We start from the raw sequence: 240,965 nt of genomic DNA on the forward strand, positions 1-240,965 counted from the left end.
CTGGACATTCATGTCAGTACTGAGAATCTTATTATCCATAGATTATACTTGGTAATTCAGTTTTATTTCCCTGAACTCAGCCACCTGAGTGACACGAGTGGGTGTAACTTGCACTGGTCATTAAGGTAGGTGGCCCATTGAGGACAATGTACATACCTCTAACTAGAAGGAGTACCTGTTGCTGCAAAGCAATTACTTTGGGTGTTAATTAAAGGGCTCTGCACTGGATGCAACTGCTCCTAAGAAGTTCCTGGTGCAAGCACACCGACAGGCACTATTTTGCAACCATTTGTGAGCACTTACAACTACTACTACCTCTAGTGTGCAAGGTCACTCATTACCAACGCTGAAGCAGTGCAAGATCCATCAAACATACTAGGAAATTCTCTAGTATCTAGTTCTCTGGATGTAACGTCTGGTTTATACCACTTGTCAGATTAGTGTTGTATCACCTTCGTCCATGCTGTCCATCAAATTCATTGCATTTCTCTCTAGTCCAAAAAAACTTTCTCTCTTTAGATAGAAACAGTTTGAAGCAAAGATTGTCAGCTCAAAGACCATGCAAACAATCCTGGTTGTTTTGGCCAATCTATGTGCGGCCACAGATCTTCAGAGCCAGGGCAAAATAAGAAGCTCTAACTCATTAGCCCTTCAAATGTATGTTTCATTTTTGGATGTTATTAACCTCGGCAGAATGTTCCTCATGGGATGGTCCATATCTCTGCACACTATCTCCAGCTAAATGCTTAATGTCTCACTTTCCTTGGGGCAAGAACATGCCAAACCCTTTCATTTATTTCCTTCAAAATATTATCTGAGACCATCGATTATTTAAAGGCTTTTTATTCACATTCACATTTTTTCATCTAGATCCTTACAATGTCATAGAACTTCCAAAAAAAAAAAACAACATCATAGTAATAAATAGGCAGAACCAAAAGAAAACAAAATAAAACATTCATGGACACGCATTCAAAGGAAATAGAAATGAAGAACAAGAACCCTTGTTTATGGCTATAATCTGCACAAGAAAGGATACACCACAAAAAAAGATCTCCAGTCCACACGCTAAAAAGAGACCGCACCACTGGATAACGCCTAAAGATTGGTCCACGGCTAGAAACAAGATAGGACTGTATTTACAGAAAATGATCATTGCATTGGTAGAGGATTGAAACGACCAATCAAACTCATGACATTACAGTTCCTTAGACATAATAACCAGGAGCACTGAGACTGAGGGTCCTGGTCCTGGTCTGGATCTAATCATTGGCCTCATGTTTCTCATCAGCAACTCATGAGAACGTGAGCACAATTTGTGCCGTTGGGTTCTACAGATTTCCATTACCATGTGACTTGTCCATTGAACAGAATCTTCTATGCATCACCCTATGAAAATAAACGTGGGCTTGGCAAGAGAAGCACAAGCCGTATTTGTGTTGGGCAGTGTGATATAATTTTAATGGAGCCATTTGTTTGTTTCCCGAGCATATCCCGAAACTGGATTATTGGAATCGCCGGCGCTCAAGTAAAACCAGATGTGAGAAAGCAACAATGCTAATAATTACGCCTTTACAAATGGCTCATTACACGTCCGAGCAACAAACACAGGATATCAGATGTGGAACGAGACAAAAACCATGTTTATAATGGTAATTCTCATTGGAAGGCCTAAAGACTTCTGTTCCAGCATAATCTCCTTCAAGGCTTTGTATTTCTTTTTCTCACTGTGATGTGCATACGACAACCCTTAGCTCACAAGGTTTATTAAAGGGCAAATTTCTCATTTATCAGGGGCCGGTGGGCCACAGGGAAATAACTGTCCTCGTGGGCCCTCGAAATCCAGAACCATAACCTGCTGAAGACTGTGTGCAATTGTCTTGCTCACCAAGACCTCCCCTGGTCGCAGCCTCTAAGGACAGAAGTTAAAGGTACGTGTGTGAAGGTAGAAGAGAGTTGGGGCATCGGGTGCTGCCTGGTGGGCTCCTGAGGGGGTGTGGGAGCCCCTGAGGTGGCAGCCACAGTGGGCCAAGGTCCGACCATCATTTATAATTTCTTTTTCTTCTGCATTGTGAGCACAGAATCTCCCTTCTCTCTTTTGTGCACTCAGCAGCTTGTGCACACAGGATCTTCATGCTCTTATATTTATAGATATATGTGGAGCTTTCCAACATCGCTCAACTCAGCATGAATTAGGGCAGTGATTGTCAAACATTTTCAGTTTAAGCCCCAATTGAAGGTCCCCATCCAAGACTCCCCTTAAAGGTCCACCCTTTGGCTCCCTCTTGAAGGTCAAAGCTTTTGCCATGGGCTCATGAAATGGCTACTAGCTTCTAGTTACACTCCTGTTACCACTTTGTGGTCCATCTGAAATCAATTTGCTGAGTATCTAACACTAATCTCAGCCAAAACATTTTTTCCCCTTTTTGCATTGGTCACATGACTGCGCACACAGGCCAAGGAACTGCATTGTAACTGACAGGGCTGTTCAACACAACAGAATATCATAAATAAAGTCTTTTCCAAGGACTTGTAGGCCTCAGTAATCAAAACAAACAACAAGAAATTTGTAAAAGGTCAAAGAAGCTCTTCAGTTGTATTTGTCAAACATTGGGTGGAAAATGATCAGAACTGGAATGGTTTTTTCTCCTAGTGGGCAAGAGTTTCAGAAATGCTTATAATGACTTGATTGCCAGCTTTAGAGCTGCCAATCCCGCCTCTAGATGGTGCTGGAGTTCAATCAATTTTTTCGGTGCATTGCTTCTAATGGACTATGGGAATTGCACTCTAGCACCATCTAGAGGCAGGATTTAGCACCATATAAAGACAGGGTGCGACAAAATGTAAAATACCGATGGCTTCATCTGTATCAACTAATTGTAGCCATTTAGAGCACCGGCAGCCTGGATTATGGAGCTGTACTAGGAAAAGCCAGATATAGTCGAAAATTAAGCAAATTAATTTTAAAACAGAAAATTGTTTAAAAAAAAAATCGGGAAGAAACTATTGCTGGTTTGTTATCTGAAAAGAATCAAAGTGAAAAAAAAAGTTTTTTGGAAGCTAAATTAGCCTTTAATAACATTGGTCAGGTCATTAAAGTATCAGCAGGGAAGCTCCCCGGGGTCCAGTTAATTGAAAACAGGATTCATGCCGGGTCAGGTCAGGACACCAACAAAGAGCAGCTCTCCATACAACAAATTGCCTTTCTTTGATGGCAAAGTGGTGACAGGTGGAGCTGCACACTTTTTGGCATGGAGGCCGTCTGTTATAGCTCCTATCGTTGTGACTGATGACAGGCGGAGAGGGGAGTCTTCTGATGGGGGGATTATGGACCAGGCCAATGAAACAGATGGGGATTTTCCAGCAACTGGTTTGCAGTGCCAACACATTTACTGTATACATCAGTCCCTGCCCCAGTGGAGTTTATAATCTAAGGTCCCTATTACACACACACTATGGTTAATTTTATCAGGAGCCAATATGTTTTTGGAAAGGTACAGTAGCCCTGGTACCCAGGGGAAACCCTTACAGACAGAACATACAAACTCCCTGCAGATTGTGCACAACCAAACCTGGGACCTCAACATTCCAAAGCAGAAGTGCCACCTACTGAAGCACCATAACTAGGGTGGAGAGCAAAGAATAATAATGTGTAGGTCAGATACAAATTACATCTATGGATTTACTGTATGTTACAGTGCACTCCAGTTGTACAGTTACCCACATGCTCCATCTGCTGATAAAATGGTAGATCTGCATTGGGGATGTGGGGAGGGTCACAAGGGGGTCCTGACATATACAGATAATATACAAACACATCACAATTTATCTAATGAAATAGGATTCAGATCACACTCGCGCACATACAATAATGTATCATTCATGTCCACACGCATACACTGAAGCTTTCTCAGAGCAATAACTGGTCTTTCCAGGAATCATGACTTATTGATTGACTTGAATGTCCCACAGGGAAAAGGTTAGGGGAAAAAAGGCCCTGGCTGACACAGGATGGTTGGGGCACTTATCTGAATACAGAAAAAAACATTGATGTAAACCCTGTAACCTTCCAGCTGTTGGACTACAGCTCACAGTAGCCTCCTGGCTCTCTTTGGATTTCTCATTATCAGCAAAGGTTTTTTTTTTTTTTTTTTACATCATTTCTCTGCCTGTGTTTTTCCAATTGAACCCGGTCGTGCCGCTTGACTGCATATAACTGAAATCTGCCTGTAGCAGCAGAGTCGGTTGGGTTTCCATTATAGTCCATTATAGTTTCATTCTGCTGGCATTGAAAATAACGTGTGCACTGAGCCTAATGTTGGCTGGATAGTCAAGGTTTACGATATCCGATGACAAAAGGACAGTGCTAGTTTGGTCTCTCTTCTTTTGGAACTCTTTTACTACCCGGAAAGAAGGACCTAGACCTCTCTTCCACCCTATATTCTGCAGTGCCTGTCCCGTTTTTTCTCCCAGTGCTGTCTGTGCTGCAAGCAAACGGGGTGGAAAAGGTCACCACCATTGGGGGCCCCGAATATTTTTCTGCTGTTGGGTCCAGTTACAGTACATCACTGCTATTGGTCTAGGAGGGAGGTGCATCGTTCCTTGTTTTGATATGTCTATTCAGGGGGCCTGGCCTCTACTGACACGACAACGCTCAAAATAACAATTCTTTACAATGAAAATAATGACATATTACTGCTCATTCTGAATTTAAATAAAATAATTCCTAGAAAAGGTTGAATTAAGAGTGCATTATAAAGGCAAATGCCTGATGTTCAGCTTCAGACCCATTTATCTCTTCCTTACATGAAAGAGCCGTTACTGTTCTCCGGCTTTAATGAAGTCACAATGCCCACGCTCACACTGTGCATTCTTAAACCACATGATAGAGATTATACAGTATATCCAAAAACAAAGTTATATAATGCATTAGAAAGAGCATCTCCTTTAGTCAAGGGATAACATGTTGGAGGCTCCGGCACATCGTGAAAATAAGCGGCAGTAAAATCTCAGCTTTTCATCCAACCCCAAAGCGTATCATTAGTTTGGGGAAACAATTTAGGAATTAAAAACAATTCAGCATGGATAATGTGACAGCCATACGGCCCCTTGTATGTTTTACCTGCTTTGAAAACAATGCAAAATCCGCATTGGCATGTGCCTTGGTGGCTAACAAAGATGGCTGCGGACAAGTGCAGAAACTCTTTCCGACTCCCTTTTCACCTCTCAATAAAGGTTCAGGTATTAGCAGGTGGTAATATTGCTTTACTTGCTACAGTCAAGCTTGTGGGTGGACCCAACGTTCTTCTTCATGTCAGAACTGAATCAGAACAGCCACGGAATAAGTTTCTCAAGGAGATGTTTATGGAATTTCCTTTACATTGAAAAGAATATTAAATGACCACAAGACTATGCTTCCCTGATATCTTGTTATCCACAATCGCTGACTTTAGAGCGGAAACACATGGACTCTAAATCTAAGCACCTCTAACTTCCTCAAAGGATCCTAAGAAGATTGTTGAGTACCACTGGACAGAAAAATATCTTCAGCAGAAAAAGAGGTTCCTTTTCCCATTCCGAAAACTCGTCTTTAACTGCTCCGATATGTTTTAATGATGTCTTTGATGAGACGCCTACAAATAGGGCAACATGCATTGTTCATCTTCTTGAGCTTCAGGCCGCAGGTGTAACACAAGCACATGTGCCCACAGGAGTAGATAACAGTGTCCACCAAGTTCTCATAGCAGATAGTACACTCGTCACTCCAGGACCCTGAGAGCGATGGAGAAAGGGGCGACTCTGGCATGCTCACCGGAGAGTTTGGTGCTGTAACTGTAAGGAGAAAGTACAGATATGGGTGCTGTGAAGGGCATCATAAAGTTAAAGGGATACTGTCATGGGGAAAAAAAATTTTTTCAAAATGAATCAGTTAATAGTGCTGCTCCAGCAGAATTCTGCACTGAAATCCATTTCTCAAAAGAGCAAACAGATTTTTTTATATTCAATTCTGAAATCTGACATGGGGCTAGACATTTTGTCAATTTCCCAGCTGCCCCAAATCATGTGACTTGTGCTCTGATAAACTTCAATCACTCTTTACTGCTGTACTGCGAGTTGGAGTGATATCACCCCCTCCCTCCCCCCCCCCCAGCAGCCAAACAAAAGAACAATGGGAAGGTCACCAGATAGCAGCTCCCTAACACAAGATAACAGCTGCCTGGTAGATCTAAGAACAACACTCAATAGTAAAAACCCATGTCTCACTGAGACACATTCAGTTACATTGAGAAGGAAAAACAGCAGCCTGCCAGAAAGCATTTCTCTCCTAAAGTGCAGGCACAAGTCACATGACCAGGGGCAGCTGGGAAACTGACAAAATGTCTAGCCCCATGTCAGATTTCAAAATTGAATATAAAAAAATCTGTTTGCTCTTTTGAGAAATGGATTTCAGTGCAGAATTCTGCTGGAGTAGCACTATTAACTGATTCATTTTGAAATTTTTTTTTTTTCCCATGACAGTATCCCTTTAACCTAAACAGTTTATGCAATATAATAAAACTAGCAGGTCCAGAACTTCATTCAGAAAAGCTACGGGGGTCCCACATATCGTAATATATGAGTCTGGTTCTCAGAGTCAACTTATATAAAGCCCTCACCATCCCCCTGGGTTTATTTACACCTTAAGAACCCCCCCCAATTGAAGAAACTGAAAACACTTAGATACATATTAAAACACATCAGGGCTCATTTTCCAACCCGGGCCTTGGGCCAACTGCAAAAAACAGTAGCAAAGCTCCAAATGGTGAGCATGGCTTCCTAAACTTTGGTTTCCACTCTACAGCCCCAGGCCCCACCACCAACCCTAACAATTCCCCTTTATGACTCTACAGTACGTACTGTTTATGGAGCTGCCCAGAGGTGCAGATACACATGAGTTCATGATGGAATCAGAAATGGCGCTGCATGGCACAGTGGGACTGTTCGGAGCTGAAGTGGGAGAGCTTGGAGCTGATGGTTCTCGATGTTCAGTTGAGATAGTGGAACCTGACAATAGAAAAAACAAGACGTCAACAACAGCATTGGCATGAATAGTCTACCTACTGGACAGGGGACCTTAAGAACAATAACAAGGGCTGGGGTTGCCTTGGGCTGGTGCAAAAGTCCAAAATCTACAGTTTAGCATTTCTAACCTAATTATGTGAATCACTATTGAAAGGTCTAACTGTCATTTTTACATGGGGAAGTGTAATAATCATGGTTAAATTACAATGAAAGTCCAGAATTTGCCAAGTTGTAGGGCAACCCCCACCAAACTGCTAACTTGTTGATGCTCAGGTGGGACAGGGTCGGCGGGGAAAACCTGGTCGACCCAGGGCCTCGCAGGCCAGGCCCATTCCCTGATCAGCTGCTCCCTCATAAGAAGAAAGGTAAGTATATAATGTGGTGCGGGGTGCTGGAGGGCCCTTCAGGTTGGAAGGGGGGCCCTTAGTGTCACTGCCCTGGTGGACCCACAATGACCCTGTCTGGTGATGTTAACACTGGCCAATGTCGCCTTCCCTTTTCTCAAAAAATGCTTTATGGCTCAGATTCTAGCTACCTGGACACTACGGGGCCCATTTACTTAGTTCGAGTGAAGGAATAGAGGAAAAATAGTTCAAATTTCGAATGGTTTTTATGGCTACTTCGACCATCGAATGGGCTACTTCGACCTTTGACTTCGAATCGAACGATTCTAACTATAAATGGTTCGACTATTCGATAGTCGAAGTACTGTCTTTTTAAAAAAGTCTTCGACCCCCTAGTTCGCCACCTAAAATCTACCGAGGAAGGTCCCCATAGGCTTCCTAACAATTTTCTGATCAAAGGAATATCCTTCAATCGATGGATTAAAATCCTTCGCATCATTCGTTTCAAAGGATTTAATCGTTCGATCGAACGATTGTTCCTTCGATCGTAGGAATATCGCTAAATCATTCGATATTCGAAGTCGAAGGATTTAACTTCGATGGTCGAATATCGAGGGTTAATTAACCCTCGATATTCGACCCTAGGTAAATGAGCCCCTACACCACAGCGTTCAGAGATTTTTTTTTAATAACCCCTTCATGCCCAAAATGACAGAGATAAGAACTCTCGGAAAGGCAAAAGAAATAACCCCAAAGCCATTTTAAATTAAAAAAATTTAACAACAGAAATTTGGCTTGCACTGAATTGAAATTAATAATTTTTGAGATGAGCTGTGCAGCCATATTGACTAACAGAGATCAAGGATAGAGGCACGAAGCAGCACCCGCTCACCCTCTCCTTATTATACAATGTTTCAGAATTCATTGCAGATTGAATAATAATGTAAACACTAATCCCACCGTATTCAGATAATATCGTGCCCTGTGCAACAGCAGGGAAAGGTTTTCATTTAGCGCAGGGTCATGTTCCAGCCAGAACACTTCATTTGATGTTGGGAGAGAGTTTAATCAGCTTAATTCATACAGGCCATTGCACTGAATTAAAAAAAGGAAATCTGATCTGTGGAGTCAAGCTCATGTTATAGTGCAACCAATCTGAAGCCGTCACCGGGGAACACAGTAAGAAGTTCCTGGGCCCTAGAGAGGCCAGACAGCCTAGGTCCTGGTCCTGTCGATCTAGTTACAACAGGGATATTCAAACTATTTTTACCCGTGAGCCACATTCAAGTGTAAGAAGAGTTGGGGAGCAACACAAGCATGAAAAGTCCTTGGGAATGCCAACTAAGGGCTGTGATTGGCTATTTGGTAGCCCCTATGTGGACTGACAGCCTACAGGAGACTCTGTTTGACAGTACACCTGCGGGCAAATTCACTAAAGCCTGAAGCGCCTAACGCTAGCGCAAATTCGCCAGTGTGACGTCATTTTGTAACTTCGCCGATTTACTAACGGGCAATGGCGTAAATTCTCTAGCGAAGTGGACCTACACTAGTGCTACTTCGCACCCATACGCCAGGCGAAGTTGCGCTATGGGGAAGGGACGATGTAACTACGCTTATTCACTAACTTGCGCATTTTACTGAACGTTACCTCTTGCGCCAGACTTGCCTTCACCACCTCCGACCAGGCGAATTGCAATAGAGTAGATAGGACTTGCTCGCTGGCGTCTTTTCCTTTTTAAGGGTGATAGGCTGAAAAAGATTGTAAATTTTTTTGGGGCACCCTCCTTCCCCCCTACATTTCCTAACATATGGCACCTAAACTATACAGTGGGCACATGTATAGGGCAATATAACAACTCTATTTTATTTCATGAAGCTTTCCCAGGCCTGTGTAGTGTAATGTATTTGCTGCTACATATACGTCTATTCAACTTTAACTTGGCGCCGTATGCAAATTAACACTAGCGCAACTTCGCTACCGTTCGTCTCCCTGAGCGCAACTATGGATTTTAGTGAATTAGCGGCGCCCTGGCGAAGGTGTCACTATCGCATTTTCGCTGCTTAGTGAATTTGCCCCTTGGTTTTTATGTAACCAAAACTTGTCTCCAGGCCTTGAATTGAAAAAGAAGCCCCTGCTTTGAGGACACTGGGAGCAACATTCAGGGGGTTGGTGAGCAACCTATTGTTGGGGATTAGAGTTGGGGAGTTAAAACATAATGAGAATGTGTCTTATTTTTTATTGTAAACTGTAATTGTGTCCCCCACGCTACACTCCAGGACCTCACGGCAGCCACAGGGTCTGCTGCCTCTACTGTTCCCCTTATTTACTATCTTTGATTTTATTAAGCTCAACCAGATCTGAACTGGGAATCAAATTAGGCCCTGGCATTCCAAGTACACAGAGGCCAAAACAGCCGCCACCAGCCCACTAAATAATAACTTTCTATGGCATCTTACAGCAGCCCCTCTGGCATTTGCCAGAATCCACAGATTGCCAGTCTGGACCTGAGCTCAACATATTGGCACAGAGATTGTTCTTCAATCACATCATTTCCTGGCCAAGTGGGGCTTACAATCAAAGTTCCCCATGACATTCACCAACAGATACACACTAGGAACCCTAGGGTCGGTTTTATCTGAAGACTATTAATCTATTTGTAAACATTTGAAGTGTGAAAGGAAACCAGAGGTTGGAATGGGACAAAGGACCCCTACACTACAACCAATGCAGCACTACTAAACAGTCTAAAGTTGTTGTTGCTGGGTACTTGTGTATTTTGTTTTGTTAACAAAAATAAAAACCTTTAAAAAAAAAAACCTGCACACAACCCTAACCCGCAAAACCCTAACCTGTAACCAAGGTTGCCATTGTAGGACCCACACACAAGCCATAACTGTGTCTTCTTGCTCTGTATGACACTTCTGCGTGTACCTCTCATTCCAAGACACCGCTTGTCCCTTGTCTGACTGGCCCCCAACCCTAACCGGCAATGGTTGGCCACATTTTAAACCGAACCTGTCCAACCAGTGGTAAACCCGCGGCTCATCTTGGGTTTCAGGTCAACCCACACACTAATGTACAGTATGGCAGTTCCCACTATGTTCCAATAGCTCATGGTTTGAGATCCTAGCATACCTGATGTCTAGAAACCAGTGACCAGTGCAAGTAGAAGCTCTAGTGTGACTGTTGTAAGTAGAAGCTGTACTGTGACTACTGTCACTCAATCAACCCCATGAGACATTACTCAATAAGAATCCCAGCTGCCTTCAGTGCTAAATGATTTACTGTCAATATTAAAACTGCCTCCATTCGTTATGGCTACACGGGAAATGTCCTTTACATTCCAATCTTCACATTATAAATAGAAAACCATTTTTATAACAGCCCTGACTAGTTCAGTACAGATATACTCATGCTAAACGAATATAAATAAATATATATCAGATGGCGTCCAATTATTCCAACTGGATTACATGGGCATGTCTGTAGCCTATTTAGATCTGTTGTCATTAAAATGTTACTGAATCACCGTCCTTCTATCAGAGCCAAAGGACAAACAACAGTATTTGTTATGAACAGATAGTAAAGATGTTTGGAATTTAAAGGAGAGTAGGCTGAGGCTCGTATTCAAACAAACAACAAACACCGTCACCGTTACTCCCACCCATCTCCTAGTTAAAGGCATAAAGCTAATAATGGTATAAATATTGGGCCTTCAAATAAAATGTCTCCAGGGTCCTTGAGGAACCTCTTACCTTCAATCCTCTCACCCTGTTCAGCTGGGTGCAAAATGATGCTCAATGTATAAGGTTCCTACAACAAACCCCCAAACCCACCCATGTGTCAATGGAATAGGAAGTAGCTTTAGGAACCCCAGACCCCTACCAATCATAAGGAGCATTTACTCTAGTTGTCCATGTCGTTAATTAAACATTTCCCTTTTTTATTCCATGATTTAACTTCAGCTAAGGTACAACAGTCATTTATAATGAACAATCCAAATCCTTTTCAATGCAAGTCAAAACACCTGAAGATGGAAGGTCCATCTAAATCTTACGCACGTTTTTTCTGTGTTCCACAAGGCAGTTAAGGGGTTATGAAATAAAAGGTGCAATGCTTGCTACTGGTCCATCAACCCTTAGTAACCAAGGAAGAACTCACTGGTACGCTGTTTGGTCGCTATGGGAAAACATTGTGCCTGTTATGACATTACTCTCTTAAGCAGAAATGGTAAGCCTAGAGGCTCTGTTTGTCATTAGCATGAAAGTCCTTCAGAACCACATGGCACATTTGTCAGACCAGAGATTGACTGCCTGTGAGTTAAATCAATCAAGTTGCTATGCCATTGCATTAGGGAACTCCTAGAACTCATGCACCGTTACACCCATTGCCCGTTCTTTTGTAGTAATGACAGTTGAAGTCACACTTAATCTGGAAGCTATTTTGGAATCAGTCAAAAATATATCAACTTGAGTACTGAAGTCAACGAGCCACCCACAGATAATACACTAAATATAACTTGTGCTCAGAGCTGAGTTGAGTATTATTGACCCTCTTGGTTGGCCCTCATTGCCCCCCCAAAACAAGGCACCACCACCCCTCTTTCCACACACTAATACCCCCACCCTTGATTTGTACACACATTGCACTGCAGCCACCCACACCCAACTGACACTCTCTGCTCACTCTCCCACAGTTGCACTGGGGGCACATGCCTCTTCTGCCTACCCTTAGTTCTGCCTCTGCCTATACTTTTACATGGGAAGGTGATTTGAAGCTCAATGTCTGTCTGGGGCCCACCAGAAAATCTTTGAGTGCGGACCCACTCTCCAAATTATTTTTCCTTTTTTTTCTTCATTTACTTTCTTTATTATTTTAATCACTTGTCCTTACATATTATCATCCATTCTTCCCTCCATTTCCTCTCTTCTCTCTTAGAAATGGAGGAATGGCTGTGGTATAGACATACAAGGCAAATAATTGGGTTAGCAGAAGGGCCCACTGATACCTGGGCCAACCGGGAGTTTTCCCGGTATCCTGATGGGCCAGTCCGACACTGTTTGAGCTTGATGATGTCTGATGAGGGCTAAAGGCTTCTAAAGTAGTTACGCTCACACAGATTTCTTAATGATGGTCTATGATGGTATCTGCGTGGGGTATAAGGGTAAGGCCACACAGGGAGATTCGGGGAGGTTTTGTCGCCTGGCGACTAATCTCCCCGAACTGCCTCAGCATTTTTCCCCATAGGCTACAGCACAAAGTCGCCTGCGTTAATGCACACGCGGCAATGCGTTTTCAATAGTCGCCCAAAGTTGCCTCACTGAGTCAACTTTGGGCGACTATTGAAAACGCATCTCCGCGTGTGCATTAGCGCAGGCGACTTTGCGCTGTAGCCTATGGGGAAAAACGTTGAGGCAGTTCGGGGAGATAGTCGCGCAAAAGACGTGGCGATTAGTCGTCAGGCGACAAAACCTCCCCGAATCTCCTTGTGTGGCCTTACCCTTACACTGTAACTGGCATAAACACTGAATCTGAAATATGTTTTCTTGTCCTATTAGTGAGCATCACACGATATTCAACTTCATTCTCACTCTGCTTCATTTACATGGTGAATTTTAATTAGTTAATGTGGATACTACACAAGCTTTTAGTTCTTCTCTATTCTCCTCTATCTCCCAGTGTAATGTTTTAAGGTGTCCTGGATTATTAATGTCCAGCACTGCCTGCGGGTTGGTTCCTTAAATAAATCATGCACCACTAGCTGCATTATTAACATGTTGCTATAAGGTTTCTCTAGTTACCCTTCCTTTGTTTTGTAGACTTTAAAGGAAAAGGTTGCCTTTTGGAAACCAGTTAATACTTGGGGTACTTGAGCAAAAGGTGATAATATCATATAAACTACGATTTTTTTAATTCATCAGAAAACTGAATATACTGCATTTGGAACGATGGACAGGGATGCCTTTTTTTCAAGGCACTGATACAAAGTCATTGGACAGAAATTTGGATGGACGTTAACACCCTATTTCCCAGTCTCAGGTTCTACAGATGTGTCATTTAGAAAACATTTCTAGCCAAGGCCACCACAGACTATGTACAGTAGAAAACCTCTAAGGTGGTGGTAATTCCAGGGTTTCTACCCGGTGCTCCAACAAAACACACTAGTACCAGAAATCAAAAAGATACAAGACATACCCAAAATGCGGATTTGCATGATGGCTCCATGTAGACCAAAGAACATCCAAAGGGGCTGAGAACAGTCCACACACACTTGCATGCCAGTGCTAGTACCATTGTGGCTCAAATGTAGTTCACCTTCTGCATTGATTACAAATCCTAAAATATCTCCACTTTGGAGGGATGCCAGTACTCTACACACAGCCCAGAACTCTTTCCGGTCAACCAGAGACTCTGGATTATATGGAAGGTCACTAGGTCTCAATGTGCTGGGGTCACAAGATGTCACGCCATATGATAATGTTCCAGACCTTGAAGAATTTGATTTGTTGATTTTGACAAAGATTGTTTCATTGATTCTAAGGGGTCTGTTGGTGAATACCAAAGTCCTCTCTTCACGAGCATGTTCCAGCCTTGCAACTGTTTGATCATCTAAAGTCTTGATATGGGCTCCTCGGAGCTGATGGAACCGGAGATCACTTTCCAGCTGTGATGGGAGCAAGTGGGAATGCTGTGAATTCAGAGAGTTTTGAGGGATAGGACACATTGTTGAAATGGTTTGATAGTTTTCTTCCTGCAAGTTCAAGTCACACAAACTGACGGACAAGCGTGTGTCTTCTGTCTCTCGCCGTAGGGATGGCCTTGGGATAGAAGTGAAAGATCGGGGCCGAGAGCAGTCTGGTGGGATGATTTCACTATCTGTGGATAAAATAAAGACATATACAGATCAGGAACTGAAGTTTTATTCTTTCTGTACCTGCAACACAAGAAGCGTGATGAGTCAAAAACACCAGACCACAAGTGGTGATTAAACTGTAGGTTTCCTTATGTCTAATACCAAAACTCACATTAGATTCCCCTCTAAACATGTGATGACTTGTAACCAACAACTGAAAATGTATATATGTCAAGAAATAAATAGTATTATGGGACAGGAAGGTTGGTGGGACAAATTTAATGAACACAGAACTGGGTAAAAGAAGATGATGATCCCTGCAGGACAGGCAGGCTGGAATGTCTAACAATGGTGGAAGACGACTTTAGAGTGGATATTCCTGATGCATTATAATACCAAATGTTACACAAGAGAAGATTGACCCAAAGTGCTCCCCTCATGCTGGAGGCTCAGGGCATGTGCACTAAATCTAAACTGACCCCTGAATGTATAATTTTCTGCTGCAGCAGATCGACAGTTATGAGCCTTTTTAGCAAAACCGTTTCATAGAAATATTGGATTTCTCAAATGAGTGCTCACCCCCTGGAGAGTTTGTACCACTGTATATACAAGTAGAAATTAAATATGACGGCATGAGAGGTGCTTCTCTAGCTGAAACATAATTAGTTAAAGGAACCGGTGTCAACATGACAGCCATATAATCAGCATTGTATATAATACAAAAATACAAGAGATCATATAACTGGGACATGTCTGGAGCAGGGGCGATCCGCCAATGAGGCGAGCTGAGGCGCTCGCCTCAGGCGGCATCGCCAGCTAGGTTTCCAGGGGCGGCAAAAAGCCGCTCCTGGTGCCTTTAAGAGCCGAATTTACGGTTTTTGAACCGGAAATTCGGCTTTACTAGGGCGAGAGAGCGCAATTGCGCTCTCCGCACTAGCGTTGCTGCCTCCCCCCCGGAAATCGAATCGGGCTGGGGGGTGGTCATTACTGGAGCCGCCTCAGGCGGCAATGCATACAGAAACGGCGCTGGTCTGGAGCTCTCTTCATGTCTCTGAACCCATCACTGATGTTAGTGATTAAACTGCAAAGTGGGTGCTACTTACGGATTTGTTACACACAGTGGATTCACTGCACCACAGAGCTTACTATCTGATTTCTCTTCCCTAAGGTTCTAAGAAGGAAACTTTGCTAATGGGTTGGCACTGGTATCGAACCCTCAGGTCCAGGAACCCCAGTGCTGCTGCAACCACCTTGGAGTAACTGGATCATATATTTACTAAACAAGAGCACCTAATGAGACTTTTATCTGTTCTTATGTCTTATACAGAACTGGAAGTTAATTAAAAATTAATTAAACTGAATGTTAATTAACATGTCAGATGAAGTATTGTGCGGGTCATGAAAAACTCAACCCACACCCAATCCTGCAAAACCTTAACGGCCCCCGACCCTAACACACAAAATGTTGCTATTATACGACCTACATCCAACCCTTATACACATTTTCTTGCTCTGTACGCTTCTTCCCTAGTTCCAAGACAGGGAATCTTCGGAAGAAATGGAGGAATGTACTTCCCTTGCCTGACCCACACACAACCCTAACCTGCAATTGTTGGCCACATCTCAGCTGAAAACCCACCCAACTGATGGTCAACTATCACATCACTTATATATTGCCATAGGAGCCATTTGTTGGCCATGATTGTTTTAACAAGGTAACCTTAGCTAAAGATTTATAAAACAATAACCTCTATGTCTGTCTGCAACTAAACTAAATTTAAATTACTATAAATGATTAGCTTTTTTCTTGGATAGCCAAATATTTCAAATTAGCAGAGGCCTTACCCTCTTTAAAGGAGAAGGAAAGGTTAAAACTAAGTAAGCCTTATCAGAAAGGTCCACCTAAATATACCAGTAAACCTTCAAAGTAATGCTGCTCTGAGTCCTCTGTCAAAAGAAACACCACATTTCTTTCCTTCTATTGTGTATACATGGACTTCTGTATCAGACTTCCTGCCTTCAGCTTAAACCTCCTGAGCATGCTCAGTTTGTTCCTCTTCCCCCCTCCCCTCGATTCTCTGCTGTAATCTGAGCCCAGAGCTATAAGTGAGCAGGGAGAGACTCAGGCAGGAAGTGATGTCACACCAAGCTAATACTGCAGCTGCTATCCTAAATAAACAGAGCTTCTAGAGCTTTTTACCAAGGTATGGTACAGAATAAATATAGCATTCTAGCTTGCACTATTGCAGCTAATCTAAGCAATAAAATGCCTCCGTAGCTTTCCTTCGCCTTTAAAATGCTACACCTGAACAGAGCCATCCTATTTGTACCTTTAAACCTGTGGCAGGTTTAACAAAACTGGAGATTTCAGGGATACTACAGGATTTATATTCCTTTTGCCCTTGACAGTTTACATTAAAAAACAACTTAAAATGATGTAAGCAGTCAGGCGTGATCCAGAGATAGAGGAAAGCTGCATTACAGGCACCACTACCATGCCAAATGCTATTTGAAATTATCCTTTGCATCAAGCTTCAGCAGCAGCACTTAGATGGGAAATGGAGTAATTTAGTGCTAGTTTATGTCAGATTGTGTACATTGTATGTGGCACCATAACATACTCTCTATGACGTCTTTGTTTATAATATGTTACATAAATTATTTGAGACAATATACTTTAATAGAATCACACAGCGGTGGTAATACCTTAATGGGGGGTGGTTACCTAAGTGTTCCTTTGATATCACTGTAAATATTGTACATTTGCTTTGTTATAAAGTACAGTAACAGATGTAATAACTTGGCAATGGGAACTTAAACGGAGAGGCAGGTCCTTATAACCAGACAAGAACCAGACACGCGACTGCTGACTAGAATCTGCTTATGTGACACAGAAGAAGGGGCTTATGGAGCAATGAAAAGAATAAAAAGTCCTTATCCTCTCATCTGAACGCTTGCAGGGGAGCTCTATTGAATCAGTCAAGGCCAGATTCAGAAACATACCCCAAAACATACACAAGATGATCTGGATGATGAACATCAAAGCCTGAATGCTTATTTACATGTAATAATTTGAACACAATTTATAATAATTGATCATTTGAGAGGAAAAAATATAGGTGTCCAGTTCTTCAAGATCATACGAGTTTTCTGATTTGGGGAGGCAAAGGGGTCACAACTTTCCTTGGCTGAAATATAGAGGTGCTCAAGAAAATTTGGGTGAATGGGACTACATTGCAAACACCCATCTGTAGACCCATGTTGGCTCCCAACACTAAACCTGACCACCATAAAAAGGTACATTTATATTGAAAGATATTCAAAAGGACCATTTCAACAAAAAGGTTGCTCTTAGTAGCCAAATATAGTCTAATTGCTCCTGGTAATTCCTTGCAATAATCCTGATCTAATTCTTAGCATTGAGACCAGCATTTATAAGGAAAAATTATTATATAATTCGTTTTGCACTAGATAGAGTCCTCTTAGCTACAGTCAGGTATAAATGAAGAACTGATTATCTAACTGGACTTACTAAAATGACCATATATTGGTCCAACATACAGAATATTTCCCCTATCTGATATGCTGGGGCTGATTTAGGGTAGGACTACACGGACAATTATGGAGCTATCCGGCGCAAAAACGCAGGCGGCAAATCGGATGCGACGGAAATAAGGTAAGTGAATGCATTGTTGGATGAAGTCGCAGCGCTGACCCGACGCGGCACGACTGTTGGGTGTAGATGCAGTGCGCAGTGTCTGCATCCGACAGTCGTGTTGCGTCGGATCAACGCTGCAACACCATCCGACAATGCATTCACTTACCTTATTTTCGTCGACCGGTTTGACGCCTGCGTTTTTGCGCAGCGTCAGAACGCTCCAAAATCCGTCCGTGTAGTCCTACCCTTAATGAATGGAGCCCCATGCTATTAAAGGTGGATGAGATTATAGGTCGATCCCAGGATCAAACCTGGAATGTGTCACTTCTAGACCAGAACCTTCTCTCTGTAAGGCTCCTCTTGTTTTGCAGTCCATATTATCCCTCCCACATTCCATTAGACTGTCGCTTCATCCCTGCACTCATCCAAACTTTCCCAGAGCCACAAAACAGCTTAATATATGGTAGTAGTTTCTCCAAAGGAGAGCTGCAGTGCTCAGATTTTCTCATTAATGGTTGGTGCTTAGAAAAACATTTTGGTTTTACAAGTTGCAACGATTATTTATTAGGTGTGGATAAAATTAGACTCCTTGACTGCTGGTCATAAAACCAACTTGCACTTTTATAAATGCCTTTTGAGCTTCCATAATTAACAGCTGCAGGACATAACTAAAATAACTCCGCAAACCAAGAGTGGCAGTGCTGGCATAAATATACACTGCCAGTAAACTACAGGGTTTCTCAGACAGCCAGGCTGGACCAGAAACTAAACACTCAATCTGTTTATCAAGGGTTCCCCCTTTTGCATCCCCTACCTGTCCAAAGAAGGCATCTGCTTTACACATGCAAGAGAATTAATGCCCCCATACCATTAACTCCCCTGGTTTTTTTTGGGAGTTATCCAGTTTTGGACACCCTCCCTTAGAATCCTGTCACTATAAGGTATTTTTACATTTTCCCTTTTTAGTTAGAGGTAACTATGTGGCGTGAGCCCCTGTCCCCTGGTGTAGGTACGTTGATGTCGCTGTGCCTGCCAGATTAGCCATTAGGTGAACAAAGATGGTGACTAGGGTTCGGTGTAGAAATGGTGGGCCCTGTGACCATAAGCATTTCTCAAAAATGCACCGCAGCAACATATGCCATGAGACCTGACAGTCATCAGTGTTTGTGCAGTTAGAAAGATTAAAGCAATACTTCTAATGATTTACTCACATCACCAGGTATAGAGTCCCTTAGACTGTACTGTTTTGGGTTGAGGATGATGCATTATTGTGCAGCTGTAGGAAAGTCTAGGGATGAACGTGAGGGTATTGGAGGCTGGGGGTTTGGGTGTGTGCCTGTTACAGAGATGGAAAACGTTATTTGGTGGCACCCCCAAAGGTTTGTTTCAAGCTGTGACCTGGCAAAATGAAGTTTACAAAGAGCTACCCTGCCTGGGCCTCATTTAGTCCAGATCTGATGCTCCTTGATTGCCAGAGCTTATGCCTTGTAATAGTATGTAAACACAAACGGAGCAATGTGGGAGGTGCTATGGAGGTTGTAATGGAAAAAAAAAATATTCAACTTGTTCATCAAACTCAACAACCCCTTTCATTTGGGTTAACTATTAATGTTCATTATTTCAGAGGAAAATAAGGCTAGAGGCAATTCCTACAGCTATGCTTCCATTAAGCTGTATTGATATGTTCTCCACTTGTTTGGATGATGCCTGTAACATACAGAAGTTTTTACTAGTTATAAAAGCCCTATGTTGCAGCCATGTTCTATTTATACAGTCACTATCCCTTCAAAATACGCAGAGCAGCAGTTAATGGAATGGCACACACAGAGCCACAGAACTATTTTATGGGGCAGCCTTTCTATTCTTATCCATGAAATGTCACACGTTGTGCTTTGATCCACCATGAGGGATAGTCGGGGGGGGGGTACATGTAGGATCTTCTCTTCTCCCTGCACACTGACATTTTGTACACAATGGTCTTTTGTTCTATTTATGAATATTTTAGAACTTGTGATATTTTCAGTTTTCTATGTCTATATGTAATGTGAGCAAGAAACCCGAGTGAAGAACCTGAAGAAACTCAGTGCAGACACCTGTTCTGCTCTTGTACTCAACGCATTTGCTAAGCTAATACACACAAAAGGGAAGCGTAAATGCTACAAAACTGACTAATGCATTATTGGCATTTAAGTGGATTCTAAGAGACAGGATCCAGACGCACTTATAGCGATGAAACAGGATTAGGAAGTGGTCAGGTGGAGGCTATACCGTATATGTAGAGTTTCGTTTCCCTCCCAGGCTCTACATGTTCTATAGCAGGGCTGTTAAGGTGGAAGGGGTTATGGTCATTACTGAGGAACTTACCACTACTGGAGGCAGGGCAGCCATCAGGGTGGGACAGGGGGGAGAGTTGTAGGGGGCCCGAGGGTAAGGGGGGGCCCGGCCACGCCGCACTTTCTTGATTAGCCGGGCCCCTCTGCTTTCTGAGAGCTGCCGACTTCGGGAAGGCAGGACGGGAGCACAAGGGGAGGTATCTTCTGTCCATTACTTCCCCTTATTGGTCACTGAGTTTAAGTCCTGGTTGAGCTGCTCAGGGATTGGATAGTTGAGGTTTGAACTTCTCCTCCAGCTCATCCAATCACCATGCAGCTTTACCAGGACTTGAAATTCTGTGACCAATAAGGGAAGAAAATGCGGTCACTGGAAGAAGATGCAGCCACCTGTGCTCCCTTCTGTAGTTAGCAGCTCGCTGACAGCAGGTGGGCCACACTAATGAAGTAAGTGTAACATGGCAGGGCCCCCTAAAGGTAACCCTTTGTGGTCCCTGTTGTGTGGTGGGGCCCTGGGCACCAAATTTTTTTAAACTTCTTGGGGGGGGGGACAAGTTTTTTACATGGACGTTTAAGGGGGGCCCTGGCCACCAATTTTCTTATAACGTGGGGGGGCCCTGGCCACCAATTTTTTTTCCCCATGTGGGGTCCTAGCCACCAATATTTTTTAATGGGGGCCCCTGACCACAAATGTTTTTTTTAATGGGGGGGGGCTCTGATTACAAATGTTTTTTTCAATGGGGGGGCCCCTGGCCACCAATATGTTTTTTATTAACATGTGGGCGTAGAGAGATTTTTTTTCGTATGGGGCCCTGCGATTTCTGTTGGCGGCCCTGACTGGAGACCTTAAGTCACATTTGTAAAGGATCTCAACAGGTAAAAATGGATTTTTGATGGTGGCCCGGATTGTGCCTCATTGTCACAATTTGGTTGGACAAATACTTTCATATTACCTCCAGAGCAACCATTGTGGTGGTAAAAATAATGGTAAGGGGGTTATAATCATTACTAAGATTCTTAAGGCCAATACTGGAGGCCCAATACTTGTATAGGATCCAAAGAGGTAAAAATGTATTTCTGATGGTGGCCCTGATTATGTCTTCTTGCAAGAAACCAGCTTGTCTCCACGCACTGGTGGCCAACCAATGTAGGTATACCTGTGCTACCCAACCTTTACATGCAGTGGGTTGATTATTTCTCATAACATGGTCAAAGTCTGGGTTATATTACAGGGATGATGCCATATACAGAAGTCTATGGAGAGTCTGAACAGACTGGGCACCGAGCTCATCTTTATTATCTGCACAAAGAGTGTGCGTGTGTTTTTTCTATTATAAGTCTGATCAGGCTAGAAGTCACAATCATCCCTTGGAGATCTACATCTAGCCTATGGTCCTCCAATTGGAGAGCACTGCCTTACACCATCAGTAGCTTTCCATAAGGTTTTTCCCTCGGAATACAGTAACTCTATCACTATATAGATATCTAACTGCTACTGCTGCACTTTTTTTTGATCTGCTAATGAATGCCTAATAATAATGTATGCACAGTTACTATATAATACAGCTCATTGGCGTGAGCAAATATCTAAGCAGTGATCTAAATGCACTGTAAAGAGGCATTCTCACTATATAAACATGTAAATATAAACAGGCTTCATCTGGTTCTCTTCTGATCAATGGAAGCGAGGAAAGCACCTGCCGTTAGGCATCACTATAGCAATATGTTGTATAATGAAAGCATTGATGAGGATAATGCTCAAACAGGGAGTTAACGGGCCAGTTTGTTTCAGCCGCAGCTCAGCAGATGTTCCTGCCTATGTTTAATGCCTGTTCCTTATTGCACAGCCCAGTGTTTGTACAATAAAATATTGAATTGCAATTACAGATAAGCAATGCCTTTCCAAGGAGACCCGGAACAATTGCCAACTAGTGGTAAAACATTTTCATATGTTATTTTCACACATATATCATATTTTCCATTTTAAGCAAAGCAACATTCACGTCAATATTTCCATTGCACTTGTGCAAGCGCATACAATAGCAAGCACGCAACATTCTGCACCCACATGTCGCATTAGATATAAAGCACATTAGAGGAAGTGCATTGACAAGCGTTCAGAATAGGAGGAGGATTTATTATTACATTATTTAACTTACAGGGAAGAAAAGGAAAACCATAAAGTAATTTCTGGGCCACGGGGCATTAACTCATACAAATATGTGTTAACCAGCAGCTGGAGTGCTGGCCTCAAAAGCACTGGTGTCTCATTGATGGCACAGTTCCTATCAGCTTTTGCCCCTCCAAAGGGCAGGAAAACATTGCGGCTTATTACAGACCAGCACAGACATAGCTCTTTAAAGAGGACAAAGCCTGGCACTGAATAACACAGAGACCCATATATATTAGGGGTACCACATCTTGCTATCATCTAGTTGAGCAACACTGTGCAAGTTCTTGGGGAGTCATTCCTATATTGAATGGAAATATGGGAAACACAAACCTTACCTAAATCACTGCTCCTGCTGAATGATAACACATATGTATGTTCAATGCTGAACATATACTACACGTATGATGATATGATGTAATAGGATGGAGCACCTTAGTCAGAGAGGAGCAAGGTATCTAGTAGAAAGCAATTTATATTTTGCATTATATTTTGGCCACTGGAGTACACTGTTTTTATTCCTTCCAAGTTTCCCAAGCTGGTTGGCTTGTCTCTAAGCTGACTGGCTTGTCTCTTAGCTGATTGGCTTGTCTCTTAGCTGATTGGCTTGTCTCTTAGGGCACTGGATCCCAAAATGTGGGACTGACTCCCCTAAAAAGGCAAAATGGATTGGCTAGGGGGGCCAGCTTGTAAGGTTAGTTAGAGATTTGGAATGAAAACGTATCTGCTGTCTTACATACTGTATATTTTCTTTAAAAAAATGGTTGATACAACAAATTGCAGGGCCATTTAAAAAAATAAGCCCTTGAAGGGATCCTGTCATCGGAAAACATGTTTTTTTCAAAACACATCAGTTAATAGTGGTACTCCAGCAGAATTCTGCACTGAAATCCAATTCTCAAACAGATTTTTTTATATTCAATTTTGAAATCTGACATGGGGCAAGACATTTTGTCAATTTCCCAGCTGCCCCTGGTCATGTGACTTGTGCCTGCTCTTTAGGAGAGAAATGCTTTCTGGCAGGCTGCTGTTTTTCCTTCTCAATGTAACTGAATGTGTCTCAGTGGGACATGGGTTTTTACTATTGAGTGATGTTCTAAGATCTACCAGTCAGCTGTTATCTTGTGTTAGGGAGCTGTTATCTGGTTACCTTCCCATTGTTCTTTTGTTAGGCTGCTGGGGGGAAGGGAGGGGGGTGATATCACTTCAACTTGCAGTACAACAGTAAAGAGTGATTGAAGTTTATCAGAGCACAAGTCACATGACTTGGGGCAGTTGGGAAATTGACAATATGTCTAGCCCCGTGTCAGATTTCAAAATTGAATATAAAAAATTCTGTTTGCTCTTTTGAGAAATGGATTTCAGTGCAGAATTCTGCTGGAGCAGCACTATTAACTGATTTGTTTTGAAAAATATTTTTTTTCCCCATGACAGTATCCCTTTAAAAAGGGGGCACAGTTAAGAAAAATCCACCCTAAGGGTGTGCCTGATCCGACAACCACTTGGAATAGGTGTGTGCCATTTTAGGCATGCAATCATTTGTGACATCAACATTTACTACTATGTTCAGTAGTATTTTATCATTTTTAATCATTTGAATTCCAGTGTTTTATTGGTGTTAGGGATATTTGACTTGTGTCAGATCAAGCATGAAGGAGGCTTTCACCTATACACTTCCGGAACTAGGGGTTTGCCTAGAGCGCAACAATGGGGGGCGCTAAACACATACCTTTTTGATTCGATTTTCTGGAGGTTAATGTGTCTTACTATGAAGGGTTATGGTAACTGTGCAGTTCCATTTTTGAATGTTATATATATAAATCAGTGTTTGTGGACCCTGGTAACAGTAATGATAACTTTGATAGTGATTTGGGTAAGACCCAAGTGATGAGAGAGCCAAGAGAGGCCCTGGTAAATTAAAGGGTACACAAACAGTGCTCACAATTCCTTGCTCAAACTATCAAACTGTTTAACAATGTCCTTCTTTGGAAATCATGTTGCTTACTACTAGTACTGACTGATCCATTTTTCAGGAATGGGTTTGTGTCCCCTGCTGTTAGAAAATAATGGATGTGTATCTTCAACCTCAATTTTATCTAGAGAAATAAACTAACTGTACTAGAGGAGTGGTATACCAGAGTATCTCTAGGTCAGTCCTTAGTGGACACCAGCCTAGGGTGACTCCAATCAGCACATTTCCACCCTGGGCCTATGTAAAAGCTTATGCCATATCAGGTTCTCAGGTGGACTTATGGTAAGGGCTTCTTCTTTGGGGGGCGACTAATCTCCCGAACTGTTTCCTCATGAGTAAACTTTGGGCGACGTGACTGCATTGGCGCAGGCGTTTTTTCATTGAAGTATACTGAAGACAGGGGGAAGCAGTTCGGGGAGATTAGTCGCCCCAATGAAGAAGTGATTAGTCGACTAAATCTCCCTGAATCTCCAGGTGTGCCCTTACCCTTAGTAAACATAGTCCAACACTGAGTAGATAATATTAAAATTATAAAGCACATAACAACGCACCATGACACATAAAAGGAGGTAGCAGTTCATGGAATACTCTCAGTACATAACCATTCAAATATGAGTACATTGGAAAAGCCTTAAAAAAAGCCTCTCTGGCAATAACTGATGGGGGGGGGGGCATTGCCATGCAATTTGTTCAGACGAAAACCTAATATGATCAGTTATCTTTAGCCGCCCAAGCGAAATGTCAGCTTAGCAAGATTAATCTGAAGAGACGATGACATAAATGTTAATGCATTTTTTTCAGATATGACAGATTAAAGGAAGCTGATTCCAGCCAGGATTTGTGCTCCTTTCAAAGTGCTTTATTCTTTTATCTTTAAAGTTTTTTGTTTGTTTTTTATTTCACAGGACACTGTGCAATGTTTGAACACAGACTCTGCAGAGAGATTCCATGAAACTAGTATAGGTACTTGCTAGTATTCAGCACAATTAAGCAAAGAGATGTAGGTTCCTTTGACAGCTCAGGGCAGATGTAGAAATGCATGAAGTCTGTCCTATATTTGAACTTCCATGTGCTGCTTCTATAGTGACTAGGAAAAAACAGGCAATACAACTTGGCTACAAAGCTTTACGTTTCATGCTAATCTCATTTTTGAGAACAGAACATGTCATTATTAGTTCTCTCTTATTCTATTTATTTTCCTTGCCTTTATCCACTTTGTATTCTGTACCCAAAGCAGCTTTACACTGTCACAGAGTGTGTGTATATAATCATTCCGCTCTCCTGCATCAGTCCAACAAAACTTAGTTGTGTCACTGTATGAAAGTTCTGCCCTTTTCAGTTCCATGTTGGCTAATGAATCCTTTCTCTTAAAAAACAGATTTAAGAACAGAAAAACAAGTAAGAATTTGGGTTTTATACACTCTAAGCAGCTGTGCTCCAAGTTGTTCCTCCAGTCAATTGATCTACTTATTCCACTTTCTGAGCCAATTCTACTCATGTGCTCATACTTACTCACTGCTACTTATCTGCATGCCTATTCTGCTTTTACTAACTAACCATAGACTTAGGGGTATATTTATCAAAGAGTGAAGTTAATTTCCGCCACTCTCCATTCATTTCTATGGGATTTTTATAGGCGTATTTATCAAAGGGTGATAACTGCCCTTTCACTTTCACCCATTGATAAATACACCTTTCAAAATCCAATAGAAATTAATTGAGAGCTGCGGAATTTCACTCTAGTGGCGGAACTTCACTCTTTGATAAATTTACCCCTATATCTCCTTCATATTAATTCCCACTCCTTATGTTAGAACAACCAATTCAAAGCAGTCTACCTGGCTTTCTACTCGTGAATGCTAATTAAATACGTTTTATTAATGAAGCTACTCCTATTTATCACACACGTAATGTCAGGCCCATTAGTTTTGCTTAGTGTCCAACTACTTATACTTACTGACCTGCCTTCATTTACATACCTAGTCCTTGAAGTCACTGACTTGCAGCTTCCTATTACTGATTTGATCTTCTTCCTACGTATTGACCCACTCCATCCTATTAACGCACATTCTACTTATAGACTCCCTCCTTCTAATTATTGACTCATTCGCCTTCATATCTTGATCTAGTCATGCACTAAGATTTGTTTTATGTATTCTATAGAATATGGAGATTTGCATGGACATACATCTCATGTTTTCTATTTGTAGCAAAAACTTACTGATACATAAAACAGTCCATAAAACACAGGATTTCCCATATCACGCATATCACTTACCTAACAATTCCACTCCACGGGTCAGCCCATAAACATCAATCAGCGCCCAGAGCGGTTCCGTGATCCTTACTCCACTGAAGAACAACATTGATCCAGAGTCATTAACTCGGTAAAATACTCGGCCCTTTTTATCTACCCAGAAGGCTATGATGTTCCCTTCATTTGCAAACTCTTCTGGCAATGCCTTAGCCCAGAATCCACTTTGGGAAACCAGGTCAGGACAAGCGTACTTTGGCAAGGTATCCGGGTTGATCCTTGATGGATCCTTGGAGGTGAAACCAAGTCTCAGTGCTCCGCTCCAGCAACATTGCTTCTTAGTGATCTGCAGGAAAAGTAAAAACATCCCATTAAATTTAAGAGAAGTATTCATGTTAATTTTAGACACCATTCAGCCTTAAAAACAAAGAACTCCTTTCAGGTATATCTCAATTTACTGGGTTTTTAAGGCTATAAATTCTAGATTCAACTGAACCTCAGCTTTATTTTGCAGGATTCTTTTCGGAACCAAACACTCACCCTTAATATCACATGACTTTAGAGCACTGGACAACTAAAGTTGACAATGTGTCTTGTATTCTGAATTATATTAGGGCATGCTGATTCACATATGTAAATTAGGGTTTGAAATTGGTTTTGTAGTGGATTCAGTGCTACCTAGAAAGATATACAGGCAGGATCCGTTATCCATAAACCCGTTACGAGAAAGCTCTGAATTATGGGAAGGCCGTCTCCCATAGACTCTATTTTATCCAAATAATCAAAATTTTTAAAAATGATTTCCTTTTTCTCTGTAATATTAAAACAGAACTGTGTACATGATCCCAGCTAAGATATAATCAATCCTTACTGGTGGAAAAACAATCCTATTGGATTTATTTAATGTTTAAATGATTTTTTAGTAGACAAGAGTTGGGCATCCAAATGACAGAAAAGCCCCTTATCCGGAAAACCCCAGGTCTAGCAGACTGACTCAATATTTTTACTTTTTAATTTCTGTATAAGGCAAAGGGGGTCCTGACCACATGATGGATCATTAGGATTGTACCCTCATACTGAAATCGGTGAGGATAAATCATTATAAACAGAGCTTTTTATCCTTTCAAGAGAAATGCAATGTCAAAATTAGTATTCAGGGCATATGGGCAGGATGCATTGAAGATGATGGCGCAGCAGTATTGTTGGAAATCCCTACAGAAACAATGTTTATTTTCATTCAGAACATCTTCCTCTGAAAGCCAATGTGACAAGTGACATGGAAAGATTGCGTTTATTGTTGTGAGCTATTGTTACCGAGGGTAGAAGCAAGCAGTGCACACCAGACTTGTCAGTATTCACTTCTCAAAGCAGGTAATGACATCTTTTTACACAAGCCTTTCTCTGGTATTTGAGAGGAAACCCAATATATTGTAGAAATATTGCTTGTATCTGAAAGTGTGTAAAACCAGGGCTCTAGTTCTATTATCTGGGGATGTTGGGTGCAATTTTCCCAACCCTTTTATGACCCTCTGTTGGGTTCATTTACAATGACCTGAAGGTTTGGTTGATGCTCAGTCATTGTTGGTCAGGTACAAGTCAGTGTAAGTGACGTCACACTAAACCCCCTAGAGCAGCCAATAATTAATGTTTACAATACTTGGAACTCGGGAACTCCAGGGAGCAATTACATTGTTCATTGAGCTTGGACAAATCACTTTATCTCTTGGTTACATAATTACACAGTGACTGAGGGTGCAAAGAGACATGTGATCATCTATTTCAAGCATGGGCAGTTTGAAGCTTTCCAGATATTGCAGAACTACACCTTCCAGCACTTGTAGGCTATCGTCAGTGCTGGGGATCAAGGGACTCAAGGGTTGGTGCCTCTGACAACCAGGCTACCTCCACAACCAGTGGCTCGTGAGCAACATGCTCCTCAACAACCATTGAATGTTGCTCTCAGTGGCCTCAAAGCAGGTGCTTATTTTTGAATTCCTGCCATGAAGGCAAGTTTTAGTTGCATAAAAACAGTACTGCCAAACAGAACCTTCTGTAGGCTGCCAGTCCACATAGGGGCTACCAATAGGCAATCACAGCCCTTATTTGGCATCCACAGGAACGTTTTGCATGTTGATGTTGTTCTCCAACTTTTTTTTACATTTGAATGTGGCCCAAAGGTAAAGAAAAAGGGTTGGGGACCCCTGACCTAGGAACTCCACTTAAATAAAATAACACTTAAAGGGAATCTAAATACTGTTGCTTTACAGTATATTATCGGGGGGGGGGGGTTTAGTCCATCAACATCAGGATTGTATTCTAGAAGCAATATTGCTCAAAAAAAGTCAGGGCTGAATTTAAGTGCCAAATAATCCTCAATTGAGAATCCACCTGATCTGTGTAAATCTGGCTCCATGTTCTTCATTTAGAGTTGGAGGCATTAAATGCATATTTTGTAGTATGCCATTCCTGCCTCCTGATGACAATGCAATATAATGAAGCCAACATTTTATAACAATTTCTGTATGCAAGAAAACAGCAAGATGCCTGACATAGTGCCGGTAATCCATATTCTCATCTGTGAATTCTCTTGCACCTATAATTAAGTTATTGGTCAGCAGGAATTCTCGTGTACCTGTAATTCCATTTTTTGTTCAATAAATGAGTTCTCTAAAGAGAACTAATGGGCAGAGTGAGACAGTTTTATGGAGGGTGAAGAGCTCCATTAAATTAAGCAATTCAAATGCAAAGGCAGAAAGACCAGCCCGTAGAAGCTGGCACCATCTGAGTGGCAAGGGCCTATTGATCTTGCCCTTTACCAGCCATGCTGTACTAAACAGCTGGTTAGAATGGTCTGACCTGGGCCACTGTAAAACGCTTGTCCAAGGGCCCTACCCCTTTCACCACTCATTATAATTCACCTAAACAATACAGTAAAACTTAATGAAGAAATGTATGAATAAAGCTGATGATGTTGCATGCCTCTATTGTTTTCTTATGCCACAGAGCAGGCAAGAAAATACTATGAAGTATCTTTATTCTGCCTTTATAATGCCAAAGAGTATGTTACAAAGCAGTGGCAGTTCTCTCCTCAAACTGACATATATATATATTTATTTGTAGGCCAAGCAGCCAAGGCAAAGATTTTGCATCTAATTAGACTTGACAGCATATAGCCCCAGTGATTCTGACTAGTTCAAATATGCTTGTTCCATTTGTAACCTTTCTCTCGATTCAAATGAGCTAAGCCAGGCGTGACGTTTTAGAACTGTGAGCTGTCGAAAAGTGCACTTTCTCCCAGAAAATAAATTGTGTACATTATTTTTTTTTTCCCTCCCCATTTGCAGATTTGGAAATAGGAAAAAGTCCAGATGTGTTTTCTTTTCTGCATGCCAATTTAGAAAAGAAAAATAACATCTCCAAAGCCATTCTGCTAACCAGGCAGACGGAAGAAAGATGCCAGATTATTTCTACCGCAAATGGTAATTCGCTTTGAGAGCTGGTAATGGTCTGACCCCATGTTGTTGCTGTGTGGAGGAGATAAATAGAGATATTCTGAGTTTGAAACACTCTATGAATTTATAAGCCACGCCAAGCTCCTCCATATGCAGTTAATAGAGTTAACACTCTATACAGAGTCATCTGTAAAGAGTTCAACTAAGGGTAATTGCCATAGGGATAGGGGGCAGTTAATAATACACCCTTGACAGCACAGCAGTTCTTTGGCAAATAGCACATGGTATTTGCACATTTTTCTTGGTTGGACTTTTGGATTAAGTACATGAATATATTGAACACAACAGACAAATATGCTGCAATTAAGAATAGGATTTCTGCTTCTCTTAGAAAAGACTTTTGCATTATTATAGAAGTAAATGTGCCAGGTCGGTGGTCAGGCTGAACAGAGAAAAAAAATTGGTTGATCTGAGTTGCTGAGTTGAGCATTCATATTCACTTCCATGGGTAGAAACCCACAGGGCAGACAGAGATCAATTAACTCTGGGGATAACATGCAACGATACACATAAAAATCTACCCCGCGGCAAACACAACTAAAAAAGCCTGTGGGAACATGCCCTACATAAGATCAACTGCTGACACATCTAAATCATATTCCTGCTTGATTTCTCTGAATTGGAAAACATAATGTTTCCGAAACAGAGATAATGGCTGTGTATTGTATGAGCAATGTGGATTTGTAAGCATCATGGAACCAATATTGTTAGTCTATGTTGTTAGTACTAGGAGATAAATTAGCATGGCGCGTGCAACAAGAAGGAAGAAAAAAAACAGATTGACAAGAAGATGAGAAGTAAGGAATGAAATAACAGAAGATAATAAAGAGAAAATAACATAAAAGGCAAAAGAACAGATATAAGGGGAAGAACAGAAAACATAATGATGAAAGGGCTTGAAGAAAAGGTGCTCTGGTTCATTGGTTATGACCTTGTTTTGCTTATAGTGGAAATAGCCTTTCCACACCTTGAAATGAGCAAATAAGCCTTGACAGATTGCCCTTTTTTCTCAGAAAATGCCTCCCATATGAATCCCTTAATGTACTTGCATGCATCATTTATAATTATCATACAGTTACTCTACATCCTGCAGAAAAGATGCACAAACCTTGGGATATGACAAAAATATATAATCTCCAGCATCCTCATTTCTTGTTATTAAGTGCACCATGCAGAAAATGTGGGCTTTTACATGCCACTGTGAACCCTAATGGCTCCAGGGCCAACGTTAAAGAGGACAGAGGCCCTGGTATTCAGGAAGACTAAAATATGGACGTCCAACCTGCAGCTATTCAGCAGTTGTTGATCTACAATTCCCACCATTTGATGCTGACAGTCGAATCTTAACGGATGCAGGATGGAAATCTCTATAAATATATTGGCAAGAGTTGAACCCTTACCACAAGTGCCACCAACCCATACACAATATACAAAAATAAGCTGCTTCTGTAAATATAGATACATTTCAATAGAACTAATCGACCTTCCATTCTTAAACTGGAGCTGAGAATCGTAGCTATCTCCTGTGAATGGTTCCCCTGGGCATAGAGCCAGAGGTAAATAGCCTGTGCCTAATCAATTGTACCTTGCATCTTCCCAAGCACATGAAAGAGAAGACATTGATGGAGTATCATTGGCTGTCTGTTACATGAATAGGTTAGGCGATGGCTCCCTTAAATAATAGCAACAAAAAAAATGCTTTTATAATGTTACTATTTACTTACAGAAATGTATGCAAACATTAGGATTCCCAAGTCCCACAGTGGGGGGAAATATCTGCCAATGCCCCTTTTACCTTAAGCCTGACTTGCTCATGGATGACGACAGGCCGGTTACTGAAGGTGATGGCATTACAAAAACTGGCCTGCCTCTTCACTGCCTTTTGAGAAGTGTCCATGATGATCTGCGATCCCTTGGCATGCGGGTGGAAAAGGAGAGGAGTGATGACTAGGCCCCCGCATTGTGCCATTGGCATGCAATGTTTCTGCTTGTGATGACATCGATGGGAGGAGGATGGAAATGTCCCACCTATAGAATCTGAAACAAGAGGAGATGCTGCTTTGAGGAAAGGCATAACAATTCCAGGCAATTCCTGTTCATGTTTGGAAATTAAAGGGAACGTAACTACCAAAACACAAGTCAGGTCAATTCTATATGAAAAAGGAATAAAATACATGCACCATTAAAATACAGAGACAGAACAAAACAAGTTTCCCAGCATGCACCCCTTTATAGAAGGCTAAGAGAAAGCAGTTTAGTACATAATATTGAACAAATTTGAGATATGAGGTTTGTTATTCATTATTGACATTGTTCCTTATATTTAATGGGTATATTGCTCCTGCGTTCAGCTGTAGCCTATCCCTAAATATGTATTTCCTCCAATAAAATGATTTACATGATCCAGAATGCAGCCCTTCGGTTGTTCTTCGGCTCCCATAATCTCTCAAGTGGTGGGTGCTGCAGACCACAACATCAGGACTGCAATGAAGGCTGCGATAGTTTATATACAGATCGAGCACGCACTGAAACACCCTTTCCTATTCAAATGAATGGAGCACTGTTCATGCCTTATGAGCCAGATGGAAAATAAACTGGGGAGTTTTTTTTTTCTAAGTGATGCCTCATTGTCCCCAGCCCTGCCAAATTTTTTTCTTGGTCATTTCACTGCTTCTGCTCTATATGGAATCACTTAGATCTCAGAAGGCTGCTTGAATTTTGATCACAGCTCTGTGTTACTAGCTCTGGAGCTGGCAGCCTTTACTGGCATCGCAGCTAATTTCTGATTGGTTGCTGTGGGTTTTTAGACCTGGATCAAAATTTTTGACCTTTTATGACATTGCGTTTCACCTTTTATGATTGTGTTTGGATCAGTGTTTAATGGGTGCAAAAAATCCAAAAATCCAAAAGATCTATAAACAGTATGAGAAATCAAAATTTTTAAGTATCAGTTATCAACAATTGTTTACAAATTCAACTTCATCAGACAGGACATCTTCATTTCCACCTAAAGGTGGTGGTTCCATGTACCTGCTCTACTTCTAATAATAAAGTCACCCACAAAGACTTACACAAGCCTTACACACACACACACACTTACACTCAAGCAACAGGTTCACACAAGCTTCATGCTCAATCACACAAAATGTTTTTTTTTTTTAGAAATAAACTATTCTATTAAATAAATATGGACATTCCGTTGCTTTGTATTCCTCGTGAAAAAGTTTGGAATTTTTAAAGGCTCTGTTTTATCCGTAATCTGTTGCAAATCTTTAGACTATACTTCTCTATCTCTGTGTTTGTATTCCTGCTTCTTCTTTCTGTTTTTACAGTACTGGATTTAGAGGAGTCTTGGTGAAACTATATTGAGTAAACTTGGCAAGGAATTTATGAGTGAGCTTTGATATAGATCAGTGACACACAAGCTGAAGTTTTCCAGCTGTCACTTAGAATTCCCAGCCGTCTCAATAGACTGGCAAACACTGGTGGTCCAGCGCCCAAAACAACAGTCGCATCAATGCATGAGTTGGACTGAAGGACTTAGGGTCAAGGTGATGAGGAACAACTCTTAGGATAGATCGAAATAAGATTTTGATCACCTGACTGAAGTTATAGTAGATCAGAGAAATAGTGTGCATCCACAAATTAGTTATTTGCTCAGACACCCAAGGGTCATGGTCCATTGGTTTATTTAAAATTCTTTTTTAATGGGTCATTGATAAGGGCTCTGTACAGTGGTTGCAGGAAGGAAGCTGGGAGAGTGGTACTAGGTTACTGCTCAATAGGGGAACACAGGGGTTTTCTGCCTTGAAACATTGTACATTCACTTTCCCTATAAAAAACGTCTACCACCACCTCCACCCGTTGAGTCAACATTCAATATATTACAGATAAAATATAATATTTTGCAAGTTTTTACCATTTAAGAATCCATTAATCTGATCTTCTGAAACCATCCACATTAAGGTGGGCTGTGCACACTCACTGCTATTACTCTACTGGGTAGATCATTGAACATTTAAATCAATAAATCTATTGCTCGTCCTCTAACAGAAAAATGTTTTAGACATCCGTGTAGAACACAATGACCCGAGTGTCAATACAAATCTGTGATTCTTGATGCACCAGTCTGTATTGATAGAAACCTTTCATTAAACTGGGATATGCAAAAACAGATATGCAAATGCAAAAATGACAAATATGTGTTTATTGAGCGGCTCATTGGGAGCTGCATACAATACTTAATGTGTCAGAATGTATATATATTTTATATTTATATATATATATAAAATGTAATTAAAGTATATATATAAAAAGTATATATATATATTATTGTGTATAAAGGTAGGAATGCACTGAATCCACTATTTTGGATTCGGCTGAACCCCCGAATCCTTTGTGAAAGATTTGTCCAAATCCGAATCTGCATATGCAAATTAGGGGTGGGAAGGGGAAACATTTTTTACTTTCTTGTTTTGTGACAAAAAGCCACTCAATTTCCCTCCCCGCAACTAATTTGCATATGCAATTTCAGATTTGGATTCGGTTTGGCTGGGCAGAAGGATTCGGCCGAATCCGAATCCTGCTGAAAAAAGCCAAATCCTGTCTGAATACCGAACGGAATCCTGGATTCGGTGTATCCCTAGTTCAGTGCAAGGAAGTCAGGTGAGTTAAGCAAAAGAAAAGTTCATTAGTTCTGAGCTTTAAACATTTACACTTAATTTAAAAAGGCAATGCAAGTAAAGCTGTATGTGTTTGTCTATGAAGGTTTTCATTCATCCAGGTCATGGCATATCCAGTAGAAGAAAATTTACCCAGACTGGGCCTTTGTCAAAAAACAAAACAGCCCAACGAGAACAGGAATAGAATTAACTGCCCTAAGACACAGAGTAGGCGGAACATAGTCTTTTCATATGTAGCTGGAGTCTCAGAGAAACTCGGAAGGATTTTACTTGAGGATGGGATTGCTCCCCAAAAGCTCGTGCTACAACTTCTGCGATTAAATGTGACAAAGGCTTAAGCCAGAACAGCATCAGTGTGCTTCTTCCCTACATACAGCTTTTCAACAAACATCACATTCCTTTGTTTTTCAAACCTAGCAACATACCAAGACAAAAACTGGTACACCCGAAGCATCCAACACCAAAAGAGAAACAAAGCAATGTGGTATACGCAGTCCAGTGCAGAGAGGAGTGCACAGATCTATACATTGGGGAGACAAAACAACTGCTCCCCAAGCCGATGGCTCAGCATAGGAGGGTGAACGCTACAGGGCAAGATTCAGCTGTTTTTCTACACCTAAAAGATAAGTTCTTTGAAAATAGCAATGGAGGCATGTTGAGTAACAATAGACCCTACATGGCACTCTTCATAGTATGGACAACCACCTAGATTTACTCATACATTTTAAAGAGAAAGATAATAAATCAGTGCCAACATAGATATTACAAAACTATAACTGACAAAATATAATTGCTAAAATGTCTAAAATTAAACTTAGGAGAGGAATTTACTAGTAATCTAAGATAAAAGAAACTCAAGCACATCTCATTTATGCTTTTATTGGTCAAATATCCTAATCTGTTATCTCACTGGAGAAGAAAACGCGATGTTCCTTTAGCTAGCTCTTTCTATGAAACATTTTTACGGTCATGCACGATAATGAATAATTATTGGGAATTGTTTCTTTACAAAGAAAAGTCATGAAAGAGAATTTACAGAGGAAAGCAAAAAGTCCAAGTAAGTAGGTTTAGAAGGAATGATTCTATTGTTCAGTCAATAAATAAAGGATCATTACATCTTCATTTGTTATTTTCCCCTATGTAATTGGATAATGGACATTTCCAGAGCTCAGTTATATTTATTTTTCATTTGTCATAAATTTTTAAGATTCTGTAAAGTTACGGCTGGACCAGAAGCAGCCATTTTTTTTCATTGGCAAGCTGTCAACATTCCTTACTCATCTCTTCCCATGGACCTACAATGGTGTTAAAACTGCCACTATAAAAAGCCATGGGTATCAGGTCTAGTAAACCAGGGCTGTGGCCTTTACAAACAGGCCTGTAAATGGCATTATCCATAGCAAAATCAGCTTTCTTGTAGCCTGTAAAGTACGGTAAGACACCATAACAGGTTTTCTAATTTAGTAAATACAGTTCTGTAGGGGACCTTGATGCCATAGTGGCTTTAACACTTCCTAGTCATGACTACATGGTCATGGTCTTTTTGCCACTTAATCTCGATGGGCCTCATACACCAAACCTAATCTGTAAGCCAGGGACATGCTGTACTCTTCTATTCAACCTACTGCCATCCCATTATGTCAGCATTCAGTACTGGATAGGTGTCTTTTGCCCTGTGCATTATGGGAACACCTGGGTGGCCCTTGAGGTCAAGTTCTTTGGTGGGTCCAAGGTATCCTCGTCTGACATTGAATGACTTCAGCTATTTTTGTGCTGTAATCATATCTGATGTTCATAGTTTCTCTGTTCCACATTTGTCACTCAATGTATGCAGACTGCTTCATAAAAATACATGCAGATATTTTTAAAGCCTGCACGATAGACTACGGCTGCATTTCAATATAAGTTGGGGTTCCAAAATTAGGTCAATGTCCTAGTAAGCTCATAACAATACTATAATTACATAAACATTGCTGCCATACTTGCAACAATATATAGAACATCACATCTATGTTCATCTCAGTTCTTATCTTAACTAACACAGGATTCCAGGAGATCTTAGGGAGCCAAAACAGATTCAGCCTAAATGGCCTTCAGGCTGCGTGTCCCAATGCGGCTCCATGCTCCCCTAAGGATCATACAGACTAATTAAGTTGAGATTTTGAAAAACAATGCTTAATTTCTTTTCTAGATACATTTTGTAGACCAGGCTAAAGACCAGTAAATGTTGATCTTGGATGAATCCTGATTTACTGTCATCGATATTCTTTTAACTACAGTTGGATCACTGATGTTTTCAATGTCTGTCTTGAACCAAAAGCTCAATGAAAAAGGCATTTTATGTTATTTACAGTATATATCGGTATGGGACCTGTTATCCAGAACACTTGGGACCTGGGGTTTTTCCGGGTAGGGAATCTTTTCATAATTTTGCTCACCATACCTTAAGTCTAGTGAAAAATAATTTCCACATTAAATAACCCAATAGGATTATTTGCCTCCGATAATGATTTATTATATCATAGTTGGGATGAAGATACAAGGTACCTCTATGGGAGAGGGCCTTCCTGTACTTTGTAGCTTTGTGTATAACAGGTTTCTGGATAATCGATCCTTTACCTGAATAAATATATTTGGGGACTAAAATGTTAATGTAATGTACTGTAGCTCCAAATTATGGAAAAAACCTGAAGGCCCACTAATTCCACATTACTTCGGATTCCACATTTTACAGTAGGGTGTGCTCGGGGGCCCTCAGCAGCCCATAAAGATCATAATATTTTATAATTACACTACAATATATTTATGCACAAGGGCTTTCTGCTGTGTGTGTCACCACCATAAAAGTAATTTATAAATGCAAACTTTCTCAGGGCTTTAATTCCCCTTTCAGCAGAAAAATTCCCGAAAACTCTATACAAACTGAAAATTTATACAAAGATCTCTCTCTTTTTTTTCTTCGTTTGATTACTGGAATCAAGGTTTCTGAATTTACATTCCCTAGATATATAAATATTTCCTAGAGTCATTTTTCAGTCTTTTGCAGGCCTTTTTTGACTGAAGAACAAGGGCGAACCTTTGATTTTCAGCAATGTTTAACTAGAAGGCTTGAAGAAACAAAACCAGTTCATAAACATTTACATTAAAATGCAGTTGTGGCTTTAAGTACCTGTTCAATGAATAATTAATGACCAGGGAGGTCGCGGAAACACAAGCTTCTTGACTGCTTTCATTTATCATATTTGTTTTATCATTTATTTACATCACACTCAGAAGTAGCTGAGAGCAGTGAATAGTGAGCTTCTGTTCTATATCGTCCTACTGGATCTGATACAGATGTTGCTTGGGATTTAGCAGCCCAAACTTGGGTCTTTACATTGTTAAAGTTAGACTAATTCTGAAATATTGCTTCCTCCTGTGTGAAAGACAACTCAATAGTATCCCAGCTTTACACGTGTAAAAGTTTCCATAGCTTGATTTGTATATCACACGGACTTGTCTATATTTTTATTAGACTTTTTCCTATACTGTTGTAGACAGCAAATTACAGAACCCAGAAGGAAAATTGCTTGCTAAACCATTGTTGACGGAAGACCAGAAATCGTACTGCCAAAGACAAGTTTTTCCACTTCTCTTCTCATAGGACATTTTGGCAGGTTTGAAATGGTCAACATATTTTAGACTTATTGATTGAGGAGGATGAGAAGAAAAAGTTTGACACAAGTGAAACTATGTGTCATCAAATGTGAATGTAATCGTTTGTTTAATTTAATATATTGCTTTTCCCAACAAGTTATTGAACTTTGGTTTATACTTGTCCAACTTAAAGCCTGCAAAACTCTATGTAGCAATAAAATAGAGACACTTTATAAACAAGGTTACTCTGTATTCTACTGTGAGATAACTATGATGTGCAACTTTCAAAAGGTCACCCTCCCAGGAGAAACTTCGCGGCTACCTATGTAGTTTTCCTTGCACGATTTGCTCAACCCATAAATGACCACATTATATTGATAAGACCAACTGGCTTCCAAGATGGTAGCTCAAATTATTTGATTAACCGTTACCTGCTTTATTGGTCGGCCTGGTTTCTCTAGAGCTGTGATTCCCAACGAGTTGCTCATGAGCAACATGCTGCTCATCAACCCCTTGGATGTTGCTCTCAGTGACCTCAAAGCAGGTGCTTATTTTTGGATTCATGGCTTGGAGGCAAGATTTGGTTGCATAAAACCAGGTGTACTGCCAAACAGAGTCTCCTGTTGACTGTCAGTCCACATAGGGCTAGCAAATAGATTTTCATGCTCCCCAACTGTTTTTACATCTAAATGTGGCTCAAGGTGAAAAAGTTGGAGACCCCCTCTCTAGAGAAACCCACAGGACATATGGTCACAAACACACCAGGTAGACAACAAATGGAAGCCATTGGGGTTGCCATGGAACACGCAGACTTGTGGTTGTCAAAGATACCTGGGATTTTATGATTTGCTGATACACTGATTTCTAAGAGAAAGGTATACAGAATTAGTGACCTGTGACTGATAAGCCCATGAAATTGTGGTCTCCTAGAGTTGACAGTTGCATATTTTGGTGACACAAGTGGAATGTAAATGGTTTAACATCTTGTGTTTTTATTTGGCAACACAAACCACAAACACACTCTGGCTCTAACTGCTATGGAGGATTTCCCATCCCTGCAATGGCATTGGAGTCTAGTACCCAGGTCCTTACAAACAAAACAGCAATCCAAGGTTTCAAGACAACTATACCTGTCAATTATATACAATGCAAGGCACTACAGAAAGAACTTTACAAGCACTGGTCAAAGGATTAGCATGTGAAATTTAGGAGGATATATCATGCTCCTCTGACCCAGGGACCAGCTCACAGATCTTATAAATGTTCTGTAGAATGTGACTACAGTAAGCTCTTTATGTGGGTAGGCAATACCTCCAAATGGAATATTCTGTTACTATACCTGAAAACTTTGGTTGCACTTTTGCCTAAATATCACACGTGTAATTATGAATTTCCCTACTATGTAATTAGACCCGTCTAGCTCATGTTTATTTTTTTCTTCCATTGTTTATTGAACAAATATTTAATAGAGAGCATTTTCCAGTCTATGACATTTTATCAGTTCTTTATCTTTAGACTGCCATTAGGCAAAGTAACCTACACTATTTGTTGAAGTAGGGACAGCAGCTAAGCAGGAATAAGCTAAAAATGGTTTGACCTTGAAGGCAAAGTAGCGCTTACCTCATCCTTCTTTATCTTGTATCTTGTATAAGAGATGGGAGTCATTAACAAGTTTTTTTAAGTTTTAACAAATGATTCATAGCAGGAAAGGTGCCAGATAAAAAATGAAAAATAACGGGTGGTTTTGAGGCTGCACTGGTTTCCAGGCAATCTTTTTCTGGCTTACAGCATTGCCCTGTCTGTTCTAGTGGCACCCACATGAATATCCAGCCCTTGGCTTCACTGCTGACACTTGCCAATGTGCCTTGCTCTCTTGGTGACAACTTGGTGAGATGTTATTCAGTATTCTAAGCCAACACTGACAAAAATGTACAAACTGAGACCACAACCTCCATTTGAAGATATCCTTCCTAGTCAAAAGAGACTTGAAATTCAGGGTTTTCTAACTTTTATAGGTTTGATAAAAATGTATGATTCCCATTATCTTTATTCATCCATTAGAAAAACATATTTCCAAACATTTTGCCCGTCTAAGGGTCAGGGCACACGGTCAGATTCGGGGAGATTAGTCGTCCGGCAACAAATCTCCTGTTCTTCGGGCGACTAATCTCCACGAATTGCCTCCCGTTGGCTATAATGTAAATTGCCGGCGGGATGGCACTCGGAGCTCTTTGTTTTCCAAAGTTGCCTGAAATAATGGCACCGAGTGCTTAATTTTCCGTGGTTTCCTTGTGAGTGCCATCCCGCTGGCGATTTACATTCTAGCCGACGGGAGGCAGTTCGGGGAGATTAGTCGCCCTGAAGAAGAGGAGATTTGTTGCCGGGCGACTAATCTCCCCGAATCTGAGCTTGTGCCCTGAGCCTAAGACTACCCTATGCTGTCCATGTTTTAGTGTTTGAAACCCTAATTAGTGAATGGAAATGATAATGAATGAACAAATGTAATTCTATGCTATGTACACTAAAAATACAACTCAAAAAGTGGGGTTTGCATGCACTTCTGCTATCTATGTGGGTTTCCTCTGGGTGCGCCAGTTCTTTCCACATTTCAAAAACAGATAGGTTACTTGGCACCTGATGGAAAAAAAACCTAATGTGTGTGTATTTCTGAATGTATGTGGCTCTATGTCCCTTTGGTAAGACATTAGACTGGAAAATCCAATAGAGCAGCTTAATTCCTTTAAAATGGAAACAAATCTTAGCTCCGACAATCCGTGACTGGTACTTAAAAGTGGAAGAATTGCATAAATTTGAGGAGCTCTCTCTTTATTTGTCTGATTCTTCTGATGTTTATGCCGCAAAGTGGTTGCGATGGCTCTCCTTTAAGGAGTCCGACTATTATAAACGAACCTCAGTATAAAGTGTGGGTTTCCCACCCTCTGTCTTACCCCTAACCTTGTTCACCCTTTTACTGCCTTCATGTATGACAATATTTTGGCCTACATTTTGCATTGCAGATTGTAACTCTGAATTGTATGTACTTTCCCCCCCCCTTTTTTTTCTTTTCTGTACCCCCTTTTTTATTTTATTTTCTCTGCTTATTTGAAAACTTAATAAAAGTCTAATTGCAATAGAGCAGCTTCACTATAACATGGTGAAATACATTATCCAGAAACCTGTTATACAGAAAGCTCCGAATAACAGCAAAACTATCTCTCATAGAGTTCATTTTAAACAAACAATTCAAAATTGTTAAAAGTGCAAAGTTATGGGATCTGTTATCCGGAAATCCATTATCCAGAAAGCTGAATTAGGGGAAGGCCATAGACTCAATTTAAATCAAATAATTCACACTTTTAAAAATGATTTCCTATTTCTCTGCTATAATAAAACAGTACATTGTACTTGATCCCAACTAAGATATACTGTATTAAACCTTATTGGAGGCAAAACAATAAATTCAAACAATGTTTAAATGATTTTTAATAGACTTAAGGTATGGAGATCCAAATTACAGAGAGCCCTTATCTGTAAAAACTCAGGTCCCGAGCATTCTGGATAACAGGTCCCATACCTGTATTTCCTTTTTCTCTGTGATCCTTATTGATCCTAACTAAGATACAATGAATCCATATTGGAGGCAATACAATCCTATTGGGTTGCTTTAATATTTAAATGATTTTTAGCAGATGTAAGGCATGCAGATCCACTTACAGAAAGACTCCTTATCCAGAAAACCCTTGCTCCCGAGCATTCTGGATAAAAGGTCCCATACCTGTATAAATAATGGCTTATAATAAATAACTATTAAAAATAATACAGGTATGGCATATATCACCAGGAATCCCATTATCTCGAAAGCTCAAGAATGTAACAATGCCAGTTCCCAAACTTTCCTATTTCAACAAACATTTATTAATTGTTGCCCAATTTGCTTCATCTTTGTTATAATAAGAGAGTACTTTGTAGATGATGTTACCGAAGCTAGCCTAAATCCATGCTGATGGCAGAATCAACCTAATATTTATGTTTAAATGTTTTAGGAAGCTAAAGGCATGTGCTCTATATTATGGAAAAACTCCAGAACGCCGAGATCCAGAAAACCCCAGTTTCTAAGCTTTCCAGATCATACATGCGATATCTGTAATCCTCAAATATTTAACAAAGCAAATGCCTGTTTACTCATCAATCTACGTCTGTGAGTTACACGTAGTTCTATTTTCCAACATTTTAGTCAATTTAAATGATAAGGAAAGAGGCAAAGGAAAATAAGCCGAGTGCTTAGTAATGCAGCCTGATAATTACTCGGCTGGTTACTTAGGGACAGTATCTCAGCTACAAATGAGTGTTTCTAAATAGCAGCTTTAACCTTTGTGCAAATGACAATGAATACATAAGGGGACTGCATTCGTATTACTATGGTTTCAGGCAGAAGCTGACCACTTAAAGCACAAGGCAGGGCTAATAACCCAGGCAGGTGATTCACAACTCAAACAGGTTCATTAATACTGAACTGGCCTTTTATGAATGCTGTCTCAAGAACTGCAATTGTCTCCAACTGACAATGGAATGAAATCCCAGGTTCCCCCAAGCCCCCAAGGGACTGTAAAAGTCTTACACAGTATCAGACTGGGACACCAGGGGCCCACCAAAAAACCTTAGACCAGGGGCCCACTCTCAATACTATTATTATTCTTCCTCTCCTCACTCAACCTCTATTCTCCTAGTCTCTTTTCTTTTTTCATACTATAATCTATTATTCTATTTAGCCTCTTTTTCTCATAGAAATAGGGAATGGCCATGAAATAGACCAAATGTTTAGCAGCATGAGGGCCCACTGACACCTGGGCCCATCGGGACTTTTCCTGCAATCCCGATGGGCCAGTCCAACACTGGTTTTACAGCTATTGGATCGAGTATCTGGAAGGCATAAGGGTCTTTCTGTGATTTGTAGCATCATACCTTAAAGGAGAAGGAAAGACTTCGTACAATGGGGGTGCCAAACCCCGGGCCGATGCTCCTAACAGCAGAAAACTGCACTGGCCTGGGGTTATACCAGTGAGTACCACAAAGCGTTCCTCTTCCGTCCTCCTCTTTCCTTCGTGCAGCTGTGCATGCACAGTAGAACGAAAAGCAGAACTTTAGCGAGAAAGTCGGCTATTCCGTTCAACTTAGCATTTAGTTGAAACTGAAGAGGATCGCTCCATGGTGCTCACTGATATAACCCCGGGCCGGTGCAGTTTTCTGCTGATAGGAGCACCGGCCCGGGGTTTCAGGTAAGTCAATATAGTCACTTGGGGTGCCTAACATTTGGCACCCCCAAGTGTACGAAGCCTTTCCTTCTCCTTTAAGGCTACTAAAAACATTTGAGTATTTAAAAAAATCCTATAGGGTCTTGAAGGGATGAAACGAATCGACTATTTTGGATTCGTCCGAACCCCCGAATCCACCGTGATGGATTCAGCCGAACATCGTACTGAATCTGAATCCTAATTTACATATGCAAATCAGGGATCAGAAAGAGAAAAGGAGAAATGCATTGATAAAAAAAATGTTATATCCTTGTTTTGTGACGGAAAATGTCACGTGATTTTAAAGATCTGGATTTGGTTCAGCCAGGCATGAGGATTCTGCTGAATTAGAATCCTGCTGAAAGAGGCCGAATCCTGGACGAATACCGATCCGAACCCTGGATTTGGTGCATCTCTAGTCTTGTTATTACATATAAAAACATTATCAGTCAAAGTTAAAATAAGAATTGTTTGCTTAAATAGAAAAATGGGATTTTGCAGGATAATGGGTTTTTGGATTATAGATCCCACAACGTATTGAGTTACCAACTGTTCAGAACAAATACCAGCCTTCTTATCTCTGTAATATTTCTCCCCTATCTGAAACATTGGGATTTTTATACAGGCCAGGTAGTAATCATGTACACAAGTTGAACACAAAAGATCTATTCATACAGTGAGTATTATGTTGCATACTAAAACCAACAGAAACTTGATAAGCTTCCAGAAGGGATAATGCCCTGAAAGGAACACTAATGCACAGAGGTGTGCTCCATATTCAGCAGAAATTATATTCAGTATTGTTTCAAAGCAGAAACCAGTGGCCCAGGCCCGGACTGGCAATCTGTGGGTTCTGGCAAATGCCAGAGGGGCTGCTATAAGGTGCCATTTAAAGTCAGTATTAGTGGGCTGGTGGGGCTGTTTGGGCCTCTCTGTGGGCTGATTGGGCCTTTGTGTACCTGAAATGCCAGGGCCTTAATTCTTAGTCTGTACCTGCCATGACCCGTGGGTTGTGACGTTCACTTCATTTAAATAAAACAAGCAGCATTTATTTCATATGATTTATATATGAATATCCAACCTGTAGTTGGGCAAGATATTAGGCCCTGGTGGGACCCAATATATAACAAACCTCATCTTATTTCTACCACAAAGCTGTGCCACACAGATACATCTTATATCTAATGGTGCATAGAGTTGGCCATAGAGATCAGGTTCTTTGGTGGACATCCCCAGTTAGGTACTGGTTGGAAACCTCTTGGTATGAATGAAGTTGCAAAGAGTGAAGCTGAACATAAGCAACTGAAATGTCATGTACCTTGGTACCCTGTCTAATAAATAGTTGTCATTTATCACTTGAGGATGAATATATACCCAAACATTATCATTTGTAGACACTGTGTCTACAGAATAGTGTGTGGTCCAAGAAAGTATGCATGTATGACTAATTATTGTGTATGATGGATGTGTGTACATGCATGAGTGCAAATCCTAAAGGAAACATTGATCTAGATTAGGGGTCCACAAAATATTATACATGTGAGCCACATTCAAATGGAAAAAGTGTTGTGGAGCACCACAAGCATGAAAAAAGTTCCTGGAGTGCCAATTATTGGCTACTTGGTCGCCCCTATGTGGACTGGCAGCATAGAGAAGGCTCTGTTTGGCATTACACTAGGTTTTTATGCAACCAAAACTTGCCTCCAAGCTCGGAGTTGAAAAATAAGCACCTGCATTGAGGCCACTGGGAGCAACATTCAAGGGGCTGGGCAACACACGCCACTGGTTGGGGATCACTGATCTAGACCCAACCTATAATTATAATGATCTGTAAATAGATGCAAATGGGTATGTGTGTTTCTGGTTCACAGCTGCTATTAAGACAATCAACGTGGATACACGCTTTGGGGTGCAAAGAAGCAACAGCTCAACTAGTGTGTCCATCAATTTGCAAACTAAGGGGGTTATTTACTAAACTCCGAATGCAAAAATCCCGAAGAATTTGTGATTTTTTTTTATAAAATCTGATTTTTAAAAAAATCACAAATTTTTCGGAATTTATTAAACCCAGAGGATGGAAAAGTCTGAATCAGAAAATCCGGCATCTCAGACCTGTCGAGGTTGCATATAAGTCAGTGGGAGAAGTCCCAGTGATTATTTGATGTGCGCTGAGTTTCATGCAATACCCCAAAGTTTTCGGGCAAAAAAAGCATAAGAAATCTGAGTTTTCAGGTGAAAAATCTGATTTTTTCCTACTTTCCACTAGGGTGGTTATAGGTTTCCAGACCAACCCCAACAACCAAAACTGATTATTACTGGTTATTTTACTGATACTGTGGCCAATGGAGGCCACTATTTTATTAGTCCCTTGGACTAAAATTCTACTTATAAATACGGTATATTGTACCTTTAAGTTACATTTTTGTGTTCCTGTCCATATACAAACAAGTTGAGACATTACAGCAGGGATCCCCAACCTTTTTCACCCGTGAGCAACATTCAGAAGAAAAAGGAGTTGGGGAGCAACACTAGCAAGAAAAATGTTCTTGGGTGCCAAATAAGTGCTGTGATTGGCTATTTGGTTGCCCCTATGTGGATTGTCAACCTACACCGAGACTCCGTTTGGCAATACACCTGGTTTTTAAGCAACCAAACATGCCTCCAAGCCTGGAATTCAAAAATAAGCTCCTGCTTTGAAGCCACTGGGAGCAACATCCAAGGGGTTGGAGAGTAACATGTTGCTCACAAGCTACTGGTTGGGGATCACTGCATTACAGCAATGATCCCCAAGCAAAGCACAATGCAAACCATACAAACTATCAAGTTTCTACTTTACACAGCTTAGTACTTGAGAAGTTTCCAAAACATGCTTAGTAGATTGTCCTTAGGGAGACCCAAGGGGAAGTGGGGGAGGTCACAAAGAAAGAAGGTGACCGAATTAGTATAAATAACACTGAAAGGAAAGCACTATTTACTAAACAAGCCAACTTTGTAATTGGGAAGACCAACGTGCAGTATAATGTAAACACTCTGAACCAAGCAGAGTGTTATGTGAAGGTTACTGTACTTTGACTCAATAGCCCGCAGCGACAGATGTAAGCCAATATGTTGTCATTATATAGGCGATATTTACATACGCAATTCATTAACTCAGGACGCCAGGCTCTTAAGTCAAACATGTCGCTACTTCTCAGGGCTGGGAGATTCAGTACTTCTATTTGTTTAAAAAGATCACAAAGAACCATGCAGAAATGAGCCGCTGGGTTACAGAGAAATTCTTATGATAAACTTGCCCCCCATCCCTTTCCAGACATCCCATGTTGCTTCCCATTAGTAAATAGTATCATTATGAATGGGCAAGTGCAGCATAGGTACAGGTATGGGACCTGTTATCAATAATGCGTTCCAAATAAGATGCCTTTCCATAATTTGGATCTCCATACCCTAAGGGAAGAGCTCCACAATAGTTTTTCGTCAGCAAACAAACGCACACGACAAGTCGGATCAGGGTCGGACTGGGGGGGAACGGGGCCCACCGGGACTGTTGCCGAGGGCCCACCCTTCCCCCCACTGTGACGCGCCGGCTCAGCAAGGAAGCCGCTCGGTGCGCATGCGCAACAGCGCCGCTTGGCGCGCATGCGCAGGCGGCGCTGCTCAGCGCCGATAATTTTTATTTATTTTTTTTAAATATAAATATTTAGAGAGGGGTTCAGGCCCGGCGGGGGCCCATGAGGGTCGGGGCCCACCGGGTATTTTCCCGGTGTCCCGCCGGGCCAGTCCGACACTGAGTCGGATGGAGTCGCACGCATGAAGATGTAATTGGACTGAATGAAAAGTCGGAAGGTAACAACTACATTACATCCGACGCGACACAACTGTCGGATGTGGATGCAGAAAGCAGCGTCTTCATCCGACAGTCGGACCATGTAGTTGTTAACTCCAGTTTTTCATTCAGTCCAATTTTATCTCCAGGCGTGCGACTTCATCCGACTTGTCGCGTGCGTTTTTACTGAGGGCATCGATCCGACGCAAAAACGCTTGTGGGGTCCAGCCCTAAGTCTACTAAAAAATAATTTAAACTTTAAGTAAACCCATTGGATTGTTTTGCCTCAATAAGGATTAATTATATCTTAGTTGGGATCATGTACAAGCTACTGTTTTATTATTACAGAGAAAAAGGAAATCATTTTTAAAAAATTGGTTAAATTTGTGTCCTGTAATTTGGAGATTTCTAGATAACAGGTTTCTGGATATCAGATCCTATATCGGTACCACCAAATATAGTTCTGTATTGTTCGCCAAGTCTGATCCAGGGTTATATGGGAGCCGTGCCAGGTTAACTTTTAGTATGTCACAGAATGGCTAATCCTAAATCCAGAGATTAAGGTAACCGAGGGCTTGTGGTACTCAGGTGCCTATAAATTTATTTTTAAATTTAAAAAAAAAATCCCCCAGCTTCTGCCACAGATTTCCATAGGAAATTTGGTGACGGAGCTGGGGGGATGAAGCTTATTGACTCGAGTATAAGCCGAGGGTGAGAAATGCAGCAGCTTCTGGTAAGTTTCAATCAAAAAATTGAGGGTTTCTGCTCCCATTGGAGGTGCTGGCGTCTCGTTTTTGGATGCCGTCGACCATTCTTGGATGCCGGCGAATATTCTTGGAGACTATTCTTGGACGCCGGCGACTATTCTTAGGCGCCGGCGAGCGGTTTTGCGCTTGACCCGAGTATAAGCCGAGGTAGAGTTTTTCAGCATATTTTGGGGGCTGAAAAACTCAGTTTATACTCGAGTATATACGGTATATACTGTAGCTTTATTTTCATCCTTCCAACTAGACTTGTGGCCACTTTCATCAAAAGATCCCAACTAAAACAACCCATAAAACTAGGGATGGAGAGCCTGACCTACTTTCCTTTAGTGCAAAGGTGATCTAAAAGAAATGGAGGTCAACATGTATTTTAGATATGTTCAGCCATAAATGGCTGAAACTCTATTTATACTCTAAATTCAAGATGAGCCGTCATTGAACCATGACTAAGTATCGGCCTTGGATGAGGCTGAGAATGAGGCTGAGATAATCATTCTATTAAGCCAGACTGCTTTTCTGCTTTTTTTAGTGACCCTAAAGGATGATGGGATAGGAAATCTATTAAAGGGGCGTATTTGTAATATAGGAGTTGTTCATATACATACATTTTTCCTTAACCAGTGCAACAGTTTGAACCTCCAAAATCGTATAGATAAAATCCTGAAATGCCAATTTCCCAGCATCCTCAGCAGTAACTTAAGAGGTATAAAACACCTAACAATGTTCCGAATATTGATGCAATTATTCCAAGCACTTTCAACATCCCCGCAGAGAAACACAACAGATGTGGGACTTCTCTTTAACACGGCATTGTTTGGAAATGAGTAAATGCAAATTGATGAGGTGAAACGGGGGCAGAGGGTGCAGCTGTTGGTCTGCTAACTATAATAACAACGGGTTTTTGCCAAAGGCGGCTTTTTGGTTTAATAAAATCAAAAGTCATTTATAATGAGGGATTCACAGTTACATTATTACCATTTGTTGCAGCCCCATTCTTTTCCAATGCATGCTATTTGGTTTAACCCTTCTCTACTGGCTCACTTGTCTTCAGGTAGGGATGCTCCGATTCCAATTCAGCCGAATCCCAGAATCCTTCATGAAAGGTTTGGCCGAATACCAAAACCCTAATTTGCATATTCAACTGAGAGATTTTTCTTTATGACGAAAAGTCACATGATTTTAAGGACTCGGATTAGGTTTCAGCCAGGCACAAGGATTCACCCGAATCAGAACCCTGCTGAAAATGATCAAATCCTGGCCGAATACCGAACCCGAAATGCTGGATTCAGTGCACCTCTAGCTTCAGGTAAAAAAACTAAAATCCTTGGGTTGAATAAACGGTAAGGGTTGGGGGTTGATATGTCAATATTGGCATGCTAGACACTGATTCTGTCTTTAATCTAACATTCTGCTTAGGGCAATCACCCACCATTCACTTTAAGTTTACTCCAGAAAACCCCAGTTTCCGAGCATTCTTGATAACAGGTCCCATACCTGTTTTCACTTGGGTAGATGTTGCTTGGAAACCCTGACTACCATGTTTCTGAGGGTCAAGTACCTTACATACGACCCGAATAAGGTGCGTAACCACAAGGACTTCCCGAAGAACGTCCACGTTGGAATCAATTATTTAAAACTTATATGGCTTTATTTATTTATTGTTTAAAAATACAAACAGCGGGCTGATGAATATGTAGTTCGAAGCATTTTAGTGACTGCTATGTCACTTCAGCAGAAGGTTTCGAGGCATCGAGCTACATATTCCCCTGTAAGCTGTTTGTATTTTTAAACAATATATAAATAAAGCTGCTAAGTTTTAATTAATTGGCTCCAGTGTCGGACTGGCCCACCGGGATACCAGGAAAACTCCCGGTGGGCCCAGGTGTCAGTGGACCTATTGCTTCTAACCATTTTGCCATTTCATGGTTATTCTCTATTTCTTTATGGGAACAAAGAGGTTTAATAATGAACAAATAGAGTATAGTATGTAGAGAAAAAAGACTAGGAGAATAAAGAGGTTGAGTGAGGAGAAGAAGTATAATAGTTTGGAAAGTGAGCCCTCAGCCTAAGGTTTTCTGGTGGGCCCCTGGCATCCCAGTCCGACACTAATTGGCTCCAAAGTTGATGTTCTTCAGGAAGTCTTTGTGGTTATGCACCTTATTCGGATCGTATGTTTGCCATTGCCAGAGTGGAGGATTTGGACTAATCAGGTGGCAGACTAATTAAGCTCTCTCTTCCCAGCCTTAACGTTACCTTCTTCCTCAGTCAAGTACCTTACATACAGTATGAGTGCACCCCCCCCCCCCCGTTTGCAGGCTTGCAGACTACATTATGCCTGGAATGACCCTAAATGATGCCACTGCCCTTTTTTGTTATTTTACCAAACTGAAACCGAGAATTCTGAGAAAACCATCAATGCTATTCTGTATCGTTGATGATAAGTCATGGTTTTACTGTTCTTCTGTATATTTCTTGAAGTGTCTTGGACTCCAATAACCCACCATGAATCTTTTTTGGCGGCAACACAATTGCGTTTTGGTTTTAATGTTTAAATATGTTGTGATTGTTTGTAGGCATGGTATTGCATTGCACTTATTTATTTATAGAGCACCACAGGGTATAAACACACGGATAGAAAATGTACAATTATTATAAATCAGACAGCAAGAATAAATATGTAAGTAACTGGAATGAGGTCCCTACACTGAAGAGGTTGCACTCAAGGGTGCCTCTAATAACAGAAAGAATCCCTTAACCCCAAAACTTCAGGCCACAAGCATTCTAAATAGAATATCCAATTTAGTACTCAGTTGTGTATCCCAGGGTGAAATACAGCCGTCTATTCTACTCCATTGGTGACTGGCCTCCAGAAACATGTCAGTATGAGCCCCATGGGATGTCAGCTCAGCAGCGAATCCTGGGCTCATCTGTCAGTATTTACCCTCATCTAACACCATGTAAGGGCAATGAGAATATAATGCATGGCAATCGCTGCTCCTCACCAAGCCCTGACTATAGAAAGAGTCACATCTGGGCAAAAGAATTTACTGTGCAACACTATCCAACCGGAAAGCATCAGAATATATCCAACACACAACATGGAGTTTACCATTTTTGTACGTTCTACATTATATTTGGTCATTGTTATTTTTTACTTGATGGGCACACAATAAAATAAATCATAATGTTTTGTTTGACCAAAGAATTATGATCTTGGCAACGAAACTGCAACTTCATTGTGCTCCGCTTAGCAAATTATTGGCTGGTAAACAATTCTCTGCAAAGATCTTTATCATGAAACTGCTCCTTCTGACTAAACCATGCAACATGATGGCTTATTTGTTTTCCCCATAGCACAAAGAGTAAGCTGAAACCGGAACAGACAAGTTCAGATAAATTCATTTACAAAAACCCCATGAAAATGCTGACAAAGCAAAACTCACAACACAATGGGGCAAATTTACTTACCTTCGAAGTTGCGCCAGCGTTGGCTTCGCCGCACTTGGCAAGGCGAAGTTTCGCCAGGGCGCAGCTAATTCACTAAAATCCGAAGTTGCGCTCAGGGAGGCGAAAGGTAGCGAGGTAGGCTGCGATATTGTTAATTTGTCAAGCAAATCGAAGTTACGCTAGCAATGCCTAATTTGCATACGGCGCCAAGTTAAAGTACAATGGACGTATATGTAGCAGCAAATACATTACACTACGCAAGCCCAGGGAAGCTTCATAAAATTAAATAGAGTTATTATTTTGCCCAATACATGTGCCCACTGTATAGTTTAGGTGCAATATGTTAGGAAATGTAGGGGGGCAGGAGGGTACCCCCAAAAAAATGTACAATCTTTTTCAGCCTATCACCCTTAAAAAAGTAAAAGACGCCAGCGGTTTTTTGGGACATTTTAGTTACTTCGCGTGGCGTAAGGGTGGGAAGTAGAGTTAGAGTAGGTCCACTTCGCTAGTGAATTTACACCAGCACCCGTTAGTAAATCGGCAAAGTAACGAAATGACGTCAAAGTAACGAAATGACGTCATGCTGGCGAATTTTCATTCGTTTAGTAAATTTTCACCAACAACTTTGAATATTCCTCTTTCAGCAATATGATTGGGGGGGGGGTTCCATCACCAGTATATGTACGTTTGAATACACAGTAACCTGAGCATTGCGGAAACCTGGGGGGGGGGTGAAGTACCTAACAAATAAAATACTAAACTATAATAATATACTATCTATACTATAATAATATATACAGTTTTGTTTTTGTAGATAGGGAAGTAATTTAATTGTTATTCTTGCAGTTTATTCTCCTCAAAAACAGCCATTTTGTCCAATTGGTCAGATAGAAAAGCCAATATATATCTGTAACCTTTAAGCTAATGGTGATCTATGGAGGCAGAGAAAAGTCTGCTCCCATTGGCTCCTTCCTGCACTGACAGACACAGCGTTGCCTTATGTACAGACACACGGAGTGGCTTTCATCAGATTTAAGTGTGGTCCTTGTGGTCTACAAATGGCCATGTGGGGGGGTGCAGGTCCCTGATGCAGCAGTTCAGGTGGGCCGAACCCCCCCTCAGTCTGATGCTGCGTGGCAACTTTGTAAACAAGCAGGTAAGTATAAAATAATAAAATTACTTTTCCAACAACAAACTCAAACCTCCTCTGTGCAGAGAGATATTATAAAAAGTTGACATTCTTTCTCTTTAAAGAATGTGTTGTATTTTTTTAAAGGGTGTTTCTAATTTGCAAAATGAGCAGGTCTCACATTTTCCGTACAGTTGCTGTGAAAATTCAGTTCTGCAAAATGTGTCAGAAAACAGGACACATCCAGCTGAACCAGTCCAACTGTAAATAATGATCAATATCATTGCTACATTGCAACTAGCGCTGCCTAGAAAGATGCTGTTCTATCACATTATACATTCATTTACTAAGACCAGGCAAATCTACACAGAGGAAACAATCAGCAATAAGCTTTGATCAGTCTACTGCAAGGAGAATACTGTAATCAACTATTGTGTAGTTTGTTGCTAGGGGTTACAGCCCTGGTGCAAATTTGAGCACCATTGGGGCTCTTTCCCACTGAGCCTTTACTCTTTAATTTATGCAATTTTTCATTGTTCGCTACTGTCAGGCTGCAGGGAAAGTATGTTAAACTGATCACTTTTTAATATTTGCCTCCTTGCAGGTTTGGACAGCTAATAATTACCATAAAATTCGAAAAAGGCGGCAGACAAAATCATAGGGGCATCAACAACCTCAACATTATGCAGACTTGCACAATGAAGTTGACATGTTAAACTAGGTCATTTTAAATATATATACAAATAATTAAAGGAACAAAGCAGTTTTGAAATGAACTTCCTATTTTATACTTCTCTTTTTCTTGTTTTTTTATGCAACTTCCTTAAATGAAGATTATGGTGCAGATACGAAGCAGCAGCATTATGCCAGTCACTGTATCTATAGACTGGTTAATTGTATTTTCTTCTGTGCCACAGAGGATCACTGGCTTCCTATGACTTCATGCTTGGAAGGTATTTTCATTAAGCCTGAAAGCATCACATCTGCCCTTGAATCTTGTGCTCTCCCTTTCTTGTACTGACCCCTGTTTTCTGGGAGTTCTGCCTTCTCGCCGTGGCTTTTATCTTCTTTTTGTTGTGGCAAATTTTTGCCGCAGTTTAGCAAAAAAATGTGCAGATGGTGAAATGTGGAATTTCACCTTTCATTTAACTTTTAGTATGATGCAGTGACCGATACTCTGAGACAATTTGCAATTGATTTTCATTTTTATTATTTATGGTTTGTGAGTTATTTAGCTTTTTATTCAGCAGCTCTCCAGTTTCAGCAGTCTGATTGTTAGGGTCCAAATTGCACTAGCAACCACGCATTAATTTAAATAAGAGACTGGAATATGAATAGGAGAGGCCCGGATAGAAAGATGAGTAATAAAAAGCAGTATAACCATAAATGTGTAGCCTTACAGAGCAAAGTCAGGAAAAAAAGTCAAATAATTCAAAAACTATAAAAATGAAAACCAACTGAAAAGTTGCATAGAAGTGGCCATTCTTTAACATACTAAGTTAACTTATCGGTGAACTACCCCTTTAAGATTACAATGTAGCATGAAAACTTTTTTAGATGGTCACGGTCTCTCAGGCCTCAACCTGCAGTGTTATTCCATGTAACCTCATATTCATGTTTTGGACAAAACATTTCAATGACGATCAACAACTACTTTTTGTTGGGCAAACATTAGTCCCTAATGAACAACCCACCAATCTATCAGATACAATCAGATTTTGCCATTCCATAGTGTCGAACAGAAAGCAGCGTATTGCTCCAAATGCAAAAACCTTCAGCAAGTCAAACTTAAACATGCATTTTAATAGCATAGAAATTTTAACACCTGTCCGAATTAATTGACATCCATAGTACATGAATATCGTAGGGGCCACCATGCTCACAGATAATCACACTAAGCTTTTTTTTGTTCAATCCTATCTGTTCATGTATGGCCGTCTTTACACATTCCTGAGATTCACCCAGATGCCATTAGTTAAGGGTCACATGATACAGTAAAAGATATTGCCGATGCTGCCCGCTAACTTAGCCACTCCATGCATGATGCCAGAATGATGCCCCTGACCAATATCTAATCAATGCTCAGTCTATTACAAGTCTGTAAGGGACATCTTTGTTAGGTTGGAAAACTGGGCTGCAAACTGGAAAAAGTGGTTCAATGTTGATAAATGCAAAGTTATGCACTTTGACAAAAAAAAATATAAATGCAAATTATACACTAAATGGCAGTGTGTTGGGAGTTTCCTTTACTGAGAAGGATCCTGTTTTTTTTTGTAGATAACAAGTTAAAAAAGGGCATTAACTCAAGGGATGAAAACATAATTATTCCTCTTTATAGGTCCCTGGTGAGGCCTCATCTGGAGAATGCAGTGCAGTTTTGGACTCCAGTCCTTAAGAGGGATATAAATGAGCTGGAGAGAGTGCAGAGACTAAGTGCAACTAAATTGGTTAGAGGGACGGAAGACTTAAAGGAGAAGGAAAGGTGAAAACGAAGTAAGCCTTATCAGAAAGGTCCATCTAAATATACCAGTAAACCCCCAAAGTAATGTTGCTCTGAGTCCCCTGTCAAAAGAAACACAGCATTTCTTTCCTTCAATTGTGTACTCATGGGCTTCTGTATCAGACTTCCTGCCTTCAGTGTAAACCTCATTGCCCTGGGCAAGAGCATGCTCAGTTTGCTCCTCTCCCCCCACCCCTCCCTTCTCTACTGTAATCTGAGCCCAGAGCAGGGAGAGACTCAGGCAGGAAGTGATGTCACACCACATTAATACTGCAGCTCCTATTCTAAACAAACAGAGTTTCTAGAGTTTTTTACTCAGGTATGGTAAAACATTCTACAGAATAAATATAGCATTCTAGCTTGCACTATTGCAGCTAATCTACTGGCAATAAAATGCCTCCGTAGCTTTCCTTCTCCTTTAAATTATGAGGGTAGACTGTCAAGGTTGGGGTTGTTTTCTCTGGAAAAAAGGCGCTTGCGAGGGGACATGATTACACTTTACAAGTACATTATAGGACATTATAGACAAATAGCAGGGGACCTTTTTACCCATAAAGTGGATCACCGTACCAGAGGCCACCCCTTCAGACTAGAAGAAAAGAACTTTCATTTGAAGCAACGTAGGTGGTTATTCACAGTCAGGACAGTGAGGTTGTGGAATGCACTGCCAGGTGATGTTGTGATGCTGATTCAGTTAATGACTATAAGAATGGCTTGGATGATTTTTTGGACAGACATAATATCAAAGGCTATTGAGATACTAAACTCTATAGTTACTATAGATATGGGTATATAGAATTTATGTGAAGGTATGGAGGGGTGTGTGTATGGATGCTGGGTTTTTATTTGGAGGGGTTGAACTTGATGGACTTTGTTTTTTTCAACCCGATTTAACTATGTAACTAACTATGTAACTATCCAATTGTTGGTCTGACGGGCAAAGTTGACCAGAGTTTTAGATGCAGTGTTGGAGTGAGGTAGTAGTAAAAGTTGTGTGTGCTTCAACCACCTTAATCTTGTAAATTGGGTGGAAAGTCATCTAGAATCCCTTGCCATATATAGCCATGCAAGAAAAAAATAATTGAATTATGTGTGTGAAGGGGGTGGGTTCTGGTGTGGTACACTCCCACCCAGGTGGGGTTAAATAGTTTGTACATTGTATCACCAGACAGGCTTGAGAAAGGACGAGAGTAAGCCTGAAACTTTGCCTGGTTGTCTGACCTAATAAAATAATTTTTTTCTCTTTTGCAACAAAGAGGTGTTTGATTCTGGACATGGCACTGCCTATGTGAACTCTGTATATTCAGAGGTTATTTGCATGAGGTTCCTAGGGGTGCCAGGCTCCCACGCACTGGTGGCTTTAGCTCCTGATTAAATTGACCCTAGGACATGTGTCTGAGAAAGGTGCTATAAATTATATTGGCTCAGTATAAATAAAGGGATTACAATAATACCAGTCTCTCCCAACATCATCACAAAGACACACGCCTGCCCACGTAATAGCAGGTGAGCGCCATCCAAGACAAAGTATTTGTTTATCCATTTACCAACTGCCTACAGGTCCAATTATTGGGAGGAAAACTGAATACAATGCCTATTCCATGGTTTGACCCTAGGGTGGCAATATATTACATGTGTATTGGTTGCTGAAGGCTGTAACAGTGCAGTGCTAATGCACCCGGGATACAATACACATACTAAAATATTCATCAGCCGTTACTGGATATTATTCTAGGCAGGCTCCATTCTGTAAATGACAATAAGCCACAGTAAAAACCTTTAGCAATTTGTCATAAACTGATATCTACATGGCATAGTGACATCATCAGTAATAGATCTGGATAATTTTATTCAAAAAACATTAATTTTGTTTTTCTCTTTTGACCTTTGGAATGTTGTGTTTAATGCTACTGTAAAAATAATGTCAGCCTATTCCTCCAAGGCAGCACAATTGTATCAGATGTTAAATTAAAATATCCTTCAGATAGCATCTTAATATTTTGTTATATACAGTGATCTCGGCTTGGATTGTAAACTGCCTTGTTGTCCCTAGCAACTGAGGAGTGCTCATATTATTTTTAATTTATAATATTTCTAGATATCTAGTGAGATCCTTTCCAAGTCCCCCAGCTTCAAAAATACATAAAGGGAAATAAAGGAACAGACCAAGGAGAGACTTAGAACTGCACTATTACTAAGTAGTAATGAGGAGACCGAGTCACTGCCCTTGGTTGGTGGCAATAAGTTATGGTACTGAGGTATTAGAGGGATTGATTCAATAAGTGTTTCTTTCTTCCTTCTCAGCCTGTTTTCCCAAAGTCACTCTCTTCTGACTTCTCTTCTTCTGGTTACCTTGTATCTATTGTCTCATCTTTGGTCTTACCATGCTATTTCTCCTTCAGCTTCTCTTCCCTACTTGTGTTATTATTACTCCCCATATCATTTCTTCTTCACTCATATATGTCCTTCGTCAGTTTCTTTCTAAGACTACCTTTGCTCTTGCTCCAAATATCCCCAAACTGTGGAGCTGCACCAGCACCAGTTTAAGAGGTGGCTCAGCCTGGAGGCCAGTTAGGTGAGATTTAAGGAGACACTTTAATTGCTCTCCTAGATACACCAAAAGCTCATCTTGAAAATCTGTTAGGGTGAGATTTGGAGTAAAAATCTATTTGCTGTCCAAGATATTCTTGTATCTGAATCTGAATGACTGAAAAACAGAAGTTTTGTATATAGGTAACCATGATATGACTAAAGGTTGGACTTTCAAGGGGTGTTTGAACTTAAAAAGTCTGGCAACCCCTATTGTATTCACTTGGATGTACAGTAACTGAGCATTGCTAAGGGGCTGATTCACTAAGGGTCGAATATCGAGGGTTAATTAACCCTCGATATTCGACTGGGAATTGAAATCCTTCGACTTCGAATATCGAAGTTGAAGGATTTAGCGCAAATACTGCGATCGTACGATCAAAGGATTATTCCTTCGATCGAACGATAAAATCCTTCGAACCGAACGATTCGAAGGATTTTAATCCAACGATCGAAGGAATATCCTTCGATCAAAAAAACTTAGGAAAGCCTATGGGGACCTTCCCCATAGGCTAACATTGACTTCGGTAGCTTTTAGCTGCCGAAGTAGGGGGTCAAAGTTTTTTTAAAGAGACAGTACTTTGACTATCGAATGGTCGAATAGTCGAACGATTTTTAGTTCGAATCCTTCGATTCCAAGTCGTAGTTGTATGGTCGAAGTAGCCCATTCGATGGTCGAAGTAGCCCAAAAAAAACTTCGAAATTCGAAGTTTTTTAACTTCGAATCCTTCACTCGAAGTTAGTGAATCGGCCCCTTAGTGTTCCTAACCAACGACATATAATTAAATAGCAGGGATGTTCTTCTCCTAGCAGTTTCAGGGAAGGCTAGAGGGAACTAGCTTAATGTTATGGTGGACACACATTGTTAGATGCAGTTGCCAAGCCTTAAGGGCCTAATATATATGGCTTGCTCCATCATCTAAGGACAACACTGCCCAAGTACACAAATCAGCAAATTCTCCATGAGTGTCTTGACTTTGTAGCTGATTGGATTGCTGCGTGTATCTTTGTTATATATCCTATTGTATCATTGTTACATATCCTAATCTGCCATTCAGTTTGCTACCAGCTGAGCATCACCCGCAAAAGAAAATTTTCAGGAAAATGTCATAATAAATAAGTGTAAACAACCAAGCGGATTTGATCGGAGTTTCTAGCAGAAAATGTTGAGATAAAAAATGGACTTTGAAAAATAACCCCTAAATGTTTTACACAGAACAGTGAGCATTTCAGCTGTAAAAGGCTGAAGATTAAGTAGTATGTAGCCAGCTTAAGTAGTCGGGAGGAAGCCAGAGACATGATGAGCACTTATTTCCAAGGAAACATCATTTTTGAGTCTTCGTTTAATGAGGCACAAGAATGGGGATAGCACTTCCCTATGGACTGACCTTGGTATATTCCCAACATCATTAGTGCACAATGGGGGCTGTTTTCAGTCCATTGTGTGTAAATTTAAACACACATACTGTATCTCCTATTAAACTGGAGTTGTACATGAGTAAAAGGGCTATAGGCTAGGAATGGCATATTCTGTGCAGCTCTGCTATTGCTTGTCAACAGGCCAAGGTATCTAGATTATAATAAAGTGTTATGAGCATTCAGCGATAAACTGTACATTAGCATGGCAAGCTTGGAAGAATGACTTTAGCATTGGCAATAACAGTTCTTCCTCCCCTAGATTATATTCTTCCCACTGTGCATCATTCGATCCTCAACAAGAGCCCCTTTACACCTGCCGCTGGGTTCTTTGACTCTATTGTTGCACCTCCTTGTAGTTGCGCAATGAGCACCGAGATGCAGTAATTAACAGCAGGCCCTCTGAATAGAAAGGAGTAGATATAATCTGTGATTTTTATCAGCTGCTCTGGCTCACACAACAAACGATGCTGCTATCACCCTTGCACATTTATTAAAAAGGAACAAGGCTTTCTTCATATTACCTGTCAGCTGGCAACACAGATATCACATTGTTATCAGATGGTGATATATATTAGAGGTGATATAAAATGGGCAGACAAAAGAAAGCAAATAATCAGGAGGACATATTTGCCTTTCTCGAAGCATTGTCTGTATCTAAACCATTCCATGAATTACCTAGTCAGAGGCAGAATGCATTTGGAATCCATTAGATTAAATTGTGGATAATGCCACAATGAATTCAGGTGGCTGTGTTAAAGGGGTGGTTCACCTTTAAAAAAGTTTACTCAAAGGCGAACAACCCCTTTAAGGGGCAGGTAAAGCACTGTTATCACTTAATAAAAACTAAATAAATAAACATAGATAAATAAAACATATCCTTGGCATTAGTCTTGGTGTACATTTTCATCATTGCACCAGGTCTATCCATAGTAGGAATCCCCCCGTTTAAACCTTCAGGGTGTTTTGAAGACCTGATACTTTTAAATGTGGCCACGTTTGGTCAAGGTTATTAGAAGAGTTTAGTCATTTGAAACCAAACTAATTGATCACCCCATCACAAACAAGCAGTTTGGGCAAATAGAACACCCGGCTAACCATTGAACCCCATCACTGCATTATGGGTGTCATCTACAGTAATGGAACTGAAATGGCTGACATCTTAGCAAAGCAAACTATATTATTTGGAAATTTATGTACGTCACAAAACTGTAAAATGGCCATTAGCCAAATACTTTGTCATCTCAGGCAAGCTTCAGATTTTTCCTTGCTGAAAAAGAATATCTATTTATCTTATTCCATTTCTCATAATCCTCTTTATCTTTTCCCAAAGCTCCCCTGTCAAACTTAGTTAGGTGTGGGACTCCTCTTACTAGATCCTATTTTGCAAGTATAGCCTAGAAGGCAAAGACATTAGTTGTGTGTTAGCTTGAGCTGGGAGTAAAGGTGGCCATAGATGTAACAATTACAAGAAAGATTGTTCGTTTCAATACACACGTGTAGAGCTGAATCGTCAGATATACAGATAGAAACAATAGAATTCTACCTGTATCTGACGATGGTGACTTCAAAGGCACCCGATCAAAATTTTCCGTCCAGCCCGATAGACGAGCTGACCGATATCCAAGTCTTCTGCCGATATCGGTCGGCTCTTTTTCCACCATACACGCACCGAATATCGCACGAAAATTCGTTTCGTACGATATTATCTGTGTGTCTATGGCCACCTTTACACTTTAACAACAGTCTAGCGACCGCATGTTGGGCGGCACAGATACAAAGCATTTACAGTTGCCATCTTGCCCTGCAATCTCCTTACTTACCTTACTATCTTTTCACTACTCCATTCACTCCAACTGCTGTGAGTGACCTTGGCCTCTCACCCTTTACATGAAGTAATAAAACGAAATGTCACTTCGATTTCACCAGGTCTAGTAACATAGTAAGTTAGGTTGAAAAAAGACACATGTCCATCAAGTTCAACTTTTTTACTTTTTTTTTAACCTGCCTAACTGCTAATTGATCCAGAGGAAGGCAAAAAGCCCCATTTGAAGCCTCTCCAATTTGCCTCAGAGGGGAAAAAAATCTTTCCTGACTCCAAAATGGCAATCGGACCAAAAGTCCATGGATCAACTTGTACTATGAGCTATCTCCCATAACCCTGTATTCCCTCACTTGCTAAACACCATCCAACCCCTTCTTAAAGCTAAATCTAATGTATCAACCTGTACAACTGATTCAGGGAGACAATTCCACATCTTCACAGCTCTCACTGGCAGAAAAACTTGCCAGGTATGAAAGAACAAAATAGTAACTAGGGATGCACCGAATCCAGGATTCAGTTTGGGATTTGGACAGGATTCTTACTTTTTCAACAGGATTCTGATTTGGCCGAATCCTTCTGCCCGGCCGAACCGAATCCTAATTTGCATATGCAAATTATGGGTGGAGAGGAAAATCATGCAAATTTTTGGCACAAAACAATGAAGCTAAAAAAAATTCCCCTTCCCATTCCTAATTTGCATATGTAAATTAGGTATTGTTTCTGTATTCGGCCGAATCTTTCGCGAAGGATTCAGGGGTTCGGCCAAATCCAAAATAGTGCATTTGGTGCATTCCTTCTAGTAACCCATAGCAACCAATTAGCAGGCATCATTTACCTTTGAGTGCTATTAAACCAGTTGAAAATGTTGCAACCTTGCCCCTTCTGCAGGCAGCGGGCAGGTGGAAGGATTTTCCTTTTTTTGCTAATAGCTTCTAATGTTGGCAAAAAAGAAGGAGCAATGGAAAACACACTTCCCAGCTTGCTAAAAGCAGCACGTGGAATGTGATATACACAGGCACCATTTATAAGAATCAAAGGACATTTCTGCATAAACATTTACGGTTACTACAACGTGCCCTGTCATGTGAGAGTAATATGGTTCTTATCTAGAGCGTGGCTTTGCTAGCACCCATAGAAATAAGGTCCAGAACCCAGAGCTGGTTATATTAGGAGCTGTCCTTTTCCCTATCTACATTAATACTGTGTCGGTAATTCAGCCAGCACAAAGCCCTTGAGGACATTTGCACATTTTAATTATTAGTCCCTCCACGTACACACACCCAGGGTCCCCCTCTCCCTGTGCCTTCTTCCCACATGAGATATGCATGTGATGGGTGCACTCCAGCCAAAGGCCCTGCTTCTCAATCTGATGGCACTGTATACAAATCACAGTGAATTATTAGAGTGTGTGAGAAGACAGGGACTGTTGCTGCCGCCGTGGCTGGGGAGTAAGCTATTACGGCTGCTTGGGATTTTTATATGTTCTGCCCCAGAAAGGGGATAATTGTTCACATCAATTTAATGTTATTGTTCGGATGGTGTTTGCAGCAGCGAATATCACTAGCAGATGGTGAAGGCAAAGCCAGACCATGGCAGAAGAACTTGCCGGGTATGAAAGAACAGGAATAAAAAAACGGGATGGTTAGTAGACAATAGAGCAGCCTTGGGCAATCAGCACTGATGGCAATGTCTCGGCTACAGGGACTCAATGAAAGACTTATATTCAGCTGTAAGGGGATGCTGGGACATGTAGTCTGACCACAATGCAGCACATTAGGTATCAATGTCTTCATTAGTCTTCCTGTAATATTTGTACAGGGGGGGATTACATTACGTGAATATCCAGAGATTATCCGGTGTAGTTTAGGAGATTATGCAACAGTCATTGCGGCTATGGATTTATGGCTGAACATGAAGGCAGGGAATAGAAGGCAGGGAAGATGCAGACGGTCGGGCTATCAGTGCTAGTAACCGGAACTGACTGCTGCAGTGTTCTGCAGTCTTCTGACCCTGGTCACTCCTGTGACATCATTCTTCTTCACTGGTCTCTCCTGTGACATCATGCAGCTAATATGCCTGGCCATGTTTAGAAATTAAGCTTTAATGATACGGCACTGAGGACTTTACTGAAATTGATTAAACATTCAGGTCAGCCCTTACCCCCTTAGATCCTACAGTCTAAAGCCCCTAGATCAAGAGAAAAGTCAGAAGTCATGTATCTTAGCTGTATGTCACTGGGACCGGAGAGGAAATCAAAACATCCCCCCTATTTCAGTCAGTTATGAACATCCCTTAGGCATGTGATCACGAGGCAAGGGTCGGCATCTTGCTTGAACTACATATTCCATGGAAAAAACTCACGGCCACCAGCAAAACTAATGCATGTGACAAAAAACATAGCATATTGTCATTTCAGGTAAGGCACTTGTCTAAAATTAATAAAATAATAAATATAAAAATAATAAAAGCCTGATTGTCTTTGGAAATGTGAAGACAAGTCGGCTGGGTAATATCCAACGCCTTTGGGCCCAAATGTAGTCTTTTGGTTTTCATATGACACTTGTTAAAAATAAGGTACAAAAATAGCCTTACGCATTTTGTGCACAGATGCACTTAATCATAGGCTATGTTTTTGTTTGCTTTACTTTGGTATGGATTACCCGCTCAAGCTTTAGGTCCAGGGCATGTGCACCCAGACCCCACATTTCCACCGGTGAGCCCGTTTGGGTCTATAGATTGCCTTTAATAACTTGCTAGTTTTACTTATAGAAGTTGAGCTGGTACTTTTTAACCTGGAATGCCACATTTCCCCACAGCAGTAGAAACTCTTCATATTTAGTCAGTAACCCCTCTTCAAGGGTCTGAACAGGGCTACCATCAACAATCATGGGGCCCTAGACTACTTTAGTTGGCTGCACCCACCCCCTCAGGTACCCGGGTTATAAGTACCCAGGTGGGCAATGGTGCACCATAGAGCAATTCCACTCATGGTTATCTCCTCTCTCTCTCTCTCTCTCTCTCTCTATATATATTTGACTGTGAATTGACTACATATTCCAGCATTCTCAAGGATGTGTCTAGACTTCTAACGCTGTTGCTGAAGAACAACTCCCATGATCATTGACAGAGATGGACCAGGGCAGGAAGGCTTTTGTCCACAAATGAGTAGGGGGTAGGAAATGAATACTCAATCAATAAAGCCACTTTGGATACACAGCTGTATCATATGCTTGCTAATTATCCCCCAAAATTAGCTATGACCCTTCTGCGTCTGCACTGTAATTTTTAATTGCCCCATGTTGGTGTTACTCCCTCGCCCACAGTCCGGATACATACTGGCCAATAAAGTGGCTTATGGTATGGGACTTGTGCCTGTAGTTTTCATGGGACAGGGTCCAAATAAATACTGAAAGTCCTGCATATTGTGTATGTACTATACACATAAAAGGATAGTAGTCTGCCCCCCCCCACCATCTTGAATGGTATTAACCCCACAGGGATTCATGTAGAATTTATGCAAAACACCTATATAGTAGTACATAACCCTTGAGTACACCCCTCTAGAAACAGTGTCTGTCTTTCTTTTTACTGTCAACATAACATTTTTAAAAGGAACCTATTGGGGGGGGGTTAACTCTCTGACAGCTCAGTTTAGAAGGTACACGAGCTTGGCTACTTGCTTCTTGCCAGTTATAACAACATAAAACCTACATCCGACATCCTTTATATTTATACTGTATATCAGAGACTCATGGGTCAGCACATTGCATCATGTAAAGTAGCAAGAGATATATTCACTACCCAGATGGCTTTCCATCTCCTAGGAAACAGGGTAAGAAAGCATTCTGCACACTTAATACCCTAGGATGAGGCAATGCATGCTGCAGGCTGTACTTGTTTTTATGAAGCCTTGCAGTTTGCATATAAATTAAGGGCTGATAAAGCAAACAGGCTGTGTGTTTGGTTTTAGAAAGAAAAGGATGTAGCAACTCTAAGTAGAACTAAAAAAGGAGAACTATTGGCATCAACTATGGCAATTAATCTGCACCAGAATTGTTACTCTCTGCCTTTATGTATTACTTTAAGAGACTGACCTTCCACATCTTATGGAACTGAAACAGCAGATCAGTGACTGTAATTCCCTGCAATAACCTGTATGTCTCCCAAAGGGTTACATGTAATTTCCCCCTGATACCCCGCGGCGCATGCCTCTGCCAGGGGCACGTACAGTCTAAACGTACAAGACAGCAGGATGGATAGGAAAAACCCTAATTCTGTTCTGTAACTTCAAACGGGCATCAGATCAATCGATTATTTAAAGCCCATCCATCCAAAATAAGCAACCACTGAGGGGGCTGGGGTGGGAGAGAAGCAATATTGATTTTCTGGTGGGAAAAAAAAACATTTTCATGGGTTTACAAGAAAAATAAAATAAAATAAAGGCTACATTGTAGATATCAGCATCAGGACTATAGGGGCATTACACTGGCAGTTAAATCACAGCATCAGGACTATTAAAGTGACAATATGACGAGACTCAGCAGCGGCAGCAGCACAGTGTGATGTGCCTCCCATTCATTAACACACACACACGACAAGCCACAGCACAAGCAATTGCATCCTGTGAAAGCAATGTAACATAGCAGAGTAGGGATCCATCTTACCTGCAGAAGCCATGATTTATTTACAAGCAGACATGAGCCTAGTAAGAGAATAGTGCTGGCTAGCTCCTTACCATACAGAGTGTGCCTGGTGATCTGTCCTCCCATAGTAGAACAGAAGGTGGATCCCCGTTCCCTGGCTGCCTCACATCACTCTGGCGCAGGGATCCACATGGACAGACTCCTTGCACATCTACTACACACTCACTCACTGACACACACACAACAGCTAAGTGATTCCTAATAATACACATACAAACAATGGCACAGGAGCTACTCCAGGCAGCTGCCACCCACTCCTGGGCCCTCCCTCTCAATGGAGCAATGTCATGTTTATTTACATAAAGGGAGGAGATTGCCTCCACCTTCCTGAAATAGCTGAGGAGAACGCGCAGCCCTGTGATCATCCATTAGATGTGCTTGTCGTTGTCATTCTCCCAACACAATGTTGTGCGTTGGGCACAAAGAGCCGTCTATATACAGTAGACAATTAACCACTTCAGTCCCTCAGCCCGTGCGGTCAGACGCATGGAAACAGGCGACCGTCACCCGCAAGATTTACCTTTCATTTTGCAGGTGGATTTATCAAAATGTGAAATTAGAGTTTACCACAGAAAAATTTAGCCACTTTCTATTCATTCGTATAGGATTATTAGAATTGTATTTTCAATGGGTGAGCTCATCATTTGATAAATAAGTTTCTAAATATCCCATTGGAATAAAAAGTGTCGGACTGGGGGGGGTCTTTGTTCACCGGGGCTGCTGCCTCAGGACCCTCCTCTGGCACCGGCTCCGTGTTTTTGCTGCGACCGGGTCGAAGAAGGGAGGTCGCGTCAGGAAGAAGAAGCGCAGGTTGTGGATCTGGGCCGTCGGGGCCCACAAGAACCGAAGGCCCACCAGTTTTTTTCCCGGTGTCCTGCCGACACTGTCCGACCCTGGGGCTGCCACATCAGGGGCCCTCACCCCCTCCAGTAGTGTTCATTGAGGGGGCGGGCCCTGGTGCGTGTCGCGCAGCCGGGCACCGCCCCCCTCTGTACCGCTGCATTAGCCCGCATTTCTCAGTGGCGCACGGACTGCCGGGGGGCCCTGAGGGGGTGCGGATCACTGTGTCAATCATCGGGAAGTTTTCCAAAATACTGGGCTGTCCGGGTCAAAACCGGACAGGTGGCAACCCTATCTTTATCCCCCCCCATGGTCCCCCTGCCCTAGCCACAAATCCCTCCTCCATCCCACGCGGCTGCAATTGAGGCAGAGGGAAGGTCAGGAAAGCAGCGTCTCTGATGGCATGGGCAGCGGTCTGGGCTGCTGGGGCCCATGAGGGATGGGGCCAACCAGGTATTTTTCCCAGGGTCCCACTGACCCAGGACCCTGGGTGAGTTTTTCTGTGGTGAGCTCTAATTTTACACTATCATGAATCTGAAGCCAGGAGGCCAAATTATAATTATTTTAGAGGTTTTTTTTAAAATTATGATTAAACTCTCTTTCTCTAAAATCATGAAAGCTTTGTAATTTATTAAAAGATCCAAAAAATTTTTTTAAAACAATTCACTGAAAAATACAAAAACCCCTAAAAATGCACGCTTTTTGCACAACTACTAGTGAAAAAACCCCTGAAAAAATATAAAAGTCTGAACGGCTAAAAAAGGTCCAGTAGGATCAGCGCAGCTCCCATTGACTTCTATAGAACCTCGACTGCTTTTACATGGCAAACCACACGCGAGCCACTCGCTCGTTTGGGGTGCCCGGCCAACTTGGCCCAGCACTGTCCACATCTAAATCAGCTCCATATGTCTGCACCAGGCAGAGACAGAGACAATGACTATAAGGGTAGAACTACAAGGGCGATTTCCATGCGTTTTCGGCAGATCCGTCGCAAATCCGTCTGTCGCGTCAAGTTGGATGCGAATGAAAATAAGGTAAGAAATACAAATGTCGGATCCTGCGACACCATCCGACATTGCTGTTGCTTACCGTATTTTCCATCACATTGACTTGACGCCTGCGTTTTGGCGCACCGCGTCGGATCTGCCGAAAACGCAATGAAATCGCCCATGTAGTTCTTCCCTAACTCATCACAATTGCGCTCTCTCTGCATTAAAAGAGCAAATGTCCTTTTAAGTACAGGTAAGGGACCTGTTATCCAGAATGTTCGGGACCTGGGGTTTTCCGGATAATGGATCTTTCCATAATTTGGATCTTCATACCTTAAGTCTACTAGAAAATCATGTAAACATTAAATAAATGCAAGAGGCTGGTTTTGCTTCCAATAAGGATTAATTATATCTTAGTTGGGATCAAGTACCAAGTACTGTTTTATTACTACAGAGAAAAATGAAACCATTTTTAAAAAATTTGGATTATTTGGATAAATGGGAGCCATTCTGTAATTCAGAGAATTCTGAATTAAGTTAATGGATCCCATACCTGTATATGGAAATTTGGCTCTTAAAGTTACCAGGAGCAGGTTCAAGGCAGTGCAAGCAGGGGCGTAACTACAGAGGAAGCAGACCCTGCAGGGGGGCCCATGAGTTATAAGGGGCCCCATGAGGCCCTAATTAATGAGAAATTTCAACACTAATTGGAAAAACAGGACAACCTCTCGATATAGTGGGGCCCTAAAATGTATTTGCTGTTTGGCCCAACACGTCTAGTTACCCGACTGGGCGTAACTATAGAGGAAGCAGACCCTGCGGCTGCAGGGGGGGCCAGGACGTATAGGGGCCCCATGAGGTCCTAATTTATTTATAATTTCAATAAATATTGGTAAAACTGGTCAACCTGGGGGCCTGAAAAATAATCTGCTGTGGGGCCCAGTCATTTCTAGTTACACCACAGAGTGCAAGAAAACTTTTAGGGCTACTCCAAAGCTTATATATTTATAACTTGTTGCTTATATACTTGTGGAAACATGATGGGAGGAAAATCGCCAGTTACACCCCCAGTAAGAAAGTTTTCTTTTCTGCTTTCTGGACAGGAGTAATATTTTGCACAGTTGGGGTGCTGCCAGAAAAGAATTGCCCGGCACAAATATTTAAAAGAGCCTGTCCCTGGAAATTAGGCACAACTGGCAACTCTGTAACCAGGGAGATGTTCTTCAGAGCACAAACATCATTTTATTTCTCCAAAACAAAGACGGATGGAACACATGAAATGTTTATATGTAAACAGGCAGTTTGGATGGGCAGTTTGCTTCTCTGACGCCCAAATGCTTTGTGTTTGTGTTTGTAAGGGAAAAAATGTTACCAGGTGTTGTACACAATTCTAACGGGCACAAGGGCATGTTTTTACACTAACAAAGAAATATGTGCCAGAGTTCAGTTAAGTTCCCATAGCATGCTGTTCATTGGCCAATGGCTCATATACCATACCTCCCAACTGTCCCTTTTTTGGAGGGACAGTCCCTCTTTTGACAGCTCAACCCACAGTCCCTCATTTGTACTGGAAAGTCCCTACTTTCTCTGCACTGAACAGCCAGAAAAAGAAACAAAGTTTTTAACTTAATTGGCTTTTAGCACAGAGCCCAGAACAGCTAACAGGTGCAAATAAGATACTTTGTAACAATTTTGAGACACAAAAAACAGTTTAAATAAGGAGAAATATTTTCAAACTTTCATAACCTGCCAAATTTTGCAAAATTAACATGGTAATTAGGGGGTGGTCAAAAAAGTTTGCTGCACTACGTGCGGAAAAACATTTTTGTCCCTCTTTTTACTTTCAAAATGTTGGGAGGTATGCATATACTGCATAGATACTAGGCAAGGCACAGAGATTCTAGTACATGTATGGGATCCATTATCCCGAAACCCATTATGCAGAAAGATACGAATTACGGAAAGGCCGTCTCCCATAGACTCCATTTTATCCAGATTTTTAAAAATGATTTCCTTTTTCTCTATAGTAATAAAACAGTACCTTGCACTTGAGCTAAGCTAATTTATAATGAAGCCTTATTGGAAGCAGAAGCAGCCTACTGGTTTATTTAAAGTTTACATGATTTTCTAGTAGACGTAAGGTATGAAGATCCAAATTTCAGAAAGATCCGTTATCCGGAAAGCCCCAGGTCTCGAGCATTCTGGATAATAAGTCCCATACCTGTATCATCATGATGTGAACATTAAAACTGCTTCAGGGAACCAGCCTATGACTGTTGTTGGAATTCTGGGAGTTGCAGTACAACAACAGCCTGTGAAATGGTACTTACACTGCATATGTTATTTGTATTTTTCATACATTCTTCCCCTCTGATGCTCTGGGCCGAGTTTAAATCCCCTTTTATTTATGATGGTCACAGAGCATTTTTTATAACCATTTGCTGTGCTGGGCTGTATGCATTCATAAAACATGGCATCAGTTAACTGAGCTCATGTTTCCCAGTGGATATGAATGGAGAACAATGCACTTATAATGGCTCAAGACCAGTGCTTACTACATTCAGTGCTATTCTTCATTAGAATGGGTACAGACCCCCTTGGAAATATGAGATTGGTTAACTGAATGACTGCTGTATAGTGAATTTACAGGACACCGCTGCACAGCAATCACATTTAAAAAGCCACCGTAATATGTATGTGGCCTAACAAATTAGGATAGAGTACTCTGGAAAACCATGGTCATCAAACAAGGGGCACATTTACTTAGCTCGGGTGAAGGATTAGAATGAAAAATACTTTGAATTTCAAAGTATTTTTTTGGCTACTTCGACCATCGAATTGGCTACTTCGACCTTCAACTACGACTTCGAATCTAACGATTCAAACTAAAAATCATTCGACAATTTGATAGTCGAAGTACTCTCTCTTTAAAAAAAACTTTGACCACCTACTTTGCCACCTAAAACCTACCGAGCACCAATGTTAGCCTATGGGGACCTTCTCCATAGGCTTTCTAATTAATTTCTGAACGAAGGAAAATCCTTCGATCGATGGATTAAAATCCATCGAATCGTTCAATTCGAAGGATTTAAACGTTTTTCCTTCGTTTTTTCCTTCGATCGCTCGATCAAACGAAATGCGGTAAATCTTTCGACTTCGATATTCGAAGTAGAAGGATTTAACTTCGATGGTCCAATATCGAGGGTTAATTAACCCATTCGACCCATAGTAAATGTGCCCCCAAGTGTTCTTTTATTAATGGCATTACATGTTTCGGATCTAACTGATCCTTCCTCAGGTGCCAGTGTTCCACCTGAGGAAGGATCATGACCATGGTTCTCCAGAGTACTCTATCCTAATTTGTGAAGACAAGGAATGTTTGGCGGTTCCTAACTGTTTGCAGAACCGAATACAGTGAGAATGAAAATAAACTTTTACCTACACTTAACTTAGCTGTATGTGGCCTAAAGCTGGCCACACAACTTGACTTGGGAGGTATCTGGCTGATCCAATCGTTTGTCAATTATTTAGAAGAATAAACCTGCCTGATGTATATTTGCTCGATTTTTGGGCAGATATATGTCGGGCAGGTCGGTTGGCTGGGCCAATAAGGACTGAATCGGCAGCTTATATCAGCCTTACAGCAAAGTGTAGTAAACCACCTATTACATATTTCTAAAAATGCTTATAGAACGTGAATGAAAGCAACTGGAATGTAGCTAAAAAGAAACCTTTTCAGGCCCTGACTGACAATCGGTGGGTTCTGGCTAATGCCAGAGGGGCTGCTATAAGGTGTGTGGCAGACAAGCGTGAGAGGTCAATACGAAATTTATTAGAGTTAAATGATGTGACAGGTGTGACTCTATTTCATGGGAGTTACAGTGAGTATAGTGCTGTCACTCATCTCATGATCCCCTGTGTAAGCAAAAGGAAAATGTCCCTGAAATTACAATAACAACAACCCTAATTTACTTCTGTTTTAATACAGCCTATTTTTGGAATCACTGCAAATTTAAAGGGATTATATCATGATTTTTATGGTGTAGTTTTTCTTTCTAAATTACACTGTTTACATTGCAAATAATTCACTTTACAATATCTCATTCCTGAACCAGCAAATGTATTTTTTTTTATTTGTAATATTGGTGTGTAGGTGCATCTCAGGTCATTTTGCCTGGTCATGCACTTTAGGATGGAACTGCTTTCCGACAGGCTGTTGTTTCTCATACTCAATGTAACTGAATGTATCTCAGTGGGACCTGGATTTTGCTATTAAGTGCTGTTCTTAGATCTACCAGGCAGCTGCTATCTTGTGTTAGAGAGCTGCTATCTGGTTACATTCCCATTGTTCTGTTGTTAGGTTGCTCGGGGGGGGGGTGATATCACTCCAACTTGCAGTACAGCAGTAAAGAGTGACTGAAGTTTATCAGAGCACAAGTCACATGACTGGAGGCAGCTGGGAAACTTGACAATATGTCTAGCCCCATGTCAGATTTCAAAATTAAATATAAAAAAATATGTTGGCTCTTTTGAGAAATGAATTTCAGTGCAGAATTCTGCTGGAGCAGCACTACTAACTCAAGTGTTTTGAAAACAAATGTTTTTCCCATGGTATTCCTTTAAGGTGATATAACCCTTTGTCAACACTCTACTACTAGCTCTCTAAGAGCGGAGGCCCATTTATTAAAAGTCGCATTTTAGTGATATTAGAGCTTTCTGAAACCATGATTAAACGTTTTCTCTAAAACCACGAATGCCATGAACTGTATTAAAAGATCCAAACATAAAATGTGAACTGGTGAACAATGGGCTAAAGAAACCGAAAACATAAAAATGTGTGTTTTTCAGACAATTATTAGTGGAAAAAAATCCGAAAACCTTCAAAAGTCTGAATGGCTAAAAAAAAGGTCCAGTAAGACTTCTATAGGACCTTGATTGCTTTAACATGTCAACGTTTTGTATTAGAGTTTTTCATGGTTTGTACACTTAGGGGGCGATTCGGTAACTTCTAGTGAAGGATTCGAAGTTAAAAAACTTCGAAATTTCGAAGTTTTTTTTGGGCTACTTCGACCATTGAATGGGCTACTTCGACCTTCGACTACGACTATCGAAGGATTCAAAGTAAAAATCGTTCGACCATTCGACCATTCGATAGTCGAAGTACTGTCTCTTTAAAAAAAACTTTGACCCCCTAGTTCGCCATCTAAAAGCTACCGAGGTCAATGTTAGCCTATGGGGAAGGTCCCCATAGGCTTGGCTAACTTTTTTTGATCGAAGGATATTCCTTCGATCGTTGGATTTAAATCCTTCCAATCGTTCGATTCGAAGGATTTAATCGTTCGATTCGAAGGATTTAATCGTTCGATCGAAGGAATAATCCTTCGATCGTTCGATCGTACTATCTGCGCTAAATCCTTCGACTTCGATATTTGAAGTCGAAGGATTTTAGTTCCTAGTCGAATATCGAGGGTTAATTAACCCTTGATATTCGACCCTTAGTGAATCGGCCCCTTAAAGGGTGGTTCAACTTTACTATTATAGAATGGCTCATTCTAAGGAACTTTTCAAATTATTTGCTTCTCCTTTTGACTCTATCCAGCTTTCAAATGGGGGTCACTGACCCCAATTTAAAAACAAATGTTCTGTAAGGCTACAAATGTATTATTTTTGTTACTTTTTATTAATCATCTTTCTATTCAGGCCTCTCCTATTCATATGCCGGTCTCTTATTCAACTCAATGCTTGGTTGGTAGGACTATTTGGCAACTAGATTGCTGAAATTGCAAACTGGAGAGATGCCGAATAAAAAGCTAAATAATGCAAAACCCACAAATAATAAAAAAATTAAAACCAACTGCAAATTGTCTCAGAATATTACTCTCTTATCAAACATTAGAAGGGCATTTATAATGGTTTGGAGCTTTATGTTAAATATCTAGCAACTAGCAAATAGATCCCCATGTAAAAACCACTGACATCTACAATGATAGCAACAGTTAGCTGCTGTTTTTGAGAAGCTGTACAGCAGTAGCAGTGCAGGGGGAAACCCACACCCAGCAGCAGGCCTCTGTATTCTTTTATCAGTCAGTAAAGTGGAAGTAGAATTTACATTTCTCGGTGCACAACTAAGCAGAGTTACTCATTACTTCCCTGACAGGTGCTATTAGTTTAACTGTGTACGTTGGGATGTTTATGATCTCTTGGGGCTTTTATGATTTCCTGTTAAACCAAGAGGAATTTGTTCCATGTTACATGCTATGGTATAGAATATGGGTGTGGGCTGTTTACCACTTTTAACTATTGAACTATAAGGGGCCCATTCACTAAGTTCGAGTGAAGGAATAGAATAAAAAATACTTTGAATTTCGAAGTGTTTTTTTGGCTACTTCGACCTTCGACTACGACTTAGAATCAAATGATTCTAACTAAAAATCGTTCGACTATTCGACCATTCGATAGTCGAAGTACTGTCTCTTTAAGAAAAAACTTCGACCCCCTAGTTCGCCACCTAAAAGCTACCGAAGTCAATGTTAGCCTATGATGAAGGTCCCCATAGGCTTTCCAAGTTTTTTCTGATCGAAGGATAATCCTTCGATCGAAGGATTTAATCGTTTGATCAAACGATTATTCCTTCAATCATTCGATCGAACGAATTACGCAAAATCCTTCTTCAACTTCGATATTCGAAGTCGAAGGATTTTAATTCGCCAGTCGAATATCGAGGGTTAATTAACCCTCGATATTCGACCCTTAATACATCTGCCCCTTAGAGTCCCTACGGCATCAAAGGGAATATGAGATTATGAGATAGGATTGTTGCTGTGAAAAAGGAGGCCCAGACATAGCAGGAAGGCCAGTGGTAGCCAACACCAGCAAGAAAATGCCCATTACAACTTCCAGATCTGCCAGATTTAAAGCTGATGCGCCCCTAGGACACTCAAACTCAGGCCCAAATTTGTGGTGAGGCCATAAAGGCCCGGGCCTAGGGCGGCAACATATTAGGGGCAGCATGCCACCTAGCTGCATCCCTAAGGAGCACTGGGGACTCAAAGCACTGGGGACTCTTCCCGGTGCTTGAGAGTCCGCCCGCAGGGAGGGTACTCTAAGGGGCCAGCGCTAGGACCATGTGGCGGTCTGGTGGGGGGGGTGCGCAAGAAGTGGCCGGCACTGGGACCATGTGGTCTTGGGGCGACACTTCACAAAATCCGGCCCTGCTTAAACTTCCCGACTGCACTTACAACTTCACACCCCTTACCCACCCCCGCTTGCATCCCCACACCTCACTTTCATCTCCTTCACTTGCTCGCTGCTGCTCCTCCAGTTCTGTTCAGTGCTCTCCTCCATGTTGTGGGCCAATTATGTCCTATTTCAAATGTTTGTGTTGTTTTTTTGTTTTTTTTTAATAATGTCATAAAAAGCGATCTTGGGCATGCTGGGGGGTTATCTCTTGGAGGGCATCCAGGTGGACAGCCTTGTTTCACTGCATTGCTTGCTCATTATAAAAAGGAATTAAAATGGGAAATATGTGCAGTGCACCAATTTTACCATTTACGAGGAGCCAAAATGAACCCTACTGGTCATAACATAGACCAAGGTTAGTCCAACAGAATATCACATAGCTCTCAAGGCACCGTACAGCCCATAGTGCCCAAAAGGCATCATAACATCCATAATGTTTCCGTAAGTACATATATCCCATTGCTAAAATTGTGCTCACACACAGTCCTTCTAGTGCACGATAATGGAGAGCTCTACCTGTGGGGTTTCCACTTGTTGAAAGTGGTAAGTGCTCAACCAAAAATCCTTGCACGGGGACAAAAGTCAGTATAGACAAAATCCAGAAGCACATCAAAAATAGTGGCTTCGTGAAAACAGGTGATTTATTTAGCCCATAAGCATTTCACAAACAAGGCAACGCTTCGGACCCCTCCGGCCCCTTTATCAAGGAGTCTGAAATGTTGCCTTTTTTGTGAAATGCTTATGGGCTAAATAAATCACCTGTTTTCATGAAGCCACTATTTTTGCTTTGCTTTGGATTTTGTCTATACAGTCCTTCTAGTGTCCCCAACACTTTATAGAACAGCTACATATTGCCCCATTCAGTATTCAAGTGTCATCTCATTTTTCACAAGGTTGGCCACTAGGGATGTAGCGAACGTCGAAAAAAATGTTCGCGAACATGTTCGCGAACTTCCGGGCAAAAATGCGAACGGTTCGGCGAACGTCGCGAACCCCATAGACTTCAATGGGAAGGCGAATTTTAAAAGCTAGAAAAGACATTTCTGGCCAGAAAAATGATTTTAAAGTTGTTTAAAGGGTGCAACGACCTGGACAGTGGCATGCCAGAGGGGGATCAAGGGCAAAAATGTTTCTGAAAAATACATTGTTGACACAGCGCTGCGTTTTGTGTTGTAAAGGGCAGAAATCACACTACGTCACTCAGGTGATGTTTATGGACACGGAATGTGAAAAAGCTCACACAGCTAGGTGGCACTTGGTTAAAGACTGGGCAAACAATGCCTGCAAGGGCAACGTATACAGTAGTGGATACGGAATATATTATTGCTGCTTGAAAAACGTCACTCAGGTGGTGTTTCTGGAGACCGTATTATTATTGATATTTAGACAGAATGTGAACAAGCTCACACAGCTAGGTGGCAGTTGTTTGAAGAACACACTGGGCAAATAATGCCTGCAAGTGCACTACTATTGGTGCACTACTATGAAGAACAGCAAACAGTACTGGACACGTTAAAGAACAGTAAGATAAGTAAAATAAAAAAATATGTATATGTATATTAAAAAAAAAAAATTACTCTGGTTGGTGCTGAACTACTAGGAGCAGCACACCAGTCCCACTCCCCAACACAGCTAGACTAATAGCACTGGGCTCTTATAGTAGCAAAGTAAAAAAACAAAAAAGAAAATAAAAGCAGTCCTTACAAGGACTATTGGGTTACAGGCAGCAGTCAGCAGATGAGATCAGAAGCAGTGCCCACAGCAGCTACATACAGAGCACTGCAGTATAAGGTAGATTACTAGCCAGCAAAGCTACCTAACCTAAAATGTCCCTCAAATCCCTGCAGAGTTCTGTCCCTACAATACAGAGCAGTATCAAGTAGATTACTAGCCAGCAAAGTTACTATCAACTGTCCCTCAAATCACTAACAGCTCTCTCCCTACACTAGCTCTTCCAAGCACACACAGGCAGAATGAAAAAACGCTACAGGGCTTCAGTTTATATATGGAAGGGGAGTGGTCCAGGGGGTGTGAGGGTGGTCCAGGAGGGAGAGCTTCCTGATTGGCTGCCATGTATCTGCTGGTCTGGGGTGAGAGGGCAAAAATAAGCGCCAGCTAAGGCGAACCCAAATTGGCGAACGTCGCGCGACGTTCGCGAACATTCGGCGGACGCGAACACCCGATGTTCGCGCGAATTAGTTCGCAGGCGAACAGTCCGCGACATCCCTATTGGCCACATCAGACCATGCAATAATTTTGTAAATGTGCCCAATATATCATAGCTGTCATACATATGTAACAGGAGTTTAATTTGAACAGTAAGTCTGCCTGGATTCCCTGCAAATGAATTCTAACTGGAGGGAGGGTGAGAGTCCATAGTATACACAGGTGTTCGAGATTTGCCTTTGCCTCTGGGTGGGCCTCTATCATTCCTGTAATCTGAAAAGCAACTCAGTGCACACATTGCAAATGGTTTTGGTGTCTTTATACAAATCAAGCAAATCAGAGGCAACCCAGAACAGACGTATCCCTTGTGAGATAATATCAGGCCTTTGGGCTTCTGGATGTCACCTGCTCAATGTTTAATACATACAGTACATTTGTAGCACCTTGCACACAACCATAATAACGTAACACAACATGGGAAAAGAAGCCTTTGCGTGATGCATAGGGTAAATATGATTTCGCTCACATTTTTATGTAACTACAGAAGTAAACTGATTGAGAAACACCGGCAACATTTACTACTGTCTAGTAACCCATAGCAACACAGTAGACATTTGCCTTTGTTAATCTAACTGCTACTTTATACCAGTAAAGACAAACTAGTACTGTCCCGACAGAGGGAAATGTATGCACGTTATAAACCAATACAACAAATCTAGTGTAGCTATGAATATCCTTTGTTAAAAGGAGAAATAAAGCCTAAAAAAGGAATGGGAGGAAATTATTTAGTTTATACACAGAAGCCTTGAGATTGATCAGCCCTTTAATAGGACACATGAGCCACAGGAATGGGGAGTAGTATAAACGTTGGTAAATTTTCACTAAGACGAGTAAACAAGGACTGGATAGTATTCATTCCAGGATACTAAAAGAGCTTGTGATTGCCAATCCCATTCTTAGACTAAAAATTATAGGCTTGTTAGTTTACCATCAGTAGTAAGAAAGCCTTTGGAAGGGGTAATAAGGGATCAAATACTTGAATACATTGCAAATCATATATATGAGTTTATATAATATGAGCATGTGCCAGCATGGTTTTATGAGTAATAGATCTTGCTAGACTAATGTAATTGCAGAAACATAGACTCTGGGATGGCAGTGGATGTGATCTGCTTTGCTAAAGAATTTGATACAGTACCACATATAATGTTACTGATTAAATTAAAGGACAAGGATATATATATATATATATATATATATATATATATACAGCATACAGTATATATATACAGTACAGTATATGTAGGCTATAAATTGGAAGGATTAACAAATATGGCCTCCCCAGGGATATTTAGGATTTTGGCTCACTGGCACAACCCACTTTAATAAGATATTTTTATAGCCAGCTATGTATTTTGGCGTTTGCTTATAGATTTCTTGCTGCATGAAACAAGAAGTAGGATTTTTAAGCTTATCACAAATAGCTGTTCAAGGTTTCCCCTTATGACACATGCCTGCCAGCTCCAATCCTGAAATCAAATGTTAGAGCCATATGAATGCACTGTGACTCATCACAGGATCCCGGGGCGGAGAAACACTGAATTCAACAAGAACCAAAAATTCAGCAATATGATCCCCGTGTGGGCTGATGCTTGTGTTTGTGCCATAAACCTGTCTACTCCTTTCTATTATTTTTTTACGTATTGAATTATCTACTATACAATGAGAATTTCACAATTTCAAGGGAGCCAGCCTAAGGCCACAACTTCTTGTGTCTTAGTTTTTTTATAAAGAATATTTTAACTGAAAATTTTTAATCTAAATTGCCTTCTGACTCGATCTGATTGCTAGAATCGAATACCGTAATGAATAAAAAAAATTCAAGAAAAATAATTAATCAACAAAATGGCAACAAATCAGTGGTTTCTTCCTATGGCATGTGCTTACTGGAGACAGGGGCAGAAGGCAGTGGGTCAGTTTTTTCTCCATATGACATGTCCATACTGAAGATGGGGCAGAAGGCAGTGGGTCAGTGGTTTCTCCCTATGGCATGTGCATACTGAAGACAGTGGTGCTTTTTCCCTAAGCTGATAATCAGTATCAGACTGGGGTGCTACAGCTGAGCTACAGCTGAAACCTCAAACTCAACACCAACCTGCCCTCCTCCCACACATGGACAGATTTATACATAAGGCGCCCCTACAAATTTCCAAGTGTCCCACCAACCCACTCCAACCCTGCTGATAATTCTACTGCCCAAAGCAAGAATATAATAAAGCCTAGCAACACTGGGAAAATTTGCACATAGGCAACAACCCATAGGGGCATATTTACTAAAGGGCGAAGTGACTAACGCGGGCGTAAATTCGCCAGTGTGACGTCATTTTGGTACTTCATCGATTTACTAATGGACGCTGGCGTAACTTCACTTGCGAAGGAGACAGACTCTAGCATTACTTCGCTCCATAACGCCAGGCGAATTTGCGATTTGATGAATGGACGTAACTACGCAAATTCACGCAATGCGGATTTTACTGAACGTTACCTCTTGCGCCAGACTTGCCACCTCAGACCAGTAGAAGTACAATAGAGTAGATAGGACTTCCTAAAAAAATAGTTGAAAATGTGTCCCAAAAAACACTAGCGTCTTTTCCTTATTCAGGGTGATAGGCTGCAAAAGTGCGTACAACTATACACTGGGCTCATGTGTAGGGCAATATAACAACTCTATTTTATTAAGGTTTCCCGGGCTTGTGTAGTGTAATGTATTTGCTGCAACATATACGTCTATTCAACTTTAACTTCATTCCGTATACAAATTAGGCAACGCTAGCGCAACTTCGCTTTGCTTGGCGCAGTAATGCTAGCGCAACTTCATTGGACGCAACTTCGGATTTTAATGAATTAGCGCTGTCCTGGCGAATCTACGCCTGGCGAAGTGTTGCGCTGTGAGCAAAGCCGTCGCTGGCGAATTTTCGGAGGTTAGTGAATTTGCCCCGTAGTAACCTACCAGTGCTTAGCTTTGTTTGAGTAGCTGCAAGTAAAACAGTGAAAACAAAAAAACGTGGTTAGTTGCCATGGGTTACTGCCCAGGTGCAAATATGCCCATGTTTTGGTATATAAGACTGAGGAAAGAAGTCGTTTTATGAATTCATTGATCTGACCTCCCTCAACACCAGAGATATTAGGTTTGCCTGGAAGCTGACAATTAGAGTTGCCTGGATCCATTCAGCACAGGGGCAGAAGTGATGCATGCCTCTGTCATATTGCTGTCACTGCTTTTCTTCAATTAAACCAGCTTGGGGTGAAACCTAAAGACAAGTATGATTTAGGAACCACCATATGATTCATGGACATATAACTGGCTGACATCAGGCAAAAACAGTTCCATTAACTTAAGCCTGGGGGTTTCACTACTATTAAACTCTATGGAAAAATCAAGAGTCCTTTGCCCATCCAAAATCCCTTATTTACATTGAGTTTTCAAATCAGAGCATAGAGACCTGCTTTATTCTGATGAACACAGCATTGCCTGCGTTTGTCAAGCAAGTTAGTGAGTCCTGTGCTTATATGTGCCATAAAGTAGGCAATAAGCACAGGACTCTTTCCAACATGTTTCGGATCGGAATGGATCATTTTTCAAGTGAAACATGATTTTTCACTTGAAAAAGGATCCATGCCAATCCGAAAACATGTTGTGACCCAATAAACATATTGCAGCAGAGTCTGCCTATTGAGTGCTCCATCCTACTCTATGTTGGTAAATTATATGCTGGTGACAGGTCCGGACTGAGAATTAAAATAGGCCCTGGCATTTCAGCTACATAGAGGCCCCCACCAGTCGACTAAATACTGACTTTCTATGGGACCTTATAGCAGCCCCTCAGATTGCCAGTCCGGGCCTGTGCTGGTCTGCTGGTGTGGCCTGACTGGTGGCACTACACACAGGTGGAAGCGTTGGACTAAACCTTTGCATTATATTTGCATATGTTGCCAATAAACACAAGGTTTGACTTAAATCAAAGAGAGAGAACGTAGAGCTACAGAATCAATGGCGTTGAAACTTTGGTAGTTTGATGGCGACACCATGATTCTACAATGGGCAGCACCAAAAGATTATATTAGACCAGAAAAGGTTTGATTAATTAGGGTCCTTTCATTGGTTTTCCAGGGCCACCATCAGAAATCTTGGGCCCCATACAACTAAATGGGGAAGCTGTCATCCACCTCCATCACACCTTACAACAGGGGTTTTATAAGTGCAACATGGCCATCATAAGTTTCACAGGGGTTCAGATATTGCCTTGTCTGTTCAGCAAGGGACTTCTATGGGGAGCCTGGCAAATTTGACATCTTGGAACCATGACAGCAACATTTGTTTTATTTTATTTTTTTTATGCAGTGAACTGTGGCCCTTCTGCTCCCAGACAGTATATGGACTTGGTTGTGATTACAAAATGCCATGGGTTGGTGGCCTGAACAGTTGTATGTGACCCCAAGATTTGTTATTGAGGCCCTTACTATCACATATATTTCATGGTTTATTCATAATCTCATACATATCATACGTCCTTTGTTTCCTAGGGAGCAAATTATGAAAAGAAAGAGATGAGATGCTATCTGTTATATACTTCCTGCTTCATAAGAACAAGAAAAGAAACCACAATGAAAAAATAAATGTATACTGTACAATGTTGAAAGCTGACTGTATAATAACAAGAGTAAGGCGCTGTTTTCATTTCCTCTACTGGCACAGCTCTACAACATTATCTCCCGGCAACAATAGAGGATATTAAAAACAAAATATTAACAGTGATTAAAACGTGTTTCTGAATATCTAGAATATATTTTATGTTCAATTTGGCTGCTCACAATGGTAAAACTAAGCATGTGTTTTTCAGATCATTCTTCAGATTATTCTTTTAACCCCTTTTTGACATTATAATGTCAATGAGGCCCAGCGGAATCCAGCTTTTATTATAGGGTGTGTATAGCCTTCACTGAGTCATTTTATAGAGCCAGATTAAAACAATATCTGTGATATCCCAGAAGAAAGACCTAGGGTAGAACACAAAGACTTGTCTAAAACAGAATACATGAAATCAGATTGGGGCAAGATGCAGATGAGCCAAATCTAATACCAGGGGTCAGAAAATAGTTATTCAAAACAAGGGGCATAATATATATATATATATATATATATATATATATATATATACACACACACACACACACACAACCATGCATTCATTTGGATAAGAGACTGGAATATGAATAGGAGAGGGTCTGAATAGAAAGATGTGTAATAAAAAGTAGCAATAACAATACATTTGTAGCCTTACAGTGCACCCCTAACTGAAAGCTGAAAAGAGCCAGAAAAAGAAGGCAAACAATTAAAAAACTATAAAAATGTTAAATTAAGGCCAATCTAAAAGATGCTTAGAATTAGCCATTCTATAACATACTAAAAGTCAACTTAAAGGTGAAGCACCCCTTTAAACCAGCCCTGTTATTATTATTATTTTAACATGTATTTATATAGCGCCAACATATTGCGTAGCGCTGTAAAGTAAATGTGATTATACAACTAAATCACATGAATTATATATATAGAACATATGGAGTTACATACATCACAATCGATACCGGTTCAAAAGGTGAGGAAGGCCCTATGCAAAAAGAGCTTACACTCTAAAGGGAAGGGAGTAATACACAAGGTGTGGAAGTGGGCAAGATCGAATTAAGTGGGTGAGAAATGTGGTACTGTATGTGGTGTTGCCTTTGGTAGATAAGCAGAGTGAGGGTAGGCTACTCGAAAGAAGTGCGTTTTAAGAGATTTCTTGAAAGCAGAAAGGTTGGGAAAAAGTCAGAGACACCGTGGGAGAGCGTTCCAGAGGAGGGGTGCAGCCCTTGCAAAGTCTTGAATGCGAGCATGTGAGGAGGTAATGAGAGAAGAGTTGAATAGCAGGTCAGTAGAGGAGCGTAGTAAGCGGTTGGGTGAGTATATAGAGATTAGTTCAGAGATGTAGGGTGGGGCAGAGTTATGAAGTGCTTTGAATGTCAGGATCATTCATTTGAATTTAATTCTGAGAGGTAGTGGAAGCCAGTGCAGGGATTGACAGAATGGCGAGGCAGAGGCGGAGCGGTTGCTGAGGTGTATGAGCCTCGCAGCAGTGTTCATTATGGACTGGAGAGGTGACAGTCTCTGGAGGGGAAGGCCAATTAAAAGAGAGTTACACTAGTCTAGACGTGATATGACGAGAGAGTGAATAAGAATTTTGGCAGCATCTTGTGTGATAAATGATCATATTTTGGATATGTTCCTTAAGTGGAAGTGATATGATTTAATAAGTGACTGGATAGGAGTAGGTAAGGCAGGGCAGAATCTGGTACAAGAGATATATCATACTATATTGTATATTGTTAGGTTTTAGTGGTATTTTCCATTGAACAGTAAAAGAAAAATAGGCACATTCTTTACTGGGCCCCTTCAGGAATCTCTAAAAAATTAAGAGAACCACAGTCAGGAAAAAAATGTTGTATTTCCCCAAGTCAATAAAGTACTCTGTATCGTGGTATTTTTATTTTCAGGTTATGCTGCCCCTCCAGCAGATCATTATCTTATCTCTCTCTCCCAATATAATTTATATTAATGGTTAGCACTCTTTGCAAAAGAACTTTCAATATTGCTGCCATAAAACATTCTGTAAAGAATACAAACATCTCTTCAGGAAGTAATTGGACTCGTTTCCTTCGAGCCATGTGTGAAAAATTACAAAGTAATACTATAATGTCAGTGTAAACACGCTGGATATACAATGGAGATTGGAACAATATGGATTTCATCCTTGAAATGAGCATGAAGACCATGGAAAGGCCCATTCGGGGAATCTATCGACTACTACCCGAAGGCAATGTACAGACGTTAGGAATGGCACAGATATGACTGCTCCCTAGTGCTGGGAAATCCTACTCAATCAAAAGTAAAACTAAGCAGACAAAGTATTGTGTATCAAGGCAGGATATATAAATCATCATAATGTATACTTATTTCTCGTAATTTCAAAATTGGAGTAAGAAAACCCAGAGAGCCCGAACAAATCCTTGTACAAACCAAGCATTAGCTGTGTTCTTTAATATGGAGCTACTTACTGTACACATCGTGTCCTATGTCAAAATAACAGCTTGTGCGCTCATACTCCAATGCCTGCGTCATGTATCTTTGCCTACCTTTAATTACCATAACTCTGCACTGAAACATTTAATAGATTGAAATAACATTCTCTTCCATCTTGGGTTCTAAAATGATACGATCTGTGAAATAAACAGATGCAGAAGTTCCCAGTACGTTTTATTGCAGCAGAGAAGAACAAGGGCATCTACTGATAGGGATGTAGCGAACGTCGGAAAAAAAGTTCGCGAACATATTCGCGAACTTGCGCAAAAATGCGAGCGGTTCGCGAACGGTTCGCGAACCCCATAGACTTCAATGGGAAGGTGAACTTTAACATCTAAAAAAAAAAATTCTGGCCAGAAAAATGATTTTAAAGTTGTTTAAAGGGTGCAACGACCTGGACAGTGGCATGCCAGAGGGGGATCAAGGGCAAAAATGTATCTGAAAAATCTGCCTGTGTGTGCTTGGAAGAGATAGTGTAGGGGGAGAGCTGTTAGTGATTTCAGGGACAGATGATAGTAAGTTTGCTGGCTAGTAATCTGCTTGATACTGCTCTGTATTGGAGGGACAGAAGTCTGCAGGGATTTGAGGGACATTTTAGCTTAGGTAGCTTTGCTGGCTAGTAATCTACTGTTCTCTTTAAACAACTGCCATACGTTGACCTTGTAGGCATTGTTTGCCCAGTTTTTTTGGACGCAGCCACTGAAGCACAGTTGCCAGAAAAAATATGCCATATAAATGCTGAAAATAGTAATTTTTCGCCATACGTTGACCTTGTAGACATTGTTTGCCCAGTTTTTTTGGTTGCAGCCACTGAAGCACAGTTGCCAGAAAAAATATGCCATATAAATGCTGAAAATAGTCATTTTTTGCCATACGTTGACCTTGTAGGCATTGTTTGCCCAGTTTTTTTGGTCGCAGCCACTGAAGCACAGTTGCCAGAAAAAATATGCCATATAAATGCTGAAAATAGTCATTTTTTGCCATATACGTTGAGTCAACGTATGGCAAAAAATGACTATTTTCAGCATTTATATGGCATATTTTTTCTGGCCTCTGTGCTTCAGTGGCTGCGGCCAAAAAAACTGGGCAAACAATGCCTACAAGGTCAACGTATACACTACTACAGCGGTGGATACGGATTACGTAAAATATATGAATGCTGCTTGAAAAAAAGTAACTCAAGTGGTTTTTCTAGAGACGATAATATTATCAATATTTAGACAAAATGTGAACAAGCTCACACAGCTAGATGGCGGGTTGAAGAAAACACTGTGCAAATAATGCCTACAAGGTCAACGTATACACTACTACAGCGGTGGATACGGATTACGTAAAATATATTATGGCTGCTTGAAAAAAGTCACTCCGGTGTTTTTTCTGGAGACGGTAATATTATGGATATTTAGACAGAATGTGAACGCAGTTGGTTGAATAACACACTGGGCAAAAAATGCCTACAGGGCAAATAATGCCTAAAAGGTCAACTTATACACTACTACAGCGGTAGTAAAATAAAAAAAAGTAAAATAAAAAAAAAAATGAATATTAAAAAAAAAAAATTAAAGTTGGTGCTGCTGAACTAGCACAGATTAGCACACCAGTCCCACTCCCCAACACTGCTAGACTAATAGCACTGGGCTCTTATAGTAGTAGTAGTAGTAGTAGTAGTAAAACAACAAAAAATAAATAAAAGCAGTCCTTACAAGGACTACTGTTATTGCAGCAGTCAGCAGATGAGATCAGAAGCAGGACAGCTGCCCACAGCAGCTACATACAGAGCACTGCAGTAGAAGGTAGATTACTAGCCAGCAAAGCTACCTAAGCTTAAATGTCCCTCAAACCCCTGCAGACTTCTGTCCCTCCAATAACAGAGCAGTATCAAAACGATTACTAGCCAGCAAACTTTCAACTGTCCCTGAAATCACTAACAGGCAGCAGCTCTCTCCCTACACTATCTCTTCAGCACACACAGGCAGAGTGAAAAAACGCTGCAGGGCTTCGGTTTTTATAGGGAAGGGGAGTGGTCCAGGGGAGAGCTTCCTGATTGGCTGCCATGTACCTGCTGGTCTGGGGTGAGAGGGCAAAAAAAAGCGCCAACAATGGTGAACCCAAAATGGCGAACGTCGCGCGACGTTCGCGAACTTCCGGCGAGCGCGAACACCCGATGTTCGCGCGAACAAGTTCGCCGGCGAACAGTTCGCGACATCTCTATCTACTGATAGAACTGATAACAGGGGCATTACAACAAACGAGGCATAACAAGAGATTTTGTTTATCCAGTAATCACTGGGGCCCAGTATAGGAGGCATGTTAGGGTCCTACATTATGAATAAAACAGGTCACACTCCCCAAGGTTTGGAAACTTGCAGACCCCAATAAAGATTTTGCTGAGGAACCTATGTCAATGCCAATGATAGCATTTATGTTAGAGTAAATCATAAAACATCTGTAATAGATACAAAAAGCCGCACTCCTAGGTTTTATTTAGTGAAAAAATATTTTTTTTAAATTTTTTTCACTAAATAAGACCTAGGAGTGCGGCTTTTTGTATCTGTTATATACTGTATATATAGATAGATGATAGATAGATGGTAGATAGATAGATAGATAGATGGTAGATAGATAGATAGATCACTTACGTCTGATTCATTAAGCATTCTACTGCTTCGTTATACAGCTTGCTTTCAAAGTTAAAACTCCCAAATGGTTACCCTTTTATTGGTAACCACTGGGATCACCTGACTGTAGCTTTATAGGGTGGGAGCTACACTGGTATGCACCATGATACAATTTGGGGCCTATTTATTATGCTGTGTAAAATCAAATTCCCCAAAAAAAGGTGTAAAAAGCTGTGTAAATTAATGGCGAATTTTACTTCACACCATGCGAACACCAGATTTGCTGCTGTTATTTTACACTGCTTCAGACCTTTGTAATTAAGTTCAGGGAGAAGTTGTGCAAAGAAAAAAGCGTGCAAAAAAATGATGCCAAGCCAATGTTTTTTTTACATCTGGTGATGTGTGTTGTATTTTTCTGCCATTTTTGACACCACATAATATATCTTCCCCTTTATTTGAGTGGCTCCCCATTACACAAAATACTTGTCTTTACGCTTTCCAATTTGTGATAGAGCACATGAGAAGTTTCGTTAATGTTTGCAATTGTGGTAGGTATAGCAGAATTTAGCCAGACGAACGCCAGTTTCCTACCACAGCGATGCTGAAATTCTATGGAAAAATCATGGTGATTGTTTTCAAAATTGTACTTTTACTCACTTCTTCTGCCCTATAAACTCATCGTTGCTTTGGGAGGAGGGGGTCAATGCAAATATTAAAAAATAAATAAATAAAGACCAGTGCAAAAGCTGTTAAGATAGTCCAAAATCTAACATTCTAAAAGCTAATTTAAGGGAGGACTTCCCCTTTAAAACACTGTATTAAAAATCCCTGTTGTACATTAACAAATCTTTCTGGGTTTAATTTCTAATCAAACCTCTCCATGCTGCATGGAACAGATTACAAAAACAAAATACACATCAAACATTAGTAATTATTTGAAAATGCAAATATGTTCTAAAAGTCTACTCTCATTCTAGGATGGCGTTCAGTATTCCTGATTTTGCCAAATGCATTCCATTGCTTTGTCTGGATTTCATTTCAGTTCTTAATGGCAATATCCTCAGCAGAACTCTAAGCAACAACAACAACAACACAAAATATCATGAAGTGTTGAATGTGCTGCGCTCAGTTCTTTGTAGCCTAAATTGTTTTGAAACTGCAACAATGACTGCATTCAGAATGCCCGAAAACAATGCCGTGATAATTACTATGTAATTGGAGTGACCCTGACTATTACAAACGTGTTTTAATGTAACAGTATGAGTTGTTTTGTTTTGTGAGTTTAATTTCCGAAGGAGTTTCTACGAGGTAAAATGTATATTTCATCTCCCACCAGACAAGGAAGCAGAGCCATATGAGGAAAGAATAAAAGGGCAAGAAGAGAGTTTGGGGCAGAAAGACAGAAAGGCTCATTCAAGGTCGAACTGGGGTGTGAGAGGCCCACCGGGGCTGCTACCCCAGGAGCCCCCTAAACCCCCTCTAGGGCTCCCGCCATGTGCAGACTGCACTTATACTTACTTTTGGGAATTGTGGGAGGGCTGGATACATCTGCATCTGGGGCAGGAGGGAGGGATTGGGAAATGGAGGGCTATGGGGGAGCTATGGGGGTTGCCAACTTTTCGGAAAAAAAAACAGCCTTCCTATATTTTTATAATTTTTCCCTATTAATTATATTGGCACCAAGCATCACTTTTACCGGTAATATACTTGACCAGGTGTCAACTGTAAGGAAGGGTAGGATCGGGTCTGGTTACGAAAGCCGAGGTCCAGCCAAGTATCCCCATGGCCCAATCTGACCCTAGGTTCATTAGCAAGGTGAAATGTTTTTACCCACAATGCAATGCTTTCCCCAGAACTCTAGTATCATTGCAAATGCTCTCTAGGTAGCATCTGCTGCAACTTGTATGCAATAGCCAAATAGGTGCAAATTAGCTCCTGTTTTTTGAGAATGCCACACATACTGCGGTGTAGGGTGTCACTTTTAAAGTGTGGCATTAATAATGGCATTAGCATCCAATACCCTTATCTTCTGTGAATCACCAGTGTTTCCGAACCAATGAGGGTGTGGTTGGGCAGCATGCTGCCCCGCTAAAATTCTGCCGCCCTAGGCCCAGGCCTTTGTGGCTTTTCCACGACACAAATTTCGATGCAATTATGATCTTTCGTGGACAAGATATTTCTGGGAAAGATCGTTTGTTTCAACACACACGTGTAGAGCTGAATCGTCAGATATACAGGTAGAAACAATAGAATTCTGTTTGTATCTGACGATTCAGCACTAACAATGGGCAATGTTCAAGTGCCTTCAAAGGTGCCCAAGTTTTCCAGCCAGCCCGATCGACGAGCCGACCTATATCCAAGTCTTCTGCCAATATCTGGCTTATTTCCCACCATACACGCACCAAATACTGTACAAAAATTAGTTTTGTACGATATTATAAGTGCATCTATGGCCACCTTAAAAGATACAGTCGCCAGAATTTTACAGTGGGAGCTCAGACTCACCAGCACAGGGTTACTGCACTTGGCTTTTGTGTATATCAATTGATACAGTTTCGTTGCCGGTAAATTATGGTTCCAAAAGGGTTAGTGCCCCTGTGGAGGAGTCTGTGTGCTTCTAATAACTCTTTTACTTTACAGCATAAGTCTTTTCACTGATCATTGGTGCTACCGGTGTAACAGGAATGGATACAATCCTACATAGAGGAGTCCTCTTTATAAGTGGTTATTTGGGGTTAAAGGGATCCCTGAACCCAGCGCAGCGCTGTTTTTTATTTATTTTAAATGGTTTTAAGTATCTGTGGCATGGTAGTTAAATAAATATTGCCTTTTATCTTTACTCCTTAATACGATTATGTGTGTATTTTGCAAATAATTGGGCCCATACTATTGGAGGATAAGTCCCATCTGGTTTTGTTGAAATTAGGAATGGATACAGGCCTGGATTTGTGGAAAGGCCACCTAAGCCCGTGCCTAGGGCAGCAGGATTTTAGGGGGGTGACATGCTGGCCAACCACACCCACATTGGTTCAAAAACACTGGGGATGCGCTGGAGATACAATCATAAATCATTAAATTTCCCATGCGCCAGTCCTCATTGCTCTGGTCCACATGATGAAAATTTGCACAAATAAAGGGGGGGGGACAGGGGCGACGAATGGCAGTGCGCCTATGTAAATCCGGCCATGGATAGGGAGCTTTGATGTAAAACAGTTTCTGGAAGCACATGAACTCCTGCTCAGGGACATCCTATAGCAGGTATCCCCGTCTTTTATTAGCGACCACTGCAAGTGAGGGTGAGGCTTCTGCATGTAATGCAAAAATGAAAAGTCGTGCATCAAAGTTTTTGCATTCAATCAGATAGTTTAACTAATTCAACAACAAATATTGATCTTTCTTTCATTATATTACGGCTAGGGGTAATATTGTGACTGGGGCTGCTGCTGTACCAACAATGGAGGAAATTCTTACTTTTACATGCAAATTTACATGTGTATGATGGGTTTCAAGCATTGAAGAGGTAGCCTGAACAAAAAACTTCTGATGTATAAGAAATTGAGAGTCAGGTAATGTTGTTACCTTTTCTGAACAAATGGCAACAATATTTCTATTTTTCTGCTTTATTAATAGCATTGGCGTCAAGCATAATGTTACCACCTAGATGGCAAGCATGGGGCCAGATGTAGCATTTGGGGACTTTTGCCATATGGAAAAAGTATTGAATGTTGGTGTTGAAGGGCTCATTCTAGCTCATTATGAATAAGCTCTTGAGTTCAAACACATATTCTGAATTAAAGTAATGTACTGTTTCTGTGAATTCAGTGGGGTGATTTATTGCATTGATTTAGCAACCACCTTGGCTACGTCATGGCTGGGTTTGTGGCATAAATCGTTAGTTAGATTCGGTTTGAAAGGTAGATGACAGCTGATGATGCACACACAGGGCTGGAAGTTCCCACTCGTTTTGTGACTAATTCAACTGACAAACATACAGATAAGCCTGTGACATCTCAGTGTTGATGGGATGGTAATAAAAGGAAAAGAGAAAACATTGAGCAAACTTCCTTGGTAAAAACATTTGTCATCATATTAATGAATTCAATTCAATAATGTAGGGGATGATGGCAAGCCTACATGGGCAATTGAGCTCTGTCTGACACTAGGTACATAATTCTGCATCTTTGGAAGGTTAAAATAGAATCAGAGACATGCTGGGAGATTTTCTGTAGATTAGATGTGATAGGCTAGGGCTGCATTAAAGTTTCCTAAGTCAAGCTTTTTGCTTTGACTGTCCCTCTGCTAAAGCCACCTAGAGTCTCACCTAAGCCTAATGTTATCAGTTACTGTGCCTATTATTAAATAGTTAAAACTAAGTGTTATATATTTTTTTTCATATTTTTTCATTTCAACCTCCTTGCTGGTTCAGTCTCTGGTCAGGCCGCCCTCTTTGCTCATAGTGTGCTTACAGACATAGGGAAACACTGATGTATCAGCCATTCAACCTTAGTTCCAATAATTTTTAGCACATCAGGGGTACCTAGTAGAGCAAATAAAAATTATTCCCAAAATTCACCTTAGATGGCTTGCATAGTGAGGCCCTCCTGCCACTAAAAAAAAGGCACCGAATAGAAGCCACCAATCGGATTCAAAGAGCAGCCGCCGAATGGATCTGAAGACAAGCCACCAAATGCATCTGAAGACAATCAGCCAAATGGATCTGAAGAAAAGCTGCCAAATGGATCTGAAAAAATGCCGCCAAATGGATCTGAAGACAAGCTGTCAAATGGATCTGAAGACAAGTCGCCAAACGGATCTGAAGACAAGCCGCCAAATGGATCTGAAGACAATCAGCCAAATGTATCTGAAGAAAAGCTGCCAAATGGATCTGAAAAAAGGCCGCCAAATGGATCTGAAGACAAGCCGCCAAATAGATCTGAAGACTAGTCGCCAAACGGATCTTAAGACAAGCCGCCAAATGGATATGAAGACAAGCCGCCAAATGGATCTGAAGACAAGCCGAAGAAGGAAGGGGTACCAATATTTATGGGGGGGCTGACCACTAATGTTTTTTTTTTTTAACTTTTATGGGGGGACCCTGACCACCAATATTTCTTTTAACTTGTGGGAGAGGGCTGACCACCAATGTTGTGTGTTTATATGTGGGCTGCCAATATGTTTTTTGCCAGGGCTGCATTTTTGTAAGGACCATCTGGGATTTGAACACTTGGGACTGGGATTGCTGGACTTTCAGTGCACAGTTGGTGCACTTACCGAGTGAGCCACTGGAGGCTCTTGGGCTAGTCCTGATCTTGTTATTGTGATCCTGTATTTTGTCTGTTTCCAGTATGTTTTCCACCCACTTCGTTTACCCTCATGTGTTTCCTATTTCCTAATTAATTGCCCTTTATAAACCACGCCCTGAGCATTACTCAGGGCTGAGTCATTGAATGTGTTTGGTTTTGTATCTGGATGTAATTTGTTTGTTCCTGAATCTTGTTCCTGGATATTCCTTGTTCCAAGTTCCTGAATCTTGTTCCTGAATCTTCTTCCTGTGTTTGTGTTCCAGCTTTTCATTGCCTGCCTGGTAAAGACTTTATTTTGACCTGTTCCTGTTTTGCTTCAGTTCCATTAAATCCTGTATATTTCACCATACCTGCTTCAAGTATTTGTGGCTTTTTCCCTGGGCTTCCACCACACGCACTAGCAAGTGTGAATTTAACTTCCGTTGCAGCGGTTTCCCGCTGTGAACGTTACATTTTTACTCCCAGTGCGGCCCTGCATATTGTTGCCCTTTGGCAATCGTGAGAGCAGTGAAAAAGAGGCACAAAGGCAGTAACTATAATAATAAAACTAAAGTGTTGGGCTAAATCTGCCTTTCATGTGCTGTGATGATTTTTTCTTGTTCTTTATCGAGTGAATTTTGCAAACCAGTCAAAATTCATGCAAGAGTAATGACTCTTGCTCATCTGTTAAAGTCTTACTTACTGCTAGACTACTGCTACATGCTCAGGTTTAAGCCAGTTTGAACCCATGGCATTGAAGTCAGTTTGTCCAGGGAAATAATATGGTATGGCTGTGCCTCTTTTTGGATTCAATGTGAAGACTATATACATAATTTATTCAATCATTTGGATAACCCAAACATTAACCTGTATATAGTAAGTACCATTTCTCGTTAAGATGGAAACATAATCGAATTCAAGAGTGGGATATTGCCGTGATTCAGGAAAATGATAAAAAAAAACACATGGAAACGTTTTCTGTGGTGTCGTTTGAAGATTCAGCAAATCACAATACTGAAAAATAAAGATCTTGCCACCTAAAACCCCTCGCCATGCCATATAAGTTAATTTTCAAGCAATTTGTTAAGGAAGTTTTTTTATCTGAGATTTACGTTGAGTTTTTTTATGGAGAACACTGTTTTTACTGCAACTGCAAGTCCTTCTGTTGATCATGTTTTCTTACCACAACAAAACTTGATCACAAGTAACCATGGAATGGGCAGATCCAGTTAGTTCTTTTTTGTACTCTGTCTTGCCAAGTCAATCTATGGCCACCTTTAGCCTCATAACTGAATTTGAGTAAAGTTGTAGGGGAAAATATTATGAGACAATAAAGGAATATTCCAAAACAGTGTTGTCACCTTAATATAAATATATACACCATAAACTTGCTGCAGGGCTAATTCGAAATAACATGCAGACTGTACTGATAATGGTTGTGCCACATGACTAGGTCAGGGTCAAGGAGCAGCTCACATTGGGGCAAATTCACTAAGATTCGTAGTTGCGCCAGGCGTAACTTCGCCGCACTTCGCCACACTTCGCCAGGCGTAAATTCGCCAGCGCTTCGCAAATTCACTAAAATCCGAAGTTGCGCTCAGGGGTAGCGTAAGGTTGCGAAGTTGCGCTAGCGTTGATTCGCTAAGCGAAGCGAAGTTACGCTAGCGATGGTTAATTTGCATACGGCGCCAAATTCAAATTTCAATGGAGGAATACATATCAGCACTACAAATGCCTAGAAAACCTTCAAAACATCAAATAAAAATTTTATTTTGCCCTACACAGTGCCCACTGTATAGGTAAGTTGCCATGAGTCAGGAAATGTAGGGGGGAAGGAGGGGAGCCCCAAAAAAATTTGCGAAATTTGCGATCTTTTTCAGCCTATCACCCATAATGTAGAAAACACGCCAGCGTTTTTTGGGACTTAGAAAAATTTTTGACTTTTTTTGAAGCAATCCCTATCTACTCTATCGCGCTTCGCCTGGTCTGAGGTGGCGAAGGAAGTCTAGCGTAAAAGGTAGCGTTCAGTACACTGCGCGCATTAGTGAATTTGCGTAGTTACGTCCGTAGCGATAATTCGCCAGGCGTAAGGGTGCGAAGTAACACTAGCAAATCTACGCCAGCATTCGTTAGTGAATTTGCGCAGTAACGAAAATGCCAAACTCTAGCGAAGTAACGCTAGCGTTCGGTGCTTAGTGAATTTGCCCCATTGTGTCTAGTGACTTATCTCTCCTCCTAACTCTGTCCAATCGCAAGCAGTTTTTTACCTGACCCCTGAACAGCAACACCCCAGACAAGAACTAGGAGATCCAGTTTGGGTTGTTAAACAGTCCACATCCTTATTATGAACAACAGACAATGTTATTTTAATATATATACTGTATACCCTTCTGGATGTTTGTGTATCAGAGGGATGAAGTCAAGGCAGGCAATTGAATAGAACATCCATCTCCGGGACCCTGGAACAGAGTAAACCACTTCAGCTGGCCATAGATGTAAAGATCTTTAAAAGATCTTTTTTTTATCGTGAGACCACGATTGTCTCGAAACGATCGTTTAAATGTACGATGTGTCCATCAACTAAAAAGGCCATTTCAGGCGATATTGCCAGCAAAACCGAGGGTAGCTGCCTGCTTGGCCCTGCAAACATAGATAGATTGCACTGGGACCGACAAAGATTTTTTAACCTGGCCGATCAATTTCCTGACAGATGTCGGACGAAAAATTGAAAGATGTACGATCGTTCGAATCCCACTAAACTTCACCATTATTTGACGGATTGGTCGGATTACGCTCAAATCGGTCGTTCTGCAAAGAAAAATTAACACCACAGAACCACACAATCAGCACCCTTGTGCCAAACCAATCTCTCCCAAACATTTCTACTTTCAGGCTTTGACAATAATGGGAGGGATGGAGGATGTGATGCTTTCCAGGAGACTTTGAGGAAAAAGGGACTTGCTCCTACCACCTCCTAACTCTTGATCCTCAAATACCCATGATTCAACCTGGAATTGTCTGCCATTCTACCCATAGGGGCAGATTCGCTAAAGGGCGAATTGTCGCCAGCGACTGCTTCGCACACTTCATACCACTTCGCCAGTTGAAAATTCGTTACTACTATGCTAATCCACTGAAATGCAAAGTTGCGTCCTGGGTGCTGAACGCTGGCAACTTTTTGCTAGCTTTACTTTGGCAGTGCGAGTGTTTGAAAGCGAAATTACTCGATTCGATCGCTTCTGCCTAGCAAAACTTTGTTAGTCCACACACTTAACTGAATTTGCGAAATAACATCAGTTTGCAAGAGTGTAAAGTCGTCTGGTGATAGAGTGAGAATGAACGATAGCGACAGTCCTGTTCACTAGCGAATGGTCGACTCGTCTACACCTGTTAGTAAATTGGCAATGTTCCTGTGGATGGGATTTCCCAGATGGGATTTCTGGTGAAATGTCGCCCTTTAGTAAATCTGCCCCTTAGAGCCAACCTCATAACTGATTACCCCTTCCTAATCCATTTTATCTCCTTCCCATAAGGCTCTTTTGCTGGTCAGAGTTTCCCGAATTATCACCTACTATTTAGTAACCCCCAACCCTTTTGTGTAGGAAAAGCCATGGCTGGCAGATATTTCATAGCAGCTTAATAGTCTAAATTGGGTCCAGTTTATCTGTTGATGGAAGGACACATTCATAATAAGAAACACATAGGACAGGGGCCCCCAACCTTGTTTACACATTCAGGGTCAGACTGTGCCGGCAGGAAAAACCCGATGGGCCCCTGGCTCTTGTGGGCCCAGGTCCATACCCACATCTGCCTCTTAATGGTGCGACCCCCTTTGTCGGAGGTTGTGGCAAAAAAATGTAATGCGCGAGCTCGCATGCGTATGTATGTATGTATGACATGATAAATTGTGTTTTTAATTTATGTGTTATCCATGACCCTGCTTTGGATCAGCTGACACTAGGCTTAAATGTTCATATGATCTACAGTATCCCCTGTCCTGGTTGTACAGCAGCCGCATCCATGGCTGAATCCCAATATCCAAACATGATGTCACAATGTAAGATCACCCCTGTACATGTGAGGATTCCCTTACATATCCATAACACAAACCATTCCACCTGTTACATAGCAGCAGCCGTTTCAAAGGAATACAATGCAACTAGTATTTATGGTGTTTAGGGAACAACTGCCACAGATGAATAAAAATGCCGAAGCCTTTTCCAGTTTGATGGCGGTTGTGCTCATTTTCAAATTCAATTTTGTTTTTTTCTTAATTGATTTTTAAAGGGGTTGTTCATCTTTGAATTAACTTTTAGTATGATGTAGAGAGTGATATGCTGAGACAATTTGCAAATGGTTTTCATTTTTGGTTTTTGTGTTATTTAGTGGCTCTTGAGTTTTCAATTTCAGCAATTGGGTTGCTAGGGTCCACATTGCCCAGCAACCATGCACTGACTTGGATAACATAGTAAGTAAGGTTGAAAAAAAGACACATGTCCACTACCTATCTGCCAGTTGATCCAGAGGAAGGCAAAAAACCCATCTGAATCCTCTCCAATTTGCCTCAGAGGAGGAAAAATTCCTTCCTCACTCCGAAATGGCAATCGGACCAGTCCCTGGATCAACTTGTACTATGAGCTATTTCCCATAACCCTGTATATTCGAATATCGAAGTCGAAGGATTTACCGCAATTCGTTCGATCGAACGATTGAAGGAAAAAATGTTCGATCGCACGATTAAATCTTTCGAAACGAACGATTAAATCTTTCGAATCAAACGATTCAAAGGATTTTAATCCATCGATCAAACGATTTTCCTTCGATCAGAAATTGCTAGAAAAGCCTATGGGGACCTTCCTAGGTTTTAGGTGGAAAAGTATGTGGTCAAAGTTTTTTTTAAAGAGACAGTACTTCGACTATCAAATGGTCGAATAGTCGAACAATTTTTAGTTTGAATCGTTCGAGTCGAAGGTCGAAGTAGCCAATTCAATGGTCGAAGTAACCAAAAAAGTACTTTGAAGTATTTTTCATTCTAATCCTTCACTCAAGATAAGTAAATGTGCCCCTAAATGTGTAGCCTTACAGAGCATTTGTTTTATAGATGAGGCCAGTGACCCCCATTTGAAAACTGAAAAGAGTCAGAAGGAGGAAAATAATTCAGAAACTATAAAAAAATAAAAAATGAAGGCCAAATGAAAAGTTGCTTAGAATTTGCCATTCTATAACATAGTAAGGGGGTTATTATCAAAATGTGATTTTTTCTTTCAGATTTTTTAAGTAAAAAAGTCAGATCAAACTAGAATCCACAATTTGACCTTATTTATCATTGAAAAAAACTTGATATAATCTGTTCAGAAAAAAAACAGAGTTTTTCAGGTTTTATGCCCGAAACTATTACATCACAGACCATGATATCTTCAAATTTGAAATGGGACCTTTGCCATTGACTTCTACAGGACCCCAACAGCTTGGAGATGTAGTATTTTCAGATTCGGATTTTTAGGAGCCTCGGAGTATAATAAATCACAAAAAAAGTTTTTTTCTCCCACTAAAAATTCAGATTTTATAGTAAAAAAAACTAAATTTTTTCAGATTTTTGGCATTCGGACCTTAACAATAACCCCCTAAATTTTAATTTAAAGGTGAACCACCCCTTTGAATGTTTGACCTAATATAAAATACAAATAATGTCTGTACGGCACCAGGTGACATTGCTGCTCTTCAATATCTGATTATTCTTCTCAGTGACGCATTTGTATTCGCTGACCATTTTCACAACAGCAATTTAACAGTGAAACAGGATCCTTATATCTGTCATTAACGGGTCCGCGGTTAAGAATGTGAAGTTGGCCTTGAGCCCTTCAGCCATATGTAAAATATTACATGAGCTATAAAGCAGTCACACAAAATAAAACACAGAGTAGGTAGAAAAATATATTGAATTCAGTTTAAAATAAACCAGTGCCAGAAAGATTCTATTTGTGCAATTTATAATGAATGACATGTAACATTTCCTTAATTATTATAGTTTTCTAATCTTTTACGATCGTTCCCCTCCACTGCCCCGATAGGATTTCAAAATGTTTATGAAGAAGTTATACGGTAACTCAATGAACTCTGCTTGACTCGTCATTAGAGGGCTCGGGTTGGTTATACACTATTCAACATAGTTTTGGAATCCTGAAGAATTACCGCTATTTATTTTGTGAAGAAGAATAAACTGAAAAATAACACGAATAACTCAAATATTTTCTTTTGTAAGCCACAGCAGTCAAGCACAAACTGACACCAGCATCACATCCTCGGCCCCAAGAGACCCCAATCACAAGGGCTCAATGCAACAATATACTAATGTGTATAGACTGATGATGGGATCCATTATCCGGAAACCCATTATCCAGAAAGCTTCTAATTCCGGAAAGGCCATCTCCCATAGAGGCAATTTTAATCAAATAATTAAAATTTCTAAAAATGAATTCTCTTTTCTCTGTACTAATGATAAAACAGAACCTTGTACTTGATCTTAACTAAGATATAATTAATCCTTATTGGAGGCAAGACAATCCTCTTGGGTTTAATTCATGTTTAAATGTTTTTTTAGTAGACTTAAGGTCTAGTGTTCCAAATTACAGTTAAAATTATAGTACTAAAAGAAATCTCATCTGGAAAACCGCAGGTCCTGAACATTCTGGATAACAGGTTCCATGTCTTTATCATATTTTATGATGATAGAAAATAGAATTATGGCCAAAATTGTCCATACACCTGCCTGTCCCATTTATCATTCTTTAACCAATGCTATTAATATGAAGTTGGTCTTCACTTTGGGGCAGATTTACTAAAGGGATCACTTCGCTAGCGAAGGATATAGACGCTAGTGCTGATTCGCACTCTATCGCCAGCCGAATTTTTACACTGGCAAATAGACGTTACTTTGCAAATTCAGATGCGGATTTTACTGAACGTTACCTCTTTCACCAGAGAATTGAACGATAGTGCATCTTCGCTTTGATTTGCTTGAATTGCCGAAGTAACGCTAGTGAAAATTCAACAGCGTTCGGCGCCCTGGACGCAACTTCACGTTTTAGTAAATTATCCTTGTCTGAACGAATTTTCACCTGGCGAAGTGTGTCGATGGCTGTGAAACCGTCGCTGCCGAATTTTCGCCGCTTAGTAAATGTACCCCTTTGTTCTATAACAGCCTCTGCTCTTCTGTGAAGGCTTTCCACTAGATGTTGGGACAATGTTAGTGGGATTTGCTTCGCTTCCACCGCAAGAGCCAGGTTGGGTATTGAGGTTGGAGGTCAGGGTTGGCGTTCCATTTCATACCACCAACTTTACATTGGCATTTTGCATTCTATTAATTAAATTTAAAACCCCATGTTCATCCATTAGATTGCCTGATGGTGAGGCACAAGTGATTGGCATTAGGCAAAGTCCACCTGCTGGAGAAACTGATAACAGCAGAGTCACTCCATGAAGACTTTACTTACAGGGCTTGTTCATAAGTTAACTTATGGGGGGGGGGGGTTATGTAATTAAAGGCACTAATTTTGCACAGGAGCAGTAACCTATAGCAACCAATCAGCAGGTAGCATTTCCTGCTCACCTGTTCAAAAGCAAATATCGTATTGGTTGCAGTGGGTTATTGCTCCTGGGCAAACTTAGAGTTTTATTACATATGGGGGTTATTAGTATGTTATAGAGTGAGAATGGCCAATTCCAAACAACTATTCAATTGCCTCTGGTTTTTTTATTTTTTATAGTTTTTGAATGGTTTTCCTTCTTCTGCTGACTCTTTCCAGCATTCAAATGGGGACACTAAAAACAACTGCTGTGTTACGCTAAACATTTATTGTTATTGTTATTTTTTATTACTCATCTTACTTTTCAGGTCCTCTCCTGTTCATATTCCAGTCTCTTCTTCAAATCAGTGCATGGTTGCTAGGGTAATTTTGACCCTAGCAACCAGATTGCTGAAATTGCAAATTGGAGAGCTGCTGAATAAAAAGCAAAAAAACACACAAATAATAATAAATGAACAAACCCTTTCAAAGGACTTAGGAGCAATTTCGTTTCAAAGAAGCCTCATTTGAAAAAGAGGAAAGCTAGACAACAAGACAACAGGTTTATATATTCAGCTAGTAAAAAAAGTCATTCGCTTAATAGCCATTTTATTCCAAGGATACTTCACTTTGTTGCAGGCTATAAACTTGATGTACCTGGCTGTTATCTGTGCTACAACTGCTGTTAACCCCTTAAATGTTATTAGATAGTAAACAGTTTAAGTGTGTGATATAAGAACTCCTGGTTCCTATTATTACAGAGAAAAAGCAAATAAAAAGGAAAGTATGGATTATTTGGATAAAAAGGAGTCTATGGGAGATGGCAATTACACAACTCTGAGTTTTCTGAATAATGGTTTTCTGAATAATGGGTTTCTGGATAAATGATCCCATACCTGTATCTATTATATATATAATATTAAAGGGGACCTGTCACCTACACATAAAAAACTGTATAATGAAAGTCCTTTCCAAATTAAATATGGAACCCCAAAATTTTTTTTCATTAAAACATCCATACCTGTTATAAAGGTGTTTAAATATCTAAACTGTCAATCAAATATTACCTGCCCCGCCTCTATGCCCGTGGCATAGAGGAGGGGCAGTCAATTACTTTCACTTTCCATTCAGCACTTCCTAGGTGTCACAGCTCTCCCCCTTTCCTCCTCAGGCTCTATAATTGTGTAGGGCACTGCACATGGACATTAGGTCCCTCATTCTGGTTCATACACAAGATTTTGGGGTGATACACAATTTCCCTTAATAACCGTGTCCACAAAATGGCAGCTGCCTGCTTGCTGTGATTGTATAATTCCAAAACAGAAGGAAACACAATTTAAATAATAAATACAGTGTAAGTTAAGTTTATTTTGCTCAACTAACATGATAGAAAAGAATTTGAAATTATTTCTAAGGGTGACAGGTCCCCTTTAAGGAAAGATTCATTTTCCAGAAAACTCCTGATCCCGAGTATTCTGGATAACAGGTCCCATACCTGTATATCGAAGGGGAATGGGTGGGGTGATAGCGAGTACATAAACAGGTGCCACTATTGTTTATAAGACCACACCATTAGTGGGGCTTGGAGTGGCATGAAGAGGTCGGGAGTGGACTGAATACACAGTCATGTGTATACAGTCATGTGTATACATGCGCGTATACATGTATACATACATGTGTGTAATAAATACACACACCCATGTCCCACCTCTAAGAGGAATTGCCCGACCCAAACCTGTCTGACCCATGGGTAAATCCAGAATACAGTGTCATCCGAAAGTTGTTAGGGAAGGCTTGGAATTTATTTAATAAAACACATGGGGTAATTTACCTACAGCAGCCGCACCCATGAGTGCAGGAACTTGTGAGTGTTTTGCTCCAGACAGTAACAGATAGCCAGAGCTAATTCAGGGCACAGTAATATAAAGAACTCATATAGAACAGGAACCTCTTGGGCAGTGATCCGCAACCAGTGTCTTGTAAGCAACAAGTTGCTCTCCGACCCCTTGGATGTTGCTCTCAGTAGCCCAGGTTCTTATTTTTAAGTTCCTGGCTTGAAGGCAAGTTTCAGTTGCATACAAACCAGGCTCCTGTAGGCTACCAAATAGCCAATCACAGCCCATATTTGGCACACGAGGAACATTTTTCATGCTTATGTTGCTCTCCAACTTTTTTACATTTGAACAAGGCGCAGGGATAAAAAAGGTTGGGGACCCCTGCTCTTGTGGAAGGGAAGACAAACCTGATATCATTTTACTTCTCCAGACACAATAAGAATCACAAGAGGGTTTCCCCTACAGTTATCAGCAGTCATCAGCAGTCGCATGCTCTGCCCATGTGCCTTAGGCTTATATAAATACAGATAGCCTGGCACTCCTCCAATGGCAAGTCACATTTCTCATACGACAGATGGCCGGGCTGCTCTGACCATGTTTAGCTTAAATAGAAAAAGCAGAAACAAAGTCATAATCCTCTTGGTTAAAGGGCTGCTGGGGAGGATTAACTCCCCTTTTTAATATATTGTTTTTAGTACAACTGCATTATGTAATACACAGCAGGCTAGGGAAGGCGTCGTACAGTGTCTAGTGTGCACAATGCTTCTACACAAGGTAGTTCCATGGCTCCAGCAGAAGCTTAGTAATTCAGCATGCCAAGCTGGGAATTGGACCCAGGCCCTGAACATAAGAGGGGCCACCTTGGCAGAAAATGACAGCAGTGACAAGATTTATTATTATAACACTTTACAGAAATTATTTATCAGTCCCAGACTCCAGTGGAGCTTACAGTCTAAGGCCCCTGTCACATCCACATACTGTAATATCCAATTTCAGCAAGAGCCAAGGGAGAATATACTGACTTTTCAGATGCCTGGAGTCAAACCTAAGACCCCAGTGCTGCAAAGCAGTAATGCCAACCACTGCACCACTTTGCTGCCCATGAAACTGACCCCTGAATTGCTTAAAACTGGACACCCTAGTTTTTCAAGGGGCTGTTCAGTGCTAAGTCCCCTGACCGGTTTTTAGGATTGTAAAACCTGGAAAAAAAGCCATCCAATCACAGCTGCAGGATCTCACGGCCTTGCTCCCCCTCCCTCAACACTGGCTGCCACCTGACATCACAATTGCCCCCCAACATCACAATTACTCCCCAACATCACTGGCCTATCCCCATCATTGCCCCTCTCTTTTTGTGCATAATGACCGAGTGCCCCAGTGCAGCGTTGGTTTGAAACTGGATGTAGGCAGGATTGAGCAGTCCCGATCGTAACTAAACAGAAGAACAAAGAACTATTTTTGACTTACCTTTAATGAATGGGGTTTTACCCGCAACCGACTGCAGGAAGAATTGCAGGAGTGCAGTAACGCAAATGACTCCTACAGCACAACTGCAAATGTAAGCCTTTCAAATAAAGGATTGTAAAATTGCTTAGAGTTCTTTTGTAAACACTTTTACATAATTTTTTTTTGAAATTCCAAGATATTAAGAAAAATGTATATTAATAATATAATGACTTTTGTAACAGCGGCGCCATCTGCTGGTCAGTTTTCACGCTGTGATCCAGTTGGCAGCGCATGTTTAAACAAAGTCAGAGAACTGTTCTGATGTTGCCCTGTTTTGGAAAGACTTCCTCTCTTTCTCTCTTTTTTTTACTGCTGATTTGATCACGGTCAAAAAACTGACATGATTCAGGCAATTTGGTTCTGACTATATGGGCTATATAAAAACCCTACATTCATATATCCCCAAATTGAAGTATTATTGGAAGTACATGCATATAATATTATTATTGTAATAACATTCTTTAAAATAGGGGGAGTATATTGATGACAGTATCCCTTTAAGACCGCAGTAGACAGACTTGCTTTTGGCATTATGCAATTAGCCATGCATAGTATAAATATGTGCTCGCTGTATGAAAGCGCTTTCATTTGGTTTTGTGCTCATATTTTATGCATTTGCCAGATGTCACTGCAGTGATGCTCATGCCTGAGTAGAGCAGTCTCTGTTTTATGTCACGTAAGGGCAATGAGCAAAGTCAGAGAGGGGAAAAGCTCACCCATATAGAAAGCAGAATGTGCCCTGAAATCGCCTTAGTGTAAGGGCACTAAATCTTCCCGAATCTCCAGGTGTGCCCTTACCCTTATGTTTGTGCTTTTTAAGTTGCTTTTGTTGTTGTCAGTTTTGATTTGGTTTGGTCGGTGCCCACCCTCACGTTATTTAGAATAAACATTTAAAGGGGAAGTTCAACCATCACAGTATTGTTTCTTATAGCACATCCCAGTATATGTATTCTTTCTTTTGACACACACACTGCAGCGCCTGTATTTGCAGCACTCTCTTATATATGTCTCTTTTGCTTTACACTCCCATATATTGTCCTTTTTGTGCTAATTTGGTAGTATTATATGTAGTATGCAGTGACATAGAGCTGTATTTATATATATAAGAACCTGAGGGCTTGTGCCTAGGTTGGCAGCTTTTGGGGGGGCAGACCTCACGTGCCTATATATATGAGGGATACAGGGCCCAGTGTCAGAACGCCAGAAGTAACTTCATTCTGCATGTTGGAGGGGGCACTGAACAGTCTGGTGCCACCACCCTAGTGTAGGTCACCACATAATACATATAATACTTACTATATATATATATATATATATATATATATATATATATATATATATATATATATATATATATATATATATATATGAGTGTAAAGCAAAGAGGAGAGTGCTGCAAATACAGGTTAAAAGGGAATTAACATGTGACGTGTGTGTGTGTCCAAAAGAAGGCATAAATATACTGGGATATGCTATAAGAAACAGAAACAATATCATACTGGCAACTGTGATCGTTAAACTTATATATAAACTTCCCCTTTAAATGTTTAGTCTAAATTCTGTGATGTTATGCACCAACCAAACTGTATCAAAACTGGCAACAACATCAAAAGCAAACTAAAAACCCACAAACATAAGGCTATTTTAGGACACATTCTGCTTTATATTTGGGTGAGCTTTTACCCTCTCTGGCTTTGCCCTTATGTGACATAAAACAGAGGCTGCTCTATGTCATTCTGCATGTTGGGGGGGGGGGGGCACTGAACAGTCAGATGCCTAGGGCGGCACCAGATCTAAATACAACCCTGGACATACACCATCATTTATTGCCGTACTTATGCTTGGTGCACCCTTAAAGGGGCTGTTCGCCTTTAAATTAACTTTTAGTATGATGTAGAGAGTGGTATTCTGAGACAATTTGCAGTTGGTTTTACATTTTTATTATTTGTAGTTTTTGAGTTAGTTAGCTTTTTATTCAACAGCTCTCCAGTTTGCAATTTCTGCAATCTGGTTGCTAAGGCTCAAACCACCCTAGCAACCATACATTGATTTGAATAAGAAATTGAAATATGAATAGGACAGGTTCTGAATATTAAGACGAGTAATAAAAAGTAGCAAAAACCATAAATGTGTAGCCTTACAGAGCATTTGTTTTTTAGGTGGGGTCAGTGACCCCCATTTAGACGAAGAAGGCAAATAATTAAAAAAATATAAAAAATAAATAATGATGAATGAAAAATGACTTAAAATTGGCCATTCTATAACATATTAAAAGTTAAGTTGAAAGTGAACCAACCCTATAAGTTGGCCTTACATAAACAGGTGACTCATGTGCAGGGCCATTTGTAGCTGATCTCAACCGGACCAATGATCGGATCCTAATATATATATTTAATATAAAGGACCGTCAGGAAAGAACAGGATTGATATGCTAACAGTCCTATTCTGTAGGAGAGCAGCTCCTGAGTGTATGGCTTCTGCCACAAAGCAAGAACATTTTTCTGTTGTTTTTCAGGAGATGATGGAACTCAACGGCACAGACTGACTTTTAACTGGTTATGTATGTCCTTATACATCTGAATGGGACAATGGTGCAGAGTTTGTACCCCTGCTCTAATAGCCACATTGTGAAATGTTGTAAGTCATTCAAAAGAAATGTGGGTCAATCCAAAGCAAGGCTGGGCCACTCTAGTACAGTTTTGGGGATGGTAATGGCATCTGGAAGCCTTTGATCCACTGAATTCCATAATGTTCTTCATACCAACACATTAGGGTGCAGCGCGGCACTTTGCAACTCTTAAAAACACAAAGGGCCCATCCCAAGGATACAGCTGGTGGACTTTGCATTGGAGCTTGCAGCTGTCCAACATTGCATTTCATCCCATGGAACAAGGGAATGCTTTGCTGTTCTATCTAACTCGTGACAACTTTCAGCTGCACCTGTGTGGGACAGAAGCACTTCCATCCCAAATCATTGAATAACTTCAACCTTTAGGTCTATTCCAATGACTTTAAAGGTACATATACCCTTGATACAGTATAAGCACAGTTCTTCATAAAATGATTGCAGAATGACTGATGCCATAGAGGGTTCTGCTCCTCGCTTTTAGTGACTTTCTTATGAATTATAAATGCTTTAAAGAGGTGACTTTTCTGGCGCTGGTATCAAGACATCCAGATTGTGTAGGAAAGAAGCAAACCAACTTTTCTGGCAAAGCCTTTATCTAATTTTATTGCAGAAATTTTGAAGCACAAGCTTTCGGGGACCAACCCCCTTTCTCAGGTGCAAAACACATTAGACAACAGTGAGGCAAAGAATGGATAGCACATTGGACAGTGGTTCCAAACCCTACCAACTGAGGCCTGACATAGTGACATATCATAGTGAAAGGACCCTTAAAAAGTAATCTGAAACATTATAGTAAATTAGTGAAGCTCAATCCATTTGAACCATCACTACAAGTACCAAAATCAAAATTAAATAAGTTATACTGTATTGGATCCGTTATCCTGAAACCCGTCATCCAGAAAGTTCCACATTACGGGAAGTCCATCTCCCATAGGCTCCATTTTAATCAAATAATTAAAAGTTTTAAAAAAGATTTCCCTTTTCTCTGTAATAATAAAACAGTAGCTTGTACTTGATCCAAACTAAAATATAATTAATCCCTATTGGTAGCAAAACCAGCGTATTGGGTTTATTTAACGTTTAAATTGTTTTTTTGCAGACTTAAGATACAAATTTCCTCATCCAGAAAACCCCAAGTCCCGAGCATTCTGGATCACAGGTTCCATACCAGTACATGTACTTTTATTTTACTTGTACATAAAGGAGGATTTACCATTTAACCTCTATATAGAAGCAAATGCTTCCATTGATGTGATATCCACTTGAGCTTCACCAGATTTGTACATCCATAAGAAAGGTCTCTTATGGATATATGATTCATGTGATAGGATACCCAGTTATAATAGTACAAGTATGGGATCTGTTATCCTGAAAGCTCCGAATTACCAGAAGGCCATCTCCCATAGAGACTATTTTATCCAAATAATCCAAATTTTTATTTGATGATTCAGGAGAGGAGGTGCACTGAGTGGCAGCTGGGGATTAAAGGAACAGTGCAGTGTAAAAATTAAAACTGTGTAAATAGACAGGCTGTGCAAAACAAGAAAAATGTTTCTAATATAGTTAATTAGTCAAAAAATTTAATGTATAAAGGCTGGAGTTACTGGATGTCTTACAGTACATAATAGCCAGAACACTACTTCCTGCTTTTCAGCTCTCTAACTCTGAGTTAGTCAGTGACTATAAGGGGGGCCACATGGTACATAACTGTTCAGTGAGTTTGTAATTGATCCTCAGCATTCAGCTCAGATTCAACAGCAAAATTTATGACCCATATGTCCCCCCGCTCAAGTCACTGATTGGTTACTGCCTGGTAACCAATCAGTGGAAACCAAGAGAGATGCAAAGCAGGAAGTAGTTTTCTGGCTATTATGTTAGATATCCAGTCACTCCAGCCTTTATACATTACATTTTTGCCTAACTATATTAGAAACATTTATTTACCCAGTTTTTATTTTTACACTGAACTGTTCCTTTAAAGGGAATCACAGCCCATGAGCAACAATAATATATTAGAGGAGCAATAAACAAGGAAAATTATTCCAAAAAAGGAAGCCAGCATCCCCGCTCCTGCCTCGTTTGGACTGCTTTATGTTAGGAAGACAAAGACTAAACAGACCTTCATATTTTCTGTATTAACCACTAAAAATGAAAAATTGGTTTGCTCCCATAGAAGAGAGAGAGAGTGGGGGGAGAGGTACGTGTGAGAGTGGAGGGGGGCTGCTAAAGCTAAAGAATCCTCAAGTGCTTCTTATCTTCATTCCGTCTAAAGATTCTCCAAGCTCTTACCAGCTGCACCCCCATACACAGGGCATTGATGCCACTGCACACAAACACACACACAACATAAACCAGAGAGCAGCAATATCAGTAACTACACCCTGTTATCCACTGCTGCATCATGGGACAAATCAATGCCAAATTAAAATCAAACTACGCTATGATTCAGGCAGTAGGACTCAATGTCTTCTTGCAATTGGTCCTCGTGTTTTGGTTTTTAAATTCTATTAGTAGCTAGGATCATTTTCCGTAGCAACCAGGCAGAGACTTGAACGTTAGAAAAGAGGAAGCAGAGAGGCTTTATATTTTAGACTTATCGATACTAGACACTGTACATAAAGACCTGAATATGTTAAAACCTTTTATAGATTGACAGAGAATTTCATGACACAGTGGGGGTCGTTTATCAACACTGGGCAAATTTGCCTATGGGCAGTAACCCATGGCAACCAATCAAATTGCTGCATTCATTGTTCTACTTGCAACTGGCTTTAAAGAGATGGAACGCTACAGAGACATTTTATTGCCAATAGATTAGCCACAATAGTGCAAGCTATAACACTATATTTATTCTGCAGAATGTTTTATCATACCTTAGTAAAAAGCTTTAGAATCTCTCTGTTTGTTTAGGATAGCAGCTGTCATATTAGCTTGATGTGATATCACTTCCTGCCTGAGTCTCTCCCTGCTCACTCATAGCTCTGGGCTCAGATTACAGCAGAGAAGTGAGAGGGAGAGAGGAGCAAACTGAGCATGCTCAAGCCCTAGCCCTGGAGGTTTAAGCTGAAAACAGGAAGTCTGATACAGAAGCCCATGAGTACACAATAGAAGGAAAGGAATGTGGTGTTTCTTTTGACAGAGGACTCAGAGCAGCATTACTTTGAGGGTTTACTGGTGTATTTATATAGACATTTCTGAAAAAGCTTACTTAGTTTTAACCTTTCCTTCTCCTTTAAAAAGCTTATCACTGATTGGTTGCTACAGGTAACTGCCCTTGGGCAAATTTGCCCAGTGTTGATAAATGAGCCCCAGTGACACAGAAGAATGTCTTAACCCAATGATGCCTGAATTTCATAACACAGTGGCCCCAGCATTAGTGTGCCCCCAGTATACCCCTCTTTCAGGGTCTCCTCCTGCTCCTGCCTCTTTGTGATCCCCCAACGAGGACACAGAGCAGCACTGCATCAGGCAAAAAACATTAAAACTGAGTCGGCAAAACACTTTTTATCTTCCAGGGGAATGCTCTTATAATAGGAGTCTATGGAAAAGTCTTGCTGGCTTGAGAATATTTATTTACCCATATTCACTCATTAAAATTTTTTCCCTGAATAGAAAACCAAAGAAAGAAAAGTATAATAATAAGATTAAATATAATAATATTTTTTACTAATTTTAAATAAATCTGTTCCTATTTGGTTCACTTATATTAGGACAAACAGCATCACCTACACAAGCAGAAAGAACCTTGAACACTGAAAGAAAATGTAATTCTAAGCAACTTTCCAGTACAGGTATGGGATCTCTTATCCAGAAACCTGTTATCAAGAAATCTCCGAACTACTGGAATGCAATCGCCCGTAGACTCCATTTTTATGTAAATAATTAAAATTTTTAAAAATAGGAGGAAAAATCCTTTTTCTCTGTAATAATAAAACAGTATCTTGTACCTAAAGGTGTGGTTCACTTTTAAGTTAACCTCTAGTATGTTACAGAATGCCCTATTCGTAACATCTTTTCCATTGGTCTTCGTTATTATTTTTTTTATAGTTTTTAAATGAACTGTCTTCCTCTTCTGTCTCTTTCCCCCTTTCACACAGGGGAAGGGGGCAGTGACCCCAGAAGCAAAAAACGGTTGCTCAGTGAGGCTACAAGTTTATTATTATTACTTTTAATTCTTACTGTATATTCCTATTCACTCTCCTAATTATATTCCAGTGTCTCATTGAAACTACTGCCTGGTTGCTAAGGTAATTTAGACCATAGCAACCAGATAGCTGCTGAAATAACAGACACGAGAGCTGCGAATTAAAAAGCTAAATAACAGGAAAACCACAAAAAAATAAAAAATGAAGATCAATAGCAAATTGTCTCAGAATACAACATACTAAGGTGTAAAAGGTTAACGTATTCCAAATTACAGAAAAATCCCTTATCTTGAAAATCTATGTCCCAAGAATTCCGGATAATAGATTCTATACCTTTATTGTTAATTACAAAAATATACATACTAAGGGCATCCAATGTTCAGTCGTTCGGCTATTGAACTACTACTGTATCAAGTTGCAGGTCATTTAAAACTAAGGGGCCACAGCCAGGACAGTCTTCGTGGCCGTATTTTACTAATTATCCATCGCTTTTCAAACAACCATATGCAAAAGTCTGAAGGTCGTTATATATCTGCTAGAAGACAACTAGAAAGTAATTCTAGAAACCACAACTCTGTCTCAAAGTCCACAAGGGGGTGCTAACGACAAACATAAGTCTCAAGTTCACCATGAAAATAAAAACCCATATTATAACAATCAGGGAATCAATAGATCTCTTTCCGCTGGTTTGAAAACAACATTTTATTTAAATGAGGCAAGATTATTACTCCCGTAAACAGAATAAAATGCCTTCTCTTTCTGTTGCATTGGGCAAGGAAAATGTTACTTGTTATGTGAGTGTTATGTCCCATGGAATTGGTTCAAATCTGAATCTGAATATCTGAATTGCTTCTGGTAGAAAGAGAAGAACGGGCTGAAAGGGCATGGGCCACTGTGCTGGATTTTGGGAGCTGAATGGGAGTCCATACCAATAAGACAAATACAATAGTACTTGTAAGATATGCTGGTAACTGACCATATATATGATATATATATATATATATATATGTATGTGTGTGTGTATATATATATATATATATATATATATATATATATATATATATATATATATATATATATATATATATATGTATGTGTGTGTGTATATATATATATATATATATATATATATATATATATATATATATATATATATAAGCTTTTTAAAGATGAAGATTTATAAAGAAAACCCTGTACAGGGCTGAACAGAAATATATATGCTGGTAACTGACCATATATATGATATATATATATATATATATTTATATATACATATATATATAGTGAATAAAGTACTAGAGAATAAGGATATTATAAGTTACCGAGGAGTTTCATGACCATATAAAAACACGAGGCCGAAGGCCGAGTGTTTTTATACAGGTCATGGAACTCCGAGGTAACTTATAATATCCTCATATTTTACAACTGGGGGTACTTTATTAATGATAATACACAAATTTTAGTGACTCATGTGACAGAAATTACATCACTACTCACCGTTTATAACTGATGACATCACTACTCACCGTTTATAAGGATATAATTTACAAGATATTCATGGCTTTTGTGTAATATATATATATATATATATATATATATATATATATATATATATATATATATATATATATATATATATATATATATATATATATATATATATATAAGCTTTTTAAAGATGAAGATTCATAAAGAACACCCTGTACAGGGCTGAAAATAGAAAATATATGCACTTTATATTTAGAAAATAACCCTTTTATTTGTTTTTTTAATGATCAGACTTACAGGCAGCATAATATTGCATCTTCCATTAACATGTCATGCCACTGTTCATAACACAATATATACAAGGTTGGACTGGGCACCGTGAAAAACCCCAGTGGGCCCCAGCCCTCAGGGGCCCCACCAACCCAGACCTGCTCCCCAGCTCAAACTATAAGTGTTGGCCCCTGGCCTCCCACCTTGGCCTGATTCTCAAAAAGAAGATGATGTACTGCAGTTGAAATATATAGTTCAAATGCCAAAGTAGCTAAGGTAGATATCAAGGCAACATGCAATATTTTACCTCTCTGTTTGGAATTTCATAACAGTTATACCAGTGGTCCCCAACCAGTAGCTCATAAGCAACATGTTGCTCCCAGTGGCCTCAAATCAGGAGTTTATTTTTGAATTCCAGGCTTGGAGGCAAGTTTTGGTTGTATAAAAAACATGTGTACTGCCAAACAGAGCCTCCTGTAGGCTACCGGTCCAAATAGGGCTACCAAACAGCCAATAACAGCCCTTATTTGACATTGCCATGGACTTTTTCATGCTTGTGTTGCTGCACAACTCTTTTTTTCATTTAAATGTGGCTCATGAGTAAAAAAGGTTGGGGACCCCTGAGTTATACCATATAGAATTTTTAGGAATTTTTAGATTGTTTTCTAAAATAAATGCTCAGACGTGGGCTGTGCTATGTGATACACATGTCATTGAATGGGTAATTAAAAGACAGCTTAGGAGTAATATTATCCTGGAAGATTTAGGCAATTTTCTTTCTGTGGATGGATGTGGCTTTGGGTTACATGAAAGGGCAGAATGACGTCAGTGCAGCCATGGTTTTAGCTGAAATATAAAATACAAAAGCTCTGCACCCTAACCTCAATCATTTGGAATATCATTATAATACTTATCTCACCATTCCTATGCAAACCCTTTCAATGGCTCCCAAATTCAACAGAAACTCTAATTACTGATATTTGAGGCCCCTAACTATGGAGCCCCTCTCTACATCTCAGCTTTGATCACAGCTCCCACACACTGTTGTGCCCTAGGCACATACCTCTTCTGCCTAACTCTAGTTCCAGACCTGCTGTCCACAGTCGACGTAAGGCTAACTTGGAATCTAGGCAAGCAAATTGCTTTTGGGCTCCCAAATTAAAAAAACACCCACCCAGGCCTGCCAACAAGTGCATTCCATTCCTTCTACAGTGATTTGGGTATGAAAAATGACAACTAATTGACATGACATTGAACACTGTGTCTGTCTGACTGCCTACCACAACCCCAATCGCCCCTAAACTAATCCACAACCACAACGTACCTGTAACAAACTTACCTGTGGGACGGCAGGGACGCCTGCCGCCCCCACGGCGGGGACGCCCGTCACGCCGAGCGGCAGCCGCCGCTTCTAGGCCTCAGGCGCCGGCTCCTTAGGGAGTGCGCGGCGCGCATGCGCCGGTCTTAAAGGCGCAGGCGCGTTCGCGCAGGCGCGCTGACGTCATGGCGCAGACGCGCTGGCGTCATTGCGACGCATGCAATGGCGCCAAAATTTAAAATAAAAAGGCAATGCACAGTGTCTGCATTGCCCAACGTAGGTTCTAGTTTTTCAGTTCCTGGGTGCGATTCTGTTTCATTTCTCCTGACCTTCCGGATAGTCCTGACTCCTGTAATTGATCTCTGCCTGCCCTGACCCTTTGGCTTTCCTCTGACTACGCTTTCTGGATCCCGATTTTGTACTTCGCCCAAGACTGTTACTGACCCGGCCTGTGACCTCGACTACTCTACTTCTTACCGATTCCGTACCTTGTTTCCGATTGGTTTTGACTTGGCCTGTTTCTGGACTTTGATATACATTTACGTAAGGTTCCCTTGCTCGCTCAGAGTTGTAGTCCTCTTAGTCCCCTCACTTTAAGACCTGGCGGCATCCGAGTAGCGGAGGGCTCATCCCGAAGTGAAAGGCGGCGGTTTGAGGCTGAAGCGTGAGCCGAGCCCGGGACATTGGGGTTAACTCTGGGTTGTGGGATACCGAACGTGACATTACGTTGGGCCAAATTAAAAAAAAGAAAGAAAAACTAAGAAGATGGAGCCAGCTGACGTTACTGCTTCCACCACTCCTTCGGACGCAATCCTGGCAAATCTTCTGCAGAGGCTTGGAGAACAAGAAGACAAGCAAGATTATATTGTCCAATGTCTTCACGGTCTTTCTTCCAGGCTTGATATGATGCAGCAACAGCCTGTTCCTGGTCCGAGTACTGCAACTCCTCTGGCAAGCTCTTCTCTACCTCCACCTACAGGTAGCTCCTTCCATGAGCCCAAGGTTCCTTTTCCTGAGAAGTTTACTGGGGATCGTAGTAAGTTTTTTACGTTTCAAGAAGCCTGTAAGCTACATTTCAGTTTTTTACCTTATTCTTTCCCCACCGAGGAATCTAGGGTAAATTTTGTAGTTACCTTGTTACAGGGCGATGCTCAGCTTTGGGCATTTAGTCTGTCCCAGAGGGATCCAGCCCGTCTCTCTCTCGAAGCTTTCTTTAAAGCCATGGCCGTAATTTACGATGATCCTGATCGTGCCGCCTCTGCCGACGCAGCCATACGTGCTCTTAAACAAGGCAAGAGGCGGGCAGAGGATTATTGTACTGAGTTTCGGCGGTGGGCTGTAGAGACGGGCTGGAATGATACTGCTCTCATGAGCCAATTTAGGGTTGGTCTGGCCGCAGCTATCAAAGATAGTCTTGTTAATTTTCCTACACAGTCCTCCCTGGATTCTCTTATGCATTTGGCTGTTCAGATTGATCGTAGGCATAGAGAGAGACTTCAGGAGGAACAGGTTGCCAATATCTCACCTCCTTCTGTAAATGTTTCCAATATCCCGCAAGTTTTTCCTCAACCCTTTGAAGAACCTATGCAGATTGGTTCTACTCGTCTTTCTTCTGCTGAGAGGGTCCGTAGGAGGAGTAATGGGTTATGTCTGTATTGTGGGGATAAAGGGCATTTTCGCAACACCTGTCCCAAAAGGCCGGGAAACGACAGAGCCTAAGCAGGTCTGGGGAGTCTTGCTTGGGTGATGTCGTTTCTACTCCCCAGTCTTCTCAAATTTTAATTCCGGTCCGTTTGAATTGGGACAGTGGTTGTGTGCAGAGCTCTGCTTTTTTGGATTCGGGGGCTGCGGGTAATTTTTTGGATCTTGGGTTTATTAAGGAACATGGTGTCCCTTGCGAACCACAGGTTCCATCATTCAGGTTGTCTGCCATTGATGGTAGATCTTTGGGTTCTGGGTTAGTTTCTACCAAATCTAAAGTCATCTGTATGTCCATGTCTGATCATTTCGAGTCTCTTTCTTTTTTCGTTACCGAGTGCCCTCAGACTCCAATCATTTTAGGCCTTCCCTGGTTACAGAGTCACAATCCCCAGGTTGATTGGCCTTCTGGTAAGATTTTGAATTGGAGCCCTGCTTGTGAACATTCCTGTATTAAGGTTGGTCAAACTCTGGCTGCAACTTCTTTAAAAGGTCTCCCTCCCTGTTATGCTGCCTTTTCTGATGTTTTTTGTAAAAAAGCAGCTGAGTCTCTACCCCCCCATAGACCTTACGACTGTGCCATTGAATTATTGTCTGGGTCTTCTCCCCCCAAGGGTAGGACATATCCACTTTCTCTTCCCGAGTCCTTGGCCATGGAAGAATATATTAAAGAGAATTTGGAGCGGGGGTTCATTAGACCTTCTTCCTCTCCTGCGGGGGCGGGTTTTTTCTTTGTCAAAAAGAAAGATGGGAGCCTTAGACCCTGTATCGATTATAGAGGGTTAAACAAGATCACGGTCAAGAATCGTTACCCCCTCCCTTTAATCTCCGAACTGTTTGATCGAGTAAAGGGAGCTGTTATTTTTTCTAAGTTAGATTTAAGGGGCGCCTATAATCTAATCAGGATAAGGGAGGGGGATGAGTGGAAGACAGCTTTTAATACCCGGGATGGGCATTATGAATACCTGGTTATGCCCTTTGGTTTATGCAATGCCCCCGCTGTCTTTCAAGAACTAGTCAATGATATCTTCCGTGATCTTTTGGGCCGTTTTGTCGTGGTATATCTAGACGACATTCTCATTTTTTCTTCAAATTTATTTTCTCATCGGGCCCATGTTCGTGAGGTTTTATCTAGGCTAAGGCAAAATCATTTGTATGCAAAACTTGAAAAATGTTTATTTGAGGTTTCTGCTGTACCTTTCCTTGGATACATTATTTCTCAAACAGGTCTTGAGATGGAGCCCGCTAAGGTCCAAGCAATTCAGCAGTGGGCACAACCTCTTTCATTGAAAGCAGTCCAGAGGTTTTTAGGATTCGCTAATTACTACAGACAATTTATTTTAAATTTTTCTAAGTTGGTGGCTCCGATTACTGCCTTAACTAAGAAGGGGGTTGACCCGAGTATTTGGCCTGCTGAGGCGGTTGAGGCTTTTCATCTTTTGAAAGAAGCCTTTATTTCTGCCCCAGTTCTCCGGCACCCTGACTCTTCCTTACCTTTTATTGTTGAGGTAGATGCATCCGAGATTGGTGCTGGTGCTGTGTTGTCTCAGCGACATCCTGTCTCCGGTAAGATGCATCCTTGTGCTTTTTTTTCAAAGAAATTCTCTTCAGCGGAGGTCAATTATGATATTGGCAACAGGGAATTATTGGCCATTAAATTAGCATTCGAGGAATGGAGACATCTCCTTGAGGGTGCCAAACATACTGTTTCTGTGTTCACTGACCATAAAAACCTATTATACATTGAATCTGCTAGACGGTTAAATCCTCGGCAAGCCAGGTGGTCATTATTTTTCTCACGGTTTAATTTTCTCATCTCCTACAGGCCAGCAGATAAGAATGTAAAAGCAGATGCCCTTTCTAGAAGTTTTGTCTCCAAACCTAGGGAGGATTTGGGGCCAGTCCCTATTGTTCCGAAGGAGGTGATTGTGGCAGCCCTGAGTCCGGATCTCTTTACTTCTTTGTCAAATGCTCAGGTAGATTCTCCTCCTAATATTCCTGTGGGCAAGTTATTTGTTCCGAGTAATTTACGTGAAGCTGTCCTTCACGAATCCCATGATTCCAAAGTGGCTGGTCATCTGGGTTGTGCGAAGACTTGTGAATTATTGTCTCGTACTCTCTGGTGGCCGACTCTAAGACAAGACGTTGCCAAATATATTGATTCATGTCCAATTTGCCAACGTTCTAAGCCTTCTAGATCTTTACCTCAGGGTTTGCTGCAGTCACTTCCTATTCCCGAGAAACCTTGGACTCATATATCCATGGATTTCATTGTGGAATTACCTCCATCTAAGGGTCATACGGTCATCTGGGTAGTAGTGGATCGTTTTAGTAAAATGTCCCATTTTATCCCTCTCCCTACCCTTCCATCTGCCAAGACCCTTGCTGAACTTTTCATTGTCCATATTTTCAAGTTTCACGGGGCTCCTCTTAATATTGTGTCTGATAGGGGGGTTCAATTTGTGTCCAAATTCTGGCGGGCCTTTTGTTCATTAATGGGTACTGATTTGTCTTTCTCTTCCGCATACCATCCTCAGACTAACGGTCAGACTGAGAGGACAAATCAGACCCTGGAACAGTATCTGAGATGTTACGTCTCCTGCAATCAGTCACTTTGGGCTAATTTTCTTCCGTGGGCCGAATTTGCCTATAATAATGCCATTCACTCCTCCACTGGCAGGTCTCCTTTTTTCACTGTTTTTGGTCTCCATCCCAGGGTTTTTTCGTTTTCTGATTCTTGTGACCTTCCTGCCGTCAATTCTATTACTCAGGACTTTTCTAAGGTTTGGCAGGAGGTTCAGAAGTCTTTATCTTCTGCAGTAGCTGCTCAGAAGAGGGCTTCTGATAAACAGCGAAGAGAGTCTCCCGAATATCAGGTTGGTGATCAAGTTTGGCTGTCCTCTAGGAATATTTCTTTGAAAGTCCCTTCGGCCAAACTGGGTCCCAAATTTGTTGGTCCATTTTCTGTATCTAAGATTATTAACCCTTGTACTTTCAGGTTAAATCTTCCTCCCGAACTCAAGATTTTTAATTCCTTTCATGTCTCCCTTTTAAAACCTGCTAGAGTGGTACGTCAGACTTCTCCTCCTCCTCCTGTTTCTGTTGAGGGGCAATCTGAATATTTAGTTCACAAGTTGGTTGATTCTCGTATCTCTAGAGGTAAACTTCAATATCTGGTTCACTGGAAGGGTTATGGTCCCGAGGAAAGGTCTTGGGTTCCTGCCTCGGATGTAAGGGCTGATCGCTTGGTGAGGCAGTTCCACTCTAGGTTTCCCAACAAGTCTAGGGGTCCAGTGGCCCCCTCTGGAGGGGGGGTAATGTAACAAACTTACCTGTGGGACGGCAGGGACGCCTGCCGCCCCCACGGCGGGGACGCCCGTCACGCCGAGCGGCAGCCGCCGCTTCTAGGCCTCAGGCGCCGGCTCCTTAGGGAGTGCGCGGCGCGCATGCGCCGGTCTTAAAGGCGCAGGCGCGTTCGCGCAGGCGCGCTGACGTCATGGCGCAGACGCGCTGGCGTCATTGCGACGCATGCAATGGCGCCAAAATTTAAAATAAAAAGGCAATGCACAGTGTCTGCATTGCCCAACGTAGGTTCTAGTTTTTCAGTTCCTGGGTGCGATTCTGTTTCATTTCTCCTGACCTTCCGGATAGTCCTGACTCCTGTAATTGATCTCTGCCTGCCCTGACCCTTTGGCTTTCCTCTGACTACGCTTTCTGGATCCCGATTTTGTACTTCGCCCAAGACTGTTACTGACCCGGCCTGTGACCTCGACTACTCTACTTCTTACCGATTCCGTACCTTGTTTCCGATTGGTTTTGACTTGGCCTGTTTCTGGACTTTGATATACATTTACGTAAGGTTCCCTTGCTCGCTCAGAGTTGTAGTCCTCTTAGTCCCCTCACTTTAAGACCTGGCGGCATCCGAGTAGCGGAGGGCTCATCCCGAAGTGAAAGGCGGCGGTTTGAGGCTGAAGCGTGAGCCGAGCCCGGGACATTGGGGTTAACTCTGGGTTGTGGGATACCGAACGTGACAGTACCTACCTGTGCCAGCAGCAAGCAAGAGAACCATCACTAGACGGAACCACACTAGCACCACTTCTCTCAGCACTATCCCTAACCATTTATCCCACCTGTTCTATTTGGTGCCAGTTTAGGAATAGCTGCAAACCAATTGGGTTGGGTCCCTTGGATCTCACATGCCTTTTACGGGTGCCTAGTTTATCTAATGGGTAGTCCAGACCTAACTGCATGTGATTTAGTTGCTGCAACATACGTCATATGGCCATCACCCAGCACCTCATTATTAAGAGCAGCTGCTCTCAAGTGATTATTATGGTTGGCATTGGCCTGACTGGCAGACTCCATAGTGCCCATATATATCAGGTGAATTCAACTGATATGATATTTGTACAGCAAATTTGCCCCATGCATCCCAATCCTTCTAGTTTGATGCCAAGCAGTGTCAGTACGTGGATACTCTGGCATCATTTTCTTCTTAAACTGAACATAACTATCCTCTATCCCTAGAGCTCGGGAGTATCTGAGTGAGCGCTAATGAGGAGGGGAGAGTTGGACAGCTGTACGTACTAACTGGAATTAATAAACCTCACATTTATTCTAGTTTTTCTTGAAATTGCTGACTTTTGGACTAGGGGAAGAATGTTTCAGAATAACGAGGAATTTATAGTACAGTGATAATTTGACTTGGCAGTGGCTCTAAAAAATCTGCTGCTATTTCCACCAGATTTAAATGTATGAGGCAGAACGGATTTAATATGGCAAAGAATGTAGAAAATGTCAAATAACATATAGGTTATAAAATTATCTGGCACATGTTCCCTAATGGGGAATGAAATATGGTCTTCAAAAATCTGAAACTATTTATGATGCTGAAATGAAGATGGCTGCACACAGTTAATTATTCATAATTGTTCATAAACTTCAGTCACTCTTTACTGCTGCACTGCAAGTTGGAGTGATTTCACCACCCTCACTTTCCCCCTAGCATTCTGCGGTCAGCAGAACAATTGGAAGGTAACCAGATAACGGCTCCCTGCTAGATATGAGAATTGCATGCAACACTAAAAATCCAAGTCCCACTGTGACTCCTCCAGTTACATTGAGTTGGAGAATCTGAAAGCAGTTCCATAATGAAGTGCTGGCTCTTTCTGAAAGCACAGGATCAGGAAAAATTACCTGAGATGGCTGCCTACACACCAGTATTACAAGTAAAAAAGTATATACTTTTTGGTTTAGGAATAAAATTTTATATGGTAGAGTGAATTATTTGTAATGTAAAAAGTGTAATTTAGATACAAAAACTATACCATAAAAATCACTACAGAATCCCGTTTTTTGCATTTTTCCCAGGTCACCCACTATGCCCCTCCCCCAGAACAACTACCCAACACTACCTGCAAGGTGTTAAAGGTGAAGCCAGGAGTAAAGGCATAGTTGACAGAAATTTCCTTTTGGAGGCGGATCAAACAGGTCAGGTGGAAAAATTATCTTTTCTATTTAGAGGGTGAGGGAACCTAAACACTCTTCACCGATATTCTGAGGATACTTGACCCGATGCAGGACTCTAGTGGAATGCACTGGATTGAAACAGGAAGAGGAGAATGTGCTACCAGACCCCTCCTGACTCACAGATTCATTAATTAGCAACCCATAACTCTCCATACTGACTGCAGGACACCCAAACTCGTGGAGTAATGGTTGCCAAGTCTAAAGCAGAGGTCTTCAGGATTTTTGGCTTCAGTAAACCGAAGTAAAACATGTGGTTTGGGTCCTTCTTAATTCATAATCTGGTAGTAACAGTATATTAACATTCACTCTGAAATTAACTCCTAATTCATAGTACCTACCTGCTTTCAGCTAATTTTTGCCACCTTGAGAGGGATCAGTCCCACAGTTTGGGAAGACTTGTATAAACCAACCATATAACCCAATCTAAAAGCCGAATTGTCACCCTGTTCTGTACTCTGGGGCAAATTCACTAAGCCGTGAAGCGCCGAACGCTAGCGTTAATTCGCTAGCGTTTGGCATTTTCGCGACTGCGCAAATTCACTAACGAACGCTGGCATAGTTTCGCTAGTGTTACTTCGCAACCTTACACCAGGCGAATTTTCGCTAGTGACGAAACTACGCAAATTCACTAACTTGCGCAGTGTACCGAACGCTACCTTTTATGCTAGACTTCCTTCGCCACCTCAGACCTGGCGAAGCGCAATAGAGTAGATAGGGATTGTTTAAAAAGGGATTGTTTAAAAAAAAGTCAATTTTTTTTCTAAGTCCCAAAAAACGCTGGCGTGTTTTCTACATGATGGCTGATAGGCTGAAAAAGATCGAAAAATTTTTGGGGCTCCCCTTCCTCCCCCCTACATTTCCTGACTCATGGCAACTTACCTAGACAGTGGGCACATGTGTAGGGCAAAATAAAAATTTTATTTGCTGATTTGAAGGTTTTCTAGGCATTTGTAGTGCAGATACGTGTTCCTCCATTGAAATTTGAATTTCGCGCCGTATGCAAATTAGCCTTCGCTAGCGTAACTTCGCTTTATATAGCGAATCAACGCTAGCGCAACTCCGCAACCTTACGCTACCCCTGTGCGCAACTTCGGATTTTAGTGAATTTGCGGAGCGCTGGCGAATTTCCAGTTGGGAAATTTCAGTTCCATTTAGATATGCATGCTGTAGCAAAACCCTTATGCAGCTGCATAAAAAAACATGACAAAATGGTAATAAAGAACAACATGACACCTTAAATTATCCTTATCACACTTGGGATGGGGAAGCAAGAAGTGATGGAGATGGTCCTTTATCAGGGTATGGTAAATGTTTATATACTTTATTGCTTCCATAGATGGGGCTCAAGGACATGATGATAAGAAAGTACTCATTTAAATTATATATGAGTTCACAGAAGTATATTTTCATCAAGCAGTTCTTCTTACAAGGTTAAAGGCTAAAATAGCACACATTTCTTATGAGTTGTCATGGTTTCTGTCAATTGTCTCTTTAGCAACATAAATGTCTTCCTCCTGAGTGTTGCAAAGTGTTTTTGGCTCCTGTGGAACATCAGGGCCTGCTTAATCTCCCATAAAGCAATCCACAGCTCTATTATTTATCTCTAATCTGATGCTATCAAGGGCTGAATACATCTATATGATGTTAGCAAGAAATCCTAATTTGTCTGCTCGTATTTCAGTTTGTCAGGAATGCTTGCAGGACAGATTCTTGCCTGTAACACAAACCAGCATAAAGAAGATTAAAGGAAAACTATACCCCCCAAACAATGTAGGTCTCTATAAAAAGATATTGCATAAAACAGCTCATATGTAAAACCCTGCTTCATGTAAATAAACCATTTTCATAATAATATACTTTTCTAGTAAAATGTGCCATTGGGTAATCATAAATAGAAAATTGCCATTTTAAAAAATAAGGTCCGCCTCCTGGGATCGTAGGATTCACTGTACTCACAAACATACCAACAAACTATACATGTTAGGTCACATGAGCCAATTAACAGACAGAGTTGTGCCTTTTGCTTCAACACTTCTTCCTGTTACAGTTAGAGTTGTTGTATTTCTGGTCAGGTGATCTCTGAGGCAGCACACAGACCATCACAAAATGGTGGCTCAAGGCAAGAGATGTAAAAGGGCAAGATTTACTTAAATATATATTCCAGTTTGGTAAGATTCTTTAATATGCCACTTAATATGATATAAACTAAGTGTTCATTTTGGGGGTATAGTTTTCCTTTAATACAGTTAAAATCGTCATATCCCTAAGGCACATTACAACCAAACTGCATCCCAGAACTACTATCTGAGTGTAAGGAGTAGATATTTTATAATATATGAAAATAGTGTTATTTTGGTTGCAGTCATTAGATGGCGCAACCCCAAGTAAGTCAACAGGGTAGACTTGTGAAGCTCACTGTAGGTGGTGAGAGACAGTGGTAGGCCAGCTAGTTGAACAGGTGAGGATTCAGTGAAAAGTAAGGAAGGGGCCAGTGCCCTGGCGGTACCTCACCAGATAGGGACCCAGTGAGGAGGGCAGCAAAAACCATGATAAAAAATATCCCTTAGTAGGCCGAGAATTTATTACAGAGCTGCTTGTACCAGAACAGGAGTACAGGACAGCAACCACTTCAACACATTGTTGCCCCTCTGAACCCCCACTTTGTAGTTTTGTAGTTGCAAAGTCTGCAACAGGTGTAGAAACTCATAGCAACCAAGCTGACCAGTTAATGCTACCTGCTACAGGTTACTAAACCCTGTACACAGATAGGTTTTTCAACTGGGCAATGGAAGAAAAGTTCAGTTCTCCCGAGATTTGATTTGGAAGTCTGGATCCACACCCAGTGATTCAGCTGAGTGGTTCAGTCTGGTGCCCTGTCCATCTCATCAATTTAACTCAACAATCCCATTGAGTGTGTGCCCGATTTGCACTAATATCCAACCAATTAGGTGGTCTATATGTAGCAAGCCTATATTTTTTACTTTTTGTAATAAAAAAGTAAGTAAATTTAAAATATCCTTGTATTTCACCCCTAGCCCGCCCATTTAAATCATGTTCCGCCCCAATACTTACTCATGTCTATTCCTTGTCCCATACTGCAATACCGCAACACCGCATGCCTACTGACATGATTGCTCTGCCTATGTACATCTTCACAATGCCCCTATTACATCAGCAAATCACCCCTCTATGACCAAAATCACCTAAAACTAATTTTAAAAGGTGGTAATCCCAGGGACAACTGTGTTTTTGATGAAATCCCAACCCTGGGTAAGAACTCAGCTATTCCAGGGAAGCTGTAGGGAATTTGTGTAAAAGGTTTATATACACGACAATAATTGCTGCAGCAGCACTCCAAACCTTGATTTAAACTTTTATTTGTGCAAAAAACACAGCAACGTTTCGGGCTATACAAGCCCTTATACAGACACACTAAAAAGAAACACAAAGAGAGAGAGAGAGACTCAAGGGAACATATTTGATGGGCTTGAGCATTGGTTCATATTTTCCATAAACTTTCATTTAGACACATTTTGGATTAATGTGAATCCATGGCCTTATTACTCATCCTGCTGTATTTCTCATTGCACAGCAATTTGAAATATGTGAATACTTAACAATAGAGAATAAAATATTTCACTGAATTGTCTAGCCCCTGCCGATTCTCACAGGCTGAATATCCTTCCCAAAAACTCCTTACCTTGGCCCTGCAATCCCTGATGTCAAATACACTGCTGGCACAAGGATTATAATATCTAGCAGCAAGGAATGCCTTAATAGGCTTAGTAATAAATGGGCTTTAATCTGATATAAACATTTATTTATTGAAGCCCAAGCAAAGTGCTTAGAAAATCACCCAAAGAGCCAAAGTGCATTAAAACACACACACACAATGTGCTTAAGGGTGCAGGTAGACTCACCTTGGGAAAGGCAACATCCCAAAAACACTCTGGCCAAAAGTTCAGCAGAAACTCAAGTCTTCTGCCCCTTTGTTGCCAAAGCTAAGAGGAGCCCCCCCCCCCGAACCCCCACCAAAAGTCTGCAGGGGGCAAGGATCCCCTTCACTGCAAGGTTAGGGGGTTCCTTCATCTCCCAGCCTCCAGTCAAAAAGCTTACAACCACACACACCCCTCCAGATCCAAAACTACTCTACTCAACTTAGCATCTACTTGATATAGTAGGAAAATTGATCTTTCGTCTTAATGGACAATCGATCTGGAAACCTTGATGTATCCCCCGGAAATAACGTCACAGCAGTCGTTCTCAGCTGGGGTCCAGTATTCTGCCTCTCTCTATAATGGCCAGTGGTTTATTATACACAAAGACAAAAGGTGGTCTTACAATATATCCAATCAATGAGCATGTTATGCTATGAACCAATTGGTGGAACCAGTACACCGACATGAGACATGAGAACGCGCGTACATCTCAGTAAAAGCCATTCTAAGATCGCTGTGTCTGTGTGTGTATGTATATTACCGGGGGAAATGCCTTTTGTCTTGGTGTCTTTTGTTTGCCTAGGGAAGTCTACCTTTCCCCCCCTCTTCTATGGACATGTGTCGGTGTACTGGTTCCTCCAATTGGTTCATAGCAAAACCTTTCTCTGGCTGAAGGCTTCAAGGTGTGTTCACCTGAACACTACACTTTTTTTCAAAAATTTCTACCTGCTTGAACTTCTCCACTGGAATTTTTGGCTTTAATCTGTATAATATTTATTATGCTGGCTCATGGTACTTGAAATGCACCAAGCCGCTATGTTGGATTTAATTACTCAAGTTTCCATTGGGCAGAGGAATGCATAGTACTGTAGCGGTTTGTGACTTTACTATATTGTGCATGTGACTGCACATTGAGCTCAGGAGATATATGGTAATTGGATCTCCCCGGTGATTTAATCTTTACTTTAAGTTAAGGAACCAAAGGTGATTGAGCAGGGGGTATTTGTAGGTTACAAGAACAGTAGTAGTAGTAGTGGTAATAGTACACAAGGATCACTAGGTGCAGGAAACATGGGTTGCATACTAAAAACATCTGTCATGCATGAGGTAATATAATAGGCATGGATAACATCAAATCACTATTATCCTTTATTCAGCTTGTGCCAACATATTCAGCCTATAGCAGAGCTTTTTCCTAAAATTGCCGCCTGTCGTCTTCCATTACATTCAAGGTACATGATGGGCAAAACACCCCAAATTACCCTTTATTCCACAGGCACCATTTCACAAATTCTGCCCAAATCTCAAACACAAAATCTTTGATTTGTTGTAGACCTGATATTAACAGATGCTGACCATTTAGTTATCTCTACAGCTCCTACTTGAAATTTAGGGTCCCTATAGCCCCCTAGATCGACAGATTGCCAGTGCCCCTGTGCACTGCACAATATACATAATACTGTAATACTCTTGTAACCTTGAAGTTCATGTTAAATAAGTTGCTGCTGACATGGGAATAATGGGAACAATACACGGATAAGATAAAGATGGAGACATTCCAAGTTAATTATTTTTTGCTGAAACCTCGCTGAACACTGCTGGCAGGGAGCCACATTACAGGGGAGATTATGTCACTTAGATGATCTTCCATCTACTGATAATATTAAATGCATTTTAAACAATAACCACTGTAGGTTGCGGAGCAGAAGGTTTATCAGCTATGAAAATAAGCCACAAACTTGTTTGTTTTTCATAGGAAAAAGGGCATAAATCAGATCATGTTTTATTGTACATTATGGCAGCTCTTGCATATAAATACAAGGATTATTCTACAAACATAAGGGGACATTTAGGACTGCAAATTTCCTGTCAGTGAGTTGCACAAATATTCTTAATATATTGCCTGAATCTGTGTCAGATACAAGTGACCACAATGACATAGGCGGGAAGAGGTGCATTATGGGGAAAAACATGGTGATTGCACTTTTAATTGTACTCTGCTCAAAGCTCTTGAGGTTGTAAATTACCCCCATAATATCGACTTCTAAGCCTGAGGGACACTGGTTTAATGGTAATATAAACCCAAAATATAGCCAAGATACTGTACATTCATTACTAATATTCAGTGGTTTTTCATTTATTTGTAATTGCAATTGCAACCGAAAACATTATCGGCCTGTCCCTTTTTGCACTGCTGCTTCTGACTCTGGAAACAGGGCTGTTAATCAGATGGCATCTGCCACAATGTTGTAATAATCACAAAGAGCAGTGTAGAGAATAGCAATGGACACACACCAAAACTTTGTAATTCCTGTATGATAGAAAGTTGCTTAGAATTATATTGGGCAAAATGTAATATTTGGGTTTGCAACATTATTAATTGTACCTGACCCACTATTTATTTATGTGCCCAGTGTGATTTTCCTTATAAATACAGTGACGGCTACATCTGAACATTCCTTCTCTATCTATTAAAATTAATTTTATCATGCTTAATTTATATAGCCCCTATATATTGCACAGAAATTACTAGCCTTGGATTAGGCAGAAATAAAACAGGAGTGGTCAGTTTCTGTGAATGAAGTGACATTTTTCTTGCCAATACATTTTTTGAGCAAACAAACCAGCATCTTTATATCTGGACATCACTAGCCACAGTTCAACAAACTCATACAGTCTCCACTCTCAGTGCCAAGCAATGGATGAGTTGAATTTGAATATCAAAGGCATGACCTGGAGCAGGCTGTGGAACAGATCATGAACTTCCAATGTGCAAGGATAAAAAGAACATCAAGGCCATTAGAATTTTAAATATGGCCTGGAGAACATACTCACTGTGTTCAAAGAAAACATCAGAAACCGATTTCAGATGCAAGATAAAACTGACAGAGAACGAAATCGGTTGTTGATGGAATATAAAGAAGGCGTCAGAAGATTAATGGGAGAAAAATATGGCCAAAGTGGCAGAGACAATTAAATAGGAATGGATCGCAGAAGAAGCAGAGATAAAATCAAGATAGAAGAAGATCTTATATCCGGACTAGGGGGGGAGCCCCACAAACTTTGTGTAGCCCGCAAACTTTGTGCCGAAGTCGACCCAAACCCGCCCGACAGGTAAACAAATCCCATGGGCTTTGGGTAGGCCTGAAACCTGACTAGTAATCATGGTAGGGAATTAGAACTAGGGATGGGAGTAATAAGGAGGGTCAGAAAGAACTTTCTCTTTGACTGACTATAAGTTACCCTTCCTCTCCTAAGGTTGCAATTCCCCAAGCACAAGAAATTTACAAGGACATTGAAGGAAAGGGAAATATTCTATGAAGGGTTGAAATGTTGCTTTGGTATATTGTTACTTCTGACTCTGTTCTAAGGTTGCCACCTGTCCGGTTTTGACCCGGACAGCCTGATATTTTGAAGAGCTGCCCGGGTCAAAACTTCCTGCCCGGTTTTCCAAATAAGGAAAACCAGGCAGGATTCCCTTGATTGACACGGCGATCAGCCACTCCCATCTATGTTATGGCCCCGTCCCTCTGCCGGTCTCAGCCGTACAGAAAGGTGGCAACAGAGGCTGTTCCAGGTGTAAAAAGCCAGTGAACTCTAGGACCTGAATTTCTCTCAGTTATGACCAGGCTACATTTAACCTGTGTCTGACTGACCAAAAGGAAGAAAAGTGAGGTTACAACTCCTCAATAGATATACCACCAGGTCCTAGAGTTCACTGGCTTTGTCGCGCACCGCCCCCGCACGAGTGCAGGCACGCATGCGCCAGATCACTGCTGGCTACAATGTGGCTGGGTGGCCCCTGAAAATTTGCCACCCTAGGCCCGGGCCTTGCAACAAATCCGGGCCTGTAGATATATCAATCTATCTCAATGGTCCCATACACAATTTCAAAAAAACAAACAGGAGGACAGCAAACAGAATTTGAAATACTCACCACATTGATAAGGTGGTCCAGGTGTAATGGTCCCACACCTTTGCTTAGTGAGCAGATACACCAACAGCAAAAAATCAAGGGGCATCCAGACTGAATAATTCCACAAGGACTGCAAAAAACTGTTTGTTAGTGTCTAGATGCCCCTTGTTTTTTGCTGTTGGTTGGCAAACTTAACTGAGGGCACGAAGCCTTGCATCCCAGCACCTATTTGTACTTAATGACAACTGAATTATTTTTAAACCCATAAATAAAAGGTTCCTGTACAAGGAGAAGTACGATACTTGTAGCTAATACCCTGGAGCATACAACTAAAGCTGCCCACATGGTAATATTTTGCGGGGAAGGTGGAGCACCTGAAGTTCCTTCCAGTGACAATTGTGCCATTGGACTTTTTCCCAGTTTCCTGCCAAACCAGTAGAACCCAGACACCAAATGAACAAATTTTAGTATGCATGGCCAAAAGTAAGGAACTCTCTATTCATGGTGCTAGAAGGGGTTTAGACTACAAAATATACATTCAAGCAACTGAACGAATACACTAGATAGGGAGACATCAATGTCTATCTATACCCCGAGCAAGCTCATGTATTTACACTTTTTCCGAAAGAATACTGATACCGTATCACTTCATGCACTTTATGTCATGTGATGCTTTGTTGTCCGCCGCTTGTTTCCACCATTTTCCTGTTTGCGCAGTAACCCACTTATGTAAAATAGCATTTGAATTTGCCTCGCTTTGGGCGACTTGGAAAATGAAGTGATTTGAGTGCCATCCTGCTGACGATTTAGATTCTAGCCGACGGGGAGGCAGTTCGGGGGGATTAATCGCCCGAAGAAGAAGCGGTTTGTCGCTGGGCGACTAATCTCCGCCAGTAGCTTTGTGTTCCCCTGCCCTTAAAGAGGCAATCTCTCTCCTCTTTTCCAATAGTTTTCCTAATCAGCGTCTAGCTTGATGAAAGGAAACTGTAATTGGCACTTATTGTAATCGCCTTCCACCTGTTATATCGTCTTTTATCCCAAACCTCTGGGATGCGTTACCCTGGCAACCAAAGGCATTCAGCAGTCTGTTACCAAAGCAACAAAGATAAATGAGATTCAGAGCGATCAGGCCTTTGGTACTGAATTTGCATTTCTTTGGAAATAAGATTATTACTGATCCTAAAAATAAAATAGTTTGATTCATAAGGCAGAAAATCATATTTGTCAGTTTTCTTTCATAGCCAACAGTTATGCGAGTTATTCGTTTTCCTAATTTGTTTGCCAAAATGATTTCTTTCTTCATTGTTTAGCTGTTCATTTATTAATGTGTATCCTGCTGGGATTTGCACATGATTCGAAACATGCTGATAAGCCCTACTTGGATGCTAAAAAATCACAAAATGTAATTTAAAATAATCTCTGCACTCTGGCCAATCAGCAAATTAATAATGTTATTGGCTAAGGGCACTTCACACCACTACCAATGATAATCTGTGAAACAGTGCACTGTGCAACAAGTAGAAAGATGCCAAGATAAGATACTGAGATATTCAGCATACCAGACAGTAAGTTCTTTGGTGATACTGAGTGCCAGGAGACGGGAAAACGTTTGTGGAATAGCCAGTGAGGAGTTTATAGGAAGGGTTGGCATTTGTGTGTAGTTGTGACAGGTTAGTGGTAGAATTCAACAAGTGAGGACAGAGTTACAGTTGCTATGAGTGTGCTGCTCAGAAGCTCTCCAAACTGACTGGTCTCAATGCAGATGCAGTATTCCATTGTGTCCACCCCAGAACATACTGTATAAAAGCAGGTTTATACACACAAACCCTCAAAGGGACACTACCCTGCTAAGAATAAAGCTAGACATTTAGCAGCCCAAAATGGCAGATCTTGATCTTCCACATGCTGGGTCAAATTGAGCTGATCTAATCAGTTGGCACCCATGGCAACAATCAGATCACACTGTCAACCCACAAATGTGTTCCTCATCCAGCAGGATTTTCGAACCCACTCAGTAGACGACTTTGAGTCAGATATCAGTAGGAACTTTGTCTAGCGGGGCTGAGTAGGTATTCATTAGAAGTTCATAGGGGAAAAAGTAATAAGGTGGTGTAGAAAGAACTTTCTCTTTGACCCAGGAGGCACTGACTACAAGTTTCTCTTCCTACTTTTCTTGAGGTTGCAATTCTGAAAGCACAATACATTTACAAGGACATCAAAGCAAAGGAAACAATTCTATGAAGGGTTGAAATGTTAGTTGTAGACATTGTCTCTGTTGCAGTTGTTGTTGTAAAATGTAGAATAAGAGCAGCCTGGTCATTACAGTAAGAGACAGTCTGAGTCAGACAGACCCAAAAAAGAAAAGTGAAGACAATTTTGGTCCAGATATCAGCCTATCAAGATGGTCCCATAAAAAGGTCAACAAGCTGCAGAAGGGGGCTCAGCAGGCAACTTTTATAGGCCTATGCATGGCCACCTTAGCTGAGGTTTAAATTATGAAAGCACAAGACATTTACAGGGACATCGAAGGAAGGGGAAATATTGTATGAAGAGCTGAAATATTGGTTATGGTTAACTGGATGGTCAGGATGGTCCTATATACTGGTCAACAAGCTGCTGATTCTGTGTGGAGGGGCTGAGTAGGAAACTTTTATAGGCCTTGCATGGCCACAAACATTAGAGTGAAATGACGCAGCCAGCGTGTGGGTTGAGCGGCAAAGGAAAATGCAAACTGCAGTATGCATAGAAGGGAATTAGAAGAAGACCTAGGAGAGTAAGTAATAAGGTGGGTCAGAAAGAAGTTTCACTTTGACCCAGGTGGCACTCACTAAGCGTTCCTCTATCTACCTTTTCTGAGGTTGCAATTCCCAAACCACAAGACATATACAAGAACATTGAAGGAAATAAAGTATTCTATGCAAAGTTTTGGTACATTATATCACCTGATTCTGTTCCAGTTGTAAAATGTAGGTTAATTGCAGCTTGGTCATTACAGTGAGCGACATTCTGGGTCAGATAGACCAAAGGAAGAAAAGTGAAGCCTGGAGCCAAAAACAAAGTGGATAGCTGGGATGACTGGTCTATCTGATGTCAAAATAAGAACCTCTAATTGGCAGTCACCTTCGAATGCACCTGGATATGCGGTCATTTTTTTACATGATGGGATGAACAGGTACAAAATACATAAAACATTATAAGGGATAGTACAGTCAGCCATTCCTTACATGGTCATGAGGTTACAGTTATCCAACAGATATTTTATCCAGTCCATTCAGCCCAAACAGATACCAAACCAACCGTTTTTGGCACGCACAGAGACCAATGTCTAGCCAACTGGGTCAAAGAAAGCTATACAGGCCAACAGTAGTTAAAATGTTCATTGCCACCGTGCCAAACCAAGCTAATTCCCTATGCATCATTGTGCTCACGATTAATGTTACTGGCAACTTGATTGTTGTAGTTATGTAATTCATTTTAATTAAATCATGCATGTTTGATCAACAAGCTATATTGTGTTTCTTCTATAAATACAATTACCCTTTCTGCGGAGCATTCTCCTATGACAATTCTATTTCACTGACTTCCCTCTAGAGAATATTTTTTTCTTTGTGCGTTATCATCTTTGCATGTTTGTTTCAATTAGTAATGGCGCAATGTAAATCGCTGATTCTTGAACTTATTTTTCCCGCTTGTGGTTTCAATTCAGACAAACAAGCTATCATGTTTAGTACATATATATTACCCAAAAAAGGACAATTTGACCTGCTTGTACCCCCTCAACCCCCTATACAAGCATACTTTAATTAGTAGGGATGAAAGAGCTGCTGCTCAGGATTCACCCAATATAGCTTCTTATATATTCTATGGGGACGTCCTGGGATCAATTTGGAGTTGTTTGCTGCCTTTTCCAAAGAAAAAACTCAAATTGAATTTGATACAAATTTGCGGATCGATCCCATTCACCAGTGTTTCAAAAATTCTAATTTATTTAATAAATTGCAATGGGTCGAATTTCGAGTTAGGGAGGTAGAACTCCACAGTGCAGCTCGAGCCAACACGTCACCATGCAACGAAACGCATGCGACGTGTCGGATGTTCTGTAGATACAGGAAGTGAAGGAGAAATCGCATGGTGACATGTTGGCTCCAGCCGCACCGTGAAGTTTTAAATAACTCCTATGAACTCGAAATTCGACCTTTGATAAATCTGCCCCTAAGTGTGTTAGATAATGGCCAAATCTAAGCAACTTAGCTCTTACATTGCTCACATCCAGGAGCTCTTTCCATGGTTCTCCCCACCACCTATTATAGATACTGTAGATGCAAGGAAGGAACTCCAATAAAAGAACATCACTTTTATTCAGTAGACTGCTGTGGACACCACACCTACTCTTAAGGGCAGATTGCCCAAAATGTGCAAGCCTTGGTGTCTGCAGTGATCTACTGAATACAATTCTTTAACTGGTGTCTTTCTTGCATCTGAATATAATTAGCAGGGAGCTGGTATAGATAATCTCTAAGGAATTACAGATTTCTAAGAAACGTTGCTATAATTATATACCACCGTTTTAATGAAGACTTCTAAGCTAAAAGTTCATAACCCGCTGTCTATTTTCTCTACTGTCCTCTGTGTATTGCAGTGGCTTTCAAACTGTGGGGCTGGACCCCATGGGTGAGGGTATGAAGACTGTTCAAGGTGAAATAGGGAGAATGCCTACTTGCTCTGTACACCCAAAATCTTGATGGTCATTTAGGACCATAAGTACTTAATATACCCCAGTCAGGATCACTGCAGAATAACAGGCATGTTGTTTCTGTTGTGTCATAAAATCACAACAGAAATGGATTACAAGCACATTAACCAAAGACCATATTGAGTACTTATGGTCCTAAATGACCACCAAGATTTTGAGTCACAATTAAGGGTCAGGGCACACAGGCAGAATGGGGGAGATTAGTCGCCCGTCGACCCCGAACTGCCTCCCCTGCCTTCCCACAGGCTAAAATGAAAATTGCCGGCGGGATGGCACTCTGAGCGATTTGTTTTCCGAAGACGCCCGAAGTTTCCTCGAGAAGCAATTTCAGACGACTTCGGAAAACGAATCCCTTCCGAGTGCCATCCCACCTGTGATATTCATTTTAGCCGACGGGAAGGCAGGGGAGGCAGTTCGGGGAGATTAGTCGCCCCAAAGAAGAGGAGATTTGTCGCTGGGCAACTAATCTCCCTGAGTGCCCTGACCCTAAAAGAAATTCAGGTTATCTGAATCATCTCTGACTATCATCATTATTCTTAGAAATACAATTTAACAAATGGCTATAAAGGTAATAATCTGGAATAGCCTTAGACTTAAAGTTTGATAGCTGTGGAAATATCCTCCAGGAAAAAACAAAGACTTGATATCTAACAGGCTCCTATTATTTTTTGGACAGTAATAAAATTCAGTTTTGAGGTGAGCAATACTTGCTTATAATATATGAACCTTTATTCAAGCCTAATTAAGAATATCTATCATTTATCTATTTATCTGATCATATATCTATTATTTATATATTATCTGTCGATCTAATGAGCTACAGGTATAGGATCCCTTATCCGGAAACCCGATATCCAGAAAGCTCCGAATTACGGAATGGCTGTCTCCCATTGACTCCATTTTATCCAAATAATCCAAATTTTTAAAAATGATTTCCTTTTTCTCTGTAATAATAAAACAGTAGCTTGTACTTGATCCCAACTGAGATATAATTAATCCTTATTGGAAGCAAAACCAGCCTATTGGGTTTATTTAATGTTTAAATTAATTTCTAGTAGACTTAAGGCATGAAGACCCAAATTACAGAAAGATCCGTTATCCGGAAAGCCCCAGGTCCCGAGCATTCTGGATAACAGGTCCCATACCTGTATTATCTATTTATCTAATCATCCATCTATTAACTGTTTGCCTATCATCTATCTATCTATCTATCATCTATTTATTATCTATCTCTATCTCTGTACAAAGAGTAGTTATTAACTATGGCAGTTCACTTGTGTTTTTACAGGAACAGTCCATGTAACAAACTGCTATCAGCTGCTTAAATAAGTAAAAGCCAGATTAAAATGACATAATTCCACATTAATCAGATTTTAACAAGCTTTGAAGTGATCTTGGGATATAAAGTATAGTGCTGGAATCTGGAATTTAAGTAGGCTGTAATGTCCTCCCAGCTGTTTCTCCAAATTCGGAGAGGGGGGAGACTCAAAAGCACCTTGCGCTCATGTTATTTGTGTCTGTAATTTACAGTCTGTTGAGTGGATGAACTAGGTACATTGTGGACACTAAATGCTATGAATACAGTAAGTAATGCCCATACACTGACATATGGGAAGTCAACAGAAATTAGAAAGGATTAGTATAATGTGATCAGACTGCTCTTAATGCATTGGCCTACAAGCAACACCACAGGACCTGAAGGAAACAGGTTGGAAAAGCTGACAATGCAGTCTCTTAAAGGGATACAGACATCCCATAATAAGCCTTGTTTCAGTTATTCTCCCAATTACTACTGAAATAATGCATTTATATCAATTGGTACATTTTGGGGCTTTCATTTATTAAAGGAGCTGCAGCTCATGTCAAAATAATTTCATAGAGAATTTGATTTTAATAATAATAATAATAATAATAATAATAATAATAATAATAATAAAAAATGATATAGACAGGAAATGTAGAAAAAAATTATTTGGTCTTTGTTTTGGGAATTTTAAATTATTTGTCTTTTTATTCCACCTTGCTCCTGCTTGAAATGTAAAATGCCTTTATGTCACTTTGCTGAAAAACAGACCCTGAAGGTTCAGGGTCTGGAGCAATAGATAGGTGGGCCGAGCTTGCAGACTACTTCAAGTTAAAGGAGATGTAAACCCTAAAAAATGAATATGGCTAAAAATGCCATGTTTTATAAACTGATTACACCAGAATAAAGTTTCAGCTTGTCAGTAGCAGCAATGATCCAGGACTTCAAACTTGTCACAGGGGGTCACCATCTTGGAAAGTGTCTGTGACACTCACATGCTCAATGGGCTCTGAGCAGCTGTTGAGAAGCTAAATTTAGGGGTCATCGCAAATTATCAAACAGAAAATGAGTTTTGTCTGTAATATAAGCTGATGCTACAGATTATTAAATTCTGATGGTATGCACAAAATGTTGCTGTCTTAAATATATTGATAATGGGTTGAGTGCAGAGGACTCTTGTATTTGACTATATGTATTTTGTGGTCACAGCCTCATTGCACCCCCGCCTAATGGTTTTAAAAAATAGTGGTGAGCACAACTTTCCCTTGTTTGTTATAGTTATACAGGAGCAGTGACCAGCTCCATGTTGTAGCTCCCACCCTTCCCAGCTATAGTCAGGTGATCCCACTGGTGTCTAATAAAAGGGCAGCCAAGTTTGGGAGTTTTACTTTGAAAGCAGCAAGTTAAGTTGCAGGTAAAACCAAGTCCCTTTGTAAAATGTATAATGAAGCAACAGAATTCTTAATGAATCAGATAAAATTGAGCATAGGACTGGCCAGATATGGGATGACTTTGACGTAGTTGGCCATCTTAAATATATTGCAATATATGGACAAACAATCCCTGTTTTGTTTAAAGGGTAAGGCATTTTTTAGTAGCAGTATGCACAAAATGTCGCTGTCTTAAATATATTGATAATGGGTTGAGTGCAGAGGACTCTTGTATTTGACTATATGTATTTTGTGGTCACAGCCTCATTGCACCTAATGGTTTTAAAAAATAGTGGTGACCACAACTTTCCCTTGTTTGTTATAGGTAATTGCACTGGTTTCTGTGCTGCCATGTAGTAATTATCTGTATTAATTACTAATTAGTCTTATATTGTGACATTTCTATTCTATGTGTACTGTATATTGTGAGTGGGTCCCTAAGCTCAGTAAGTGACAGCAGCACAGAGCATGTGCAGTGAATCAGCAAAAAAGAAGATGGGGAGCTACTGGGGCATCTTTGGAGACACAGATCTTTACTGCTAAAGGGCTGTGGTTGCCTTGGGCTGGTACAGAAGCACAAAACATAATGTACAACATTTCTAGCTACTTCTTTAGACAACTTTCCTTGTCCTTTACGGGGGTTATTTACTAAACCTTGGAATTTTACTGATTGAGCTTTTTGGGGCAAAAACTAAAACTTTTAGTGGAAAAAATACTCAAATATACCCCAATGTTAAGACCTCTGGAAGGTCCAACTGTTTTTCATCGATGTACATGCCTGATCTTTAATAAAAACAAGTTGAAAAAAATATACCCCAATGCTGCAATGCCCAAAAGCATTTATTATACCCCAATGCTGCAAAAATCCACCATCTCAGACCTGTCGTGGTCCTGTATAAGTCAATGGGTTTTCGCCCAAAAACTTGAAAAAAAACCCAAACGATTCGGGAAAACAGCCTGAAAAATTAGAGTGGTTCGGGTCTTCACTCAATTTTATCGAGTTTTTCTACGATCAGATTAAATCGGTTTATTTCATTAATAAATAAGTTCAAATCGAGCATGGGAGTTTGGACGTAGTTTTTTTTAAAATAAAATATGTGATAAATTCAGATTTTAGTAAATAACCACTTAAATTTGGTGGAAAATGCCCACATGGTCTCCTAGAAGTCAACCCTCCAAAAACATCAGGCCCAGAGGTAGCTAATGTAATATTAGTATCATTAATGAGCTGGGCATGTCAGTTTTTCTCCCTGTGCCCCCAGGTACAGAACTCAGAGTATTAATTCTAACTAACTAAGACTGTTTGTGCCAGTGGCAAAACTAGATGTTACTGGGCCCCACAGCAAATTCATTTTAAGGCCCCCAACATATTCAGAGGTTGTCCTGTTTTACCAATATGTTGAAATGTCTTCATTAATTAGGGCCTCATGGGGCCCCCTGTACCTCTAACGACAATGACATGCAAATCCATTGTAATTACGACCCTGCTTGGATAAATCTAACATAAAATCTAAATATCTACCAGTCAGGGGACCTCATAGAGAGTTATCAGCAAAATAATTAAAGTCCAGTTTAAAGCAACTCTGCAATCCTTACTGAACTATGCAGAAATGTAACCCAAGCCCCCTGCATTGGGGAGATGCCTTGAAGTCATATCATAACAAACAATGAGTACACTGACTACACAGCTGCCACTTTTCTTTGGGTTCAGACAGATTTATTGCCCACGTATAGATTGATTTAATTATAATAATGGATTTAAACTTCACCAGCTCCACCCTTGGTCATGAGTAGCTGCTGAAGGTTAGAACAGGCAAGGGGAAATTCCCATGAAGCACAGAGCACTTAGCATTCCTTATGTGTTCCTTCCTAATAATAATATAATTTACTCTCAGATTGCCTTGGCAGTACCAATGTTCCCTCTAATTCGTTCTCGGCTATGTGTGCAAAATAAATTCTTTTGTACACACATATTAAACTTGTGTGGGCAGTTTTTAAAAACTGTGTGCTCAGGTCAGAATTAATACATTATTTTGTTTTCACACAAAATTCTTCGTGCGCACCACAATTTGTTTTGTGCTTTGGCCTCAAAATTTGTGTGCGTGCACAAGAGCACACAGCTTAGTGGGAACATTGCTTTGGCACCCCCTCTTCTTTGCCCTGTTTTTGGAATAAAAACAGAGAAAGGCTCAGCCTGTTTGATGCAGCACAGAGCAGGGTAAGATGTAAGATGTTACATTTGTCAGTTAAATTACTTATTTTTTTCATAAATTACATTAATTTTTGGGTCCCCTGGCATTTCACTATATTTAACACTAAAATAATAACTGGTGATCATTTTTACTGTGGGTCTACCTCTTATTCAGTCTGTGATTGATTTAGAAAAAACTACTTGGGAGTTATGAAGAAACTGCCATGCCAATGTTCATATGTTAGTTCCGTGTTCTGAAGGGGCTGTTCACTTTTAGTATGATGTAGAGTTATATTGTAACAACTCACCCTGGTGGTCTAGTGGGCGGGGGGGACGCACTTCTGCATTTTACGCACCGTGTGTAATGACGTCAAACTATTTAAAGGGGCTTCGGGTTAGAAATTGTTCCCCATTGTTAGGTTCCTGGGAAGTGATTTTGTCTGTTTATATTCTGGTTTTGATCCCCGCCTGTCTGACTCTTCTGAATTCTGCCAATCCTGACCTTTGCCTGCCTGACCATTCTGTGAACTCCGCCTGTACTGACCCCAGCCTGCCTAACTATCATTGAACTCCGCCTGTACCAACCCGGGCTTGCCTGACTTTTCTTGAACTCTAACTGTACCGACCCTGGCCTGCTTGACTATGATTTATCATTTACTCCGTGGGAACCTGTCGTTGCCTTGAATCCTAAACATTGGAAACTAACGTGGCCCTTTGCTCCATCAGAACGCTTGCTTTGCTCCTCTTAAGTTAAGACCTGGAGGCATCTGAGTAGCTCCAGAGGCCAAAGGCGGCTGCTACTGGCAGAAGATTGAGCTTGACCAGTGAGCTTGACCAGTGAGCCTGAATTCAGGGAGCAGTACGAGACAATTTGCAATTGGTTTTCATTTTTTACTATTTGTGTTTTTTTTAGTTATTTCGCTTTTTATTCAGCAGCTCTCCAGTCTGCATTTAAGCAAATCTGGTGGCTAGCATCCAAATACTCCTAGCAACCATGCATTGATTTGAATAAGAGACTGGAGTATGAATAGGAGAGGGTCTGAATAGCAAGAGTAGCAATAAAAAGCAACAACAATACATTTGTAACCTTACAGAGCATTTCTTTTTTAGATGGGGCCAGTGACCCACATTTGAAAGCTGAAACAAGTCAGAAGAAAAAGCATGTAATTAATAAACTATAAAACATAAATAATGAAGGCTAATTGAATAGTTGCTTAGAATTGGCCATTCTATAACATAAAGGTGAACCACCCCTTTAAAGAGTGGGCCATCATTTACTTCTGCCTGACATTTATCAAGCGAGCACAAAGCTGAAACTGATGACAGAAAGTTAACTTGGGCACGGCTCTCCAATAGGCATGTGAAAGAAATTTGAGGGCCCTAAAAGTATACTGCACTTGATTCATACCAAGATGAGCAATTAGTGAAGAGCTAGTGCTAAAAAATGTGTGCTGAATCTGAATCTCTACTCAAAGAAAAGGAGAACAGCAAAAGAGAATGGATAGACCTGAAAACAGGACACCACCCTGGTCCCCCCAATATCTTTACCCCTGTCTGGAAGAGTTAGTGGGGACACAAATCAGGTGACAGGAAGGGTGAGGAGAGCCAATGAGCTCCTTACACATAAAAAAGTTATGCCTAGGCCTTTGCTGCCTACCCCTCTAACCCTGTACCAGAGAAGGGTTCAAGAAGCCTACAGAAGACAAGATGAAAGTCAGGGGACACTGGCAGTTGCATTTCAACAACATCTGTGGGGTCACAGTTTGCCCATCGCTGTTCTAGATTTCACATTGTCCAAGTCCATTCTTGTCACTAGACAAATCCACTATAAGAAATGCCAGTTTGCCACTGTCAGTCAGAGAAGCTGGTGTACAATCCTTCAGTGAAATGCCGAGACAGTTAACAGATGCCAGTTTTTTCCACCTTGTCTAGGTCTTTCAAGGTGCACTGCTGCTCAGACAACCCGCGCGGCCAAATCATGCAAATCCGCCGTGGCCTTAGCATACGAGGCACAGATTAAGGATCATCCGGTAGTTTCTATTCTGGTGGAACATAAAAATAAAATACTAACGAATGTCTGTCTCAATGGCTGGTGCTAACAGACCCACTTACTACCCTAAGGCTTTTTAACATACAGAAGGGGGATGCCTGTGTGTCTTTATCTGTATACATTTTGATCTATTGTATTATTAATACAGGGCAGTTATTATCTATGGTATAGGAGGTCAGCAGCTATGGAACTGAACGTTATTGGAAGCCTGTGAGAATCACCATAACTGTAAATATTTATACTATTTTGTATGATGTAGTAACTGGAGATTTCTTGTTTTCAGATGGATTTATGGCCCACCAGTGATCGATTTAATTATGATAAAAGATGCAAATGCACCATTTCAACCCTTGGATCAGCTTACTGGCTGAAGGTTAGAAAAGTCAGAGCATTAGCCTAGTCAAGGCGCCCAAGGAAATGATCTGTATCGACGTTATTACACAGTGTTTTCAGATGATTAATTGTGTCTTTATGACATGCACAAAACAAGACTGATAAATACATTAGGGCTATGCAATATGGACTAACCAACAATAAACCGTGGCTCTCAAATTATTATTGAATTGTGGTATCCAGAAAGCCCAACATTAAGGGTTTTTTTTACTAAAACTCGAATTGATCTCATTGTTTCAATAAAAAAAGCTTGACCAAACTCTCATCCCTGATTTTGCTTTATTTATTAAAAAAATAACTTGAATTAATTGGATGGAGGAAAACGCGAAAATATCTAATTGTCGTACTAAACACAAAGCAAACCACAATAACTTGGGGGACATCCCCCATTGACTTATACATGACCTCAACAGGTCATGATGTCTGACGAAGGGGCACGCACCCGAAACGTTACATTTGACGCAATAAACACGCAGGGGTCACCCCCGCTTCACTAGCCATCGAGTGTCTGGTATCCCTTACTGATCATCTGCTGAAAAGCCACCTCTAGAAGAAATGGAATTGGAGCTAGGGTTGCCACATTTTTACAAAATTTTCACCTGCCAGTGGTGGGGGCGGGAACAAAAGGGACGGGCTGTAATGTCAAAGGGGGTGGAGCCACGGCACGCGATGGGCAGAAGGCGGTTTAAAAAGAAAGTTTTGATCCGATCAGGGGCGGGCCAAGGGCCTTTTTTAGGGGTATTGCAAATTTACCGGCAGCTACATTGCCGGTAAATTTGTAATACCAGCCCCGGATTGGCAGGTGTTTTACCAGCTAGACCGGTAAAATACTGGCCGCGTGCCAACCCTAATTGGAGCCCTGTTAATAAATTCTACATTAATCCATTCCATTGTGATGAGGAATTGTTCCACTCCTGCAGAGTTTAGTGCTGATAGTATAGGGGACTTTTCATCAAACCCAATATTGGGCCAGATTCAATTTTAGTAAGAAAAAGGTTTATCACATGAAAACAAGATTCAATTTGAAATTGAATTAAATTCAGAAAAAACTTATCTCAAAGTTTATAATAAAATATAATTTTTTTGAAGTCTATGGGAAAAAAACTGGAACCTTGTCCATGAGTTTTCACGTGATGAACCACAAAATAATATTTTCTCATTGATTTGAATCTGACCATATGGGGGAAACTGGAACTCAATTTGAAGTTTTTCTCCTTGAATTGAATCGTGTTTCACGTGACTAACCATGAGATAATGTTTTCTCACTGAATTGAATCTGTCGTATTATTGGGAGATGGCATATCTTACTATATTACACATAATTACAGATAGAACCCGGACATTTTATTTCCTACCGTAAAGTGAAGCTCTACAGTTTTGATAAGAATGTTAAACATTCAGCAGTACCTGGCAATAAAATTGGCCTTAACATTTATCTCAGATCCGTAGAAAATGTGATGCCTAAGGGAAGGTCATAAAAAAGGAGAACAATTACTCTGAATGTGGGGAAAAAGAGGTATAAAAGGCCTGCTGGTAAACTCATGGAAAAATATAGTGTGCAAGAAAGCACAGAAACATGTTTTATCAAAATCCTTCCTACTTATGTTTGGGAAGCTGTTCTCATTGCCCTTAAACCCTGAAATAATTAAATAACTCCCAAAAAAGTCTGTTTCTACTCAATAGTTCAGCTTTACAATAAATTCTCTCTCTCTCTTGATACAGGTATGGGACCGATTATCCAGAATGCTCGGTACCTGGGATTTTCTGGATAATTTTGTAATTTTGATCTCCATACATTGTCTGCTAAAAATCATTTAAGACATTAAGTCAACCCAATAGGATTGTTTTGCTTCCAATAAGGATTAATTATATATTAGTTGGGATCAAGTACATCAAGTACATCGTTAATACAGAGAAAAAGGAAAACATTTTTAAAATTTGAATTATAATGGAAACTATGGAAGACTTGCCAGTTGTGATTCCAGTTCTAGATTCTAGTTCCAGGCATTCCCAAGGGATTTGTGAGGGGCGCAAAGCTTTCACACAATAGTATTGCAAGGTGTATGGCCAAGCAGCATTACCTACAAACCAATCAATAGCGTTCTGCCCTGATTGCTGGTAACAGTGGCATTTCATTCCCTTGCAGACAGTGCCATGTTAGTAGGGAATATCTGTCAAAATATATCTCCAAAACAAAATTCGACATTCACGAAATCCTATTAACATGCGGTGGGCTCAGAACGAAAACGACTCCTGTTTTCCATTACCACGTTCCAAAAAGAAAGCCGCAATTTTATTGATAGAAAAAAAAAAAGAAAATCAGGTGGAAAAAAATCTCCCCTCTTTTTTCACTTGGCATGCCACTGCACATTTTAAATTACCCTACAAGTCTTGGCAGTTAGTATAATTTGACCAGGTCTTTCTTTCTCTCCGTTCCGATACTGGTTATAGTCATGCACCCGCATTAGGCAAAGGAAAAAAAATGAACCTTAATCAGAGCACATGAGATTTCTGCAGTCTTCAACCAAGCAAAGGATCCAAATATAATATTTCATTTCTTCATGCTATGCTGTTTAAAAGTGGCACAGATCGGATTGTTACGATGAACTGAATATACGGTGCCAGAAGTGACTCATAGTGAGTTCTGTTGCTATTTAGCCTGTCTGCTGTTACATCTGCTCTGCAACTGCAGCTTACAATTCTTCTAATTGTTGTACACTTTACTTATTACAGGTATAGGATCCGTTATCCGGAATGTTAAGAACTTGGGGTTATTTGGAATTTCTTTTCCTATAATTTGGAGCACCAAGACATAAGCCTATAAAAACACATTTAAACTGAAAACACGAAATCTGAATGTTTTTGTCATCAAGACAGATTTATTGAGCTATTTATAGCCATGCTGATAAATTGCAGTGATTTAAACAATATTCGGATCTTCATACCTCCCTACTGTTCTTTTTTGCGGGACAGTCCTGATTTTGAAAGCTCAGCCCGCAGTCCCGGGTTTCTTACAGAAATGTCCAGACTTTCTCTTTGTTTTCCTGCACTCAAGACTCAAGAAAACTATACAAAGTTTCTGAAATGTAATTAAAATAAGAGCCTTTTTGGCAGAGAGCCCGGAACAGCCAGCAGCTGCACTTGGATACTTTTGTAGCAATTTAAGATAAGCAAATAAACAATTGTAACTATTTAAGATAAACCAGTCTCTCTGGGAAACTGACACTCACAGCTTAAAATGCAATTCACTTTCATTAGCAAAATTGTTATAACATAAAACATTGCATTAAAACTCCCAGAAATGTGTTAAAAATTTCATAACCTGGCTATAAAATGGGCGCGGCACAAGTTTTTGCCCCTCTTTTCGTTTTTCAAATGTTGCAGGTACGGCTCTTAACTCCACCTCCAAAGCCAAATATCAGGGCTGAACAGGTATATGTGAAATTTGACAAGAGCAAGAAAACATCCTGATTTTTTACTTTAATTTACTTAGAGAAAACAACTGTAAACCCAGACCTTTCAACCATAGGAGAACCCTAATCAATAGGAGAGGTATACATTTTGACAAGTACAGTGGAAATTTGGGAAGCAAAGCATCTCTTCAAAAAGTGGTTTGTAACTTTACCTGCTCTAATCATGGTAAACCCAGACCTGTCAACCATAGGAGTGCCCAAATCAATAGGAGAATTATGAATTTTGAGAGTGCCTACAAAGTAATGTATATATTTGGGACTTTGACCCACTATGTTTTACTCGATCATTGAGTGCAAGAGCATTTTGTATACCATTTTCATGTGAGGAATGCTGTTCCCATTTTAGTGCCCACTGCCGTTCCTAGCAATTGTGAATAACCCCCCCAATTAGGGTTGCCACCTTTTCTGTAAAAAATACCGGCCTTCCAATATATTTATCTTTTTTCCCTATTAATAACATTGGGATTAGCCATCATTTTTACCGGCCAGATGGCAACCCTACCCCCCCAATAAAGATCTTTATTTTAGTTATGAACTTAAATAATTAGTGTTTGACACCTGTCCCTTTATGACAAATGATTATGAACTGATTAACAGGGAGCTATCTGCCCAAACTTGGTCATGGACTGGCATCAGTTGGCATTTTGTGCCCTTTAATACCTTACATCCACGTGATAATGGTGCATACTCACCTGGATTCCAGCCCTTTGATGTTGATTTAACAAATACAGTCATTATATTTATATTTTTTAAAGAAGAAAAAGTCTGTCAAACAATAACAAACGTCAGTTGGCCTCCCTTCATTGTACTTTACAACCTCAATTAACTCGGCTAAGTATTCCCACAGTATATAAGACAATCCCTGTGCATTTGTGTACACACTAAAGTAACCAATTACATACACTATGTGACTGCACAGCCAACTGGCGATCAGGGGATTTTTGCCGGCTCACAGGCAATGACGTTCATCGCCAGATGTCCCATTAGGGGAAACCGATAGATTAGCCTCTTTATGACCCAGGTAATAAACTTGTCTTCCTCCTGCTTTGCTACACAATGGATATCACTTCACTGCCTGTCTGATAATATATCGTACTAACTGTCGCTTGAAAGATGAAACTCACAGACAAATAATTGGGTCATCACTGCCAATAAAAGATTAATAGCTGAACACTATACACAGCTAAAACCACATTAAAACTAAGCATTGAAGAACATGATGAAAATGACACAGTTTAATTTATTGTATTTAATGGTAAAGCTATATATCATGGTCCTCTTGATTGTATCTGTACTTTATATTTCTGATGTATACCCCCATCTTTTGTACAGCCTTGTGGAATATGTTGCCAGTGTCAGACTGGGATTCCAGGGGCCCACCAGAAAACCTTAGGTTGAGGACCCACTTTCCAAACTATTATACCTCCTCTCCTCACTCAACCTCTTTATTCTCCTAGTCTCTTTTCTCTAAATACTATTCTCTATTCTTCCATTATTATGCCTCTTTATTCCCATAAAGAAATAGAGAATGACCATGAAATAGGTCAAAAGATTAGAAGCAGGAGGGCCCACTGACACCTCGGCCCACCGGGAGTTTTCCTGGTATCCCGGTGGGCCAGTCCGACACTGTTTGTTGCCACTTTATACAGTAAATACACGTTAATTTAAAAAATTATGTATCTTTAATAAAAAATCTCATTATACAAGGTTATATGATGCCATAATATTAGGAAACCTGTTCTCAGTACAGACACAGATTAATTACTGAAGAAACATTGCTGAACATCAGATTGTATTTTATGTACAAGAATCTGTATCTAGAATGCTCGGGACCTGGGGTTTTCCAGATAATAGATCTTTCTGTAATCTGGATCTCCATACCTTAGGGGCTGATTCACTAACTTCGAGTGAAGGATTCGAAGTAAAAAAACTTTGAATTTCGAAGGTTTTTTTGGGCTACTTCGACCATCGAATGGGCTACTTCGACCTTCGACTACGACTTCGAATCGAAGGATTCGGAGTAAAAATCGTTCGACTATTCGACCATTCGATAGTCGAAGTACTGTCTCTTTAAAAAAAACTTCGACCCCCTAGTTCGGCATCTAAAAGCTACCGAAGTCAATGTTAGCCTATGGGGAAGGTCCCCATAGGCTTGGCTAACTTTTTTTGATCAAAGGACATTCCTTCGATCGTTGGATTTGAATCCTTCAAATCGTTTGATTCGAAGGATTTAATCGTTCGATCAAAGGAATTATCCTTCGATCGTTCGATCAAACTATCTGCGCTAAATCCTTCGACTTCGATATTCGAAGTCGAAGGATTTCAATTCCTAGTCGAATATCGAGGGTTAATTAACCCTCGATAATCGACCCTTAGTGAATCAGCTAAGTGTACTAGAAAATTATTTAAACATTAAGGGACTGACCTAACTCCATTCCATGATTATAACTTATGTATCAAAAATGTTTCTTGAAAAAATCGGAGCGACAAAATGTCACTACAAAATCGAGCGTTAATTTGTATTCTAAAATTGGCACTCGAATGGGCTACTTCGACCTTCGACTACGACTTCGAATCGAAGGATTCGGAGTAAAAATCGTTCGACTATTCGACCATTCGATAGTCGAAGTACTGTCTCTTTAAAAAAAACTTCGACCCCCTAGTTCGGCATCTAAAAGCTACCGAAGTCAATGTTAGCCTATGGGGAAGGTCCCCATAGGCTTGGCTAACTTTTTTTGATCGAAGGATATTCCTTCGATCGTTGGATTTGAATCCTTCGAATCGTTTGATTCGAAGGATTTAATCGTTCGATCGAAGGAATTATCCTTCGATCGTTCGATCAAACTATCTGCGCTAAATCCTTCGACTTCGATATTCGAAGTCGAAGGATTTCAATTCCTAGTCGAATATCGAGGGTTAATTAACCCTCGATAATCGACCCTTAGTGAATCAGCTAAGTGTACTAGAAAATTATTTAAACATTAAGGGACTGAACTAACTCCATTCCATGATTATAACTTATGTATCAAAAATGTTTCTTGAAAAAATCGGAGCGACAAAATGTCACTACAAAATCGAGCGTTAATTTGTATTCTACAATTGGCACTCATAAAACGCATTTTTATCACATTTTCACTATGAAAACTCAACTATATTGTATGAAAACCAAGTATTTTTTAGGTTATCCAGCGCCGATCAGGATGTCGAGAAACAAGTTTAGGGACGTCTGCCATTGACTTCTACATGACCTTGACAGGTTTGAGATGGATTATTTTCAGATTCAGATTCTTAGCATTTGAGGTTTTCTTCCCCCAAAAAATTTGAGTTTTCCCCCTAAAAACCTCGACCATAAAAAAACCGAGGTTTAATAAACCCAATAGGCTGGTTTTGCCTCCAATAAGGATTCATTATATCTTAGTTTGCATCAAGTACAAGTTTCCCTTATTACAGAGAAAAAGGAAATCATTTTTTAAAATTTGGATATATTTGGATAAAATGGAGTCTATGGGAGATGGCTTTCCTGTAATTCGGAGCTTTGTGAATTACGGGTTTCCAGAAAACAGATTCCATACTTGTATTAAGAAGTCTCACGCAGGATATAGGATGATTTATGACATGTTCTATATGATATAGTCGTTATACAGCCAAGATACCTTTTCTCCCCATTACATACCCAGACATAAACCGCATTTCTAAAACTGTTGGGACTTTCTATGACTTCATTGTATTAGTAGTGGGTAGGGTGTTTGAAGCAACAGGCATAATAATGATTTGTAGTCTGTGCCATCTGATCTCTGTTCCTGGATCTCTGCCCGAGTACCATGTACACAAATACTACTTACTATAAATGGGTTGTCGAATAGGGCTTTGGAATCATTTTTGTTGTTGATTGTGTTTATCTCATATGAGAAATTTGCTTCCCCAATGGGATTTATCTGTAACATTATCCTTGATAGGAACTTCAAGGCAAGTGTTTGGAAATGACTATTAGGGCAGAGACACACGTTCAGATTCACGGAGATTAGCCGCCTAGCGACAAATCTCCTCTTCTTTGGGGCGACTAAACTCCTAGAACTGCCTCCCACTGGCTAGAATCTAAATCAGTGGCGAGATGGCAATCGGTGCGCTTCCTTTTCCAAAGTCGCCCGAAGTTGCCTTACAAGGAAACTTTGGGTGACATTAGAAAACGAAGCGCTCTGAGTGCTATCCCACCGGTGATTTTGATTCTAGCCAGCGGGAGGCAGTTCGGGGAGATTAGTTGCCCCGAAGAAGAGGCGATTTAAATCACCTCGAATCTGAGCGTGTCTCTGCCCTTACACTGTCTTAAATAGAGTTCATTAAGTTTCTACAGCAGCATCCACAAGATAATCTGTTTATCAATGAAATTGTAGATAAATCAAGGAACCCCAAAGACCCTGTATACTCCTGCCACCCTGTTCAGCCCCTGGGGAGGGGCCTCTGTAGTTATAACCTTGATAGTACTGCTAACACTCAGCATATCAGGGTATGGGACCCGTTATCTGGAAATCCATTATCCAGAAAGCTCCGAATTACAGCAAAGCCATCTCAAATAGACTCAATTTTAAACAAATAATTACAATTATGTTCAATTACATTTTATTATTCTCTGTAATAATAAAATGTTACCTTGTAATTGATCCCAATTAAGATACAGTTAATCCTTATTTCTGTCAAAATAAACCTATGGTGTTTATTTTATGTTTAAATGTTTTTTTTAGTAAATTTAAGGTGTGGAGATTAAAATGACCAAAAGATCCCTTATCCAGAAAACCACAGGTCCTGAGCATTCTGGATAATAGGTCACATACCTGTATCAATATAGTGGTTGATGGCCATGCCAGCTCTTTAACAATGCAATTGGAGGAAGAAAACCAAAAAGCCCCAGTCATGATATTGTATTCTGCAGCTTTAAAGGGCAACTATGATAGAAAAAGTGCTTCCCTGACCCAAGGTGCAGACCAACTCTTGTTGGAGAAAAGAATACTATTTGGACCAGAAAATGCTTTCAAGTAATCATACCATGAGCCAGATTCAATTCAGTGAGAAAAGTTCTCTCACTTTTTCCAATTCTAAATACTTTTGGAAGCCCAGTTTGAAGATCATTCTTATAATTATGGCTGACACACCAATTGTTTCCGATATCTGAACAGTTAACAGTGGCTCTGACATTAAATAGAGCTTGAAACTAAAAATTCTGAAGAGTGCTTATCCAAGTTAAAGTCAGATTTGTCCATGAAACAAGGACTGACAATGTTAAGTGCATAAAGCAGCCCAATGGATGTGAGTTATTTTGACAGAATTCATTCAAGCAGATTTAGTTCTGCATCAGACCAGTCGGTTCCACCAGAATACAGTCAGATTGCCACAGTATAAATGTTTTTTTAATATTACTGCTATAAGATATTTTACATAATTGAATAAAACGAATTTTTATTATTATTATTAGATACTGCATGCAGCAGAAGTCAGATTTCTAACATTATCTAATTGATAGATGTCTGGCCTTTTAGAAGGGCTGCTCTAGAGCTTGTATCTAGTGGTACCTTTTACAGTAATAATTGTGGAAAGTTATATGACTGTGCAAGCAGAGCAGTAGTACCTATAGTTAAATTAAATGGCACCTATCACATCAAATTTGTTTCCCGAACTCTGGTTGGGGGAAACAATATTATTTCTTCAAGAAAACTCCCCTTACTATGCCTCCCACACTGGTTGGGAGCTCCTGGTGTGGGCACCAACAATTTTGATGTTATATGTGTATTTTATGGCACATTTAAAGGTCACCTCTTGAAAGGGATTTGCTTTGCAAAAACAAGAAAAGGAGATAAAGATGATGCCTCCAGCAGGGGGCATGATGGAGTCTGGGATAGATGGATTGGTGCTATATTAGCAGTGGGATAATCGCCTTTTAGGAGGGAACATGGCTGTGGGGTAGCAGGTATAGTAGGGAGAGATGGTGTCTATAGTAGCAGTGGGATAATAGTCTCCGAGAAGGGAGTGTGACTGTGGGATAGCAGGTATAGTAGGGAGAGATGGTGTCTATAGTAACAGTGGATAATAGTCTCTAGGAAGGGACTGTGACTGCGGGATAGCAGGTATAGTAGGGAGAGATGGTGCCTATAGTAACAGTGGGATAATAGTCTCTGGGAAGGGAGTGTGGCTGTGGGATAGCAGGTATAGTAGGGAGAGATGGTGCCTATAGTAACAGTGGGGTAATAGTGTCTGGGAAGGGACTGTGACTGTGGGATAGCAGGTATAGTAGGGAGAGATGGTGTCTATAGTAACAGTGGGATAATAGTCTCTGGGAATGGACTGTGACTGTGGGATAGCAAGTATAGTAGGGAGAGATGGTGTCTATAGTAACAGTGGATAATAGTCTCTGGGAAGGGAGTGTGACTGTGGGATAGCAGGTATAGTAGGGAGAGATGGTGCCTATAGTAACAGTGGGATAATAGTCTCTGGGAAGGGACTGTGACTGTGGGATAGCAGGTATAGTAGGGAGAGATGGTGCCTATAGTAACAGTGGATAATAGTCTCTGGGAAGGGAGTGTGACTGTGGGATAGCAGGTATAGTAGGGAGAGATGGTGTCTATAGTAACAGTGGGATAACAGTCTCTGGGAAGGGACTGTGACTGTGGGATAGCAGGTATAGTAGGGAGAGATGGTGTCTATAGTAACAGTGGATAATAGTCTCTGGGAAGGGAGTGTGACTGTGGGATAGCAGGTATAGTAGGGAGAGATGGTGCCTATAGTAACAGTGGATAATAGTCTCTGGGAAGGGACTGTGACTCTGGGATAGCAGGTATAGTAAGGAGAGATGGAGCCTATAGTAGCAGTGGGGATAATCACTTCTCGGAAAGGCTTGTAGCAGTCACCACTATACTCAATACCATGGAGAATCAAAGATTTTCATTAGGAATCAGAATTTAGTTGGAGACACAGACACCAAACCACATAAGCGGAGGTCAGACAGAGTTTCAGAGTGTGGCTTGCATACTATAATAACAGTGACAATGCCATAAGCTGCTGGAAACCTTGTTTCTTAACATGTTAATAAGGAAAGAACCTAACTAAGCTGTAAATGCCTTTGGGAAGAGATTGTTGCATTTAAGCCTGACGTCTCCTGCTGCTCTCCTTCCATCTGCTCTGTTGTCTGACTAATAGGTAGAAAAAACAGATCCAGACATAGACAAACATCCTTTCAACAACTTTACAGGACGTGCTGTTTGGACTCCTTGCTGTGTTTTACTAGAAAGCAAATCAGCCAAACTAGTTATGCACAACTGTAACCCATATTAGTGCCACTAATGCATTGGGCCCATACATGCACATAAACCTATGTTCCTCCAAAGGTTTAACCAACAGAAAAAGGTTTTCTTACTTTTACTTACTAGGTGCAGTGTGCAAAGTGCAATTTTCAAACACAAATTGCCATGTTTTTGACCAACCATGCACCACAATGTTTTATTGGGAATGCACTGGATTGCATCTGCTGCAATAGTGACAGAATAGAAGAAGCAGACCCCGCAGCTGCAGGGGGGACCGGACTGTGGATCTGCTTCTCCTTTATAGTTAAAGGGATACTGTCATGGGAAAAAACTTTTTTTCAAAACGCATGAGTTAATAGTGCTGCTCCAGCAGAATTCTGCACTGAAATCCATTTCTCAAATGATTGTTTTATATTTCATTTTGAAATCTGACATGGGGCTAGACATATTGTCAGATTACCAGCTGCAACCCAGTCATGTGACTTGTGCTCTGACAAACTTCAGTCACTCTTTACTGCTGTACTGCAAGTTGGAGTGATATCACCCCATCCCTTTCCCCTCCAGCAGCCTAACAACAGAACAATGGTAAGGTAACCAGATAACAGCTCCATAACACAAGAACAGTTGCCTGGTAGGTCTAAGAACAGCACTCAAAAGTAAAAATCCAGGTCCCACTGAGACACATTCAGTTATATTGAGTTGGAGAAACAACAGCCTGCGAGAAAGCAGTTCCATCCTAAAGTGCTGGCTCTTTCTGAAAGCTCATGACCAGGCAAAATGACCTGAGATGGTGCCTACACACCAATATTACAACTGAAAACAAAATACACTTGCTGGTTCAGGAATTACATTTTATATTGTAGAGTGTAAACAGTGTAATTTAAAAATAAAAAAAATAAAAAATCATGAAAGAATTCCTTTAATAAAATACCCCCTCCCCAGATGGGAGCAGCCAGGGGAGGCGACTTGGCGGGTGGTTGGAGGGAGGGAGCGCCGGGCCCTTCTGAAATTTTTTTGCAGGGGGGGGTCTGGTGTAACTTACTATTAGCACGTGATTCTTTGTTACAGGTCTGGTTTAGCCTACTGACATGGCTAACTGTGGAAACCCTGAAAGCAGGGCTGTATTTACTGTAGGTCTGGTTCCACCTTAGGCACCAGACCAAACAGTGCCCCCAACTTATTGAAGTGACATCACACACACGGGTGCATGTGACGCCACTTCTGGTTTCTAGTGTGATGAGCTCTGTACCCCTCACCCCCCTTCTCAGCTCAATCTACAGATTTCTGCAGAAAGTCTCCCATGGCAGCTGGGGGATTTTTTATTTTTCTTTACAAAATGTATTCAATTGCATAGGCTGCCCCCAAAAGATGCCGCGCAAGGCACATGCCCTCGAGTTCCTATTCCCTGCCTGGAAGTGCTCCCATGTTCAGGGTGGAGGTAGCTCTGAGGTTCTGCAGTATCAATAGGCAACTTGTGCACAATCAGAAGATGCAGGACAGACACAATGGTGCTCAGAGTAAATATATGGAAGAGCAAGAATCAAGCAAGGATCAAAGTGGCGTTAATCACAAGAGGGGTGGTGGTTGCATTCTTCTAGGGGAAGCTGTTGGGGATATCTCTTTGCTATTGGCTTTATTCACTGAGGTGCAATTTCAACTCAATGAATACTTTTGCCAGACCAGATATTATGGCAGCTCCCAATGATAAGTTTAAACGCAAATATCCGGATAATGCGTTTTCTGTGTAATAAGCTTATACTCCCCTGATCACTTGAGGAAAACTAGCAGGAACATGATTTATAATAAGCAATTATTTTCTCTCTAACAGTTAACTGCCAGGCACTAAACTGGTCGCACACATGTAGAAAGAAGGAGCCACAGGTTCAAACAAGCGGCGCCACATCCCATAGTGATGATGGGACATGTTGGAGACTTCAGCCTCAGCACATTTTGTCATTCCCAGCCTGGCTAGTAGTTCTCTACAATTTGCCTGGGGTAAAGTTACTCAAAAGGAGAATGTTTGTTTGCCCAGAAAACGATATAAACATATAAATAAAGTGAAAGAAACAACAAAAGGAATCTGTTAACATCGTTATGTCATAGCAGGAACAGGGTTTTCTTTTTTCTAAGTAAAATAAGTGATCATTCCAGACTTTCATTCCACAGAGCTTGCTGCAAGGCGCAGGGCTGCTATACAAAATGCGAAGGGAAATTCAGGGCCCCATGATCTCATATTTTGAGTCATCTTCCTAGTGTGAAGCTTTGCACATGCAGGGGCTGATTTATCAAAGGTCAAGTGTTTTCTTTTACCTTGAATGGACTCGAATGACCTTGAAACTCGATTGGTATCTTATTTAAGAAAAAGCTTGAATGGTAAAAACCTGATTCTACAAGTTTCAGTCCTGCAACACGAGATCTCGTGTAGGAAAAAACTCGAATCAATTGAATCAAGTTCTCCATTTGAGTTTTCAACCAAAAAAAAAAGGGACCTCTGCCATTGACTTCTACAGAACCTCGACAGTTTTTAGGTGGTGTATTTTCGGTTTTGAGTAGGGATGCACCGAATCCACTATTTTGCATTCAGCCGAACCCCCGAATCCTTTGCATATGCAAATTAGGTTTCGGTTCGGTATTCAGCAAATCAAAGGATTCGGGGGTTCGGCCGAATCCAAAATAGTGGATACCAATATGCATATGCAAATTAGGGGTAGGAAGGGGAAAACATTTTTTACTTCCTTGTTTTGTGACAAAAACTCACGCGTTTTCCCCTCCCCACCCATAATTTGCATAGGCAAATTCGGTTCGGCCGGGCAAAAAGATTTGGCCAAATCCTGCTGAAAAAGGCCTAATTCTAAACCGAATTCTGGATTCGGTGCATTCCTTTGTTTTGAGCTATTTCCATGGCGAGGTATAATAAATCTGGAATATTCTTCAAACGATTCAAGTTTTTTTTATCTAACCCGAATTTGTGCATTTTGACCAAAAAAAAACAAATTGAATACTCGCATTTTTGTGGATAAAATAACTCAACCTTAATAAATCTGCCCGCAGAGTGGTACCCAGCCATGGCAGGACCTAGTGCTAATGTTGCCACCTTTGAGTTCTGAAAAAAAAACTAACAAGGCGGCGGGATTTTGGTATAAAGGGTGATTCTAACTTTTTCCCGAAAAAAACGTAGATTTTTCAAAGTCCGCCAATTGACTCCAAATAGGTTCTAGGAGGTCTTCCATAGGCTAAAACAGCAATTCGACAGGTTTTAGATGGCGAATGGTCAAAGTCAAATTTTTAAAGAGACAGTACATGATACATTTCGATATTCACATTTGACTATTTCCTAGTCATAAAGTACATAAAAAATAGCTCGAACTTTGATTTTTTTTTCATTCGAAAATTCACCTCGACCTTTGATAAATCTGCCCCTTACTGTATATTTACAGAGTGGGACATGTAATATGTAGAGTAATGCGCTCAGGGCCACCATCAGGGGGGCACAGGGGGTACTGCTGTACCGGGCCTTAAGGGGGGCCTAGCTTTGCTTCACTTTTTAAAATAGCCAGGTCCCCTGTGACTGCCCCGAAGCCGTGCCGCCTCTCCAGAAGTCCTGAAAGCCGAAAAACTGAAGTGCCAAACACCCGAAGTCCCGAAGCGGCGAATAGACCCAAAGTCATTAAGCGAGCCGAAGTTGAGCTCCTGAAGCGGCGAAAAGACCAGAAGTCATGAAAGAAACCGAAATGGAAGTCCTGAAGCAGAGAAAAGACGCAAGGTCACGAAAGCAGCCGAAGTTGACGTCCTGAAGCCACAAGTTCAGCTCTACTGTCTTCTATTGGGGCCAATGTTTTTTTAAAAAAACTTTTATATTGGCCCTTGTGTTAATTTTTTTTTTTTTACTTATAGTGGGGCCCTGACCACCAATTTCTTTTAAAAAAAAAAAACTTTTATGGGGGGCCCTGGCCATCAATAGCTTTTTATAACTTGTGTCTGTGGGGGGAGTTACAGTTTTTAGCGCTGATGTCTGTGTGGTCTTTTAACTTTGGGGTGGGGAAAAATTTAGTTGCACGGGGCCCAGTGAAATCTAATGGTGGCCCTGGATGCGCTATTCCCTGCTACATTACTGTCTATTTACTGCCTATGTATTGAAAGAAATGGAAGCTAATTACCACTTATAAACATTCTATGAAGGGGTCTCACTACCCCCTTATCATATTAGTACAATGCCCCCAGAAGTAGAGGGCAGGCAGATGGCAGCCTCCTGGGAATGAATGCCTGGAAGAATGTGGGGGAGAGCGGGGTCTGGCAATACGAAGGCAGAAATAATGGAGCTGGAGGAATATTATCACGCTGAAATTCACTTTCTGTGACTCACACTCCAGATTTGAAGGGGATGGTTATATAGTCAGCGCTAATAAATGGCTGTGCAGATACATGTGTCAGGAACATGCGGCTGATATCAAAGACCCACAGGGAGAGAGAAATACGTGGGAACTGAACAGCAAGTGGCCTTATTCCCAGTACATTGCCCCTCTGTGCAACAGGAAGGAACAGACAAATTACTGGGGATGAGCAGCAGCCAAAGGACTCACAGGGTGTGCTAAAGTGGTGCCACTTCTTTGCCTTATATTGTTTTAATACACACCATATGGCAAATCCAAACACCATACAATTTATGAAATGGTGCACAGAGTGGGTCCTAGATGTCAAGTTCTCTGGTGGCCCTATGAAACTAAAGCAACATTGGTTAGCTCTTTAGAAGCATGGTATAGTTTGTATAGACATTAGAGCTCATTGATTAACAGGCGTTAATATAGTACCCCAGAGCAACCAGTCATAATTTAGTATTTACTGGACACAGGATAAACAGAAATTAACTGGATGTTCAATTCTGTAAACTGAGTTAGGGTAGGACTTCACGGACGATTTCCGCAAGATTCGATGCGCTGCGCAGAAGCGCAGGCATCACGTCTGATGCGACAGAAATAAGGTAAGTAATGGAAATGTCGGATGAAGTCGCAGTGTTGATCCGAGTGACACGACTGTCTGATACAGATGCAGTGTGCAGCGCCTGCAACCGACAGTCCTTTTGCGTCGGATCAACGCTGCGACACCATCCGACATTTCCATTAATTACTTATTTCTGTCGCATCAGATTTGACGCCTGGGTTTTTTCGCAGAGCGCCGGATCGCACCAAAATCGTCCGTGGAGTTCCTCCCTTAGTGTAATGAATGTATCACACTGAAATATCTTCAATGTATGAATGAAAAAAAAATCTAGGTTCCCCTAGGGTTGCCGTCTCACCCTTTAATATTCACAGGGTGTGCATGACTGATTAGCAATTCATTTAAATGCATGGCTGCACATAAATCCGTATAGTCAGCAGCATGCATCTAAATAAATTGCTAATTAACCATGCAATATGTGGATTCAATATATGGCCAGTATTTTAGGGATAAAGTTATTTGCCAGTGTCACTCCTGGTTCTAAATGTTGAAAAAATTTAGCGGATCCAGCTCTCCGCCAGTCAGGACAGGTCTCTTCTGCTACATTGTTATACAAGTCATGACCACCAGTGCTGAGAATAGCAAAGGGCACATACTTCTTTTAATACAAATTACAAATAACAATATAATCAGTGAACATATTTAAAAAATCTATATTGGAAAGTTGCTGAAAATTTTATTTGCACCCTCTTTAACAGACCTGGAGTAGAATTGAGTTCAGCTCAGAAGCTGGTCAGAACCAGGAGAACAGAAAGGGATAAAAAAAATGCAACTGTGTACAAGCATATTTAAACAGCAAATAATAGGGATGCACCGAATTTTGGATTCGCCCAAACCCCTGAATCCTTCGCGAAAGATTTGGCCGAATACCGAACCGAACCAAATCCAAATCCTAATTTGCATATGCAAATTATGGGTGGGAAGGGGAAAAGATTTTTTTACTTTCTTGTTTTGTGACAAAAAGTCACACAATTTACCTCCCCGTGCCTAATTTGCATATGCAAATTAGGATTCAGATTCGGCTCAGCCGTGCAGAAGGATTCGTCCGAATCCGAATCTTGCTGAAAAAGGCAGAATCCCTATCCGAAATCTAGATAAACCTAGGAGTAAAGTAGAGCAAAAGAATGTTCAAAGGTAACACAATGGGTGCCAGAGAGCAGAGAGGTTCCAAGCGGATTCCTAATACAATAAATACTTGTGAAATGATCTGTTATCACACCAACAAGGAAAAGGAAGAAAGAAAAAGTTAAGCAGCAGGGAGGAAGGAGAGCGATGGAGAGAAAAAGATGAAGCATCAGAGACACAGATGAGAGGGAAATCATAGCAGGGGCTCAAGCTGCAAACCTTAAGGCACATATATCATCATCTATATATCATCAACAGAGGTAGATTACAAGAACTGATATAAAAATGTAAGCCTCCATGATTGGCCAAATCACCATGTTCCTGCTCGAGGCGGATACCCTTGTTACCCTAAATGGAATTCCATTCCAAACACCCATTCCTAGCACATAATGGGTTAACTTACGTGCCAGTAGGTTTTTGAGCAATGCAAGGAATTAAATGCCAACATAAAACACAAAGAAAATTCTTCCAGGATCCTAATGAAAGAATATATACAGGCATGGGACCTATTATCCAGAACGCTCGAGACCTGAGGTATTTTGATTAAGGGAAACTTTGCATAATTTGGATCTCTAATACATCAAGGGGCAGCTTTATCAAAGATCGACGTGAAAATTAGAATTTAAAAAATTCGAATTTCGAGCTAATTTGTGTGTGCTTGGAATAGGAAATAGTCCAAAATCGATTTGAATTTGAAAAAAATTCGAAATTTATCATGTACTGTCGACTTCGACCATTCACCATCTATAACCTGCTGAATTGCTGTTTTAGCCTATGGGGGACCTCCTAGAACCTATTTGGAGTCAATTGGTGGACTTTGAAAAATCAAAGTTTTTTTTTGGGAAACCTTTGAATCGAATTCGCTATTACTTCGATTTATACAATTCGAATTTGATCGAAAATTTACCTTTTCGGCCAAAAAAAACTTTTTTTCATTTTGGTTGGTCTTTTTGATTTCGAATTTCGAAGTTTTTCAAATTTGAAATTCGACCCTTGATAAATCTGCCCCCTAAGTCTACTCAAAATAATTTTAAACATGAAATAAGATTGTTTTGTCTCTAATAAGGATTAATTATCAAGTACAAAGTATTATTTTTAAAAAGTTGCATTATGGGAGATGGCCTTCCCGTAATTCAGAGCTTTCTGGACAGCAGGTTTCCGGATAATTGATCCCATCAGTGTGTAACATGCTAAACAATGTATCATTTTAAGTAATATTACCCTTTTTGACATTCAGGATGTGTCTCTGAACCTTCTACGGAGAACTGTCTAATATAATCAATGTTGTTTACTTTGCATGCAAATATAAAACTTCGAGCAAGATGGGGCTCTGTGAATTCTGTGTGGCCAGAAACTGTAAATGCCTGCCTGGTATATCCAGAAAGCCCAAATTATCATCAAAAATTTATAGGCTGATGCCTTGTAATGGACAAGGACACACAAGCCATCATTGTCTTATTCTAATAATTAATATTTGCTTTATTCACATGCCTTGTTATTTCCATGAGAAGAGACCACAGTTGTGCCAGAAAAATCTTTCAAATCAAGACAATCACTAAGCCAATATAATCACTATATAAATAACAAGCTGCAAGTGACGTGTACCACTGTCCTGTACCCAGATGAGCAACTTGTCTTTTGACCTAACTGATTAAATTTCCAACATTTATCTGCAGCCAAGTAGAGGGGTTGTGGTGTAATCTGTCCTGTCTCTTGCACATAATAGGGCCACACATAGCAGCAAAAGGTCAGACGAATGTAAGTAAACTTAATAATACACCACAGTCACTGAAGGGACTATGGGGTAAATTTATCAAAGAGTGAAGTTCCGCCACTAGAGTGAAATTCCGCAGCTCTTTATTCATTTCTATGGGATTTTATATATAAGTAAAATTTCACCCATTGATAAATACGCCTTTAAAAACCCCATAGAAATGAATGGGAAGTGGCGGAATTTCACTCTAGTGGCGGAACTTCACTATTAACTTCACTCTTTGATAAATATACCCCTATGACTGTGGGATAGCAGGTATAGTAGGGAGAGATGGTGTCTATAGTAGCAGTGGGATAATAGTCTCTGGGAAGGGACTATGGCTGCGGGATAGCAGGTATAGTAGGGAGAGATGGTGCCATTAGTACTATTGTGATAATAGTCTCTGGGAAGGGAGTGTGACTGTGGGATAGCAGGTATAGTAGGGAGAGATGGTGCCTATAGTAGCAGTGGGATAATAGTCTCTGAGAAGGGACTGTGACTGTGGGATAGCAGGTATAGTAGGGAGAGATGGTGTCTATAGTAGAAGTGGGATAATAGTCTCTGGGAAGGGACTATGGCTGTGGGATAACAGGTATAGTAGGGAGAGATGGTGCTATAAGTAACAGTGTGATAATAGTCTCTGGGAAGGGAGTGTGACTGTGGGATAGCAATAGCAGGTATAGTAGGGAGAGATGGTGCCTATAGTAACAGTGGGATAATAGTCTCTGAGAAGGGACTGTGACTATGGGATAGCAGGTATAGTAGGGAGAGATGGTGTCTATAGTAGCAGTGGGATAATATCAAATACATACTGGATTGTCCATATGTCTCAAATCTGTATATAGCGCTTCTCAACAGGTTGCAGCCCCCGTGTTAGGATGCCAAAATACCAAGTAGAATGAAGTAGTACCTGGAGAGCATGGTGGGATTTTTTAAATCATTATTCTATGTTTATTGTAGGGAAATCGTGCACTGGGAGGTGCAGTGGTATAATAGTCTCTGGGAAGGGACTGTGACTGTGAGATAGCAGGTATAGTAGGGAGAGATGGTGTCTATAGTAGCAGTGGGATAATAGTCTCTGGGAAGGGACTGTGACTGTGGGATAGCAGGTATAGTAGGGAGAGATTGTGCCTATAGTAGCAGTGGGATAATAGTCTCTGGGAAGGGACTGTGGCTGTGGGATAGCATGTATAGTAGGGAGAGATAGTGTCTATAGTAGCAGTGGGATAATAGTCTCTGGGAAGGGACTGTGAGATAGCAGGTTTAGTAGGGAGAGATGGTGCCTATAGTAGCAGTTGGATAATAGTCTCTGGGAAGGGACTATGACTGTGAGACAGCAGGTATAGTGGGGAGAGATGGTGCCTAAAGTAGCAGTGAGATAATAGTCTCTGGGAAGGGACTGTGACTGTGGGATAGCAGGTATAGTAGGGAGAGATGGTGCCTATAGTAGCAGTGGGATAAAAGTCTCTGGGAAGGGACTGTGACTGTGAGACAGCAGGTATAGTGGGGAGAGATGGTGCCTATAGTAGCAGTTGGATAATAGTCTCTCGGAAGGGACTGTGACTGTGGGATAGCAGGTATAGTAGGGAGAGATGGTGCCTATAGTAGCAGTGGGATAAAAGTCTCTGGGAAGGGACTGTGACTGTGAGACAGCAGGTATAGTGGGGAGAGATGGTGCCTATAGTAGCAGTGGGATAACAGTCTCTGGGAAGGGACTGTGACTGTGGGATAGCAGGTATAGTAGGGAGAGATGGTGTCTATAGTAACAGTGGGATAATAGTCTCTGGGAAGGGACTGTGACTCTGGGATAGCAGGTATAGTAGGGAGAGATGGTGCCTATAGTAGCAGTGGGATAAAAGTCTCTGGGAAGGGACTGTGACTGTGAGACAGCAGGTATAGTGGGGAGAGGTGGTGCCTATAGTAGCAGTGGGATAATAGTCTCTGGGAAGGGACTGTGACTGTGGGATAGCAGGTATAGTAGGGAGAGATGGTGCCTATAGTAACAGTGGGATAATAGTCTCTGGGAAGGGAGTGTGACTGTGGGACAGCAGGTATAGTAGGGAGAGGTGGTGCCTATAGTAGCAGTAGGATAATAGTCTACGGGAAGGGACTGTGCATGGGCAATAAACATGAAGGGAGCCATTAGCTTACAGCGTAGATATGAAACATAGAGCATATTGCAATAAGGATTAGAAATCATGTTGCTAAATAGGACGTGTTCAAATTAACTTTTGATTATTAGACAGGCTGGAACTGTTCTTTTTCTATTTATTTGAAGCTTTTGAATGATGCTTTTCTGTTCTACCCCTCTCTGTCTCTCTCTGGATACAATGGAGGAGTATATGCGCTATAAGCCACAGCCATTAATATTTGAGTCAGAGGCATGGAGCCCGCTGTTCTCCAGCATTTTAATAAATTGGGGGAATGCACAAACCCAATGTTTGGCAATAGAAGAAGGATGTCAGTTTGAACTTTCTTGATTTACGCAGACTCTTATTCTATCTCAGCCCTACATTTCAGAACCCCACGTCCGCCTATGAACAGAAGTGTGAGTTTATCAAGTGCCCATATTTCAGATATCCTCACATTTGTACCAAATATTGTTGAGCGTTGTTGCATAGCTGCACTACTTTTATCACTTAAGGAATTCATATCCTGAAATATATTTATTGAAAAATAAAGATGCATTATGTTGCTTTTGGACAGAATTTCGAATGGGACTCATGGCACAAAATATTTAGCGAGACCCCATTGTTTTAAGAAAGTTGAACTGTCCCACGTCTGGCTCCCCATAGACGCGACGCTTCTTCTTGCCGAACGACCGATTTTAGGGAAGTCCGACCAATCCTTCGAAATTATCGTGCGGTTAGTGGGATTCGAATGATCGTACATCCTTTCGATTTTTCGTCTGACATCTGTCAGGAAATTGATCGGCCAGGTCAAGAAATCTTTGTCGGTCCCAGTGCAATCTATCTATTTTTGCAGGGTCAAGCAGGCAGCTCCCCTTTGTTTTCCTGGCAAATTGGTCTTTGTAGTTGATGGTCAATTCGTATGATCGTACGATCGTTCCAAGAAAATCAAGGTCTCACGATGAGGATCAGATCTTTTAAAAATCTCAGCATCTATGGCCAGCTTTATGCTATTGTCTGGGCTGCCTTTAGCAGACTGACCTATTGTTGAACTACAACTCTCAATACCCAGTAGCCTTTAGCCGTCAGTGGGTGCTTGGAACTGTAGATATAAAGAACTAATATAATGTTATTGCTATGGTAGTCCTATTGTGTCCACCCTGTCCAAATGTACCTACTATACCCCACCCTTCCCACCTATAACTGTGGGGCCCCTACTAATCTCCCTAACGTCAAATCTGCATCAAATTCTAAATGCTCCCCATTGACCTGCTCTGTGTCTCAGGAACGTCATGTTACATGTTTATCTCTTCTGACTTGTTTTCTATTCTCCGTCGAGCATCTATCAGTGGCTGCGAGTCTGGGGGACTGTGTTTATAGAATGATGTCATTCCAGTAAACTGTCAGTGGGCAAAAAAAGCAATTTATTATTCCCACTGCCCCCCACTAAACAGCCCCCACAAAGGTTACTCCAATGACAGTATTGACACTAGCACTGTGCAACTTCTGCATTGCTTACGAGCTGCTTTTTATTATGATTACTGCTGGTAAATGTATATAAAGCTGAAGATCTGTTTCCTAGAAACAATTTTTTTGTCTCTCCCCCTCCCTAAACAGGCACATAACCCCTTCACTGCCACAAATGGCTGAGGAATTGCTGGAGAATGGGCTAACGTAGCTACGGATGTATGTATAAATGATGATGATGATATATATACAGTGTATTAATATATGCATACATATAGTATATAGCCAGTAAGAAAAGTTCTACATGCAAACAGGAGAAAACTGATCTGCCATCAAGGCAGTAATTGCACAGTTAATCGCATTTTAAGACTGAATAACGTTCAAGCACCTTAAAGAATATTTTAAATAAAAAAGTAATATTCTCCAGATGTCTCTGGCTATACCCAAGGAGCAGGTATATATATATATACTGGTGAACAGAGTGAGATGTGCCCAAAAGGCAGAGAGACTGAGTGGCACCCAGCTGGGCGACCAATGACACCTGTAGGAGCTATGCCAGGTTTTGGCTCTTACCTTTGGGATGGTGGTGGTAATGATGGTGGTGCAGCTGGTGGTGGCCCCTGTGCATCCTGTTGTGGCTCCCCCTGGGAAAGGAAGGGGTGCTGCTGGACAGGCTGTTACCCATGGCATCCAGAAGAAGCCAGAGAATCAATAGGGAGAAAAGCAGTAGCAGCAGCTCAGAGAGGAGTATGGACTCACACTGTCAGATTGCTGCAAATCTCCAGGCTTATTCTGTCAGCTACTATTCCCCCGACCCCCACTGTCTCCTCTGCCAGCCCCTTGGCTTCTCTTCTGCTGCTGCTGCTGCTGCTACTGATTCTTCTCACTGCCGCCCGGCAGGCTGCTAGATCCTCAGATCTCCCCGTGTAGTGAGGGGCAGGAGGGACAGCTCCATGCCTGGATTAGAAGTGGGATCTGTGTCACTAGCAGCTGCCTGGCACTGTCTGAATAAATAATGAATAAATAAGTGGCCACTAATCTGCCCAACCTGTGCTGTCTGGCTGTCTGCCCACGGCTCCTTAGCAGCAACTTTCTGCTGGAACCCCCAATACCTGAATCATTCCCTTTACTCTCCTCCCACCTTGTGTCTTTCTGTCAGCTGCTTAGTGCCAGCTTGATTTAAGGTGGCCATACACGGGCAGATTAAAGCTGCTGATATCGCTCCTTTAGACCGATTCAGCATCTTATCTGCCCATGTGTGGGGGCTCCCGACGGGTCCTGCCGATAGATCAAGATATCGAACGGTCAAGTTAGATTATTTTTGTACGATCCAGGACCGCATTGGCTAGCTGATGCGGTCCTGCAACCCGTCGCCAACTATTCACAGCATTGTAATCCCCAGGGCCGAACGTTTGGGTTCACCAGCTGTTAGTGGGCATATCGGGTTAAGATCCGCTCGTTTAGCGACCTTGCCAAACGAGTGGATCTTATATTGTATGGCCACCTTTAAGCTGGCCATAGACGCAAAGATCCGATCGTACGAATCGTGGATTCGTACGATTTTCGGACCATGTGTGGAGAGTCCCGACATTTTTCGTCCGTCGGAGATCGGTCGTTTGGTCGATCGAACAGGTTAGAAAATTTCTGTCGCCTGCCGATACTATCTCTGCGTGTATTGCCGATCGTACGATTTTCAGTGGGAGACTGTCACTAGTGTTGTCAGACATAAGTATCGTACGATTGCTGTCAGGGGCAGAACATTGCTGATCTGTTCTTATTTGATCGGAATGGTAAAGACTTTGATCTGAATGGTTAGTGGAGGGTCGGGAGATGGGAAAGTCCGATCGTACGTTGATTCGTACGATCGGATCTTTGCGTCTATGGCCAGCTTTAGGGTCAGTTTCCCAGCTGCCCCAATCATGTGAATGGTGCCGGCACTTTAGGATGGAACTACTTTCTGGCAGGCTGTTATTTCTCTTACTTAATGTAACTGAATCAGTCTCAGTGGGACTTGGCTTTTACTATTGAGTGTTGTTCTTAGATCTATCAGGGAGCTGTTGATCTTGTGTTAGGGAGCTGCTATCTGGTTACCTTCCCATTGTTAGGCTGCTGGGGGGGGGGGGGGGTGATATCACTCCAACTTGCAGTAGAGCAGCAGTTTATCAGAGCACAAGTCACATGACTGGGGGATCTGGGAAACCGACAATATGTCTAGCTCCATGTCAGATTTCAAAATTGAATATAAAAAAATCTGTTTGCTCTTTTGAAAAATGGACAGCAGCACTATTAACTGATGCATTTTGAAAAAAACATGTTTTCCCATGACAGTATCCCTTTAAGGTTCCCTGGACTTGTGTAATTTAATGTATTTGCTGAAACATATACATCCATTCCACTTTAAATTCCCCGCCGTATACAAATTAACCTGAGTGCAAGACCTCTAGCGAATTTGCGCTAGGCAGAAATGAACGCTAGCGCATCTTCGCTTTCAATTGCTCGCAATTGCAGAAGTAACAATAGTGAAACGTCGCCAGCGTTCGGCGCCCACAAAGAAACTCTGCATTCCAGTCAATTAGCGTTGTCTGAGCGAATTTTCACCTGGCGAAGTGTAGCGATGGCATGCGAAAGCCAGATTTCCCTAGTGACCATGCATTCAGCGCCGGATTTCTTTGCCAGCCGCCCCTAGGCCGTGCGGTCCGACCAGGCGGCCGTGCGGTCCTAGCGCCCGCCTACACTTCCCCTTCCCAGCGCGCCGGCGAAGAAACGCCGGCGCAGCTGGTGTAATTGAATGGGGACGCACATGTCCCCATAATGCGGCTGGGCGGCATGCCGCCCCTATTTTTTGCCGCCCTAGGCCTGGGCCTATGTGGCCTTGTCGCAAATCCGGGCCTGCATGCATTGATTTGAATAAGAGACTGGAATATGAATAGGAAAGTCCTGAATATAAAGATGGCCCTTTAAAGGGGTGGGCCACCTTTACGTTGACGTTTAGTTTGTTATAGAATGGCCAGTTCTAAGCAACTTTTTTGGTTGGCCATCTATTTTTTATAGTTTTTGAATTATTTGCTTTCTTCTTCTGACTCTTTCCAGCTTTCAAATGGGAGTCACTAACCCCATCTACAAAGCACATGCTCCGTAAGGCTACACATTTAGGGGCAGATTTATCAAGGAAGTGAAAATTCTAAGTAAAAAAATCTGAATTTCAAGCTATTTTTTGTGTACTTTGACTAGGGTATAGTCCAAATTCGATTCGGATAAAAAATCGAAAATTCCAATATCGAAATTTATCATGTAAATTTCGACCAATCGTCTTCTAAAACCTGCCAAATTGCTGTTTTAGCCTATGGGGGACCTCCTAGAACCTACTTGGAGTCAATTGGTGGACTTCAAAGTTTTTCTTTGAAAAAACTTCAAATCTAATTCAATCGAATACGATCTTACTTCGATTCGAACAACAGCCTATGCACCCGCAAAAAAAAAACTTCCATTTTTTTTTTTATAAATTTCAGTTGATCATTTTATTGCAATTTTGACGTTATGGGAATTCAAACAAACTCCCATTACTTCGAAATTCGACCCTTGATAAATCTGCCCCCTATTGTTATTGCTACTTTTAATTACTCTAACTCTTTCTATTCAGACCCTCTCCTATTCACATTCCAGTCTCGCATTCAAATCAGTGCATGGTTGCTAGGGGAATTTGGACCGTAGCAACAAGATTGCTGAAATTGCAAACTGGAGAGCTGCTGAATTAAGAGCTAAATAACTCCAAAAACCACAAATAATAAAAGAAATAAAAAATGATTGCAAATTTTCTCAGAATATTTCTCTCAACATCATATTAAAAGTTAATTTAAAGGTGAACAACCCCTTTAAAGTTAACTTAATTGCTATTGAGGGTTGTTCTGTCTCTGTCTACACTGCTGGTCCTGTGTCTTCAAACAATGTAGCAGATCACCTCCAGCCAAGGTAGGTCTGTTAATCAGCCGATTACTTGTTTTAAAAGTCAGAACCAACAGTGCAGAGAATAGCAAGGGACATACAGATACTGTTTGCAATTGCTTTTACAAATACCTTTAAAACCACATGATAAACAGTTGTACTATAAGTTTGTGAAACATTATCATTTTCAGGTTTTGTGGGGTCCATTCATTTGAGTTATCTCTATGTCTAATTTAGACATCTGACGAAGGGGTCCGCCCCCGAAACGTTACATCACAAGACTTGAATAAACACGCAAGGGTCCGCCCCGCTTCACTTGCTGTTGAGGGTCTGGTGATTCTTTCGCTTTCATGTATGTTGGAGAGTGGCCGACCTCTTTTCCGGACACCAAGCTAATTGATTGGAGAGGCTGGGGACTCAGGGATCCTTGTTGTAAACCCCTTAAGTGCCATAGGAGATAAATCATATACTCCCAGCAACATTAAAATGTTTAGCCCCATTGCTATTCATTCAGCAACACAATTTATTAATCCCACCCACCAGCCCCACTGTCTGCAGATGCAATGTGCTCATATGTAACGTCTGATCACTACATTCAAACAGCTTTCAGTATTAAGAGGCTTCATTCTATTGCTTTCAGTAGCTTTAATAAGATTGATTATGAAAACAAACAGTAAAATTAAGAAATATTATATGTATAACAAAAGCTTGTAACATGACACAACTTACTCTGCCTGCACTAGTTTACCGATCTGCTGCTCTTGCCTGTAGCTTCTCCCCCACTGGGCGGGCTAAGCTTTTGCAGGAAAGGAGCTCAGAGCTACCGACAGAGAAGATAGAAGTAACGTACTACAGCCATGGGGGTGGGGTTTAGGTGACAGACAGGTGACAAGAACAACCTTCTTCTTGATGTGCTCGCTTCTCTTATCGCTCTAATTTGCAATACAGGGCAGGCAAGTCTTCAACAGAAACAGGTCCGGAACTAGGGGTAGGCAGAGTAGGCAAGTGCCTAGGCAAGTGCCAAGTGCTTAGCCTCTCCTCCGCCCATGAGAGAGTAAGCAAGTGAGGTTCTGGGATTTCATTTCAGATGTCAGAGCAGGGTACAGTCCATAGCTATGGGGCTGCTGTTCCCCAATAGGGACAAGAGAAGTGGTGGAGGGGCTCCCACTGAAGGTCATTTAAGGTATAGCGATAATGCTTATTTTTTTCTTCTAGATATCACCGAAAGTCCACCTTGAAGGCCAATTAAAGGGGTTGTTCACCTTTAAATTAACTTTTAGTATGATGTAGAGCAGTGATCCCCAACCAGTAACTCGTGAGCAACATGTTGCTCTTCGACCCCTTGGATGTTGCTTCTTTTTGAATTCCTGGCTTAAAGGAAAGCTTTGGTTGCATAAAAAAACATATATACTGCCAAGCAAAGCCTGCCTCACCTACCCTCTCACATCTGCCTCACCTACTTTCTGCTGCTGACTAGACAATTGTCAAAAATATCCCACCCAGTCCCCATTTAAAGGAGAAGGAAATCCTTTTGGCGCAAAACCCCTCCCCCCGTAGGCCCCCCTCCCTCCTCCCCCCCGGGCAAATGCCCCTAAGTTTGCAGGCGCCATCTTCTCCCGTGCGGTCTTCTTCCTGGATTCCCCGGCATTTGGCACGGCATGCGCAGTAGGAGCATTTGCCAGTTCAGCTCTACTGCGCCGAAAGTCACAAATTTTTCCGATTTCTTTTTTCAGCAACTTAGTGACTTTCGGCACATGTGCAGTAGAGCTGAACCAGCAAATGCTCCTACTGCGCATTGCGCCGCCAAAGACTGCATGGGAGAAGATGGCGCCTGCGTACTCCACGGGAGAGGACCTGCGCCGAGGGGTAACTAGCAATTATGGGGCATTTGCCCGGGGGGGAGAGGTAGGCCGGGGGGGAGGGAGGGGTTCCTACGGGGGGGAGGGGTTTTGCGCCGAAAGGGTTTCCTTCTCCTTTAAGGGTCTGGGCACACAAAAAGATTCGGGGAGATTAGTCACCCCAGCGACAAATCTCCTCTTCTTCAGGGCGGCAATCTCCCCGAACTGCCTTCCCCTGCCATCTGCCGGCTAAAATGAAAATCGTCTGCAGCAAAGCACACGCGGCGCTTCATTTTCTGAAGTCACCTGAAGTTTTCTCGTGAGGAAACGAAGTGCCGCGTGTGCATTTCATTTTAGCCGGAGGAGGGCAGGGGAAAGGCAGTTCGGGGAGATTGTAGCCCTGAAGAAGAGGAGATTTGCTGCAGGGGTGACTAATCTCCCCAAATCTGCTTGTGTGGCCAGACCCTTAAATGTAGCACATGCTGCCCCCGAACTTCGCAGCCCTAGGCCCAGGGCTTTGTTGCTTGGGTATTCCAGGAACTAATGATACATGGGTAGGGGGTAGGGTGCAGAACAGGAACATTGTAAAATGCCCTTATTGTCATTAGTGCTGCAACTTTGATGGTAGTGTCCTGTTAATGCCAGATTAAGATATTTTGAAGCAAAGACCACCTGTATACACCTTCTGCTTTACAGTCCCCCTGTAACCACAGAGCCCAGTTTGAGGCCCCATTTTAGCACTGGATTACTTGAGACTGGGATTTGCATGACTTAATGGTCCAAACTGAACACGTTACAGGAACTCTAACTTAAAACTTTTCAAAGTAACATAAATAGGCATTTCAGAAACAAGGATATATGCAGGTTTATACTGAGGCAAGATTCATTCCGTTTGGTATAGGATCCATTTAAGGCCTGCTGACCTTTCAAATAATATAAATTATATTAACATTCCACCTTACCATTATGGGGATGCACCTAACAAAGCAAATTCAGCCACTGATTTATTCCCCCTTTCACATACAATTTCATATCATCCCAGTAACGAAATGTTAATTCCATATTACAGTTTTCCAACTGGATTTCCATCCTCCCGTGAATGCAAACCGGTACCACTGTTACGGGTACATTGAAAAAAATGGTCTGAATCAGTTGAATTAAGCAACTGAGTGACCCAACAGTTTGTGCTGGCATAGAAAGCAACCAAAATCAGAAAATGCATTCTCTTGTATATTTGTCCTCTCTCAGTACAGGCTATGAATAGACTATATTTTTGAATACACAGGTATGGGACTTCTTATCCAGAAGGCTTAGGTCCAGGAGTTTCCATAATTTGGATCTCCATACTTTAAGGGGCACATTTACTATGGGTCAAAGTGAATTTTCGGATTCAAAAACTTCGAATTTCAAAGTAATTTTTGGGTACTTCGACCATCAAATAGGCCAAAATTTGATTTGAATTGAAAAAACTTTGAATATTCGACCATTCGAAAATCGAAGTACTTATCTGTATCTTCTTATCTGTTATCTGCTGTGTAACCTGACTCTTTTCTCCTTTGAATGGCTACCCCCACTGCTACACAGCAGTAGTGTTTCTTAAGCAAAAACAGCAGTTTTACCAGTGCAGGGCAACACTGCATTATATTTTCATTACTTTAAAACACTTTTATTTTTTGACGTTACTGTTCCTTTAAAAAACTTCGAATTCGCCACTTCGCCACCTTAAACCTGCCGAATTGCTATGTTAGCCTATGGGGACCTCCTAGAACCTATAGGCAATATTTGGCTAAGTTTTTAGAAGTCAAAGGGTTTTTTTGAAAATCGTTCGATCAATTGATCAAATCGTTCGATTCAAACGATTTCTACGATTGATCGAACAATTTTAATTTGATTGAAAACAGCTAAATTCAAACAAAAAAAACTTCGACTTTCGACATTTTTCAATTCGATGGTCGAATTTCGAAGTTTTAGCACTTCAAAATTCGACCCTTAGTAAATGTGCCCCTAAATCTACTAAAAATTAAGATTGAGAAAACCCAATAGGATTGTTTTGCCTCCAGTGAGGATCAATTACGTCATACTTGGGATCAAGTACGAGGTTCTGTTTTATTATTACAGAGAAAAAGGAAATCATTTTTAAAATGTAAAAAAAATGGATCTGAAATGTTGTCTATAGAAGATGGCTCCTGTAATTCTGAGCTTTCTGGATAATGGTTTTCCAGGTTTTCGGATAACGGATCCTATACCTGTATATTATTTGTCTTTAATGAACAATTTAACTTTGGACGCCTGTGATGTGCTTCTCTCTCTCTCTGCCTAACGCTTATACTGGCCCCATATCTGATTTAATGAATGGTTGCCAACACAACATACTGTAAGCCCCCCTCCTGTCACTCCAGGGCTCCATAATAAAACAATTTTAGCAGACACTGTACTTTTCGTGAAGGGATTCCTATATATAGAGTCTACAGCGGCAAATCATTTCTGTGAAAACAAGATTATCTCATGGCAATCAGAATCCTGTAGAGAGAAGCGTTACAGTTTCTCAAGGATTGCGGGGGTTCAATGACTAATCTTTCTTTCATTGCTTTCGCTTAATTGCTCATATTATCCCCATGGTACCATAGCCCTCCTGCCTGTCTACCCCTCCTTACATATCTCAGACAACTCCTGCCTTACATCCTACTCTCTTTAGCCCTATTTATCTTCAATCTACACCTCTTGGAGCTTTGGGCAATAAACTTCATTGTTTTCTCAAGACACCCATGGAGGGGTTCAGCATTTAGGGCAGAGACACACGCTCAGGCGACTAATCTCCTCTCCTTCGGGCGACTAATCTCCTCTAACTGCCTTCCCGCCGGGCGACTAATCTCCTTGAATCTGAGCATGTGTCTCTGCCCTTAGAGAAACATGAAGCATTATTCCTCTCTGTATAATAATATATACAGAGTTGCAGTTGAAATTGTGGTCAAGCTAAAATGGACACAATGGAAGCATGTATTGATGATGTTCATTAAAGGTACTTGCGTCTCTAAACATGCTCCTTGCACTTTCAAATAATTGCAACAGGATTCAACCTACTTCTCCTGGTGAATTGCATGCAAGTGAGCCTATAGATGCAAGGCAACCCAGGAGCTACTGCTAACCTAAATGTGGGGTTATTTTCCGGGTTCCCACCGCAGGCTGTGTCAGTAGGCCCAAAGAATCAACATTGGTTTAACAACAGTCCAAGAATAATTCTTTCATGCATGAGAGACACTTTCTAATCTATTTTCCATCATAACTTCAAGTGCTCTCACTCAAAATTTAAAACCAGACTCAATCTTGGTTCAGCTAAGATGGTTCAATTTTGCGCCTTCTAATATGAATACAGGAATGGGATCTGTGATCTGTAAACCCGTTATCCAAAATGATCTCGGAATTACGGGAAGGCTGTCTGCCATAGACTCCATGTTATCCAAAAATCCAAATGTTTAAAAACAATTTCCTTTTTCTCTGTGATAATAAAACAGTAGCTTGTACTTGATCCAAACTAAGATATAATTAATCCTTATTGGAGGAAATCCGCCTATTGGGTTAGTTTAATGTTTACATGATTTTCTAGTAGACTTAAAGGAGAAGGAAAGGCTATAGGCTAAAGGAGAATAACAAGTCCCATACCTGAATATAAATCATGGACCAGTTGTCCAGATCAGAGCATGTAACCAGTATGGCGCATGTGGCTGTATTGCACAAAGTATGATCTGGAAGATTGGTTGGATTATTTTAAGCCAGTTGAACTCTTTTGCTAACACCAGGGAAACTTATAGCAGCCAATAAGATATTTACTTTCATTGCGTATGTTTCTGTTGGCAGGTCAAAGTAAGTGAACATTTGCCCAGTGTTAGTATATGTGTGTGAGTACAATAATATTAAAAGGGGCCATACATGGGCCTATTTCCTACATTCTCTGAATGGAGGGGCCACACGTGGTATGGCCGCCTTTCTATTGTTCCAATTGTTCATTGGTGCATTGGCAGATTACATTTTCAAAAATGCTTAATCCTTGAAGCATCCAATCGTAGTACATGGATAACAGTCAGGATCCGCAAACCAGCAAACACGCAAATGTATTTACTTTTACCTGCGTGTGTATGGCCACCTTAAGAATGGAGGTGAAAGTTAGGATTCAGTTCGGGATTCTGCCTTTTATTCTGTGCCTGGCCAAACTGAATCAGAAGCCAAAAAATCATGTGCCTTTTCGTCATAAAGACAAGTCAAACATTCTATAACCATGCATGTTTTCTTTCCCCCTTGTTTACAAATGCAAATTAGGATTCGGATTCGCCCAAATCTTTCCCATATTCCCATAAATTTTCCCATATTTTCCAAGAAAACTCTTATAAAAAACATAGAAACATTTCCTGAATAAGGCTTAGATTAATGCATGTGTGTGCTTTGGGAGGGGGGATTTAGGTTGGTTATAACCAAAAAATTATTTCTTGAATTTATATCTCAGCAGGCATGCTATGGAAATCAGATTTGAGAAGCGTACTGTGCAACATGTGATCCAAATGCCAGCGCCACAAACAATGTTTACTGCAAGTATAAGCAATAAACAATGAACTCATACATAGAAATGAAAACTAAATATTGGTTATACACAGGGTATATATTCCATCTAATGAGTTTATAATCTCAAATTGAACAACCTTCAAATGAAATGTTCTTGAGTTCATTCCGAACCTTGGCATTTTTTTTGCAAATTTTTGGAAATATTCAGTGTCCCTTTCATTGTTTCCAATTTTTAATCTGTGTATTTGTCTGTGGTCTTCTGTACTATCCAAGTAGCACTGAAGCAAATCTGCTGTTTTTTGTTGTGAGACAATATCCAATGCATTTTGGGAAAAAAGAGAGAGTTAAGGGCTTCCGTTTATAGGAACAAATATAAAAAAAGAATAGAACTGGACCTCTGAATGAATTGAGGAAAGGAAGCTTCAGCGTGTGGCTGTGTTTACATTGGGCTGTATACATGATTCAGTAGCATTTCAGAATAATATGCGCATGATTGCTGCAGAATGTAGTCATGGTTCCAGTAGAATGTGTTTATTCTTTCAACACAAAGAAGTTATTATATCAAAATGAATGTGCTTGATTTCATATAAATGCCTAGATGGCTTTCACTAAATATGATCCTGATTATAATCGAATGTTCTCGTAGACCTAATAAAAAAAATGCACATTAGTGCAAGAGTTCGGCAAGCTAAAAGGTATGGGTGTTTGAAAGCACTATTTATAACAAAGGTCATAGCAACACAAACTGTATGTGAATCCAGCTTACATTTTCATATATATATATACTCTAGAGCAGGGGTGCACAAAGCCAGGCATCAACAGCTCTAACAGTACAGACATAATGCTCTCTCCTAACTGCTGACACTAGTTACTTATTGGCTCACTTGTACACTAGAAGTGAATTTTTTGCCCTGGGTCAGCCAAGGATTTCAAAGCGTGGATATACAGTTAGGTCCATAAATCTTTGGACAGAGACAAAGTTTTTTCTAATTTTGGTTCTGTACATTACCACAATGAATTTTAAATGAAACAACTCAGATGCAGTTGAACTGCAGACTTTCAGCTTTAATTCAGTGGGTTGAACAAAAAGATTGCATAAAAATGTGAAGCACTAAAGCCTTTTTTTTACACAGTCACTTCATTTCAGGGGCTCAAAAGTAATTGGACAAATTAAAAAACTGAAAATAAAATGTTCATTTCTAATACTTGGCTGAAAACCCTTTGCTGCCAATGACAGCCTGAAGTCTTGAACTCATGGACATCACCAGATTCTGGGTTTCCTCCTTTTTAATGCCCTGACAGGTCTTTACTGCAGCGGCTTTCAGTTGCTGTTTGTTTGTGGGCCTTTCTGCCCGAAGTTTAGTCTTCAACAAGTGAAATGCAGCTCAATTGGGTTCAGATCAGGTGACGGACTTGGCCATTCAAGAATATTCCACTTCTTTGCTTTAATAAACTCCTGGGTTGTTTTGGCTGTATGTTTTGGGTCATTGTCCATCTGTATTATGAAACACCTCCCAATCAATTTGACTGCATTTAGCTGGATTTGAGCAGAGAGTGTCTCTGAACACCTCAGAATTCATTTGGCTGCTTCTGTCCTGTGTCATGGATAAACACCAGTGTCCCAGTGCCACTGGCAGCCATACACGCCCATACACTGTCTCCCAAATGTTTTATAGATGATGCGGTATGCTTTGGATCATGAGCTGTTTCACGTCTTCTCCATACTTTTTTCTTGCCATCAAGGAGGTTGATCTTGGTTTCATCTGTCCAAAGAATGTTTTTTCTAGAACTTTGCTGACTTTTTTAGATGTTTTTTTTTAGCAAATTCCAATCTAGCCTTTCTATTCTTGATGCTTATGAGTAGCTTGCACCTTGCAGTGCATCCTCTGTATTTACTTTCATGCAGTCTTCTCTTTATGGTAGACTGGGATATAGATACGCCTACCTCCTGGAGAGTGTTGTTCACCTGTTTGGCTGTTGTGAAGGGGTTTCTCTTCACCATGGAAATGATTCTGCGATCATCCACCACTGTTGTCTTCCGTGGACATCCAGGTCTTTTTGAGTTGCTGAGTTCACCAGTGCTTTCTTTCTTTCTCAGGATGTACCAAACTGTAGATTTTGCCACTCCTAATATTGTAGCAATCTCTCGGATGGGTTTTTTTCTGTTTTTGCAGCTTAAGGATGGCTTGTTTCACCTGCATGGAGATCTCCTTTGACCGCATGTTGTCTGTTCACAGCAAAATCTTCCACATACAAGAACCCCCCCCCTCAAATCAACTCCAGGGCTTTTATCGGCTTCATTGATAATGACATAACAAAGGAATTGCTCACACCTGCCCATGATATAGCCTTTGAGTCAATGGTCCAATTACTTTTGAGCCCCTGAAATGATGTCATTGTGTTAAAAAAGGCTTTAGTTCCTCACATTTTTATGCAATCTTTTTGTTCAACCCAACTGAATTAAAGCCTAAAGTCTGCAGTTCAACTGTATCTGAGTTGTTTCATTTGTCACAAGGCCAAAGGCCCACTACTATTATAAGGGTCATGGAACTCCAAGGTGACTTTTATTATTTCAGTCAGTGGTGTAACTATAGAGGTGGGCGGGGAGTGGGCAAAGGCAGGGCGGGAAGTAGGTGGGAGGGTTAGGAGGATGGGGATTGGAGTGTGTCGGGCCCCTTTAAAGATTTTTTTTGCTGGGGGGCTTAGCGCACTCTAGTTACACCACTGATTTTAGTATTCTAGTATTTTACAACAGGGTTACTTTATTTATTATAATACACATACACACGCTTAGAACTATTTCAAGCAAATGTTATGCAATGGTGTCCAGCTAAGACTAAAGTACACACAAGAGCACAATCATTACTGAACATTAGGGATGCACTGAATCCAGGATTTGGATCGGGATTTGACCCTTTACAGCTAGATTCAGATTCGGCCGAATCCTTCTGCCAGGCTGAACCGAATCCGAATTTACATATGCAAATTAGGGCAGGGAGGGAAATTGTGTGCCTTTTTGTCACAAAATAAAGAAGTAAAATATGTTTTCCCCTTCGTACCCCTAATTTGCATATGCAAATTAGCGTTCGGATTCGGTTCGGTATTCAGCCGAAACTGTCGCAAAGGATTCGGGGGGTTCAGCTGAATCCAAAATAGTGGATTCGGTGGATCCCTACTGAACACAGTTGGAGCCATATAGACAGGCAGCGCACCATGCAGGATACTGGTATATACTGATGTCCATGACAGTATAGTTTGTTTAGGAAAAGGTGTGTGGCTTTGCAAAAATAATTTTATTTTTCTTTATTAAATAAAGAAGTTTACCTTTAGGCCAAAAGTCTAGGCCTGAGTAAGTTAGGATCAGTTAAGATAAATGATGCACTGCAGGGAGTAGTTGCTTGTCACTAGGAAAAGAGAGTTGGCACTGTACTCCTATCCAGTGTGCCGCACATAGGCCTGCACAGGTGATGGGTAACACTATGGAACACAGTGCAGCCAGTCTCTGCAAGCCTAATAGCAGGGCTTATAATAGTAATATGCAATATATTGCTTATGGCCACTGTTAAGCCCAGATGGTCATTGGCCATGAGTGGCACTATGGAACTGCATTATTAAGCCAGCCTATGTGAAAATCATGGAACTACATGTTATAGTCAATTTCTATAAGTCTAAAAGTGGCCCTACGCTGGCTGATACCTGTACAATTGCCCTGCAGGCCAAAAACATGGATAATGTACACGTGGTCATAAGTGGTCCCCTTTTAGTGTTTCCTTGTTGACTTTAGACTATAATGTAAAGAAGAGCTGTACCATCAGCAGATGCCATTATAAACACATCCAGTAGATGTATCAGATCAGGAACATCCACCAAACCTATATGTACTGAAAATACAGACAGGGATTGGGTCTGGGTCAGTGGGGCCCACCAGCATTTTCCTGGTGTCCTGCCGACCCTGTTCAACCCTGCTCAAACACAACTTTTAAGGTGCTCTTTAATGGTGAATCTTATTTCTGCTACTGTAGAGTGATGGCAGGGCTTCAATCAGGAATCATAGGGCAGTATACTACTAAGCTGGCAGGGTATATTGAAGAAATTGAAATGGAGCTCTACAACATCGATTGGTTGTTTAAAAGCAATTATTTTTATTAATCTTCATTAAAATAGCATGCAGAGCTATAGGCTTGAAAGAACAATGTCTAGAGTATCCATATATATATATATATATATATATATATATATATATATACTGTATATATATATATATGTACATAACACAACGCCCTCTGTTGGTGAATAATATTATCTCAAAGTACCTAATGATGGGCATTCATAGTACATAATCTATGTTCCAATAAGTATATATGAAAAAACAGAACTATACAAAATCAAAATTCCATATACAAAAAACAAAGCAAAGAAATCAAAAGAACAAAAATCATAATTGCAGGGCATATCCTCCACTTTTATTACTGACCCATTGGTGGCTTTGGTTACTATCCCATGACGCAAACCAGGCCCCTGGAGGTGCCCCAGATTAAATAAAAGTAACAAAAAATATACAACACCTCGGCCAATGCCAATCTGTGTACCCAAAACTAACCCTGAACCCCTCACACATACAAGCTGCAATATGGAATATGGACCCTGTCTGTCCCTCCGATGGGCAGAGACCACCTTTGTGCATTAGGGTGCCCACTCCACATGGGAATTGGATCAGACTTTATGACACACAAGGGTGTATCTACAGAGGAAGCAGATCCTGCATTTGCGGAGGGGGAGAAGTAATAATCAATGAGCAATTTCAATACATTTTGCAAGAATAGGCCAACGTAATAATATTTTGGGGCCCTAAAGTGACTATAAACACATATCATACTATATCTTAGTTCATCTCATCCAGGTAACCATGCTTTATTGCGGCTGCCTTCTAGTCACCAGGATAAGTGTACCTTAGTATTTACCAGCTGCCAGAAATGCAACCATGTATACAAACTTAGGAGATGTGATAAGGGGACTGTTGAGTATTTCAAGCTATTGTTAAGGATGTACAAAAATCTAGTGGCTTGAATGTTTTCCTTCCTAATATTTAGTTTTAAGGGACCTGTCACAGGTTCTGGGAGTTGATCAGTAGTTGGAAAGCTGCAAGTTGAGAATTACTGATGTAGGATGACATAATAAAGGCTCCTTCGCTCAGTATTACCCTGCAGAGTCGGCTGTTCATAGGTTTTATAATTAAAGGCAAAACATGGCAAACAAACTTTTGGTGAAATGTAGACGTATCAAAATAATTGCAAGAAGATAAACAGCACTTTGGGACACCCTACTGGTGAAAACGGAAAGTGCAGTTTTGCCTTGTGCTTATTTCCCCTATTATATAATTATAAGTCTGTATATACAGGTATGGGACCTGTTATCCAGAATGCTCGGGACCTAGGGTTTTCCGGATAACGGATCTTTCTGTAATTTGGGTCTTCATGCCTTAAGTCTGCTAGAAATTAATTTAAACATTAAATAAACCCAATAGGCTGGTTTTGCTTCCAATGAGGATTAATTGTATCTTAGTTGGGATCAAGTACAAGGTACTGTTTTATTATTACAGAGAAAAAGGAAATCATTTTTAAAAATTTGGATTATTTGGATAAAATGGAGTCTATGGGAGACAGCCATTCCGTAATACGGAGCTTTCTGGATATCGGGTTTCTGGATAAGGGATCCTATACCTGTATATCGTATATCATATATATAACGTATATCAAGCAAGACTTGTTAAATGAATGGTGGTCAAACTGCCTGTGATCATGGCCACTGGAATGGTATCCAGCCATCTGGTCCATAGGCTGACTGTCAATGTATCTTTAAGCTAGCATAAATGTTAATGGCAGAACAATTCCATTTTTACAAATGTTTTAAAAGGTATGGGATCTAATGTCTGGGAACCTGTTTTAAAAAGGCTGAAATGCATCAATGGGGTTTCTCATACTGTCCTGTTTAAACAAACAATTCTTCACTTTTGATTTTTCAGAAACATTGGGTTATTTATGTTTAAATGTTTCAGTAGGTATTTCTGAAGGTATTATACCCCAGATTAATGAAAGACCTCTTATCCAGAAACATGCAGCTCCCAAGTATTCTATGCATGACTTTTGATGTTATGTGACAATAGTAGAGTTATGTAACCCTTTTTTGTCTGTATTCCCTAAACCCAGCTGTTTTCAGACAGAACACTGTTACATTGGAGACCCTCTGTCTCAGATGAGCCCTCACAAAAGCTGGTGAAAGGGGACCGAAAGTATGAACTGTAATACACAATAAGCATAACTGATGAAATAATGAAGGGCGTCGGTGGTTCTTGGACCACATAATAGTTTATTAACAGGTAGCAGCAGGTGCTTCTCAGTACACAGAATAAAAGGGGGTAACAATTTGAAACCCTACAAAAAAGAAAGTGCTGTGCCTAATAGGGACCAATCACTCAGTTTGCCAAATCCTCTTTTTCTAAGCATAGAGTAAAATTTGTATTTGGTCGAGCTGAGTGGGAAAGGCCTTGAGGTTCCCCATAGTGGGAAAAAGAGATTTTATATGCAGCTCATGGAAAAATAATACTTTTTTGCATTATATCTGCCTCCCCTCCATTTTTGCTGCTGCTCCCATATTCTGCATATATGAGCATATAAGGCCAATTGATGACACTTAATCACTATCAACAGTTTCTTAGCAATATTGGTGATAAAAAATCAGTTCTTGCGGACAAATTTTATGAATGGGAATACAGGTACGGGATCCATTATCTGGAAACCCCGTTATCCAAAAAGCTCCGGACTATGGCAAGGCCATCTGCCATAGACCCCATTATAATCAAATAATTCAGATTTTTTAAAAGTTCCCTCTTTTCTCTGAATAATAAAACAGGAAGTTGTACTTGATCCCAGCAAAGATATAATTAATCCTTACTAGATGCAATGCAATCCTGTAGGGTTTAATTCATATTTGAATATATTTTTATTTTTTGTAGACGAACAGTATGTTGATAGAAATTACAGAAGGATCCCTTATCTGGAAAACCCCAGGTCCCAAGCAGTCTACCACATGGAGCACATGTATAGGGATCCCTAACTTGGGTCCCTTTTTGCTTTTGCTAAAAACCTGATGGGGCACCTGGGGTATCTGGAGGGCTCACTATCTCTTAAAGGGCTAGGATCAGACACTGAAACCCAGAATTTACACCTCACTGTCTGATTTCACTCTATAACCACAGATCAACCACAGTAACCAACCACTTAAAATACTAGAGATCAGTTAGTCAGAAATTACACTTTGTTGCCTGATTTCACCATCTGCATAGAAGACTTTTAGTGTTAGGCTGGTGGCACACAGTAAAATTCGGGGGAGATTAGTCGCCCAGCGACAAATCTCCTCTTCTTCGGGCCACTAATCTCCCTAAATGCCTTCCCGTCATTGGATGGCACATGTATCGCTTCGTTTTCTGAAGTTGGCCGAAGTTGCCTCACGAGGAAACTTCGGGTGACTTTGGAAAACGAATCGCTATGTATGCCATTCCTCCGGCAAATTCACATTCTTGCCGGCGGGTGGCATTTCGTGGAGATTAGTCGCCCGAAGAAGAGAATATTTGGTGCTGGGCGACTAATCTCCCCCGAATCGTAATGTGTGCCACCACCCTTAAGGTAGCCAGAATCCATACCTTGTAGGCTGCTTTCATGGTGTACCTAACATACTGCATGAAATATTTGATTGTAGAGTTAGACATAGATCACACCACACTGAATGATTTCACTCAGGTAGCCAATAATAACAGTTCATGGCACAATTCTATTTTATAACTTTATTTAGGGTGGGCGTACAGACTGTAAAGCTAGAGGGGGCTGGCATTACACATATACCCCCACTCCCTAATAATTTAGTTGCAAATACCTATTATTATGGCACTCCTGAGCCAAGTACATTTCTCTAGAGTCAGTTACATATACAACACTCTCTTATTAGGGGTTTCTTGTACATTGGGAGGGATATACAGCGTGGGCTCAAATGGCCTTTTGTGGATAAATTTCCCTTTACACCAGTAGCATTATTTACATTATTATAAGAATAGGAAGTGCAGATAGTGACCCCCATACATTCCCTGTGCTGTTATTATATCAGCTTTCCTTCAGTTTGTGATCCAAATCTGATTATTTAATTTATGAAAATCCATCCATACACCTCAAGTCTTACATGCCAGCCTTGCAACCCCACTGTGGACCCCTTCACCAAATTCATCTGCTCATTAATATTAGCCAGAAAGTATCAATTTTTTTGGAGATGACTGAATGTCTGTGTTGTCTGGAACCATTCATAGTTTTACTGTCAATTCAAGCCATGTAAACAAACAACTGTATTTGACTAACTCATTTGCCTCTAAAGGCACAGCCCATGCAGTTAAGATGACAATGTACAAGGAAGCCATTCAAACCCTTCTTCTTTAACTTACTGTTGAGAGAAAGCCGCTGTCTAAGAGCTAACAAAAAATTTAGCTGTGCAGAAAAAAAAGAACCCAACTCAGACGGCATTTACAATCCTGGAAAGAGAATAGAGAAGCAGGACGGCACCATTTCAGCAATGACATATAATCTTGCTATATTACATGAGATCACACTGAGGCATTTCTAACAGGAGGCGAAAAACTGAATAAAAAGAAAATTTCATTATAGAATCTTCACTCCAAATTTGCTGACTCTCATTTCACATATCTACCAGAGTGAAAATAAGAGGAAACGTTGAGTTGTTTATCCACGGTAACCACCAAATCAACAAATCATGGATCGGTTTAAAATGATATTCCAGTATTTTCAGTCCAACTCTGAATCAGTGATGAATGGGATCTGTGGAATCTTAGCCCTGGCTAGTGTTAAAATCTATAATATTCTGGAATTCCACTGCCCGTGCCTGCCAAAGTATAATATGGCGTACGGCATGGGAATCATGTTTGTCCCTCCGGTGGCTCTCTTCCTTTGTGGTCTCCTCGTAAACAGGCAGTCAGTGCTCATGATTGAAGAGTGGAGAAGACCAACAGGCAGACGGAAAAAAGATCTGGCCATAGTAAAGTAAGTGCTTTTAATCTGTATAAACTGGCATAATAGAGCTTATTTTAATATATGACAATAAATAAAAATGTTTAAAACTACTGATATCCTTAAAGCCTAAAGCCCTTCTGTAAGTCAGTGCCATTTTAACATTGCTTGAAATGTGTGACCCAAGCAGTCAGAACTTATAGCTTGTGGGTACTGTAATTTATATAGGCAATACTGTACCACATATTGTAGAATATAAGAATATTATAAGTCACAGAAGAGTTCCATGGTCATATAAAAATCTTGAAGGCAGTGGTGTAACTACGTAGATGTTACTGCGCCCCACATAAAATTCAATTTAGGACCCCAAAATATTAATAAGTTGGCCATTTCTACCAAGATATATTCAAATTGTTCAATAATTAGGGCCTCACTGATCCCCCCTACATTCATGGGCCCCGCTGCAAATGCAGGGTCTGCTTCCTCTGTAGTTATGCCTCTGCCTGAGGGTTCCTGCTTTCATACACTTTAATACAGGCAATGTTACTCTGAGCAACTTCTAATGTTGGCTCATATTACTAGGGATGCACCAAATCCACTATTTTGGATTCGGCCGAACCCCCGCATCCTTTACGAAAGATTAGGCTGAATACTGAACCGAATCTGAATTTGCATATGCAAATTAGGGGTGGGAAGGGGAAAATTTTTTTACTTCCTTGTTTTGTGACAAAAAGTCATACGCTTTCCCTCCCTGCCCCTAATTTGCATATGCATATTAGGATTCGGATTGGGTTCGGCCGGGCAGAAGGATTCAAATGATACGAATCCTGCTGAAAAAGAACGAATCCCAAACCGAATCCTGGATTCGGTGCATCCCTACATATTACAACAGGGGGTAAATTATAATACAGGTATGGGATCCGTATCCAGAAACCCGTTATAGAGAAAGCTCTGAATTACAGGAAGACAAAGGTCTGGTGCCATAGGCCTTAAACAATCTTATATGGGGAACTTCCCATATCAATTCCCAATTCACTCCTAATAATGAGACCTAATAATGAACATTCAGGCAAGAGCTTGTAAGATGTATGGCTGTGGTCTGTTAATCCATGTAAGTGCTCAAATGCACAGCCATCTTGGTACAGACACAGCAACAGCAGAATTATAGAAATAACAATGTTTTCTCTTTGCTGCTGACAGGTACATGTTCTCTTCGGTAATCACTAGAGCAATGGTTGCTCCTATAGTCTGGATTCTTACTTCCCTCCTAGATGGAAAATGTTTTGTGTGTGCTTTTAGTGGCGCAGTTGATCCTGACAAATTCCCCGGCTTTGCTAATGGCAGCGCTGCAGAAATCCAGACGCTTCTCTACAAGGTTCCATGTAAAGAGGATATCATGATAAGGGACCACCCTTCTCGGAAAGCAGTGTCCAGATACCTTAAATGCTGGTCACAGGTAGATACTCAACTACTAAGAATGGGTAAAGTGTATTTTGGCAAAGTGTGCTGTGCATTATGTACCCTGCTACTGATCACAAGGCTAAAGCTATGCATTAATAGAGGTGCAACAATTGTGTTTCTTTGGAAACCATACAAATAACAAGTGCATCAATGTGGGCACCATGTGAGAGTTCTCTTGCTAGGCACAACTAAATTAGTACTTTCAATGAAGGAAAAATAGCATCAGCGATTTACATTTACATTGTCAATGGGAAAGCATTTGCAGGAGATAAGTTGCCCATAGTAGCACAGATTTATCATGGCCAACCAATCTCCTAGTTTGCCAATAGTCTAAGGGGCAGATTTATCAAGTTTTTTTTGAACTCCCATAACTTCAAAAGTCGAAATTAAAAAAGACCAATCTACATTTTTTTTTTTGGGTGAATAGGTCAGTTTTCGATCGAATTCGAATTGTACGAATCAAAGTAACAGCACATTCGATCAAACTCGATTAGAAGCTTTTCCAAAAAAAACCTTAGATTTTTCAAAGTCCACCAATTGACTCCAAGTAGGTTCTAGGAGGTCCCCCATAGGCTAAAACAGCAATTCATCAGATTTTAGATAGTGAATGGTCGAAGTCAAATTTTTAAAGAGACAGTACATGATAAATTTCAATATTTACATTTTTTTTAATTTTATTTTTCTAATTTTTTTTAATTCGAATTTTCACCTTGACCTTTGATAAATCTGCCCCTAAATGTTAATTATTCTCCACTAGGGTTTTTTATCCTGGAAAGAAACTCCCAGACATGGTCATGCAGTCATATTCTTGAATTAAATCCTAGTGGGACAGGCCAATTTTGACCAGAAAATTCTAAACTGCAGATTTTTTGTCCGGCAGATGCCTTTGAAGTAAATGAAAGGCTATACAGCTGTGCCAGCCTAATGCAAGTTACCTGTGTGTGCCAATCAAGTTCTCATTATTAAAAGTGTATTATAGTTATTAAAAGCACAAAAACTGGCCGATGAAATGAGGTTTTCAGACACAACCCCCATCCACATACATGCAATACTTATTCAGCCCATCACAGCTACCGGTTTTGAGTCGTCTTGTTTCATATTGTAATCATATATCATACCAGAGACATTTGGCATCCATGGGCCCTGATACAAATATTTTCAAATTTTATTGAAAAATTAGATACTGAATATGTCATGGGGGGGTGGTCTATAGTCAACGTGAGGTGAAGAGTATTAGTTGTGCTGGGTTTAGGATCATGCATTGGTAATGTAGGTTCTCGGTATAGACTTTGTACCCATATCCCTTCATACTCATATCCCTCATGTAAAGGGGTCGTTCGTTCACCTTTAATTTAACGTTTATTTTTTTATAATTTTTTTTAATTATTTGCCCTTTTCTTCTGATTCTTTCCAGCTTTCAAGTGGGACTCCCTGACCCCACCTAAAAACAAATTCTCTTTAAAGGGGTTGTTCACCTTTGAGTTAACTTTAGAACGTTGCAGAGAGCGACAATCCAGAACAATTTGTGAATGGTTTTCATTTTTTATTATTTGTGGTTTTAGAGTTATTTCACTTTTTATGCAGAGCTCTCCAGTTTGCAACCATGCATTGCTTTGAATAAGAGACTGGAATATGAATAGGAGAGGCCTGACTAGAAAGATGATTAATTAAATGTAGTAATAACAATACATTCGTAGGTTTACAGAGCACTGATTTTTTTATCAGGTCCAGCTAAAATCCAAGCCCCTGGCAAGTCACGGATGGTGGTGGAGTGCCTAAGGGCAGAAACGTATGTGGAGATTCAGGGAGATTTAGTTGCCTGATGACAAATCGCCTCTTCTTTGGGCGACTAATTTCCCTAAACTGCCTTCCCGCCGCCGGTTATAATCTAATTCATCGCGGGATGGCACTAGGAGCGCTTCCTTTTCTGAAGTCGCCTCACGAGGAAACTTCGGGCAACTTCGGAAAACAAATCGATCCAAGAGCTATCCCGTCGTCGATTTAAATTCTATTTGGCGAGAAGGCAGTTCGGGGAGATTAGTTGCCCGAAGAAGAGGTTATTTGTCGACAGGCGACTAATCTCCCCGAATCTTCACGTGTGTCTCTGCCCTAAAGGCTACAAACTATGGGGTATATTTTAGGGATGCACCGCAGCCACTATTTTGGATTCTGCCGAACCCCCAAATCCTTTGCGAAAGATTCGGCCGAATACCAAACCGAATCCTAATTTGCATATGCAAATTAGTGATGGCAAGTGGAAAATTTTTTACTTCCTTGTGACAAAAAGTCATGCAATTTCCCTCCCCGCCTCTAATTTGCATAAGCAAATTAGGATTCGTATTCGGTTCGGCCGGGCAAAAGGATTCGGCTGAATCCGAATCCTGCTGAAAAAGGCAGAATCCTGGCCGAATCCCGAACCGGATCCTGCATTCGGTGCATCCCTAGTATATTTATCAAAGAGTGAAGTTAGAGATCGCCACGGTCCGCTAGAGTGAAATACATTAATTTCTATGGGATTTTTAAAGTCTTTTTTATTAAATGGTGAACTTTCTCTTTGACCCTATGATAAATACGCTTTTGAAAATCCCATATAAATGAATTGAGGGAGGTGGTATTTCACTCTAGCGGACTGTGGTGATCTCTAACTGCACTGTTTGATAAATATATATGTTACCATCAACTGCGGAGCATGATTAAAAGGGTGCAGCCAGTCTGAATTCCTTGGGAAAGTCTTTAAAAATCAGTTTGCTCTATTCAATATTTAGGCATCGGTTAATCTGAAGGTCAATTAACTGTTACAAACAAAGCTAAGGTATGTTTTTCTATAGCTTTTCAAAATATAAAAAAAATCTTGATGCATGTTTTATCCTCTGATTGATACAGGCTATTGGCTGGGCGATTCTGCTGATTCTTATCATTGTGGCTTTTCTCGCCCGCTCCCTTAAGCCTTGCTTTGATCAGACAGCCTTTCTACAGACACGTTACTGGAGTAATTATGTCGACATAGAGCAGAAGATCTTTGATGAAACCTGCTGTGAGCACGCTCGAGACTTTGCCCACAAATGCATTCTCCATTTCTTTGAAAACATGCAAAATGAGATGAAAGTCGCACATTTAACCAACAAGAAGGCAGAGGATGAAGAAGATCGTCTGCATGGCATCACCGACCATGAACAGGTCAACCAACTCTTAAAGACGTGGTATCGAAGCAAACCCCCTCTCTGCGTAAATCATGCCACTTTGCGACAGCACGTCAAATTAAAATGTAATGAGGAAAATGACAAGCAAACTGATGTTTAGGCTTGTGTAAAATATAGCTGCCAAGTTCCTACATTGTTTAATATCCTAAACACAGTGAAAGATTTACTTTCATTACTGCACTTCTCTTGTTCCTGACTTGTGGCTCCATCCTCCACTGACATATACCTGATCCCAACTTCTATTCTATTTCACTTTACTACCACTTGGCCTCTACTGCATACATCTCTTTATTAGAATATCAAGTTCAACACATAACTAAAATAATACAGAACCATGTAAAAAGATGAGGGTAAAGTGAAATAAATATATAGGTAGATCCCTGGGCTAATTGGAGAAACCCCACTTGCAGGGCATAAGTGACTTCCTGAGTCAATAGGGGATTTGATCTCTTCAGTCAATGATTTTTCTGGTGGCTTGTGTTTTTGTGGGTTAATTCTGCAGAAAATGAAAGGAATAAATTACATAGCCTGTTTGGGATCTGGAGATTCCAGAAGGCACCAAAAATCCTTGCATGGCCCCCTACATGATAATCTGCTTGCTGTGACTGTTTACCTTGTGTAAAGTTTAAAAGGTACAGTACTGAGATTAATTGGCCCCCTCAATTGTTTACACCTCAAATTCAGACAGTAAACTCCTGCATTGTCCGCACCTGTAATCCCCCCTTGCATTGTTCACACATATAGCACCTCTATTGTTCACACCCTTAAAGCTCTGTACTACTTCACACCTCAGTCCTAGATTGTAAATGCCCATATTTTCACCTGTTCACAACTCAGACAAACTGCTGGAGTGGCACCAGCATTGTGTCACTGTATGTAGCACAGTATGAACTGCCTGCCTTATGCTCCCTGTGTGTGCCATACTTTGCCTTCCCTAAGATCCCTGTGTGTGCCATATTCTGCCTGCTCTATGCTCCCTGTGTGTGCCACGCTCTGCCTGCCCTACGCTACATATGGGACCTGAGCCTGGTAAGGTTTGTTATGGGGGTTGTTAGCTTTTGGAAATTGTTGTTGGGGCCCCTAAGGTGTTTAATCATGTGCTGGGGGGTTGCTGTGCTGTCCACAGGGGAGGAGGATGCATATGTGTTTTTTTAAATGTTATTATTTTAATATAGTATCTTTTCAATCACAGTCAATTCATACGCACTCTATTGTCAATTTTATCAAGAGCCAATAAACCTGCCAGCATATTGATGGAGGTTAGGAGGTTGGAAGTTTCCAAGAATATCTAGGACAGATACATACATATTCACCCTAGTTCTCACCCTAATAGATCTTCAAGTTGGTCTTTCAGATGAATCTAGGAGAGTAAACACCATTTCTCCCAGTTTTCAACCTATATTGGCCTTCAGGCTAATCCATCCCAACACTGCTCCCACTACCCCCATCCCCCAGGGGAGCCAGCACCACCGTTTGGGAACTACTGGCCTAGGGCATGGTTCCTTAGCCATTATTTTCAGGTGACCCTTAAACAGGTGCAGAATAAGCTTTCTGGCCAAAGTCTTAGTTTAGAATCAATCACCTACTGCCAATTTGCTGTGTTAATGGGGATCGCAGAGACACAACATGTTGCATGGGGACTCATTATTGTGTGAAAACTTGCATGTTCAAAAATGTTGTCTTAGGGGATATAAAAGATATAGTATACTTAGACAACAACAAGCATGTTGAAGAAAACAAATCAGAAACATCACATTTTCTGTTTTCAGCTACCTGCTACCTGCTTTAAAGTCTTCAGATGTTTTAGTTTTGGGGCCACTTTGCAGTCAATCACTTTTATAGCAAGGTCACAGATTTATGAAAACATTAGCCTACCAGGCACTATCCTATATTTCCAGGGACCTTCCCAAGATACCTTCTAATTTTCATAGTAGGAGAGGGTCATCTGCCTGGTGTCCAGCTACATTCAAATTGGAAAATGTGACCAAAATTTAAACTGACAGTTACTGTTTGTCCAATGGGATGGCCTGTGCGTGCCTGGCAAAAGATGGCAGGTTAAGAAGTCTAAAAAGTTACTTAATACTCTAGGGACTGTTCAAGATAAACAGCAATAAACGGAGGGCACTCCCTTTATATACATTTAGCAAAGGGTAAAGGCTCTAACCCAAATAGAGCCAAAAAATAGGGGATTACTTGACAAAGGACTTGGCGGCCAAAACATTGGGGTATTCTCCCACACACCAACTTGTCTGCCTTACAAGCCTGTTGTTGTTTTGGACACTGTGTTTGGTATGTACTATATAATATGTTTTAATGACTTTGCAATTATACATTGTTGTAATTACAGCATATGCATTATTAAACCATTTATTTGCATACCTTACGGCAGTTATTTACTGAAACTCGATTTTATCTCATTTTTTTTTAATAAAGAAAGCTCGACCAAACTCCCATCCACGATTTCATCTTATTTATCATTAAAATAACTAAAAAAACTCAGGCTGGGAACAAAAATCGATAAAATCGAGCAAAAACCTGAATTGTACAATTTTTTTACACTTTTCTCCCAAATCGCTCGATTGTTTCGGGTAATTCTTTTCATGATTGGGCTAAATCCAGAGCAAACCACAATATCTTCAAATTGGTATAGGGACAGCTGCCATTGACTTATACATGACCTCAACAGGTTTGGCATGCAAGGTTTTCAGATTCTGGCTTTTTGCAGCATCAGGGTATAATAAATCTTAAAAGTTTTTGCCCCAAAAAGTCTGACTAGAAAAAAAATGAATATTTGTAAATAACCCCCTATGTGTCTGTACAAAGATGTAGTGTGCAGAGTAACTTTTGTAGCTTGGACTGTTCAAGAAGGTCTTTTTTTCTGGCTGGTAGTATGTAGTAGATTTATCACCTTGAAAAGCAAGTAGTGGAATCGCATGTTGCCGGTTTCAAGCATTACCTACCACCCCAGTAGAAATCAGAATGGGAGATTAATTGGTAATTACAATCCATTTGTTTTGTTTTTTAAAAATATGTTGCTGCGTCACTTAGCTACACTTAATTCAATCCAGGCTTTTCAGTGCTTTGTGCAGTAAAATACATATACGTAGGTATTCAGTCAGTGTATAATAGGGGGTATTTACCTGCAAAAGATTATGCAAAGAGATGATTTCCCTTGACTCACTGTGCACAGCAGAAATCTCCAATTACTTGGGAAGTTTTGCATGCTTATTTTCATTGGCCCTACACTATGTCATGTTTTCTTCAGAACTGAGAGCAATGCAAAACCTGATATCCTCATCATTCCTTTATTCAGGGACTGACACAACAGCAAATATGAGTTTAGCCATAAATATTCATAACATAAAGGTTATATAAAGAAGATTCTGATTATTAATTTCTCTACTGTCATTGCTCATCTGCCATATCAATGGGGCAAATTTACTAAAGGGCAAAGTGACTAATACGGGCGAAAATTTGACAGTGTGATGTCATTTTGGTACTTCGCCGATTTATGGTCGCTGGTGTCACTTCGCTAGTGAAAGATATAGACTCTAGCGGTACTTCGCTCCCTAACGCCTGGCGAAGTTTCGATTTGGCGAATGGACATAACTACACAAATTCACTTAGATGCGGATTTTACTGAACGTTACCTCTTGCACCAGACTTGCCTTCGCCACCTCAGACCAGGCGAAGTGCAATAGAGTAGATAGGACTTCCTAAAAAAATAGTTGAACATTTTTCTAAGCCCCAAAAAACGCTGGCGTCTTTTCCTTTTTCAGGGTGATAGGCTGAAAAATAGAGTAATTTTTTTTTGGGTTAACCGGCTTCCCCCCTACATTTCCTAACATATGGTACATAAACTATACACTGGGCTCATGTGTAGGGCAATATAACAACTTTATTTTATTTTAAGGTTTCCTGGGCTTGTGTAGTGTAATGTATTTGCTGCAACATATACGTCCATTCAACTTTAACTTCCTGCCGTATGCAAATTACGCAACGTTAGCGCAACTTCGCTTTGCTTGACGCAATAAGGCTAGCGCAACTTTGCCAGCGTTTGGCACCCTGGACGCAACTTTGGATTTTAGTAAATTAGCGTTGTCCTGGCGAATCTATGCCTGGCGAAGTGTTGCGCTGAGAGCAAAGCCGTTGATGGTGAATTTTCGGAGGTTAGTGAATTTGCCCCAATGTGTCCAAGTGTGAAACCATATACCACCACCATCTAATGAGTCATGTGATGACCACAATAAAGTGTTGTATAGATATTGCTCTTTATAATGCACATACCTAGGACAGCCATCAGCAGGGAACACATAATAAATCAGTAGGGAACCATGCTATTGCTGAGGTCCTAAAAATTAAACATAAAACACACTATTTTGGCACAGAAAATAGTGTGTGTCTAATGGTGGCTCTGCACAGGACATATATTCAATAATGTCTAAGGTCTTCTACAGTAAAGCTTAGAGAGCATTCACCTGAGGGTCCCAAGATTTCATTGGACTCCAATTATGCCCAGCTAGACAAATGACCCAATGAGATAATGGAATAGCCTCTAATATCATGGGATGCCAATCTATAAAACATAAATTATTAAGCAGGCCCTCTTCTATAAAATAGAATGCACTTGCAGGCCCTTTGCCCCAGTCTACTGGAAGGGAAGTCTAACAGCATCCAGAGTGGGAACAATAATAAGAATAATGAATGGGCTTGCTATGTTTGGAAAATACTGAAATATTTATTATAGTTTAGAATATCTAATTTTGTGCTTGCACAGACAACAGAGAATAGTGTCTAGAATAGCTTTCTAATAGTGGCCCTGTACAAGCCATATACTCAATTATGTCTGATGTGTAATACAACTTGGAGATTATTGGCCTATGGGTCCCAAGAATCAGATTCCCAGTTAGATAAAGGACCCAATGAGAAAATATCAGTCTTGCCAATGAGATAATGGAATAGTCTCTAACGTCATGACATGACAATCTATAAATATAAATTATTTAGCAGGACCTGTTCCATAAAATAGAACATGCACTTGCAGTTCCTTTTCCCCAGTCTACTGGAAGGCAGATCTCACAGCATGCAGAGTGGGAACAATAATTACAATTAATGGGCTTGCTCTACCAAGAAACTACTGCACTATAAATAAAAAGACAATAAACACATATTTAGTTGTAACTACCCTTTAAAAATGATCTCTGCCAAGAAAACCTACATGGAATTTTCCTCTAATTGGTATAAATGTGAATATGTTATGAATGTTAGGTTCAAAGCTCACAATTAAATATTCCTTAATTTTCCCCTCTGATATTAATTAAGGCAGTGGCTATCTACAGCCCTCTATAATAATTTGGTGATGCATTGCATTAACTAAACGACAGTAAAGCACACAAATCCTATCTCTCTCAGTCATTTACAGAGGGTAGTGTTCTATCTTTATATTATGGCTTTGACTTTGATCCTAAACTGTATAGCAGCTTGTAGACTTTGATGCTACCCATCCTTTATGTAATATTCAGATCACATAGCAGGTGACATTGATATGTCCCTTTATTTGGCTTTAGCCAATCATCATTTAGCACTGTTTAGATTCTAAATCTAATACATAGCCCATGTGCTATCAGCAAAGTCTGAGTAAGAGAAATACACACCACCGCTTCACCATAACCAATAAAAAACTGGACACACCATTAGGAAACCATTTCAACCCCCCTTAACACTCTATATGATTTAAGAATCTTGGTGCTTAAGGGGAATTTTGAAACAGTAAACTAAAGGAAAGTATGGGAATACAAATTCATGAAAACTTTAAATTCACTGGAGAAGGGACTGAATCTGGGCCTTGGATTTATGGCTAATTATGTGGATTAAGAACTGCCTGCACCAAGTCATAAACACAAACAGTTGTTGGGACACTAGACATAATTACACAGGCAGATATAAATTGCTGACAGTTTATTGCCCAGTGTATGGGGCTTTCCCAATCAATATCTGGCAGAAAGTCAGCCGTGCTTAAAAATTCCATTGGACCGAGAACCACATTGGTTCGTTGATGTGGTCCTCAAGGACATTCCACGTACAACTCTTCTGGTTGCTACAAAAGTAATGAACCAGGTTGCCTGTGGATATCGAGATGGCACAGAATTAAATTTTTTCCCATCTTCCAGCAGGCAGAGTGAGCAAAAAATGGCAGTTTATTTTATGTAAGTTCTAGGACAACAGAATATTTGAGTCATTTGGCTATTTCAAGCTGCAGAGACTACAAACAAACTATGGGTTATCAATGTGCCAATACAACATGGATTTCAATGTCTTCTACACTGCTAACTTCCCAAGGGAAACGGAAATTACTCAAGGGAAATTTCAATACAGACAATGGGCCAGATTCATGCAGTGAGAAAAACGTATCTCCTGGTTTATCACGTGAAAAGTTACGGACGAGATTTGATTCGAGGAGAAATTTTTTTTCTCCAAATTAAGTTCCAGTTTTTCCCCATATACTAAATGGAGTTTTCACGTGATAAACTGTGAGATGAGTTTTTTGGAATTGAATTCGATCTCATCCATGACTTTTTATGCAATAAATCTTTTTTCTCACTGAATTAAATCTGGCCCATTGAATGAAAAATGTGGTTGTAGAAAACTCAGACTTACAGGAAGGCCATCTTCTACAGATCCTATCTTCTTCCTATCCTTATTGGAGGCAAAACAATCCTATTGGGATTAAGTTACATTTAGATTATAAGATATGGAGATCCAAATTGCAGCAATGCCCCTTATCTGAAAAACCCCAGGTCGCATGTTTTCTGGATAACAGGTCCCATACCTGTATCTATTTCTTTTGTTTACACGATGTATGTCCAGAATGTATATCAGAGCCACTGTAGTGTCTGTGTAATCAGCTTTAACTGAACTGAAATGTTCTGAAAGTTTGCTATGATTATCACATTACAGTTAGTCAATAAAAGTCTCACCTGTATGTCATTTTTGTTATGGCTCATTAGTATTACCCTGTAACATACCTTCAAGAAACCTTCAAAGAAATATAATTTCTGGCAGCAAACATTTGCTAACTATAAAGTTTCCTGCCACCTCCCTCCCAATGCAGACACGAATATACAAGAACTCACAGAATGAGTACAAATGCAATAGCAAATATTCTCTTATGAGATGATCGGAAATGTATATTTACCATGCAAATCATATGGATGAGGAGAAGAGTAAACAAGACAATTTGCTTAAAGATTTGCTGTGTCACAAATGCTTGCCCACAGCATGCAGGTGCTCCATGGTTGTTGCATTCACAATCATTTCATTTACTGTGTGTCCAGAACTCTTTTGGAAATCCTGTTGGACAAGGACCACATTGGTGCTATGATGTGGCCCTTACACTATGAGTACCCATAGGGCCACAGAATATAAATTGTTGGTACACAACAAGAAACCAAATCAGTTTGATTTGGCCCGGTATGTGGTTGGCCAAATCAGGCAAAGATTTGATCGTTTGACAACCTCACCAATCTAGTGGATCTTTAAGTGTATGACCTGCTTAAAGGGAATCTGTCATGAATTTTATGGTGTAATTTTTATTTCTAAATTACACCGTTTACACTACAAATAATTCACTCTGCAATATAACATATTATTCCTGAACCAACAAGTATATATTTTGTTAGTTATAATATTGGTGTGTAGGCAGTCATCTCAGTGCATTGTGCTTGGTCATGTACTTTCTCCTACTCAATGTAACTGAAGGAGTCGCAGTGGGACTTGGATTTTTATAATTGAGTGCTATTCTGCTATGTACCAAGGAGCTGTGATCTTTTGTCAGGGAGCTGTTATCTTCAGGGTCGGACTGCCGGCTGGCGGGACACCAAGAAAGAACCCGGTGGGCCCTGGCTCTCATGGGCACCTGCCCTTGCTGCCCCATACCACCCTCTCCACCCCGGTCAAGGCAAAATAAGGTATGTGCATGCACACATGGGCTAAAGGGGGGCCCTGAGACAACAGCCCCAGTGGCCCCGGGCCCCCAGTCTGACCCTTGTTATCTTGTTACATTCCCATTGTTCTGTTGATAGGCTTCTGATGTGCTGTTGGGGGGGTGACATCATTTCAATTTGCAGTGCAGCAGTTAAGAGTGATTGAAGTTTATCAGAGTACAAGTCACATGGCTGGGGGCACCTGGGAAACTGACAACATGTCTATAAGAAATTGCTACCTGATGAATGGTTGCTATGGGTTACTAGACCTGGAGCAAAGTTTGCCTCTGTAATACATATTCAAATAACTTTGGATCAAATAGCTTTTATCATAGGCAATAAATCTCACTATTTAATCATGACTAGCCAGAAGGAAGTACTATTTCTTTTTGGGGTTTTTTGCTATCCAAGTGGAGGCCAATGGCTGTGTACCACCCTCCATTTGCTTACTATTGCCTTCCCAGGCACCAAAAACATATATGTGTCCTAGCATCCATTATATTTTACTCTACTTTTAAGGCAAACTGAAAGGAAAAACATGCATATTTTAAAATGAATGTCCATAGACATATTTTAAGGGTAAAGATTAGCTATATATAAATAGTATAGATTTTCTCTTTCTGTTCACTGGGTGCTTTGAAGCAATGATAGCCCTTTCTTTCTAGAAGTTTGCATATGTTTGTTCTGTTGCAAGGTGGGGCCTTTGTAGTTATTGTGTGAGAAAACAAATCCCAGAAGCACACAGTAGCAGGCTTACATCAAACAGATAACAAGGAGGACCGAGAGTGCACTGGGGACCAAAAGAAGCAAAAACATGATATGATGTCATAAGACTTCAAAGCCAGTTCAGCTGTATCTATAAAGAACTAGTGATGAGGGGACCCAAAGTGATTCTATACAAAGCAGCCACAGAAAAACATAGAAAAGATTATCCAAACTGGTAAAGGGCTTGATATTCCCTAAGCATGGGATTCCATTGCACAAAGGGATTTAAGAAGATATTTTTATTTTGAAGCTGACAATACTGTATTATTTTTAACACACCAGAGAAAAGACAAAATGGATAAATTTCGTATGATCTTCCAGTTCCTGCAGTCTAACCAGGAATCCTTTGTGAATGGAATATGCGGTATCATGGCACTGGCAAGCGCCCATCTCTACACAGCATTTGACTTCAACTGCCCTTGTCTTCCAGGATACAACATGTCTTATGGCATGGGGGTTCTCTTTGTGCCTCCAATTGTTCTATTTCTCTTAGGCTTTGTCATGAACAACAACGTGTCCATGTTGGCAGAGGAATGGAAGAGACCAACTGGGATGAGGCAGAAGGATGCTGCAGTTCTGCGTTATATGTTTTGTTCCATGACCCAAAGGGCACTGATTGCCCCGGCTGTATGGATATCTGTGACGCTACTGCATGGCAAGTGTTTTATATGCGCTTTCAGCACTTCCGTGCCCCTCGATAAACTCGGAAACAAGACAGACCTAAATCTGTCAGAAAAGGAAGTTAAAAGAATTTTGGCCAGACTTCCTTGCAAAGGCATCTACGATGGGCATGAAATTATTGCCCAGGAAGTGGCAGAGCGATACTTACGATGCATCTCCCAGGTAAAGAACTAAATTATAGCAAAAGCTTCTTCAGCTCTTTTGTCATATGGGAGTAATATCTTCAACATTGGGCAATTTTGATACTATAAAATTTTATGTTAGTGATATGGTTTGGTCAAAATTGCCCAAACTGACAGCCGGCCCAGTGAGAGTAGGATTGAGGGTGAATGTTTATTTGGTCTATTAGATCTTTCTGGAAGCCTAGTCTGAATTCCACTTAGGGGAACATCTGTATTAATCTTTATGGTGGCCATACATTGATTGTTCCGCTGGCAGCCAGAACAAGGAATCTTGTTTTTGACAGTATCTTAGTCACTCTCAATCCAGAAAAATGACAAATATTTAATTCACAATCGTTAGGTGTTTTTTCTTGGCTCTCCCAATACTGCACAAGCTCATTTCTCATTTGCTACTTCTGGGACAATGAGCTTCTTCACAGCCCCATTTTCAACAGGTGATGTCTCATTAATTCCAGCACCAGTGCTGCCTTTTCACCCTGAGTGAAAACAGCCCCTATTATTGTCCATATCTGCCATGTCTCATAGAGCATTCTGGGAGTGACATACCTACTCTCTAGGCTTTTCCCAGTCACTGTGCCATTCTACACAAACCTACTGCATATTCATGTAGGGTGTGAATTTTATTGAATTATATATATATATATATATATATATATATATATATATATATATATATATATATATATATATATATATATATATATTCATTCATTGGACTGACTCTTCTATAGTTTAAAGGGATCCTGTCATCAGAAAACATGTTTTTTTCAAAACGCATCAGTTAATAGTGCTACTCCAGCAGAATTCTGCACTGAAATCCATTTCTCAAAAGAGCAAACAGATTTTTTTATATTCAATTTTGAAATCTGACATGGGGCTAGACATTTTGTCAATTTCCCAGCTGCCCCATGTCATGTGACTTGTGCCTGCACTTTAGGAGAGAAATGCTTTCTGGCAGGCTGCTGTTTTTCCTTCTTAATGTAACTGAATGTGTCTCAGTGGGACATGGGTTTTTACTATTGAGTGTTGTTCTTAGATTTACCAGGCAGCTGCTATCTGGTTACCTTCCCATTGTTCTTTTGTTTGGCTGCTGGGGGGGGAAGGGAGGGGGTGATATCACTCCAACTTGCAGTACAGCAGTAAAGAGTGATTGAAGTTTATCAGAGCACAAGTCACATGACTTGGGCAGTTGGGAAAATGACAATATGTCTAGCCCCATGTCAGATTTCAAAATTGAATATAAAAAAATCAGTTTGCTCTTTTGAGAAATGGATTTCAGTGCAGAATTCTGCTGTTTTTTTACCATGACAGTATCCCTTTAAGGGGCATAAATTTGTAGGAGGGGGGGATATTCTTAAACTTTACAGAGCACTGGTAAGGCCCTATTTAGAATATGCCATACAATTTTGGTCTCCAGTGCTCAAACAGGACATTATTGAATTGGAGAGGGTCCAGAGAAGGGCAACTAAGCTGGTAAAATAAAAAGTATGGAAAATAATAACTATGGGGAAAGACTGCCCAAGTTGGGGTTGTTTACACTTGAGATAAGGCGTTTAAGGGGTGATATGAAAGCCATGTATGTAAATATATAAGGGATCATATAATAACCTCTCGAATTATTTATTATTTACCAGTATGTCCTTCTAGCAGACACAAGGGCACCCATTGCGATTAGAAGAAAGATTTCCTCAAAATATTTGGAAAGGGTTTTTTACAGTGAGAGCTGTGAAATTGTGGAATTCTCAGCCATACAGGCTGATACATTAAATAGCTTTAAGAAGGGGTTGGGTGGCTTTTTAGCAAGAAAGGGAATACAAGGTTATGGAAGATAGCTCATAGTATAAGTTGATTCAGGGACTGGTCAAGAAGGAATTGTTCCCTCCTCTGAGGCAAATTGTAGAGGCTTCAAATTGTTTTTTTTGCCTTCCTCTGGATCAACTAGCAGACTATTTGTAGACATAAAAGTTGAACTTAATGGACGTGTGTCTTTTCCAACCTAACTTATTATGTTACTATGTATTTATTTAATCGCAGAAGGTAGTAAAACACAGTGTATGGGGTAAACAACTATTATTTGTCAAACTTGTGAGATATTAACTTCACAGCTGGAGAGGAACTGTGTAAAATGGTTAAAGGGAGTAAAATCTGATCCATGTAGATTTTTCTGAATTCAGAATTTTTTTTGTCTCCTATTGCAGACTGTTGTATATTGATTTACTTTTTTGTTATAAATACATATGCAAATTACTAGTACAATCCAAGAAATTTTGCATGTAGCAATATTTTCCGATCTTTGTTTTTCTAGGCAGTGGGATGGGCCTTTGTTTTAATCATGATCTTCCTGGCGTTCTTAGTGCGAGCCATCCGCCCCTGCTTTACACAAGCTGCTTTCCTGAAAAGCAAATACTGGTCCCACTACATTGATATTGAGAGCAAACTTTTTGATGAGACCTGCACCGAGCACGCAAAGAGCTTTGCAAAGATGTGCATCCAACAGTTTTTTGAGACCATAAATACAGATATGGCCATGGGGCATTCTCACATGTTAGAGGAGAAGGAAAAGGAACAGGAAGAGAATGAGAAACTCTTCGGCATCACAGACCAAAGGACTATGAATAAGGCGCTAAAGAACTGGCACAAATGCAAGCCGCCACTCAACTTGACCAAGTATGAGATGCATAATGGCAATGGGTGCCTCAACGGAAATCACAAACTCAATAACTTAAATGTACCGAAGAGGGAATTTGTAGCTTATTATAGCAAAGTTTAACAAATGGATTATTTGAAGAGTATTTCTGCCTCTGTAGTAGATAGAAAAGAGAATATGCTGTATGATGAAAGGCCAGTAACTATATTCAAAATATTTAAAAATGTAAATGTTTTAAAATGGAAGATCAGATTAAAATAACAATGTTTCATTTAGCAGGTAGATGAAAATTATTTTTTCTTTTTCTTTGTGCCTCTATTATGTGTAGGGTCAGTGAACCCTGTTTACCAGAAAGCAAAATGAGACTAGTTTTTGTATTGATATATCTTTTTTTTTTCTTCCCACTGCACACTTTCTGGGTTTGGTAACCACAGCAACACAGTATAAATTCTAAAATGAAATTTAAGAATTTAACTAAAATAAGAAGACCAACTGCAACTTTGTCACTTTATACATTGCATTAAATGTTATTTAAGGTGTTTGTTTCTGTAATATTATTCCAAGTTCTTAGCTATGTTCATTGGAAGCTCTATATAAGCTCTGTATTATAAGGAAAACAAAATTACACACATATGTCCAGTGAGCAAAGCTATTTTAATTGCAATTGCCATGTTTTTTTACACAATGCAGGGTTTTTTCCCCCATAATCACTATGGTTGCAATGAAATTGGTGCAGTTACAATGTGTCTACCACAGTTGCACCTGGTGCAACAAAATTATTGCAACAGCATGTGAATTTTTTTTAGATTGTAAGATGATTTTTGGCAATGGGTGTGTTGATTATTGGTGTTTTTTAAATGCATACACGTATTTATTCTACAACCCTGCAGAATATGTTTTATAAGTACTTGTTAATAATAATTTTTGCACACAACCTATTCAACCTATTTGCATATTGCGGAAGTTCGCTTGACATTATTTCTGACGATTCTTTAGGCACAAGTTTACTGCACCTATTAACACTGGGCAAAAAGGGAACCCTGGAGCTATTCCCTGGCCAGGAGGTGGCCCCTCAGTCAACAGGCAAAGTAGCACTCAATTCACTCAAACGAAAATGCAGGAGTGGTGCTAAGCACAATTATACAGAAGTGCAACATGTGCAAATAACCTTTCATGAAAGTGGTTTTACACTCAACTGACTGCAGAGAAATTGCAGAGACCACGAGTGCACTTGCGGACATACGTGAGCCCAAAAGTCGTCTATAGAACAATGTATTGGAAATGTTATTTATCTGATATTTGTTATATTTAATTATATGGTATTAGGCAACAGGACAGTGGTACCTTATCTGGTCAGCAGAGAAGTTCTTTCCTGTCTAAACAAGGGAAAGCAAATGGCAGTAGAATGCTCCAATGGGATTTGGGTATAGGTTTGTCTGTTTTTGTGCATGAGGAATTAATGCATAACATTTATATTAACTGTGCTACGAGGTGCTGTACATGACAGTCAGGTATATCCAACACAACCTCTGAAAACTCAAGGAACAATAATCTGTTATTTAGGGGCTGATTTATCAAAGGTGGAGTGTTAGAGTATTTTAAACCTCAAATGAAACTCAAATGGAATCTTACTTAAAGGAAAACTATACCCCCGAACAATGCAGGTCTCTATAAAAATATATTGCATAAAACAACTCATATGTAAAACCCTGCTTTGTGTAAAAAAACCATTTTCATGATAATATACTTTTTTAGCAGTATGTGTCATTGGGTAATCATAAACAGAAAATTGCCATTTTAAAAAATAAGGGCCGCCCCCTGGGATCGTACGATTCACGGTGCACCAAACAAACCAAACAAACTATACTTGTTAAGTCACATGAGCCAATTAACAGACAGAGTTCTGTCTTTTGCTGCCACACTTCTTCCTGTTACAGTTAGAGCTGCAGTATTTCTGGTCAGGTGATCTCTGAGGCAGCAGACAGACCATCACAAAATGGTGATTCAAGGCAAGAGATGTAAAAGGACAATATTTACATATATATATATATATATATATATATATATATATATAGTTTTCCTTTAAGAAAAACTTGAATGCCAAAAACTCTGCGAGTTCCAGTCCCGCAACCAGAAAACCTGAACTGATCAAGTTTTAGGGGGGGGGGGGACTCAAATTCCAGTTTTCAGGCAAAACCCTCAGAAAAAAACTCGAACATCTCTGCCATTGACTTCTACAAAACCTCAACAGGTTTTAGATTGTGTGTTTTAGGATTCAAGCTATTTCCAGGGTCGGGATAAAATAAATGTCGAATATTCAAGTTTTTTTTAAAGAAAACTTGATTGATTTTTTTTTTAACCCGAAAATGTGTTTTGATCAAAAATTACAACTTGAAAACTCAAATTTTCATAGAAAAAACAACACGAACCTTAATAAATCTGGCCCTTAATGTTGTTTTTTTTTTCAGAAACCAAAGATTTTTTCATATTATTGGACAGTAAGGCATCATTCAAAGACAGATGGTTACTTGAAGCATCTTTCTCTGAAGTCTTTCGGTACTGACTGGACAGTACTGCTTTAATTGAAATTTGCAAGGCAAAAAATATTGTGTCCAACATCTCATTCCAAAACTCAGAGTATTAATATGAATTTGGTCAACCCTTATTTTTTTTTTTTCTGGGAATGATTTCCTCTAGATGATGGAACATTGGGCCAGATTCAAATCAGTGAGAAAAAGGTTTATCATGAGAAAACACACTGACGAGATTCAATTTGAGATGCAATTCAGTTCAGAAAAACTTACTTTGGGCCAGATTCACTTCAGTGAGAAAACGTTATCTCTTGGTTTATCAGGTGAAAACTCATGGGGAGATTCAATTTGAGGAGAAAAAACTTTTCTCCAAATTCAGTTCCATTTTGTTTTCACGTGATAAACCATGAGATACATTTTTCTGAATTGAATTGCATCTCCAATTTAATCTTGTCTACGACTTTTAATGTGATAAACCATTTTCTCACTGGATTGAATCTGGCCATTTTTATCACCTGAAATCTCAGCCATTAAAAACTATTTGTTATTCTCAGAATGCACAGCTCAACAAAATGATTTTTTCTATGGTTACTGTGATGCCGTGAAAGTGCTGCTACTATTTTTGCAGTGTATGCAGTCCTGCCCAGTCATTATATGCTTCTTGCAAGACTATTGTATCATCCAGATGATCGAGGTAAAGTATAATATCAAATAAATAGAAAAATTATTTTGTTTGGGAAAAGTGCCTGCATTAAACTGTTGTGTCTATAACCAGCTAAAATAAAAGGACGCACTTATTGATGCCATTTATTATTATTTATTTATTATTATTTATTACCATATATGATCCTTGTACTATTGTAGATCTGAAGGGTTCTTCACAGTCAGGACAGTGAGGTTGTGGAATGCACTGCCGGGTGATGTTGTGATGGCTGATTCAGTTAATGCCTTTAAGAATGGCTTGGATAATTTTTTGGACAGACATAATATTAAAGGCTATTGTGATACTAAACTCTATAGTTAATATAGGTATGGGTATATAGAATTTTAATTAAAAGTAGGGAGGGGTGTGTGTATGGATGCTGGGTTTTCATTTGGAGGGGTTGAACTTGATGGACTTTGTCTTTTTTCAACCCAATTTAACTATGTAACTATGTAACTATGTAACTATGTGCTGTCACCAGTGCACCTGCCCTTCTCCCCTCCTTTAAATTGCGCCCATAGCTCGTGAACAGAGATGTTCTCCAACCAGCTTCTCTAATGTACATCGATATATGAATGACCCCTAGATGCAACATAGCTGATGCTGGACACAATTTTGATGAATTCACTAAAATACTTAATTGCCAATTCTAGTGCTGTAAATTGAATTGCATAAATTATTTAGATTTAGCTGCATTGCACAAATGGTAACTAGTAATGTATAGTGCAAAGCAGCTAATCAATATGTATTACATTATGTACAAGAGTATCAGCATCCAGATTTCACTACAGCTCTACTGTAGCCTAATTTCCCTGAGCATCTACTGGCAGACATCTGAGAATATTACAGCATAAGAAGCTAATATTTTAAGTACCTTTAACCACAAGTGGCAATATTTAGCTGCTTTGTACAGCACGGCTTTCTCTCGATTTTTTCAGGGCTAGTAAGATGGCTGAGCATTTCTCTGTAAAATTAATGTTGAAGAAATGAGTTATTCATATCAAATTAAAAGAAGTAGACATACGGTAAACAAATTCCCACTTTTGATTGGACCTTGAAGTTCTTGCAGAATTATTTTCAAAAGTCTATAGGAATCACACTAAGGACAGTAATATTTAAATGCAGTACAGTACACTGGGTTACATATAAAGCTTTTTGTCCTGCCTCTTAAAGGACCAGTAACAGCAAAAATTTGCCTTTTCTGAAGAGGAGCGCCAGCAGAGTTTCGGTAAGTTATTTCTTAATAAAGATTTAGCGACTTTAAAGTTTAATAATGTTGGTGTCTTTTTTTCGTAGCATACGAATGATTTTTTTTTTTAAATTTTGCTGTTACTGGTCCGTTAAAGGGTTTTTTTGCATAATAAAATAGTTTAATTCTGAGAAACTTTCCATTGTACCCGGAAGAGTGAATGACAACAATTAACATCATTCTGGGGTCGGAGGAGAGAAAGGGTCAAATTAGGTCTGAAGAGTTTTATACATAGATTTATACATAACTAACAACCACTGAAAGTGCTTTTAAAGTAAACCCCTTATTAAAAAACCCTACCCCCCTAGCCTACATAGACCCCCCTCCCCCCAGCCTCTAACTTTTTACTTACCTCTCAGTGCAGATATATGGCATCGTAGTTCAGGGCAGCCATCTTCTTCTCTTCGGTCTTCATTGGGAAGTAAGTTCTGTATCGGCGCATGGCAGTTGGAGCAGTCTTCGGGGTTTTGACAACTGCGCATGCACCGAAAGACCTGAAGATTACCGAAAAAGATGGTTGCCGTGAACTCCGATGCCGTGAATCTGCACCGAGGGGTAAGTAAAAAGTTAGGGGCACTTGCCAGGGATAGGAGCTAGGCTGGGGGGGAGGAGGGAGGTCAGACTGGGGGGCCCAGGGCCCACCGGGACTTCTGTCCAGGGCCCCCCTACTGTTATTTGCTGCTCGGCGCACAAGCATGAAGGCGCCACACACATGCACAGACGGTGCAGCGCTGGGAAAAAAAACAACTTTTTGTCGAATCCAAGTATTGGGAGAGGGGGTCCGGCCCGGCGGGGGCCCATGAGGGGCCCACCGGGTTTTTTCCTGGTACCACGCTGGGCCAGTCCGTCCCTGTCTATGTAGGGTAGGGTTTTTTTTTTCAATAAGGGGTTTACTTCTCCTTTAAGAGTGAAGTGGTAACCCCTAAGTACTGAAGCGGCAGTATGAACTTTCGGGGGAACCATACAGCAGACCCTGTGCCCCTGCCTCTTCCTTGGGCCCCACAATACTTGAGTCTTGAGTCTGTTTGGATGAACTAGCAATTAGGCAGGTTATAATAGTTCAAAGGTTGAACTTGATGGATGTGTGTCTTTTTTCAACCTAACTTACTATGGAGAAAAACAGTATTTGGCCCAGACTATCACCTGTAGTCAGGGGCGATCCGCCAATGAGGCGAGCTGAGGCGCTCGCCTCAGGCGGCATCGCCAGCTAGGTTTCCAGGGGCGGCAAAAAGCCGCTCCTGGTGCCTTTAAGAGCCGAACTTCCGGTTTTTGAACCGGAAATTTGGCTTTACTAGGGCGAGAGAGCGCAATTGCGCTCTCCGCACTAGCGTTGCTGCCTCCCCCCCGGAAATCGAATCGGGCTGGGGGGGCGGCATTACAGGAGCCGCCTCAGGCGGCAATGCATACAGAAACGGCGCTGCCTGTAGTTTGTGGTAAATGAAAGTGGCGGCTGAAAGAGGCCATAGACCAGACCGTCATTCAACAAAGGCCCCAGTCTACCACAAACAATCACTTTATGTAGTAGGTCCAGGCCCGGGTTATAAGGTGTCATAGAAAGTCAGTATTTAGTGGGCTGGTGGGGGCTGATTGGGCCTCTGTGTAGCTGAAATGCCAGGGCCTATTTTAATTCTCAGTCCGAGTAGGTCTGTTTGTTGTGTGATGTTTGTGCACTTGATGCCAGGGCCTTACATTTCAGTCCAGCACATAAAACGTACGAGGTTAATTTAAGGGGTTAAAAATACAACGGGGTATTCAAGTTTTATAGACGGTTCTAAAGTGAGGCCCTTATACTGACACTTATTTTCTGGGGTGGGGCGTGGGCTACGTTTGCGCCTACAGGGTTCAAAGCGAGCCTAATATTTGTGGCGTATTTAAGTAACAATTCACTACAACGTTCCCCAGATCGTTACCTTGCGGGTAAGTGACAGCAAATAGAGGGGAGAACGTTTCAGCAACAGCAGCTTGAGTATTACAAGCCACAAGTAACTCAGCTGCACTGGCGCATCCTCTCACAGACCCCCTCAAATCATTCCGTTAGCCCCGCCTCCTCCCGAGCTCAGCCCTCCCACCCCTGCGCCCTGCGCGCTGGAACCCTCCCTGGCTGCGAGGCAGTAACATTGGTTCGAATTGGAAGGGTCGGGCGCGGCGGTGTGAGTGGGGCACGGACTGTGTAAGTGATTATTTCCTATGAAGCGACTTCTGTGTGTCATTATTCAACTGCACCACAAACAGTGCGAGGATGAGAGAAACTTTTTTGGAGCGATCTCTGCGTGTTGCCAGTTACTGGTCCGTGGTGTGTGCTCAGAATTTCCTATCGGGGCTGCAGCTCATTTCCTGTCATTTTATAACTGCACGAAATGCCTTTATTTCTATTTCTCACTCTGCCCACTTTGCGCCCTTATTCTGCGCTGCGCAATGTGCCCACTGGGGCAGGGAGAGTAATGAGTGGAACCGTCCATAGATATGAATGGACCAGTCTATAGAAGTGAGTGGAACAGTCCATAGAAATGAATGGACCAGTCCATGGAAGTGAGTGGACCAGTCCATAGATGTGAATGGACCAGTCCATGGAAGTGAGTGGACCAGTCCATAGATGTGAATGGACCAGTCCATGGAAGTGAGTGGACCAGTCCATAAAAAAAGTGAGGGGTGGCAGGACAAGGGGGCTTTGGCAGATATTCTAATACCATTAGTATTCTGGATAACACTTGTTGTGTTTATTGCCAGTCTCCTGCTATAGTCCTCTAGGAGTTCTTAGTTGGCAATTAGGATTAATTGTATCTTCGTTTGTATCAAGTACAGGCTGCTGTTTTATTATTACAGAGAAAAAGGAAATCAATTTTAAAAAGGTGAATTATTTGGATAAAAGGGATTCTATGGGAGATGGCCTTTCTGTAATTCGTAGCTTTCTGGATAACGGGTTTCCAGATAACAGATCCCATACATGTAGGTTAAATAAGTATGCTGGAGCTGTATACTACATACTTTACTAGTCTGATCACAGAAATGTATAAATCTGTATGTGCCATACACACCAGCTTTATAGTGAGCTTATGTACTGTACAAATGCGGGCAGTGAATCAGAATGCTAGCTAGATGGCGCAACAACTGGCTAAAATAAGGCTACTTGGCCGAGCTGATGTTTACAAAATGCTGGGATGGGGGCGGGGTGGATGGTGACTGAGGGCCCCCCATAGTACCCTCTTCCAATTGTGCCTTTACTTATTCTGTAAACGGCTTGCTACAGGAAATGGTGTTTCTGTGTTTCGGAGCTTGAATGGGTTATAGATTGGATAATAGATCCCTTATTGTATTTCCAGTTCAGGGGTTCTATATTTTCAAGTGACAGGATCTCTCTAGAATTATTTGCCTTTCTCACAGGTGTGAGCATGTTTGTAACAGGAGAGGGTTGCATGCAAAGGCAGGGGGGGTGGTATAATTTGCCTGGGGTGTTTGTTATATACAAAAGCAATGGAAAGTTCTGCAGTGTTAATGGCTGTGTTTGTGTGTAAGGCACTCACACCCATGGCTAATCAAGCCCTGTCAGTATCATGTTTCTGTAGCGTGCTGACCTCCTTAATATCAGGGCCAGGTTGAGGAAAAAGGCATTCAGCCTGGTGGTGTCCTTTGCCGTGCCCTACTGTGTTCCCTGTGGCAGCAGCCTGACGGCCAGTGTCAGCTGAGATACTTGTGGGAGATTCTGCAGTTGGAATTTCTCTGGTTGATATTGAGCTAGTCTCTCAGCAGTGGAAAGTTCCAATGTTCCTTGTTGGCACCAACATACTTGGCAGCGGAGATGGTTTTGGGCCCTGCCCCCTATGCCGCTTTTATCAAAAATAAAATAGTTTAAGGCACATATCCCCCACCCACACAACTCGTTTACTTAGGGAAAAAAGGTATGAAATACATGGAACCTGGGGCTTTCCAGATATTTTTATAATTTGGATTTCCATATTTTAAAAGGATTCTGTCATGGTTTTTATGATGTAGTTTTTATTTCTAATTTACACTGCTAATAATTCACTCTACAGTATAAAATGTAATTCCTGAAGCAGCAAGTGTATTTGTTTAGTTGTAATATTGTTGTGTAGGTGCCATCTCAGGTCATTTTGCCTGGTCATGTGCTTTCAGAAAGAGCCAGCACTTTAAGATGGAACTGATTTCTGACAGGCTGTTGTTTCTCCTACTCAATATAACTGAATGTGTCTCAGTGGGACCTGGATCTTACTATTGAGTGCTGTTCCTAGCTCTAAAGCTGGCCATAGATGCAAAGATCCGATCGTACGAATCATCGTACGATCGGACTTTCCCATCTCCCGACCCGCCACTAACCATTCAGATCAAAGTCTTACCAGTCAGATTAGTTAAAGAACAGATCAGCAATGTTTTGCCCCTGACAGCAATCATACGATATCTATGTCCAACCAAAGCTAGTGACAGTCTCCCACTGAAAATCGTATGATCGGCAATACACGCAGAGATATTATCGGCAGCCGACAGAAATTTTCTAACCTGTCCGATCGACCAAACAACCGAACTCCGCCGGACGAAAAATGTCGGGACTCTCCACAAACGGTTCGAAAATCGTACGAATCCTCGATTCGTACGATCAGATCTTTGCGTCTATGGCCAGCTTAACAGGCAGCTGTTATCTTGTGTTAGAGAGCTGTTATCTGGTTACCTTCCCATTGTTCTGTTGTTAGGCTGCTGGGAGGGGTGATATAACTCCAACTTGCAGTACAGCAGTAAAGAGTGACTGAAGTTTATCAGAGCACAAGTCACATGACTGGGGGCAGCTGGGAAACTTGACAGTATGTCTAGCCCCATGTCAGATTTCAAAATTAAATATAAAAAAATATGTTGGCTCTTTTGAGAAACAGATTTCAGTGCAGAATTCTGCCGGAGCAGCACTATTAACTGTTTTGGGAAAAAAAATGTTTTCCCATGACAGTATAAGCTCGCTAAAAAAAGTCAAGTTATCGTTAAAAAAAAATTAGGATAATGTCTAAGAGTCTATGGGAGATGGGCGTCCTTTAATTCGAAACTTTCTGGAGAAAGGGTTTCTTGATAACAGATCTGTGTATTCAAATTTCATATCACATATTGCCCCAAAGAAATGACTTCAGTATATAAATACTGAGTATTTGTAGGTATTTAACCCCACATTTATGTTTTAGGGCTGTTGTATCTGTGGTCCTTAATTTGTTAAACTACAGCTCCCCAGTTTAATTGGTCCTTTAATTTGTTAAACTCCCAGCAGCCCTAGTTTTTAATATTTTCATTTATGAGCAACAATGTCAACATGCCATGGAGCATTCTTACTCCTCCAGTATGAAGTGCAAGTGAAAATCATAAGGAAACCGAGCAGAGTACGGAAGTGATTTGCTAAAAATACAACTGGGTTGTTGTTATGACAAGAATGACATTTTTTTTATTTATTTAGAAATTCGACTGGGAAAAATAACCGCAATAACAAAGTTTCTTCATTAACTGACCAATATTTGCAAAGCTCCAAAATGGCCTCTATTATAACGGAGAACCTCAAATTCTTTGCCTTGTTTTTTAGAAGCAGAGATGTTATGATATTTAACGGACTGGTGGCCCTTGGGACTGTGGGTAGCCAGGAGTTATTCTCTGTGGTTGCTTTTCACTGTCCTTGCTCACCAGGAAGGAACTACATGTACGGATTGGCTGCCATTGGCGTTCCAGCCCTCGTCCTCTTCCTGATCGGCATAATGCTAAATAACCACATGTGGAATCTCGTTGCTGAATGTCGAAAAAGGGCTTTAAAGAACTGTTCTACCCCGGCCACTTTCTTGTTGTTTGGGTCGATCCTTGGAAGGGCCATAGTAGCGCCGGTCACATGGTCTGTGATCTCACTACTTCGTGGAGAGGCGTACGTTTGCGCCAGAAGTGAATTCCTAAATCCTTCAGCTTTCCTAGATTTCCCTTTAGGATATGGACCTGACTCCATGGCTAGGTTCTCTTGCCCAGACACACCAAGGAATCTCATCCCCTTTAAGGACGAAGTGATAAGAAGATTAAAATATGAATCTCAGGTAATTTATTTATTTATTTTTGTATATTTTTGAAACATATATGTGCGTGTGTGCGTGCATGTGTGTTTATATGCTTTGTTGAGGGCCGTGCCCTGATTTATATTACTTTTTGTCTGATGCATGTATATCTACCTAAGTTTATAGCAAATAGAAGATTATATAGAAATATGATGCCATTTTAGCATGTTGCATGTGAGTTCCGATAGCAAACAGAGCAGAAAGTAGTGGGTATGCGTTTGGGGCGGAGGAAGACATTTTATATGGAAGCAGAACTGGGGTATATGCTACCACTGCACACTGAACTGCTACTAGTGCTAGGATCTCCAGTATTTGGATCTCTAGTATTTGCATCTCTGTGACCTAGTAGAAGAGAGCTTATGGGCCCTGCATGGTTTTAAGATAGTAACAGTGGCCCAAGTATGATATAAAACTCCCAGTCGGTTAGATGTGCCAAGCAAGTGTATATGTTGAATCGCGGCATATGAAAACCTAATTTATTCAATTCTGCAAATGGCACAGGGTAATGGTAACTGCCCTCCATGTTGGTATAGTGTTGTGCTATGATGTTTGGAGATGGACTTCATTGGTTGTACTTCCTCTCAATGTATCGTTGTATCTGGGGAAAAAAAGATGCTCTTTTGTTTATACCTCCGATTTATTACCAAGGACAATTGGGTATTAGATTATGGAAAGGTAGGAAAATATTTTATATCATGGCTAGTTTCTAACCATTGTTTTGTTTTGCAGTGCTTTGTGAATACTATAATATTCATCTGTATGTCAGTTTAAGTAACAATAATAATCTGTCCTTGCATATAACATTAATTAGTATTAGAAGAATATCCACTGCAGGGGTTATACAACCACTTTTTGGGGAACGTCCTCAAACCATTGCATTTTTGCTTGCAGGGTTGACCTATAAGTTTTCTATATGGGGCTTAATACTAAGTAACTAAATACTAATATACCTTTCTGAACCTAAAGATGGTATCCTCATCAACCAAGGCTGGTCTGGTGTAGGTATTCAGTAGGTCAGTTGGTCCCGCATCTTTACCCACTTGGACATGCTACCTGATTTGACCCTCAACAGCTCTATCTTGCAGCTCTGTCTGCTGCCAACATCAAACCTCAGAAACATCTGATGGAGAGGGAAAGAGAAGTCTATTTTGGGACATTCTGAGCCACATCTCCAACTGTATCTGCATTTACGTATCAACCCACACAGTCACCCCTCCTTGTTCTTGGAGGTTCCAAGCTGCTTCAGAACTCTAGCTGAATACCACGCTGATCTAATGTTTATTAAATGGCTTAAAGTTGTGCATTATTCACATTAGAATACTATCCTCAAGATGTTATGGAGCGGGGAACTACCCATGTGACTGCCTTGATGTTCAGTCTCCCACACGGTACCCAAAGTAGACTGCCATGAGAAAGTTAGAGCGCTGTGGTGTCAGCAGACTGTGACTCCATAAAACATGAAATAGCTTTATGCCATATGATTGTAATCCATTTGACACGGTTTGATTCACCTCATGAGAAGCTGCATATTTTAGTCTGTTGTGCAGAAGTTGATCTGTTTGATGGCCTATGTAGGTTCCACTTTTCATCCTTGCAAAGTTAACTTTGACATATTTTACTGAGACTTTTTTTTTGCCTTACCCTAAAGTTAAACAAGTTTGTTCACTTAGTTGCAGAACAGTTTTTTTAAGGAGACAAATCAGCAGCAGTGTAAAGCGAACTTGGATACCCTTTCATGTAGAAGGACAGACTGCAAAGAAGCAACATAATAAATAATCTTAAAATTCCACATGGGGGAGAGTATTTAGCCTGTGATTCTCCAGCTGCTCTCCAACTGCAATACCAAGAACCATTTCTGCAGTCTAGGGAAGCTGGGAAATACATCTGTAGTGACACCAACATATGTTTAACTTCATTCCTTGCTCTTCTCAGCTGCTCACTTAACAGATCAACGGTGTGAATATGGCAGTAAGCACCAGAAACTGAAAATATTCCTAATGAAGAAATATGGTTACATAATTGACTGGCAATCTCTAGCTTTGCCTATTTACTTCATTCAAATAATGATTAACACCTACAGGCTGTGGGGGAAAATATATAGAAATAATATAGTATAATTATAAACACAATTAAAAATGTATTCACTCTATAGGTGATTATGAATAGGGTAAATTTCCCCTTTAAATCCTCAGACTACTTTTCAACAATGTTAGAGTCGTTGGATCTTTAGTGACCACTATATTAAATATCCTACATAAACCTAATGGCACATTAAAAGGCAGGCGCAATTAGCCTTATCACAGGGGTGTCCAAACTTTTTGCAACAAGGGCCAAATTTGGTGAGGTGAAAGTGTGGGGGCTGTCCATTCAGCCTGACATTCTTTGAACCATTATCATCATTTAACTAATTTAAACAAGGAATCGTGTAGCCGTAGCAGTAATATTTGGGCACATTAGTGAAATGATCTGACACTTGGTCTGTACTGTGGCCCGTAATGTCGCGCCACTGTCAAATACTTTTTTAGTCTACTGTACTGGCACGTCCGTACATCTATTGCACCGTCAACTCTAAAGAAGTATGTGAGAGCGGTGATGTCACCTGCCACGTTTCGCTGGCTAATCAGCTTCCTTAGAGGCTGTTTTCTTCTTTTCCTACATTTACCCAGTCCCCTGGGTTTTAACCTGCACCCTGATTCGTCCTGCCATCCTAATTTTTCCTCCCACAGACAGAGTGTGTCATTATCCCCCATGAATAAATGAAATTACTTTAGGGGAATACAAATGGTGAAAGCTGTTAATTATATTATGCCACCCAAACAAAAGCAACATAGCTGGTATACCCAAAAGTTTTCTTATGGCAGAAATGCTTTACTGCAGAGTTTGAATAGACCTCATAGTACAATGTCCACTTGGTAATCTGAAGTGGCATGGGGGGGGGGGAATTCTAGGCAAAGATGAATGCAGTCTCTGTTGTTGTTATGCCCTAGTTCAGGGGTCCCCAATCTTTAATACCCGTGAATCACATTCATATGTAAACAGAGTTGGGAAGCAACATAAGCATGAAACGTTCATGAGGGGTACCAAATAGAGCTATTTATTAGCAGCCTAAAGGAGGTTCTGTTTGGCAGTACACCTGGCTGTAATGCAAACAGAACTTTCCTCCAAGCCAGGAATTCAAAAAAAAGAACCTACTTTGAGGCCACTGGGAGCAACATCCAAGAGGCTGATGAGCAACATGTTGCTTCCGAGGCACATCTTGAAGACTACTGCCCTAGGTTGGACACATTTTAGCTCACTGTAGTTACTATGCATTGTAAGTTGCTGCAGGGGAGGAATGTGTTGGGCATGCCTGCATGATCTGTTTGCGTGCTTGACTTAATCACCTTGAGAGCTTAAAGCAAGTTGTGGCATTTGATCCTTTCCTGGCTGTTATTCATTGCTATCTTCAGCTGTTGCCTACAAGACAAGAAAAGATACTATTTGTGAAGTCTTCCAAGAAGATAAAATCTTAGCTTACAGTTGGCACATACTGGTGTCCTAGATGGCAAGTCAGTCTGAACATCCATGGGCGTGTGTTTTCACCTAGTGGAATGCTGGTATTATTGTGGGAGAAGAAGCAACAACCATAGAAGAACACGTTAAACATCTTGCCAAAAGATAACTCCCAGCAGATACAAATGCTAAATCTGTGAGGGGCATAGAATGTAGGATATTTTTAATAATATGAGGAAATAAACAGCCTAGGCCTAGCTGACATGCAATGAAAATGCTTAAAATGAATCTTGCTTGCGCTTCTGCCTTAAATGGTAGTGATGGAGTTCTGCACCTCTGGCCATTTGTGACGCAGTGATGGCTTATTTGTTCGATTCAGAGCTAACCTTTACCTCTTTTCACCTCCTTAGTTTCTAGGTTGGATACTGATTGCTGTAATTGCCTGTACCATCTTCTTGTTAAAGTGCCTGCAGCATTGCTGTTCCACCTTAAGCTATCATCAGGAGGCTTACTGGGCACAGTACCGGTCCTGTGAAAAAGATCTGTTCAATCGTACTGCTGAAGTCCATGCAAAAGTCCTTGCTGCTAATAACGTTAAACAGTTTTTTGGCTTTGTGTCCTTGGACAAAGACGAAAATGAAATAGTCAGCCAGTACCCAGTGGACGAGGCCCAGCCGAGCCCTCAGTGGCACGAGATCACTGGAGTGTACCTTTATCGGGAGAACAAGGGTTTCCCATTGTATAGTCGTCTCCACAAATGGGCCAAAAAAATTGTAGGGAATGGTATGGACTCAGAGTGCAAAGAAACTGCACTTCTTTCTGTATGAGACTCCTCTAGCATATGGAGTATGAGGTGTCATGGACTACGGTGGGTGGTGGCAGCAGATAAAGAGACAAGAAGTCATTGGTCTGCCTCAAGAGGCCACTGTCCAGCAACGAATTATACAGTAATTTCCTCCTTGAACTCTAAACCAGTGTCTGTCTGCTCAATTTTGCCATAATTTCATTCAGTTTGCAACCCTTTTTGACATAAATCCAGTCTTTAGGCTTGTGTTAAAGGGTCAATAAAACATATACATATATATATATATATATTTATACAGAGAAATGTGCATTTCTTTATAGATTGCATGCATATAATTGTACTAGGGGATTCCTGACTTGTTGGAACTCTACCTGCAGCCTCAGTTGCCAAAGTCATTCCACCCCTGAAGGATTATGGGACAACCAGTCCCTCTGCCTGCCTGTTCCTGCCTCTGTCAGCCTAGTTTGCTTATAATTCAAGCTTTAAACCCATTTTCCACCTGAATCCTTCATCATGGATTACATTACCGTATATATTATGCTATGTTTGGCTTTTGTGTAATATATATGAAAATAACATTTTAAAATAATCCTTAAAAATGGTGTTTAGTAATGACATCAGTTAGTGGTCTGGTTACTGGTTACTTCCGAGATCCACAATCTGTTGTCTTTCTAGTTCTTAAGAAATATTCAAATGAAACTAGAGGACAGCCGTTTTAAGAAGGGAAATGAGGTTGTGGCTATGCAGGAGCTAAGAGAACAATAGAAATATCTGTTTCCTACAGTAAATTATCATGATGCTCATAATGGCATCCCTTGAGATTAGAGAGAACCAGATTTTGCCTTGAGCACTTTGGGTAGGAGGAAATGCCTATGTAACAGGGCAGTTTTATTTGCATTCAGAGTTAAAGGAGAACTAAACACTAAAAATGAATGTGGCTAAAAATGCAATATTTTATATACTGAACTTATTGCACCAGCCTAAAGTTTCAGCTTGTCAATAGCAGCAATGATCCAGGTCTTCAAACTTGTCACAGTGGGTCACCATCTTGGAAAGTGTCTGTGACACTCACATGCTCAATGGGTTCTGAGAAGCTGTTGAGAAGCTAAATTTAGGGGTCGTCACAAATTGTGAAGGAGAAAATGAGGTTGGCCTGTAATATAAGCTGATGCTACAGGGCTGACATTCACTAATTATCTGTATTTATTACTAATCAGCCTTATATTGTGACTATTCTATGTGTACTGTATGTTGTGAGTGGGTCCCTAAGCTCAGTAAGTGACAGCAGCACAGAGCATGTGCAGTGAATCAGCAGAAAAAAAATGGGGAGCTACTGGGACATCTTTGGAGACACAAATTTACTGCTAACGGCTGTGTTTGCCTTGGGCTGGTACAGAATGTAAACCCAAAACATAATGTACAACATTTCTAGTCTACTTCTTTAGTTAAGCTTTAGTTGTCCTTTAAGAACAATGAGCAGCACTGTGGAGGAACCGTCCTAACACTAGAGAATACTGTAGATCTGTAGTTAGGAAAAAAACAGAAAACCAGATCTTTTTGCAGTGCCAATGGGTATTATAGAAATCTATTAGGTTAGAGAATTCAGTGATGCGTAATTAAACATGCACTGGTAACCAGTGACACGCATATATATTGGGTTGCCACCTGTCTGGTCTTGACCCTCTTTTTCAAGGGGCTGTCTGGGTCAAAACTTTCTGGCCTGTTTCAACATTTTGAAATCTGGGCAAAAATCCTCTGAATTGCAATGGCCGAAATGACGCGAAACCCCACCTCAAAATGTCATTGCATCGACCACCTGCATGGTTGTGTCATGTACTGCTAATGTCATTGTGTACACTTCTTTTGCCCAGGTTGATAACCTACCAAAGGTGGCAATCCTACTGTAATATCAGCCCTGTACTGACTAAAACTATTTATTTGCCACCAGTGCTGTTGGCCACAATGGGACCAATTGGTCTCTGGGCGAACTACTGGATTATAAAGGGCCTATGGAAACCTGCCGGAATAAACTTGCCAGATATAGTCTTGCTTAAACTTTGGGTTTCCAGTTCGTTTTTTGGGGCCATGTTTTACATGTTGTAACCTCACCCAGATATTGTATGATCACACTTCTCATGCACCACTGCTTTGCCCCCAGTTTATTATCCCTCCCCTTGCTTGGTTTTGGCTGAGGTTAAGCTGGCCATAGATGCAAAGATACGATCATACAAAATTAAAGGGGAACTCCACAAAAACATAACGTAAGCTTTTTTAAACTTATACCCAATTTCAAGCAACTTTGCAATATACATCAGTTTAAAAATATGCAGACTTTTCATGATTTTTAATGGTTTGGAACAGTTCCCTAAACCTAGCCCCCTGCTCTCTTGCTGATCTGTCTACTACTGACTACTTTGCTGAGCTGGCTGACTACTGTTACAGCAGCCATTTGTCCTCAGCCTGCATCCTCCAAACCCCACAACAAGCTGGCCATAGATGCAAAGATACTATCATACAAAATTAAAGGGGAACTCCATAAAAACATAACTTGAGCTTTTTGGAAAGTAAACATAGTTTAAAGCAACTTTGCAATATACATATCAATTAAAAAATATGCAGACTTTTCATGATTTTTATACAGTTCCCTAAGCCTAGCCCCCTGCTCTCCTGCTGATCTGTCTGACAACTTTGCTGAGCTGGCTGACTACTGTTACTTTGTATCAACAGCAATCTGTCCTCAGCCTGCATCCTCCAAACCCCACAATAACCTGCACATGTGATTTCAATAAGGAACAGAACATTACAGTGCACTGCATTGTGGGTTATTTAGATCCTGCATGCTGTCTGTAAGCTGTGGAGAAGTTGTTACAATTTGTAAAATCAGTTTTTAGTCCCTCCTTCCCTGCCAGAATTTCAAATGATGCAGAAAAAGGAGAACTGTTAAACATCTGGATTTCAGCATAGAAAATGGCATTTATTCATACTTTTTGAAGAAACGGGTAACTGTGATGGGAATATTAGGGGTTTCTGTGTTATGCGGGTCTCTTTGGTTTGGAAGCTGGAGTTCCCCTTTAAGAATCGTACGATTTTTTGACCGTGCGTGGATTGTCCTGACATTTTTCATGCCATGGCAATCGGTTGTTCAGTCGATAAGACAGGTTAAAAGATTTATATTGGCTAACGATAATATCTCTGCATGTATTGCCTATCTGACTATATCAATGGGAGACTGTCACTACTATTTGTTGGACATAACTTTCGTATGATTGCTGTCTGTCAATTAGTGGCCCAGGCATTGTGTGATTTGTTCTTTGTACTACGTTATATTAATCTGAATGATTAGTTGCAGGTCAGAAGATTGGAACGGACGTTTGTTCGTGCCACATAGGTAAAAATCTGCACTATGGACAGTTTTACAGGTGGCAACACTAGCAAAATGACTGGCAGGCTACCAAGTCTCTATCCCCTCCCATAGCCCTAATCCTGTGTTATAATCTCCTAAAAATAAAGGACATGACAATGTAATTGGGGGAGCAGCCAGTATAACTAGGATCTCTCTATATCCAGTGGAATATCAAGGTTTTCTATACAAAGAGATGATACAAATCTGTGCGCTCTCAGGTACTACCTTCTGAAGTTCTGGGTATATTGGTTAATAAGTATGTAATTTATATACACCGGTATGGGAGCCGTTATCCGGAAACCTGTTATCCAGAAAGCTCCAAATTCTGAAAAAGACCGTCTCCCACTGACTTCATTTTATCCAAATAATCCAAATTTTTAAAAATGATTTCCTTTTTCTCTGTAATAATAATACAGTACCTTGAATTTGATCAAAACAAATATATATAATTAATCCTTATTGGCAGCAAAACCAGCCTATTGGTTTTATTTTCTGTTAACGTGATTTTTTTAGTAGAATTAAAGTATGAAGATCCAAACTACGGGCCCTATACCTGTATCTTTAAAAACAGAGACCTATTCTCAATGCTATTTAACAAAAAATGTTGAATGATACCACACAGTATCTGATTCATTTTTGCTATAAGGAAGAAAATACATATGTTACATTATAATTACCCATCAAACATGTTTTCATCAGAATATGCACAGGATCCCTTTGAATGGCATTCAACTAAAATATGCCAGAGACTACTATATACAACTATCTGTGTATGTTTGTATATTATATATAACTGATGTAGCTGACACTTTCTCAGGAATTTTATACTTTTTTTCAGTGCCTGTGTGTATTATTAAACCTGTTTTTTTTTTTTAAATGACTTGGTCTGTTAAATTACATTTTTTATTTCCAGAGAGCCTTGTACACTGAATTATATTGTACAAATGAAGTCAGCTGGTGGAGCTGAGCAGTGAGGATTTGTATTGCACTTGCGATCTTCAACATAAACTCATTCATTAGTATTTATAATATTACAAAGTATAATTTCTTCTATTCAGTTATAATAACCTTAAGGTGTTTTATTCTTAAACAGTAAAGGTAGAGCTTTTTCTATGCAAATTATGTCCTCTTGACTTTATCTACTGTAGTACTGACTATTCCTAATCTTTCTCCTAATTCATTGCCTTGGTATAATGAATGAGTCCAGGATTTAATGAGAGCACAGGCAGCACAGACATAAAGAAAGACAAATGTTATGACATAATTTACAAAAAAAACCTTATTGTTCTCATGTAGTAAATTCTCTGGAAAACTGTTCATAGATCTTCTCAGAGGAAACAAGGACATTAAAAAGTCAGACAGTAGTAGTTAAATGGGTCAATTCACAGATTTGGAGATTTAAACTCTGAATAAGTGGGAATATGTAATATAGGTTTTAGAGGTTTTTGAAACCACGACTAAACTCACTTTCTCTAAAACCATGAATATCATGACTTTTATTCAAAAACCCAATATAAAAAAAGTATGAAAAGAAAAAGTAGCGAAAACTTTTTTGTATTATTGCGCAAAAGCCTGTGTCAAAAATACCTGAAAAACTTTAAAACCACGAATCAAAGAAAGATCTTCCAGTTGTAAAAGGGACTTCTACCATTGGCTTTTATATGATGTAGACAGGTTTTAGCTGGAGTATTTTCAGATTCAGAATTGTCGTAATTGTTGCTTTTTTTCCCGCAACTTTTTCGTCTTCAAAAAGCCTGACCTGAAAAAGTCGTGGCTTAATAAATTGGCCTCATAAGAAGTAATCCATGTATTTTACCAACAAATCAGAATGCAATTAATGATAATTTTAGAATGCAAACATGCATGCAATTATACAGTAACACAAATGAGCACCAATACTCTACGTTGTGATTTGATACATGTTTTTGTGTTTGAACTTCAAAAAGCCTGACCTGAAAAAGTTGTGGCTTAGTAAATTGGCCCCATAAGAAGTAATCCATGTATGAGTGGTTTTACCAACAAATCAGAATGCAATTAATAATAATTTTACAATGCAAACATGCTTCTAATATATACACGGGTATGGGATCTCTTTTCCATGTAGTACAGACATTTATGCAGTAACACAAATGAGCACCAATACTCTACGTTGTGATGATACATGTTTTTGTGTTTGAACTTAAACTTCACTCTTTTCTTTCAATTTTAGTTCCTTGGTTGGATACTGATTGCTGTAATTGCCTCTGCTGCCTTTCTGCTCAATTGCTTGCATCATTGCTGTTCCCCTTTAAGCTACCATCAAGAGGCTTATTGGAAACACTACCGTTATGCTGAAAAAGATCTGTTCAATCGTACTGCTGAAGTCCATGCGAAAGTCCTTGCTGCCAATAATGTTAAAGAGTTTTTTGGTTTTGTGGCTTTGGACAAAGATGAAAAGGAAGTAGTCAGCCAGTACCCAGTGGACGAGGCCCAGACAAGCCCTGAGTGGCAGGAGATCACTGGAGTGTACCTTTATCGGGAGAACAAGGGCTTCCCATTGTATAGTCGTCTCCACAAATGGGCCAAAAAAGTCATAGGAAATGGCACGGATCCAAACGGTCGAGAAATGGCCCTGCTTGCTGTATGAGAAACTGAGACCAGGAGAATGAGGGGAGGGAGACCTGGTGATTGATATCATGTCTTAATGTATAAAGGAATAATGATGTGTCACTATCTCTACAGGACACCATCCGTCCAGCTTTGAACTTCATATCAGTGGTGCCTCCCTTGAATATCACTTCCTGGAAGCTTTTGAAAGGTTGAATGTTCATAACGTGCATACAGTGCACCCCATTGTTTCACCATCATCTGCGTACTCATCAAATGCTTTAACGTTTGGGGTACCAGCATTCTCACAGTGCCTTGGCTACCAACCAATGATAAGTACTGAGTGCATCAAGGGAACATAATTCCATATATTATGCGATAGAGCAGCAGTCTCCAGCATGTTGGTGAGGGGATAAGACTTGAATTTAGCAGTGGGTTAAAGGTGCAATAGAAAGGCAAAGAAATTATACATTCCTCCAAAACTTTTAAATTTAGGTCACGAATTACATAGATGGTATAACCATTTCATTCTATTTATACTCATTCACATTCTTGCTATGATCGCTCATTTCTGAACATATATATATATATAATCATGTAAACTTCTACCTATAAACAGCAATGGGGTTGTTCATAATTCCTTAATAAGGAGAGCAGTGCAGCAGATGGGAGTGAAGTATCTGGCTCACTTTTACTCTTGTCATGCTGTGCCAGATGCTTCACTGCTGCTTCCTGCCCGAAGAATAAACTGTGTGTAAATGTAGGTGGAGACATAAATATATTTACTTACCAGTCAGTTGAAATCTGTTGAAACTTCATCTGCAGCAAAGGACCCCACTCTCCATAAATTACATTCCACTGAACTCTTATTGAAAATCTGTTTTGAAATGTCTTGGAATAATGGAATGCTAACTTTTATACTTAAGTAGAATAATTCTTAGTCATCGTCTGTCTAATATTATATGTGGTACAGCCAATTAAGCTGCCCTTGCTTCCGTTAAGTACATGGAATCCGTTCCGCTGCTGGAAGAGCAGATAGATGCTCTGGAACATTTCAGATTTTTTCCTTTCTGGACCAGATTAGCATCAGAGGTCAATGGACCCACCAGGGATTTAGAAACTTGTCCTTTTAATTTTTTTTTATCTTTTTTATGCTTGTATCTCAGGAATTCTTTTATACCTGTTGCATTGCCTGTAATTGTGTTTTTAGAGATTAAATCTAAAAATTTTTCAAGCATGAATTGTAACTTGTCATTTTATATGTACAGCCCCCCATTCTCTGCCAAAGAGCCTTCTTGTACCAATGTGTGTGTGTAAATATATATAATTAGATAGATTAGTTGGTACAGTAAGTTTACAATACAAAATACAGCATTTTAGCAATTATCTTTTTTAGAGTCCCAATAGTCTTAGAGTATAGAGTCCCAATAGTCTGAAACATATTTAGAATTACACAGAGGATACAAAGAGACGGCATTCCATCAAAGAACCTAATGATTATAGATGAATAGCGGATGTACTCTTTAATCACACTACACCAGAGATCTTTGTTTATGATCCACAGGTTGGTTCCCATTAAGTACCTCCTCCTCCTCCAAGGCTTTAACAGGTACATGCACATGAAGTACCCTTCATCCTAGGGTGGTTAATATAGAGCACCAAAGGCTAGGATAAGAGACCTGTACCAGAGGTAAGGTAGTTGGACACTCTGTGTGGGTCACCCCCATCTAATGGTTTAAAAATTAGTGGTAAGCCCAATTTTCCATGTGACACAATCCATACACTCATTTTTATTCCTTAGTAAAGGTTGGGCACGAGAGTTAGACAGGGGGCTCCGGGCCTGCAGCCTCAGGGGCTCCCAACAACATCACCTGGGCCCCCAGCTGTAAACTCCTTTGTGTTGAGACCTCCTGCACCCCACACCTCCCAACACATTGATTGCATTTTTTGTATGGTAAAAACACAGAAATATATGTTTACCCCCCCCCATTCTACTGAATCTAAAATGGGTACCCATGCCTTTCTGCTCCAAACTACTGAGTCGCATCATATCGCCCATGTATCATTACATACCAAGAAAAGGCACCCTAAATATGATTGCCAGGGGTCCTCCAAACACTTTGATGCCCATTGTGCATAGGATTACCAAAGTATCTGGCATTTAGAGGCTCCAAAATAAAGTTAGCGCATACAAATAGGCCTGTGTGTAACTTCAGCTAATGAAAAATCAACACATTAACTGCATTTTATGTGTGGTGAAAACACAGAAATATATGTCTACCCCACAAAACCATATATTTTTGGAAAGTACACATGCTACCGAATCTAAAATTGGTACCCATGTCTTTCTGCTCCAAACTATCGAGTCGCAAGTCTTTCCCAAAATTGGCGGTTTTTGTGAAATACCTGAAAACTTCAACTTTCCAGCATTGTATTATTGTCCATGTATGATTACCGGCGTAAAGCATCCTAAATATGAACACCGGGGGTCTACTAAACAGTTTGATGCCCAATATGCAAAGATTTACCAAACTATTTGATATACAGAGACCCCCAAATCCAAATAGTGCATATGAATTCTCACGTATGACACTCTGGCTAATAAAATATAAGCACCCGGTATGTGTAAAATGTGCTATGAAACCCCCCTAACAGTATGGAGACCCTAGAAAACCATATATTTTCCGAAAGTACACATTCCGACGAATCTAAAATGGATAAATGTCTTTCTACGTCAAACTACCAAACTGCAAAGCTATGCTAAACATAACGCTTTTTATGAAATTTATGAAAGATTTCACAAAGCTTGCATTATAGCCCATTATATACCACATATTTCGTAATGTGCCAGCAAAAGAAATCCTAAATATTAATGCCAGTGGTTAACCGAACAACTTGATGCCTGATATGCACAGATAAACCAAACTATGTCGCACACAGAAACCCCCAAATGGATATATAGCAGACAAAACTTTCCATGGGCAAAATGAAGTAACAAAGAACAGAGCGAAATGTAATAAAATCACTAAAATCCAACAAAACCACAAAAGTCTAATTTCACGCCTAGTGTAATCAGCAGTCAGAATCACAGTTTAAATATTTTAGCATGTCCAAATAGTTTTTATGGACAGAAATAAGGTAACAACACCTGCGCAAGCTGAAAATGCACCAAAATCACTGAAATTGCAGTATAATCACCGAAATAACATACAAAAGGTATTGCGCAGTACAATTAGCGAACACGCTATACGCAATGGCAATAAAACAGTTTTTTCAGTGTCAGTGAGCCCCATTTGAAAGCTGGAAAGAATCAGAAGATGAAGGCAAATAATTAAATTAAATAATGACGACTAATTGAAAAGTTTCAATGAGCCATAAAGTTATGCGATCCATTCTCCGGAAACCAGTTATCCAGAAAGCTCCAAATTACGGAAAGTCTGTCTCCCATAGATTCCATGTTATCAAATGAATCCGATTTTTTTTTAATGATTTCCTCTTTCTCTAAAACAGTATCTTGTACGTGATCCAAACTAATCCTTATTGGAAGCAAAACCAGCCTATTGGGTTTATTTAATGTTTATATGATTTTCTAGTAGACTTAAGGTATGAAGATGCAAATTACGGAATGATCTGTTATGTGGAATACACCAGTTTATTATTATTACAGAGAAAAAGGAAATTCTTTTTTTTTTTAAATTTGGATTATTTGGATAAAATGGAATACAGTCTTTTCATAATTTGGAGCGTTCTGGATAATGGGTTTCTGGATAATAGATTTTATACCTGTATTTACAATTTTAGCGACTTGGTGAAGTGAAATCCCTATAGTAAAAATGTACTCCCTGATCTCTCCTGTTTAGTTTATTAGCAGCTATATCTGCCTCATTATTTTGGGAGGAGATCAGGGCCTACCTTGGAGTACACAAGATATTAGGGTGGGCTTCACGCTCTACCAGAAATCTGAGCTGCTGGGTGTGTCTAGTTTATTTACATGAAGGAATATGTTAATATGTATCCATCCCATCTGCTTTAATCTGAAACTGCCTTTCTGTCTTTTCTGGACTGTAATGGACATTTGTCTCTTACACTGAATATGTCAAACCTAGCAAGTATATTTCACCTTGCCTGACATCCATAGTAGGGATGTAGCGAACGTCGGAAAAAAAGTTTGCGAACATATTCGCGAACTTGCGCAAAAATGCGAGCGGTTCGCGAACGGTTCGCGAACCCCATAGACTTCAATGGGAAGGCGAACTTTAACATCTAGAAAAGACATTTCTGGCCAGAAAAATGATTTTAAAGTTGTTTAAAGGGTGCAACGACCTGGACAGTGGCATGCCAGAGGGGGATCAAGGGCAAAAATGTATCTGAAAAATCTGCCTGTGTGTGCTTGGAAGAGATAGTGTAGGGGGAGAGCTGTTAGTGATTTCAGGGACAGATGATAGTAAGTTTGCTGGCTAGTAATCTGCTTGATACTGCTCTGTATTGGAGGGACAGAAGTCTGCAGGGATTTGAGGGACATTTTAGCTTAGGTAGCTTTGCTGGCTAGTAATCTACTGTTCTCTTTAAACAACTGCCATACGTTGACCTTGTAGGCATTGTTTGCCCAGTTTTTTTGGACGCAGCCACTGAAGCACAGTTGCCAGAAAAAATATGCCATATAAATGCTGAAAATAGTCATTTTTCGCCATACGTTGACCTTGTAGACATTGTTTGCCCAGTTTTTTTGGACGCAGCCACTGAAGCACAGTTGCCAGAAAAAATATGCCATATAAATGCTGAAAATAGTCATTTTTTGCCATACGTTGACCTTGTAGACATTGTTTGCCCAGTTTTTTTGGTTGCAGCCACTGAAGCACAGTTGCCAGAAAAATATGTCACGTAAATGCTGAAAATAGTCATTTTTTGCCATATACGTTGAGTCAACGTATGGCAAAAAATGACTATTTTCAGCATTTATATGGCATATTTTTTCTGGCCTCTGTGCTTCAGTGGCTGTGGCCAAAAAAACTGGGCAAACAATGCCTACAAGGTCAACGTCGTTGACCTTGTAGGCATTGTTTGCCCAGTTTTTTTGGCCACAGCCACTGAAGCACAGAGGCCAGAAAAAATATGCCATATAAATGCTGAAAATAGTCATTTTTTTTGGTCGCAGCCACTGAAGCACAGTTGCCAGAAAAATTATGCCATATAAATGCTGAAAATATAAATTTTTTTGGTTGCAGCCACTGAAGCACAGAGGCCAGAAAAATTATGCCATATAAATGCAGAAAATATGCATTTTTTTGGTCGCAGCCACTGAAGCACAGTTGACAGAAAAATTATGCCATATAAATGCTGAAAATATAAATTTTTTTGGTTGCAGCCACTGAAGCACAGAGGCCAGAAAAATTATGCCATATAAATGCAGAAAATATGCATTTTTTTGGTTGCAGCCACTGAAGCACAGAGGCCAGAAAAATTATGCCATATAAATGCAGAAAATATGCATTTTTTTGGTCGCAGCCACTGAAGCACAGTTGACAGAAAAATTATGCCATATAAATGCTGAAAATATAAATTTTTTGGTTGCAGCCACCGAAGCACAGAGGCCAGAAAAATTATGTCATATAAATGCAGAAAATAGGCATTTTTTTGGTCGCAGCCACTGAAGCACAGAGGCCAGAAAAAATTAAACCAGTAGGGTTTGCACCCTAGTTTGTAACGGTGGCGGAGGGAGGAGGAGGACGCTAAAGGACAGCTGTGTGTGGAGTCATGAGGCTTGAAGAGAAGGACAGCTGCATAGAAGTCAGAACAAGTCTTCCGGCGTGCAGTAACCCTCCGAGATCCACCCCTCATTCATTTTAATAAAGGTCAGGTAATCGACACTTTTGTGACCTAGGCGAGTTCTCTTCTCAGTTACAATCCTCCTGCTGCACTGAAGGTCCTTTCTGAGAGCACACTTGAGGCTGGGCAAGACAAGAGGTTCATGGCAAATTGTGACAGCTCTGGCCACAGATCAAGCCTGCGCACCCAGTAGTCCAGGGGTTCATCGCTCCTCAGAGTGTCGATATCTGCAGTTAATGCCAGGTAGTCCGCTACCTGCCGGTCGAGGCATTCTTTGAGGGTGGATCCAGAAGGGTTGTGGCGCTGCCTTGGACAGAAAAACATTTGCATGTCTGACGTTACAGACTGGCCAAAGGGCTTTGTCCTTGCAGGTGTGCTCGTGGCAGGATTACTGGCACCTCTGCCCCTGGAATGTTGATGAGTTCCTGAAGTGACATCACCCTTAAAAGCATTGTACAACATGTTTTGCAGGCTGGTTTGTAAATGCCGCATCTTTTCGGACTTGTGGTATGTTGGTAACATTTCTGACACTTTATGCTTGTACCGAGGGTCTAGTAGCGTTGCGACCCAGTACAGGTCCTTCTCCTTAAGCCTCTTGATACGGGGGTCCTTCAACAGGCATGACAGCATGAAAGACCCCATTCTCACAAGGTTGGATGCAGAGCTATCCATCTCCGCTTCCTCATTATCAAGGACTGCATCATCCACGGTCTCCTCCCCCCAGCCACGTACAAGACCAGGGGTCCCCAAAAGGTCACCACTAGCCCCCTGGGAAGCCTGCTCCTGTTGGTCCTCCTCCTCCTCCTCCACAAAGCCACCTTCCTCCTCTGACTCCACTTCTGGCACCTCTCCCTGCGTTGCAGCAGGTGCCTGGGTTCGTTCTGGTGATTCCGACCAGAAATCGTGCGCTTCCAGCTCCTCGTCACGCTGGTCTACAGCCTCATCTGTCACTCGTCGCACGGCACGCTCCAGGAATAAAGCGAAGGGTATTAGGTCGCTGATGGTGCCTTCGGTGCGACTGACCATATTTGTCACCTCTTCAAAAGGTCGCATGAGCCTGCAGGCATCGCGCATAAGCACCCAGTAACGGGGGAAAAAAAATCCCCAGCTGTGCAGATCCAGTCCTACCACCCAGTTCAAAAAGGTACTCGTTGACGGCCCTTTGTTGTTGCAGCAGACGTTCCAACATAAGGAGCGTTGAATTCCAGCGAGTCTGGCTGTCAGAAATCAAACGCCTGACTGGCATGTTGTAGCGCTGCTGAATGTCAGCAAGGCGTGCCATGGCTGTGTAGGAACGCCTGAAATGGGCCGACACCTTTCTGGACTGGGTGAGAACGTCCTGGAATCCTGGGTACTTGGAGACAAAACGTTGGACTATTAAATTTAACACATGTGCCATGCAGGGCACATGTGTTAAATTGCCTAGTCTCAACGCTGCCAACAGATTGCTTCCATTGTCACACACCACTTTTCCGATCTGCAGTTGGTGTGGGGTCAGCCACCGATCGGCCTGTGACTGCAGAGATGACAGGAGTACAGATCCGGTATGGTTTTTGCTTTCCAGGCACGTCATCCCCAAGACAGCGTGACAACGGCGTACCTGGCACGTCGAATAGCCTAGGGGGAGCTGGGGGTGCACAGGTGTGGAGGAGGAGAAGGAGGACCCAGCAGCAGAGTAAGAAGAAGAAGAAGACGAGGTAGAGAGCGATGGAGGAGTAGAGGTGGTGGCAGAACCGCGTGCAATCCGTGGCGGTGACACCAACTCCACTGTTGTTGTTGAGCTACCCATTCCCTGCTTCCCAGCCATTACCAAGTTCACCCAGTGGGCAGTGTAGGTGACATACCTGCCCTGACCATGCTTGGAGGACCATGCGTCAGTAGTCATATGGACCTTTGGCCCAACACTAAGTGACAGAGATGCGGTAACTTGGCTCTGCACATGTTGGTACAGGTGTGGTATTCCCTTTTTAGAAAAAAAATTGCGGCTGGGTACCTTCCACTGCGGTGTCCCAATTGCTACAAATTTGCGGAAGGCCTCAGAGTCCACCAGCTGGTATGGTAAAAGCTGGCGGGCTAAGAGTGCAGACAAGCCAGCTGTCAGACGCCGGGCAAGGGGGTGACAGTCAGACATTGGCTTCTTACGCTCAAACATGGCCTTCACAGAAACTTGGCTGGTGGCAGATGACTGGGAATGGGAACAGGTGGTCAAGGTGGAAGGCGGAGTGGAGGGTGGTTCAGACGGGTCAAGGAGAGCAGAGGTAGAGCAGTAAGATGCTGGACCAGAAGGAGTGTGGCTTTTAGTTTGCCTGTTGCCTTTGAGGTGTTGCTCCCAAAGTGCTTTGTGCTTGCCGCTCATGTGCCTTCGCATAGAAGTTGTACCTATGTGGCTGTTGGGCTTACCAAGGCTCAGTTTCTGACTGCACTCATTGCAAATTACAATGCTTTTGTCAGAGGCACACACATTAAAAAAATCCCACACTGCTGACTTTTTGGAAGTGTGCGATCTGGCGGTAACAGTAGAAGTTGGCGGAGTTGGCGGTATTGGCGGCAATGGCGGGTGCGTTGGCCGGCTGAACACAGGTGCCGATACATGTTGTTGCCCTACTGATCCCTGCGGGCTGTCCTCCCTGCTTCTTCTAAGTCTTATTCTCCTACTGCCTCTCTGACTCTCCGTCTCTCCATCTGAACTACCCTCCTCTTGCTCTCTTCTACTAGGCACCCACAAAACATCAATCTCCTCATCATCATTCTCCTCAGATGCATCAATTTCTTCTGACACATCACAGAAGGAAGCAGCAGCGGGGACCTCCTCCTCATCACTCATTATGTCCATCTCTATCGTGTTCTCTGCCAGAATTAAATCTGGTGTAAGGTCCTCATCTCCTTCATCTTCTTCTGGCAATAATGGTTGCGCATTACTCAGTTCAAGAAACTCATTGGAAAATAACTCCTCTGACCCCAGTGAAGAAGGGGCACCGGTGGTGGAGGAAGTGTTACGTGGGGTGGCCATAGCAGTGGAGGATGAGGAGGATGTTGTGGTAAAGTTAGAAACGGTAGAGGATGGGGTGTGCTGTGTAAGCCAGTCAACTACCTCTTCAGCATTTTGGGAGTTCAGGGTCATTGGCTTTTTAAAACTGGGCAATTTGCTAGGGCCACAGGATTGCATAGCAGCACGGCCCCTAGCACGGCCTCTGCGTGGCGGCCTGCCTTTGCCTGGCATTATTTTTAAAAAAACAACAACAACAACAAAAACTCAGTTGGTTTTTCTGGAAACGATAATACACACAGCTAGATGGCGGGTTGAAGAAAACACTGTGCAAATAATGCCTACAAGGCCAACGTATACACTACTACAGCGGTGGATACGGATTACGTAAAATATATGAATGCTGCTTGAAAAAAAGTAACTCAAGTGGTTTTTCTAGAGACGATAATATTATCAATATTTAGACAAAATGTGAACAAGGTCACACAGCTCGATGGCGGGTTGAAGAAAACAGTGTGCAAATAATGCCTACAAGGTCAACGTATACACTACTACAGCGGTGGATACGGATTACGTAAAATATATGAATGCTGCTTGAAAAAAAGTAACTCAAGTGGTTTTTCTAGAGACGATAATATTATCAATATTTAGACAAAATGTGAACAAGGTCACACAGCTCGATGGCGGGTTGAAGAAAACAGTGTGCAAATAATGCCTACAAGGTCAACGTATACACTACTACAGCGGTGGATACGGATTACGTAAAATATATGAATGCTGCTTGAAAAAAGTAACTCAAGTGGTTTTTCTAGAGACGATAATATTATCAATATTTAGACAAAATGTGAACAAGCTCACACGGCTCGATGGCGGGTTGAAGAAAACAGTGTGCAAATAATGCCTACAAGGCCAACGTATACACTACTACAGCGGTGGATACGGATTACGTAAAATATATGAATGCTGCTTGAAAAAAAGTAACTCAAGTGGTTTTTCTAGAGACGATAATATTATCAATATTTAGACAAAATGTGAACAAGGTCACACAGCTCGATGGCGGGTTGAAGAAAACAGTGTGCAAATAATGCCTACAAGGTCAACGTATACACTACTACAGCGGTGGATACGGATTACGTAAAATATATGAATGCTGCTTGAAAAAAAGTAACTCAAGTGGTTTTTCTAGAGACGATAATATTATCAATATTTAGACAAAATGTGAACAAGCTCACACGGCTCGATGGCGGGTTGAAGAAAACAGTGTGCAAATAATGCCTACAAGGCCAACGTATACACTACTACAGCGGTGGATACGGATTACGTAAAATATATGAATGCTGCTTGAAAAAAGTGACTCCGGTGTTTTTTCTGGAGACGGTAATATTATGGATATTTAGACAGAATGTGAACAAGGTCACACAGCTCGATGGCGGGTTGAAGAAAACAGTGTGCAAATAATGCCTACAAGGCCAACGTATACACTACTACAGCGGTGGATACGGATTACGTAAAATATATGAATGCTGCTTGAAAAAAAGTAACTCAAGTGGTTTTTCTAGAGACGATAATATTATCAATATTTAGACAAAATGTGAACAAGCTCACACGGCTCGATGGCGGGTTGAAGAAAACAGTGTGCAAATAATGCCTACAAGGCCAACGTATACACTACTACAGCGGTGGATACGGATTACGTAAAATATATTATGGCTGCTTGAAAAAAGTGACTCCGGTGTTTTTTCTGGAGACGGTAATATTATGGATATTTAGACAGAATGTGAACAAGGTCACACAGCTCGATGGCGGGTTGAAGAAAACAGTGTGCAAATAATGCCTACAGGGCAAATAATGCCTAAAAGGTCAACTTATACACTACTACAGCGGTAGTAAAATAAAAAAAAGTAAAATAAAAAAAAAATGAATATTAAAAAAAAAAAATTAAAGTTGGTGCTGCTGAACTACTAGGAGCAGCAGATTAGCACACCAGTCCCACTCCCCAACACTGCTAGACTAATAGCACTGGGCTCTTATAGTAGTAGTAGTAGTAGTAGTAGTAGTAAAACAACAAAAAAATAAATAAAAGCAGTCCTTACAAGGACTACTGTTATTGCAGCAGTCAGCAGATGAGATCAGAAGCAGGACAGCTGCCCACTGCAGCTACATACAGAGCACTGCAGTAGAAGGTAGATTACTAGCCAGCAAAGCTACCTAAGCTTAAATGTCCCTCAAACCCCTGCAGACTTCTGTCCCTCCAATAACAGAGCAGTATCAAAACGATTACTAGCCAGCAAACTTTCAACTGTCCCTGAAATCACTAACAGGCAGCAGCTCTCTCCCTACACTATCTCTTCAGCACACACAGGCAGAGTGAAAAAACGCTGCAGGGCTTCGGTTTTTATAGGGAAGGGGAGTGGTCCAGGGGAGAGCTTCCTGATTGGCTGCCATGTACCTGCTGGTCTGGGGTGAGAGGGCAAAAAAAAGCGCCAACAATGGCGAACCCAAAATGTCGAACGTCGCGCGACGTTCGCGAACTTCCGGCGAGCGCGAACACCCGATGTTCGCGCGAACAAGTTCGCCGGCGAACAGTTCGCGACATCTCTAATCCATAGTGGCCTCACCTATATATATATATATATATATATGTATATAAGCACTGAGGCCTCGCCTGCCACCCAGCATTTGTGTTTTTTAAGTTATTTACCTTTTTCTTCAGCAGCTTTCAAACTTGCAATTTCAGCAGTCTGGTTGCTAGGGCCTAGCTTGCCCTAGAAACCATGAATTGATTTGAGTAAGAGATTGGAATATGTACAGTATAGGAGAGGGCCTGAATAGTAATGTGAATAATAAAAAGTAGCAATAACAATAAGGGGCATATTTATCAAGGGTCGAATTCCGAATAGAAAAAACTTCGAAATTCGAATTCGAAAAGACCAACCAAAATTAAGTCAAAGTTTTTTTGGGGGTCGAATAGGTCCGTTTACGATCAAATTGGTCCGTATTCGGCCAAATTCCAAAAGAAGGAATAGCGTATTCGAACGAATCTGATTCAAAGTTTTTCCCAAACAAAACTTTGATTTTTTGAAGTCCACCAATTGACTCCGAGTAGGTTCTAGGAGGTCCCCCATAGGCTAAAACAGCAATTCCGCAGGTTTTAGATGGCGAATTGTCGAAGTGGAATTTTTAAAGAGACAGTACGTTACAAATTTAAAATTTTTGATTTTTTTTTGCAAATTTAAATCAAATTTGGAGTATTCCATAGTCGAAGTACACAAAAAATAGCTCGAAATTAGAATTTTTTCAATTCGAAAATCTACCTTGACCTTTGATAAATCTGCCATCAAATGTGTAGCCTTACAGAGCATTTGTTTTTAGATGGGGGTCAGTGACCCCCGTTTTAAACAGGAAAGAATCTGAAGAAGAAGGCAAATAATTAAAAACTATAAAAAGGAAAAAATCAAGGCCAATTGAAAAGTTGCTTAGATTTACCCATTCTATAGGATACTAAAAGTTAACTCAAAGGTGAACCACCTCTTTAATGAGGATGACCCTGGCATAATAAAGGGGACAGAAACATATTTCTTTTAAAAATAACACTACAATTTCAACTCCTAGGTTTCTTAGGAAGGCACCCCAAGCTTAATTTTTCATGCAAAGAGATTATGCCATGAGAATTATATCAGTATTATATCATCTCACTATCATGTGGGGGTTAGTTTAGTTTACATACAAGTTATTGTCTTCTTTTTATTCATTCATTTAAAAAATATTGAATTATTGGTTTAAAATGGACTCTCTGGACGACGGCATTGCTGTAATTGAGAGCTCCACTGGGGCAGGGCCTTATGGGAAAAATAAAAATCTTTGCTGGTAGGCCTGTCTGACCCTGCAGGTATGTTCCTGGTACAGGTATGAGATCTGTTATCTGGAAACCTGTTATCCAGAAAATGCCAAACTACAGAACGGCCTTCTCACATTATTAAGAAATACCCTTCCCTTTGTATTCAAAGGGTATAGGATCCTTTATCCAGAACCCCATTATCCAGAAAGCTCCAAATTATAGCAATAGCCAGGTACAGGTATAGGATCTTTTATCCAGAAAGCTCCAAATTATGGAAAGGAAGTCTCCTGTACACTCCATTTTATTCAAATAATCCAAACTTTAAAACATTATTTCCTTATAATAAAAATGAAGCTTGTACTTGATCCCAACTAAGATATAATTAATCCTTATTGGAAGCAAAACCAGCCTATTGGGTTTATTTATTGCTTATATGATTTTCTAGGTATGAAGATCTGTTATTTGGAAAATGAATCCTTATTGGAAGCAAAACCAGCCTATTGGGTTTATTTAATGTGTAAATGATTTTTTAGTAGACTTGAGGTATGAAGGTCCAAATTATGGAAAGATCCGTTATCCAGAAAACCCCAGGTCCCGAGCATTCTGGATTAAAGGTCCTATATTTGTATAAAAAAATCCAAATTTACTTTACCTCCTATTTAGCCAAAAGTAATATACAACCCCCCCCCCCAATAACACAGCACTGTGGGCATATGTATATGATTCCACCATTTCTTAAAATTTTATTACTTTAACTTTTTAAATAAAAATGTTCCGTTGCTGTTCTCTGAAGACAGATGACATCACAATAAGGATAACACCTTTGTGAGTCATCTGCTCTGTTGCTATTGGCTGAAGACCGATGACATCATAATAAGAATAACTTCTTGTGCTGTGTAAGGCTCATTTCCATTAAGAGCTGTTTTGGAGAGAGAGAGAGAGAGATTTGTTGTTTGGAGAGAGAGAGATTTGTTGTTTGGAGAGAGAGAGATTTGTTGTTTGGAGAGAGAGAGATTTGTTGTGTGGAGAGAGAGAGATTTGTTTTTGTTTTTTGGAGAGAGAGAGAGAGATTTGTTGTGTGGAGAGAGAGAGATTTGTTTTTGTTTTTTGGAGAGAGAGAGAGATTTGTTTTTGTTTTTTGGAGAGAGAGAGAGAGATTTGTTTTTTGGAAAAAGATATATATTTTTTTTTTTTGGAGAGAGATTTGTTTTTGGAGAGAGAGAGAGATATTTGTTTTTCGGAGAGATTTCAGGTAAGTTTATGTACAATATTATGTCCTATAGTATGACAAGGTACCGCTATATTTAGCCCTTATTCCATGGTTCAGTGTCTGAGTATTAGTATCAGAATTTTGTTTCAATTTGTAAGTAGCCATGGCACGCTATCACTATCACTTAGTGCTCCCTGCTAGATATATCATTATTATTGCACTTCAGCAGTGGATTTCATGAGAAATAAGGACTTTCATGTGTTACAATTGTGAACTATGAAAGAAAAAAGGCAATGCCCTGTCCTATTGCTCTGTATGCCAAGCAGGCTTTTTATAAGGACATCAGGCTTTACTGGAGGGAAAGGGAGTTTTTCAGCCTGAGTTCTAGACAAACCTTTAATATAGATGTGCTTCTTATTAGAACAGATCCCTAGATTACAGTCTGTATAGAGATGTGCTGCCCTTCTTACAGTTGTTACCGGCTAAACCAACTGCCTTTAGCAATGGGCCTGAGTGAGAGTGTCAGTTGATAGCAGCATGGATATAGACACTCACACACAAAACACAAAACAAACAAGTCAATAAACATGTACATTTATACCCGGGTGGGAACATAACCAATGAGGTTTAGGGGTGGGCATGTATTTAGCTGCACCAAACATAAAACATACAATTAACCTCCAGCTTCCTACCCATGATTATGTTCATTTTGGCTGCTCAGCCTATAGAATTATTGTACATTAGTAATGTATGTAATCATTGCTTTTCTGCCCCATTAAAGTTGCAAATACCAGTAAGTTTTTAAAGGGGAACTTTACCTTCACCATAACCTTTAGTATGTTATAGAAATTCTAATGCTAAGCAACTTTTCAGTTGGTCTTCATTTTTGCCCTATAATTTTTGCATTATTTGCCGTCTTCTTCTAACTCTTTCCAGCTCTCAAATGGGGGTCACAGATCCCATCTAAAACAAATGCTTTGTTAGGCTACAAATGTATTGTTAATGCTTCATCTTTCTATTCAGGGCCTTTCATATTTAAATTTCAGTCTCTTATTCAAATCAATGCATTGTTGCTAGGGTAATTTGGACCCTAGCAACCAAATTGCTGAAATTGCAACCTGGAGAGCTGCTGAGCAAAAAAACTCAAAAACCACTAACTTATAAAAAATTAAAACCAATGGTAATCCGGCATGACACGACTGTCGGATGCAAATGCTGCAAGCTTTACCTTTGCGACACTATCCGACTTTATATTACTTACCTTGTTCCTGGCGCATCCGATTTGACGTGTGCGTTTTGTCGCCCAGAGTCGGATCGCATCAAAGTCGTCGTGTAGTCCTACCCTAAGACATGGAGTCTGAAGACAAAAGGGGCCCAAAGACATGGCTGAGCATTCATCTAAAATATGCAATACCCAATGCTACATCTCACTTACTTTTGATCTTACCCATTCCCACACCTTGTGACTCAACCCCTTCACCTTCTAGATCATAAGATCTTTTGGGCAGGGCTCCCACCTCTTATATCAGTTATTGGTTGCTATGTATGTAATTCAATGTATGTTCAATATATAAACCTATTTATTGTACAGGGATAGGATCTATTATCCTGAAACCTGTTATCCAGAAAGATTCAAATCATGGGAAGGCCATCTCCCATAGACTACATTTTAATCAAATAAGATTTCCTTTTTCTTAGTACAGGCATGGGATCCATTTTCCCGGAAACCCATTATCCCGAAAGTTCCAAATTACAGAAAGGCTGTCTCCCATAGATTCTATTAGAATCAACTAATCCAAATATTTTAAAATGATTTCCTTTTTCTCTGTAATAATAAAACAGTCGCATGTACTTGATTCCAACTGAGATATAATTAATCCTTATTGGAAGCAAAACCAGCCTATTGGGTTTATTTAATGTTTACATGATTTTTTAGTAGACTTAAGGTATGAAGATTCAAATTACAGAAAGATCCGTTATCCGAAAAAACCCAGGCATTCCAGATAACAGGTCCCATACCTTCAATAATAAAACAGTAACTTGTACTTGATCCCAACTAACATATAATTAATCTTTATTGGAGGCAAAACAAACCTACTGGGTTTATTTAATGTTTACCCTTATGGGGAAGGTCCCGTGCATTCTGGATAACAGGTGCCATACCTGTACATAAATAAGATAATGGTGTAGTACAAGTATGAATTTAATAACTGTCAAATAAAAATGATTGCTGAAAGTGTTGCCATCATGAAACGTTTTATTTCTTTTGTTTTTCTATGTTAGAAAGAGAATGGAGTATCATCTTGAGGAGGAGATTGTGGATTTTACAGATTTAGGTAATGGACTTTATCAGTTACTTAATGTATTTTTGGAATGATACAATGACATAATTTTAAAATGTCTTAGAAAAATTGGCTTCTCGAAGTAGGGATGCACCAAACCCAGCATCCAGTTTAGGGTTCAACCCTACTTTGCAACATTTGGCTAACCTGTGTATTAGTATGCTCTTTATACAGAGAAGTATCTTTAAGTACAGTTTGAGGACTCTTCTTTTTAACTATAAGGCAGATAAGACTAACCGTATCTCTACTTCTTGACAGACCAGGCCCCAGTGATGAGATCTTGGGGGTCTCTGATGGACCTTAGGGACGTAGAGGAGGTGGAAGAAGAACCATCAGAGGTGGAAGAGAAGGAGAATGATAAATTAGGTATAATGATATCTATATTAATATTTACAAGTATAGGATCTCTTATCCCATAATTTAGATAAACATACTTTTATTCAACTAAAAATTCTTTTCAACTTTTGCTTGACAGATCAAGCCCCAGTGATGAGGTCTTGGGGGTCTCTGATGGACCTTCAGAATGGAGAGGAGGCAGAAGGAATAAAACCATCAGGTAGAAATCATAATATTATCTGCTGAAAAGTGCTTTGTATAGATTTGCATGGCTTCATATTCAAGATTTTTTTCCTTCTTGCTGTGTGGCTGATATGCTGTTAGACCTAATGAGAGCTAACCCTTCCTTCTATTTTTTTAGCAGCAAAGGACTGGAGACCAAAACTGAATCTCCCAAATTTGAACGTGGAAGAAGAGGAGATTAATAAAAAATCAGGTATAAATATATCTATCTATATATATATATATCTATATACAATTATGGGATCTCTTATCCGGAGTTTTCCCCCCATAATTTAGATAAACATACTTTCATTCAACTAAAAATCTTTTATTCAACTTTTCCTTGACAGATCAAGCCCCCAGTGATGAAATCTTGGAGGTCTCGGGATGGAGAGAAGGCAGAAAGAGAATCATCAGGTAGAAATCATAATATTATTTGCTGAAAAGAGCTTTGTATAGATTTGTATTGTTTCAGTTTCAATACTATGATTGGCTCTGTGGCTGATATGGCGTCAGATCAAAGGAAAACTAACCCTTCGTTCTCTCTTTTTTTTATCAGCAAAGGACAAGAGACCAGAAATGGATCTCCTAGATTCTAAAGTGGAAGAGAAGGAGAATGATGATAAACCAGGTATAATTAATAATCTACATTTATATATACAGGTATAGGATCAATTATCCAGAAACCTGTTATCCAGAAAGCTCAGCATTATTGAAAGGATATCTCCCATAGACTCCCTATTTTCCAAATAATCCATATTTTTAACATTGATTTCCCTTTTCTCTGTAATAATAAAACTGTACCTTGCACTTGATCCAAACTAAGATATATTTATCCTTATTGGAAGCAAACCAGCCTGTTGGGTTTTTTTAATGTTCACATGATTTTCTAGTACAGTTAGGTATGAAGTTCCAAATTACGGAGAGATCTGTTATCTTGGAAATCCCCTGGTCTGGGCATTCTGGATTAAAGGTCCTATATTTTTATAAAAAATTCCAAATTTACCTATTTAGCCAAAAGTAATATACAACCCCCCCCCCAAATAACACAGCACTGTGGGCATATGTATATGATTCCTCCATTTCTTAAAATTTTATTATTTTAACTTTTTAAAGAAGACAGATGACATCACAATAATAAACAATTAATAATAAATTATAGAAAGATCCATTATCTGGAACACCCCAAGTCCCAAGTATTCTGGATAATAGGTCTCATACCTATGCACAAATTTTAATAAGTCACTGACACAAATTTTTATCACTAAGCGCTGATTATAGCTGATAATATACTTGCACCATTTATGAGGATAATAATTTATCAGATTTATTTCTGAATTTTATGAAAATAAATCTCTGAACAGACTAGTTATTAGAATGTGTATTATACCCTAACTGTGTTTCATTTTGGATTCTTTACTTGGAATGAGCCAACATTTCAATCAGAAATAGAAATGGTAAGTTTCCTCTATGATATGCAAAGGCACCAAGGGTTCGGTAATAATAATTATATATATATATATACAGAGTGGTAGTGGCTGTGCAGATTGGTTGTTGGGCTGTCGAATATATCATTTACATATTATATCATATTTTTGGAGAAGAGGAACATTAATTCTTATAATACATAGGGGTTTTGATCTGTTATGTGCAGGATATAAAGGGAGGGTGAAAGAAGACAAGAAGTATGGGGAGAATGGAAGCAACCATGTAGTTAATAAATATTATGCCTGAAGTTGTCTGTATTTACTATAAGCATGTACTTTATGTTGCAGGGCCTGAAAGCTCTTACCAGCGAAATGGAGCCAGCCTAAGGGCAGAACACGATTTCGTCCATATTAAGAACTCATTGATATAAAGTTGCAGGGCCTGATAGATCTACCTGCACAAAATGGAGCCGGCATAAGAGCAGAAGAAGTTTTCATCCATATTAAGAAACATTAATAAAACGTTGCAGGGCCTGAAAGATCTTACCAGCAAAATGTTGCCGGCCTAAGAGAAAAGTCGATTTCATCCATATTAAGAACGCATTAATAAAATGTTGCAGGGCCTGAAAGATCTTATCAGCAAAAATGGAGCCGGCCTAAGAACAAAGACAATGTCATCCATATTAAGAACTCATTGATAAAATGTTGCAGGGCCTGAAAGATCTTAACAGCAAAAATGGAGCCGGCCTAAGAGCAGAAGACGATTTCATCCATATTAAGAAAGCATAAAATGTTGCAGGGCCTGAAAAATCTTATCTCAAAAATGGAGCCGGCCTAAGAGCAGAAGACGATTTTTTCCATTTTAAGAATCATTAATAAAATGTTTTTTCAGTTTATTGAACTGTTCTTTTTAGTTGAGTAGTGGCTGTAGGTGTAAGAGACGGGAGTGTGACTGCAGAGGTAGTGGGAACTTTAGTGTGAATGTCAGTAGATCGTTATTTCATTGATATAGGAGATATAAACATCTTAGGGTCGGGAAGAAAATTCCTAAAATATGAGACAAGTCATGAAGGACAATAGGTTTGAAGTGACAGACAATGTTCAGGGCTCAGACCATAGAGAAGAAGCTGTACTATAAGTTATATATATGCTCCAACCTGCTAGACAAAGGATAAAGGGAGGATATTTCATCAGAGTGCATATGTTTATTCCCTTCCACCTTCTTATTAACCACCCATTCCTCTCAGTACAAGCCATGCACAGGGCATGTGGTGGGAAATTGAGTGTTAAATGCAAGATCCACTTATTATACAGTTATAGGACCTGTTACCCAGAGACCAATAATCCAGAAACTCCACATTGTCAGTATGTGTACAAGTGCTCGTTCATGCACACATTTGCACACCTCCCAGCTGTCTGGTTTTCTGCGTGACAGTCCTGATCCTGATTTTGACACCTCAGCCCACAGTCCCGGTTTCATACTGAAGTGTCCCGCATTTCTCTTTGATCTCCTGCAATGACGACAGAAAAAGATACAATGTTTCTGAAATTTAATTGAAGAAGAGGCTTTTGGCAGAGAGGCCAGAATACTCAGCACCTGCATTGTGATATAATTGTAACTAATAAGATAACCTGCTTAAAGGGCAATTTCATCTTTATTAGCAAAATTCTAATAACGGAATAAACCTGATCCTAAAACCATCAGAAATGTGTTCAAACTTTCTTAACCTGCCAAATTTTGCAATTGGAAAAGTATTTAGGGGTGCCATACGATGGTCGTGTCCATATAATTCTCTGTGCTGAGCGAGACTTAACTTTCTGTCCCTCACTCCATCTTTCAAATGTTGAGAGATATGCATGCGTCAGGGGTTGGAATAGTGAGGTGACTAGCCAGGTTGCCTACCGTGCAGGTGTGGGTGTAAGTAGGTTTATCTGTGGGTCTCATGGTGGGGTTTGAGGGTCTCAATATGAGCACCTTTTACACCTTAAAATTCCTTTTTACCCCTCCTTTTTTTTTAATTCCTTCCCACTTCAGATGGTGTCACTTCTGGTTTTCAGCAGCAACACTTCTGGTTTGTGGTGGTCAGTGGGTTGGTCTCATCTGGGTAAAAATGCAGGTTTTGGGTCAGGTCCAGGTTTCAAAATCTGGACTCTACTTTGTGTATCCCAGCCACAATACTACAGGTATGGGATCTGTTATCCCGGAACTCGTTATATAGAAATCAATGAATTATGCAAAGGCCATATCCCATAGACTCCATTTTAATCAAATAATTTTTTTTTTTTAAAAAAGATTTCCATTTTCTCTGTAATAATAAAACAGTGCCTTGTACTTGATCCAAACTAAGATACAATTAATCCTTACTGGAAGCAAAACCAGCCTATTTTAATTATTTAAGTGACTTAAGGGATGGAGATCCAAATGACAGAAAGATCCCTTATCCGGAAAACTCCAGGTCCCAACATTCTGGATAACAGGGTAACATATACATAAGTACATATATGGGCATTGGAATATCACAGTAGAATTCCCGATATAGTGCATTAAACCACATGCATTAAATGTACATGTATCAAATTTCACTCTTTGGACTTCATTATACAGTTGTGCTGAGCAGCTCTCAGTCCTTGCTGCATCTAGGGTTGCCACCTTTTAAAAAAATCTTCACCGGCAAGTGGAGGGGGCGGGGTTAAAAGGGCGGGTTGTGACGCTAAAGGGGACGGGTTGTGACGCTAAAGGTGGCCGGGCAATGATGCGCTATTGGCTGGGTGGGTTGTGACATCAAAAGGGGCGGAGCCAATGCGCGTATTTGGCAAGAAGCCCAGGAAAAATGGTTAGTTTTGAGCAGGCTGGGGCAGGCCACGGACTTTTTTTTAGGTGTATTACAAATTTACCGGCAGCTACCAGCCTTAGCTGGTGTTTTACCGCCTAGACTGCATCCCATTCAGAATTGAGCAAAGTTGCACTTACCGACACAGAGGAACCATGGAACCACCGCTAACCGATACTACCATATTAAAAGTTAACTCAAAGGTGAACAACCCCTTTAAACCAATGATAAAGTGTATGCTGTGAATTGTAGTCCAACACAATCAGTGCAGTTGCTCAAAGAGTGTTGATGTCCCCTTTAAGTGGCATTTCAGCCAGAGCAATT

General features: G+C 40.6%; 4 protein-coding genes across 8 annotated transcripts; 3 read left to right on the forward strand and 1 right to left on the reverse strand.

The window, feature by feature from the left end:
* Positions 1–826: 826 nt before the first annotated feature.
* Positions 827–163,282, reverse strand: neurl1.L (neuralized E3 ubiquitin protein ligase 1 L homeolog). 3 transcript variants are annotated; one of them, XM_041568669.1, is made up of 6 exons: positions 163,034–163,282; positions 31,952–32,193; positions 26,669–26,990; positions 13,603–14,283; positions 6,898–7,044; positions 827–5,832 (listed from the first exon to the last, which is right to left on the reverse strand). In XM_041568669.1, exons 1-6 carry the CDS (start codon positions 163,143–163,145, stop codon positions 5,591–5,593), a joined length of 1,746 nt encoding a protein of 581 aa, XP_041424603.1. In that variant the 5' UTR covers positions 163,146–163,282; the 3' UTR covers positions 827–5,590. The 3 variants fall into 3 exon arrangements, with proteins under 3 accessions (XP_041424603.1, XP_018080715.1, XP_041424604.1); XM_018225226.2 differs by lacking the exon at positions 163,034–163,282 and adding an exon at positions 65,994–66,206; XM_041568670.1 differs by lacking the exon at positions 163,034–163,282 and adding an exon at positions 65,923–66,051.
* Positions 163,283–181,505: 18,223 nt separating this feature from the next.
* On the forward strand, positions 181,506–186,642 carry LOC108695751 (calcium homeostasis modulator protein 3). Its single transcript, XM_018224722.2, has 3 exons — positions 181,506–181,892; positions 183,060–183,315; positions 186,204–186,642. Exons 1-3 carry the CDS (start codon positions 181,606–181,608, stop codon positions 186,618–186,620), a joined length of 960 nt encoding a protein of 319 aa, XP_018080211.1. The 5' UTR covers positions 181,506–181,605; the 3' UTR covers positions 186,621–186,642.
* An 8,618-nt stretch (positions 186,643–195,260) lies between these two features.
* Positions 195,261–198,970, forward strand: LOC108695752 (calcium homeostasis modulator protein 1). Its single transcript, XM_018224723.2, has 2 exons — positions 195,261–196,110; positions 198,436–198,970. Exons 1-2 carry the CDS (start codon positions 195,562–195,564, stop codon positions 198,898–198,900), a joined length of 1,014 nt encoding a protein of 337 aa, XP_018080212.1. The 5' UTR covers positions 195,261–195,561; the 3' UTR covers positions 198,901–198,970.
* Positions 198,971–205,266: 6,296 nt separating this feature from the next.
* Positions 205,267–220,860, forward strand: calhm2.L (calcium homeostasis modulator 2 L homeolog). Of its 3 annotated transcripts, none has more exons than XM_041568672.1 (3): positions 205,267–205,430; positions 208,704–209,319; positions 213,240–213,920. In XM_041568672.1, exons 2-3 carry the CDS (start codon positions 208,777–208,779, stop codon positions 213,654–213,656), a joined length of 960 nt encoding a protein of 319 aa, XP_041424606.1. In that variant the 5' UTR covers positions 205,267–205,430; positions 208,704–208,776; the 3' UTR covers positions 213,657–213,920. The 3 variants fall into 3 exon arrangements, with proteins under 3 accessions (XP_041424606.1, XP_018080717.1, XP_041424605.1); XM_018225228.2 differs by lacking the exon at positions 213,240–213,920 and adding an exon at positions 219,247–220,860 and having other exon boundaries at positions 205,281–205,430; XM_041568671.1 differs by lacking the exons at positions 205,267–205,430; positions 213,240–213,920 and adding exons at positions 205,507–205,553; positions 219,247–220,860.
* Positions 220,861–240,965: the final 20,105 nt, after the last annotated feature.

This window comes from Xenopus laevis, chromosome 7L (assembly GCF_017654675.1).
Source record: "Xenopus laevis strain J_2021 chromosome 7L, Xenopus_laevis_v10.1, whole genome shotgun sequence".
NCBI classification, from domain to species: domain Eukaryota; kingdom Metazoa; phylum Chordata; class Amphibia; order Anura; family Pipidae; genus Xenopus; species Xenopus laevis.

Excerpts from the sequence above, each read along its gene's own strand:
- calhm2.L (XM_041568672.1), top strand. The coding sequence starts at position 208,777 with ATGGCCTCTATTATAACGGAGAACCTCAAATTCTTTGCCTTGTTTTTT. Across the intron at positions 209,320-213,239 it reads GATTAAAATATGAATCTCAG|TTTCTAGGTTGGATACTGAT; the intron begins GTAATTTATTTA and ends TCACCTCCTTAG.
- neurl1.L (XM_041568669.1), bottom strand. The coding sequence starts at position 163,145 with ATGGGTAACAGCCTGTCCAGCAGCACCCCTTCCTTTCCCAGGGGGAGC. Across the intron at positions 7,045-13,602 it reads CATGCAAATCCGCATTTTGG|GTTCCACTATCTCAACTGAA; the intron begins GTATGTCTTGTA and ends TTCTATTGTCAG. Across the intron at positions 5,833-6,897 it reads TCTGGGCAGCTCCATAAACA|TTACAGCACCAAACTCTCCG; the intron begins GTACGTACTGTA and ends TTCTCCTTACAG.
- LOC108695751 (XM_018224722.2), top strand. The coding sequence starts at position 181,606 with ATGGATCGGTTTAAAATGATATTCCAGTATTTTCAGTCCAACTCTGAA. Across the intron at positions 181,893-183,059 it reads AAAGATCTGGCCATAGTAAA|GTACATGTTCTCTTCGGTAA; the intron begins GTAAGTGCTTTT and ends TGCTGCTGACAG. Across the intron at positions 183,316-186,203 it reads ACCTTAAATGCTGGTCACAG|GCTATTGGCTGGGCGATTCT; the intron begins GTAGATACTCAA and ends TGATTGATACAG.
- LOC108695752 (XM_018224723.2), top strand. The coding sequence starts at position 195,562 with ATGGATAAATTTCGTATGATCTTCCAGTTCCTGCAGTCTAACCAGGAA. Across the intron at positions 196,111-198,435 it reads ACTTACGATGCATCTCCCAG|GCAGTGGGATGGGCCTTTGT; the intron begins GTAAAGAACTAA and ends TTGTTTTTCTAG.